Source organism: Bos javanicus, chromosome 3, assembly GCF_032452875.1.
Source record: "Bos javanicus breed banteng chromosome 3, ARS-OSU_banteng_1.0, whole genome shotgun sequence".
NCBI lineage: Eukaryota > Metazoa > Chordata > Mammalia > Artiodactyla > Bovidae > Bos > Bos javanicus.
In genome coordinates, this window is record NC_083870.1 from 8,448,723 (window position 1) to 8,726,164 (window position 277,442).

The 277,442-nt window shown below is 46.0% G+C and overlaps 15 protein-coding genes, 1 long non-coding RNA gene, 1 other non-coding gene and 3 pseudogenes across 48 annotated transcripts in view; 12 read left to right on the forward strand and 8 right to left on the reverse strand.

Annotated features, from left to right (window-relative positions):
- The first annotated feature begins 3,353 nt into the window (after positions 1–3,353).
- On the forward strand, positions 3,354–9,173 carry B4GALT3 (beta-1,4-galactosyltransferase 3). Of its 2 annotated transcripts, none has more exons than XM_061400852.1 (8): positions 3,354–3,703; positions 4,265–4,410; positions 4,733–5,031; positions 5,537–5,772; positions 6,546–6,736; positions 6,845–6,967; positions 8,171–8,275; positions 8,386–9,173. In XM_061400852.1, the coding sequence occupies exons 3-8, from the start codon at positions 4,770–4,772 to the stop codon at positions 8,657–8,659; spliced, it is 1,191 nt and encodes a 396-aa protein (XP_061256836.1). In that variant the 5' UTR covers positions 3,354–3,703; positions 4,265–4,410; positions 4,733–4,769; the 3' UTR covers positions 8,660–9,173. The 2 variants fall into 2 exon arrangements, with proteins under 2 accessions (XP_061256836.1, XP_061256826.1); XM_061400842.1 differs by having other exon boundaries at positions 4,757–5,031.
- Positions 9,174–9,270: 97 nt separating this feature from the next.
- Positions 9,271–13,093, reverse strand: PPOX (protoporphyrinogen oxidase). 7 transcript variants are annotated; one of them, XM_061400773.1, is made up of 13 exons: positions 12,900–13,093; positions 12,637–12,731; positions 12,355–12,489; positions 12,104–12,219; positions 11,788–11,920; positions 11,340–11,484; positions 11,040–11,230; positions 10,543–10,603; positions 10,246–10,364; positions 10,052–10,162; positions 9,803–9,952; positions 9,569–9,611; positions 9,271–9,489 (listed from the first exon to the last, which is right to left on the reverse strand). In XM_061400773.1, exons 2-13 carry the CDS (start codon positions 12,721–12,723, stop codon positions 9,347–9,349), a joined length of 1,434 nt encoding a protein of 477 aa, XP_061256757.1. In that variant the 5' UTR covers positions 12,724–12,731; positions 12,900–13,093; the 3' UTR covers positions 9,271–9,346. The 7 variants fall into 7 exon arrangements, with proteins under 7 accessions (XP_061256757.1, XP_061256765.1, XP_061256793.1 ...); XM_061400781.1 differs by having other exon boundaries at positions 12,637–12,748; positions 12,900–13,087; XM_061400809.1 differs by lacking the exon at positions 12,637–12,731 and having other exon boundaries at positions 12,104–12,235; positions 12,900–13,083.
- Positions 13,094–13,238: 145 nt separating this feature from the next.
- On the reverse strand, positions 13,239–20,492 carry USP21 (ubiquitin specific peptidase 21). 2 transcript variants are annotated; one of them, XM_061400707.1, is made up of 13 exons: positions 20,352–20,492; positions 18,347–18,967; positions 17,482–17,541; positions 17,234–17,354; positions 16,893–17,004; positions 16,556–16,711; positions 15,981–16,045; positions 15,578–15,681; positions 15,310–15,396; positions 14,950–15,028; positions 14,613–14,720; positions 14,394–14,508; positions 13,239–14,183 (listed from the first exon to the last, which is right to left on the reverse strand). In XM_061400707.1, exons 2-13 carry the CDS (start codon positions 18,944–18,946, stop codon positions 14,093–14,095), a joined length of 1,698 nt encoding a protein of 565 aa, XP_061256691.1. In that variant the 5' UTR covers positions 18,947–18,967; positions 20,352–20,492; the 3' UTR covers positions 13,239–14,092. The 2 variants fall into 2 exon arrangements, with proteins under 2 accessions (XP_061256691.1, XP_061256699.1); XM_061400715.1 differs by lacking the exons at positions 15,310–15,396; positions 20,352–20,492 and having other exon boundaries at positions 18,347–18,946.
- Positions 20,493–20,594: 102 nt separating this feature from the next.
- UFC1 (ubiquitin-fold modifier conjugating enzyme 1) lies at positions 20,595–44,955 on the reverse strand. Of its 4 annotated transcripts, none has more exons than XM_061401039.1 (7): positions 44,772–44,955; positions 24,156–24,278; positions 22,250–22,317; positions 21,950–22,013; positions 21,569–21,645; positions 21,229–21,319; positions 20,595–21,030 (listed from the first exon to the last, which is right to left on the reverse strand). In XM_061401039.1, exons 1-7 carry the CDS (start codon positions 44,772–44,774, stop codon positions 20,950–20,952), a joined length of 507 nt encoding a protein of 168 aa, XP_061257023.1. In that variant the 5' UTR covers positions 44,775–44,955; the 3' UTR covers positions 20,595–20,949. The 4 variants fall into 4 exon arrangements, with proteins under 4 accessions (XP_061257023.1, XP_061257017.1, XP_061257010.1 ...); XM_061401033.1 differs by lacking the exon at positions 44,772–44,955 and adding an exon at positions 44,049–44,660; XM_061401026.1 differs by lacking the exon at positions 44,772–44,955 and adding an exon at positions 24,442–24,541.
- Positions 44,956–45,443: 488 nt separating this feature from the next.
- On the forward strand, positions 45,444–56,086 carry DEDD (death effector domain containing). Of its 4 annotated transcripts, none has more exons than XM_061400929.1 (6): positions 45,448–45,535; positions 47,275–47,307; positions 52,995–53,383; positions 53,584–53,691; positions 53,985–54,131; positions 54,889–56,086. In XM_061400929.1, the coding sequence occupies exons 3-6, from the start codon at positions 53,059–53,061 to the stop codon at positions 55,263–55,265; spliced, it is 957 nt and encodes a 318-aa protein (XP_061256913.1). In that variant the 5' UTR covers positions 45,448–45,535; positions 47,275–47,307; positions 52,995–53,058; the 3' UTR covers positions 55,266–56,086. The 4 variants fall into 4 exon arrangements, with proteins under 4 accessions (XP_061256905.1, XP_061256913.1, XP_061256930.1 ...); XM_061400937.1 differs by lacking the exon at positions 45,448–45,535 and adding an exon at positions 45,608–45,695; XM_061400921.1 differs by lacking the exon at positions 47,275–47,307 and having other exon boundaries at positions 45,444–45,535.
- Positions 56,087–56,370: 284 nt separating this feature from the next.
- Positions 56,371–59,596, reverse strand: NIT1 (nitrilase 1). Of its 4 annotated transcripts, none has more exons than XM_061400908.1 (7): positions 59,533–59,596; positions 58,553–58,651; positions 58,031–58,285; positions 57,817–57,920; positions 57,475–57,608; positions 57,180–57,305; positions 56,371–56,913 (listed from the first exon to the last, which is right to left on the reverse strand). In XM_061400908.1, the coding sequence occupies exons 3-7, from the start codon at positions 58,273–58,275 to the stop codon at positions 56,647–56,649; spliced, it is 876 nt and encodes a 291-aa protein (XP_061256892.1). In that variant the 5' UTR covers positions 58,276–58,285; positions 58,553–58,651; positions 59,533–59,596; the 3' UTR covers positions 56,371–56,646. The 4 variants fall into 4 exon arrangements, with proteins under 4 accessions (XP_061256892.1, XP_061256875.1, XP_061256885.1 ...); XM_061400891.1 differs by lacking the exon at positions 59,533–59,596 and adding an exon at positions 59,210–59,312; XM_061400901.1 differs by lacking the exon at positions 59,533–59,596 and adding an exon at positions 59,042–59,203.
- Positions 59,332–71,356, forward strand: PFDN2 (prefoldin subunit 2). Its single transcript, XM_061401051.1, has 4 exons — positions 59,332–59,444; positions 70,145–70,233; positions 70,335–70,458; positions 71,055–71,356. The coding sequence occupies exons 1-4, from the start codon at positions 59,370–59,372 to the stop codon at positions 71,229–71,231; spliced, it is 465 nt and encodes a 154-aa protein (XP_061257035.1). The 5' UTR covers positions 59,332–59,369; the 3' UTR covers positions 71,232–71,356.
- Positions 64,826–64,932, forward strand: LOC133245502 (U6 spliceosomal RNA). Its single transcript, XR_009735749.1, has one exon. It is a non-coding gene; the product is annotated as a U6 spliceosomal RNA (small nuclear RNA).
- A 200-nt stretch (positions 71,357–71,556) lies between the features above and the next one.
- Positions 71,557–74,800, reverse strand: KLHDC9 (kelch domain containing 9). Its single transcript, XM_061400867.1, has 4 exons — positions 72,836–74,800; positions 72,393–72,552; positions 72,103–72,301; positions 71,557–71,835 (listed from the first exon to the last, which is right to left on the reverse strand). Exons 1-4 carry the CDS (start codon positions 73,354–73,356, stop codon positions 71,669–71,671), a joined length of 1,047 nt encoding a protein of 348 aa, XP_061256851.1. The 5' UTR covers positions 73,357–74,800; the 3' UTR covers positions 71,557–71,668.
- Positions 74,801–76,757: 1,957 nt separating this feature from the next.
- NECTIN4 (nectin cell adhesion molecule 4) lies at positions 76,758–101,942 on the forward strand. Of its 4 annotated transcripts, XM_061400741.1 has the most exons (10): positions 84,439–85,672; positions 85,796–85,943; positions 94,477–94,836; positions 96,062–96,352; positions 97,438–97,558; positions 98,478–98,626; positions 98,851–99,007; positions 99,420–99,495; positions 99,798–99,872; positions 100,208–101,942. In XM_061400741.1, the coding sequence occupies exons 2-10, from the start codon at positions 85,865–85,867 to the stop codon at positions 100,430–100,432; spliced, it is 1,533 nt and encodes a 510-aa protein (XP_061256725.1). In that variant the 5' UTR covers positions 84,439–85,672; positions 85,796–85,864; the 3' UTR covers positions 100,433–101,942. The 4 variants fall into 4 exon arrangements, with proteins under 4 accessions (XP_061256744.1, XP_061256734.1, XP_061256725.1 ...); XM_061400760.1 differs by having other exon boundaries at positions 76,758–85,943; positions 99,798–99,939; positions 100,208–100,296; XM_061400731.1 differs by having other exon boundaries at positions 84,440–85,943.
- A 710-nt stretch (positions 101,943–102,652) lies between these two features.
- Positions 102,653–117,707, forward strand: ARHGAP30 (Rho GTPase activating protein 30). Of its 3 annotated transcripts, none has more exons than XM_061400684.1 (12): positions 102,653–103,089; positions 107,587–107,689; positions 109,591–109,735; positions 110,936–111,018; positions 111,138–111,245; positions 111,983–112,110; positions 112,582–112,753; positions 112,836–112,936; positions 113,013–113,090; positions 113,367–113,765; positions 114,984–115,249; positions 115,342–117,707. In XM_061400684.1, the coding sequence occupies exons 1-12, from the start codon at positions 102,993–102,995 to the stop codon at positions 116,947–116,949; spliced, it is 3,288 nt and encodes a 1,095-aa protein (XP_061256668.1). In that variant the 5' UTR covers positions 102,653–102,992; the 3' UTR covers positions 116,950–117,707. The 3 variants fall into 3 exon arrangements, with proteins under 3 accessions (XP_061256668.1, XP_061256658.1, XP_061256678.1); XM_061400674.1 differs by having other exon boundaries at positions 102,654–103,089; positions 112,833–112,936; XM_061400694.1 differs by having other exon boundaries at positions 102,654–103,089; positions 112,833–112,936; positions 114,984–115,078.
- On the reverse strand, positions 112,110–113,436 carry LOC133238230 (uncharacterized). The gene is made up of 3 exons (XR_009733476.1): positions 113,350–113,436; positions 112,487–112,577; positions 112,110–112,264 (listed from the first exon to the last, which is right to left on the reverse strand). It is a non-coding gene; the product is annotated as an uncharacterized LOC133238230 (long non-coding RNA).
- A 1,629-nt stretch (positions 117,708–119,336) lies between the features above and the next one.
- USF1 (upstream transcription factor 1) lies at positions 119,337–125,088 on the forward strand. Of its 6 annotated transcripts, none has more exons than XM_061401005.1 (11): positions 119,337–119,463; positions 121,319–121,411; positions 121,793–121,842; positions 121,996–122,111; positions 122,451–122,552; positions 122,787–122,799; positions 123,233–123,320; positions 123,465–123,523; positions 123,668–123,762; positions 124,014–124,142; positions 124,338–125,088. In XM_061401005.1, exons 2-11 carry the CDS (start codon positions 121,404–121,406, stop codon positions 124,425–124,427), a joined length of 750 nt encoding a protein of 249 aa, XP_061256989.1. In that variant the 5' UTR covers positions 119,337–119,463; positions 121,319–121,403; the 3' UTR covers positions 124,428–125,088. The 6 variants fall into 6 exon arrangements, with proteins under 6 accessions (XP_061256989.1, XP_061256942.1, XP_061256952.1 ...); XM_061400958.1 differs by having other exon boundaries at positions 119,338–119,463; positions 122,787–122,982; XM_061400968.1 differs by lacking the exon at positions 119,337–119,463 and adding an exon at positions 119,505–120,229 and having other exon boundaries at positions 122,787–122,982.
- Positions 125,089–125,371: 283 nt separating this feature from the next.
- Positions 125,372–126,793, forward strand: TSTD1 (thiosulfate sulfurtransferase like domain containing 1). Of its 3 annotated transcripts, none has more exons than XM_061401065.1 (4): positions 125,372–125,457; positions 125,685–125,807; positions 126,342–126,512; positions 126,599–126,793. In XM_061401065.1, the coding sequence occupies exons 1-4, from the start codon at positions 125,382–125,384 to the stop codon at positions 126,652–126,654; spliced, it is 426 nt and encodes a 141-aa protein (XP_061257049.1). In that variant the 5' UTR covers positions 125,372–125,381; the 3' UTR covers positions 126,655–126,793. The 3 variants fall into 3 exon arrangements, with proteins under 3 accessions (XP_061257049.1, XP_061257056.1, XP_061257066.1); XM_061401072.1 differs by having other exon boundaries at positions 126,342–126,501; XM_061401082.1 differs by lacking the exon at positions 125,685–125,807 and having other exon boundaries at positions 125,376–125,457; positions 126,342–126,501.
- F11R (F11 receptor) lies at positions 125,373–170,595 on the forward strand. Its single transcript, XM_061401105.1, has 12 exons — positions 125,373–125,457; positions 141,096–141,161; positions 145,400–146,115; positions 166,222–166,290; positions 166,441–166,548; positions 166,765–166,911; positions 167,211–167,413; positions 167,776–167,878; positions 168,016–168,123; positions 168,343–168,355; positions 168,672–168,720; positions 168,861–170,595. Exons 3-12 carry the CDS (start codon positions 146,055–146,057, stop codon positions 168,894–168,896), a joined length of 897 nt encoding a protein of 298 aa, XP_061257089.1. The 5' UTR covers positions 125,373–125,457; positions 141,096–141,161; positions 145,400–146,054; the 3' UTR covers positions 168,897–170,595.
- On the reverse strand, positions 156,724–157,086 carry LOC133238218 (small ribosomal subunit protein uS10-like; annotated as a pseudogene).
- A 39,021-nt stretch (positions 170,596–209,616) lies between the features above and the next one.
- LOC133245247 (neurotrophin-4-like) lies at positions 209,617–210,269 on the reverse strand (annotated as a pseudogene).
- A 12,710-nt stretch (positions 210,270–222,979) lies between these two features.
- Positions 222,980–224,183, forward strand: LOC133245248 (heterogeneous nuclear ribonucleoprotein D-like; annotated as a pseudogene).
- A 21,163-nt stretch (positions 224,184–245,346) lies between these two features.
- Positions 245,347–256,537, forward strand: LOC133238235 (intelectin-2-like). 2 transcript variants are annotated; one of them, XM_061401125.1, is made up of 8 exons: positions 245,347–245,445; positions 245,673–245,736; positions 246,357–246,467; positions 247,406–247,653; positions 247,979–248,137; positions 248,541–248,661; positions 250,407–250,510; positions 256,231–256,537. In XM_061401125.1, the coding sequence occupies exons 1-8, from the start codon at positions 245,434–245,436 to the stop codon at positions 256,381–256,383; spliced, it is 972 nt and encodes a 323-aa protein (XP_061257109.1). In that variant the 5' UTR covers positions 245,347–245,433; the 3' UTR covers positions 256,384–256,537. The 2 variants fall into 2 exon arrangements, with proteins under 2 accessions (XP_061257109.1, XP_061257119.1); XM_061401135.1 differs by having other exon boundaries at positions 246,360–246,467.
- Positions 256,538–273,480: 16,943 nt separating this feature from the next.
- LOC133238246 (intelectin-2-like) overlaps positions 273,481–277,442 on the forward strand; it is a 10,388-nt gene continuing 6,426 nt past the window's right edge. The window contains exons 1-6 of one of the 2 annotated variants that reach the window (XM_061401148.1): positions 273,481–273,625; positions 273,854–273,917; positions 274,542–274,649; positions 275,576–275,823; positions 276,150–276,308; positions 276,712–276,832. In XM_061401148.1, the coding sequence (XP_061257132.1) occupies positions 273,614–273,625; positions 273,854–273,917; positions 274,542–274,649; positions 275,576–275,823; positions 276,150–276,308; positions 276,712–276,832 (712 nt within the window). In that variant the 5' untranslated portion in view covers positions 273,481–273,613. Of the gene's footprint in view, positions 273,626–273,853; positions 273,918–274,538; positions 274,650–275,575; positions 275,824–276,149; positions 276,309–276,711; positions 276,833–277,442 lie in introns of both variants that reach the window. The other variant, XM_061401143.1, reaches the window with a different exon arrangement.

Genomic DNA, 277,442 nt, shown 5'->3' on the forward strand with positions numbered 1-277,442 from the left:
CAGAGAGAGACTGGATTCAACTCTGAATATAGTTGTTGCTCTAATGGTCCGGAAGTGAGCAATGAGAATGAAGACAGAACACAAAATCTGGGGCAATGGGTCAGGGACCTGCAGCCTCTATTGGACTGAGGTGCAGAGTCCACTCTGAGTCCAGCTTTTATTCCTAATTGTAGACCACAAGACTGTCTCAGATATTATCTTTCTCAAGACACATGCTGTTTCAGTCACATACTCCTAAATGTCCTGGACGACACTGACAGAGTCCAGATCTCTTTGTCTTCACCCCAGGCCTCTCCCTTCTGGGCTAGTCTTGGGAACAATTAGCAAGCGAGTAAACAGCGAGGAGATGGGGACAACAGAGGATGAGATGGTTGGATGGCATCACCGACTCAATGGACATGGGTTTGGGTGGACTCTGGGACTTGGTGATGGACAGGGAGGCCTGGCATGCTGGGGTTCATGGGGTCGCAAAGACTCAGGCACGACTGAGTGGCTGAACTGAACTGAAGCAACATTCATGCCTGACTCTGACCCGGTGTTTCAAGGTCCATGCTTTCATGATTCCAGTCATACTTCCTTCTGGGTCTGGCCTTGGGGTTTTTAACAAGGATATTATTCTAAGAAAAACATGAAAGATAATTATTAACATAGTTTCTTAATATATGCTGTTTTTCCAGGTGCTATTTCTATGGAGCTTCTCAAGGCTGTGAAAGTACATTATTAGGAATTCCCTCTACATACAGTAAGGACAAATAGATATTTATAGCCAATAAGCAGAATGAAAGAGTCAATGGATGGAAAATTACATCAAGGATAAGAAGATTCTTGCTAAACCAACTTAAAATTCTTGATAAAAGCAGGCCAAGGAGATCAGAAATTAAAGGTAAGGGGATTCTTGCTAAACTGATACCGGATTCTTCTTAAAAATGGCTACAGGCCCAAGGATGAGGTCTATCGGAAAAGAGGGCTCAGGGGACCTGTTTAAAATTTGGTCAATGAAGAGACTTTTTGTTAATACATGTATAAAAATGAACACCTGTTAAAGGTTTTATTTAACTCACAAGGTTAAACAAGCAGAAGACTCTTGAGAGTCCCTCAGACAGCAAGGAGATCAAACCAGTCAATCCCAAAGGAAGTCAATCTTGAATATTCATTGGAAGGACTCATGCCGAAGCTGAAGCTCCAATACTTTGGCCACCTGATGCAAAGAGCCGACTCATTGGAAAAGACCCTGATGCTGGGAAAGACTGAAGGCAGGAGGAGAAGGGGATGACAGAGGATGTGATGCTTGGATGGCATCATTGACTCAATGGACATGCGTTTGAACAAGCTCTGGGAGATGGTGAAGGACAGGGAAGCCTGGCATGATGCAGACCATGGGGTCGCAAAGAGTTGGACACGACTGAGCAACTGAACAAAAGAATAGACACATTTATGTAGATCAGGGATACAGAAATATGTAAATGAAGGCAAAACTGTTTTTCCACAAATTTGGGAGGAGGGAGTTAATTGAACCTCTGTCAGACAATAGAATTTACATTGGGTTAGCTACCTACAGAGTTGTAAAATAGCCGCGTGGAAACAGAAACTTATGCAATAGGACACGCTATAGACACGTACTTTAGGTTTCCTGTCACTTCTGGGAAATCTTTCCCAAACTTCAACTTGTGAATGAGGTGCAATTTCTAGGTTATCATATTTATTACACTATATTGTCTGTAACTCCTCCCATCCCCACATAAGAACATGAGGTTTTTGAGGCAGACACTGTGAGTTATTCAAAGTTTTCTCAGTCTGATCATCTGCTTCTAAAGGAGCACAATATTCAAAGCGGGTAGCCACAAGAAGCCACAAGATAAACATATTGCACATTAGCAGAGCTTCCGTCTTATTCTAACATCTGGGGAAACACATTTTTACATTAAAGCAGATGCTGCCCTCCCCTTCATACTCAATATTTCCTTGTTTTATTAACCATTTCTATTTCAAGGCCTGAGGGATACCTTGGGGATACAAAAATACACCAGAGTGGTCTGCAAAGATGTACCCCAAGCAGGAAACAATTTTGATAATAAGTGGCACTAGATTGCAGGGGGGGCCACTGACACATTGAGAATCGTATTCCGACCAGCCTGGGGTGATAGGTCTTCTGACACAGCAGCCTCTCGGTTCTTCTTGGCCCCGAGGAAGGTCCTGGTAGGACTGGCTGTTTTTATAAGTCTAGGGGTGGGGACTGGACATGGAATAACAGGCTGCTTCCAAATTGGGAAAGGAGTATGTCAAGGCTGCATATTGTCACACTGCTTATTTAACTTATATACAGAGTATATCAAGCGAAATGCCAGGCTGGATGAAGCACAAGCTGGAATCAAGGGAGAAACATCAATAACCTCAGATATGCAGATGACATCACCTTTATGGCAGAAAGTGAAGAAGAACTAAAGAGCCTCTTGATTCTGAAAGTGAAAGAGGAGAGTGAAAAAACTAGATTAAAACTCAACATTCAGAAAACTAAGATCATGGCATCCGGTCCCATCACTTCATGGCAAATAGATGGGCAAACGATGGAAACAGTGACAGACTTTATTTTTTTGGGCTCCAAAATCACTGCAGATGGTGAGTGCAGCCATGAAATTAAAAGACATTTGCTCCTTGGAAGAAAAGTTATGACCAACCTAGATAGCATATTAAAAAGCAGAGATATTACTTTGCCAACAAAGGTCCATCTAGTCAAAGCTATGGTTTTTCCAGTAGTCATGTATGGATGTGACAGTTGGATCTTAAAACTGAACGCTGAAGAATTGATGCTCTTGAACTGCGGTGTTGGAGAAGACTCTTGAGAGTCCCTTGGACTGCAAGATCAAACCAGTCCATCCTAAAGGAAATAAGTCCTTGGTGTTCATTGGAAGGACTGATGCTGAAGCTTAAAATCCAATACTTTGGCCAACTTATGCAAAGAACTGACTCATTTGAAAAGACCCTGATGCTGGGAAAGATTGAGGCAGGAGAAGGGGAGGACAGAGGATGAGACGGTTGGATGGCATCACCGACTCGATCGATGCACATGAGTTTGAGCAAATTCCGGGAGTTGGTGAAGGACAGGGAAGCCTGGCATCCTGCAGTCCATGGGGTCGCTAAGAGTCGGACACGACTGAGAGGCTGAACTGAGGGGTGGGGAATGGAATCCTGCTAGGAGTCGGTCCAATGGGGAAGAGACCCTGCGCCGGTTCCCAAAACGTCGAGCCCCTCGTTGCCTGCGGCCTGAAGCGAGCCCCACCATCCCCGCGGTGCTCAGACCCTGCGCTCCACGCCTGGACGACCCCCACCCTTCCGAGGCCCCGCCCCGTGACGCGAGGCCCCGCCCCCGCGACGCCCGCTTCCAAGATGGCGGCAGCGATTCCTGCCCGGCTGTCCGGGTGGCGGTGACGACGGGCGGCAGAAGGCCAGGTGTGTAGGCTGGAGATGGTGGGGTGAGAGGCCCTGGAGAAAGGTTTGAGAGATTGGGAAGGTGAGAAGTTTTGGGTAAAGGCTGTAAACAGCCTTGAGCAAGGAGGGAGACCTAAGTGCAAGTCCGGACAGAGGCCGGCGGTCTCACTTTGCAAGGTAGAGCAATCGCCAGAGGAGGTTGGCGTGGGATGAGATGAGGCTGCTTCGGAAGAACTGGGCTGTAACCCCTTCCAGACCGCTGACCACGCCCCTCTAGGTGAGCTAGCCCAGGTTCCTGACAGGTTCTGCCCAGCCCTCCCTCTCCCTATCTCATTTCATCAATAACCCTGATCCCCATCCTCGCTAGGATGGAGAAAGGTAGAAGAAGGTAGAGGACGCCACCCCCATCCTATTTCCTGCCGCGCTCCGGGGTTGTTTGCTTGCAGCTCCCAGGTGGTCACCTCCCTGCACCTGCGGAGCTAGCTCCCATAAATGTGAAGAACGGAAAGGAGCCAGTTTCTTCCGCCTCCCTGGGTTCTCTTGAGGCCACTTCACAGTCCTGTTAGGACTGCCTCACCCAGATCTCCAGTAGTTGCCCTGTCCCCACTCCCCAAACAGGTTGGTCCTGTTGGGGTGGGGGATGGTTACATACCGAGTGAATCTGACACGCTATAGGATGGCTGGGGCAGAGCCGGGGACCTAGCATCTCCTGCTCCACCCCTTTTCTCTCCAACCACTTTCCCTCGCTCGCTTCCCGAGCTGGGAAACCGGCTTCACCCTGTTCCTGCCCTCTGCCCCTCTGGGGGTGGCTGGCTATCCTTGACCACTTCTGTTCCAGCTGGTCCCAAGATTGCTGTTGGCGTGCTGGATGGAGCCTGTCTCTGTCCTCTGTTACGTTTCCAATTTTATATAATGCTTCACATCTCTGCTCCCCCGGGACCTCCTGGAGTCCCCATGATCCTGAAGAAGACAGTTTGAATCTAGGTGAGTCTATCTCTCCCCCTCTAAAATTGGAAGGAATGTTCTCCAGAGAATGCTCTGGAATGGCCTTGGGACCTGAATGATGTAAGCATTCTTGGGGGTGGGGACTGAGTAGGTGGTGGGAGGGGTGGGGGAGAGTGAAACTTAGGCTGGGAGTGACAGGTGGTGCGGCCTGCCGATGGTTACATTCTATTTCTTTCTGTATCGGTGTGTGCTCCCTTCTGTGACTCTGTTCTTTTCCTTTTTCCTCTTTACCCCTGCCCACCACCTTCATCAATACCCAATGATCTCTCTTCTGGCATGCTGCCTTCCTGCCCACTCCCAGAACTTTCCTCTCTCTCTCATCCAGACCCCAGCACAGAATGTTGCGGAGGTTGCTGGAGCGGCCCTGCACCCTGGCCCTACTTGTGGGCTCCCAGCTGGCAGTCATGATGTACCTGTCATTGGGGGGCTTTCGAAGCCTCAGTGCCCTCTTTGGCCGAGAGCAGGAGCCGGCATTTGACTATTCTCATCCCCATGATGTCTACAGTAACCTCAGTCACATGCCTGGGGCCCCTGTTGCCCCAGGGGGCCTCCCAGCTCCTCAAGGCCTGCCATACTGTCCCGAACGATCTCCTCTCTTAGGTGAGTGCAGAAGGAAAGCAGAAGGCAAGGCCAAGGTGTGGGGACAGGGAGGCTTGGACAAGTATAGGATGGCAGCAGTGGGTCTTCAAACTGGAGGGTCATGGAACTGGAAGGTAGGCTAATGTTGAGATAGATGGACTCTAAATTTGGAGTTTCGACTTGGGTTCTTTGATTGAGCCACAGCTTTCCATTGCCTGCCTGTTTATGGGCTCTTCATGCCTCAGGGTAGGATTAGGAGTTAGTTGGAAGTCCTGTTCTCTCCACCTGCTAACTGTAAGCTTCCAACTTTGTGAGGCAGGGGAGAGTTAAGGAACCCTAAAATAAAGCAGGCTAGGTGAGGAGCCTTCACCTTCCAGACTTTGCAAAGTTGTCCCAATGATGGGGAACTCAAGGTTTTGTGAGATTTCTGAGCAAGCCCTTGGGGGAGCTGAGTCCCAGAATCAGACTGACAGGGACATTTCTCCTTGACCTTCTAATCCCTGACCTTGTCATTCCCTCCCGACAGTGGGTCCCATATCCGTGTCCTTTAGCCCAGTGCCATCGCTGGCAGAGATTGTGGAGAGGAATCCCCGGGTAGAACCGGGGGGCCGATACCGCCCTGCAAGGTGTGAGCCCCGGTCCCGGACAGCCATCATTGTGCCCCACCGTGCCCGGGAGCACCACCTGCGCCTGCTGCTCTACCACCTGCACCCGTTCCTGCAGCGCCAGCAGCTTGCTTACGGCATTTATGTCATCCACCAGGTACTCCCAGTTCCCACGCCACTGTGATTTTATAAGGAAGCCTCAAGCAAATTCCACTCCACTCTCATATAATGGGTCTCAAAATAATTAAAAGAGGGTCAGACTGTGGAATGTAAGAAAGCAGCAGCTTGCACTGCTCTGCCAACATATCAGCCCCATGCTTCTTCTTAAGGATATTCCCGTTGTCCTGTAATCTTCCATGATTTTTCTGTTGTTGAATTTGGAAGTGGATAGATTTGGGCTAAAGTTCTGGTTCTGCTATTTGTTCCATATGTGACCTTGAGCAACACACCCAACCTGCTAAAATGAGGCAAAGAGTGGTAACCAATATACCACCTATTTCACATGGTTGTTGGGATTAAATGCTAAATAGTAGCATGTGTGTGTCAGGCACATGTGTGTTAGTTGCTCAGCCATGTCCAGTTCTTTGCGACCCCATAGACTGTGCCAGACAGGCTCTTCTGTCCACGGGATTCTTCAGGCAAGAATACTGGAGTGGGTTGCCATTCCCTTCTCCAGGGGATATTCCTGACCCAGAGATCGAAGCCAGGTCTCCTGCATTGCAAGCAGGCTCTTTACCATCTGAGCCACCAGGGAAGCCCATCCGGCACATACTGATGCTCAAAAAATTTTGTTGAATGAGAAAACAAAGAAGTTGTCTTTCTCTTCATCCTCTTTATCCCATAACCTGCTTTGACTTCCCTCCATTCACTTTTATGCTTCTTCTCCACGCCACCTATAGACCTAGTTGGTCCTCCTCCATTATCTTCCAGGCTGGAAATGGAACATTTAACAGGGCAAAGCTGCTGAATGTCGGGGTGCGGGAGGCCCTGCGAGATGAAGAATGGGACTGCTTGTTTCTGCACGATGTGGATCTCCTGCCAGAGAACGACCACAACCTGTATGTGTGCGATCCCCGAGGACCTCGGCACGTTGCTGTTGCCATGAACAAATTTGGATACAGGTAGAGGGCACAGGACGGTACTGGAAGCAGGGTATTCCACCATCCAGTGGAAGAAGGAGGGATGGCTCCCAAAAGACGTGTGGAATCCAAGGATCTTTCTTTCCCCAGCCTCCCATATCCCCAGTACTTTGGCGGGGTCTCAGCGCTCACTCCTGACCAGTACCTGAAGATGAATGGCTTCCCCAATGAATACTGGGGCTGGGGTGGTGAGGATGACGACATTGCTACCAGGTCAGACTTCTTGCCACCACCTTCTTCCCTGACCCCAGCCTGGATCCCTATCCTCTAACACCAGCTCTAGCCCTAGTCTTTTAACACTAATTTAGCTCCCTGGTCCTGAACGGTGCCTATTCCTCTCCCTTATCTTTGCGGTCTACCCAGGTCAGGCTTTGCATGCTGCTCCCCCTTCTGTTACCTTTCAGTCCCTTAGTGCTGGTTAATAACATTCCCGGGAGAGAAGACAAGATCAATACAATCAATCCCAATAGTATCATGGGATTCCAGAACTGGAAAGGGGCCTAGAGACTGTTTAGTCCTGCCTCTGCTAGGATTGCATCCAAACCACTTCCTGCAGAGCTGGAAGAGGAAAGGCTCTGCTTCACATAGTCCAGAATCACTTTTTTTTTTTTTTTTAAATAAAGGGCCTGTGCCATTGGCATGATGCCAGCTTATTTTTAGCATATAAAACATTTTGACCTTCAGCCTCAGCTGACCCAATTTCATATGTCATTTGACTATTTGGGCTTGATATGCTGGGCCCCTTGCTTCTCCTCCCGCTTTGTCCTCTGGGAAGAGATCTCTATGAATTCTTGTCTTCTGTATGTGTGTAAAGCACCCAGCAATTTCTAAATGTATGTATTCTTTCAGTACCTTCCCCAGCCATCCTCACTTCTTGCTTCTGTGTATCAGAATTGGAGTTCATTTCTTCCCAGGTCTTGATTTCCTGGTTCCACACTTTTCTTAAATGTGGGTGGGGGACAGGAGTGCATCAGAGCTGAGGCTGCTCAGCCACTAATCTCAGTAAGAATTGCTGAGCTTGGGTCTGTGGTTCCCAGTTTTGTCCTACCTTTTTTGACAAAATGGTTCCTCTCCCTGTCCTTTCCAGATAGCAAAGGCAGCTCCTGGGAGCCATTTGGGAACAGGTGGGAGGTGCAAAGCTACCTCTGCCAATGGTTTATAGCCCCCAGCGTGCCTGCACTAGGCCCTGAGGGTTTGGAGACAGCCAGCTTTTACATTCTCTTCAGCCTTTCCTTCTTTCTGTTTGACTTTTCTGTTTGCCCTTCCAGTACTCGGCCCTTTGTCAAGTTAGTAATAGTTATTCTTTGTGTAAAGAAACATGCAGTTCCTCCCTCGCTGGCCTTAGCTCTTCTTGCTCACCTGTCAGCAGCTTTCTTCCACTCTGGATCCTCCAAGGTGCCCTCACTTTTCCCATAGGGTTCGCTTGGCTGGGATGAAGATATCTCGTCCCCCCACATCCGTGGGACACTATAAGATGGTGAAGCACCGAGGAGATAAGGGCAACGAGGAAAATCCCCACAGGTAGGACGGGAGGGTTGCCTGGGAATTACTAGTGAACCCTTAGGGCTCTACAGTTTCTAGATTCCTGGCTGTTCCTTTCCGGGTCTCAGTCTCCAATCTGTAACCCTCAGGTTTGACCTCCTGGTCCGTACCCAGAATTCCTGGACTCAAGATGGAATGAACTCACTGACATACCAGTTGCTGTCTCGAGAGCTGGGCCCTCTCTATACGAACATCACAGCAGACATTGGAACTGACCCTCGGGGTCCCCGGACTTCCTCTGGTCCCCATTACCCGCCTGGTTCCTCCCAAGCCTTCCGTCAGGAGATGCTGCAGCGCCGGCCCCCAGCCAGGCCTGGCCCTCTGCCTACTGCCAACCACACAGCTCCTCATGGTTCACACTGACTCCTTCTTAATCATGAAACTGACTTTCCCACTTTAATCATGAAACTGAATCAGAGGGGTTATATTTTCCCCACCCTCAGCTCCTCACTGCTCTTAGAGGGATGTGAGGAAATGAACTTTACTGCTGTGCTAGGGGCAGGGGCCTCTCCTCACTGCTGGACTGGAGCTGGGCTCCTCTGGCCCTGGAGGTCTCTCTTTCTAGGGTCACCTGCCAGGGCTTATGACTGTGAATCCTTGATGTCATGACTTATGTGATGACTCCTAGGAGTCCCCTGCCCATGGGGTAGGAGCAGGGCTGGACCCAAAATCCCTTCTTCTTCCATGGAGAGAAGAGTGATCTGGCTTCTCCCGGGACCTCTGTGAATATTTATTCTATTTATGGTTCCCAGGAAGTGTGTTTGAAGGAAGCCCCTCCCTGGGTACTTTCTGCCAGTAATGGAGTAGCTCCCTCTTTTGGACCTGGCTCAGGGGGCTGGGATTTTGATATATTTTCTAATAAAGGACTTTGTCTCGCCTCCGCTCCTGCTTTCTGCGTCCCAGGCACTCTTTGCCTATCTTTGCTCACCCACCCCCACCTTCTGCCCTTGGATGACAGAACAGCCAGGCCAAGCCAAGCTTTAGCAACTTTTATTTTCATGGGTGAGAGAATCCCTGCCACCAGGGGCAAGAAGAAGTGGGAGCTGAGGATCAACTGTTGGGTTCTGTGCCCAAGACACGGGCTGCTGCCTGACGCCCGCTCTCTATACAGTCATTGACAGCAACCCCCTCATAGGAGGCCCCAGCCAGAGTCAAAGGCAGCTTCTGAGCAGCCAGGAATTGGGCAGCTGACTCTGAAAGGGAAGAAAAGGAATATTACAGCTGGGGTCTATTTTCACGGCTCTTCTCAGCCCAGCTGCTTTCTCAACTTACCCAGTTTTTGCCAGTGGCCTAATGTATACTGGGGGATAGAGTTCTGGGGAGAGAAAAAGGGATACAGGGAAAACATTATTATTGATATCCCAGGCCTGGGTGCTACATTCCGTGGGGTCACAAAGAGTCAAACATGACTTAGTAACTGAACAACAACAGGCCTGGATAGACAGTGCTTCCAAGCCTGCCTCTACTAGGTAGCTGAAGAGTGTTTACCTTGTGTTACCAACTCACCTTGTGTAGATGGACCAAGCAGTGACTTGGTGGCTCATTCAGTCCTAATTGAGTGGCAGCAGCTTTCTCTGCCTCCTGTTGGAGCAGCTCCTGAGATAAGACACAGCCCCTGGCTTCTAGTGTCTGTAACCAGGAACCTCCCAGCATCACCTAAGGAGGGAAGATGGCACTGACCAGCCTGGCCTTACTGCACTGGGGCAGAGAGGAGCCCTTTGGAAACCCCCACTAAGCATGGCTGCCTTCTCTCACAGTCAGTCTGAGGCCAGGCAGGCTCCCATCCTGCTCAGGGAAAGCAACGGAGTCATACACAATTCCCAGGATAACTGGATCTTCTGAGGATGGCACCAAATGTCCAAATCCCTGAAGAAAACAAAGAGAATGGGTCAGGACGGAAGGGTTCCAGTTGAGCCCGTGTCTGTCTCGCCTCCTTTTCTGAGTCACACCTGGACAGGCAGACGAGCTCCTCGGTACTGCAGATTCACCACAGCCACAGACACAGCAGTGATGGTGCTCAGGGCACGGGCCAGAGGTGTGGCCTCAGCAGGGAGCAGCTTGCTGAGCACTGGAGGAGAGAGCAGCCTGCCTCAGGAGGCGTTCCCAGTGCAGTTTTGGCCACCCTCCTTAGGATAAGATCCCCACAGGGATGAGCAGTTCAAGGGCATGGTATGGTCCCGTTGGCCCAGGAAGAAGCTAGGGTGCCTCACCCTGGCTGGGGAAGGGGAGGGTGGCTATCCCATTACCTGAAGCTGGAATGGCACTAATAATGTGGTCAGCCTCCAGGCTGCTGTCCTCTAGAGACACCTGAAAGGATGAAAACATTAAAAGACAGAAATCATGGGAATTGTGCCTCAGTTTTCCAGCACCCAAGTGGCAGGAGAGAGACTGGATGCTGACTCAGGATGAAGAGACTGACTATGTTGTCAGAACAAAAACCATCCCCCTGTTACTCCAGCAAGTGGGCCAGACAAAAGCCAGTGGGCCAATTTGGAATGTTTAGTGGAGCTGGGTGGTTCTTTCCCTTAGCTGGGAGCCACTTATATATAAGTACTACTTCTATCCACAGATCTGGATCAGATGGTCTTGGAGGAAGGTCCACAAAGAAGGCCTAAGAACCTGGGGTAGCCCATACTTAAGCAGCTTGTAGGACAGAAGAAAAAGAGAAACTCCAGTCCTGGAGTTTAAACAAAGATGAAAACTCTAACACACAGGTTCATTACAGTCCAGGAGGCTCACCTACCTTCCAGCGCCCTTCTGCCTGGAGACTGAGCCCACAGACTGGCTGGCCTTGGAGAACACTGACACCCCTACTAGTCAGGTGGGCGTGGAGGGCCTGGGGCAATGTCTCCAGCCCTCCACGGAGTGACCACTGGCTCCAGCGCTCAGCCCGAGCTTGGCGAATAAGTGCTGAGTCCAGCTGTGGGCCCCGGCCTGCAGGGAAGGAAGCAGAGAAGAATCATTAAAATAGCACCCCTTGCCTCCAGTCCCTCATTCTGGCAGTCCTTAATATCTTCAACCCTTGAACCAACTGCCCCCTCACCTGCCCCCAGCAGCAGCCCCAGTAATATGGAACGATGGGTTTGCTCAGCTTGGAAGAGACTGGGAAAGCAGGACCTGATGCTGAGCTCACGGCTGTTGCCTGCAAACACTCCACGGCAGAGACTGTCCATGGCTAGAGACGCCACCTTAAGGGTGAGACTAGGATTGAGAGGCCAAGGAACAAACTGCACTAATTTCCACTAATCCCTGCTTGGTAGGGAATGGGGGCAGCATGGGTTTACTTGGAAAGCAGTCTGGCTACAACAGATGGATGGGAAGGAAGTGAAGGCATTCATCTCAACACTGAGTTTGGGGGGCTACTGGGTACGAAGAGAAGAGGGCATTTTCAGAGGCTACAGAAGAGGCCCCAGTGGTAGGTTTGGGCCCCAGTGGTAGATTTGCAGCCGGTTTAGAAGGGGAGGGATCTGGGGGCTTCTGGGTGGTGTTACCTCGGGACCAAGGCGGCGCTGGGCAAAACTGTGCACAGTCTCATCAGGGTCTTTGCCACGAGGGGTGGTCAAATCCCTCAGCCCAGCCCAGAACAGAGGTTTGGAGAAGGGAGGTGAAGGGCGGAGGAGCCCCCTGCATGGAGGAAGGCACAGTGAAAAGGGAGCTTTGATTTACCTCTCCAGCTCCAGGGGATCATTTCTATTCGTTTGGCCCCTTTTGCTGGGAGGGCTGACAGACTGGGAGATGAGGAAATAGAAGGGATGTGAGGAAAAGGGGCAAAGGAGAAGGATGGTAGTAAGGAAGTGACAACGTTACCTGATGCCAGAGGGCAAGGCATGCAGAGCACCACCTACATACAGGAACCTGTTCTGGGCAGCTGGATGGTCTCCCCGGACCGGCAACACTTCTGAGTCCAAGCCAAGCTCAGAAACCTGCTCTCCACACGTCCTCAAGAAGAGGATATACTAAGGAAAGGACTGGCCACCAAATCCACTTGCTCCCCTTAACTCTATCCTCTAGTGAAGGCCTCTCCGCAATACCTCCTAGGCATTGCACAAGCCGCTCACCAGGAGCAGGGTCCGGGCTCCCAGGGCTCCTGCCGGCCGAATTCCTCGAGGTCCAAGTTCAAAAATGGCACCATCTGGCCCTCGTACTGAGCGGATCCAGCCTCCCAGGCGCTCGCTGCCCTCCACCAAGACCACCTGAGGGCAAGAGGGAGACACTGCAGCCTACAGCCACAGCTTCGGCGGCATAAGTGGTCAGGAGAAAAAGGGGGCGGCGCATTCGCTCCTGCTGGAAATGGGAGAGAAGTGTTAAAGGCGCTCCCTCTGGCAGCGTGGCGCACTCACCTTGGGGGGACAGGGGGCCCGGCTCAGATAGTAACTGGCGGCCAAGCCGCTGATCCCTCCGCCCAGCACGACCACGGTCCGGCCCATGAAGAAACCTGCGGGTGAAGAGGCACTACGAACAGCGTGACTGCAAGCAGCCTGCTCTCCAGAAAACCTGCGAGCTCCGCGTTCCACCCCCGGCCATTCGCTGCTTTCGGGGAAACCCAGAGCCGGCGGATGGGGTGGTGGAACTCTGAGGTCCCCTCCCAGGGCCTAGGACTCACCCACGAGGGGAACGAGAAAAATGAGGCGAAAGGAGGAGGTAGAGGTCTCAGGGCATCACCCCGCCGGCGATCCGGGGGGACAGGGGAGGCGGATAAGGGCCACGCCCACGCTATCTGCTCGCGCAGGGCTCGGGGACCCAACTGGACGCCGGTGTTCTGGAGCGCTTTCCCTCCCACCCCTATCTAGGCCTAGTGCTTTCAGCCCGTAGCCTCCGCCCCCAAGCTTTTTGGCCTCTCCGACTCTCCGTCCATTCTAGTCTCGCGGATGCTCCAGCCTGTAGAAGGCGGTTCTCTGAAGCTGGAGATTAACTGGTTCGGTGCCGGGCTGGAGAGAGCGGCCATATCTTGTACGACTCTCCCTTCAGGGCTGGAGCGGCGAGAGCTGAATCCTGGTCAGCATTCCCCAGGTCGAGCTTCCCAGGCCCCACCTAGGGTGAGAACCCTGCAGGGAGGGTCCCATGAGCTTTGGTTGTAGGGAGAGTAGATAGGGACACTGGAGGCTGGTCCGTGGGGAGGTGGCTTCATCAACAGCTCCTTGATGTTAGCAACAGCCTGGGCCTGTGGGAGCTAGGGCAGCCCGGCAGCGTACCGTGTTTATCCACAGGGGTCCCTGGGTACCAAGCTCTCGAGAGGCAGCCCCCTACGCTGGCAAAACCCGTGGACCCCCGTGTCCGCCCTCTAGCTCCAGGATTCCTTACAGCTTCACGGGTCTCAAGTTTGCCTTCCCTCTTCTCCTCCCAATGTAAACCCTGGCATCACCGTGTCCTGGTCCCATCGCATCCCCACCCCCACGGCTCTGAGCGTGCCCCCATCTGTTCGGAGAGGGAACTGGGTCCCCGGAAGACTCCCCATTCGGCCTAGTTCTGTATCTCCACACCCTTAAAACACAAATACAAATAAGGACATCTTTTTTTTTTTTAATAAATTTATTCACAAAAAAAGTGAGACTGTAGAGGATCTGGGGGCTGTACACGGGCAGGGGCCTGTGGAGCTCTGTACATGGGACTGGGAGACAAGGGAGCCTCCAGGTGAAAGGGTATTTTTTAATAAAAAAAATAATGGGAGGTACAACCACCCCCTCCCCCCTCCCCGATTAAAAAGACACAAAAATAGACGTCTCTGAGGTAAATGGGGAGCCTGGGGGCTTAAGGGTGTTGAAAGGGTTTCACAGGTGCCAGGGCATAAAAGGGATGTCACAGGCACCGGGGTGGCTCCTGCATCAGTTGGTAGAACAGCACGTAGCCCTCACTGGACGCCACCTGGTTTTCACTGACAGGGGAGACACTAGGAAGAAGGGACATAGGGAAAGAGGTGTGATCATCTCTGCGTGTTCTACCTCCCCACAAGATCAACCTCACAGCATCCAGGTAGTGATCAGGATACCAACCCCGCCCCCACCGCCCGGCACTGTGCTCTCCTGGGGCTTCGTCTTTGGGAAAGGTGTCAGGGCTGCTGTGGGGACAGGGCCGGAGGGGAGTAGCAGGCTCTTCTCACCGAGAGTCATTGTAGACGTGCCAGCCAGTCTGGCACCGGCACAGGGCTGTGTAGTGGCCATAATGGACGCTGCCCGAGTGGTTGCAAAGGGCGTACAGCTGATACACGGGGCTTCCTTCAGGGTTACAGACGACCAAATCTTACAGTCAGAGCTGTGCCCCGCTCTCACTCTTCCCTCCCCTGCATGGAGCTCCCCAAGACCTTCCCTATCAGACTCACCGGCTTTGTCACTGGCGAAGTCCCCTAGGCTCAGTCGCTGCAGTGGGAAGTCTACACCTACTGAACTTTTCTTGATGGAGCCTCGGGAGGCGGAAAATCGATTAAGATCTAAGCTCTGGTTAAGGAGAATTTGGGAGGCAGAGGGTCTCTGAGGGGGGCTGAGGAATTGAATGTTGTCCACCACCCCTCCTGGAACACATTTGGGGAGCGTGATAGGGAAAGGTGGAGTGGCCGGCTTTTCCTAAGGCAAACTGAATTCCCAAATGTCCAGCTTCTGTAAACATGGAAAATGTGGAAAAAAGAATGAATGGGAGAAATAATCTGAAGATTAGGATACGGAGCACGAGAATGCGGGGGAATCTCTGTACTGTCAACTTTTTGGTACTTCGTGTTTTCTGCCGACATCGGTCACACACCTAAATAAATGTCAAATTATGTTATAAGGTTAACGTGTTTCTCACCTCAGCTAGCTTTTCTGGCATCCTGACTCACAAATTCACTGTGCTCTGCTACACTTCTGCATCCTCTGGGCCGCTGCCCTTTGCCCTGGAAGCACCAGGACATACCTGAAACTCCTTTACAAACCCTGACACGTGTCATTCTTCATACTCAGGCACCATGCAACCCCTTTTACACATATGGAGCTCCCCACCCCGGCTTCCCACCCTTACTATATCCCTTGTGAACCCCCACATACTGGGGCATTCTCCGATTCTAGCTCTTCTTCCTTGGTGAAAAGGTTGAAACAATCTCGCAGAGACACCTTGCCCCCAGCAAATCCTTTCTGGGGGGAAAGGGGAGTGAAGGGTCAGCATGGTATGAATTTACTTTTCCAACTCTTCGCAAGTAATCCAAGCTTCATTTCTGCTCCAGAGACCCACAGGGTTCCCTCCCACACTAGGGGTGGGAGGGTTGCATCACAGAACCCATGTCCCATCCACCCCTGGAATCTTCTGGAATCCCACCTTGGGGATGGGCAGGGACAGGTCACAAAAAACCTCGAAGGTCGTGGAGCGATACCCACAGGCCTGGCACTTGAGACAACTTTTCAACTGGCCCACAAACAGGTCTAGATAGAAGCAAAGAGGCAGGAGAAACAGTCACTATGGGATGCCTAAGGTGCTTTCTTGGAATCCCACCCCCTTACCTGACCTTTCCTTTCCCACCACCAACACTCCTCACAAACCCCCAACAGCTTTACCACCCAGTCCTGTTCCCATACCCCTCAACAGTACTGATTTTTTCTGCCAAGCCAGCACCGCCACCCCCACCACACTTTCCCCCATCACTGCCTTACTTCATACCCACGATCTTCCCCCACACACAGACACACAGACACTCCCTCCATCACTTTGTTTTACTCCATACCCACGATCTTGCTGTCCTCTCTTTCCAGGTAACGCTTCCACATTAGGTTGGCTCGATCATCATCGCTACCACAAAGCAAGGCAAGTGGGAAGCATCCATAAGACAGCAGGAACGCTGGGCACCCCCACCACCACTGAAATGATCCACAAAGCCCTGTACCCCACCCCACCCCATACCCGACCCCCTCTGTGCCCCGGCTCCTTCTCTGAATTTCAAGAAAGAGTCAAAGGAGCCCTCCTTCAGAGGACTTTCTGGTGAGAGGAAAACAAAGGAATGTAGACAGGGGAAGAACATGCCATCTTCCTCCACCTGGCTCCAAACCCCTTTTGTACCTTATAAATTAATTATCCCCTCCTCCGTCAATATGGTGACAGCCACAGCACTATCTTCTGCTTCCATCTGCGCCCCTCAGCCTCCTCCTTCCTTCTTCCTGCTTCTGCACTGCTTCACAAACCATTTTCTGAACTATGTATTTCCTTGGACCCTACAGCCTCAACCATGACTAACTCACTTCTATGAAGGATGAATGCTGCTGATAAACTACTGGGGAGAAGAGGGAGGGGGAGCAACCTTACCTTAACTCAGGTTCTTCTAGCAGAGCCCCTCCAAGGCGGGGTGGGTGGGGAGCAGGACTACTGGCCAGGATTGGTGGAGCCCGGCGGCCTCGGCGGTTGATTTCGAGGTGTAGCCGCTCCATGAGGAGCTTCAGAAACTCTTGGGCATCCTGCTGGCTGCAGCCAGACAAAGAGCATGGGCAACTGACTCCTCCCTAGTCCACAGTCACTAATCCGTTCCCAGACATCTGTCCCCACTTCCTGGATGAAGAGCATCTCAAGGCTCAGAATGAGGCTGCCAGGGCTCCTACCCCCAGACAAGGCCAGAGAGAAATCCCATACCCTCCAGCTCTCCCACCTGTATCCAGAGAAGGAGGGGACGTATTTCTGGAAGACAGCTCGGAATCGAGTAGGATTCACAGCTTCACAGGAATCAGGGTGCCACAGGGCACCAATCACATCTGCAAAGGCTGTTAGGATGGGAGTGGGGAAGGGAAACAAAAGTTAATGACTACAAGAGGGAAGCGAGAGGAGGCCCAGAGGGTGGAAAACAACCTCTAGGAAATCAGACACAGGGAAAAACAGATACAACTGCCAGCTTTCAGGCTCAGGGTCACTGCTACTGGCAGAGGAACCTACAAAGTCCTTTTTTTGGGGGAAAGAGGACTTGAAAGGGGGGAGCAGGAGTTGTGGCCCTACCTTCAGTGAGCTCCTGGGCTCGGCCCCCTCCAGGCACCTCTTGACGGAAGTCCCTTCGCAGACAGAAGTCCCGAAGAGGCCGGGTGCTACTCAAACACTGTAGCACAGCATTCAGGAAGCACTGGGGAGCAGGAGAGACCCAAGAAGCCTTAGGAGAACTTCAGTGCTGCGCTTCTAGTTTCCCTCCCCATGCCTGTCACCAGCACCAGTCCAAATTCCTGTTCGGAAGGATGAAGAATGGCTCTCACCGTGTTCCCCAGATTTCGGAGGCCAACATGACCAGAGCCCAGAAGCAGTGTGTGATGAGCCTGGAAGGTCAGTACAGAACAGTCAACAGGTGCCTGTATACCGTACCTGGCACTTTAACCTTCCCACAGCATGCTGCCCACTGCCTTCCCCGTCCCATCCTTCACCCCCAAACTCTACACTTCTTCCCTCACTGAGTATCAGGGTCTCCCTACCTCACTGGCCATGAGCAGTAAGCCCATCACAGCTGAGTGTACCACGGTCTCAGCCATGGCTGTCCCATCTGTTCCCCACTTACTCCTCTGCCCAGCTAGCCGGCGATGCAACTCCTGGGGCAACTCCCCAAGCACTGGCATGGTTGCCCAGCTGCTCCCCACCCCCACCTTGCTACCCGCAAGGCCCCCTCCTGCACCCGTGGCCCCTTTCTACACCCTCTCCTGATGGCTCCAACTTCAATCAGCCTAGCTCACTTAGCTCGGGGAAATGGGCAACCACATTAGCTCAGATGTTCTGAGCCCGCCCCTCCTTCGCTCCAGAGATTAATTAAACCTAGGCAAGCATCCTAGGAGAGAAGGCACAGCAAGGGAAATTAAGGGCCTGGGGACCCAAATAATTCCAAATGGTTGAGTTAATTCCTTGGAGAATGAAATGGCAAACCATGCTGGGGAGTCACAGACAAGCCCAAAAAGGGTCTATGAGGCTCAAGAGTACTTAAGTAAGGGAGAAGAGAGTCCACACTACTGAAATGAAGGGGTGAAAAAGAAATTTTGGGGAAAAGGAGAAAGGAAAGCCATATGATGGCAAGAAAGCTGGAGGCATGGAGGAACGTGTGGACATGGAAGGCCACGTGTGCTGGCGAATCCTCACCATCTTGTCATCGGAGTAGAAGGGTTCAGAGGGCCGGGCAGATATCACGTGGAAGGAGCCATGGGGAGTAGGGGGCTCTGTCCGTATGCTGAACAAAGTGGGTGGCCCAGGAAAGCCCCCGAGGCGGCGGAGAGAGGTGCTACGTCTCAAAGGGGGTGGCTCAGGCCGGAGAGCCAAGCGGCTCAGTGCAGCCCCCAGCTCTCCAGTGCCACGGTGCCCTCCCAAGGCAATCCCCATTGGACGCAAGTCCCCACTGCTCACAGACTTGGAACGGGCTAGGTTGGTCCTGGATGGGAGAGGCAGAGCCACAGTTGGAGGTGGTGAGCCAGGCAGGGGAACTCCATGATCTGCCCGAAGTGGGCCACTGGGACGAGGGCCTGAGGTCCGTCCCCGTCCCAGCTCCAGTTTCTTGAGCCGTTCCTCAGGGGGACCTGGCCTAGGAGGCAGAGGTCGTAACATGGGATTTGGCCCAGGGGCTGGGTTTCGTCGCTCCTTGCTCCGGGCCCGGGGAGCAAATGGTAGCTTGGATCCCACTCGGGGCTGGATATTAAGAGGTGGCTCTCGGGTCCGTCCCAGGCGGTGCTCAGAAGCCTGGGGCATTGTGGACGCCACAGGCTGGACCTGGGAGAAGAAGACAGGGTCAACATTTGAACATGGAGGGAGGTGGGAACCTAGGCTACCATACCTGGCTATATGCATGGAGGGCAGGAACCGTATCATATCAGTCATTGTATCCCCAATAGCTAGCATAGTGTTTGGCACAAAGTAAACACTTAGTAACCATTGAGTAAATGAATGAATGAATGATAGCAGTCCAGAGGTTTGACTCTACATTCCTTATCCTCTTCCTGCAGAATATAGCTTTACTGGAGAGCCAATGAAAAGACAGTTCCTATCTCGCCGGTCTTTATAATCTAAATGTTCATGAAGGTCCCCCATACTTGGCTAGTCAAGTGGGATGTGCTCTGGGTCATTTAGAACCTGTGGTCAAATAGGGGTGTGGATGCAAGTACAACAGCCCCAAAGATAGCATTCCATTCTCAAACCTCTGCCCCTCCGGGCTGCAAATGAAGCAGATTAAAAGGGTGACTTGCCAATCACTCCCTCCCCCCGCCTCTGAGCTCCAAAGTGATGTCGGGGCTTAGGGGCAGTGGCGAGCAGGGAGGACGAACAACTAATTCCCTGACCCTCAAGCTCTGCACCTCGCCCACCACAGCAGCTTTCAACCGGGTCCGCCCCCCTCGAGGGCAGAAAGGCCGAGGCTGCTGATTGGCTACGGGGTCCAGAGGCATATTCTCCACGATCCAAGGATGCTGGTCCCTCCAGCCCAGTTCTCTCAGGCCTGCCAGGACCCCAGCGGCTTTGCCTTTGTGGAGGGCGATCTCTCGAGTCTGGAGCAGTCTTCCCTCGGAACCCCCCACGCCATACGCCCCGGACCGTACCTGTCCCCGAGTGAGGCGGCGGGGGAGGCCAACCGGGGTCAGGCCTCAGCTCAGGGCCACCCCCTACTACCCTCGCGCAGCGCCCCCGCGGGCCCGGCTGCAGCTTTAGCCGCAGCTATCGCCCAGCTCTCTCCCGCCGCAGGGGCCGCCGCCATCTTTGTTGGTCCCGCCCGGCCACCGGCCACCGGCTTCACTGTCTCTCAGGGCGCCTGCGCACCCACACTCAGAATCCACCCACTTGCATCCTCGGCGCTTGCGTGAACCCGCCCCCTTGGCTCCGCCGCTGACACCATGGAAACACAGCCAACTTTAGGACCGCCAGTTCCCAGCTCTGCCAAAAATTTTCTTTAGACCATCATTCCAAAACAAGTCCCTAAAGTAGAGTCCCATCGCCCCATCTTGTGGCCCTAAAGGATATAAACCTGACAATCGTTGTATGGCCCCCCCGGCTTGCAGCACAGACCTTCCCAGGGAGCAGGGATGCGAACGTAGGGTCCAGCCCACAGAACAGAGAAGTATCCACATAGGGATGGGAAGCTCCTCGGAGGGTAGGGAATACTGACCCTTCAAAACCAGTCCTCAGTCATCTTGCAGGCCGAAGCAGGAGGCTCCCTGCTCAAGCACATGAGCAGACTTCAGCAGCAGGGACAGCAGTCAGGATTTCCTTTCATTCTGGTCCAGACCAGAGCTTCCTCCATTTCCCCCTCCCCCCTGAACTAGGATGGTCGTACATGTGCCTTGGGTGGTAGCCTGCTGACCCTTAGGCTACTCACCCACGATTACAGCCACCAATGAGAGCCGCAAGCCACCAGAGAAAGCAGCTTTTATTGATGAGTTATCTCCAGAAACCAGAAAGACTATGTACCCACTTTTGGTCCCCCCCATCCCTCTAGACCTCGCAGTGCTCCACCTAGGGAAGGGGTATAAATTGCCTCTTGGTTTTTCAAGGCCGTAGTCTTTCCTCTTCCTGTGTAGCCCAACTTAAGAAATTCAGCAGCAGTGCTGTTTTTTTCAGCAGTGTCTGCTGCAGCTACTTAGTAACAATTATGGGTGAAGAGGTATGAAGGGAAGCAGTTAGATGAGTAAGACGAATGATGCACAGGAAAACAGGAACAGTAGCCTATCAAAGGTCCCTCTGTCCTGCCTCAGTGGCTTGATCCTTCATTGGCTGCATTTCTCTTTATGCTGAATCACTCCCTTCTGAATCAGATCGGGGATTTCCACTGCCAGCCATGGACCCAGCTGCAATACAAGGGAGACCCTGTGAGATTACTACCAGCCAGTCAATGCCTTGTATTCCACCAGAAGCTCCTTCCTAGAGATAGTCTGGGAGAACAGACCCAAAGGAAAACACTGTTATTCCAGGTTTACTCTCACTGTTCTTATATCACTCAGGACCAAACCCCTTCCCCTCTTATACACCAGATACTCCAAACTTACCCCTAGAGCCATGAGATGAGCTAGTCCAAACTTAGGCACATTCCTGGCCCACAAAGGCTTAAAGTGATCAGTCAGGCATATTTTGCCACCCCTATGAGAGGAACAAGATCAGAAGGTGTTGACATGCAAGGTACACCACAAAGCAAAGCAGATTCTTGAGAGCACAGGAAGACTACTGGGGATCAGAACTGAGAACGAGGTCATCTAAGTGCTTTGCCCAGGCTTGGCAGAGGGAGATGTAGAATTTCTCTAGGCCGGCAGACTCTGGGGAAATTTCTGCCTTGGAGAGTTCTTCACCAAGGCCTTCTTTGACCTTTTCCCATCTCCTGTTAAGTCCTACCTGTACATCTTTGCTGTTTTTCCATCTAGTTCAGGTACTGCAATTTCTGGAGCAGTAGTGGGATATGTGATAGGAATCTGGAAGAATTACAAGGCTTTAATATGACAGAAGCAGAATAGAAAGGAACTAATCTAATCAGATATACACATTTCTTGGTTGAAATGAAAGGTGCTGCAAACTCCCCCAAGCAGCAGTTACATAGCAGGGTTCTGGACATGGAGATGAGTAATTAAAACCTGTGCTTGTTTCAAACGTCATTAAGATTTTCCCTCCCATTTAAAAAGTTTTCTTTGGTCCCTCCAAGAAAGGTTAGCTTGTTAACAATCACCTAATCCATCATCCTCAACTAACCTCCATTAACTACCACTCCATTATACTCACGTCAAACTCGATGTCAAACTCATATTTGAGGAGGTCATGGATGTACCAGCATTTTCCAAACCACCTATAACAGAAACCAAACCTCAGTCCAATTTTCCCATTCTTCTAATACTCATACGACATCTTTTTGGCTTAGGTGACCAGCCTGGGAGACCCATAGGTTGGGAATTGGGAACTCTGGAGTTGTGGGAGTGAAGACTAGAAGGGGGCAGGAAAGGCCTGAGAGTGGGTTCTGGGACACCGGAATGCTTAAGCTAGGTAAGATCCCCACTGCCACAACTCCCGAGAGGGTCTGCCTACCGAGTCCCTTCCTTGTTGGACTCCAGTCGGAACCAGTCATTGTCCGCATTCTTGTTGTTCTCCACATACTAAAAGCAGAAAATGAGGTTTTTGAGGGGGGAATTGGAGCCAAGGGCAGTACGCCTTCCCTCAAAAGAAGTGTGATTAGTATGTTTACCCAACTTAGTATGTTTACTCTCTTTACCCAACTTTTCTGACATAAGTTGAAGTCAAAGCCATATTGGTAAGTAGGGCACTTGTGCAGAAGAGAGAATAGAATGCTTGGGTTCTACTCAATTTAACAGGCACAAAAAACTTTATGATGTTGCCTGGCTTTTCTTCTCACTTCTGACAATCTCAGCGACAACTCATTTTATGGCATATTCCTTCCCAAGACTTCATTTTGTCCTGATGTTGACTAGCACTCATATGCTGATGACTTCTAAATCTTTATCTTTAAACTAGAGCTTTTCCCAGAGCTTCAAAGTCTACATCCAAATGTATATTGAAACTTCTACCTTCATTCCACAGGTGCAATTCAAACTTGGCACTGCCAGTTTCCCCCTAGTCCTTCAGACTTGTTTCTTCACAGCACCAATCTCCATTGGCAGTATTAGCGTGCAGTCACCCACGCTAAAAATCTGGAAATCATCCTTAAGTCTCCTTCCCCTTTACAAACCAATCTTTTATGATATCCTGCTGATTTTACCTTCTGAATATTCTTCAAGTCTACCTCTCCTCTCTTTACCATAACTGCTGAATTTATATTATCACTTTTCTTTTGCCTGGATTAATGACAGCCTCCAAACTTCAGCCTTAGCCCTGCCAATTCTGTTTTCCTCTCTTCTGCCAGTGATTGATTTAAACCCAAATCTCATCATGTTAACATCCTCTGCTTAACATCCTTTAAAGGTATCCCAAGGCCTCCAAGATAGAATTCAAGTGCTCCAATCTATTTATTGTCTTATCTACCACTCCCTGACACACCCTGATGCTCTAACAACTCTGAACTACTTGTGTTTCTTCATATAGGTCATGTGTTTCTAGCTTCCATAACTTTGCTCTTGCTGTTCCTTTTGCCTTGAATGTTCTTCTCTTATGCTCGTTTTTTATAAGGCTAACTTATGTTTACTCTTTCAGTCTCAGCTCAAGCATTGCCTCTTCTAAAAGCCTTCCCTGACCAGACCCAGGCTAGATTTAGGTATCTCACCTCCTGCTTCAAAACATCCTAGCAATTTCTCAGATTCCTTCTCCCTCTTTCTCCACCTTATGTATTATAATAATATGTTTCTGTCTATCGGTAGGCTCCACTTTATTCGGCTTTGGATACCCTTCCTAGGTACCAGATGTACATTATTTTTTAAATTTATTTTTTAGTGAATACATGCACCAGGAAACCTTTGAAACAGAGACCACCGCAAGAAGTCAAATTTTTTCCATAGAACGGAGATTAGCTGAGAAAACGGTTCATTCCTAACTGAGCTGAGCTCCTCATCTCTCTGCAACTAATACCTACTTTAATTTTTCGCTCTAATATGTATTCCTACCTTAGGACAAGTGAAAGAGCGGAGGGACTCAGGCCCGGACTTAGGGCTCTAAGAAATCCTTAAGACCACCTCCCCTACATCCAGGAGAGCAATCACCTGGAGCCAGAAAGACACGTCATTTTCCTGGGCCGCGTATCCCTAAAATAACTGCTGCTTTCAGGAAGAAAATCTGGCCCCACTGTAATTCCTAGCTTGAGTATCTTCTGCCTCCTGCCCACCGCGGCTCCTTAAGTCCCCCAGCCCCGAAGTCATCCAGTATCGTTGAATTTTTAAGTTAAACTTTAAAACCGGAAGTGGATTCCACACGGAGCCTATTCCGATGGACACCTGATTGCCCGCAAACCTTTTACGACACGGTTGACAGTAGAAGCACAACTAACCCGTATAAGAGACTGATATTCCTCCTTGAGTCTCTGCACCCACAACTCCCGATCTCGAGGTCCGGCGTTGGTCTTCAGCACCGGGATCTCAGACACGACACGCCGGGTGGCCTCGTCCGCCATCTTAGACCAGGGCACAAGAGAAATACGGAAGTGGTATTACCTGTAGTTTACATTCAGGGCGCCTCCATCTTTACTATGGGAAGATGGGGAGTGGCTGCCTTAAAACTTCGCTGAATACGATCTTTATTTTCTAGTAACGAAGACGAATTTGTCACCGGATCACCTGCTTGTGGGCGCAACGAGGAGGAAAGAATGGAAACGGATGACTCTGTCCTGAATATGGCACCTATCATTTAACTGCAGATTGCTCAAAGGGTGACTTCCGCTCATGCTCAGAGACGTAATCTCAGAAAACCCTTCTGGACACTTGAAGAATTGTTAGAATTTCAGGCAGTTTTAGGCGCTCTTCTGGTTCCTGTCATCCTAAAATGCGCGAGTCACCTGTTTCAGCTTTGATTAAACTTCCTTAACTTCCTTGTAGTTAGGCTGAGGTAGCAGGGAGCCACTGTAGTCTTCCATTCAGTTCAGTTCATTTCTGTCGCTTAGTCGTGTCCGACTCTGCGACCCCATGGACGGGAGCATGCCAGGCCTCCCTGTCCATCACCAACTCCTGGAGCTTACTCAAACTCATGTCCATTAAGTTCATGATGCCATCCAACTATCTCATCCTCTGTTGTCCCCTTCTCCTCCCGCTTTCGATCATTCCCAGCATCAGGGTCTTTTCAATTGAGTCAGTTTTTCGCATCAGGTGGCCAAAGTATTGGAGTTTCAGCTTCAGCATCAGTCCTTCCAATGAATATTCAGGACTGATTTCCTTTAGGATGGACTGGTTTGATCTCCTTGCAGACCAAGGGATTCCCAAGAGTCCTCTCCAACACCACAATTCAAAAGCATCAAAAGTCATCCATTAGGAAGGTATTAAACTTCTGAAACTTATTGGAAACCATGGAGAATCAAAGTATATACAGTCTCAGGCCGAAAGAGTTAACACAATTGAATTAGAGAATTCTTAATAAATGCCAAAATTGTTGAAAGGCCGCTAGAAAACTTGCCTTCATCTAGCCTAGTCATTTTTGGGTATGAAATTAACAAATCTAGGAGGGAATCATGTCTCTTATCTCCAGTGCATGGCACACAGTAGGTACCCAGTAATCCTTTTTCAGAATTTTGTATCTTCCAGTTGGTTTTTAAACAGAAGCACATTATTTTTGGCCTTAACTTACATGTCTTGTTTGCAGCGTTAATCACTGCAACCTTTAGCTGTAATTTTGGATCAAATCCTATTAATCATGAAATTCTATAGTTTATCTACAAATTTAATTTCTTATGGCTGAAACCTCCAGTACAATGCTGAGAGCAGACACCCTTTTCTTGTTCTGATTTCAGGGAGGAAAGCACTGTCTTTCTTTTTTAAGTATGCTATTCTCTATAGGCTTCTCATGGGTGCCCTTTATCAGGTTAAGGAAGTTCCCTTCTCTTCCTAGTGCTGAAGGTTTTTATCATGAATGGGAGTGTTCCCCCCTCCCTGAATGCTTTTTCTTTATTCACTGAGATGATGATGTAATTTTTTTCTTTTATTAGCATGCAATATGTTTCTTTAAAATATTGGATAAGGCTAAGGCAAAGCTTTGTAGTATCTCACTCGAGTTTTCTCTCCTAGAGAAATAAAGATTTATTCCATTTTGAGTGTGGGCTTTGTGGTGTGGTGGAAAGCAGAGATTTGGAATGAGGCGTGCAATTTGATTGTCATAAGAATTTGGAGGAGGAGGAGAAATAGGGAAATGTAGGTCAAATTGGGTGCACAGTGTTATAAAAAGAATACATTCTGAGGATTTAATGTACAGCTGGCTCAGCAGTAAATCCACCTGCAATGCAGGAGACTCAGGTTTAATCCCTGGGTCAGGAAGATCCCCTGGAGAAGGAAATAGCAACCCACTCCAGTATTCTTGCCTGGGAAATCCCATGGATAGAGGAGCCTGGTGGCTACAGTCCACAGGGTCACAAGAGTTGGACACAACTTAGTGACTAGACTGCCACCACCACCGCATGGTGACTATAGATGGGCTTTCTCTAGTTGTGGTGTGTGGGTGAGCAAGAGCTACTTTCTGTTGTGGTGCATGGGCTTCTCACTGTGGTGGCTTCTCTTGTGGAGCACAGGCTCTAGGTGCAGTGGCTTCAGAAATCGTAGTATGTGAGCTCAGTAGTTGTGGCACGTGGATTTTAGTTGCTCCATGGCATATGGAATCTTCCCACACCAGGGATTGAACCCATGCATTGCAGGCAGATTCTTATCCACTGTACCACCAGGGAAGTCCAGTCTTAAATGTTCTTCCACACATGTGTTGACTATGTGAAGTGATGGATATGGATATTGATTTTGGTAATCATTCGTATATGTGCTCACACGTGCAGATGTATTCACCACATGTATATGATAGATACATGCAGATGTATATCAAGCCACGATTTTAAAAATATATAGTTGTCAATTATTCCTCAGTAAAGTAGGGGAGGGCCAGACTTTGATGAATTACTTTATCTCTGTGAGCTGCATGTCCTCACCTATGAAGGGATAGTAGTGTTTATAGGGCGATTTTAACTATATATACGAGCTTTTCATTTTTATTTTACTTATTTTTATTTATTTGTGCATTTATGGAGTTCTTACTACATTCAGGCATTGGAAATACAGTAGTGCATAAGGCAGGCAGAGTACTTGCCCTGAAGGAAATTGTCCTAAAACAGCTATAAAAAGGAATTGGACAGAAATGACTGGAAACTTCAATTCTGGGAAGTGTACTGACATCAGACCATGGTTTTGATGGATAGTACTGTTGGGTACACGAGGGTGCCCCTGAAAGTAGTTGAAAATCCCATTGTCAGTCATCATGGAGAAAAGTAGCCCTAGGGACAAAAGGAGAAATATTGTATTAGGGAAATAAACTTTGGACTAGGGGAGGAATTTAAGTTTTTCCTCATTCTGATTTTAAAGGGGTTAGTCTGGACTCTAATATTCTCAGAGAATATAGCTCAGAATGGTGAGGAGAGGGTACCACCATATAGAGGATCAGTATAGATAGCATATTCAAAAGCAGAGACATTACTTTGCCAACAAAGGTTTGTCTAGTCAAGGCTATGGTTTTTCCTGTGGTCATATATGGATGTGAGAGTTGGACTGTGAAGAAGGCTGAGCGCCGAAGAATTGATGCTTTTGAACTGTGGTGTTGGAAAAGACTCTTGAGAGTCCCTTGGACTGCAAGGAGATCCAACCAGTCCATTCTGAAGGAAATCAGCCCTGGGATTTCTTTGGAAGGAATGATGCTAAAGCTGAAACTCCAGTACTTTGGCCACCTCATGCAAAGAGTTGACTCATTGGAAAAGACTCTGATGCTGGGAGGGATTGGGGACAGGAGGAGAAGGGGAGGACAGAGGATGAGATGGCTGGATGGCATCACTGACTCGATAGACATGAGTCATGGTGAACTCCTGGAGTTTGTGATGGACAGGGAGGCCTGGCGTGCTGCGATTCATGGGGTGGCAAAGAGTCGGACACGACTGAGCGACTGATCTGATCTGATCTGATCTGATCTGATAGATGGGTAACCAGTTCAGAAAACTTTTTTCCTTTTGTTATTGCCTTTAATTATTCTGGAGACTTCAGCAAAGAATTCTTATAACACTGAAGAGAACTTGGTGGAGAGAATGATTAAAAAAAAAAAATTTATACAATGCTTACAATGTGCTAGGAACTGTCCTAAACATTAAAAAAAAAATTAGATCCTTTAGTTCTGGCAACAATCTTAATAGTTACTTCATTAGCTTCATTTACATTTGAAGAAACTGAAGTTGGGCTCAATGAAAGAAACCCCTATATCACACAGCCGCTAAATGGTAGAATTGGCATTCAGTCCCAAGCACAGTTTGGCTCTAGAGATCACATCCACAACCAGCTTTCTACCGTTTCTGGGCCAATGTGAAATTAGTAGCAGTGATCTGAGGGGTCAGAGTTCATATTAGAGGGCTATTCATCACCCTTAAAGGGCAGACAGTTATCAAAACACAAAGAGAGACTGCAGAAACAAACAGTAGAGCTGCAGAAACATAAATGGGACAACCAGCCCCCTCCCTGGAATGGGCTGAAGTGTGCACAGGACTCTGAGGTGTTAATGTCACCCCTAGAGATTATAGAACTATGGACTTTGAGTTCAAAGCAAGATCTTGGCAAGGGTTGGGGGTGTCAGAGGATTTGGTTAATAAAGATGAAAATACATATTCTTTGGGGAGGAGAAATTAATAAGTAGTCAATTACCATAAAATAAATCTCTATTCTGGACATGTACCAGTACAGTCCAAGTACATATGCCTGAGAGAATCAGGTAAGGCTGATAGTATTGAACTGGATCCCTTAGGATGAGCATATTGAATATGCCGAAAAGGAGAGAACAGGGTAAATGTGACATTCTAGGCAGAAAGAAGAGCATTCTGGAAGTCAGGAAGTCATGAAGGAATAAAGTAGTATATTAAGGACAGCAGATATCCAGATCGTTGTTTATAAGAGAACACGGAAGAAAGCGCCTAGCAGGACTTAATTATATGCAATATGCTATATAGAAACATTTATAAAATAAGCATAAAATCACAAAACAAAATTATACACAGATGGAGCTTCAAAATACTTACAAATACATGCACCTGCTCAAAATTCAAAAGGTAGAAAATGCTATAGAGTGCAACGTAAGCCTGTAATGTAATGTAATGTGAATGTGAGTCTCCCTCTAATCCCATTCCTTGGCTACTTAGTCCTCTTCCCCAGGGCTCTCCTCTCGAACTAGCTCTCTGTATATCCTTCCAGATATACTCTGTGCACTTACACATATACACACATATACCTTCTTTGAAAACTCTTTATATAAGTCATAGCATACTGTTCAAATTTCTGCTCTTTTTTCATTGAGTAAATATCTTGGAGGCTGTTCTATATTAATACATAATTAAACTACCTCATTCTTCCCACCCCGACTCTTTCTTCTTTTGTAGATGCATCCCACTGTATGAATCTACCATAATTTCTTCAGCAAGACCCTCAGGAGGTATATTTAAATTGTCTTTTGCTATTTATTACAAACAGTACTGCAGTTAATAGCTTTGTCTACTCATCACTTTGTACACATGTAATAAATACCTAGATGTAGTACTGTTGCCTCAAAAGATTTGTGCTTTTTAAAATTTGTTAAATATTGCCTCTATAAAAGGCAATTTGTTAAAAATTGTCCTCTATAAAAATTAAACCAATTTGTATCACTACTAGCAATATATGAAATGACAAGTTTCCCCTCCTTAAAAAAAAAAATCAGTGTTAACAACAGAGTTCTTTTTGCCAATTTCATGACTGAAGTAGAATCTCAAGACAATTTTAGAGTCTATTTCTCATTCTGAGTAAGGTTGAATATTTTTTTCATAGGTTTAGGATTCATTTGCATTTCATTTTCTATAAATTCTTATATGCATTGCTCCTTTTAAATTGTCATTTGTTTTTTCTTACTGATTTTATGAGTTTTTAAAAAATATATATTAAAGAGATTAGTCATTTGTGATGAATTATAAATATTTTCCTCAGTTTGTCTTAGTTTTTGTTCATAGTATTTCTAACCATGTAGAAATTTTTTTTCCCCACAGTCTTTTTTTGCTTAAAATTTCTGGTATTGAGTCACCACAACAGTCTATATTACTTTTTAAAAATTATCCCATGTTTTCCTCTAGTACTGTTTCTCTTAAAATGAAAATGGCTTTGTTTGTTCTAGCTTATTTAAACAATACAGAAAAATAAATTCAAAATTCTACCCCATATTAAAAAAAAACCTGCTATCATTTTAAGTACACATCCTTCCAGACATCTCTATGCAGACATTTTTCTTCGTTTGGTTTTAATTTACTGTTATATAGGTGCTTAAGATGGATGCAAAGCTTTTGAACTTTCAGTTTTTCTTTTTTCCTAAGATGTTCATTTAAGACTATACATTTCCCTATAAGCATAGCTTTAGTCACATCCACATTTTGTATGTAATATTTTTATTATCATTCAGTTCAAGTTATTTTCTAACTCCAACTGTGATTTTTTGGGGGGAGGTTACTTAGAAGTACTGTATTTCATAACTTCTAGTTACTTTTTTGTTACTGATCTGTATCTTAACTGCAAGTCAAGAAACATACTTTGTATCACTTCAGAACTTTGAAATTTGTTGAGATTTGCCTTATGGCAGTATAGGGTAGGGCTTCCCAGGTGACTCAGTGGTGGTGAAGAATCCACCAGCCAATGCAGGAGCCTCAGGAGATGTGGGCTTCATCCCTGGGTTCAAAAGATCCCCTGGAAGAGAAAATGGAAACCCATTCCAGTATTCTGACTGGGATAATTCCATAGACAGAGGAGTTTTCCATGAGGTTGCAAAGAGTTGGATATGACTGAGCATACACTATATGGTCAATTTTCAAAATGTCCCAAGTGTGCTTGAAAAAAATCTGTAATTTGCAGTTCTGGAGTATAGTGGCTGTATATATATATTTATACTCGTTGAGTTAAATTTGCTACTCATGTTATTTAAGTTTTTATTGGTTCTGAAAGAGGTTTGCTCTATCAGTGAGTAAGAGCAGTGTGTTAAATCTGTTATGATAGTGAATTCGTGTATTTTTTCCTTGTAGCTCTGTCACTCTATATATTTTCAAGTTAACTTCATACTTAAATGCAACTTTAAAACTTCCAGGTATATTCAGATCAGATCAGATGAGTCGCTCAGTCATGTCCGACTCTTTGTGACCCCATGAAACGCAGCACGCCAGGCCTCCCTGTCCAAAACCAACTCCCAGAGTTCACTAAGACTCACGTTCATCAAGTCAGTGATGCCATCCAGCCATCTCATCCTCTGTCCTCCCCTTCTCCTCTTGCCCCCAATCCCTCCCAGAATCAGAGTCTTTTCCAATGAGTCAACTCTTCAGGTGAGGTGGCCAAAGTACTGGAGTTTTAGCTTTAGCATCATTCCTTCCAAAGAAATCCCAGGGCTGATCTCCTTTAGAATGGACTGGTTGGATCTCCTTGCAGTCCCAGGGACTCTCAAGAGTCTTTTCAAACACCACAGTTCAAAAGCATCAATTCTTCGGCACTCAGCCTTCTTCATAGTCCAACTCTTACATCCATACATGACCACAGGAAAAACCATAGCCTTGACTAGACGAACCTTTGTTGGAAAAGTAATGTCTCTGCTTTTGAATATGCTATCTAGGTTGGTCATAACTTTCCTTCCAAGGAGTAAGCGTCTTTTAATTTCATGGCTGCAGTCACCATCTGCAGTGATTTTGGAGCCCAGAAAAATAAAGTCTGACACTGTTTCCACTGTTTCCCCATCTATTTCCCATGAAGTGAGGGGACCGGATGCCATGATCTTCGTTTTCTGAATGTTGAGCTTTAAGCCAACTTTTTCACTCTCCACTTTCACCTTCATCAAGAGGCTTTTTAGTTCCGCTTCACTTTCTGCCATAAGGGTGGTGTCATCTGCATATCTGAGTTTATTGATATTTCTCCCGGCAATCTTGATCCCAGCTTGTGTTTCTTCAAGTCCAGCATTTCTCGTGATGTACTCTGCATATAAGTTAAATAAACAGGGTGACAATATACAGCCTTGACATACTCCTTTTCGTATTTGGAACCAGTCTGTTGTTCCATGTCCAGTTCTAACTGTTGCTTCCTGACCTGCATACAAATTTCTCAAGAGGCAGATCAGGTGGTCTGGTATTCCCATCTCTTTCAGAATATTCCAGTTTATTGTGATCCACACAGTCAAAGGCTTTGGCATAGTCAATAAAGCAGAAATAGATGTTTTTCTGGAACTCTCTTGCTTTTTCCATGATCCAGCGGATGTTGGCAATTTGATCTCTGGTTCCTCTGCCTTTTCTGGAATGTCAGGTCCATGAATCAAGGCAAATTGGAAGTGGTCAAACAAGAGATGGCAAGAGTGAATGTCGACATTCTAGGAATCAGTGAACTGAAATGGACTGGAATGGGTGAATTTAACTCAGATGACCATTATATCTACTACTGCGGGCAGGAATCCTTCAGAAGAAATGGAGTAGTCATCATGGTCAACAAAAGAGTCTGAAATGCAGTACTTAGATGCAATTTCAAAAACGACAGAATGACCTCTATTCATTTCCAAGGCAAACCATTCAATATCACAGTAATCCAAGTCTATGCCCCAACCAGTAACGTTGAAGAAGCTGAAGTTGAATGGTTGTATGAAGACCTACAAGACCTTTTAGAACTAACACCCAAAAAAGATGTCCTTTTCATTATAGGGGACTGGAACGCAAAAGTAGGAAGTCAAGAAACACCTGGGGTAACAGGCAAATTTGGCCTTGGAATACGGAATGAAGCAGGGTAAAGATAATAGAGTTTTGCCAAGAAAATGCACTGGTCATAACAAACACCCTCTTCCAACAACACAAGAGAAGACTCTACATGGACATCACCAGATGGTCAACACCGTAATCAGATTGGTTATATTCTTTGCAGCCAAAGATGGAGAAGCTCTATACAGTCAGCAAAAACAAGACCAGGAGCTGACTGTGGCTCAGACCATGAACTCCTTATTGCCAAATTCAGACTTAAATTGAAGAAAGTAAGGAAAACCACTAGACCATTCAGGTATGACCTAAATCAAATCCCTTATGATTATACAGTGGAAGTGAGAAATCGATTTAAGGGCCTAGATCTGATAGATAGAGTGCCTGATGAGCTATGGAATGAGGTTCATGACATTGTACAGGAGACAGGGGTCAAGACCATCCCCATGGAAAAGAAATGCAAAAAGCAAAATGGCTGTCTGGGGAGGCCTTACAAATAGCTGTGAAAAGAAGAAAAGCGAAAAGCAAAGGAGAAAAGGAAAGATATAAACATCTGAACGCAGAGTCCCAAAGAATAGCAAGAAGAGATAAGAAAGCCTTCTTCAGCGATCAATGCAAAGAAATAGAGGAAAACAACAAAATGGGAAAGACTAGGGATCTCTTCAATAAAATCAGAGATACCAAAGGAACATTTCATGCAAAGATGAGCTCGATAAAGGACAGAAATGGTATGGACCTAACAGAAGCAGAAGATATTAAGAAGAGATGGCAAGAATACAGAGAAGAAGTGTACAAAAAAGATCTTCACGACCCAGATAATCACGATGGTGTGATCACTGACCTAGAGCCAGACATCCTGGAATGTGAAGTCAAGTGGGCCTTAGAAAGCATCACTACGAGCAAAGCTAGTGGAGGTGATGGAATTCCAGTTGAGCTATTCCAAATCCTGAAAGATGATGCTGTGAAAGTGCTGCACTCAATATGCCAGCAAATTTGGAAAACTCAGCAGTGGCCACAGGACTGGAAAAGGTCAGTTTTCATTCCAATCCCAAAGAAAGGCAATGCCAAGGAATGCTCAAACTACCGCACAATTGCACTCATCTCACACGCTAGTAAAGTAATGCTCAAAATTCTCCAAGCCAGGCTTCAGCAATAGGTGAACCGTGAACTTCCTGATGTTCAAGCTGGTTTTAGAAAAGGCAGAGGAACCAGAGATCAAATTGCCAACATCCGCTGGATCGTGGAAAAAGCAAGAGAGTTCCAGAAAAACATCTATTTCTGTTTTATTGACTATGCCAAAGCCTTTGACTGTGTGGATCACAATAAACTGGAAAATTCTGAAAGACTTGGGAATACCAGACCACCTGATCTGCCTCTTGAGAAATTTGTATGCAGGTCAGGAAGCAACAGTTAGAACTGGACATGGAACAACAGACTGGTTCCAAATAGGAAAAGGAGTATGTCAAGGCTGTATATTGTCACCTTGTTTATTTAACTTATATGCAGAGTACATCACGAGAAACGCTGGACTGGAAGAAACACAAGCTGGGATCAAGATTGCCGGGAGAAATATCAATAAACTCAGATATGCAGATGACACCACCCTTATGGCAGAAAGTGAAGCGGAACTAAAAAGCCTCTTGATGAAGGTGAAAGTGGAGAGTGAAAAAGTTGGCTTAAAGCTCAACATTCAGAAAATGAAGATCATGGCATCCGGTCCCCTCACTTCATGGGAAATAGATGGGGAAACAGTGTCAGACTTTACTTTTCTGGGCTCCAAAATCACTGCAGATGGTGACTGCAGCCATGAAATTAAAAGACGCTTACTGCTTGGAAGGAAAGTTATGACCAACCTAGATAGCATATTCAAAAGCAGAGACATTACTTTTCCAACAAAGGTTCGTCTAGTCAAGGCTATGGTTTTTCCTGTGGTCATGTATGGATGTGGTCATGTATGGATGTGGTCATGTATGGATGGACTGTGAAGAAGGCTGAGCGCTGAAGAATTGATGCTTTTGAACTGTGGTGTTGGAGAAGACTCTTGAGAGTCCCCTGGACTGCAAGGAGATCCAACCAGTCCATTCCACCCTGAAGGAGATCAGCCCTGGGATTTCTTTGGAAGGAATGATGCTAAAGGTGAAACTCCAGTACTTTGGCCACCTCATGCGAAGAGTTGACTCATTGGAAAAGACTCTGATGTTGGGAGGGATTGGGGGCAGGAGGAGAAGGGGACAACAGAGGATGAGATAGCTGGATGGCATCACTGACTCGATGGACGTGAGTCTCAGTGAACTCCGGGAATTGGTGATGGACAGGGAGGCCTAGAGTGCTGCAATTCATGGGGTCGCAAAGAGTTGGACACAACTGAGCGACTGATCTGATCTGATCTGCATTCTTCAGACCACCTTTGCGGAAAACAATTTCACTTACAAAATATTTCTGATTTCTAGAATACCATGCGTCCAGGCCCTGAACTCATTTAAAATGCTGAGAATCCTGTTATCATTTTAGCTAATCATCAGAGAAATTATAACTAACAAAAAGAATTTTCCTAACTCATTTTACCTCATTTCTTCATGTTTTCTCCCAAGCTAGCTACTTATAAACATTTTTATATAGCCAAAATAATAATGTAATTATCAGTATTGCAGATGATAGCTTATTATATATATATAATCATGAAAATCAACTTTAAAATTACTACAAGTAATAGAATTTAGTAAACTGATTGGAAGACGAACTATCATGCAGAAATAAATATCCTTTATATATAAACAGTAAACAAAACATATAATTTAAGAAAGACCCAATTGTAACAAATCAGATAAAATGCCTAGGAATAACCAAAAAGAATGAGCAGGATCTGCATAAATGAAATTTTCTTTCCCCCACACTTCAAGGCTTGCAGGATCTTAGTTCCCCAACCAGGAGTTGAACCTGTGCCCTTGGCAGTGAAAGTGCAGAGTCCTTACAACTGTACTGCCAGGAAATTCCTAGTATGAATGAAATTTTAGAATGCTACCCACATAAAAGAAAACTGGGTCAAATGGAAAGTAACATCATGTTCTTGGAGAGAGAGAATATGTAATGATGTCAATTTCCCAATGTTATCTATAAATTTAACATCTAGATAAAAATTTCCACAAGATTTTTAAACAAATTAATTTTAACTCACATGGAAAAATAAGGAAAAAATGAAAGGGACATTCTGAAAAAGATAAGTAATGACTAAAAGTTAACCCAAATATTAACGTGTATTGTAAAGCTACAATAATTAGAACAGTGGGTTAATGCCCTGTGAATAAGTCAACTGAGGAAAACAAGTGGAAGACCCAAATACATAAGAAAATTTTGCATTGATAAATGTGTCACTTTAGAGCATTGGAAATATTATACATACCCTTTAAAATTAATTCCACACGCATTAATAGCAAATTGTAATTAACATAAGATACTAGAAACTAAAACATGATATGATACACAAAAGGTTGAAGGTAAAAGAATGGGAAAAGATATATTGTGGAAAAATAAACCAAAAGGAAATTATATAACAGATGTAATAGGCTTGAAAGCAAAAGCATTACTAGAAATAAACAAGAACACTTCACTTGAGTAAGTCTAATATACCTGGATTTAAGCATTAATTTACTAGCGTGTGAGATGAGTGCAATTGTGCAGTAGTTTGAGCATTCCTTGGCATTGCCTTTCTTTGGGATTGGAATGAAAACTGACCTTTTCCAGTCCTGTGGCCACTGCTGAGTTTTCCAAATTTGCTGGCATATTGAGTGCAGCACTTTCACAGCATCATCTTTCAGGATTTGGAATAGCTCAACTGGAATTCCATCACCTCCACTAGTTTTGCTCGTAGTGATGCTTTCTAAGGCCCACTTGACTTCACATTCCAGGATGTCTGGCTCTAGGTCAGTGATCACACCATCGTGATTATCTGGGTCGTGAAGATCTTTTTTGTACACTTCTTCTCTGTATTCTTGCCATCTCTTCTTAATATCTTCTGCTTCTGTTAGGTCCATACCATTTCTGTCCTTTATTGAGCTCATCTTTGCATGAAATGTTCCTTTGGTATCTCTGATTTTATTGAAGAGATCCCTAGTCTTTCCCATTTTGTTGTTTTCCTCTATTTCTTTGCATTGATTGCTGAAGAAGGCTTTCTTATCTCTTCTTGCTATTCTTTGGAACTCTGCATTCAGACGCTTATATCTTTCCTTTTCTCCTTTGCTTTTCGCTTCTCTTCTTTTCACAGCTATTTGTAAGGCCTCCCCAGACAGCCATTTTGCTTTTTTGCATTTCTTTTCTATGGGAATGGTCTTGACCCCTGTCTCCTGTACAATGTCATGAACCTCATTCCATAGCTCATCAGGCACTCTATCTATCAGATCTAGGCCCTTAAATCGATTTCTCACTTCCACTGTATAATCATAAGGGATTTGATTTAGGTCATACCTGAATGGTCTAGTGGTTTTCCTTACTTTCTTCAATTTAAGTCTGAATTTGGCAATAAGGAGTTCATGGTCTGAGCCACAGTCAGCTCCTGGTCTTGTTTTTGCTGACTGTATAGAGCTTCTCCATCTTTGGCTGCAAAGAATATAACCAATCTGATTACAGTGTTGACCATCTGGTGATGTCCATGTGTAGAGTCTTCTCTTGTGTTGTTGGAAGACGGTGTTTGTTATGACCAGTGCATTTTCTTGGCAAAACTCTATTAGTCTTTGCCCTGCTTCATTCCATATTCCAAGGCCAAATTTGCCTGTTACCCCAGGTGTTTCTTGACTTCCTACTTTTGCGTTCCAGTCCCCTATAATGAAAAGGACATCTTTTTTGGGTGTTAGTTCTAAAAGGTCTTGTAGGTCTTCATACAACCATTCAACTTCAGCTTCTTCAACGTTACTGGTTGGGGCATAGACTTGGATTACTGTGATATTGAATGGTTTGCCTTGGAAATGAATAGAGATCATTCTGTCGTTTTTGAGATTGCATCCAAGTACTGCATTTCGGACTCTTTTGTTGACCATGATGGCCACTCCATTTCTTCTGAGGGATTCCTGCCCGCAGTAGTAGATACAATGGTCATCTGAGTTAAATTCACCCATTCCAGTCCATTTCAGTTTGCTGATTCCTAGAATGTCGACATTCACTCTTGCCATCTCTTGTTTGACCACTTCCAATTTGCCTTGATTCATGGACCTGACATTCCAGGTTCCTATGCAATATTGCTCTTTATAGCATCGGACCTTGCTTCTATCACCAGTCACATCCACATCTGGGTATTGTTTTTGCTTTGGCTTCATCCCTTCATTCTTTCTGGAGTTATTTCTCCACTGATCTCCAGTAGCATATTGGGCACCTACTGACCTGGGGAGTTCCTCTTTCAGTATCCTATCATTTTGCCTTTTCATACTGTTCATGGGGTTCTCAAGGCAAGAATACTGAAGTGGTTTGCCATTCCCTTCTCCAGTGGACCACATATCGCAAATGTCCACATTTTCAAAGAGGGAAATTCTAGATGGTGAATTCTGGAAACTGAAGAATTAAGATTATTGATTATTTTACAATCATAGAACAGTTATTAAAGATTATTTTATAAACGAGAGAAGAAAACAGTGAACCCAGATGCCAGCAGTGGTTCACCATGATGTGATTCAGTCGCCCAGGGTGTGGCTCTTCCTTGCCTTTGGGCCTCTAGCACATATCCTCTCATTCTAGGATAGTCTTCTGCAAGCAGACTGGCTCCTTTGGGCTCTTTGGGTCTCAGCTTCTGTGTTACCTCCTCAAAGAGAGCTTTCCCTGATCATTCCTTTTCTGTCACAGCAGTCTGCTCTTTTCCTTCATAGCGCCTATCTCAATTTAAAATGGTATATTTGCTATTTTCTTTCCTTAGGCAGTCCACCCATGTAAACAATAAACTCCATGAAGACATGGACCATGTCTGTTTGTTCACCACTCTGTATCCTACCCTATATGCCTATAACAGCACTTGACATTAGTAAATGCTTAATGTATGTATATTAAGTAAATGACTGGATGACTTTCCTTGTCAGTGTTACTAGACTAGCAGACTAGGGGAACATCACAGAGACACTATATCTTGATTTCAGAAAAAAAAACTAACAGTTTCCTGATATGTTCTTTGAAAAAGATAGTGAATTTGCTAGAATACAGAAATACTTTTATTTGACTGGACAACTGCTGCTGCTGCTGCTGCTAAGTCACTTCAGTCGTGTCCGACTCTGTGCGATCCCATAAATGGCAGCCCACCAGGCTCCCCCATCCCTGGGATTCTCCAGGCAAGAACACTGGAGTGGGTTTCCATTTCCTTCTCCAATGCATGAAAGTGAAAAGTGAAGTCGCTCAGTCATGTCTGACTCTTAGCGACCCCACGGACCGCAGCCTACCAGGCTCCTCCATCCATGGGATTTTCCAGGCAAGAGTACTGGAGTGGGTTGCCATCACCTTCTCCGAACAACAACTAAAGAGAATTAAATCTCTAATTAGCTGGAGGTTTTGGTAGGACAGGGCTGTTTTTTTGTCATGGCCTGCCTGTAGGATAACCAATGACTTGGAAAAAGTCATCCCCGTGGGAGCAGCAGAGAGCATTAACAAAGAACCTCCCGAATTTCTGAAAACTGGTGAAAACTGTTACATATAAATATTAGGTAACATTTATCTGATGTTTACAATGAGCGAGGCCCTGTGTTGACAGCTCATATATATTATTTAATATAATCTTTAAAACAATGACCTATGACATGAATGTTATTTTATATATACGCTCCTTTTACAGATGAGAAAACAAGCTCAGGGAAGTTAATGGAGTTACCCAAAGTCTTGTTAGTGAAGGTCAGAGGTGGCAAATGAAGGAAACAAGTTAAGGAGAATGTTAGACAGCAAATCCTTAGGATTCAGTAGCTGACTGTGGCCTCTACTCTCCTATTCAGGAGCCAGGAGACACTGGGATTCTAGCTAAAGGCTTACAGCTAGGTTAGAAACTAACCTTTTCTTCTCCTTGGAAGAAAAGCTATGATCAACCCAGACAGCATATTAAAAAGCAGAGACATTACTTTGCCAACAAAGGTCTGTCTAATCAAATGTATGGTTTTTCCAGTAGTCATGTATGGATGTAAGCTGAGCACTGAAAAATTGATGCTTATGAACTGTGTGTTGGAGAAGACTCTTGGGGGTTCCTTGGACTCTAAGGAGATCAAACCAGTCAATCCTAAATGAAATAAGTCCTGAATACTCACTGGAAGGACTGATGCTGAAGCTGAAACTCCAATACCTTGGCCACCTGATGTGAAGAACTGACTCACTGGAAAAGACCTTGATGCTGGGAAAGACTGAAGGCAGGTGGAGAGGAGATGACAGAGGATGAGATGGTTGAATGGCATCACCAAGTTGATGGACATGAGTTTGCACAAGCTCTGGGAGCTGGTGATGGACAGGGAAACCTGCCATGCTGTAGTCCACTGGGTCACAAAGAGCTGGACACGACTGAGCGACCGAACTAGAAGTACACCTGAAATTAGCTAACATGATGCTTTAGGTGAAGATGAAAATGAGTAATTGGAGCAGCTTAGAGTTAATGGGGAACCAAGAACTAGAGAGGATTGTCGGGTCAGCAAGTCACTGTAGGATAAAGTTCAAGAGTAAAGCCCAGGCAATGACATAGGGATCAGGGTGGGCCTGGAAGCGTCAAGAGTATACTTGTGACAATGGGTTACTAAGAGGGTATAGAATTATTTAAGGAAATGTCTGGCTCAAAAAGAGATTTTAATCTGGCAGAAATGGGAACAGCATAGACTGAGACAAGCAATCTCAATAGAGCATTCAGATTAAGAAAGATGAGAGATCTACTATAATTTTAAGTGGTAGTAACATTGGACTTTGAAAAAAATGCTTTAGTAGGGAGATGATAGTAGCTCTCTGAAGGGCTGACATTTAGCTCTGATGTGTTGATCCAGAGGAAAAAAGACAGGGCCAATAAATGCAAGTTACAAAGAGATTTTTTTTTTTTTTTAAGCACAGAAAAAAAGGCTTTTCTAATCACTGAAAATTACAATGAATTAAGTGCAGGGCATACTGGAAATGGGATCATGTGAAAGGTAGCTGAAGGATGTTTGTTTAAAGATTCGAAAGGAAGAAGAGATAATTGTGAGAACAGAGTGTATTGAGAAGTAGAAAAGAATGGAAACCAGGGTCCAGTTGGAGGCTGCTGCTGCTGCTAAGTTGCTTTAGTCGTGTCCGACTCTGTGCAACCCCAGAGATGGCAGCCCACCAGGCTCCCCCAGCCTGGGGGCCTGCCTGAAAGCTGGAGGGATGTTCTCTCAGTTGAGGCTCCAAGGAAGAGACAGGGATGAATATAAAGAAAGGGACATGAAAGGAGGAGGAACAAGAGAGTCCTATATAGGGTTCTCAATCTTCTCAGAGAGTTTTTTTGAGTTTTTAGTTGAAGTAAGGAGAGGGTGGGAAAAGAACATTAGACAAGAGATGAAGTTTTTGCTTTAACTGTAGAGATGACATACAGTTCAAGCAAAAGGGAAACAACTGTTTAGCTACAACTAACAGCAACAACAAAAGTGCATCCTAAAGGAAATCAGTCCTGAGTGTTCATTGGAAGGACTGATGCTGAAGCTGAAACTCCAGTACATTGGCCACCTGATGCGAAGAACTGACTCATTTGAAAAGACCCTGATGCTGGGAAAGATTGAAGGTGGGATGAGAAGGGGATGATAGATGATGAGTGGACCTGAGTGAGTAAATTCCGGGAGTTGGTGATGGATAGGGAGGCCTGGTGTGCTGCAGTCCATGGGGTCGCAAAGACTGATATCACTGAGCGACTGAACAAAAAAAAATCTTACTGTTTGAAATATTTCTTTCTCAGTGCTGGGCGTAAGTGCCAGTCTCCTTGGTTTGGTTAGCATTTATTCCATTTCACCTCCGGAAATCTACTTAGCTCTCTTCTGTTAAGGGCATTATGATCTTAGCCACTAGCACCAGGAAAGTCCTGAGGATTCATGTGTGTGTTTTTTTGTTTGTTTTGGGCCATGCAGTGCAGTATGTGGGATATTAAGTTCCCTGACCAAGGATTGAAACTGTGCCCCCTGCAGTGGAAGTGTGGAGTCCTAACCACTAGAACACCAGGGAATTCCCAAGTCTTCATGTTTTAAGAGTGTATTTCCAGCTCCCACCCCCAAAAGTAAACATTCCTACAGTCATGAATGCAGTCATGAATGGACTAATTTAGGAACAGCTGGCCAGGCGATTGTCTCAATGTCTGGAATCTGTAAAATTTAGTTAAGGTTTGGCCCTAGGGAAAAGGATTAGGTATAGTCCTATAGAGGAAGAGGGATTACTTTGCAGGCCTAATGAAGAAAAATTCCAGTCCTTTTCTTTATCTTTCCATTGTGAGTGAAGAGGGTGATAGGTCATCTCCCCAGAGGCTGCACTGAGCAGATAAGACACCACAGCAGTAGAGAAGGCCTCTCTTCTCTAATCCTCTAAATGGGGTTGGCTTAAGTTTGGAAGAGAGATGGGCTCCTGGAAAGGAATTCCCACCATGATGTCAAGATTGCTAGGCATCAAACCACTTCCTAATATGGATAGGGAGAGAATACGATTCAATTGTAAGTAGTGCCTGTCTGTCTCTTTTATGAGCTTATGTGGGTGGGGGCACATCCCCATATCATACATTACAGGTAGCAACCTCTGCCCTGATGACTCTTACTCTAGGAAAAAGAGTAATCTTAAGAAAATGAGGATGGAGTGCAGGCTGTTCACAAGGGAAGTTCCAGTATGGGGTGGTGGTGAAGAGGGGAGAGACAGTTTTGGCTTTTTCTAATGGATATCTCTTCCTTTCAACCTTGTAGAGACTGTTTATTCTTCCCAATCCTGCAGGAAACGGGGGCAGGGGACCATGCTTCTCCTTAGTTCACCGCTACTTTCAGATGATCATGCTCTCATCCTCTTGTAAAAACTCCTTCTCTGAAGCTTATACCATTTGGCTCTACTGTCCTTTATCCCTCCTGCTTACTGAAAACTCCTGTGCCTATTAAATAATCCCTCTGTGCCAAACTGGGTATGTGTATGTACGTGCTAAGTCACTTAAGTCGTCCAACTCTTTGAGACCCTATGGGCTGTAGCCAGCCAGACTCCTCTGTCCCTGGGATTCTCCAGGCAAGAATACTGGAGTGGGTTGCCATGCCCTCCTCCAGAGGATCTTCTGACCCAGGTTTCTAACTTGTGTCTCTTAGGTCTCCTGCATTGGCAGGCAGGTTCTTTACCACTAGTGCCACCTGGGAAGCCCTCCTATCTGGGTGGTTTTAGGAAAATCCACTTGATCAGTAGTTAGTTCTTGGTCTTCTCAACCTATACTCCTACTTTCAATTCCTTAACTTTACCATTTCTGGCAACACAAGTTTTTCTTGATGGCAGCCTAAGGGCTTTAATAAAGAATGGGAGAGGAAGCATTCTTGATGTGAAAACATTCATGGTGCAAGAATTGGCTGGTGTTTATTTGAAGACGCATTGAAAGACTGGGGTTGTCAGCTGTGACATATAATGATGGAATAGCATAGACGTTGAATTTCAATAATATCTAGTGAAGGTTCAAGATATGGATTTTACCTTTATGCCAAGTTTCCTGGAAACCTGAGTTTGGAGATAGCTTTTAACTTTCCCTGTTAGCTGCCTTTCTGGGGATAGCTGACGCTTTCGACAACTTCTCCTCTTGACACACTCTCTTCCTTCTAATTCTGTGACAACTAGGAACCAGGGTTTTTTCTTCCTCACTGGCTGTTCCTTTCCAAAGATTCTCCAAGGGCTCTTCTACTTACGGCTTCAGTGCTAGACTTCACCAAGGCCTCTGCATAGCCCTCTGCTGCTCTCTGGGGGAGCGTATTCAAATCTATGGCTTCAACAACCACTCTAACGTCCATGATTCAGAATTTCTGGCCTATACATCATTGGAGTTTTTAAAAAGCAGCTTTCTATAAAAGTAATGTATGTTACGTACACAGTAAAACAAATTCAAACAGTAAAAATGAATCTAAAATAAAAAGTATGTTTCATCCCTCCCAAGCCCATTTCATAACTCATTTTTTAATACTTGTATAAATATGCGTGTATTCTTTTGCACTTGCTTTTTTTTTTTCCAACTTAATATAACTTTCTCCCATGTTTTAGATTCGTACATTCAACCGTCATTTGGACATTTCTATCTGGCTGTCCCACAGTTATCTAAAATTCCTTCCTTTTCTGTGAAATTCTCCCATATGCTATCCCCTGCTGCTATCCCCTTTTTACCATTAACATTGTGATGAAAATTGTCTTTATACATTGTGCCTTTCTAGTAACTCAATTTACCTCGTTGTTTCTACCCCACCATATTTCTGAAACAGCTTTCTCCAAAGTTACTAAATGACTTACTTGTTGCAAAATCCAACGGACACATTGTAGTCCACATCTTAACGCGATTTTTTTTTTTTTTTTCTGCTTTAATACTGACCAATTTCCTTGATATTTCTGGTTTCTTCTTTCTACTTGTCCCTTCTCGGTGTCCTCTTTTCCCCTCTTTCCTCACCTCATCTCTTAAATGCAGGTATTCCTCTTTCTAGGCCATCTTATCCACTTCCATGGTTTCAACAACACACACTAAACTTTCCTTTTGGACTCCCAACCCACATTATGTAACATTCCATTGTCTAACGGATATCCCACAGGCACTTAAAACTCATTCTCTCCCCCACCTTCCCCGACCTCAAATAATGAAAATGGCATCATTAGTCCCTAGGTGCCTAAGCCAGAACACCGAGAAAAACCTTGGATTCCTCCCTCGGCCTCATATCCATTTCCGATCATTCCCACCCTCCCCCGCCACCATCGGTACACACCCTTTTACAGGCCAGACCACTGTGATCTCTCTTCGGGATAAGAGCGTCCTAACGTTCTTGGGTCTAACTTCGCCCCCTCCAATTCATTCTACCCATTGCTACCCCTGATCTTTTAAAATGCAAATGTATTTGTTTACACCTCAGCTAAGACTCTTCAAAACCTATTCATTATCCTTAGGAAAATAATTTACGTGGCCTTGCGTAAACTAGCCCCTCCCAACCTCACAGAACTCATCTATTTACCCCTCTTTAGCCATACCATACTGCTGGCAGCTCCAGAAGGTACCCAGTCTCCCACCCCCAATTCCCAACAGTCCAGGATTCAGCTCAGGTGACACTTCCTTCAGGAAGCGAGTGCTCAAAAACCAAATGCTCAAAGAGTGAAATCCGAGAGGGCAACTGACCAGTGATTTCTGTTCCGGACCTAAGTTTACGGAACGTCCGGGTTATCAGGAAGCTCGGGGCAAAGGTCAAACCCAGACCGTGAACCTTCCCCCAAGTTCGTAGGGCAATCGGACCCTCGTAACATTCCGCCCTTCTGCGTCATGGCTGCCAGTCGCAGTCTGTCAGTGGATCTTGAGGTCGACACTCGCCAGCTCGGGTCCCACCAACGTTTCCACACTAGAGAGTGCAACCTCTCACAGGCCTTACTACCGCCCTAAAGCCGTAGAGAAGAAAAACGTGCGTTGCCAGCTTGCCCTAAAGCAAGATGGCTGCCAATCTCTAGTCTCCGGTACCAAAGTGAAGCTATCCACTCCCTGTTTAATGCCGCTGCCAGGCTGCCCTCACCTAGCATGGCTACTCCGGCTCATGCCTCACTATGGTCTCGAAGCCGCCACTAACCGGCCAGGTTCCGGGAGGCGGTGTTCAGGATGCAGCCACCCCCGCCCGCCTCTCCCCTCCCCCACGCCCGCGGTGGCGGCGGCGGCGGCGGCGGCTGGAGCCCGGATGCGGCGCCGTGAGACAGGCCCGGGAGCGCGGCGCGGATGGATCCAACATGGCGGCGCCGAACCTGAGCCGAGAGTGAGGCGGCGGGGCGGCCGGAGTGGGGAGGGGGAGTCGAGCGGGACGGGGCGGGGCCGGGCGGGGCCGCGAAGGGCTTGGGGAAGGAAAGTGGAGGGGGAGGCGGTGGCGACGTCCAGCTTGAGAACCTCAGGACAGGGAGGTGACGGGACGCTGCGAGGTGGGGGAGGGGAGCGGCCGAGGGGGCGTGCGGGGGAGGTGGCAACTGTGCGGGAAGGCAGGGTCGAGGCGGAGGAGTGGGGCAGGGGAGGGGCGTAAACAAGGGCCGAGGCTGGGCCGGGCTGGGGGTGTTAGAGAGGCCGAGGTGGGGAGTGGGGCTGCGAGCCCGCCGGGCCAAGGGGGCAGGAGCGGGAGGGAGGGGCTGAGGGTGTGAAGGAGAAGGGGGCTTGTGGCAAGTGGTGGGGAGAAGAGCTGGACTCGCGTAAGGGCTGTAGTGGGGAGGTGAGAGGTGAAGATTGGGTTTGAGACGTCTGGGGGGAGGTTCTGAAGGTGTTAAATTGGAGGTGGGAGGGGGAAGGGCCTAGGGGAGAATTTGGGTGGAAAAGGAGAAAACGGAGGTTTGGGGACTGGAGAGCGTGTCGGTGTAACGAGGTAATGGAGAAAGTGAGAGACTAGGAGGAAAGTTTGGGAGGAAGGGGAATGGGATGGGAGATAGGACAGTGGAGCTGCACGAATGATAGAGGTTCAGGGGTTTCCCTTTCCCCTGTGGAAAGGAAGAGAGAGCAGAGTTAAGCAGCATCAGTTGCAGCCAATTCTAATTGCCAGGCCTTTTAGCTTTTCCTAGGGTGGGACGGGCAGAAGGGAATGGTCTTGTGGGTTTAGAGAACTGGGGTTGGATGAAGGTTCAGCTGGATTTCCCAAAGCACCCTTGTTTTTCCTGGTTACGAAAAGAAGGGGAAAGGCGGACCCTGGTATCGCTGTTGTGTGGAAGGAGTAAAGGACTTTCCTAGTTTTAAGTAATTATCAATGTCGGAATGGGGAAACATGCATGCCGTTGGACCTCTGTATGCTGAAGTCAAGGCTCTGAAGTCTGAGAAAGGGATCAGAAAACGCAGGATGGCATCTGGGCAGCCGTGCTAATTAAATGAGCGCTTTAGTTTCCAGATTCTTTATTTTGCTGTTTAGTGCTGGGAGGGAGGGTCAGTACCCGTGTATAAAAAAATGTTCCCGGTGAAATGTAGGTGTTTGAGTGGATCCTGCCCCAGTGGGTTTTTCGTTCTCACTGTGTACTAGGTAAGGGAAAGAGTGAAGACAGAATTTGGAGGATAGTTGCGGTCTCTCAAGTGAGGTGATGAAAAGAAGGTGCCGCCTTTCGCTGTAACCACTTTCCTCCTGGTTCATCTAAAGATGAAGTCAGTGTTGATAGTATAACAAAGTAGGTGGGCCTCACAAGAGAGTGAGGAGTGAGGTGTCAGAGGATAATTGGTTTCCCCCCTACAAGTTGTTAAATTTGGGACTTTTTTGCGTAAACCACTGAGACTGGACATTCTCAGAGTTGGTATTGTTTAGTGAATTGGGTAATAGAAGGTTAGGAAAGCCTGGGGACTTTGTTGGAAGTGAGTTCTCCCATTTAGCTTAGAGTGTATCATTACAATTGAAATAGCTTTAGGCTTGTCTGTATATTTTTGCAGCTGAGATTGACTCTTTGGGCCTTTGAGGTGTCAAAGTAAAGCTTGAAAATTGACACTTTCCCCCCTTACTTGTTTTTGTTTTGCTGCTGGCTTTGAATCTTGTGCTAGGAAGAGACCTGGGAAATTAAGTTTCCTGCAGAGGTAAGTCTGGAACTTTTTGTTTGTTTTCAAACAATGAAAGGGAATGGAAATGACATATTGAGGGTTGAGTGCAGTAATGGAGTAGATGACAGGGAAAATGGGTTTTCACTCACCCAACCAAGTGCATAAGATTTGTTACAGTCGTTGTCTCTTTAGGTCGCTGAAAACTGATAGGAGGGAAAAGAGAACAGAAATTAGGTGTCTTAGGACCAGCCTCCAGCCCTGTTTTGTCACTGTCTAGTTGTCTTGGTCAGCTCTGAGAGAAACATTTGTAAACATGTGGAATTTTGTACTCTAGCACAGTGTCTCCCAAGGTTGCCTTGGAGGGTTGCTGAGACACCTGCTGCGGGCTGCTGCGGGCAGGCTTTTCTTCCAGCTTACTCTTTCTCCTAGTTGTTTTGGAAGTTTCATTTTGAAAACATACTTTGTAATACTGACTTCCAGATATTTGGTTACATTTTCTGGGTCCTACCAGCAAGAAAGCTCGCTCTTTATGTAGTTTTAGTCATTTTTAAGGTTTTTCCATATCCTTTATATTTCAAGTTTTAAGACTTCACCCTTTCTCAGATTTTCCCTCTCAAAAGGGCTTGTGAGAGAGTCAGACACCTCCAGTTCTGTTGGGATGAAACTACTGTTGTTTTCATTTTAAGACATCACTCTCTTTAATTTCTTCCACATGACTTCCAAGGGCTTCTGAGAAAATCAAATACCTCAAAAAATACAGATCTCATTCCTGGTTGGAATGAAACTAGACTTTGCTTGGGAGTAGAAACCTAACAGACAACAATTAATCGAGAGGAAGGCCTGTAGATACATAGAGACTGTTGGCCCTTGGCTGGCTTGTGCCTACCTAAAGAAAACAAACAATAAAAATTCCTACAGTGCCCGGAAATGCAGCAATTCATCAGAATAAAGGATTAGTCTCCGGAACCCCTTCGGGGTGATCTAGATGTTAGGCTCCCAGATAGACCCAAACCAGCCTGCAGGATCAGGACTCTTGTTTACTGGAGTGTTGTCTCTGCTGTCTGGCAGTATTTCAGGCACCAAGATTCTGAAGTTCTTTCTCATCTTCTGTTTGGAGGATGTACATTCTCCTCACTGCTCTGATACCTTTCATCTAGAATCTCTGTATAATTTCTGCGTAGTTCCCTCGATTCACTGCCACAGTAAGCTGAATATATTTTGGTTTAAGAGGAAGTTGGCCACGTTCTTTGAGTGCTGAAGTTAGATTCTTGGAACCCGCATGTGGATTGCTGAGTGAGTGAACTCGCCATCACAGATGATAATTAAGTGGGGAGGGCTGCCTATTAGCCTGCATGTCAGCCTCCTGACATTTCTCCCAAGGACAAGCATGGCCTTGGGAAACTTCTCCCTCTTGTACATTTTGCTTTATTGCATAAGTGCTGTAAGTCTGCTCAGCAGCCTAACAAGGAAGGGTCTGCTCTTGATCTCATTTGGGGACTTTAAAGATGGTTGCGAGGTTTCAGGGCAGGGTCCTTTCTGTCTTGCAGAGGATGGCATTTCTCTAATCTTCACAGCAATTTAGATTGAATTAGGTCAGATTATACCTCCTGGGATGGGGTGGAAGGGAGTGTAGCCCTGTCCCTGCTGTTCACCTAAATGGCAGCAGCAGGTGATAGAGAAGCCAAAGCTGGAGCAGGATGAAACTCCTTAGTTAAGTTAAATGAGTCTTTGTCTGACTGGCTCTTCTTCTGGAATATTGTTTGCTGGGTTTTGGTTGGAGGGACCAGATGACTTCCTTCTCCAGATAGAAGATGGCAAGTGACAGTGCTGTCTCTTCTTTTTTTTTTTTTTTTTAGAGCTTTTATGTAATAAAGTTTTATTAAAGTATAAAGGAGATAGAGAAAGCTTCTGACATAGGCATCAGAAGGGGGCAGAAAGAGTACCCGAGTGCTGTCTCTTCTTTTGACCCTTCATCATGCTCCATCTAGAATAGGATTTCTCCTCTTTAGCATTATTGATATTTTGGATCAGATAATTCTTTGTTGTAAGAGGCCATCCTGTGCTTTATAGGATGTCTGGCATTATCCATTGCATTTACTCATTGCATGCCAGCAGCGCCCTCCGTTACCACCCTCACTTCCCACTCCCCATTCATGACGATCTAAAAAGTCTCCAGACATTGCTGAATGTCCCCTGGTGGGCAAAATTGCCCTGATTGAGAACCACTGACCTAGAAGCTCTGATAAATCCTGTCACTTTGACCCAGCCTAGGATCTACGACTTAACAGTGGCTGTTTCCCCCTCAGATCTAGGGATGTAACCCTCAGAATTGAGGCCTATCGTAGAATTGCATCCATTGATATATAGTTAGGACCACAGGGCTTTCTTGTATTCTGCTTCATTTTCCAGTGACCAGGTATGTGGGGACAATTTCCTGGGGTTTATAGTCAGGACACTTTGAACTAGGGAACTCTGGAGCAGCCTACTTTTCTGATTGGTTGAATGTGAAACCTGCCCATCTGTTTTTTTCTGGGATCCACAGAATAGACAGCTGGCCAAGGGGAACAGGTGGGATAGGAACAAGGCGAAGTTGTAGGGGCTCTAAGGAGGCTCAGTTTTCTCATGTGAGCCTTCTGCTATGAGCAAGAAGTTGTTTTCCTTCAGGCCCCTCTATTTGTAGCCAGTGACTGTAGCAGGGGAAACAAGAGAGGAAGAAACGAGGAAAACCAGTCAACAGTTGAGTAGCCATATTCCCAGTTGTTTCCCATGCTTTGGGTGGGATGTCTGGTTCTCATAACTAGATATGGGCTGTGTTTCCTGTCCACGTTCTGAACCCATGTCACAGGGCTAGGTGATTTCAGGTTGGACCTCCCGTTTTCTTAAGGGTGTGAATCTCTCTGTGCATTCGTTTCAGGATTAAAAGAGAAGACCAGGTCCTACTTGCTCTTCAGTTTTCTGAGTCCACAGTTGCTTGACTCTTCTGAAGTAGTTTATCATTTTATTCTCCCTTTTAACATAGCCTCAGTTTCTTGGAGTATAAAATGGACAGAACAGCCTGTATTATTGTTGAGTAGGTTGCTATGGTAGTGGTAGTTTTACAGTATGGGGAACGCTAGAGAATATGCATGTTACCTGAGCTGCGTGTACTTTTAATGGGGTCCTCTTACTCTTGGACTTAAGTGAGTTTATTCTTAACTGGTATTGCTTGTGGAGATCTCTTGGAGGTTCAGTTCAGTTCAACAGCAGGTTGCTCCTAGTATATGCCAAGCCCTGTCCATTGCTCGGCACTATAGCTATAAAGATGAATATGACCTAGTCCCTCTACTTGAGTTGCTTAAGATATGATAGGCGTACAGGTAATTTTAGTACCCTCTGATAAATGGTTTAAGGGAAATATATGTACAGTGTTCCATAGGAACATGGAAGAGGCCTACTTAACCCCAGCATGGGCTGTAGAGAATGAATTTGAAGATGGCATCTGGACTGATTTTTTTTTTTTTTTTAGTATTTGTTTATTAGTATTTTTTTTTAGTATTTATTTATTTCATTTTTGGCTGCGTGGGGTATTAGCTGAGGCACACAGGATCGTCTGTTGTGGCACATGGGCTTAGTTGCCCTGTGGCATGTAGGATCTTAGTTCTCCATCAGGGATTGACCCTGTGTCCCCAGCTTTGGAAGTCAGATTCTTAACCATGGGACCACCAAGGAAGTCCCTGAACTGATTCTTAAAGGATGAGTAGGAATTAGCCATCTGAAAAAAGGCGTAATGGGGCGTATGGAAAAGAAGGGAAGGGCCACTCAGGCAAAGAGAATAGTCTCAAGATAGTTATGGAGAAATGAGTTGTGTGATATATGTGAACTATAGACTAATGATTAACGTTAGAGAAATAAAAAGTGACAAAGACCTAATCTTGGATGGTTTGGTGTGTTGGGTAAGGAATCTGGAGTATTCTTATTGGTAAGGAGAGGATTGTGCATGTGAATTCACTTCAGTCGTGTCTGACTCTTTGTAACCCTGTGGACTGTAGCCCGCCAGGCTCCTCTGTCCATGGGATTCTCCAGGCAAGAATACTGGAGTGGGCTGCCACGTCCTCCTCCAGGGGATCTTACTGATCCAGAGAGCAAACCCACATCTCTTAGGTCTCCTGCATTGGCAGGTGGGTTCTTTACCACTGGCACCACCTGGGAAACTCAAGGAGAGAATTGTGGAGAGGTGTTAAGATGAAAAGTGATGTGGTCAGTTGTGCATTTTAGATAATCTAGCTGGATGTAGGGGATGGATTTAGACAGGTTAAGATTGGTTGTAAGGAGAGCCCTTAAAGAGGCTTCTGCAGTAATCCAGGTGAGAGATTATTGGGACCTGAACCAGCATGATGGTAGTAGGGGGGTGGAAAGGTGAGGCAAATTTAGGAAATAGAAAGTAGTATCAACAGGAATTTATAATTGTTTGGGTGATTGGAGGTTGTGGTCAGAGGGTGTAGCAGTATTGGGTGGTACTTGGTAGGGTAGTAAATATGAGTGGCTAGAGATGAAAGCTGTTTGACTTGAGGATTGGTTTTTAGCTGGGTCACTGACATTACCCACAATGATGGAGGAAATGTGTGAATCAAATGCCAAAATGCATCATAAATGTAGGACTGTGCTTGGTCATTGACGGGGGATTGGTAAACGACAACCATGAGGAAAGGTTAGACAGTGGCATAGATCCAAATGGTGTGTGACCATCAGGAGAGTACAGGTAGCACAGGAGAATTCCACGAATGCTCAGTGTAGGAGTGTAGTGATGTTTGTTGATTTAAATCCATGAGTTTTGGTGGATATTTGATTAACTTTCTCAGCAGTTATTATTCTCCTGGACTTGATTTGATTGTAGGAGAAATGAGGATAGGTCTGTGAAGGGATGAGTCTGGTCTGCAGAAGCCAAGGATGCTTGTCTCTTTGAAATCTCCTTACCAGTTAGAAAAGTTTTATGGTGATTTTATGTGCATATTCTCACTGGATTCTTAATAACTCTGAGGAGTAGTCTTTCCTCCTTGTTTTGTAGATGGGGACACTGAGGCTTTCAAGCTAAGTGACTTACTTAAGGTCACATAGCTACAGTTTATATGGGCAGAATTAAAACTAGTTCAGACTTTCAGTTTCCCTGCTGTCAGCCCCTAAGTTTATCTGATGCAGCTTCTGTGTTAGAATTTAGAGTGAATTTTCTACTTCTCTTCATTTTGCTTTCATTTAAGGGATGACTTGATCAGGGGCACTGTCAGGGAGAGCACACAGGACCAAAAACAGTATTTTGGAGGCCAGAGCAACAATCGCAACAATGTCTGCTGAATATGTAACACTAAACTTGCAAATTAGTGAGTCTTCCTTAGCAGATGTGACTATCTTTCTCTAGTAAGATCTGGACTTAGGGCACTATCTGCTGAATATAGAGAGCTCTGTGCTTTATTTTTTAATAAATATTTTACAGGCACTTCCCTGGCAGTCCAGTGGTTGAGGGTCCATGCTTCCAATGCAAGGGATGTGAGTTCGATCCCTGATCAAGGGACATAAGATCCTGCATGCTGCACAGTGCGCCAAAAAAATCAACAACTTTGTAAAAATTAATAAATGCTCATTAAGCACTACACAGTGCCAGGCATTGTGTTAGGCTCTGAGAATATAGGATCGGCTAAGACTAGTTCCTAACATTGAGTGGTTCACAGGTTCTTTCCTTGTCCTTACAGTATAGTGGGGATTGCAGCTGCTGAGCAGGGATTCTGGAAAGCACTGTGTACCTGAGCCCCCAGCATGGCGGGCCTAAAGCGGAGGGCAAGCCAGGTGTGGCCCGAAGAGCACGGTGAGCAGGAGCACGGGCTGTACAGCCTGCACCGCATGTTTGACATCGTGGGCACCCACCTGACACACAGAGACGTGCGTGTTCTTTCCTTCCTCTTTGTTGACGTCATTGATGACCACGAGCGTGGCCTCATCCGAAATGGACGTGACTTCTTACTGGCGCTGGAGCGCCAGGGCCGCTGTGATGAGAGTAACTTCCGCCAGGTGCTGCAGCTGCTGCGCATCATCACTCGCCATGACCTGCTGCCCTACGTCACTCTCAAGCGGAGACGGGCTGGTGAGGGTGCACTTGGGGCTGGGACCCTGGGATCAGGGGAGAGCTGTGGGCGGCCCGGAGTCAGCAGCGTAGGCGTCCAGGCAGAAGGAGGCATTGACTCCGGGGAGTCCTGAGAAGGACGTTTCGAGGTGCATTGGAGGATTGGACTAGGAGAAGGGAAGGGTGTATCTTCTCCTGAGTGAGTCCCTCTCCCCCTACAGTGTGCCCTGATCTTGTAGACAAATACCTGGAGGAGACATCAGTTCGCTATGTGACACCCAGAGCCCTCAGCGACCCAGAACCGAGGCCTCCCCACCCCCCTAAAACAGGTGAGATATTAACTCTCCCTAATTTCCATAATCAAGAAAGAGGATGCTGGACCCATCTTTTGCCAGCCTAAATGAAAGGACACTGTCCTCCCACATCTGCTCCTCCTTCAAAATCAGATGAGGTGTTAATGCTTCATCTAGGTCCTATAATGGTTCCCATATTGTGTCTGCCTTTCAAGTCCCATTATTGATACTGCTGTAGTGCTGAGTCTGAATGATCCCTCCACATTCCAAGTGAATTGTCTCTGTTTCTGCTTTTCCCCTGCTGTGTCTCCCTGTTTCCCTCTGGTCAGTGCCTCCCCACTATCCTGTGGTGTGCTGCCCTGCTTCGGGCCCTCAGATGTGTAGCAAGCGGCCAGCTCGAGGGAGAGCCACACTTGGGAGCCAGCGGAAACGCCGGAAGTCAGTGACACCAGATCCCAAGGAGAAGCAGACATGCGGTGAGAAAGTTCAAGGGTTCTAGAGGCGGAGTAGACTGGAGGGGAAATAGAACTGCTGAAATACTGGGCATGCTGAGTTGCTTATAGTCGTGTCCGACTCTTTGCAACACTGGACTGTAGCCCACCAAGCTCCTCTGTCCATGGGATTCTCCAGGCAAGAATCCTGGAGGGTTGCCATTTCCTTCTCCAGGGGATCTTCCCAATCCCTGTCTCTTAGTATCTCCTGCAGTGGCAGGTGTGTTCTTTCCCCCCAGCGCCACCTGGGAAGCCTCAGAACACTGGGCAGCTTAGGCTATTTAGAGCGAGGCTCACTTTGACTGCTGTTGCACAGTGAGGTTGAATGTTACAGTCTCTGGGTGGAGAACTGTGTCTTTGTGGCAGAGTACATGTCAACTCTTTCTAAGTAATAACTAGATGAAAGGGATGCTCTTAGGACATCCTTATTGTAGTATGACTCAAGTCATGATAGAATATTAAAGTGAACTTCTGTTAATTAGGAAAATCTCTTAGAATCAAGGTGCTACTTGTGAGTGATGGAAATAATCTGACCTGGGCATGTCCCATGTAAGGGAACCTCTTGAATAGAGGCAAGGATTTCAGAGCTTCATAGAAAAGAACTAGTCCTGGGAAGAGGTAGAGAAGCTGTCAGGTGTTGTTCCCAACTGTGCTACTCTGCCGTTCTTTTCAACTTTTCAAAACTTGGGTGTAGACTCAGCTCTCACTGCAATCTCTTCTGTGTGTCTTCTTTTCCCCACAGACATCAGACTGCGGGTTCGGGCTGAATACTGCCAGCATGAGACTGCTCTGCAGGGCAACGTCTTTTCTAACAAGCAGGACCCACTTGAGCGCCAGTTTGAGCGCTTTAACCAGGCCAACACCATCCTCAAGTCCCGGGACCTGGGCTCCATCATCTGTGACATCAAGTTCTCTGAGCTCACCTACCTCGATGCATTCTGGCGCGACTACATCAATGGCTCGTTACTAGAGGCACTTAAAGGTGTCTTTATCACAGACTCCCTCAAGCAGGCTGTGGGCCACGAAGCCATTAAGCTGCTGGTGAATGTGGACGAGGAGGACTATGAGCTGGGCCGACAGAAACTCCTGAGGAACTTGATGCTGCAAGCATTGCCCTGACCTTTTTCCCCTTCTCACTTCTCTGGGGACTTCTCACCGCCCACCTCTGGAGCTTACATACTGTTCTGGGGTTTGTTCTCTACCCTTCCAACCAATCACACCCCTGCCTTTTTTTTTTTTTTTTTAAAGGAAAAGACAAAAGAAAAATGGAAGTGGTGTCCCCCACCCCTCCCTGCACCCATGTGCCTGGCTTCCCTTTGTTCCTTTTCCACTTACCCCCTCATTGTGTCTCTACAGTCACCTTGCCACTGAGCCGTAAGAAATGTGTAGGGAGAAGCAAAGTCTATAGGTCATAGTCTTTGTAAGGGATTGAAGTGATCACTGCTTTTGGGGTGCATTGAGGGGTTATCAGTACTTCTGGCTTTATGAGGGCTCTTAAACTTTGTCTGAAAAACCAAAGGGCTGTCAGTAGGGAGCTGTGTGGTAGGTGGGACTCTGAAGTGTATTTTGGAAATTAATCACCACCCTCTCCCAAATTATAGAATTTTTAAAAAACAAAGAAGCTGTGGCCCTTTCCACTCTCTCCTGGCCTCTGGTGCTGCTCCTCTCTGCCTCGTTTCCTCCATTCCATGGCTTGAAACCTCTGCCTGGTGTGGCTCCTTCCTTTTCCCTCTCTGTCAAACTCTCTTCAAAGGAATAATAGGTAAGAGGACTAGGTCAGCCTAGTCAGTCCCAACTGTGGTGTGTGCGCACACACACACACACACACAGGGTGGATGGAGAAGCGGTTGCTGGTTAGAATACACTCCCCCTGAAAAGGGGAAGGGGGAGTGTGACACTTTCTTTCCATGTTCAAGTGAAAATAAATAATGTACCCTGCAGCCCTTTCCCCTTTTGCTTGCTTCTGGCTTGGGCAAAGGGCATCACAGGTGAGAGTGAAGTGATGCGGTAGCAATGCCTCTCTTCCTTGTCTTTCCCCATCCTCTACCCTCACTCCCACTCCCAAGCTTGGGAGCGTGGGGCTGGGACATGCACTGAGTGTTGCACTTTTCTTTAGGTAGGGAGGCATGTTGAATAAGCCAGGAGGCCTAGAACTGGAGCCTAGTCTAGCTGGTACAATACCACCTCCCCTTTCAGCTCCCAAAAGAGATATTCAGACACAGACTTTATGATGATTATATATTTTTTTTCAATGCCAGTGCTGCTCAGCCCTCAGCATAACTTCAGTTTTCATGAAATAAACAGTGACTATATTAAATTCCACCTTTCTGAAACTGAAATCTGAGCTCAGGTGAAAGTTTCTTCTTTTCCAAGAAGCTGAGCCTGTGTTCCATCAAGAGACAAGGTTCTCCAAATGAGGGAAGCTGCGCCTGGGTCCTGCCTACAAGTCACAACACCACCAGCTCACAATGGAGGTCTCAGTGGACAGAAGTCAAAAGTCTTAAGACAGTGGGTGACCCAGATTGCCGTAGAGGTCAGGCCTGCGGTGCTGGAACACAGGCAGTTGTTTGCGCAACTGTTGCAGATAGTTGAGGTCAATTCGGGCAAGGCAAAGGCCTGGTCCTTCAGAGCAGCGGGCCACCACTGTTCCCCAGGGATCTACCACCATGCTATGGCCATAACTTGCTCTCTTCTCATGGTGGCGTCCACACTGTGCTGCCGCCACTACGTAGCACTGGGTTTCAATGGCACGGGCCCGCAACAACACCTAGGGATGGAGAAGACAGCTGTTCACTTAAGTACATGTAGCAGCTGGTAGGGAAGTGATAAGCCATGGACATTACAGCCCAATCTACCCATTGTGACCATCCTGATAATTGCCTATGAATTATTTACTACTCTGAGAGGCAACAATCTGGGAAAGTGAATTTTCCCACTAGTTGGGAAGGAGAAAGAAAATCTTTTAACTGGTAGAACCAAGGAAGGAGAATGAAGTAAGAAAAGCCCTTATGTTCCAAAGAAGTATACTCTTACCTCCCAATGGGCTGGGCCTGTAACAGATCCAAAAGCCGAAGGGTAGGTAAGTATTTCTGCTCCAGCCTGAACCAATGTCAGAGAAAGTTCAGGGAACCGCATGTCATAGCAGATAGCTAGACCAATCTGGAATGAAAACCAGCCTATTTAGCCCCCCTGCCCTTATGTCACAGCATTTGGTCATGACCCTGCTACCCCACTCCTTAGGGCTTTCTGTCCTTTACCACGTCTTTCAAGGATTCCTGTTCCCTTCCCTCTTGTTCCCCTCCTACCCTCATCCTTTCACAGTGCCCACCTTGCCTGCTGGTGTGCTGATAGGAGACTCAAGACTGGGCCCAGGTATGGTAGAGTTGCTTTCACGCATAGGCCCCTGTCCTGGAATCTCTACGTCACACAGATGCGTCTTCCTGTAGGTGGCCACTACTGACCCTAGAGTAAGAGGGAAAAAAAAATACTCGGTGCTGGTGCCCTAGAAAGCCAGCTTAGATCCTCTACTCCCAAAGAGGAGATAGCTTATAGACTAGGAACAGAAGTACAAATACCCCCAAAAACCCCTGGCCAAGGAAACAGTTGAGAAAACAGAATTCTGGAGAATCTTAGGTATAATTGCCTGAGGAGGCAGGCTAAAGAGTCTCACCCATGTTGTTCAGAATCACATGACAGTTGTAGATTTTCTGAGTCTGCTCCCAGTCCTGGCCACGCTCATGGAAACCACCCAAGGACAGCCAGAGTCCACATTCCCTGAGGGGGAGGGGACACTGACAACTCTTCTCAAGTTCTACCCTCATATCTGGCAATCCTAGGACATTACTCAAAAAGAAACTACCTCTCCCTCCCCCTTTCCTTGATACCTGGCAAGCTGGGTATATTCTTCCAAAAGGTTCCCACTCAGTGGCTCAGACAGGCGGCGTGTCTCTTCAGGGTCCCGTGCAATGAAGTCAAATGCCTCAGGCAGGAAAGCCAGGCAAGCGCCCAGTCTGGCAGCCTCCCGAATCAGCTCAGCACATGTTTTAAAGTTCTGCTCCTTGTCTGGGGTCGATGTTACCTGGCACACAGCCACCAGGGGCAGTTCCGAGGAAGAAGATGAGGCGGCCATGGTTCTGAGTCTGTAAATGGCATAGGCAAGCCTCAGAGTGACTAGCATGGGGAAACCTAAGTTTAAGGATAAGAGGCTAAAATAGGGAGACAGGAAAGCTGGACTTTCCTTTAATTTTACTCTTAAAGGGCACAATGACCCATGGCATAATGAGCCACTAATCAAATATTTCTGTGGATGGTTGATGCCCCAGTGTTTCCCACCATCCATACGTTTAACAAACATTTACTGAGTATCTATTATGTGCCAGGCAACTGAGCACAGCAAAACAGGTTACCTGGGTGGAGCACAAAGTACTGAAAATCGAGGTATCCGGAGTCCAGGACACGAAAGAAGGGACAGGAGTTGGTGAGGAGGCCTGATGATGAAGCCCAGCCTGAAGAAAGTGAGAAATCAGGACACCAACCCTTCTCTCAAGCAATAAATTTCTAAGATCCCTTGACTTCTCTCTTCATACTGTGAGGCTGAATCAGGACCCTCCCTGCAAAACCTCCCAAATGGTCAAAACATTCTTTATCATAGGTAATTATGGGCTACCGGAAGAGATCATAAAGTGGGAAGATGGAGGAAAGGCCTTTGATCTCACATTAAATTAAAGCCTTTTTCCTCAGACAAATATTTCCGCAGTTCAAAAGCCATCTCCGAGTTACTTCTTGGTCTTCCCAGCTTCTCTCCCTGACTGTGCAGCACAGTCAGTTTTATTGACGCAAAGCATATTTCCCCACCAGAATCTCTGAGGGGAAGTTCACCCTCCCTCGTTTCTCACCACCCAGTGGTGGGCAGGGGGGCACTGGCACCCAGATCTCAACCAGCGCCCCACTCTCCAGTTAACCCATTCTTTCCCGCGCCTCCCAGGGGCAGCGTCTCTGTTGCACAAGTTAAAGCAACACAGGTGGAATTCATCGGGGTGGGCGGGATAGGTAGTAGGTCCTACATCAAGATATGGCCAAAATCATCCGCGGGAACCGAACAAAACTGCGGCCTGGAGGTGGAGGTGCCGGTGCCAGGGGCGAGTGGGCGGTAACTCCGAGACCGGACGTGACGCAGGGCAGGGGGCTGAGCCGCGAAGGCCGGAAGCCTAGCAGGCGGTGAAGATGGCGGAGAACGGCGGTCGCGCCGGCAAGAGCAGCGGGAGCGGCACGGGGAAGGGGGCGGTGTCCGCAGAGCAGGTGAGGACCAGGGAACGTGCAGTAGGGCAAGCTGGCTGGGTCCAGAGTCGTCGTGAGAGGAGGGGGGTTAGCCTGTGGCTGTGCAGACCTTTACTCCAGTCCCGCATTTGCGTGGCCGTCGAGAGAGGGGAGGGTCCTTGGAGAAGCTAGCCGAGCCCCCGGGGAGAGAGTAGGCGGATTGGTAGGTGAGAGCCACGCCCCCTCGGAGGGTTGGGTGAGCCTAGGCGAGGGGGAAGCAGGGGCTGGGAGAATGCCCAGGTCTGAGGAAAAATGGGTGGCCACTTGCCCCCTTTTCCTCCGCACCTTCGAACAGGATATGGCTAGGTGAGGCAGGTCATGGCGAGTCCTAGGGGATTAGTCGACGAACGGCTAGTGTAGTCTGTTACTTGACTCTGAAGCCACGCTGAAAATCGTCGTCACTGCAGAGCCACGTGACTCACAGACTCGAACAGTCTAGTGTTTGATACTGTTTTGAGAGTCATTACTAGATTGAATTTAGACACCAGAAATCCTTTACTAAAAATTCGAGCATGCATTTCTCCCAGTGCCTAGCACCGGGAGAACGTTTGATAAGTTAATCAGAAGGCCGTTTGTGGCCTGGGAACCGTGGTTTGCTGATAGTGGGGCTAGTGTTTGTTACGGGTGGGAAGAAATCCGTGTAAATAGGAAAACGTAATTAAAACAATAGCTCTTTTAATTATAGGTTTGTCTATCAGTTATTTGTTGAACAGTTACTATAGGCAGAGGTATTCTGCATAAAGATTTTTAAAACTGACTCCGGCAATCAAAGAGCTTTTAGTCTGGTGAGAAAAATAAGACATACACAAAATGCTAATGTGAGGCAGAAGTGTATGTATGAGAGATATGAAGTGTTATGGAATTTTGGGGGAGGGGAGAAGAGTTTTTAGACAACGTATACAAAGTATTTTGCACAGTGATATAAAACAAAATATACTACTGTGTGTTCAGTTCAGTTCAGTCGCTCAGTCGTGTGACTCTTTGCGACCTCATGGACTGCAGCACGCCAGGCCTCCCTGTCCATTACCAACTCCCGGAGTTTACTCAGACTCCTGTCCATTGAGTCGGTGATGCCATCCAGCCATCTCATCCTCTGTCATGCCCTTCTCCTCCTGCCTTCATCTTTCCCAGCATCAGAGTCTTTTCAAATGAGCCAGCTCTTCGCATCAGGTGGCCAAAGTACCTGATGTGCATAATAAATGTTAATTATTTTGTTTTGTAAAAAAGATAATCTTTCAGCTCAGTTCTAAAGGATGAGAGAAGTTAGTCAAGCAAAGAAGGAACTGGAGGATTTTCTGGGTAGAGGGAATAATGTGTTTAAAAACACTGTGGCAGTAAACTTCCTGATATGTTTGGGATGCAGATGGACTTCAAGTTTGGAATGGATTACTGCAAGACTTGAAAGTGGAGAAAAGGGGACAAAAGGGGAATCTTCGATGTCCTTCAGGTTTCTGCCTTGGATGGTGCCTTTAGGGAATGTAGGAAGATGAACAGGTTTGGGGAGAAAATAAGTTTGAGTTTCTTGTGGGACATACAGGTAGAGACATTTAGTAGATAGTTTGATTCATAATGTCAGGTTACAGAAAGAAATCTGAATTGGAGATACAGAGAATTATACGTTTATGAATGGTAGATAAAGCCATGGTTGTGGGTGAAATCACCTAAGGTTTGTACAGAAAGTGAAGAAGTAGAACAGAGTGAAACCAGTTTTAAGGGACGATAGAGAAAAAGAGGCTGTCAGAACAGACTGAAGAATTGTGGTAATTGAGTTCTGAGGCTGTTCCTTGCTTAACATTCTCTGACCTTTGTGTTCCAGAGAGAACACTGGGTAAAAAATCTGTATCACTGCTTCAAATCTGAGCCATATAGACAGGATGGAGGCAAGTGGCACGTTGTGCTGGGCACTTGACTTGTTTTATCTTCTGTTACTTAATTACTGCCATTTGAAGTAGCAGTGTTGTCCTCAGAATGTTTGAGTTTCAAAGGCTTTAACTTACTCAGCCTGGGAGAGTTTTTAATTGAGGGACTTGAGAATCAGACAGACGTATTTTTTCCTGCTTATACCATGATCCTACTAGAGATATTTGAGCTGAACCTGAAGGATTGGATAAATTTGAACAGATGGCAGTAGAAACAGAATATAGAGAATAGGGTAAGAGGAGATCTAGAGAAAGCATAGATTGACATGAAGTGCAGTGACTACTTTGTTTAGCTAAATTATGAGTTATAAGTTAGAGAGGTATAGTCCTTAAAGTATACTGAGTCTTTGCATGGCAAAGAATTCAGGAATTTTTTATGTAAGCAGTGAGGGACTCACAGAAGGATATATGTTATATCATTTATTTTTTTATTATTACATAAAATATATATTCATTGTAGAAAACACAAGAAAAAGTACAAGATAAATAAATTACCCATGGCCCTACTATCCAGAGATAACTGTTCTTACCATTTTGAAATGTATCATTTGAGAGGTTTTTCCCCTTCTTTTATGTTTTTGTACATGTGTGTTTTACACATTTACATCTTTAATTTTATGTAGTATTCTAAATACAGTTATTTGCTATTTCATAATCTGCTTTTAAGCTTAATACTATATCATGAATATTTTTCTGTGTCATCCAAGTGCTAGAAGAATTAAATTAGCAACAATGTATAGGATGGATTTGGAGAGTCCAAAAATGGGGAGATAATCTAAAAGATTGTTGCAGTACCTCAGACAAGAGGTAATGAGGCCTTCAATTGGCATGATCAATGTCAGTAAGCCTAAGAAAAATTGCTGAGGTAGAGGTAAGAAATTTGGCAGTTGATGGGGTAAGGGTGTGTTCAAAGATGAAACCAGGGTTTCCTAACAGGCTAGAGTTGTGTCATTAGCAGAAAGAGGGGAGACAAGAAGAGGAGCAGTTTAAAATGGAGTAAAAGGACTTCCCTGGTGGTCCGGTGGTTAAGACTCTGAGCTTCCAATTCAGGGCGTGCGGGTTTGAACCATAGTCGGGGAACTAGGATCTTACATGCTGTTTGAGTTGCCAAAATGGGGGGGGAAAAAAAGGAGTAAAAGAAAGTTGAGCTTCGAATGACCTGAGTTTAAGGTATCTGTAGGACACTTAGGTGGAGCTGTGTTATAATAATAGCAGGTACTGCTTATTGACAATCTGTTGTATGTTGGATAATGTCCTGAGTCCTTGATGTAATTAATGAATCCTCACAACATTGTACGAGATAGACACCTCCAATTTTTTGGTGAAAAAACTTAGATTCAAAAAGACATAACTTGGGAATTCTCTGGGTCCAGTGGTTAGGACTTGGTGCTTTCCCTGCTGTGGCCCAGGTTCGATCCCTGGTCAGGGAACTAAGATTCCACAAGCCTCATGGCATGGTTAAACATTTAAATAAATAAAGTGAATTGGGAGGTGAGGAGGTGGAGGCAGTGAGTATAGACTCGTCCTAAAAACTTTGATGAAGAGAAAGGATGAGAATCATCATTTGATAAGCTCAGAAAAGTTTTTAGAGTTGAATATGTTTGCCTGGAGAATCCCCATGGACAGAGGCACCTGGCAGGCTATATATATTCCAGGGAATCACAGAGTCAGACGTGACTGTGCAACTAAGCACACAGCACATGTTAGTCAGAACAGGGGGCACTGAACTAAAAAGAAGATACTAAGTGCAGTGACAGCCCAGAAAATGCTCTTCCAGATGCATCCAGTCATAATTCTCTACCTCTTTTATTCTTCCATTAAACCCAGGAAGAGTAAATATCATGTAGATAAGACCTTTGGGTGATAAATATGATTATAGATTTTCCCCGTACTTATCAAAACTATATGGTATCAAACAAAAAAGAAAGAAAACAAAAATAAATCAAATGGAAATAGTTTGACTCATTAAGAGATTATTATGTTACAAGCCAGGGATAATACATTAATAGAAAATGAATTCTTAGAGTTAAACCATGGTGAAAGTAGCAGTCCTGCTGTCCACTGTGTTATTTTATCCACCCCCACGTTCCACCAGCCTTGGTTTCATGATCTGTATTTACAGAAGGTAAAATGTCTTATAATGAAGGTACATGTCTTATAATGTGTTTTGTTGCTTTTGTTGTTTGTTTTAGAATTAAATGAAATAAAGAGTCCAGCAGAGTACCTGGCACATAGTAGTGCCCCCTTACTGTGCAGACTGTGGTGGAAGGCAGGCAGGTTAGTGTAGGACCGTAAAAGATACAGGTGTTTTAAAAGAAGGTACAGTTACATATTTTTAAATTTTCAAAGAAGATAATAAAGTTTAGAGGTAGGCGGTATAATGGAAAATAAAGAACATAGTATGTGAAAATAGAAAAAGTTTTCTATCAAAAAGTGTAAGAAATTGATAGATGCTTATATGTGAGTGGGCTTCCCTGGTGGCTCAGATGGTAAAGCGTCTGCCCACAATGCAGGAGACCCGGGTTCGATGCCTGGGTTGGGAAGATCCCCTGGGGAAGGAAATGGCAACCCACTCCAGCACTCTTGCCTAGAAAATTCCATGGATGGAGGAGCCTGGTGGGCTACAGTCCATGGGGTCACAAAGAGTCAGACACCACTGAGTGACTTCAGTCACACTATATGTGAGTACATACAAGGAGTTAATATGGGGCTAGGGGATGGCAAGAACTGCTTCCTAGAAGAATCTATGTTGAAACATGAAGAACGAATTAGAGTTAGGCAGAGAAAAATGCGACAAGAAAGGTTTGGGTAAGTGTACCAGGTAGGGTGTGGATTTTCTGCAGATACCTGAAGGTAAATGATAGGGGAATTGCAAGTGGTTCTGCTGGGCCATGGGCTTCCCTGGTGGCTCAGACAGCAGCGAATCTGCCTGCAGTGCGGGAGACCTGATAGTGCTGAGTGTGAGCGGTGAGAGGAGGACTGCCTGCAAGAGGCAGCAAGGACCAGATCTGAAGGACTTTTTTTTCTGCTGTCTTCAGGGGTTTGGGTTTTATCCCATGAGCAGTGGGAATAATGGAAGGTTTAGGCATAGGATGGTTAGATTTAAATTTAAGGTTACTTGTGCTGAAGTGTGGGGAATGGATTGAAGGAGTCAAGTGTGGAACTCACCTAGGAGGCTCCGTAGTATAAGTGAGAGATGATAGTGGATGGATTTGAGGTATTCAGTAGATAGATATGATTTAGAAGTTAATTGAGGGTGGATAGTGAATTGAGGATGATTCCAAGGCTTCTGGAATTAAGATCTCTTCCTGCTCTAAAAATTACTAAATTAACATAGGTAATATGAGCTACTGTCAGGCACAGTCATGATATTGCTTGTAGCACTGTAAAGTCTTCTGGTCATCTTGGAGTTTATAGCAACATACAGTAGAAACTATAATAAATGTGCTCGCTTCGGCAGCACATATACTAAAATTGGAACGATACAGAGAAGATTAGCATGGCCCCTGCGCAAGGATGACATGCAAATTCGTGAAGTGTTCCATATTTTTACTGCCTTATGATCCAGCAATCCCACTGCTGGGCATTCACACTGAGGAAACCAGAAGGGAAAGAGACACGTGTACCCCAATGTTCATCGCAGCACTGTTTATAATAGCCAGGACATGGAAGCAACCTAGATGTCCATCAGCAGATGAATGGATAAGAAAGCTATGGTACATATACACAATGGAGTATTACTCAGCCATTAAAAAGAATACATTTGAATCAGTTCTAATGAGGTGGATGAAACTGGAGCCTATTATACAGAGTGAAGTAAGCCAGAAGGAAAAACACCAATACAGTATACTAACGCATATATATGGAATTTAGAAAGAGGGTAACAATAACCCTGTGTACGAGACAGCAAAAGAGACACTGACGTATAGAACAGCCTTTTGGACTCTGTGGGAGAGGGAGAGGGTGGGAAGATTTGGGAGAATGGCATTGAAACATGTAAAATATCATGTATGAAACGAGATGCCAGTCCAGGGTCGATGCACGATACTGGATGCTTGGGGCTAGTGCACTGGGACGACCCAGAGGGATGGTATGGGGAGGGAGGAGGGAGGAGGGTTCAGGATGGGGAACACATGTATACCTGTGGTGGATTCATTTTGATATTTGGCAAAACTAATACAATTCTGTAAAGTTTAAAAAAAAAAAAAAAAGAAACTATAATAATGTTAATACCCTTTTGACTCAGTCTTAGGAGAGTATGATTCAAGAGAAATGACTGTAAAGTTTTTGTGCTGTTTGTCCAGATATGTAAAATCAGTGCTATTTATTACAGGAAAATTGGAAATAACCTAAATGTCCCAACAAGAGAAGAATGGTTAGATGGTTTATGTATTAAAAGAAAGTATCGATAAAGTTTAAGTGCTATATAGCCCTTAAAAATTAGAATACCATGTCCTATAGACGAATACATAAAATGTCACATACACACACATATACACACACAGAAGAATATTATTCACCTGTAAAAAAAAAGAAGGAAATTCTGCTATTTGTGACAAAATGAGTGAACCCTGAAGGTATTATGTCCAGTGAAAATAAGTCAAAGAAAGACAAGTACTTAATGATCTCGTTTATATGTGGAATAAAAAAAAATTGAACTCATAGAAACAGAGTAGATTGGTGCTTTGGAGCCGGAAGAGGGGGAATGAGTGAAGGGGGGGTACAAAAGGTAACAAAATTGGAGTTATAACATGAATTAGTTCTGGGGATCTAATGTATACCATGACAACTGTGGTTAACAATACTGTGTTGTATACTTGAAAGTTGCTATGAGCAGAAATCTTAAAAGTTCCCATCACAGAAGTAACTGTGAGGTGATGGATATATTAACTAATATTATTGTGCTAACGTTTTCAAATATATATATAAAATCATAATGTTATATACCTTAAACTTACACAATGCTCTGTGTCAGTTATCTTTGTTTTGGGGAGGGGAGCATTGTGTGTCTTGTGGGAGCTTAGTTCCCCAAACAGGGATCGAACCCAGGACTCCTGCAGTGGAAGCTGGGTCCTAACCACTGGTTTGCCAGGGAAGTCCCCTATCAATTATATCTGAAGAAAACTGGGAACTAACAAACAAAAAAAGATGATCATGTCCTCTGTAAAATTATTTCTACATGCCAGTTATGAGAATGTGAGTGCTCTACTGTATAGCTGTCAGGCTTGAAGTTAATTTAGAATAGGAACAGTAGGGACTTCCTGGTGATCCAGTGGTTTGCACTCTGCCTTTGCATTACAGGGGTTGGGGGTTCGATTCCTGATCAGGAAACTAAGATCCTGCTACACCTCACGGCCAAAAAAAGGAAAAAGAGTTGGTATTTTAATTGGATTCTTTTTCAGGAGGAGTGTTTATGTGTGAGATGATTTAATAGGGCTGAGGGAGTCAACAGTGGCCTGGCCATCTCTGCTTATTACAGGGTTGTTAAGTGTAGGGTTGAAATATAGCATTGTTAATCAGCAAGAATGTTTGAAGAAAAGTTGGAATTTTAAAAAATTTCTTTGCCTTTAGTGGTGTTAAACTGGTGGTTGAAAAGTAGATTCCTACTAATTATTATACTAAAGAAAATAATTTCAGGTCTCAGAAATTTTAGACATTTAAGCTGATTTCATTAATGTGTGTTAAATACAACATATATCCAGAAGAATGGATGTCATTCAGATTCTAGGAGGGCATCTGGAATCTAGCTTAGTTGTGAAATTTTCTTAGATGAAAGTATTTTGAGGTTACGTTGACAGTGGAGAAAATGCTAATTATAAATGGAATAGTTTCGATTATAGGCAATGAAAATGAAGGAAAAACAGCTTGTAGATGAGTGAGATTTCCAACGCATCTGCTGAAATGAATGGATGAAGCAGATTGAGATGAAAGGATGGTTGGGAGAGGGAAACAAGCTGCTGGAATGACAAGTTCCTCGTCAAATTTATTCCTTCATTTATTGGGCCTTAGAAGGGATGCAGAGGTGGTACAGGACAGCATATTAGCTGTATATGCATCTTGCAGAGAGAGAGCTAGAAATAAGGGATCCTAGTAAAGATGAGGTGCTTAGTCATCGATGCAGTGAGAATGGAGATGATGGAAGTGACCGTGAGAGATTTGGTAATGGTTTGAATGAGTGGGCCTGTTGCTCTCAGCGGACCATGAGGGTCCAAGGGACACTCCATTTGGAGAGAGGTCATGATGGTAATTAATGTACTTCACTGCTTACAAAACTGTCCACATTCATTCATTCATGTGATACAACAGCGCTGTGAAGTAGGTATCACCTGCATATCACAGGTAAGAAAACTAAGGCTCAGAGAGATTAACCCAGTGGTTTTCAGTTCTGGCTGCACCTCAGAATTTCATGGGAGATCTTCTCTGAAATACTGAGGCCCAGAGCCTCACTCCCAGTGACTGGGTAGCTGCTCTGAGGTTCCACTATTCATGCTTTAAAACGGATCCCCTGATCCTCACTTGTAGCCAGGGTTAAATGAATAGGGTTAAAAGTCTTGTCATAGAACCAATATGTGAGAGACAAAACTTGAAACCTAGTCTTCTGCCTTTCATCTGATATTTCTTTCCAAATACAGTCATCAGAGCACTATACTAGATGTGTTGCTGGTGGTGGCATTAGTATCCAGCTGACTTTCAGTCTGTTTTAATTCTCTGCTCAGTTTCTGGGGAAGAAGCAGCTGGTCGTAATCACTTCTCTGGGCCTTTAAGTATGTTATTATGCTTCTTTTGCACCACTGCCCACCCCACCCTCACCCCCGATTTCTCATCCTTTGGGCTTCAGTTAAGGCATTCTCTCTCAGGAAACCTCTTATCAGTTAGGATTTACAGGCTGCAGATATGAGCTTTGGGCCATTTGTTTTTTTTTAAAGGACTGTTTTAGAAGGCTGGTGGTAGAACTGAACACAGTGAAAAGACACATTAATCATCTAGGCCACACAGAGTTCAAGAACTAGGGCAGCTTCAGGGGTTTCAGGAAAGGAATGGAGGATAATCTTTACAGGACAACTGTCAGTGTTGGGGCTTCCCTGGTGGCTCAGATGGTAAAGAATTTAACTGCAATGCAGGAGACACAGGAAATGGTGGTTCGATACCTGGGTCGGGAAGATTCCCTGGAGGAGGAAATGGCAACCCACTCCAGTATTCTTGCCTGGAAAATCTCATAGACAGAAGAGCCTGGTGGGCTACAGTCCATAAGGTTGCAAAATGTCAGAGATGACCGAATACTCACATAGGTGTCTGAGCTCCAGCTGCATTTTGTACCTGTTTGTCTCTCCTGTAGAGAAACTGTAGTATAGAATAGGTTACTGTCCCTGTGGTCAAGGGGCAAGGGTCCTGTAATTAGTAGCCCCACAAGAACCCCAGTGAATTAGAAGGGGCGGTTCCCTAATGAGAGGGATGCTGGGCAGACCCAAACAAGAATTACTCACTACAAAGCTTTTCCTTTACCTGCAAGTTTAAGCTACCCTGTAGGTGTTCCAGTAGCTCTCCACTTCCCATTCTTATAACAAATGCCTCAGTTCAGTTCAGTTCAGTTCAGTCGCTCAGTCGTGTCCGACTCTTTTTGACCCCATGAATTGCACCATGCCAGGCCTCCTTGTCCATCATCAACTCCCAGAGTTCACCCAAACTCATGTGCATTGAGTCAGTGATGCCATCCAGCCATCTTATCCTCTGTCGTCCCCTTCTCCTCCTGCCCCCAATCCCCCCAGCATCAGGGTCTTTTCCAATGAGTCAGCTCTTCGCGTGAGGTGGCCAAAGTATTGGAGTTTCAGCCTCAGCATCAGTCCTTCCAATGAACACCCAGGACTGGTCTCCTTTAGGATGGACTGGTTGGATCTCCTTGCAATCCAAGGGACTCTCAAGAGTCTTCTCCAACACCACAGTTCAAAAGCATCAATTCTTCGGCGTTCAGCTTTCTTCACAGTCCAACTCTCACATCCATACATGACCACTGGAAAAACCATATCCTTGACTAGACGAACCTTTGTTGGCAAAGTAATGTCTCTGCTTTTGAATATGCCATCTAGGTTGGTCATAACTTTCCTTCCAAGGAGTAAGCATCTTTTAATTTCACGGCTGCAGTCACCATCTGCAGTGATTTTGGAGCCCCCAAAAATTAAAGTCTGACACTGTTTCCCCATCTATTTCCCATGAAGTGATGGGACCAGATGCCATGATCTTCGTTTTCTGAAGGTTGAGCTTTAAGCCAACTTTTTCACTCTCCTCTTTCACTTTCATCAAGAGGCTAACAAATGCCTAGTCCTCACCAGACTAAGTTGTAAGGTGGCCTAGCCACCTAGCTGGCACTCAGTGTTGGTTGAATGGAGTTCCAGACAGACATAAGTTACAAATTGCAGACCGTGTTCTCCTTTTGCCAGGTAGGTGCCGACTACTGCGTCTTTGTAAAGCCTGCCATGCTGTGTTGTATGTTGTTGTTCAGTGGCTAAGTCATGTCCAACTCTTTGCGACACCACGGACTCCAGAGTGCCAGGCTTCTCTGTCCTCTTTCTCTGTCTCCTGGAGTTTGCTCAGATTAATTTTCATTGAGTTGGTGATGCTGTCTGACCATCTCATCCGCTGCTGTCCTCTTCTTCTTTTGCCTTCAGTCTTTCCTAGTGTCAGGGTCTTTTCCAGTGAGTCGGTTGTATGTTGACCCTCCGCCATTTCCACTGTCCTCTCTCTCACCTTATCTCTTTCTCGTCTTAGGTAATTGCTGGCTTCAACCGTCTTAGGCAGGAACAGCGGGGCCTGGCATCCAAAGCAGCTGAGCTGGAGATGGAGTTGAATGAGCATAGGTGAGGAGCAAAGAGTAGGAGAGTTGGATGGGCCACTTTGTACGAGGGTTGCAGCAGAGTGGGACTGAATTCTCAGGCTCTGCTTTGTCCTCCTACCTTAGCCTAGTGATTGATACTCTGAAGGAGGTCGATGAAACCCGCAAGTGCTACCGCATGGTTGGAGGGGTGCTGGTGGAGCGGACCGTCAAAGAGGTGCTGCCTGCCCTGGAGAACAACAAGGAGCAGGTGAGCAAGATCCCCGTATAGATGCTCTGAGCAACAGTAAGGAAGGGGAGGCTTGGGCTTTAGGGAATGTGGGGAGGAGGGCTTGGGTAGGGACTCTCATTGAAGACAGCATAAATAGCCTATTGGCCTATGCTCTTTATGTTATGCTCAGTCTAACTCCTTAGACAAAGGAGTTGCTGACTGTGCCTCTCACCATGGGTTCTGTGACCTGGCTGAGTTGGGAGAAGCAAGGTGGTTAGAGTGTGTTTTTCACAGTGTAGTCCATGGGTGCCTGCATCCAGATCACCTGGAGGACTAATTTAAAATGCAGCTTCCCAAACCCTCTCCTGTACCCACTGATTCAAAACTGCTGGGGATGGGAGCCATGAAGAGCATTTTTAAAATAATCAGCCAAGGTGATTCTTATGTATACTAAAGTTTTAAGCCATTGTTTTAAAGAAAGGAATACTTTTAGTGTCTGGGCTCTACTATTAATATTTGGTTAAAGATGAGGTTAGAGGTATCATCTGTCCTTCACTTCCCCCAACCATTGTCTGTAACAGATGGGGGAAGGGAGTCCTGAAATCCTTACATAATCCCTGTTGCTTGCCCTCTAGATACAGAAGATCATTGAGACACTGACACAACAGCTTCAGGCAAAGGGAAAAGAACTAAATGAATTCCGGGAAAAGCACAACATTCGTCTCATGGGGGAAGACGAGAAGCCAGCAGCCAAGGAAAACTCAGAAGGCGCTGGGGCTAAGGCCAGCTCAGCTGGCGTGTTGGTCTCCTAGAAACCAAAGCCTTCGCGTTGTTTTCTACCCTGATTCCCACTTCTAATTTCTCTTTATTGTTATTATTATTTTCTCTGCTATTGTAATATTTTTTTGTTAATTAAATGTTTTGGTCAGAATGCTTAGCTCTAGCCTGAACCTTTCACCCAATATGAGGGGTAGAATTTGCATGGGGCATGGATAAGCATATGATTTGTGGTTTTGGTTCTGTCAGGTTAATGGCTCACAGTATCAGACTAGGTCTTATATTTTATCCTTTCCTTTGCAAATAAAGATGCATCTCCTTATTTACTTCCCTCCCCACCAAAAGATTCAAGAGACAGTGTTGACTCTCAGGTTGCAATTTAATCAGCATTTGAAAAGAGGAAGATAGCTCTGTGATAATGCTTTGAGTTTGCGACAAAACAGAGGCTTGGCAGTGTATCTTGCACTATTCTTTAGATAAAGAGGTCTAGAATGCAAACCTGTGGACTAGCTGTCCTGCCATCCTCACCAAAACCCCCGACCAGGTAGAGCTGATCATTCCAAAGGCAGGTGCGATGGCCCACGCGTTTTAGTCGATGGTCGGCACAGGGGAAGTGGAACCACAGAGAAGGAGACTTTCCTGTTGGGTAAGGGCAGAGGGTGGTTATTGAGGCCGTAGCACTTTGGCTCCCATGGGGCTCTCAAGAAGACAAAGGCTTGCTCATTGTTTTTCTCCTCCCATGATTTGCAGGCCTCTCAAAAATTTAATATTCTGTGTATTCCTTTAAGTTGTCGACTACTTCTTCCTCCTCCCTACCCCTTTACTCCATCCTTTATCTCTCTGTAGTCTTCAGGTTCTCCTGTCTTCCCACCTTTCCCCCTTCTCAACCTTTAAGCTGGCTCTTACGGGTATCATAGATGTAGAGGTCATTGCAGATGGTGTCTCTGGCTCTGGTCAAAGTTTCTCCACCGAACAGGACAGCAAAGGGCCCAACCACAGAACATGAGTGATGGCGCAGTCCTCGAGGCCCCTGCCGGGACCCCTGCCCGCTGCTCACGAGCCTTGAAAGCTTTTCCATCAAATGGGGGGCAACAGGCGGTTCCTCCTTGAGGGAGAAAGAAGGGACTGTCTGGAGGGATTTGGGCATCCAAAGTTTAGTCGCGTTCCACCCTTAGTGAGATGTGAGTAGACAATACCTTAATCTTCCCATGACTCCAATGCCCAGCTACTTCTGGTTCAGCTGAGTTGCAGCCCCCAAAGAGTAATAGCTGGTGACCTGGGTGGGGCCCAGGACTTTGGAGCAAAGCAGCACAGTGACCCGAGCGTGAAGCAGTGTGGCAGCCTTCTTCCTTATAGCTGTGAAATTCAGGCCTGAGTTGGGTTTTCTAGAAAATGTAAGTGCTGTATACTGCCTTTTCCCCACTCCCCTCGCCAGCGATAGAAGGGAGACATGGAAAGGCCACATGTAGTTCAGCTGAGATGAAGGGTAATATTGAAAGGGAGTTAAACTCTTAGACATGGAAGGTTCCCAGGGAAGAATGGTGCTAGGGTGAGGATGTTAGATAAACTGCCTGCGAATCTGTTTTTCCAGGGTGCAGGTGAAGGAAGGGTGAAAATTTTAGGGCAGGGGAGGTCATACCAATAGGTGCGGGCGCCAGGGTCCAGCCTTAACGTGTAGATGCTTCCGTAACGACGCTGAGTGCGGGTCCCGCCCTCCCGACCTGCTACCCGCAGCTCTCGGTCGGAGATTCGGGTACAGGTGTGACTACTGAGGCCGGCGGGGGGGCAGCTGCCGGAGCCGGCGGTCCACGCCTCCCACACACCGCGGTCCGTGTCCAAAGCGGTCACAGTGGCCGAGCGGTGCGACCCGTCCCAGCCGCCCACCACGCAGAGCCAGCGACCGCCCACCGGCGCCGCGTCGTGGTGGCTGCGCCTCGGGCCGCCCCGTGCTGCCACACGCACGGCCTGGCCCCCAGCCGGATCGAAGACCACTGTTTCACTGCTCGGCTCTCTCGCTCCTCCAGCTAGGAGCCCCCCGACCAGATAGAACCGTCCCCGCAGTTCAGTGCATGAATGGAAGGCCCGCGCCAGCAGCGGGTCCTGCGCCACCGGCCGCCAGGTCCAGCCCGAGCCCCGCGCCTCGCCCACAGCCCCAGCCATGGGACCCGGTAGAGGCGAGCTGCGGGGCCGGCGGCCCGGAGCCCAGCTATATGGGGGCTCAAGGTTCTCTGGAACCGCCCCTACCGGAAGCCCCTCCAGGTCCCCACCTCAAGGCACCGGCTCTCGCCGCCGTCACCCAGCAACCACTGCCGCGGCTGCAGCACGACGCTGCAAATTGAAGGTCGCAAAGCACTGGTAACCGTGGAGACAGGAGACCTGGGGAGCTACCGGGAAGAGGTGTTGTCACCATGGCAACAGGAGCTGTGCTAGGTCAATAAAAATGATGAGTGTTGAACTCAGACCGAGGAGAGCCAGTTCTTCAGAAAGACCCCTGTTGTTTAAGCTGCGAATTCACTTGGGACTACGACGTTTCAGGTGCCGGCGTTGCTCAGCAAATATTGAGGAGGAACCATGTGCTTTTGACTTTAGCATATTTTGGGGGTCGGGCGGCGAGGGGGAAGAGGCCTGCCACTTGGCATGTGGGATCTTAGTTTCCCAACAAGGATGCAACGTTCGCCCCAGGCAGTGGAAGCCCGGCGTCTTCACCACTGGGCAGCCAGGCAAGTTCGCTCTGGCACTTTTCTGTTTGGTTCTGATTTCCCCAGGGATGAGTGAGGAAGCGGAGACAAAACTCAGAGTGGAGACAGTGAACGTAAACTATACTCACCTGGGAGTCAGGAGACCTGGGTTCTGGTTCCAGCTATATCCTGACTCTCAAAGTGATTATTTTTCTCTAGGCCTTTTCTTTCTCGTTTATAAAACGTTGCTGGTTAATCTCTTCAGTTCAGTTCAGTTCAGTCGCTCAGTTGTGTCCGACTCTTTGCAACCCCATGAATTGCCGCACGCCAGACCTCCCTGTCCATCACCATCTCCCGGAGTTCACCCAAACTCATGTCCATCGAATCGGTGATGCCATCCAGCCATCTCATCCTCTGTCATCCCCTTCTCCTCCTGCCCCCAATCCCTCCCAGCATCAGAGTCTTTACCAATGAGTCAACTCTTCACATGAGGTGGCCAAAGTACTGGAGTTTCAGTTTTAGCATCATTCTTTCCAAAGAACACCCAGGGCTGATCTCCTTTAGAATGGACTGGTTGGATCTCCTTGCAGTCCAAGGGACTCTCAAGAGTCTTCTCTAACACCACAGTTCAAAAGCATCAATTCTTCGGCGCTCAGCTTTCTTCATAGTCCAACTCTCACATCCATACATGACCACTGGAAAAACCATATCCTTGACTAGACGGACTTTAGTTGGCAAAGTAATGTCTCTGCTTTTGAATATGCTATCTAGGTTGGTCATAACTTTTCTTCCAAGGAGTAAGTGTCTCTTAATTTCATGGCTGCAGTCACCATCTGCAGTGATTTTGGAGCCCAGAAAAATAAAGTCTGACACTGTTTCCACTGTTTCTCCATCTATTTCCCATGAAGTGATGGGACCAGATGCCATGATCTTCATTTTCTGAATGTTGAGCTTTAACCCAACTTTTTCACTCTCCACTTTTACTTTCATCAAGAGGCTCTTTAGTTCCTTTTCACTTTCTGCCATAAGGGTGGTGTCATCTGTATATCTGAGGTTATTGATATTTCTCCCGGCAATCTTGATTCCAGCTTGTGCTTCTTCCAGCCCAGCATTTCTCATGATGTACTCTGCAAATAAGTTAAATAAGCAGGGTGACAATATACAGCCTTGACATACTCCTTTTCCTAATTGGAACCAGTCTGTTGTTCCATGTCCAGTTCTAACTATTGCTTCCTGACCTGCATATAGGTTTCTCAAGAAGCAGGTCAGGTGGTTGGGTATTCCCATCTCTTTCAGGATTTTCCACAGTTTATTGTGATCCACACAGTCAAAGTCTTTGGCATAGTCAATAAAGCAGAAATAGATGTTTTTCTGGAACTCTCTTGCTTTTTTGATGATCCAGCGGATGTTGGCAATTTGATCTCTGGTTCCTCTGCCTTTTCTAAAACCAGCTTGAACATCAGGAAGTTCACGGTTCACCTATTGCTGAAGCCTGGCTTGGAGAATTTTGAGCATTACTTTACTAGCGTGTGAGATGAGTGCAATTGTGCGGTAGTTTGAGCATTCTTTGGCATTGCCTTTCTTTGGGATTGGAATGAAAACTGACTTTTTCCAGCCCTGTGGCCACTGCTGAGTTTTCCAAATTTGCTGGCATATTGAGAGCAGCACTTTCACAGCATCATCTTTCAGGATTTGGAATAGCTCAACTGGAATTCCATCACCTCCACTAGCTTTGCTCGTAGTGATGCTTTCTAAGGCCCACTTGACTTCACATTCCAGGATTGTCTGGCTCTAGGTGAGTGATCATACCATCGTGATTATCCAAAAAAAGATGTCCTTTTCATTATAGGGGACTGGAATGCAAAAGTAGGAAGTCAAGAAACACCTGGAGTAACAGGCAAATTTGGCCTTGGAATACGGAATAAAGCAGGGCAAAGGCTAATCTCTTAGTTGTCTTACAAACCAGAGATCTGTGGTAAAGGCTTGAAAGTCTTGACTGGGTGGGACAGCCCTTTCCTCTCTGGCCACTAGAGGGTAGTAGAGCCCAGTCTCAGGGTACTGTGCAGGGGGCGGGGGGCCAGGGTGAGGGCTAGAGGAGAGATTGGGTTGGGGTGAGGGAAGAGATCTGGAACTTTGGAGAACTTTTCACTATTGAGTCCTAGGAAGAGTAATTCCTGATTTCATCTTGTCTCATGAACTCATACAGCACAAGGAAACAGGTACTGTGGCATCTGGAACTCAGAATTAAGGGCAGGGAGTTTCTCCTGATAAGATCCAGGGCAGAAGCTGCCCAGCCTTAGAAGCTGGATAGAGGTGAAGGGGGGGAGGAGTGAGAAGAACAGACTCCTGCCCCTCCCTGGTATCAGCCTTTTATTCAAGCCAGGTCCCTGAGCTGCTTCTTAACTCATCCCTGCAAGACCCAGGGAAGAATGAAGAGGCCCAGACCCACACTGACTAGATTTAGCTACAGGTGAGAATGCAGACAGGTTTCTACTTCCAGCATTGCTGAGGTGGGACAGAAACAGGCCTTGTGTCTGTCGGGGCTGGGCTGTAAATGGGAGTGATGACTGCTTACTTTTGCCTTTGGTTTCTATAGCATCAGCTTGGTCCCCATCATGTCCCAGAAACCAAGGCCTTAGAGAGTGACTCGAGCTACAGTAGGGATGGAGGTGTCATTCAGGAACAGCACAGCAGGGCTTTTCCCACTCCAGATCCTAACTCTTGGTCCTTAGAGAAAAATAGCATGAAGAGGGTATGGGCAGGAACGTATGAGGACCTATTCCTTACCTATACCTTTAAGCCGAGACCCAGCAGTAGCTTTGAAAGTCCCTGCCCACCCAACTATAGCTTTCCCTGATTTTGGCAAAGGGGATCCTCAGTTTTCCAGATCGTGGTTAAAAAAAAAAATCATTACTAACATCCTTGGCTGAAATCTGAAAGTCAGTCTTTCCCTAAGGCTTCTAACTGGCTAATCTCCCAAATGCTGGATTCAAATCTGTCCTAAGATTTCACTTAGGACTCCTAAGATTTCAATGAGGAGCTGCCTTGAGGGTGGTGTCGTTTTGCTTTAACCGACCTGCCCTATATGCCCATTTTAGGCCCTTGCTTTTGCTTAAGTCTTTGGCGGTTCCGCCAGACTCATTTTCTGCTTCTCCTGGACACAACAGGGAACTCCCCACCCCAGGGGCCTTTCCAGCTCCTCTCTCCCAGCTTTGTTTTCCTTCTCCTCCCAGCTGCCACTCTGGGTCCTCAGCAGTCCGCATCTCACTTGAACATGCAGCCTGAACCTCACGTGCTCCTTAGCTGTTCTGCCACTTCTGTATCTCTTCCAGTTCCACCTAGTAGTCAGAGGTGTCTGACATGTCCATTGGCATCCCAAACATAGACCTGGGGGAGGACTCCTTCCTCCCCTGGTTAGCCTGAATCAAGCCCGTATTTTGGAGGAAGAAAAAAAAAAAAAACTTGGAGAGGGGAAAAGAGGGGAAGAAGAAGGAGAGAAGAGAGGAAGAAAATAAACCAATTTGTGCTTGTCTGACACACACTTGACACTCCAGGACAGCATCTTAAGTGGTGTATAATGACTCCATCTGGAGAAGGCAATGGCACCCCACTCCAGTAGTCTTGCCTGGAAAATCCCATGGACGGAGGAGCCTGGCAGGCTGCAGTCCATGGGGTCGCTAAGAGTCCGACACGACTGAGTGACTTCACTTTCACTTTTCACTTTCATGCATTGGAGAAGGAAATGGCAACCCACTCCAGTGATCTTGCCTGGAGAATTCCAGGGACGGGGGAGCCTGGTGGGGTGCCATCTATGGGGTCGCACAGAGTCAGACACGACTGAAGCGACTTAGCAGCAGCAGCAGCAGCAGCAGCAATGGCTCCATCAATGGTAAAAAGCTGAAAGGGTATTAAGATAAAGTGAAGGGCACACCTGTGAGAGAATTGTGAGAAATAGGGAGAAGGGCTACCAGGGCTTCTCCTTCTCTGGACCTGCTTTCCACCTGCTAATAATATACAGGGACAACCTCTGTCCAGGAGTAGGGGGAGGGGCTGATCATCCTGAAAGTCTCAGAATCCTGATGTGACCTATGACTTCAGTCTCCTCAGTTGGCTATTTCTGGCAAGCAAGGATCCCTGCAGCTCAGCTTTTCAGTCTCATATCTGTCCCAGCCCTAAATCTACACCCGCTTGTCTCAAACCTTCACAAAACTCTTAATCTGTCTTTACCCTTCCATAACCCCATCTTCTTCCCCTGGAACCATCTCTGGTTCTCAGCATTGTCCAGTCACACAGAAAGCCAACAATTGGACCCTAGGGGTCTTAGTCACACTGTCAGGACTCTCAATTTCCTCTACCTACATCTCCCAGGCTGTCCTATCCTTCTGGCGGTCTCTCTGGCTCTTCCTTTTTTGTCCTCTGACCTTTCTACATTTTTCCCACAGCTCATTCTGGCTAGTTGATTTCCTGTCCCCATGCCTTCTTGGCCCCACTGACTCTTTGCTCAGCTCAGCCAGAATAAGGACGTGGGCAAACGTAAGGCCAGAGGAATGACCAGGACCAGAGACTTCAAGAGGCCAGATCTTGAGTCGTGATTGAGACGTGAGTTGAAAGGAGTTTGAGAGAAAAGCAGAACTGTAAGCAGACTTGGGGTGGAGGGGAGTGAACATCAGGTGAGTTAGAGAATGATGGAGCAGTGGGATGAGGATGGGGAAGAACCTGAGCCATGGTGATACTGAGTAGGAAAGTATCAATGGGTCAATTGAGTGGTGGAAATTGAGGGTGGAAGAGGGAAATACCTGAGTGATCCCAACAGTGGGCAAGCAGGCATCCAGAAATGTCTCTTTAGGTCTTTCTGTCTGTTTCAGATTTTGTCTCAGCTTGTTGTCTCTTTGAATTACCCCTCTTCGATAACTTGTGAGTTTCTCCTTCCGTTTCTTTGTCTAAGTTTCAACCTGTATCACTGTGCCTTGAGGTCTCTCTCACCATTTCCACTTTGTGTTTTTCTCTCTGGATCTCTGTCTTTTGTCCCCCTGCCCTCTCTCTGCTGCTGAACAGAGCTGACCATCTGACTTTTCTGCAAGGAGCTCTGGAACCTTCTAGGAGTGACCAGGTTTCTCCCCTTTGGCTGTGTGCTAGAAATGTAGAAGCAGTTTGGGGTCCCTGGACACAGTCATAGGGACCTCATCATTGATCACTGATGAGGACCTAAGCGAGCTTCAATATATGGGGCCTGTTCAGGGAGTAGTATTTCTCCACAGAGGACCTTCGAGTGTGGAGGCCTGGGCCCAGGGAGAGAAGCTGGCTAGAATGGGGAGATTAGACTCTAGTCCTTCTTCCTCTGCCTCTCCATATAGCCCATGGACGAGTGCTTCCTGATCTCACTGGTTATGACAGGCAAGGGACTCTTGCACTGTTTCTTGATCCCCAGCCCTTCTTCTATGCCACTTTTAGAGTTGAAGGAAAAACTGAGGTTCAGCAGAAAGGCTTTAAGATGAGGCTGGAGGGCAGTAACTAGGGATTTCTTCACAGAAAGCCTCAAGCACATCTTGGAATGTGTGGTGGAAGATGCTCAGGAGGGAGTCAGGGGCATGCTCTAACTGGGCTTCCACTCTGAAGCTTCCACTTCCACTCTTCCTGCTTCTCCTGCAACTGGGACTTACCTCCTCCATCCTCAGCTCAAAAGCTCCCCGCCTGGCTATCTCTGGGACTGAAAACTGTTGCAGGACAGGCCCAAGTCTCTGAGTGCAGTGGGAGCAAGACTAAGAACTAGTCCTGCTGCGGTGGGACTTTGGGGGTGTCTCGGAACCTGAAGGACCCAGTCCCTGCTTTCCAGGACCAGGCAGAGCGAGAAGCGGGAGCAAGACTAAGAACTAGTCCTGCTGCAGTGGGGCTTTGGGGGTGTCTCGGAACCTGAAGGACCCAGTCCCTGCTTTCCAGGACCAGGCAGAGCGAGAACCAGGGCACTTAGACTAGGGTTCCTCCACAGCTGCATGGCATCCTGGCCTCTGACCAGGGCAGCGATGCCTGCCTGCTGAGAGTTGAGCATGGTTGTGGAAACAGGTGGAGCTGCAGGTCTGATGTAACTTTGGGTCCTGGTGTGGAGAGAAAGGGTTTCCGAGGTGGCACTAGTGGTAAAGAACCCAGCTGCCAATGCAGGAGATGTAAGGGTCATAGGTTTGATCCCTGGATTGGGAAGATCCCCTGGAGGAGGGCATGGCAACTCACTCCAGTATTCTTGCCTGGAGAACCCCACGGACAGAGGTGGGCTACAGTTCGTAGGGTCGCAAAGAGTCGGACACGACTGAAGTGACTTAGCACGCACGTGGGAAGGAGGGGATTCGAATTGAGGTGAGAGAGAGGTGAGTACTCCTGGATCATATAGAAGGAGGACTCTGCTAACAAATGTCATACTAAAATCCATCCTCCAATTACAGGAAACCCCAGATCCTACTGGTTCCCCTGATTCCTACCTCCTGCTCATGTCCTCTCAGCTTCTGCCCCTCTCATCTGATGACTGGCCTCTCCCCTCAGGCCCTTCCCTCCAGTCTCCCAGTCCTTTCAGGCTTCCTGGGTGTCATGATGTTTTTCTCCATCCACAGCCCCATATTCTGCTCTGCAGCTGTCCTGCCGCCCAGGGCCTGATCCTGGGGTGATGCTATATCTCAGGGCCTCAGAAGGCTTTCCCCTGGGGAAGCCAAGCCAGGTGGTGTCAGAAACCCAGGCTGATGGCTGGGAAGTGGCAGTCTCTTTGGTGCAGAGAGAAGCCACACCCTCAGTATCTAAGCTGGATACCTGGAGACAAGTTTGAGAAACTAAGAGGCCAGATATTACCTAAAGATGTCCTGGTGGTATAGGCTCTGCATGTGGGGCTAGTCCCTGGGGGCTGTCTACATGTTTTCTAACAGGTGGGCTCCCTGGAAGGAGCCTGGTTCTTTCTGTGGTTGGGGGTGGGGACAGGAATGGGGAAATGCAGGGAAGCACAGTTTGGGATCATCGCTAGAATCCATTCTCTCACTGAACTCTTTGGTCTCCACCTGAGCTTTGCCCTTTAAACCACTGCCATCTTCTCCTGCTCTTGTCAGCACTTGGAAGACTCTGATTTCCACAAGGGCTCCTACTCTTGTCCTTGGCCAGTCAGGACCTATTTCTAGAACCTTCTAAAAGTGCTAGTCCACCCAGAGACCAGGGCTTCCCCGGGGGCTCCATAGTAAAGAACCCACCTGCCACGCAGGAGATGTGGGTTCGATCGCTGGGTGAGGAAAAATGCCCTGGAGGAGGAAATGGCAACCCACTCCAGTATTCTTGCTTGGAAAATCCTATGGACAGGGGAGCCTGGCAAGCGACAGTCCATGGGGTGACAAGAGTCAGACATGACTGAGCGACTGGGCAGGAGTACCCAGAGACCACAGTGTCAAAGAATGAAGGCATCTCTCTCTTTACCCAAACTGTGGTCCCTGATTCTGTGATTATGTATTTACAGAAGCTTGGGGACGTCCTGGGATGAACGCAAGGAGGAGGGGGCTCTGCACGCATCATCCTACTGAGAAACAGGACCCAAATATGCCTTATGCTCAGCTACTTCCTCACTCAGCTTCAGGGCTTTTTAGGAACAAACAAATCCAGCCCCCTAAGCTCTAAGGGATGTTGTTGGGCAACAGGAAAGTGTGGTTGTTATTAGGCAACAGGAAAGGATGGGGCTGGGTACTGGGAAATCAATGGACTCGCAGGATAGCCAGATAGAACAGCACAGCGCATGGCAATGTTTAGAGGAAATCTCTTAGGAAGCAGGACGCCATCGTCCTGATACCAGGCACAGTGAAGCTCCAGCTGGAGGGGAGCAAAGGCACTTTTCAGAGGAGGAAAAGCTGCCAGAGTGTCGGGATCACTGTCCAGCCCTCTGTGGGTGAACAGAGTCCCAGGGAGGAGCAGGAAAAGGGATCCTGAAGCTTCTACTGGAAATAGCCTTGGTCCTGAGGGATGGAGTCACGTCCCCTATCAGTAATCTTCCACTACAGCCTCAGTCAACCCCCTGACACTTCTCTGTACAAACCGCAGAAATAGCTTAATACCACACAAAGAAACAAAGCTGTATAGAAATGGAATGTAGACATTTCGTCCACCCTCATGCTTCCAACTGGTTCTGCTCGGCTTTATTGTCTGCTTTTGTCTCTTGCAAAGCCCAAGGGTCTCCCTGCCAGCCTCTGACTCTTTGACCTGGGATCTCACCTCAGACAAACAGGATATTACTCACTAAGAGGCCCTCTCATCTCCTCCTTCCCCCAACCCATCCTCCTGATACCCTCCTGATAGCTGATGCCCCACCCCAGCCCCTCCCATCCTGACCCACTCCCTTCTTCCCCTGCTCACTCAGTCTGACCCTCACTCTCACTCTTCTTCTCCTCCACAGCACCCCACCCAGCCTTGGTCTTCCCTGACTCACCTCCAAGTCCCATTGACACAAACAAAAATTTCAGCACAACCCACTCCAACCGGTTTGGCTGAGGTGTGCGGCCTTCCGTGGAGACAGACACAGGTTACAAGCGGATGCTTGGACACATTAGACGATGAACATCTGAAGTTAGACACACACAGAAAGCCCTGGGCATGGACATACAGAGACGTGCAGGGAACGCGTGATGGAGGGGCCTGGCGTGTTATTATGCATCTGTCTCTCCTAACTGAGGGCACTTGAGGCAGGGACCACATGATTTACACATCTCTATCCTCTGCCTGCGGCCTGGCGTGAGGAGGTGCTCACTAAATGTCTGTTGAATGAACTCAGGCATGCAGGCATGCCTGCAGTGATGCCAGTAGAACAATACACATGCTGAGGAGGCCACCTTGACTTGAATTATTCCCATTCTTAGGGCCCAGAATGTGGGTGGGAGGAGGGTAGGTAGTGAGGCATGAGGAGAATGGGGATTCAATGAGGGAGAGAGAACAGAACTCAAGAGACCACACACTTGTTTGCAAAGTCTTCTCCAAAAAATATTCCCTTCTGGCCCCAACCCTGGAATTTGCCTGTTGCAAGCTTCATCCCAGAAGAGTGCAGGCAAGGCCTAAGAATGAGGGCGTGTTCCCCAAGAGCATGGCCCATGTGAAATATACAGGACTGAGGACACAGCAGGCAGAGGGACTTGGAGACAGATGCTTGTTGGAGGAGGAGGACACAGATCCCTACCTCCAGCAGAGTCCTGAAGTGACTTCCTGGCCCAGGTGCTCCCTTTCAGGCCCAGTGGTAGCCTTAGTCCTCCTTCTAAGGCCACCTCTGGTGTTTACTAGGACCTCAACATACCCATGAAAAAATATTTGGCGCAGCCTGGCCTTGACAGCCCTGGTAAGTCCAGCGGGAGCCCAGTGCTCCATATGACTGGAACTGCAGGTGAGTGATGGAGGGCCCTAGACATCTTGACCGGCCACACCATGGATGTACTGTGAATGGAAAAGGTGAAAGGGATATAGGGACTGGGTGCCCACTTTGTGATCATACTGCTTTCCCACCACTGTGCCTCAGTTTCTCCTGGGGTTTCCTGGACCAGGAGGGGTGAATCCGTGGGAAGGAAAGGAGCTCCTCTGAAATCGTGCGATAGGATCCGAAGTGTGATAATTATAATTATAACACAGGGTGCTCCTCCCTCTTATTCCCCCCCGGCTTTACCCCACCCCTGCCACTGTGGATCTCAAAGCAACATCGGGGTGGGGTTGCTCCCCTGGCACAGGTGAGTCCTGAAGAGGGGAAGGGGTTCACTCTGGCAGAGGTGGAGAGAAACAGGAGCTTTGGCATTCAGCCTGGTCCTCGTGGGAAATAGTTCTCTAAGAAGAGGTCACTGCCATGAACATTGTGAGATTTGGGATCTAGAGCCCCTGGAGTCATGGTCCAGAGTTGGGCTCATGGTCCGGAGGCAGGGTTAAAGTCTGGGTCACTGACCAGGTCCGGGAGAGTCAGGATTTCCACTCCGTACCTGACCACCTTTTCTATCCATAATGTCATGCCTTCAACAAAAGTGCATCCAGTCCCCGTTAAGTGCTGTGGACTGTGCTAGCATGGATGATTGAGCCAAGATTACAAAACAAGCCTGACTTTCCAGGAGTTCACAGACTACAGTTCTCATCCCGTCCCTCATTTAACACATTTGCTGAATCCTTGGCACACAGCAGGCTTCAATCGATGCTTCTTGAATTGAAGCTTACAATTTAGTTAAGGAGATAAGATGTGCACAAATTATGAGTACGCAAGCTATAATAAAGGGACTAGCAGAGGCTGAGGAAGAACAGAAGGGAGAAAGATTAATTTTAGGTGGGAGGAACTGAGAAGGCTTCATGGAAAATGTGGCATCTGAGGTCAGCTTTGAAAGATGAGTAAGATTTTGACAGATGGAATCAGGAGTGTGTATGTATGTGTGTGTGTAAAATATTCTACATGAAATGACCCCCACCCCTGCACCATGCTGTCCTTGACTCCTCCTGCCTGCCCCTCTCCAGACAAAAGGACCCTGCTGCAAGATTTTAACCTGTATATATTTCCTCCTCTCTCCTGTCTACCTGTATATATATATATATGTTTTAGCTCCAGTACGTCAATGATCTTGCACCTCCCCTTCCCTTAGTTTTCAGGGAGTTGAGTTTGCCCCATTCTCTGGCTATCCCAGATAGGTCAGTAAGGTTTCGTGTAACTTGGCAGTAACATTATAGGCAACATGGAAACAGATGGTCTGACCAGTAAGAGTATACTTATAGGAATACAAGGACAGAGTATTTGAAATCGATTGTCCTTGCAAAGCCCAGACATGTGGCTTTGTTCAGTAACCATGGGGTAAATGGTTAAAGCGACCCCAGAGGTGGTGGAAAGGAGCCCCTTTCCGCTCAGGTGGTGCTGGTGCAGTGTGGGGACTCCTGACCAGTAGTGAGAAGGTGTTGACGCTGATGGAGAGTCCTGCTAGGGAGGCCAGCAATCTGTGGGGTTAATGCTTTGGTCAATCCCTTGGCTTCTCTTATGTCGGTGGTGAGGCTTTGGGGAGGCGGTCACTTAAGTTCCTTCTGAGGGGTCTCTGGGGCTTTCCCGGTGGCTCAGACGGTAAAAACTGCCTGCAAGGCAGAAGACCTGGGTTTCATCCCTGAGTTGGGAAGACCCCCTGAAGAAGGGAATGGCTACCAGTATTCTTGCCTTTTATCTAATTCCCTACCTCAAAGGTAGAGATGTCTCATACTACCTAAGCTGTGTCCTCCAGCAAGCCCCTTCCCCACTCTGGGCCTCTGTTTTCTCATCTAGTGGATGAAGTATTTGGGCAGTACTGTCCTCTATTCTGGTCTTCTCCGATTCTGGCTCGAAAGCTGAGCCCCTCTGGGAAGCTGGGGAACTCAGCAAAACCCAAGGGAAGGCAGCAAGACTGGCCGGGGTGCAGGACTACTGGCTTGCTTTCCACCCACAAGGGCCTTGCCCTGGTTCCTCCTGGCCAGGTGCCTCCCTCTTTGAGCCACCCTGGGCCTTTCCTACCCCTCCCCCCACCTGGCCCCTCCCGTCACAGCCCCTTCTACACACTGCCAGGTAAAGCCTGCAGCTGATGATGGGATCCCACACCCCCCCAGGTCTTTCCCTTATTCCCTCCCTCTGTGGCGCCCATTAGCCAGCCCGAGCCGTGGGGGCGGCGGCTGCCTAGTCTCCGTGCCAGGCCCAGCCCCCGGAGACGCACCTGTTCTGACCTGCTGAGCAGGTTCCCAAGTTTCTGCCTTCGTTGTTGGCCACGGCGTGGGAAGCAGCTCTGGGGGAGCTCGGAGCTCCCGATCACGGCTTCTTGGGGGTAGCTACAGCTGAGTGGGTGCAAGGGGGCTGGGACCCCTAGCGGAGACCCCAGGGGGCAGGCAGGTGCGTCCCTGCCGGAGGACTCTGTAACTGCCTACCGTCTGGGTCGGTCCCTATCCAGCTCTCGAGCGGCTCCCAGGGAGACCTCGGTGGAACTTCAGAAACACTGGGCAGCTCTGCCTCCCGACCAATGCCTCTGTCCCTGGGAGCCGAGATGTGGGGTCCTGCGGCCTGGCTGCTGCTGCTGCTGCTCCTGGCGTCATTTACAGGTAGGACTTGCTTCAGGACCCTTGTTCCTGAGCCCAAGCCGACCAGGCACACACACACACACACACATCCACACGCATGTACACGCGTGCACACATACACATTCCCTTCCTGTACTCTGAGCTGAGGAATCGGCCTCCCTCTTGCCTCTCCAGCTGCTACCAGGGCCCTCAGGAGAGCCACTGGAGCTCTTCTGTTTCATGTCCCTTTCCAGCCCCAGGCCAGGTCTCTGGGTCTGGGCTCCCTGACCACCTTAGCCAAAAGGCTGGAGCTGCCTCTGAGGGAAGAGATGTGGTAATCCAGTACAGGTAGCCAGGGAGGTGGAACTGGTGGGGACCCTTTTGCCCCAGGGTTTCGTAGAGATTCCCTCACCTACCCCCTGGGCTTCAGAATTGCTGACTGGGGCTGCAGCTGACTCAGGGCTGAGCTGGTTTCCCCAGTCATCAGGGTGTAGGATGCCTGATGTCCAGAGAATGGACAGGGTCTTTCTCTCCCCTCCTCTCTCCATGATGGCCCAGAACACCAGTTCTGTGGCACCTGTTGGGGGACTGTCGGGGAGCTGGAAGCTCTTTTCACTCTGGCCCCCCGTCTCTGAGCACACTATGAGGGGTGCTATTCCAAAGTAAGACGGCTACTTCCATGAGTGGAAGTGGGGCACCTTCTAGAGAGGGCATGGTCCTCTTTTCTTTATCCCTCGTCCTATTTTCTCAACTAGATGTCTTGGATCACTCCCGTCTAGCACTATGTACAGAAGATTAGAAATTATAGGAACTTATAATCTTCAGAGTGGGGGAGAGAGTGTGTGTGTGTGTATCTGTAAGTGTGTGTATGCACAATGAAACCAGGGTAGGATACCTTAGGCTGTTCCCAAGGTAATGGACAACTGAGAAATCTTCCTGCTTAGAAAGACAGGGCCTCACCTACATACAACAGTTTGATTCCAAGTCCCAGGAGCAGTGGTGACGGAGCTGCAGTTGTCCAGCAGTGATTCTCCCTAACCTCCATCCCCACCTAAAGCTGTCAGGAGAAGAGTCAGACCTAGATGTGTGGATGGGTGGGGGCGGCTCTTGCTCTGATTTTCTAACAGAGGGGTCGTTGGCCCAGCCTCCAGCTGCAGGATACTGAGTTCTAAGCTCTGCCATCTCTCCCTCCCCTCCCCCCCCATCTTAATTCCCATCTTCCAGACAACTCTTCTCACTTGCTTAGGCCAACAGGGTGGGGCCTGGTTGCTGGGGCCAGGGCACTCAGCAGTCACTTTCCTGTAGGATCTACCCACACCTAAAGGATCTACCCACATCTAGAGAGTGGAGCCATGATGTCTCAGGACTCGGAAGGGATCAAAGAGAGCCAACTCCCTCAGGGAAGTTTCCAGGGAGAACTGAAAGAAATAGAAAGGCCAGCGAGATCTCAAGATTCCTCAGTGTTAGAAGCATAATGGGGGTTAGCGTCTTGGTCTTCCAACCCCTAAGTCATCGGAGCATAGCACCTCTGAGTGCTCACTAGGGAGAGCCAGGGCACTGGATGCTGGACACGTAACGCTTAGCAAGACATAGTCCCTGCCTTCTTTTTCCAGGACACAAAGCTGTTCTTTCTCAGAGAAGCCCATGGCAGGGACAGGAGACCCCTTATAGTTAGGGCATCACCCCAACCTTGTCTGGTGCCTGATGGATGGGTGCCGTGGCCAGGGAGGCAGCCTGGCTCCAGGGAAGCTGGCACCCAGGGAGCCACACTCAGCTGCTGTGACCTGCAGAGAGTGCTCTGCGGGCCAGAAGTCAGACCCCGGGTTCCCAGCCTGAGGAACAGGTGGGCCTACCTAACTGCCACCCCCATTCTGGCTCCCCTGTGGGCATCTCCTCAACGGCCCCCAGGAAACTGGAGTGTTCTTGTCTCTGAGAAAGCCTTGGACAGGAACCTTGGGAAATCAGGAGTTTTGGGTTCTGACCCCATTTCTGCAGTTAATTTGTTACACGACCTTGGGCCACTAAGAATCTAGACTTCAGGAGACCAAGAGGTAGGACCAGATGATCTATAAGGGCCTTCCAGCTCTGAGAGCCTGTGGCTGCGTGAACGTCCAGGCCCTGACTGAAGGAGGGTGCTGGGTGCTGGTAGAGGCAGTCCATCTGGCTATGGCGACAGAAGGGGGAAAGGTCCTGACCCCCTTTCTCAGCGGGGACCGGGGGTAGCTTTACCCTAGATACTGCCTTCCACCCTGCACTGCTGCAGATCTGTGTCCCACCAAGTCCTGGGTCATTAGTGCTCTGAGCCCCAGGGCCCTGCCCCACCCCTGTTAGGGAGAGGAGCCCAGGCTGGGGAGGCACCCCAACAACCACAGCTCTTTGTCTCTCCTTAATGGGATGAATTTCCGGGTGAGGTCTCCTCCCTTCTCCTTCCCATCTCCTGCCCTGGGGCTGAGGGACCCAAATCTGTAGATACCCTGCCAGTAGGGTCCTAGTTCCTAATCTTTGCGTCCAACTGAGCCCTGCAGGACCCCAGAGAACACAGGGTTCTCTGAATTCTGAAGTCTGGCCTCTGAGGGTTAGGATCAGCTTTCTGTCTGAAGTTAGTTTTCTAGAAAGGGAGGGACCCCATCCCTTTCTCTACTCCTATTTACAGAGGTGGGGGCAGGCCCTTTTCTGAAGGACCTACCCAAACCCCAGGGGAAGCCCAGAAAGGGAGGCAAGCAACCCTGCCCAAGGTGGGGAGCGCTAGGAGGATCCCAGGGAAGCCCTGTGGCCCCCAGTGACCTTAGTCCAACGCCAGTGTTTCAGGGAGCTGGGCCAAGGGGACCCCAGCCACAGAGATGGCAGTAAGAGATTCATAGTAGAGTCCACGGTCCCAGCCTCTAGACCTCAGCCTGGGGATCCTGGGGCCCTCCAAGCAGGATGAAGGGAGGTCAGCCACGGTGGGAGCAAGCCTAGTGAAGAGAGAATGCCTGGGCCTTCTGGACTCCCAAACTTGCCCTTCTGCTGACCAAAGTCTAGGCAGACAGAAGGGATGGGGTGGGGTGGGGAGCTGAGTCAGGAGGGAAGGGAGGAGAGAAGCCTAGGGGCTGAATCTGGGAACAGAATCTAAACTGAGAAGGTCAAGTTCAGAACTGGGGTCCAGCCACAGAGCTGGAGGAGGAGGGCTGTGCCTGAGGGGGAGGGGACAAGACCACTTTTTCACTGGACAGGGAGCCTCAGGCTTCAGATGCTTTCCCCACAGTTCTCAGGCCACCCCCCCCACACACCCCCTTGCCTTTAAAACTGGTTGGCTGTCCTGAGAGCTGGGTTGAGGCTGTGATTTGGGGTGGGGCAGAGCTGGCCACACTTGCAGAGGTGGGGGAGGGGTGGCTGGCTGGCAGGATTGGGGAGGGGGTTAGGATCCCAGGGGTTTGGGAGAAGTTGAATTCTGGGTCTCCCACCCACAGTGTGGCTGTTGTGGTGACTCAGCCAGGCTCAGACTCTGGCTCCGGGGGGTTTAGGGGACTTATCTGTGCTGGGAGCCGTGTCTGGGCCGGAGCCGGGGCTGCCTCAAGGCCCATCCTCCCCCATTGTTCTCACCTCCCTTTGTGATTGGTGTGGCCCCCCTCCCCAGACACTAATCTGTGGTGGGCGCTTTGCCCGGGTTGGGAAGCTCTCACTAAGCTGAGGGGCTTAGGACAATGGAGGGTAAGCAAGGGAGGTGGAGGAAGGCAGAGAGAGAATCTGCTGGTTTTCGAAGTTCCAAGGTCAAGGTTATGGGGCAGAGGGAAGGATGGAAGGAAAAAAAGTTGGGTTGTTTATATGAACGGTCCTGAATAAGGGGCTTCAGGGGTCCCTTCCCAGGTCCTTTCTTACCCCAAACTCACCCACACATTCCAGCTCTTTCTTGGGGAGGCTGCTGTTGTGGGGTGAGGAGAGGCAAGAGTTAACAAAGGAGAATGAGACCCTAGACAGCCCAGCCCGCTCCCCCTAGCCCCAGGTAGGATCCCCCTCCTCCTTCCCAGCAAACCTCCACCAGACAACCCTCACCCCAGGCCTGCAGCGAGAGCTGGTTTTTCTGGTGGCGGCAGCAGCAGAGACCTGACAGAGATTCCCAGGGAGAGGCCTCCTTGAGGGGCCAGAGGTACTGGGGGGGCCTGGGGCGTGACTGGAGGGGCTGAGAAAGGTGGGGGTCCTTCCAGTAGGAACCTGAGGAGCAAGGGTAGAGAGCTTTTGTTTTGTTCTGTGGGGTAGTCCTTGATGACAATTTCCCATCACCCCAGAGGGACAGTGACCTCATCTCTGGGTCCCTCTGCCTGAGATGAATCTGCCTCAAGTCTGGGGTGAGGAGGGGAGGGGTGCCTGGGCGACACTCCAGTGGGTGCAGAGACAAAGGCCCCGAGCCACACACCACTGACCAAAGGCAGCTGAGACAGACAACTATGCGGAAGCTAAGAGAAACCAACATGAAAATATTTACTATGTGTGCGCATTACAGACATGCCTTTTCAAGCCTTGCTCTGATGCTGACAAGCACACATGCACTCCTGAAGAGAAAAAGTGGACACATATATGTGGGAAACACCCCCAAGTTCATGCGAAGAGGCAGCCTCTCCTGCATGTGAACCAGAACTGAGACTCACCAGGCCCTCACCCAAAGACGGACACCAGACACATAGAGCTCACACTGCCTCCCTTCCTCCTCCTCCTAGACCCACCTCCAGGACCCCACTGTGTGCCCCTAGATGCCCCCAGATCTAGATGCCCCTAGATGCAGCGTGGATGCTGACGGAGAAAGCCTCTGCAGAAAGGAAGCCACCTGCCCGAGAGATGCAGGAGAGCTGCCACTGCCAGCCTCAGTCTCCCCTCCGGAGATCAGAGGCCAGGCCTCACGCAGAGAGGAGAGCTGGGGCACAGGGTAGGGAGAAGGCAGCCAGCCCAGGCCGGGAACGGAGGGCCTGTCTGGGAGCAGGTGGGGTACACAGAGGGCAGGGCCCCAAAGAGGCCCGTGGGGGCCTGGCCAGGGGTGGGGGAGGACCAGGGCAGGGATCCCGTCCGGCCAGTCGGGCCTGTTCTCTGCCTTGCGCAAGGTGGTGGCTGGTGGCGGCTGTGGCTAGGCTGGCTGTGCAGCAGCGGCTGAATCACCAAGGCTCCTGACCAGCGTCCTGGTGCTCCCAGGAGGAGGGGAGGGGAGGGTCAGAGGGAGGGGCGCTCAGCCAGCAGAGTCCACCAGCCTCAGCAAACAGTCTGCAGCAGAAGGGTCCGTGGGCTTGGCCTGGCCACTACATGCCCGCAGGGTGACCTCACCAGGCAGGCGGTGTGTCTCCTTTGCTCTGGTGACATCATCATGCTGACGCCGGGCGGGCACTGGGTGGGGGAGAGAAGGAGGAGGCAGTGCTGGTCTGCCCTACCCTGGGAGTCTCAGCTTCTGGGTCTGCCTACTGGGCCCAAGTTCTCTTGTCCTTCTCTTGCAGCCTGTGTGTGTGTGTGTGTGTGTGTGTGTAAGTGAAGGAGGGTGTTGCTCAAGCTGAGATGCTCCCAGTAAATAGTGAATTTAGGACAATGGAGAGATGTGGGAGAGACCCAGAAGGGACTTTCCAGTTTTACTGGGTTCCTCATCCTGCAAAGTTTGGGTTTATCACTTGGTATCATGGGGATCATGGAGCCATAGGTAGGGATGTGGAGGATCGGACTCAGACATGTGCTAGGGACTCGATGCATGTTGTACGCTAAGAAGGTATTTTTGGTGGGGAAATGTGATTAGCGGTGGGGAGGGGCTAGTTGCTTGACAAGTATAGGAATGAGGATGCCATCTGACATTGTTCCAGGAGTAGGCTTTGGAAGGGTTTGAGTGTCTCCTAGTGGAGCAGGGCTTGGATTCCCTGTGACCTTGTGACCTGCATGGACATTGGGATTAGAAGCAGGGGAAGTACCAGGAAGCCCCAATCTCAAGCCCACCTTCAGCCCTTCCTTGGCAGCCCTGCTCCCTCTGGTGCCAGGAGGAGGTGCCTGGGAGGGGTGACAGGTGGTTAGCTGGACTCCTTGGCTGGGCTGGGTGGGACCAACATCAGCTTGGGCAGGTCAGGGCCCTGGTATCTGGCCCTTCAGGTCTGTCCCGTCCCATTCGGGCCCTCCCAGCTCCCTACAGCACCCTCCCTCCCTCTTCCCGTTTGCAGGGCCGTGGGACCCTTCCTCTGTCCCATGCTCTGCCTCACTGGGACCCTCTGGCCACTCTAGTGGGGCTTCATTTTCTCCCCCCATGTCTGATTCCCTCCACCCTCTACTTTCACCCTAGGTCCAGTCTGGAGGTACTCCCTTTGGCAGAGAACCCAGCTAGCTAGCCTATTGTGTCTCCACCCTAAGGTTGCCATGCTAAACCCCTCCCTGCCCAACCCAACCAAAGACTGCACATTCCTCCTCATTCTACCCTTTCCTTCTTCCGCCTGTCTCTCACATTCATTCATTCATCCACTCATCCACTCATTCAGTCAGTCAATAAATAATAATTGAGTACCAGTTATATGCCAGGAATGCAGACCACTGAGCACTGAATCAGAAGCCATGTTTGCATATGTGATGTGAGATCCAGTTTATACCCTTGAGGTTCTCAGGCTGGTGGAAGAGGCAGACGAGAAAACAGCAAATACAATCTGTGGTATCAACAAATGCAGTCAGTCTGTAATGGGTCAACGCAGGATGCTAGAGAGAGAACGGAGAAAGGGCAATCACCCGGCCTCAGGTGGGGGTGGGGGAAGGGAGGACTCCGGGAGGAAGTGATGTCTAAGCAGAGTCTTTAAGGATGAGTAGGAGTCACCCAGACGGTGATGAGTAGGAGCTACCAGACATAGGGAGGAGGGTGTTCCAGGCAGGATCACAGCATGAGCAAGGTGAAGGCCAGCAGGCTGTGTGAAGTGCTGGCCAGAGGCAGGAGCTTGGAACTTTGGGGAATTACTGGACATGGATCCCCAAGCAAGGCGCTCTCACCATTCCAGAGAGCCTTCATTCTGCCCGCAGCCCTCTGCCCCCAGCCCTGTTTCATGCACTTTATTCCACAACTTCAAATCTCCTTCTTCCCAGCCTCGAGCTTCTCTGGCCCTACCTCCCTCATAAGTTACTCATTCCAGAAACCTAGGAGTTGTCTTTGAGCCTTTCCTCTTTCTGGTCAGTGAGCAAGCCCTGCTGAGCTTCTCCTGGAACTGTCCCCTCCTCTTGGCAGCACCGTGCAGGATGCCAGCAGGGTCCTAATGTGTCTCCTGCCCTCAGTCTCTCTTTCCAGTCGGGGGGCACACGACCACTGGCTTAATGCTCTAGTGACTCCGTATTTCCCCTGGCCAAATCTGAATTCCTTTGCCTGGTGTGGAAGGTCCTGGCTGATTTTGCTGTGACCAGATGTCCCACTCCCACTCAACACACACGCCTTGCCTTAGTGTGTCCTCTCCTCTTGGCTTCCTGAACCAGCCAGACTCTCCACCTCGCTGGGGTTTGCCCACCTTGGGCCCTTACCTGGGATCCCTTTCCAGTTCTCACCCCTCCTGATTCTACCCACCTCATGCATGAGGCCCTCCTACCTGAATCAGGACCACTGTGACTAGCCTATCCCATAACTAACCTGCAACACACCACTAACCACTAAATAAGAAACCGTCACACATATTTCCATAGATGTTTCCATACATATCTCTTCCCCAGAAGAACTCAGATTCTTTAAGTGCAGGACATGCATCCTTCTTTGCTGATAAGGCTACATGATAGATCTCCCTGAGGGCTTCATACTGTTCCTTATCAATGCACATAACACTCACCTTTCAACCCTGGTCCCCACCTCCAGTCCTCTGCTTCTGGTTCATGGTTCTAACCCTGTTATGTATCTGTCCTGACCTCTTCCCTCTGGGCCTCTGACCCGGGGCCTTTCTACCTTCAGTGACTTGCTCATTCCTGTCTCTGAGTCTTGGTTCATGCCATTCCTCCCACATAGCATACCTTCTTCTCTCTGGGAACCCAGGTCTCTCATCCTCTTATCTTCAAACCATGAAAAGAATGTTCCAAAGTGCCTGTTGGGATGGACCCTTCCTACACCACGTGCCTCATCCCAGACACCAACTCTTCTCGACCCTTGCCTTGGCTCCTGGTCACTCTCTGAAAGCACTCTCTTTCCCTCTCTTGGTAGGTTAAGCCTTCTGTGAAAGTCTGTCCATGCCTTCCAGGTCTTTGTGGCATAAAATGCATCTCCCTGAGCTCCCAGAGGGCAGAGGCTGGGTCTCTTCTCCTGTTATAGCTGCCCACCTTACAACTGCTCAGGATAGGATCCAGGGCTGAGAGAGGGTGTGACTCTTCCATATACCATCTGTGTGGCCTTAGGCAAGTCACTTCCTCTCTCTGGGTCTCAGTTTCCTCATCTGTTAAAGGGCGATAATAACACCTACCTCTTGGGAATGGTTTGTGGATCTAATGAGGTAATGGACAGAACGCGCTTTGCAAGCATAAAATGCTCCAGGAGTTCTGGGCTGCTTTTGCTGACATTATCATTATGAATAAGTGTTCCCCAGCTCTGGCAGCGCCCCTAATCCTGGCTGCTTCTGTCTGCCCTCTGCAGGTCAGCGCCTTGCTGGTGAGCTGGAGACCTCGGACCTGGTGACGGTGGTGTTGGGCCAGGATGCCAAGCTGCCCTGCTTCTACCGAGGGGATCCGGGCGAGCAGGTGGAGCAGGTGGCATGGGCTCGCGTGGATGCGGGCGAGGGTGGCCGGGAACTGGCACTGCTGAACTCCAAATACGGGCTGCACGTGAGCTCAGCCTACGAGGGCCGCGTGGAACAGCCGCCGCCCCCACGGAACCCCCTGGATGGTGCGGTACTGCTGCGCAATGCGGTGCAGGCTGACGAAGGCGAGTACGAGTGTCGCGTCAGCACCTTCCCTGCTGGAAGCTTCCAGGCGCGGCTGCGGCTCCGCGTTTTGGGTAAGTGAGGCCAGTTGCCAGAGACGCCAGAACCTCAGGCCCTGGGTCTTGGAGGGCAGAGCCAGAGGCAGGGGGATGCAGAGATGAATGGGGTGGGGTCGAAACAGGAAGAGGTGGGGTCCTGTGGGACTGAGAGAGCTTCATTTAGCCCATCCACCCCCACCCCAATCCAGAGATTGTTTTCAGGTGACCCCAAAAGCTTGATATGGCTTGATCAGCCTTGGGGAAGAATCCATTTATTAGGCTGGTCTTCCTTCTATGGACCTGAAATCTCCCTCTTGGTTACTCTCACCCTCTGCAGCGAGATGACACAGCCTTCTCTCTTCTGCACAACAAACAGCCTCTCCACTAGATGTGGAGCTCTGTCATGCCTCACTCAAATCTCTTCTTCAAGCTAAATTTACTAGTTTCTGCAACAGTTCTACCAGACACACTCATTCAGAGCCTCCCTCATCCTCCTGGGCTCCATTTAAAATACTGGGCCTAGACATGGACACACAGGCCCAGCTCTGCCCAGAGTGGCTGTGCATGACCAGTGGGGCTCATGCCTTCCCTGATCCTGACCTTCAGGGATCCACAATTGCCTTGTAAACCACCTCTTGGCACTGTGGACTCTCATGGTCAACGGATGCCCTGGACTTATGGTCAAGTCAAGTCTTTTCCATTCTGGGCTTGAACTGTTAATGTTATGAAGATAAAAATAAAGACCTTCATAGCTTTCCTTTATCCACATGAAATTTAGTAATACCAGCCATAGTAAAAAAACCTGAGTGTGAATCTTGGCTTCACCACCCCATAGCTAATGATCTGGACTGAATCATTTAACCTCCCTGAGCTTCAGTTTCTTCAGCTATGAAATAAGGATAATAATACATACTTCATGTTTGTTGACAGGATTAAAAGAAATAACGTTTGTAAAGTGTTGCGCACAGTACTGGGCACATAGTCAGTGCTTTAAAAATAGTGGCTATTACTATTATTATAATATAGATGTTATCTTGTTAGTTTTTAAATTACCTCATTATTTTTATTAAAAAAATGACCCATACTCATTGTAAATAATTCAAACAGTGGAGAAAGGTACAAAGTCAGTTGAAATTCTACCCCTCATTTGACATCTCTGTTGATAATATAAAAGAAGAAAAAACTAGACTGAACTGGGATGGGGTGGGGCCTCCTAACCGGGGTTGTGAAGATGATGATCTCCACCTCCCCTTATCTGCAGTGCCTCCCTTGCCCTCGCTGAATCCTGGTCCGCCTCTAGAAGAGGGCCAGGGCCTGACACTGGCAGCCTCCTGCACGGCAGAGGGCAGCCCGGCCCCCAGCGTTACCTGGGACACAGAAGTCAAGGGTACAGCATCCCACCGCTCCTTCACACACTCCCGCTCAGCTGCCGTCACTTCAGAATTCCATCTGGTGCCCAGCCGCAGCATGAATGGACAGCCACTTACCTGCGTGGTATCCCACCCTGGCCTGCTCCAGGACCAACGGATCACCCACATCCTCCAAGTGGCCTGTGAGTACTTGGGTAGGGCACCCCCATGGGCTCCAGGAAGATGGGTGAGATCCTGAGAGACCCTGAGGCCCGCCAGTCTGGCCAGCCTGGATCCTACAGGGCATGCTGTGTGGCCAAGAGAGCACCAGTCCAAGGTGTAACACCTGGAGCCCATCCCAGATGACCTTGGCAAATCACTCCCTGACCTTCAGAGTCCTCCTGCTTACAAAGGAGCTTGCCCTGTTTTACAGGTTTCAGGGAGGTCAGATATAAATATGGAATTGAAAGAATTTTGTGAAATAGTTTAGGATTTGAAGACAGATGGACTTGGAATGCACCCTAGTTCTGCTATTTACCAGCTGTTATTCAGTCAAGATTCATTTTCTTCGTTAGCAGAAGGAGAGTAATTATATCAACTTTACAGGGTCCTGATGGGAATTAGAAACCACAAATGCAAAGCCTCTCACACGGCGCTTAGTGTATGGATGGTGCCAGGTCAATGGCAGATGTTGTTTTCCTGGCATTAGACTTCACGCCTCTGTGAGGGATGGTACTGGTTTCTACTCATACTAACATAGCATTTGGCACAAAGTAGGTCCTCAACATATGTTTGTTAAAGAGATGAACGAGCTGGAAATTCCCTGGTGGTCCAGTGGTTAGGACTGCACTATTTCCTTGCCGAGGACCTGGGTTTGATCCTTGATCTGGGAAAGTAAGATCCCACAAGCTGTGCTGCACAGTCAGGGAAAATAAAAAAGAAATGAAGGAACTAGGAGGATGGTTAAACCTTTGAAGAATCAGGGAGGGGTTTTGCTGAGCACCTGTTCTGTGACTGGCACTATGCTAGGGCCCACAGGGGATTCAAAAGGTGTTGCCACGCTGCTATGCAGAGGAACGTATAGGCTCGCTGCACAGGTAAACCAGCGTGGACTCTGAACTCAGGGGACGGAGCTGTCAGCAGAGTGGGGCTGGGCTAGGTTGGGCCACAGATGGGAAGGACAGGGAAGGGCAGGGAGAGGCCATTCCAGGCAGGGTGAGGCCTGGGGCCGGGGGTCTTCGAGGAAGAGCATCACTCCCATTCTCTCTCCTCCCACCTTTCATTCCAGTCCTTGCGGAAGCCTCTGTGAGGGGCCTTGAAGACCGAAAGCTGTGGCAGGTTGGCAGAGAAGGGGCTATGCTCAAGTGCTTGAGTGAAGGGCAGCCCCCACCCTCGTACAACTGGACACGGTAAGGGCCAAGCTTGAGACTGGGATCCTTCCCTCGGGAACAACACGTACTCATCACAAACTGGGGCAATATACTCTGAGACCCAAATAAATTGGGTCACATGTTCAGACCAATACAAGAATACGCATGGTCACCAAACATTATTATTGGCTTACACCAGGGAGTGTGGGATACATGGCAATGCGTAGGGAGTTAGCTAATAAGTGCTTGGCTTTTTCCCTTAACTTTAAAATTATGGAATATAATACAGTATTTAAATGTTAACACTTTTTATGTAAGTGCCTCAAGTGGATAAGACAAAAAGATACAGCTGACTGTGACTGTTGTTAAAGCACCACTTTTATAACCGCACATTGCCAGCACCTTAGAAGCACCCTCCCATCTCTGCTAGTTCCCTGGCTTTTTTCCAGGGTCTGAGATGTCCAGAGAATCAGGGAGGGGGTCAGGGGAACATGTGTGTGAGCCCATGACAGGCATGCTCTCACATATGAGCGGATGAGCCATGTATGTGGCCTTGTGCCTGGGGCTCTGTTCATGTACCCTACCATGCGATGTCAGGGGTATGGGGGCATGCAGTCACGTTTTTCCAAGTGCATCTGAGCCCAAATAGGAATGGAAAGTCCTGTCGTACGGACTTTATGCCATGTGGACCTGGTGCTCAGTGCTGAGTGACGTGATGCCCACAGGAGCATGTGAGATGGTGTGCGTGTGGATCTTCCCCGAGTGCGTGTGGGGGTGCCCAGGTCAGGCTGGGCGGCAGGGAGAAGGGGCCTCTGCCTAGACCTGCCTAGAGGAGGGAGGGGCACCGTGGGAACAGCCGGTGGCTCTGGGTGACGTCATGGGGGAGGGAGGTGGAGAGCTGCCTGGGCACGTTGGATGTGGCAGCCTCAGCCCGCCCATCAGCTTCCCTGTCCTCCAGGCTGGACGGGCCTCTGCCCAGTGGGGTACGAGCAGAAGGAGACACCCTGGGCTTCCCCACACTGACCCCTGAGCACAGTGGCACATACGTCTGCCGTGTCAGCAATGCACTCTCCTCAAGGGATTCTCAGGTGGTGGTGGATGTTCTTGGTAAGCACGGGGGCAAAGGCTGGGACCTGGGCCAGGGGCCTGGTGGGGTCAACGGGAAGCAAGACAGAGTGAACTGGGAGAGTGTTTATTTGGAGGGGTCGGGACTGTGTGTATTTCTCAGAGGTCAGGCTGAGGGGGTGGTCTGGGATGTGTCTCGAGCGGACAGGGTGGGGGCGGGCCGGAGATCTGGACGTCTGCCTTAGAGCGCGGCCTGCCCCCAGCAGACCCCGAGGACGCCCCCGGGAAGCAGGTGGACCTCGTGTCGGCCTCCGTGGTGGTGGTGGGCGTGATCGCCGCGCTCTTGTTCTGCCTTCTCGTGGTGGTCGTGGTGCTCATGTCCCGATACCATCGGCGCAAGGCCCAGCAGATGACCCAGAAATAGTGAGTACTGGCCCCTCCCGGGCGGGTGAGGTCAGCGGGGAGCAGAGAGGAGACAAGCAGGAGGTGGGCCAGGACTGAGGAGCGAGAGGAGGAGCTTGTGGACCAGAGGTAGGCAGAGTCTCCTGGGAGGTGAGAAAGACCTGGGGGCCTGGACCGCAGCTGGGTGAGGGGAGCCACGCTGCCCGAGTGAGGGCAGATCCACATGCGAGGGTGTCACACGCACGGGCACATACACGGCACCAGGCACACACACTCTGCAGCCACACCGCCACCTGCAGCCACGCGCTCACACTTGCAGGGACGGCCCAGTGCCCACACCCTCCAGCCCCAGCTCATAGAGGCGCCGCCAGCCTAGGTTGGCCTTGGGAGGCTACCACTACCCTCAGCTCCTGACGAGGGGGTGTCTTCCCAGTGAGGAGGAGCTGACCCTGACCAGGGAGAACTCCATCCGGAGGCTGCATTCCCATCACTCGGATCCCAGAAACCAGGTGTGTGCGCCAGGGTCGCGGGTGTTCGTGGGGCTGGGGCCCCTCTGCAGGTCAGAAGCGTAGGAGGGTTGCACTGGGGGGAAGTGGCGGGGTGGGCAGCGCTTCTTTGGGTCTGCTGGCTCACTTAGAAAGCCCTCTTCATCACTGGCCTCGAGGTCGCTCTGGGAAGCCATGGTTAGCACTGGTGTCAGGGTGGGGTCAAGGTCAGGGTGGGGGAATGAGGATGTCTGTGGGGCGGGGGAAGGTGACTAGGGAGGCGCCTGAGCCCCGTCCTGACTCCTCCCCGTGTCCGGGCCCTGCAGCCGGAGGAGAGTGTAGGGCTGAGAGCCGAGGGCCACCCCGATAGTCTCAAGGACAACAGTAGCTGCTCTGTGATGGTGAGGCCCCCGGCCCCACCGGTGTCCCCAGCACTCTGCTCAGGCCCCTCTCCCGGCCCCCGATGTGGTGCGTCAGCAGCCCCTCCACCAGCCCCCTTGCTGAGACTCACGCTGCCCGCCTGCCTCCCCCCACACCCCCAGCTATGCCCTTACGCCTTCGTTCTCTAGTTGCCCCTTCCCCACACCTAACATTCACTCCTGTCCATCGCTGAGCCGCTGAGCAACCGTAACCCCTGCTTGTGCCTGACCTCTGGCCCCACCGTGCCCCAGCCAGCCCCCTTACGCGTGGCCACCCGGCCCAGGCTCCTGACTCGCCCCCTGCCCTTGGTCTCCAGAGTGAAGAGCCGGAGGGCCGCAGTTACTCCACGCTGACCACAGTGAGGGAGATTGAAACGCAGACCGAGCTGCCGTCTCCAGGCCCTGGACGGGCAGAGGAGGAGGAGGATCGGGATGAAGGCATCAAGCAGGCCATGAACCATTTTGTTCAGGAGAACGGGACCCTGCGGGCCAAGCCCACTGGCAATGGCATCTACATCAACGGGCGGGGGCATCTGGTCTGACCCAGGCTTGCCTCCGTCCCCTAAGCCTGGCTCCCTCTGCTGACAGGGAAGCCTTCAGCTCATCCCCAGGGGGGCCTCCCTACACACTCTTTTCTTGAGGAAGATGCTCCCCACCCCACTGACTGCTTGATCTCCAGTCCTTCCAGTCCTTCCGTTGGAAAATGGAAGGGCTCTGCTGGTTGAGTCCCTCCCACAGTGTGTGCAGGTCGCTGTGTGTGCATGTGTCCTTGTTTGAGTGTGTGCTGCGTGTGTGTGCAGGGGTGACTGTGCCCGTGGTGTGCGTCATGCTGTCACAAGTGAGCTGTGGTACGTGTGTCACCCAGTTCGGTGGCAATATGGGGGGTACGTCACGGGGATGGGCTTGTGTGTCGTGTGGCCGTGGGACCTTTGCCTGTAAAATGCAGGTGTTTTCCTCAGACCCCAGAGCAGTATTAATGATGCAGAGGTTCGAGGCGGGAGGTGGAGACTTTGGCCAGACCCAGGTGTGCGGGCATAGCTGGAGCTGGAATCTGGCCTCCTGAGTTGGGGAGCAGGGCTCCCACCACTTGGGACCCGCTGGGGCAAGTGTGAAGCGGTGGCCGGGGTTCGCCGGAAGCTCAAACTGCCCTCTGGTGGTCTCTAGCCCTGTTGCATGTACATATTTTCTGTAAATAAGCCTGCACAGGGGAGCTTCTTTAAGGAATATTGCCCCAAACTCATTAAGAGAAAAGACTTTTTAAAAAACTTTGGACTCATCTGGATGTTTATCGTTACAAGGATTGCTTAAAGAGTCATCAGCCTACATAGGAATCCAGCGAAGCTAGACCTTGCTCGGCCTGACCCCGGGAGGTTAATTCCTATGGTTCAAGGTGCTCCTTCTGAGTCATCTTAGTCTGGACAGCCTTCTGGGAGGGAGACTAAGATCTGATGGAGTTTGGAGGCGCGTGTGCCCCACAGTTACTGGTAACGGGAGGACAAGTAAGGTCCTTGGCCCTAGCGGTTCCTCGGCTCTTCCTCTAGGCTCATGGTTTCTTAGTTGCGCGCACAGGTGTTTGTGGTCCCGTGGTGAGGGGGTCACTAGGACTTGGTGACAAGGGCTCCTGGTTTAGTCATGGTGTAGGGGACAGAGAATAGTGATAATAGAACCAGGGAGGGTGGGAGTTCAAGTGAGGTGAAGGAGCTACTGGCAGCAAGAATATCCCCTTTTCCCCAGGGGTCTCCGGGTCACTAACTTGGGGCTCTTCCAGCAGTTTCGCTGGGTGGGGGCTGGGATTAGATGAGGTCCCTTTTTGCCTGCCTGATCCAAATACATTCAACCAGGATACCTAGATTTAGTGCCAAACCCTGTTCAGCCTGAACTCTGCTGGATTTCTGACCAAAGGAGGGTCTCTCATCCCCTGCTCTCCAGCCACCCAGGACTTTGCATGTGGAACCTGAAGATAATGGAATTCTAGTATGTACATTTTGTGTAAATATGTGCATAGTTGTACATAAATGATATTCTGTTTTTAAATAAACAGATAAAACCTGTTCTTTCTGGTTCCTGTCTTGCTCCCTGAATGGTGTAAATCCTGAATACTGAATACTCTTCTGTCTCAGCACATCTTCCCTGTGCTTCCAAGTTGGGGAGGAGCTAGGATGCCTGCAACTGGGAGGGACAGGGGGAGAGGAATGGTCTTCACCAGACCTTGAGCCATCTCTGAGAGTCCCCAGGTAGGACAGTGGAAAGGAAGACCCCTTCCAGGATAGGCAGTAATTCACTTGGGCAGTATTTTATATCTTATCTTTTACTGGAATCTTACTACAACAGGCCTGGAAAGTAAAAAGCAGTTTAAAATGTTTATGGTCAAAGAACCCAAAACTCAGATGGGTTCCACAGGATATTAGAGTTGGAAGGATTTAAAGGTCATCTTAGTCTACTCTTCATTTTTTCATATGTGTGGAAACTGAGGCCTAGCTCGAATGACACTGCAGGCCTATAAGAGTCGGAGGCTGGGCCTCCTGCCTCCTTGGTGTGTCCTGAACAGTCCTGCGTTGCTCTGCTCCCAGGCAGTTTTGGGGTATCAACCTCAGACCCCAGGATTCTTGTCTCTAAGAGTGCCAGTCACCTGCTTGTGCCCCAGGCGCTACCACCCCACCGAAGGGCTCTGACATCACCTCCTCTTGACCAATGAGCAGAGGCCCAGCAATGGGTGAGGATGTGAATGTCAGCTACCTCCCCCACCCCAGCCCTGTGGTTGCAAAGATGCTCTAACAGGAAGCGGGTTTAAGGAGCTGCACGGCTTCCTGCCGCCCCAGGGCTGAGCAGGGCGAGAAGGGCGAGTGCCAGTCCCGGCCACGAGACACAGCTTCTTGCCGGGGTCCTAGCAGCTTCCTCTTCCACAGCTACTTCCGTGTGGCCGGGGCCCCAGAGGCAGGAGCTGCTGCCCGTTGCCCAGGCCACTCTCCACCCCCAGTTCTGAGCCCTGCCCCCCTGGGGCCAGGCCAAACCCAGAGGCTGGCTTGGGATCCCATGGGGGACTAGTAGGGCAAAGGTCTTGGGGGACCGAGGTGGCTGGGCCAGGGCCCTGGGGCTCCGGCCATGAAGTCTCGGCAGAAAGGAAAGAAGAAGGGCAGCTCAAAGGAGCGGGTGTTTGGGTGTGACTTGCAGGAGCACCTGCAGCACTCAGGCCAGGAGGGTAAGGAGGCTAGCCCGGAGCTGCTGTTGGGTGGATGGAGAGGCATGGGGCTTCTCCAGCCTCATCGAATTTGAGGGTACAGAAGCAGTTTTTCTGGGAGCTCGTGGAGAAGGGGCAGAGGCGTGGGGTCACCCCAGGAGGCTGATGCGTAGGCAGGGCAGGAAATGTGGCTTGGTGAAGAAGGCCGAGGAGCTCTTCCGTGGGACCGCCTGGGGTGAAGAGCCTGGGGATGAGAATGAGGACACTTGACAGGACAGGATGGAGAGACTGGAAACCCGGGAGAGGGAGAAGAAGTAGCAGTGAGAAGATGACAGCTATGGGACAGGAGAGGAAGGCTGAGGGGACAGGGTCAGGAAATGAGTGGCTGAGGAGCATGGACAGTCCTTGGGTCTGAATGAAAGAAGGCGTAGAAGGGCCCCTGGAGAGGGTGAGGTGGTACATGGGAAGGACGGGGATTTCCTGGTTGGAGGAGAAGAGGTTACGGGGCTCTGGTCTCTTTGCAGCCTTCCTGGGCCACAGGTGAAGATGTGGGGTAGGGGTGGTCCCCTCCCCCAGTCTCTGTGATTCTCTGGTTCTCCCTGTGCAAAGGAGAAGCAGGTTCAAGGTGGAGGGTAAGGCGAGAAGCTGCTAAAATGGGGAACACCAGAAGAGTAAGAGGGATGGCCTGAGCCTGGTTTGAAGGTGGGGGTGGAGGGTACAAAGGAAGGTGGGTGTGAGGACTGCCTGTGGACAGCACCTTCCCTGGATTGCCTCGGAGGGGCTTGGGAACCAGCAGGGCCAGAACAACACTGGCCCCCGACTATGCTTGGTGTGGAGTAGACACTCAGAAACATTTCTTGATTTGACTTGGAATTGAATGCATATATTCTGACTTGCCCAGCCCAGCTTGTTTTTTGGTACTTTGAGCTCCTCCCAAAGAAGGACACGATTTCTATTGCCTCCCCCCCCCCCCAACCCCACCCCAATCTGTCATTTCCTCTTTGTCCTCTTCTCTGCTCTGGGCTGTGGTGCCTGCAGTGGAGGCAGGGTGACGGTGGGTCCCAGCTTATTTCCTGCTCTTAGGCCCGCCCCTGTGTCTCCAGATGCCTCCTTCCCCTTTTCTCCTCCCCCAGAGGCCCCCATCCCCACAGGCCTCGCTTAAGGGAAAACCCGGGCCCCAAGGAAGGGTGTACAACAGCTGAAGTGGTTTCTCTGCACCTTTCTCTTCTCTTGGGGCAGAGCCCAGCAGCCAGCGCAGGGCTGACAAGAGGAATCACAATCTTGAGAAAGATGGCTCTTGGCCGAGGGCCACATGCTGTAGCTGGGGCTGATGTTCTTCTAGTTCTCTGCAAACCCTCGGTTCAGCCTCCTCATCCTGGCACTGTCCTTCCCTGTACCCCCATGTTGAAGCCAACCTCATGTTGAAATGCTGACCCCACAGCCAACCCAGATCCCACTCCTGTAACCTTCCTGGCCTCAGATGGTGCAGGGCATGTTCTCTGGAAGGGACAGACAGGTTGCTGGGTCCAGATCCTAATGAATCCCAAAGAGAGAGCGAGAGAAGCACCTCCTGCCCTTCACCAAAGCCATGTCTGAATCCAAGGGTAGAGGAGAATCTTAGGCAGCAGGGCAGCAGCAGCAGCCTTCTCCCCTTCCCCCAGCTCCTCCTAGCACAGACAGGTGGAAAGTAGAAGGATAGAGAGAAGCCATAACCGCTTCTCTCTTTAAGCTAAGACCCAGCAAAAGTGAAAGTCCAGGCCAATGGAAAGCTGTGTTTCTGGTTAATTTATCCTGATTATCTTGGGTTCCCAAATCCTTGCTGCTGTGCTCCATTTCAGCAACCTCTCCCAGCTCTTTGCCTCAGGTAGGTCTCTTCCTTCCTAAGCCCTTATGTGTGTTGAGTTCTTCCTTTTCCTAAACTTTAACTCTTTGAGACCTTGCTCAGGTTTCTGATTCTCCGGGTTTCTAAGCTTCAGGCCGTCCTCCCTGACCCACCCTTTGACTCTCTTTGACTCTACCACCCCAACTCTGAGTCTTTTATCTCTGACCCTATTTCTCTTATCTCTGTCTCCTTGACTCCTCCATCACTCTGATCCTATTATCTCTTCCCCCATCTCCTTGACCCATTTCCTCTATGGCTTTGACTCCTTAGGCTCTCGATGTCTTCTTTCAAGGCCTCCTCTGGAGGTTCAAAAATCAACAGAGAAGGATGGGGAAGACCTGACTTCGTTGCAGTTCATGTGAAAAGAGCTTGGGATTTAGGTGACAGCAATTACGAGTTAACAGAGTGATGGCTAAAAGAGCTGGGGTAGCATTAGAGTAGAGCAACAGCTTGAATGAGGAGCATTCAATGCTGGGAACCTGAGGTTGGGAGACCCTGGCAAATGGGCCCAGATCCTGAAGCGATGGATGTCGAACTGTAGGGCCAGGACTAAGATGAGGCAAGAGAAGTGACGAAGGCACAATTTAAGGAAGCTCTCACGCTCAGGGCCAGGCAAGTGCCCTAGGTGCCTCTTTCTTAAGGAGGCATTCACTCTCAAGATCATTTATGTGCACAGCTGGCTCTGGCATGACCCTAAGAGTGAGTGCTTCCTTAAATTTTGCAGCCTTCAAAAAAAATGTGCAGCCTTGGTGCTTTCCTTCTCCTACCCAAGTCCTCATTCTGGGGTGCACGAGGGTAAAGGGTGTGGACACCAGGTCATACAAGAAGGGTTTAAAATAGTGTTTGATGGATTTATTATTTTCTTCAGTCTGTATTTCTAACTTACTTAATTCCACAATGAGCTTGGGATGGATGACTTCCAAAACGCCAAATAAAAAGAATAAATGACTGAAGGAATTAAGGTGAAGGGAAAACAAGTAGGGTGAGCTCAGTGCCCAGAAATGCATTTCAAGTAGTTCCATATGGTTCCAAGATATGGGCTTCCTGACAGTTAAAGAAGTAAACATAATCAGATATAAAATTCATAAAGCCCACCTGAAAAATATAGGTGGCTTAGGAGAAGCACATCTTTTTCTGATACACACAAGACAGGGTTTTCTCTGCTGCATCTCAGTTAATTGGACCCAGTGTTTTGTCTTAGGCAATATTCTCTATTAAATCTCCAATTCATTGACTAATTCGTTGAGTAATTTAATAAACATCTGTTGAGCACCTGCTCTGTTTCAACACTGTGCTAGATGCTGGGGAGGATGTCACTATTTGTCAGAAGGTATAGATACAAAATATACTAATCATAACAAAGTACAATAAGCACGATAGTACAGATATAAACAAAGGACCGTGGGAACTATAATACAGGTATCAGCAAAGAGTTTAGAACTGGAAGTGATGTCTGAGGTGTGTTTTGAGGAATGCATAGGGATTCACCGGGCAGAGACAGAGAGGAAGGCATTCCAAGCAAGGGAAAACATGAGTGATGGTACCAAGGCTTGTTCAAGGAACAGCAAAGGGCTGGACCATAGGATTTACTGGGCGGGGCGGCATGCGGAGACGGGGCTGGCTGGAACTGGTAAGGCTGGATGGCAGTTGGATCTGGTTTGTGAAGGGTCTTATGCAGTATACCTGTTGAGAAGATTTTATTTTATTCTGTGTTTGTAAGCTAAGCATTGAAGATTGGGGTGGAGCAGAGTCTATATGTAGCAAAGGATTTCAAGCATGGAAGTGCTTTAGAGAAATACCTTTGTGGACTTGTGGAGATGAGATTCAACGCATGGTTTTTGAGGTTTTCCCATGATTGAGACACCATGACAGATAAGATGAGGAAAAGCAAGATGGATCACACTTAGATCTTGTCCTTAAGGGGCTTACAGTCCAGTAACTGGGGAAGGCTCTAAGGCAGGGGGAAATAACACAGTTTTTTGCATTCTTGGATTTGAATTCTGGCTCTATCAGGTTGATATTGGGCACTCATTACTTCTTTGATCCTCTGTTTTCATGTCTAATGCACAGTGCTTGGCACATAGGTGCTTTTCTCCTGAATGGACCAGTTTGAAGGTCTGTTACAATTTTGTGTACCTTCGTATGATAGATCTAACATCCATGCACTCACTAACCAGAGAAGGTGCTTCACAATAATGCCCACCAGCTCTGTTCCATCCTGGTTGGAAGAATTAATGTTCCTTTCACTTCTGTAGAGTGTTAGTAAATGCACTTTGAAGACCAGTTTTTTACCTCTTCCAACTGCATTGCTGTCCCTCTAAAATTTTTGTAGTACCAACTAGTAATTACAGAGAGAGAAATTTCAGGTCAACAAAGGCAGAACTTTCTAATGGGAATGGGCAGTCTGGGGAGGCAGTGATCTCACCCTCACTAGGGGAATTTATGCCAAGACTCTAGAACCAATGGGCAGAGAGATTATAACAGGTTGGCAGGCTGGAGCTGATATCCTGCAAGAATCTTTCTGACAAGTGTTTATTCCATGTTTGACTTCCCTGATGTGCCCATTTCTCAGACGCTCTGGGGTCTCTGGTCTCCCAGATCTTCTGACTTTTCTCTGCGCCTTCTGTGTCCCCCAGTGCCCCAGGTGCTAAGGAGCTGTGCAGAGTTTGTGGAGGAGTATGGAGTGGTGGACGGGATCTACCGCCTCTCAGGGGTCTCTTCCAACATCCAGAAGCTCCGGTGAGTCAGGCAGTGAGGGGAGGGCTCTGTGGCCATGAGGCCAGGAAGCCAGAGGGGTGAGGGGAATTGGGGAGAAGGAAACACAGGTGATAGGTACTGTCCAAGGGCGGAGCTCTAGTCTCCTCAGGACAGGCTGACACCATGCCCCACACTTTCCACAGGCTAGCCTGCACAGACGCGTGACTGTGCATACACACATGCACACATACACACACTCCTCCGCTCCCACGTGTACCCACCCAGCTTTACAGACAGATTTAGATATAATTCACCGGCCATAAAATTCACCATTTGAAACTGTAAAATTCCATGGTTTTTAGTATATTTACAAGGCTGTGCAACCTCCACCACTAATTCCAGAGCATCAACTCCAAAGAAACCCTCTACCCACGGTCACTCCACATTTCCCTCCCCGCCCAGCCCCGAGTCTACTTTCAGTCTATGGAGTTGCCTATTCCGGACATTTCACATAAATGGGATCACATAATGGTAACTTTCTATGGCTGGCTTTTTTTCACTTAGCATGTTTTCAGGGTTCATACATGTTGTTGCATGCACCAGTACTTCATTTCTTTTTATGGCTGAAAAATATTCCGTTGTGGGGTGTTATCACATCTGGTTTACCCATTTATCAGTTGATGGCTATTTGGGTTGTTCCTACCTTTTGGCTGTTATGAGTAACGCTGCTATAAACATTTTGTGTACGAGTATTTGTGTGGACATATGATTTCGATTCTCTTGAGTATATTCCTAAAAGTGGAATTGCTGGGTCGTATGGTAACTCTATGGTTTGGGACTTCCCTGGTGGCTCAGACTGTAAAGAGTCTGCCTACAATGCGGGAGACCCAGGTTCGATTCCTGGGTCGGGAAGATCCCCTGGAGAAGGAAATGGCAACCCACTCCAGTATTCTTGCCTGGAAAATCCCATGGACGGAGGAGCCTGGTTGGCTACTGTCCATGGGGTTGCAGAGAGTCAGCGACTTCACTATCACTATGGTAACTCTATGTTGAACTTTTAAAGAAACTGTCACACAATTTCCCACAGCAGTTGTGTCATTTTCCATCCCTACCAGCAATGTATGAGGGTTCCAATTTCCCCACATCCCTGTCAACGTTTGTTACTGTGTGCCTTTTTGATTATAGCCACCATAATGGTGTGAAGTGATATTTCATCTGTATTTGCATTTTCCTAATAGCTAATGATGTCAAATACTTTCTGTGTGCTTATTAGTCATTTGTATATCTTCTTTGGAGAAATGTCTATTCATCAACTTTGTTCATTAAAAAAATTAGGTTATTTGTCTGTTTTGAGTCGCAGGAGTTCTTTATGAATTCTGAATATTAGATACTGACTAAATCTATGACTTGCAAATATGTTCTCCCGTTCTGTGGGTTTTCTTCATTTTCTTGATAGTGTCCTTTCTCACACAATGGTTTGTAACTTTGATGTTAAATTTATGTATTTTTTTCCTTGGTTGCTTGTGCTTTTTGTGTCATATCCAAGAAACTGTTGCCTAGTCCAAGGTCATGAAGATTTACACTTACGTTTCCTTCTAAGACTTAGTCGCATCCATCTTTGCATGTAGCCAGGAACACACATTTTAGGCTCATTCCTCCACTTCTACTGACTCCTACATACCCCTATGCTGCCGCTGACACCTCTACATCCTGACATGTATCCTGTTCATGCATAGGTCCACTCATCCACCTCACATCAACTGCATGTTGACAAGAACAATGCCTTAAGCTTGCTGCCTCACGCATATACACGTCCCAGCCTCTTCCTTCCAAGTTTCATACATACTGGCCCTCGACCCTGCCTGGAGCCCATCTCTACAGCTCCCGCTCTCCACACGTTGCCTCAGACCCCCGCCACTCCTGACTACTCTGCACCTCCCCAGGCAGGAATTTGAGGCTGAACGGAAGCCAGACCTGCGGCGAGATGTTTACCTTCAGGACATTCACTGTGTCTCCTCCCTGTGCAAGGCCTACTTCAGAGAGCTGCCGGACCCCCTGCTCACTTACCGGCTCTATGACAAGTTTGCTGTGAGTTGAGTGGAAGGGGAGTGGGAGAGAAGGCTGAGGGTGGCCGCTCTGATGCGACATCCCAGATGATTCTAATGCCAGACAGAGTCCTAGGGACCCCGCGTGACGGAGACCACATGGAAACGACAAGACCCTTCCCTACAAGTCTCCTGGTCCTGCCATCTCCGCCCTCCCCCGCCCCTCTTTTCCCCAAGGCCTGCAAACTGCTCCCAGTGCAGGGGGAGACAGGGGTGGGGAGGCGGGGGGCGGGGGTGGGTGGGAGCAGACACTGGAAAGCCCTTGGAAATCACCTAGACCAGAGCTTCCCTACATTTCAGAGAATGAGAACACTTTCAGGAAGCCAGATGTTTTTCAAATGTGCCCTTCTGTGAACTGTGATTTGTGTGTTGAACATCTCTTGGATACATGACAGGATTTCCCTGGAGGGCCAGTGGCTAAGGCTCCCAGTCCCAGTGCAGGGGGCCAGGGTTCAATCCCTGGTCAAGGGACTGGATCCCACACGCCACAACTAAGACCCGGCACAGCCAAATACATAAATAATGTTTTAAAGGGAAAGAAAATACATGGCAGAAGCGCTATCTTGAACTGAGTAACATTTTTACTTATATTTTTTAAAGTATTTATTTATTTATTGGTTGCACCTTCTAGCTTATGGGATTTTAGCTTCCAGACCAGTGATTGAAACAGGGCCCTCGACTGTGAGAGCTTCTTAACCACTAAGACGGGAGACCCCCAGGGAACTGCCTTGAGTAACACTTTTAAATTAAGTTGCATTTTATTGAGCATGACATCATTTACAGATCCTAAACAGCCAGGGCATGCCATTCAGCCCAAATAGACCAGGCTGGGTGGGCATAGGTCTTCCCGGACACCCTGAAATAAACCACAGCCCCTGGCGCACCCACAGGATGAAACCCCGAGTGTTTTCCAGTACCAGAGCACAGTTGATGAGGATGCTCAGGCAGAGAGGTGGCAGGAGCTGCTCATGGTCGCAAAGCCCTAAGTGGCATGGCCAAGAGGCAGTGGCAGGTCTTTGTGGGACCCAAGTTCTGTCTGCTACTTCAGTGTGCTACGAAGATCCAGGGTTGGGGGATGGCGTGGGGTTGAGCACAGACTGTTTCTGAGAGTTTGGCTCAGAGCTCTGGGAAGGACGCTGGGGCAGCACTGCGTCACCGACTCCTGCCCCTTGCTCCCAACCAGGAGGCTGTGGCAGTACAACTGGAACCTGAGCGCTTGGTCAAGATCCTAGAGGTGCTTCAAGAACTTCCGGTCCCCAATTACAGGTGTGTGGGGCTCCCCCCGCTAAGCCCGGGCTCGCGCTTTACCTGGGGCCTTGACTCCTCGCTTCTCTTCCGGCCCCCACCCTGTGTGAGCTCGGCCCCTTGACGCCCCCTTTCTGCAGGACCCTGGAGTTCCTCATGAGGCACCTGGTGCACATGGCCTCATTCAGCGCCCAGACCAACATGCATGCGCGCAACCTGGCCATCGTGTGGGCCCCCAACCTGCTGAGGTGGGTGCATGTGTGGTGTCCTGGCCGGGCCTAGCCCCTGGGGAGCTGCTTGAGGACGGAGTGTGGCTGTGTGGTACTGGAGAGGGCTCTCACCCAGTGAGAACAGGAAGGCTCAGGGTTACATGGTGTGGCTCACCTATGCGAGCCCTTTCTCTGAGCTTGAGTAAAGTCCCTAAGGACGGGGCCTTTGTGTTTTCTTTTATTTTTGGCTACACTGAGTAGCACATAGGCTCTTTGTTCCCTGTCCAGGGATCAAATCTGTGCCCTCTGCAGTGGAAGGGTAGAATCCTAACCACAGGAGCACCAGGGAATTTCTGGGCCTTTATGTTTTCTTATACTGTGGTCATTTAGCTCAGGGACTGGAGCAAGACAGGAGATGAGGGCGGTGCAGAGTGTGGGAGCTGGGGGGCTGTGGGGGGTTGGGGGGAGGTAGGGGTGGGATGGGCCTTGTCAAATGTTTGTTGAGCAAATATCTTGGAGAAGTAGCCTGCATGTCACTCCCTGTGGTGCATACACAGGCACCCTGGTGGGCAGAGGAGGTAGAGACTAATATCCCGAGGAGGGTGTCCAAGAAGGCTTCCTGGAGGAAGTGGCCCTTTGAGACTTGAATCATGCATGTTGATTAAAAGATGGAATGGGTTTAATGGCATTCAGAGGAAAGGGTATAAGGTATTTTTAGGGAGAATTTGAATGGGGAGATGCGGTGGGGCTGCGGGGCATAATCCACACCTCCACAGGTCTAAGGACATAGAGGCCTCAGGCTTCAATGGGACAGCAGCCTTCATGGAGGTGCGTGTGCAGTCCATCGTCGTTGAGTTCATCCTCACGCATGTGGACCAGCTTTTTGGGGGTGCTGCTCTCTCTGGTCAGTGTCCTTCCCACCCCCCACATCACCACTCTCTGCCTGGGGAGTCACATCAGAGTTAGAGAAGGCCCCCAAGATCATCCAGTTCAGTCTCCCCGCTGTGCAGATGACAGGACTGAGTCTCCTAAGTTCTTATGGTCTTGTGGAGAAGACCCTGCAGAAGAACGATACAGTCAGGACTTGAGCGGGCCTCTTCCACTCTCAGTCTAGGGCATAGCTTGACCTCTTAATCAACACCCATCCCAGTTCTCGAGGCTAGTGACTGATCATTCCCACCCCCAGTCCACTGGGTGAATGTCCTGGGATCTCCTGACCTCTATGTCCCTGAGGACTTCCTCTTGAGCACAGAGGATTGACCTCCAGGTATATCCCCTACCTTGGTAGTTAGTGAGTGGGAGGATGCAGTTAGGGGGTGGGTACCCGAAGTCCTCTTTCTGTTCCGGGCTGGCCAATTCCTCTTTCTTTTCCTAGGTAGTGAAGTGGAAAGTGGATGGCGGTCACTTCCAGGGGTCCGGGTGTCAGGCAGCCCTGAGGACCTTATGCCACGGTCCCTGCCCTACAATCTGCCTAGCATCCTGCAGGCTGGTGACGGACCCCCCCAGATGCGGCCCTACCACACCATCATAGAGATTGCAGAGCACAAGTAAGGCCTTCTTCCTGGGCCCTTCTCCCCTGCACTGGCCGTCAGGCTCCAACTGCAGCGATTTCTCCATTCCCTCCAGGAGGAAGGGGTCTCTGAAGGTCAGGAAGTGGAGATCCATCTTCAACCTGGGTCGCTCTGGCCATGAGACCAAACGCAAACTTCCACGGGGGGCTGAGGACAGGGGTAAGTCTGCAGAGATTTGGGGGAGTTCTGCTGAGGTGCACTAGGTCCTGGCTCTATGGACATCCCTGTCTTGCAGAGGACAAATCTGATAAGGGGACTCTGCGGCCAGCCAAGAGCATGGACTCGCTGAGTGCTGTGGCTGGGGTTAGTGATGGTGAGTATAGGTGTGCACTCGTGTATGTGGGGTGGGGTAAGGGTAGGGATGGCCAGTGACTCCCATCTCCAGGGAGGGGAGGGCGTTCCTAAATATGTGTTGGTGGGGTGACCTCCGCTCAGCTTGTTGTGAAGGGTTGGCAGTGGTGGCTAAGGGAAGCTGGGCCTGGTGCCTTCCAGGCTATAGACAAAACAGAGGGCACTCTCCAGAGCCTTTCTGAGGTGTGTCCAGGCCCCTTGTGGCTGAGGTTATGGTCTACCTTTCTCTCCTCCACAGAACCAGAGGGGCTGGTCGGATCCAACAGTCCTCGGCCAGGCCCACTGCTGACGGAAAGCCTGGAGAATGATTCCGTGGAAGCGGCAGAGTGTGAGCAGGAGCCCGACCCAGAGGCGCTGGGTGGCACGAGCTCTGAGCCTGGCACACCACGACCTGGGCGGTCAGCAGTCCGTGTTGGGGGCAGCAGCCATGCAGAGCGCCGTGCAGGTGTCCATATCTCAGAGCCCTATGATGTCAACCTCCCAGCACACATCAGCAATATGCTCAACATATCCGCAAACAACATCTCTATCTCTTTGGCGGGACTTGCCCGTGGTCTTGAACGCCCTGCCCTACAGCCCCGGCCAAGCCCTGCCTCTGGCCCCGGTCCTGGCCCCGGCCTTGGCCCTGGCCCCCCAGGTGAGGACCCAAGGATTGCCAAGGACTGGGAGAAGGGACTAGAACACTAGGCTGAGGCTCTGAAGCTGGGAATCTGCCCTGGACTGTGGTGGTTATCTTTAGCTGCCTTTCCAAATTCAAGATTGAGGGAATCCAGTAATATTATTAGGTTATATGAGCTTCACATAGAAAGGCTCTCTGGCAGCCTTAGATCACTGATACACCCAAGAATGGGGATTTGTGTCAGATATACACAGTAGGGATTACTAAGTACAAAGTAGGAAGATATAATAGTTGGCTATCCAGGTAGCTCAGTGGTAAAGAATCTGCCTGACAATGCAGGAGAGGCAAGAGACCTGGGTTCGATCCCTGGGTTGGGAAGATCCTCTGGAGAAGGAAATGACAACCCACTCCAGTATTCTTGTTCGGAAAATTCCATGGGCAGAGGAGCCTGGAAGGCTACCGTCCATTGGGTTGCACAGAGTTGGACATGACTGAGCACAGACACATTAACAGGTGACACGGGTTCAATCCCTGCTCCAGAAAGATTCCACATGCTCAGGGAAACTAAGCCTGTGCATCACAAAAATAATAACAACAACATGAATAAGAATAGCTAACAGTAGTTGAGAGCTTATGATATGCTTTAAGGACTTTGAAGGCATTAGCTCGTTTCATTTTCTCATAGTGTTGACTCAGGTATTGTTATTGTCCTTACATTACAGCAGTGGAAACTGAGACTTGTGTTAAGCAATTTGGTAGGAGGTGGCACAGCTGGAATCTGATCTGTGCTCTGACTCCAGTTCCTAAGTGTCAATAGTGAGAAGTACTGAGGCAGCCCTGGGTAGTGGGTAAGGATAACGACTGCAGAGTAAAGCAGACTGGGATTCAAATTTGGGCTGTGCCACTTGTTTGTGGCACTTGGATACATTTCTCTGAGTCTCAACTTCCTCATATATATAATGGGGATATATACCTGACATTATAAACTTGTCTTGTGGAGAAAATAAAGCAATGCATTATAAAACATCCAGCACAGTGCTTGGCGCCTGGCAGGAGCTCTAAAAGGTGGCTATAAGCCAATAGTTAGGGATACTGGTCAGAGAGGATTAGCCACAGGAAGCATCTATGCTGGGAATGTTGGGCCCATACTGTAAGCAGTGCTAGGAAGACTGACCTTGGAAAGGGTCAGAGCTGGTCTTGACCTTAGTATTCCTGGGACTCTCTCTCTCCCAACAGATGAGAAGTTGGAGGCAAGTCCAGCCCCAGGTCCCTCGGCTGACTCGGGCCCAGTGGACGTGGCCCCTGCCCTGGAGGACTGCCTGTCCCAGGAGGTGCAGGATTCCTTCTCCTTCCTAGAGGACTCAAGCAGCTCAGAACCTGAGTGGGTGGGGGTGGAGGACGGGGAGGTGGCCAAGGCGGGACCAGCAGGAGCAGCCTTCTCCCCTGGGGAGGAAGACCCTGGGATGGGCTACCTGGAGGAGCTCCTGGGAGCTGGGCCTCAGGTAAGGAGGCGCTGTGCTGGGTTTGGGGGTGTTAAGGAACCCAGAGGGTGGACAGGACCACTGAGTCCTAAGCCATGATGCTGTATTTACAGGTGGAGGAGTTCTCTGTGGAGCCACCCCTAGATGACCTGTCCCTGGATGAGGCACAGTTTGTCCTGGCTCCCAGCTGCTGTTCCCTGGACTCTCCTGGCCCCAGGCCTGAAACAGAGGAGGAAAGTGGGGAGGAAGTCTTCCTGAGTGCCTATGATGACCTAAGTCCCCTTCTGGAGCCCAAACTCCCAAGTTGGGAGGGTCCAGGCAGTGAAGAGGAAAAGGTGGCAGGGTCCGGAAGACAGGAGGCTTCAGGACAGGCTGAGGGCAAGCAAGCCTTGTGTGAGGGTGGAGAGAACGAGGTGGAGCCTGGAAGCAGATGGGACACCGGCGAGGAGGCTGAGGGGAGGCCAGAGAGTGGTGTGGAGGGCAGAGAGGCCACTGAGGAAGGAGCAGAGGCTGAGGGGAGCCAGAAGGTGACTGACAGTTTGAAAGAAGGATGTGAGGAAGAGACAGAGGAGACAGAGGCCACGGCAGAGGAGTCCAAAGGTCAGCAGGAGGGTGAGAGAACGGAGGAAGCGAAGGGTGTGGGAGAAACTGGAGGAGAGCAGGCTAAAGACAAGGGGAAGGAAGGAAAGACGGAGAGACAGGAAGGTGCTGAGGAAGGAGACGAAGCCCAGGTAGCAGCTGGAAAGGACTCAGAGCATGAGGCCCAGGAAAACCAAATTGCTGAAGAGAGCTGGGAGGTTGTACACAAACAAGAGGGTGAAGGAGGCAGAGAAGATGAGGTCAAAGGACAAAGGGGAGATGAGGGTCAAGAGGCAGGAGAAGACCAAGGAGATGGCGAAGATAGCAGGATCCCAGAAGCAGCAGCTGAAGGAGGAGCAGGGGAGATCAGCAAGGAACGGGAGTGTGGACATGGAGAAGCTGAGGGAGACCAGAGAGCTGGAGGTGAACATGTAGAAGAGGGTTCCCTTCCTGAAGGGTCACGGGTAGAGTGCCTGGAGGTTGACAGTGCCAAAGAGGGAAACTCCCAGTCCTCTGAGACAGAACAGGCAGCCCCACAGCCACCTCGGCCGGAGGAGATGGATCCTGAGGGGCAGCCCAATCCCCTTGGCTCAGCTGGCGGTGTGGGCATGCGCCTGGCTTCCACCCTCGTTCAGGTCCAACAGGTCCGCTCTGTGCCTGTGGTGCCCCCCAAACCACAGTTTGCCAAGATGCCCAGTGCAATGTGTGGCAAGATCCATGTGGCACCAGCAAACCCATGCCCAAAGCCTGGCCGGCTCGATGGGGACAGGGCCTGGGGCTCCCGAGCCTCCCGCTCCTCTTGGAGGAATGGGGGTAGTCTTTCCTTTGATGCTGCTGTGGCCCTGGCCCGGGACCGCCAGAGGACTGAAGCTCAGGCAGTTCGGCGGACCCAGACTTGTACTGGTGCTGGGGACTACAGCCTCATCCCCAAAACCTCCCCCTACAGCTTGATCCCTGCCTACGCTCCCCGGCCCCTTAGCTGCCTGGAGATCCCAGCTGAGGGCACAGAAGGGTCTGGACCCCGGAGTCGGTTTAGCCTGCCCCCCAGAGAACCCCAACCTCCTGATCCCCTTCTGTCCCCCCAGCGCCGATCATACGGATTCGAAACACAGGCTAACTCTGGGAAAGGTGAGGGACTGTAATTAGGACAAGAGCACTGGGCATAAGGGACAGTAGCTGTCTCCAGGGTCTTGGACTGTTTCATCTGCAGCTTGAGCAGCTGTAGTGTCCAACTCTATAGGTTTTGGCCCTCCAGCTTCTCTTTTTGACTGTGGGAAGCACTGTCCTGATCTGTTTACCTGGGCTTGTCTCAGACACAAAGCACTTATCCCTTAGGAGATTCCTGAGAGTCACCAAGATCCTGTCCCCAGAGAGAGGGGTCACTGGCCAAAGGGAACAAAGGGTACGTGGAAAACTTAACTGTTTCTCAAAGTGAAGAATGAAGGGGGAACTCCAGCCAAGGTCCTGCCTTCCTCTGAGGCAATGAACTCTTCATGCAAGTCCAGAGGAGAAGCGGGGTCAGGGCCAGGTTGGAGCCCATTACACACAAACACTTTTAGAGGTTATCTATCCTTGTTCTGCTCTTGGTCCCTTGGATACCTCCTGCTCCTATTAACTCCAGATTAGGAGAAAAATGTCCAGGAAACTCTTTGAATACACAATATTTGTTGGTGGGACTAGTTCCCTTCCCAGCTCCCCAACCCTCTGCCTCCCTGGATCTCTAGGAACCGAGGTCTTATATAGATCTCTCTGGCCTCTTCTTTCTCCTTTGGAATAACTTCCTATTTTAGGGAAGAGGGATGGCGTCACTCAGGCACTGGGATTGCTTCTCTGCACAGGTTGGGGCCACAGGTCCCAAGGGGCAATATCTCAGAATAAATGCTGTATTTTTACACATAAATAGTGTGGTTTCTTTTTCCTCTCACTAAAGTTTTGAATGATAGATACCATATCTTCCAAAGTGGTGCTAGTAGTAAAGAACCCACCTGCCAATGCAGGATACGTAAGAGATGGGGGTTCCATCCCTGGGTTAGAAGATCCCCTGCAGGAGGAAATGGCAAACCACTCCAGTATTTCTGCCTGGCGAATCTAACAGACTAAGAAGCCTGGCAGGCTACAGTCCACAGGGTCATAAAGTCAGACACGACTGAGGTGACTTGGCACGCATAGTTATATTTTCATGTTTGGTCAAACGTTGCATTCTTCTGTTTTTATTGTCTGGGTGTTCTTCCTCAGTTGTCGTGGTGGAGACCTACAGCTAGAAACGAGAGCTGGGTTCATGGTGGTCAGGAAATGAGGAAGGGAAACTTATATTTACATAATGCTCTTTATACGTCAGTAATGCTAGGTATCCTACATGCATAGAATCTATGCTCTTAATTTTTAGTCCACCTAATAATTCTATAAGGTTGGTACTGGTACTCCATTAAAACAAAAAAGTTTTATTTGGCTGGACTGGGTCTTAATTGAAGCATGTGGGATTTTCCATCTTAGTTGCAGCATGTGGGCTTTTTTTGTTGTTGTTGCTGCCTGCGAACGCATCCTTGTGGCATGTGGGATCTAGTTCCCTGACCAAGGATGGAACCTGGCTTCCCCTGCATTAGGGGCACAAAGTCTTAGCCACTGGACCACCAGGGAAGTCTATAGTATCTCATTTTGCAGGCGAGGAAACAAAAGTTAATTAGGTCAAAATGTTTGCCAAAGGTCTCAGAACTAACAAGTGGCAGAGGTAGGTCTGAGACCCAAAACTGTCTGGCTCAGGGTCTGAACTCATTCCCTTACACCACACTACTTCAAATCCATTAAGGGTAGGTCCTGACTGAAAAGAATGGGAATTAAGATACCTTTCACAGAAACTGAGACTCACAAAAACTAGACACCTTCGGGGTCTTCGAGTGACTACGAAGGCTAATGTTGCTGTTTAGTCACTAAGTCCTGTCAACTCTTTGCGACCCCACGGAATGTAACCAGCCAGGCTCCTCTGTCCATGGGATTTCCCAAGCAAGAACACTGGAGTGGGTTGCCATTTCCTTCTCCAGGGGATCTCAACCATGGGATGGAACTTTCGTCTCCTGCACTGGTAGGATTCATTACCACTGAGCCACCAGGGAAGCCGGGCTAACACTAATACACATGAGCATATCCAGATTTATATATGCCCAGATATGTCCTAATAGCCAATAGGAAACTTCAAATAGGTGGCCTGATTCAAGATGCGCCCCCGCCCAATAGCTCTTTTTAAAGACGGCACCTCTGCCTCCATCTGATGTGACTCTTTGATATAAGCTCACTTCTGGAACTAAAAAGGCCCTGGCCAGCAGAAAAATGGTAGCACCAAGTTAATCGTCCGTCTCCCGTTCTTGCCTAAAGCCACTTGGACTTCAGTGTCCTTCTTCCAGGACCCCAAAGGGTTGTTTCTTCCCAGTAGCAGAACCACACTACACAAGCCCGCATCCAAACCCGCAGCAACATGGAGGGAACGGAAGTCGGGCGGCTCGGAGGCAGAGATGGCTGGGTGGGTCGAGACAGACACTTCCGCCCCTCACCAACATGGCGGCGGGCCGGGAGTGCGCATGATCAGCTGTCCCTGGAGATACCCGAGTCCGGAGAGGGAGAACACGGTCGGGGGAGATCGGCGGCTGCGGCGGCTTTGGCCGGTGAGTGCAGGACATAGCGGGAGTCTGGAGACTGGGTGAGCCGGCACCGCATAGCAGCTTTGATTTTGTTTCCGTTTTTTAGGTTCAGGAACTCCTGGGGCGGAAGTCTTTGTTTTGAGGGAGGGGGCCGTGCCCGGTTCTTTATCTCCTACCCCCTTTGTGGGCCGAACTCACTCCCCGCCCCCGGGCGCGCACGTCCCCGCCCTCCTGCGCTGCCAGCCGCGGGCCGCTGGGCCGGAGACCGCAGGGCTAGCTGAGCCCCCGGCGTCCTTCCCTACCTCTGAGGAGCAGCGCGGGCTGGGGGTGAGCCCGGCCGGGCTAGCCGGGTCACCGCGCGGGCCCCTGGGCTCGCGCCTGGCCGTAGCTCAGCTGCTGAGCGCCTGCTGGTTGGTGGGCCCGCAGGGAGACGCCGCATTCTCAGGCGAGGTCTAGGTGCTTGACTTCTTTGCGGACTTGATTTTTCCCTTTGTGTCCAGACTTAGCTAAGCTCTTTCAGGGCCCTCCTTCCCTGAGCGTGCACGCCACAACATGCTAGCCCACTTTCCGCGTCGCGTACCCCTAAAGCTCAGGAAATGCTTCCGGATGTCCAACTAAGATTCGAATAAGTAGCCTGACCCCGTTGCTGATTGTCCTCAGAGGCTGCTCCTGGCTGACAGCTGTGGGCCATAGAGACGCCTCTTGTACCCTGCCCTCTGATTGCTTCCTTCTGCTGTCAGTGCTGCAAGCTTCAGAGGGGCATTTCCTCCGCAGGTTTGAGGATGGAGCGGTAGGTGGTCTTGAAACGCTGGTCCTACTTCCCCCTTAGGGACTGGGATCTTCTTGCTGCGCTACTTCCTCTGGACGGTTTCACTTTCAGTTCCTTTTTTTGGGGTTAACGCTTTGGATACAAGCTTTCCATGACTCATCCGCTGAAGATAAAGGTTTGGGGGACCTTATGGGTAGAGAATTTACAAGAACCTTACCCCTTTCCTGTCGAGATTATTTTATTGCTTTACACTGTATAGCTGTTTCCTTCTGGAGGCGCCTTCCTTTGTTTTTCCTGCCCACCTTCCGCCGCCCTCCAGCCGTCTCCCCCCACCCCTAGCCCGTCCCCCCCAAAAACCCCCCACCCCCGTTAGGGCCTTAAGGCAGGCACCTTGTTGATGCGTTCCTCCGCCATTGTCTCCTCTTTCCGAACCCTGGAGTTTTCTCCGTTCTTGCTGGGTTCAGTTGATTTGGAGTTGTCATGGCAACATTTTAGCAACTATGTTGTTCCACAGGAAGGCTTGGTGAATAAAATAGGAGGGGCTTGAAGACGATACACTAGGGCTTTAAGGTCTTTTTAATGAATGACATATATTTGGACTTCCCCAAACAACAGCCGGATCAGTAGAATGGGGCCCAAGGGCCAAGTCTGGCATTTATGGTTCTGGAGGTTTTCTTTTCCTAGATCTGAGGACAGAAATTTCTTGGTATTCAGTATGTGTGCCTGAGAAACTGGAATAAGCATCAGGGTCTATGGTCCTGTATTTTTTGATAGCTGTGGTCTAAACATGGCCCTTCCTAATCCCTATATCATGGCAGATCATAATAGCTTTAATAATGATCCATCCAGAAATATGTTGTTTTTCAGTCTTTCGTATAATTATCCCCTCTCCACCAGAAGATGGAGTGTGAATTGGAGAGGTGAGGAACATTATTTGTAGAATTGCTTTTTCAGTCATTGTAGGCAGCCTTCAGCATCCGAATGGAGAAAGCTGGTTGTCCCCTGCAGAAGATTGGTTATGTTCCTGGATGTGTCTTCATGGAGCCTAGGTTCTAGAAATAAGAGAGCTTTCAGTTTCCTAGACTCACTAGACTCCCTGATTTCTACCAGGACTTAGCACTCAGGCCTGTGAGGCAGGAGATACGAAGATTTCCAAAGAAGGACCAGTTCCTCGGATGTGCCCCCTCACAGAGAGATGAAGGGGTGAGTGAAGAAGAGGTAGGGCCTGGAATGGGAGATGGGAGGCCTGGGAGAATGCAGAATGGCTAGGAGCACTGGCTCTGGAGGTCAGGCAGACCTCCGTTTAGGTCCCAGCTGTATCACCTAGCTATGTGATCTGGTTTTCTGTTTATAAAATGCAAGTAGTGCTACCTACTCATAAGTGCTGTTCTTAGTACTAAATAAGATATTGCCTGTTAAATGCTTGGCTCAGTGCTAAGTAAATACCAGCTCTGGTTATTCTAAACTCCTCTAGCATCTGTTGGGAATGCCAATGAGTTTGGGAGCCATATGTTACTGGGCCAGTAACATTCACTTTTTCATTCACTTTTTCCCTTATTCTTCCTCTTATCCCTTCACGAACAGGCAGCAGAAAACAGCAGAAACCGAAGAGGGGACAGTGCAGATTCAGGAAGGTTAGTGGGAGAAACAGAACTGAGCTGAGGCCGCCAGCCCATCCTGGTCTCGCCCCACAACCCCCGGGCCTATCACCTTCTCCTTTCAAACGACACGCAAGCGCAACAGAGGGAGAAAAGCAGTAACTCCCAGACTTTTTGCTTTTAATTCAGGTGCAGTGGCAACTGGGGAGGACCCCACCAGTGTGGCTATAGCTAGCATCCAGTCAGCTGCCACTTTTCCTGACCCCAACGTCAAGTACGTCTTCCGAACTGAAAATGGGGGCCAGGTAAGGGAGGGGGCCAGGTGGCTGCAGGTGTTACCTGGGGTTGGGACTGAGGGAGGTGACTGAACCTGTCATGGGGAGACTTGGTTTGGAGGATGAGGTGAAGATGTGGACTAATTGGAGGGTGGGGGTTGGGGGGTGGAATATGAGGTTTACAGTAGAGATTGGTATGGGGTGGGGGCCATGCTGAAACCACTGTATGGGAAAAGGATGGGGAATGGCTAAATATACGTCTCTGAAGGATTCTTTTTGGGGGGTCCTATCCAAGAGAAGCTTTATGAGGGGCTCTGGAGTCCCTAGCACTTACTCTCTCTTCCCCCCCTTCTTCCTCCCTGAATCTAGGTGATGTACAGGGTGATCCAGGTGTCTGAAGGGCAGCTGGATGGCCAGACTGAGGGGACTGGTGCCATCAGTGGCTACCCTGCCACTCAATCCATGACCCAGGTACAGGGGTAGGGGCTGCAGAGGGGACTTGAGCTCTGAGTAGTAAGATGAAGAAGGGAGCTAATAGGATGGGCGTAGCTGGGATGGTGAGACATCTGGGGCTGCCTTGACCCATAGCACTAGACTCTTCTCTGGGTGTTTCTCCCTGTCTCCTCACAAGAGATAGAGCTGCAGAGTAGTTCATGGGAAGTGTCTGACTGTCACTTGTCTCTGTCCTCTTGCTCCCCTTCCCAGGCCGTGATCCAGGGTGCGTTCACGAGTGATGATGCGGTTGACACAGAGGGGACAGCTGCTGAGACGCACTATACTTACTTCCCCAGCACTGCAGTGGGAGATGGGGCAGGGGGTACCACATCGGGGAGTACAGCAGCTGTTGTTACTACCCAGGGCTCAGAGGCACTACTGGGGCAGGCGACCCCTCCTGGCACTGGTGAGATATTATGTGAGGATGCTGGCTGGAGGGGCTAGGATAGGCTGTGGGACATGGCTGGTGGGCAGTGGGCCTTTACTCTTGATCCCTTAATGATCACTAAGACCTGGGCAGGCAGTGAGTCTGGGGCTGCCCTTCCAGCAGGAGGCAGTGTGTCTTGTTTTAGAGGAGGAGCCCAGGGCCTTGTCCTTAGAGCTTGGTGAGGGTTCTAGTCCCGTGTCCTGACGGAACCTCCCCTGCATCTTCACAGGTCAGTTCTTTGTGATGATGTCACCACAAGAAGTGTTGCAGGGAGGAAGCCAGCGCTCTATTGCCCCCAGGACCCACCCTTATTCCCCGTGAGTGACCCTTGTTTCTTCTCAGTTACCAGGAATAGTCTTGATCCTTTCCAAAGATTTGGTGCGGTTGGTTCCTCACCCCAAACTCCAATCTCAGTTTTTGATCTTGCCTCTCACTCTGGGCACCCTGTGCTCTATTGTTAGGAAGTCAGAAGCTCCCCGGACAACTCGGGATGAGAAACGCAGGGCTCAGCATAATGAAGGTAGGCACGATCTGCATGTGAAGCTTGGCGCTGCCTGCTGGGATTGGGGACCTCTTTGATGTTGAAGGGAGAGGTTAGGTGATTTTACCCTGGGGCCTTTGGTGATTTCTCTCCGAGTCACCTTGTCCTCTACTTGCCCCACAGTGGAGCGCCGCCGCCGAGACAAGATTAACAACTGGATTGTACAGCTGTCCAAGATCATCCCAGACTGCTCCATGGAGAGCACCAAGTCCGGCCAGGTCATGGAAAGACCCTGGTAGTGGCAGGATGCCTGAATTCTGTCTCCTGGTGTTGCTTCCAGAAATGGTAGACAGTGGGCACACATGGCGGTAGCTCTTTCCTGTCTGTTTCTGAGGTTCCTGAATCCCTGGGAGAATTTATTCCACCACCCTTTAAGGGAAAACAAGGTCCAGAGGGTGAACATGCTTTTGGAAAGCAAGCCAGGTATTTTTATATCCTAGTCCTTATTGTGTTGGCTTTTTCTTAACAGAGTAAAGGTGGAATTCTATCCAAAGCCTGTGATTATATCCAGGAACTTCGGCAGAGTAACCACCGGTTGTCTGAAGAACTGCAGGGGCTTGACCAACTACAGCTGGACAATGATGTGCTTCGACAGCAGGTCAGACCCTCCCCCACCCCCCGCCGCCCCCCCTCAGTACAGCTGTCCTCGACTCCCTAGCCACCAACCGATCTCGGGACTCCCTATTTTGTTTTCCATAGAGAGAGCTTTATCTTTACCTCGTCACTGGTGGGTGTCTGCGTAAGTTCAGAGACTTTTCTACCTATTTCCCTTACTGCTCTTTCCTATGTCCAGGTAGAAGATCTTAAGAACAAGAATCTGCTGCTACGAGCTCAGCTGCGGCACCATGGAGTAGAGGTTGTCATCAAGAGTGACAGCAACTAACTCTGGGGACTCAGGGGCTCTAAGCTCTACAGCCCCTTTCCGAGAACTTCAGATAGCCCAGGAGCCACAGGCTAATAACCCCATGCCCCTTTCCTTCACTGCCCACATTTGGCATGGGACTGGGGGGAGTTCAGAAGGCGTATCTTTGAATTAAGGCCCTGTGATCTAGCAGCCTGCAGTGGTGTGAAACACACACGTGGGTGTGCACCGACAGTCTCGCCCAACCAACCCTCCCATGCAGCCCCTGGGCCCTTGTGCTCCTCTTGCACAATGCATGTGCTGTCTCCATGCTGGACACTGGACACACTAAATTGGGGGGCTTGCCCTGTGCTTGCTTAAAGTGCCAGCAGAGGGTCTGCTGACAAGCAGTGTTCTGGCTTGCCCCAGGACTGGCGCTTCCACTGGTTCTTCCTTTCCCTGGAGCTCAGATGTGCTCCTCAGGACTCTGGGGAACAGGCTTTAGCAGGAAGTGGGGATCGGAGGCTTAGCAGTGGCTGCTGCCCCAGGAAGAGGAGATTGGCCAGCAAGCAGTTGAGGCCTATGCAGATCTCTGGCACCAGGGAGAACAGGAGGCAGGGCCCACTGGGGGGCCTTACCCCATTGTGGGGACGGTTTTTTTTTTTTTTCCTTTTTTTTTTTAAAGATAAACTGTTCAGAGCCATGACTGTCTCTGGGTCTTCCTCCCTTTGTGGGCTCCACGCTGGGAGGGAGGGAACACACTGCTTTGACCAGTAAGGGTTGGGTCAAGGTTGGGTGGGGTATCGGAGCTCCTATAGTTATGACAATGAGTTCTATTGGGCCAGGCCAGTGCACGCCCGCAATCGCGAGGATTTCTATAGCGAGTGTGTTAGGAGTACCCGGAACAGGTGCCGCGGGGGTTGTGCGGGAGGCGGTGCCTTTGCTTCCGGTTCCGGTCGGGCTCAGCTCAGCTGCAGCTTCGGAAGGGCGGGGGAGATGCTGCCCGTTCCCAGGGGGCGGGCTGGGGCCGAGTTCCTGAAACTCACATTTGCGGTGCGCACCATGGCTGGAGGTACCTGTAGGGGAGACCTGGGATCCGGTCTAGGCCAACTTGTGGCCTTAGGAGCTCTCGGGACGCCCCCGGTGGAGGTGTACGCGGAGGGAGGCGCGAAGGGGAGTGGCGGAGGGGTCCTCACGCATCCCCCGCCAGGTTGGGGCGCTGCCAGGTGAGGGGGGCCCGGCGGCAGGCGAGCGGGCGGCAGTCCTGCTTCCCTCAAGGCTCGCGTGCCCCTTCCTCAGAGCCTACGGTCTCGCTCCCTGAACTCCGTTCGCTCCTGGCCTCCGGCGGGGCCCGGCTCTTTGACGTGAGATCCCGGGAGGAGGCGGCGGCTGGAACCATCCCTGGGGCTCTCAACATCCCGGGTACGGGATTGAGGCGGGGGCGGGGGGAAGCCCTGGTGGTGGATTGCAGACAGTTTAGGAGGGTCTTATCCAATAGGACCTCATTTAGGATGATGTGAGAAGACACTGGTTACAGGGGTCCGGTATTCCTGTGGCTCCCGCCCCCCAAACTTCCCTTAAGAAGGGTTGATGGGAGGCGGATCCTCGCAGCGGAACTGGCCCTTCCAGTTTGAGGGGGTAACAGGCAATGAGGAAGAGGCAGGCCAGATTCACACGCTTGAGCTCCCCAAAGCTGGATGCCTGAGTTTGCCCGCGTCTCCTCACAAACTAGGGAAGTGGCTTCCATTCAGAGGTGGTTTGGCTGACCTGTGCAGGTAGGACGTATCCTGTCCTCGAAGTGGGTGGGGGCGGGGGGAGGAGTTCTCACCATGTGTTGTTTTGGGGCCCCTTGAAGATGTGTTCGACCACAGGACCGGTCCTTCCAGACCCAGCCACTGAACCTGAGATTGCCCAACTGCCGGCTTTCCATTGTATCCTCTTGACTCCTCCTCCCAGTGTCAGAGTTGGAAAGCGCCCTGCAGATGGAGCCAGCTGCTTTCAAGGCTTTGTACTCCGCTGAGAAGCCAAAGCTGGAAGAGAATCTCATTTTCTTCTGTCAGATGGGCAAGCGGGGCTTGCAGGCCACGCAGTTGGCCCAGAGACTCGGATACAAAGAGTATGGGCTTGGTAACTGGGGCGGGGGCGGGGGTTGGTGGTGACTGGGGACTGCCTCCTGGGCTCTGTCCTTCCCTCACCCCTATTTTTCTTCACAGGGCTCGGAACTATGAAGGGGCCTATAGAGAATGGCTCCAGAAAGAAGGTTAGGTAGAGTGTGGCATACTGAATGCTCCCTCCCTGCTGCCAGTGGCCGCCTTAACTAAGAGTGATGAAGGAGCTGACTTGTTGGGTTGAGCAACTTCTTATAGCGCTGTGCATGAAAAGCAGCAAATAAAGAGCATTTAATCAAAGTATTGGAAGCACTTAATTTGTCAGGTGAACTGAAAACAGTTCTAATCATAACCTAGACTTCAGTTCAGCCCTAGGTCCTCCTTCCAGCATTCATCTGCCCCCCAACCAAAACCAAAACACCCAGAAGTTTGCTGAAAGACTATAATCCAGAATCACCTGGTAGCTTAAAAACAAAACAAAACTTGAGCCTCATCTCAGATTTGGTGGGACCTGGTTTTACAAGGCCCTCAAGTAATTCTAATATGCGGTCAGGAGCCAGAACTAGACCAGAGGTCAGTGAACTATGGCCTTACTTGGTCTTGCTACCATGACCATTTGTTTACGCATTGTCTGTGACTACTTCTGTGCCAAAATGGGAGAATAGTGGCAACAGAATTCTTTGAAGTATCTAGTCCTTTATAGAAGGTTTGTGTACCCTTGCTCTAGGTCTTCAGGTCCCCAGCCCCAACCTCACTTCCCTCAGACTTTGTCACTGGGTTGAGGAAATGAAATGGTTCTCCCGGGCAGTTGGGTGAAGGAATGGATGCCACCCCTAATCCCAAGCACAGATCACAGGTATGAGGAGCTCCTCCTTTGCCACCAGAAAGAGGTCTGAGTTTTTACCAGCACAGTTCCTTGATCCCACAGTAGATTTAACAAAATTTAATTGGTTTAAAAGAAAAACAGAAACAGCACAAAATGGGACACTTTACAGTAGGTAATTTCCTTGTCATGGTTCATGGTTTAATGCATATCCTTCCAGACCTATTAAATATTTCAATGTCAGAGTTGTTTTTTTTTTTTTAATTTATTTGGCTGTACTGAATCTTTATTGAGGCACGCAGGATCTTTAATTGAAGCATGCAAACTCTTAATTGGTACATGTGGGATCTAGTTCCCTAACCAAGGATCAAACCCAAACCCCCTGCATTGGGAGCCAGGAGTCATAGCCACTGAATCACCAGGGAAGTCCCTCAGTTCTGATGTGTTAAGTCTGATTATAAAAAATTTTTACTTCTTAATTTGTGGAAGAGAAGGTTGAGTCAGAGATGGGCCCAGTTTTCTGATTTTTCAAGTTTCTGAAGAAATTCCTTGGAGGCATTTCCTGTTTTCCTTGCCTTTCCCTCACCTTTTCCTCTTCTCCTCCTGCTTTTGGGACTGTACCCAGCCCTTATACATCTTTTACCTCACAGTCTACACTGCACACTGTATAAAATCTTCCATTCATCTGAGCTCTCCACCTCCTTTCACAAACCTATTTCATTCTCTCCCTGGATAGTCACAATACTGAGTTTAGCTGGATATTGTTGGGTTTGGAGATAAACTTGAAGTGTGTGAAAGAGTCTAGTCTAGGGTCTGGCAAATAATAGATGTTAGTTACTCTTTCCTCAAATGCCAAAATTCCTTTGGTTCTCAGACTGGTTGGGAAATTTTTCCTGGGCTTTAATTTCCCTCTTTTAAAAAAATTTTGTTTATTTATTTTTGGCTGTGCTGGGTCTTCATTGCTTTCCAGGGGCTTTCTTTAGTTGCAGTGAGCAGGGGCTACTCTTTTTTGCAGTGTTTGGGCTTTTCTTGGTGGTGGCTTCTCTTGTTGCAGAGCACTGGCTCTAGAGTGCTCGAGTTTCAGTAGTTGTATCATGTGGGCTCAGTTGCTCTTTGGCATGTGGGATCTTTCCAGCATGCACTTGTGCTAAGTTGCCTGTCATGTCCGACTCTGTGACCCCATGGGCTGTGGCCCACCAGGCTCTTCTGTCCATGGGGATTCTCCAGGCAAGAATACTGGGGTGGATTGCTGTGCCCTCTTCAAGGGGATCTTCCCAACCCAGGGATAGACTCTGTGTCTCATATCTCCTGCATTGGCAGGTGGGTTCTTTACCACTAGTGTCACCTGGGAAGCCTGGGATCTTCCTGGATCAAACCCATGTCCCCTGCATTGGCAGGCAGACTCTCAACCGCTAGACTACCAGGGAAGTCCCAAATTTCCCTTGTTGAGTCTCAACTGTTCTAGTCTTCCTTTATCCCTCCTCAAATTTTATAATTTGGTTATAGCATTTCTCTTTTAGAGAAGCATAATTTACTTACAATAAAATGCTTTTATTTTTTTGGCATGGCATGTGGACTTTTAGCTTCCCAACTAGGGATCCAAACTGTGCTCTCTGCAGTGGAAGCATGGAGTCCCAGCCACTGGATTGCCCTGGGATTCCCTAAAATGCAGTGTTCTTAAGTGTTCACCTCATTGAGTTTTGACAGTTATACACTTACTTGAAGCAAGCATCCTAACCAAGATATAAAACCCTGAAATCTCCAAAATTTCCCTGGGACCAGTCAGTTCCATCCTTAACCTCTTTTTAGGCAACCATTTTCTATCTTCTGCCACCTAAACTAGTTTTCTAGCTTCCTTCCTGGCCTGCCAACCTACAATACTTGCTTTCTTCAGTTCAGCTGATGAGGGTTAGAGAGAATCCTGGAAGTAAACTGAGCTGACCCACTACCTGACCATGCCCTCTGGCTTGATCATTGTTAAAACATTCCTCTTTCCCCATCATTAACTGTGTGGGTAGTAACCTTGTTGGGCTGTGCCAACCTTGCCCTCTGCTCATAGCTAACTATGTCAGCAGGTGAGGCTGAGGAGCTGTGTGTGCCGGCTGTCTTCTCTCCCCATGCTACATCAGACTCCTCTCTCTCATCATACTTTATCTACCTTAGGTTTGTGTTGAGTGTGTCATCATATCTATTGCATTACATTTTGCTTGTTTCTCTCTCAATTGATTATGAATTCCTCAAAGGTAGGAACTGGCTTTCATTTCCTTATCTCCACTGCGTGGGACTCAAGTTCTCAGTAGGTGTCTGTTGAGCTTTACTAGCCTCCCAACTTTCAGAATCTCCTAATTTAAGTCTTTCTGAAATGTTGTTGCCTGAACAACCTTAAAATAACATTTTAATCTTATCAGTCAGAGTTGATCATTTACAATAGATCCTTGTTGCCTAGTGGCTCAAGCATGTGTCTTGACCTGGCATTCCGAGCAGTCTTTAGTCAGGATCTGGCAGCACCCTGACTTTTCAAACACATCTTTCAGTGCCAGCTCCCATCAGGCTAGTTTATTTAGTGGCCTAAGTAGATCCTCCTCCCTTCTGACCTTGGCCTTTACTCACCATTAACCCTGTTTGGGAAGCTTCCAGCATCTTCTGTGCCACTCTGAATTTCACAAAAATTAGAAGAATGTGTTTGGCAGGATGCTTGCTATCTTCATCCAGAGGGCTTTTAAACTGAAGGAAAAGGAAGAAAAATAACCTGATAAAATTATGTAACTGATTCATGACGGTCAGAGGGACCAGAAGAATGGAGGAGAAGGTACACGCTTCCATGTAGCAGTTACCACACTGTATTCTAATCTATGTGGTTCTTCCCCTTGGACCTAGCTCTTTTTTTTTTTTTAATTTATTACTTTTGGCCTTGCTGGGCCTTTGTTGCTGCGTGCAGGCTTTTTCTGGTTGGGGTGAGCAGAGGCTACTCTCTTGTTGCGGTTCACGGGCTTCTCATTGCAGTGGCTTCTCTTGCTGCAGAGCACGGTCTTTAGGGCTCACAAGTTCAGTAATTGTGGTGCACAGGCCTAGTTGCCCTGAGGCATGTGGAATCTTCCTGGGCCAGAGATGGAAGCTGTGTCCCTTGCTTTGCCAGGTGGACACCTAACCACTGGACCACCAGGGAAGTCCTAGAATGAGCTTTTTAAGGGGAGGGACTGTTTATTTCATTTCTGTATGGCCAATAATGAAACCAGAACTGCATAAAGGAGGTACTCAATAGATGCTGAATTTTTTACTGAGGTGTTTAATAATCCAGGGAGGGAAATGCAAGGGGAGAAAGTTGGGAATAATACTCACACATGGTATTAAAGCATGTTATGTAAAGGACCAAGGCTATGAATCAGAGTTCTAAGTTCCAGTTCTGACTCAGCACTACTTAGTGGTCACTGCGAGTTACTTTCCAGTTCTCACTTTCCTCATCTATAAAAGGGGGGTTAAAAGACTCATCTGTTTGGGTGGTTCTGAAAGTTTACTGGAATAGCATATGTAAACATATGAAAAGTGCCTGCCATTCAAAATGTGTAGATTTAGAGATTGTATGTGTGAGTAAACACAAGAAGGTAAATAAAATAGCATAGATATAACTGAAACTTGATGGAAGGGAATTTATGACTGACAGTGAAAAATTGTTTTTGTTTTTTAATGTATTTGATGCAAGAGTCAGATAACATAAATGTGCAGCTTGATGACTTTTTACATACTCATTTAAACCACTGCTTCTGCTCAGAAAACATATACTGAGATTTGAATCATTTAAACCATGTTGAAACTTGCTTTATAGCCAAGTGTGGGGCTGATTTTTGCATATGTTCCATGAACACTTGAAAAGATATATTTTACAGTTTTGGGGTGCAGTGTTCTATATATTAATATATCAGTCCCAATTTATTAGTTATTTTCTTCAAATCTATAGCTCTGCTGATTTTTCTTTTTTTGCCTGCTTATTCTATTAGCATACTTAGAAAGATATGTTTAAATCTTTCATCGTGATTTGGATTTGTCTTTTCTCTCTTTTTTCTGACATTTTTATGTATATATTTGGAGATGATGTTATTAGATGTTCCAGATTTAGAATTGCTATGCTTCCTCCAGAATGGATCCTTTTCTTATTACATCCTTCTTTATCTCTGATGATGCTTTCTACCTTAAGGTCTATTTTATCTGCTGTTACTACAACTATACCAGCTTTGTTTCAGTTAATGTTTACATGGTAATAATAGGCCATGTTTCCGGGAATTCATATTAACCAAAGAAGAAAACACTAAGAACAACTAGACACAAGAAATGGACTATAGGAAAGCAAATTTTTTAAGTTAAAAGAAAAATATCAGTTAAATAGCTGAAGACTCAAAGGAGCATAGGAGTCAGGAAAGCTGAGAGTCTAAAGAACCTAGACTTGATAGTATTTCCCAGTGGGAAGTCCTTCCAGCTCATTCATTCCCTTAGTTTTTCCAGTCCTAATCATATTCCTCAACCTGTGAAGTCCTCTAATTAATAGACCTTACCTCAGTTTCACTATTATTTTCCTCATGCCCTTATTTTCCTCCTAATCCAGTGGACCCGCTGTGTGTCTTTTATTATCATCATTATTCTGCATAATTGGGACTAAACTTACAAAGAAAATTCAAAACATATTGAAGAAAATGAAAACCTTAAAAGAAGACCTGTATGAAAGAAAAAACAGAAGATTCTTAGATAGGAAAACTCAATTCCATAAATGTATCAGTTTAGTTGAAATTAAGAATTGCCAGGAAAAAAAAAAAAGAACATGAGTGGGAGCAAGTTTTACCAGCTATTACAATATATAATAAGGTAGTTATTTGCAAAGAGATGGGTTCCAAACTGCACAATCTATACCAAGAAAAGTTTCAAATTGATCAAAGATTTAAAGTAAAAATGGAAACTATCAAGAAGACTTAGTTCATCATCTAAAAGTGGGGAATCTCAATGTCCATTGCAACACTTTACAATAGTCAGGACGTGGAAGTAACCTAATGTCCATCAACAGAGGAAGGGATAAAGATGTGGCAAATATATACAATGGAATATTACTCAGCCATAAAAAAAGAATGAAATTGTGCCATTTGTGGAGATGTGGATGGACCTAGAGACTGTAATACAGAGCGAATTAAGGCAGAAAGAGAAAAAAAATCATAAAATATCACTTATATGTGGAACCTAGAAAAATGGTACAGATGAACTCAGAAAATAGAGACACAGGTGTAGAGAACAAATATATGGATACCAAAGGGAGAGAGGGAGGTGGGATGAACTGGGAGATCAGGACTGACACGTATACACTGCTGTGTATAAAACAGATAACTAATGAGAACCTACTTATAGCACAGGGAACATTGTTCAGTGCTCTCTGGTGACCTAAATGGGAAGGAAATCTAAAAAAGAGAGGACATAGGTATATAGATAGCTGATTCACTTTGTTGCACAGCAGAAACTAATACAACATTGTAAAACAACTCTATTCCAAAAAAAATTAATTAAAAAAAAGTGATGGGAATGTAGTGTACCTCGTGGTGACTTAGTTAATAACTAATACTGTACTGTGTATGTGAGAGTTGCTGAGAGAATACATAGTAAAGGTTTTCATTATAAGAAAACAAATTGCATAAATAAAAGCGAGGAAGATCTCTGAGTCAGAATTTAGAACCCATGAAAGAAAAGACTGATAAAATAAAAAAACAAGCAAGCTTATGGGTGGCAAAAACAAATAGGGACTTCCCCACTAGTCGACCGCAGGGGGCGCAGTTTCTGTCCCTGGTCTGGTAACAGATCCTGCCTGCTGTGTGTCAAAGCCAAAAAAGAAAAACAAAATGCAAAACAAAAGGAAAAAAGCCCCCCAAACAAACAAACATCACAGAAGCCAAAAGACAAAGTAAAGGGAAAATTAAAGTCATAGCATACACAAAGGGCTAATTCCTGGACTGTATAAAGAGCCCTTAGAAGTGTAAAGTGTTAGTCACTCAGTTGTGTCTGATTCTTTGCGACCCCATGGACTGGAGCCTGCCAAACTCCTCTTTCCATGGGATTCTCCAGGCAAGAATACTGGAGTGGGTTGCTATTTCCTTCTCCAGGGGATCTTCCTAAGCCAGGGATCAAAGTCGGGTCTCCTGCATTACAGCAGATTCTTCACTGTCTGAGCCATCAGGGAAGCTTACAAACAGAATATTATACAACTTTAAAAAAGAATGAGGAAACTATTTGAGAACTGCATTCTCCAAGACATTTTCAGGTAAAAAAATGTATGCTACCTTTTGTGTAAAAAAGAAAAATAATAGAGTAAAAGTAAAATAATATACATATATGTTTATATTTGCTTATATTAGCAAAAACAAAAACCCAAAAAACTCTCTGGGAAAACACAGAAGTAAACTGCCATTCCCTTAAATACCACTTTAACATCCTTGATGCTTTCTCCATCCATTTGTTTAGGAAAGTCCCAACTATGGTCACATCCAACTACCCACTTACTGTTTTTCCATAGTCAAAGAGCTGGAGTAAAAGTCACATCAGCTTGACTGGTCTTGCTTCAAATTTATGTCTAAAATATCTTGAAGGCACTTGTTACTGCTCACCAGTCCTAATACACTTCCCTAGTACGTACAGTTTCTGTCTCTACTTCTCCCCACTCTTCAGTCTCCTAAACTTGCCTTTTTCCTCTGTACTTTTGGCTAACGACTTTACCTCATACTCCAGAGAACAAAAGTTAGACTGAATTTGTATCATCTTCCCGCCACAAATGTTCCAATGGCACCATACACTTCCTGCTAGTCATGGTGGTTATCTCTGCTCTCTTTTGAGCCTCAGCTTGTGCATTCCATCTCCTCTCTCCTCAAGAGCATAGTACTGCAACTACCCCCCTTTCATACAGCATTTCTTTCTACTGGACCATTGCCATTAGCAAACAGTCCTTTCCATGTAAACAAAATACCTACTCTGCCTTCATCCAGCACCCTTCCAGCTGCCGCTTCTTTTTTCCGCTGCCCTTCTCAGCAACATCTCTCTTGAACTGTCTGTGGTCATACTCTATATTTTCTCAGTTTACATTCTCTCCTCAGCCTACTCCATACAGGTTTTATTGCCTATTCCACTACTCTATTGAAATGTCTTTCAAGGTGACCCGGGAACGATATACAGGAATTAGAGTAGATATAGGTTGCCCTGGGAAGAGGCTTCCTTGGTAACTCAGTTGGAAAAGAATCCACTTGCTATGCAGGAGACCTGGGTTCCATCCCTGGGTTGGGAAGATGCCCTGGAAAAAGAAATGACAACCCACTCCAGTATTCTTGCCTGGGAAATCCCATGGAGAGAGGAGCCTGGGGGGCTACAGTCCCTGGGGTTCAAAGAGTTGGACAAGACTAAACCACCACCACCACCCTGGGAAGCGGGCACACCTTTGTGTGACTCTCAGGTGGAAGTAGTTCCCAGAGAGGCCCACAGCTGGGGAAATCATCCTTCATTTCCGAAGGGGAGTCTGAATAGCACATCACAGCATCACTACAGCATGTTTGTATGTATAGAAAACCCTACATTCCAAAAAAGGATGGAAGGGGAAGGAAATCTCAGGGCAAAGAGAAAACTGAATAACATAGATGAAGTCAGGATAAAGTCAGAAGAAATGAGGAATGCATGTCAATATTTGAATTTGGATTGCAAACTTGGGCTTGCTCTTCCTAGAGATTAAAGCAAAATGACTAACAAGATCAATTATAAAATGTAAGATATCTATACAATCAATATGTGACAGAAGCACAGCATTTTTCAACAGGAACCTTTGGAAATATCAATAGCTTGAGTGCTATCAGTGTACTCTGCCAGCTTGGAAAGAGGTCACTTAAGGATTCTGTTTTCAACTCTTGTCTTTGGCCATATTTAAAAAAAAAACTTTTTGAACTGGGTCAGAGACAGCATGCTTATGAAACTGGCATATAATGTAGATTCAGGTTCAACTGCTAATATACTGGATGACAAAATCAAGATTTATATTTAATATTTCCTTCTAGAATTTTCCACTTTGCAAACAAACTCACCAATCTGAAGTTTACAAAATCTATTTTTCTTAAAAGACTACAGAAAACAAATGTTAATGATAAAAAAACTTTAAAATTTATTATTTATTTCATCACTTTATGGGAAAAAGAACCTGGTGAATATCAAATTATTTGGGACTACTCTGGTAACACTGAAGAAGCTGAAGTTGAATGGTTCTATGAAGACCTACAAGACCTTCTAGAACTAACACCCAAAAAAGATGTCATTTTTATTATAGGGGACTGGAATGCAAAAGTACGAAGTCAAGAAACACCTGGAGTAACAGGCAGATTTGGCCTTGGAGTACAGAATGAAGCAGGGCAAAGGCTAATTTGCCAACAGAATGCACTGGACATAGCAAACACTCTCTTCCAACAACACAAGAGAAGACTCTACACATGGACATCACCAGATGGGCAACACTGAAATCAGATTGATTATATTCTTTGCAGCCAAAGATGGAGAAGCTCTATACAGTCAGCAAAAACAAGGTTTGGAGCTGACTGTGGCTCAGATCATGAGCTCTTTATTGCTAAATTCAGACTTCCAGATGTTCAAGCTGGTTTTAGAAAAGGCAGAGGAACCAGAGATCAAATTGCCAACATCCGCTGGATCATGGAAAAAGCAAGAGAGTTCAGAAAAACATCTATTTCTGCTTTATTGACTATGCCAAAGCTTTTGACTGTGTGGATCACAATAAACTGTGGAAAATTCTGAAAGAGATGGGAATACCAGACCACCTGATCTGCCTCTTGAGAAACCTATATGCAAGTCAGGAAGCAATAGTTAGAACTGGACATGGGACAACAGACTGGTTCCAAATTGGGAAAGGAGTACGTCAAGGCTATATATTGTCACCCTGCCTATTTAACTTACATGCAGAGTACATCATGAGAAACGCTGGGCTGGAAGAAGCAAAAGCTGGAATCAAGATTGCCGGGAGAAATATCAATAACCTCAGATATGCAGATGACACGGCAGAAAGTGAAGAAGAACTAAAGAGCCTCTTGATAAAAGTGAAAGAGGAGAGTGAAAATGTTGGCTTAAAACTCAACATTCAGAAAATTAAGATCATGGCATCCGGTCCCATCACTTCATGGCAAGTAGATGGGGAAACAGTGGAAACAGTGGCTGAGTTTATTTTTCTGGGCTCCAAAATCACTGCAGATGGTGATTGGAGCCATGAAATTAAGAGACGCTTACTCCTTGGAAGGAAAGTTAAGACCAAGCTAGATGGCATATTCAAAAGCAGAGACATTACTTTGCCAACAAAGGTCCGTCTAGTCAAGGCTATGGTTTTTCCAATGGTCATGTATGGATGTGAGAGTTGGACTATAAAGAAAGCTGAGCACTGAAGAATCGATGCTTTTGAACTGTGGTGTTGGAGAAGACTCTTGAGAGTCCCTTGGACTGCAAGGAGATCCAACCAGTCCATCCTAAAGGAGTTCAGTCCTGGGTGTTCATTGGAAGGACTGATGCTGAAGTTGAAACTCCAGTACTTTCGCCACCTGTTGCGAAGAGTTGACTCATTTGAAAAGACCCTGATGCTGAGAAAGATTGACGGCAGGAGGAGAAGGGGACGACAGAGGATGAGATGGTTGGATGGCATCACTGACTCAATGGACATGGGTTTGGGGGGACTCCGGGAGTTGGTGATGGACAGGGAAGCCTGGTGTGCTGCAGTCCATGGGGTCACAAAGAGTCGGACACGACAGAGCAACTGAACTGAACTGAACTGGTGGTCAGTGGATGAGAATTCGCCTGCCAATTCAGGGGACATGGTTTCCATCCCTATCTGGGAAGATCCCACGTGCTGCAGAGCAACTTAAGCCCATGCACCACTACTACTGAGCCCGAGTGTAGAACCCAAGAGACACAACTACTGAGTCCGTGTGCCACCACTACTAGAGCCTGAGCTCCAGGACGAGAGAACCCAGCGCAGTGAGAAGTACCCCATGGTTGCCACAACTAGAGAAATCCTGGGAGCAGCAGCAAAGACTCACCACAGCCAGAAATAAATACAGAATTAAAACAATTATTTGGACATTCCAAATTTACTTGTATGCTTTGTGGTGGTGTAGTTGCTGTCGTGTCCAACTCCTTCGACCCCATGGACTGTAGCCTTCCAGCTTCCTCTGTTTGTGGGATTTCCTAAGCATAAATACTGGAGTGGGTTGCCATATTCTTCTCCAGGGGATCTTCCTGTCCCAGGGATAGAACCCACGTCTCCTACATTGCAGGCAGTGTCCTGCCTTTCAGGTGAATTCTTTACTAGTGGGCCACTAGGAGAGCCCCTTTATGCTTTGTAAATATACACATAAAGGTTTTATATAGAAATAATTGGAATGCACATTATTTGTATTTACTTTAATCATTAACATAATTACATGTATACTTTTCTGTATATTAGTTCATTTTCAAAACAAAAAAACATAAAATTGAGTAGGGATAAATGCAAATCTACTTTGGTTAAAATTGCACAGGGGGATTTCCCTGGTGGTCCAGCGGCAGGACTTCGAGCTCCCAGGTCAGGGGACTAGATTCATCCCTGGTTAGGGAACTAGATCCCACATGCGGCAAGTAAGACCTGATGTAACCAAATAAACGAATTTAAATATTTTTAAAAAATTGTATACGGACTTCTCTGGTGGTCCAGTGCTTCAGACTCTGAGCTCCCAATGTGCTGGGCACAGGTTTGATCCCTGGCTGGGGAACTAAGATCCCTGCATGCTGTACAGGGTGGCCAAAATCCCACAACTGTATAAAGATAGTATGTGAGAGATCTGGTTTAATAGTAGTTCAAGCACAAATAAAAAGCTGGGACTTCCCTGGTGGTCCAGTGGCTAAGGCTTCTTGCTTCCAAGGCAGGAGGCCTGGGTTTGATCCCTGGTCAGGGAACTCGATCCCACATGCTGCAACTAAGACCTGGTACAGTCAAATAAATAAATTAAAATAAATCTTATTAAAAAATAAGAGGCTTGTGGGTTTTAGTTTGCTGTAAATTGACTATACTTAGTATTTATAATAACATTAATATTACTTGTTAATCACTCAGTTCAGTTCAGTTCAGTCGCTCAGTCGTGTCCGACTCTTTGTGACCCCATGAATTGCAGCACGCCAGGCCTCCCTGTCCATCACCAACTCCCGGAGTTCACTCAAACTCATGTCCATTGAGTTGGTGATGCCATCCAGCCATCTCATCCTCTGTTGTCCCCTTTTCCTCCTGCCCCCAATCCCTCCCAGCATCAGTCTTTTCCAGTGAGTCAACTCTTCGCATGAGGTGGCCAAAGTACTGGAGTGTCAGCTTTAGCATCACTGCTTCCAAAGAACACCCAGGACTGTTCTCCTTTAGAATGTACTGGTTGGATCTCCTTGCAATCGATGGGACTCTCAAGAGTCTTCTCCAACACCACAGTTCGAAAGCATCAATTCTTCGGTGCTCAGCTTTCTTCACAGTCCAACTCTCGCATCCATACATGACCACTGAAAAAACCCTAGCCTTGACTAGATGTACCTTTGTTGGCAAAGTAATGTCTCTGCTTTTCAATATGCTATCTAGGTTGGTCATAACTTTCCTTCCAAGGAGTAAGCATCTTTTAATTTCCTGGCTGCAATCACCATCCGCAGTGATTTTGGAGCCCCCCAAAATAAAGTCTGACAGTATTTCCACTGTTTCCCCATCTATTTCCCATGAAGTGATGGGACCAGATGCCATGATCTTAGTTTTCTGAATGTTGAGCTTTAAGCCAAACTTTTCACTCTCCTCTTTCACTTTCATAGACATTATGATAATAATCATTATGACAGGTGTAAGGTGATCTCATTGTGATTTTGATTTGCATCTCTCTAATACTTAGTGCATCACCGACTCGATGGACGTGAGTTTGAGTGAACTCCGGGAGATGGTGATGGACACGGAGGCCTGGCATGCTGCAGTTCATGGGGTCGCAAAGAGTCAGACATGACTGAGCGACTGAACTGAACTGAACTGAATACTTAGTGAAGTATTAGAACTAAAAAGCCTTTTGATGAAAGTGAAAGAGGAGAGTGAAAAAGTTGGCTTAAAGCTCAACATTCAGAAAAATAACATCATTGCATCTGGTCACATCACTTCATGAGAAATAGATGGGGAAACAGTGTCAGACTTTATTATTTTGGGCTCCAAAATCACTGCAGATGGTGATTTCAGCCATGAAATTAAAAGACACATACTCCTTGGAAGGAAAGTTATGACCAACCTAGATGGCATATTAAAAAGCAGAAACATTACTTTGCCAACAAAGGTCCGTCTAGTCAAGGCTATGGTTTTTCCAGTAGTTGTGTATGGATGTGAGAGTTGGACTGTGAAGAAAGCTGAGCACCGAAGAATTGATGCTTTTGAACTGTGGTGTTGGAGAAGACTCTTGAGAGTCCCTTGGACTGCAAGGAGATCCAACCAGTCCATCCTAAAGGAGAACAGTCCTGGGTGTTCACTGGAAGGACGGATTCTGAAGCTGACACTCCAGTACTTTGGCCACCTCATGCGAAGAGTTGACTCATTGGAAAAGACCGTGAAGTTGGGAGGGATTGAGGGCAGGAGGAGAAGGGGACGACAGAAGATGAGATGGCTGGATGGCATCACCGACTGGATGTACGTGAGTTTGAGTGAACTCTGGGAGTTAGTGAACTGAACTGAACTGAACTGAACATTTAGTGATGTTGAGCATCTTCTCATGTGCTTATTAGCCATGTGTATGTCTTCTTTGGAAGGTTGTCTATCTGGGCTGTTTTAAAACCCAGAGGTAGGGAGCTCAACCTGGTGCTCTCCTCAACCTAGAGGGGTGGGATGGTGGATTAGGGAGGGAGGTTTAAGAGGGAGGGGATATATATATACCTATGGCTGATTCACATTGTTGTATGGCAGAAACTAACAAACATTTTAAAGCAATTATCCTCCAATTAAAAATACATTAAAAAAAATAGGGACTTTCTTGGTGGTCCAGGGGTTAAGAATCAGCCTTCCAAAGCAGGGGACATGGGTTCAGTCCCTGGTAGAGCAGCTAAGACCCAATGTGCTGGGGGCAACTAAGCCCACATGTTACCCAGTGCAGCCAAAAAATAAACAAAACTGGGTTGTTTACTGATATTAAGTTATATGAGCTGTTTGTACATTTTGGATATTAACCCCTTATTGATCATATCATCAGCAAGTATTTTCTCTCATTCACTAGATTGTCTTTTACTTTGCTGTGCAAAGGCTTTTAAGTTTAGTTAGGTCCCATTTGTTTATTTTTGTTTTTATTTCTTTTGCCTTAGGAGACTGATCTAAAATATATTGCTGTGATTTACATCAAAAAGTGTTCTGCCTATGTTCTCTTCTAGGTCTAATGTTTAGGTCTTTAATCCATTTTCAGTTTATTTTTGAATATGGTGTGAGGAAATGTTCTAATCTCATCCTTTTATGTATAGCTGTCCAGTTTTCTCTATACTATTTATTGAAGAGATTGTCTTTTCTCCATCATGTATTCTTGCCTCCTTTGTTGTAGATTAACTGACATAAGTATGGGGTTGCAAATGCATTCTTAGACTGAAAATGAGAGTGATGAAAATAACTACCATTGCAGTTCTTAAAATGTACCAGGCCCTGTGCTAAGGAAGCATAGTACATCTTTTATATTATTTAATTCTTATTTTGCCATTGTTGTTTTTCAGTTGCTCAGCTGTGTCTGATTCTTTGCCACCCCATGGGCTGCAGCATGCCAGCTTCCCTGTCCTAAGGTAAGTCATATTGTTAGGTAGTTAGAATAGAAAAAGGACAATATTGCCATCATCATAACTGCCTTCTGAATGGAGAAAATGTCAGAGAAATGTGAGCTGGCCAAGGACAGATAGGTAGATTGGGGAACTGGGTTTTAACTGAGATCTGTCTATCCCTTAGAGAGACAGTTTCTCTAGCGCCTGGTTCCGTTCTTGGTAAAATAATAAACAAGGGGTTATCCAGAGGAGTGAGATTAATTGGGGGGCATGTGAATCTGTGCCATTTTGTAAGCAGATAAGTTAGGGGAATCTCTGGAGAAAGAGAACAATTAATGGCTTTCTTGTTATAAGAGAAGTCATTTTGGCCTAAGACTTTTTGTGATCTAAGCCTGGAGCTATGCTTACCCTTCAACAGGTCTCAGTAATTAATCATCTTAAGGAACAAAGGAATGCACTAACAGAGAAAAGGCAAATAATAGTACAATGAAAGAGCAGAGTCCTAGTTCCTCCTCAAGGGATATACGGAATAATAGGTCCTGTGTGGAACTAACACCTCCACATAGGTGCAGGATGGAATGATGCTGCTGACCCTTTTGACTCCAATCAACTAAAGTTTGGACTCTGTCAACCGTTGCCCCAATTCTATGCTAAGTTCTCTCCTCAAGCCCCTTCCTGAATATATGTGTACTTTTAGCTTAAAAGTTCCCCAATTTTGCTTTTCAGGGAGATGCTACTTTGGGAAAAATCCCTGGTGCTCTCCTTACTTACTGCTAGTGATAATAAACTCTTCCTTCTCCTGATCATTGGCTTTGCTGTCTATTGGTGTGATACCAAGAGGTGAAACCAGTTTCAGTGTAACAATATGAAGACTATCTGAAATGAAACAGGAGGGAAGGGGACAGGGAACAACCTTTAAAAGAATGATATAAACATCGGCCCTGACAAAAACTGCTTAGAACCCACAAGGTCTAGATGGAAAATTCAACTTCCAGTGGACCTTGAGCACCATTACAGACAGACTCCTCTGTTCATGGAATTCCCCAGGCAAGAATTCTGGAGTGGGGCGCCATTTCCTACTCCAGGGCATCTTCCCGACCCCCTGGGATGGAATGGGATGCAAGGGATGGAACTTGCATCTCTTGTGTCTCCTCGTTGGCAGGCGGATTCTTTACTGCTAGCACCACCTGGGAAAGATTGAAGGCAGGAGAAGGGGATGACAGAGGATGAGATGGTTGGATTGAAAGAGGAAACAGAACAGGCACTACCTTGAAAGCAGGACTCCAGCTTGACCAGACTGTGGACTTTGAGCTATATGCCCAACATCGATGGAAATGACATACCAACTGGAAAACCAGCCCCCAGAAGGAAGAGCCCCAGGGCTCTCCATGCCTAAAAGAATACCCTAATTATCTGTGTAACTGAATAGAATCATGCATTCTATTATGCTTATTGGGGTATGACCACAAGCCTATTGATAATTGTCCACTCTTAACTACCTAGGCTTAAGGCATATGAATCACCATTAACTTTGATTATATCTTTTTTTTTCCTTTGTTCAGACTAGTTTCAGGGAATTTGGGGAGGTGGGTTTGGGCACGTAGGCTTAGGGTATATGAGGTTTTCACAAAACCTGGTCGGGGTCCTTGGCTATGAGAAAACTCTTCCTTGGGCCCACAGGTGTAATAAACTGCACTCCACTATCTGCATCGTCCTTCTGAGTGAGTGTTTCCCAGAACATGTGGCTACACCAGGATGGCATCACTGACTCGATGGACATGAGTTTGCGCAAGCTCCGGGCGTTGGTGATGGACATGGAAGCCTGGCATGCTGCAGTCCATGGTGTCGAAAAGAGTCGGCCATGACTGAGCATCTGAACTGACTGAGCACCAGCTGGGAAGCCCTTGAGCCCCATTATACAGTCTTTGTAATATGAAATGAAGTCGCTCAGTTGTGTCCAACTCTTTGCAACACTATGGACTGTAGCCTGCCAGGCTCCTCCATCCATGCGGCTTTCCAGGTAAGAATACTGGAGTGGGTTGCCATTTCCTTCACCAGGGGAATCTTACCGACCCAGGGATTGAACCCTGGTCTCCCACAGTGCGGGCAGACTCTACTATCTGAGCCACCAGGGAAGCCTTTGTAATATATTAGCATTTAAATGACACACCCACCATGAGAGTTCTGAGGCTAACCATCAAAGGTCAAAAAGAGGGCAGCGGCCTAATTTCTGGAAATCCCTGCCCCTTCCCTGAAACAGTTGAAATAATCTTCCCAGTCATTAGCCTATGAAATTACCCAGCCCATAGAAACTAACCATATTTTATTTCTGGGCCTCTTCTGAGATGGCAGATGGTCCTGATGCTGTGGAGTATGTTTCTCCCTAAATAGATCCACTACCTATCACTTTGTCACTGAATTCCTTTCTGAGAAGGCTGAGAAAGTGACCTAAATGACCTTTAAGACTGATCAGTCTCAGAGTTCCTTTAAATCCCTGCTTGAGGGACTCCTCTGCGCAGTGGCTATGAATCTGCTTGCCAATGCAGGGGACACAGGTTCAATCCCTGGTGACCGAGGATTCCACATGCCACAGAGCAACTACGCTGGTGAACTACAATACAGAACCCATGCTCTAGAGCCCTTATGCGGCAACAACTGAAGCTTGTGTGCCTAGAGCCTGTGCTCCAAGACAGGAGAGGCTGCTGCAAAGAGAAGCCCATGGGCTGCAACTAGAGAGTAGCCCCTGCTCTTTGCAACTAGAGAAAGCCTGTGTGCCGCAACAAGGACTCAGCACAGCCAAAAATAAACAAATAAAGCACTGTTAGGGCTTCCCTGGTGGCTCTGTGGTAAAGAATCTGCATGCAAATACAGGAGACACGGCTTCGATCCCCCGGTCAGGACAACCCCCTGGAAAAGGAAATGGTAACCCACTCCAGTATTCTTGCTTGGGAAATCCCATGGACAGAGGAGCCTGATGGGCTATATATAGTCCATGGGGTCACAAAAGAGCTGGACACAACTCAGGGTTTAAGCAACAACAGTGTGTACATATAAATAGATAAAATCCCTGCTTAAGTTCGCCCATCTTAAAATTTTCTCTGACAATCACAGTCCAGAGTTCCTGGTCCCCTCTCTAAGCTCTTCTCTCTTGTCTTTACTGTCATATTTAACTTGATGTGTATGTCTCTCCAAGACATACACATACTTTAAATTCCCTTGAGGCTAAAGACCAGAGTGTTGCAAGTGTTTCTCTTTTGAAACTTAAGTTTCTTTTTTGGATACATATTGTCCTGTTTCCTGTATTGTATTGGAAGTAAACTGTAAGTCATTTGAAGTCACAGATTATGGTTTATATTTATTTGTATTCCCTCACAGCACCCAATAGGAGCTTGATAAACATTGCTTTAAGTTGGGTGAAACGTGAAGAGAACTTTTAGCCCAAAGGAATGGGACAAAGATGAAAGAGCAAAAGGTCAAAAAAATACCACTGTTTTGGATACAAGTATGGACTTCCCTGGGGGCTCAGATGGTAAAAGCATCTGCCTACAATGCGGGAGACCTGGTCTTGATCCCTGGGTGGGGAAGATCCCCTGGAGAAGGAAATGGCAACCCACTCCAGGACTCTTGCCTGGAAAATCACATGGACGGAGAAGCCTGGTAGGCCACAGTCCATGGGGTCACAAAGAGTCGGACACGACTGAACGACTTCACTTCACTATGGACTTCTTACTTGCAGTGAGATAAAGTTCAGGAAGTTTTCCCACGGGCAACCTGGATATACTAAGAAAAAAATAGGGACTTTCCTATTTTTTTTTCCTGCAGGGGGCGTGGGTTTAATTGCTGATCTGGAAGTAAGATCCTGAACGCAGCCTTGCGCAGCCAAAAAGTTCAAAAAAAAAAAAAAAGTATTACGATCACAATGTAAAATCATTGTAAAATATTAGAAACTAGAAATAGTAAAGGTGTTGAGAATGGGTTTCAAATAAAAACGATGTAACAATATAAATATTAACAGTATCAACATAGCCTATAGAAAAGGGTTCAGCAGGCACGCAGTTATCCGCAGTGAGAAGATAAGTAATACTGAAATGCATGCAGACCTCTGCTGATTAAACATGTGTAAAGGACATACCCACAGTCACAGTGATGTTTATAGTATCTGTAGGTCAGTTTCTATTATCTGGGTGTGTTTGGTGATTCGATTCTGCCCTTCCCACTACCGAACTGAGCGCTTCATTCCCCTCTTCCCTTTCCTCCTCTAGCGCGGCCTTGAATCCTGCGAGTGGAGTGGGCAGAGGAACACACTTTGAGGGTCTTCTCTCCCGACCCTCACATATTAATACACGTGGTTTTCACTTGACAAAGGACTGGACCAAGGTTTCTGCAGCTGCAACTTAAATTCCGAATAAACAAACAGACAATTACAACGAACAAACAAAAGCAGGCCTCTCCCTCTCGCGTCCCACAGACCAACTACTTTCCCGACCACCTCCTTTAAGGTGTTCTTCTAATAATCTTCCGGCTCCAGTTCAGAGCCTAGCCAGTCGTCAAGTCCCTACTTCAGGAACGCCGCCCAATCAGAGAGTCCTCACCTGCAGAAGGTGAGGCCTGGGTCTCCGTACGCGACAGTCTCGTGGCCCAATCAGGGGCGGATCGGGCTTGGAAAGGCTCCAATCCGCCTTACGAGGAGTAGTGGGCGGGACTGCACCTGGCGACGGTGAATCACTCAGAGGAGCGGCGGCTCCCTCCACCAATCGGAAAGTGCAGAGGAGCGGCGCCGACCAATCGGGCGTGAAGGGAAGGGCCGGGCTGGGCTCAACCTGGCGTCTGGAGTTTAGTCCCCGCGCTGCTGTGGGCGAAGCTGGTGTCTGCTTCTAGGGTCGCAGTGACTGCTGTCGCATCGGGATCTTGATCGTGATGGGTACAAAGGCGAAAGTCGGCAGTACAGAGTTACTTCTCTTCACGTCGATGATCCTGTGTAAGTTCCCGGAGTTTTCGGAGTAATCTGTGCGTCTGATCGGAGGTTGGAGGGAGGCGCTCCCCACACCTCTGGCTCCCGAAAGGGGAGGGGTTCTGAAATCTGTCTGCCTCACCTTCCTAGTCCTCTTTTCCACCCTAGACTCGTCCTTCTTTTTTCCCTTCCCCCTTCCTCTGGTGAGTGGCTGGCTCCCCTCCCCCACATTTATGAATAAGGATCCCCTCTTACATCCACCTGGAGGGAGTTGCCTCTTCCGCACTTTTACCAAAAATAATGGGGAAAGGTTGGTTCCCCTTTCCTCCATTCTCACTTACTGGTGAGTGCTGGTGGGTTCGGGGGCGCTGCCTAGCCGGGATCAAGCATCAGGGAAGGGCCATCCTGCCCCTCCAACATCCGCAAACCATCCGAGATCAGTCGGGAGCCTCACGTCCCCTGACTGTCTTGGGATGTTTTGCTCCTGAAGGGTCCTCAGAGAAAATCTAATGGAGGTCGACTGGAGTGGAAGTCCCTTTGCCTGATTGTTGCTGAAGGGTCTTTTTAGCTTTTCCCAAACCTCTGGGTTGCATGGTTGCTCCAGGAAAAGTGTCCAGTTGCAAAACCTTTTTTTTTTTGAAGGAAATATATAAAATTGAAATCTAAAATTTCTTAGCACAGCATTCAGAGTTCCTTTCTAGCGTAATTTACTTCAGGAGTCCTTGATAAATGTTGTTGACTGAGAGACCATTCCCAGGGGAAGGTCCTGTTTTTTGGTTGGCTGGTTCCTTCTCAGAGCCAGAACTCTGCCCTCCCCTCTGGCCATGTTTGAGAGATTTTGTTGCCTTTGTACACTCCCTTTCCTGTGGAACAATGAGGCTCCCTCGCTGGGGCAGGCCTCTGTCTATAGTTGTGCTCGGGCCTGACTGAGTTTATGGTTTGTGCCTTAGTCTACCTGTGTCAGCACCTGTACCCTTACCTGATTCTTGAGCGTCTGTGTGTGCTACTGTGAATAGTTGTGTCGGCAGGGGGTCTGTAAGAATCTCCATTTCCTCCTCGGCAGGGGGTCTGTAAGAATCTCCATTTCCTCCTCGAGATCCCTATTTTAGGAAATGTAGAAGAGATGAACAATTAAGACCAATATAGGTGGTTACAAGATAATTCACTTTGCTTAGTGTGAAGGGTGCCCTTAGACAGATGCATTGACTTCTTTGTTTCTCATCGCAAAAACATTAACCCTTGGGATGGACTGGACCAGTAACAAATCAGATCCTCCCTCCCCCTATTGTACAGATCAGGAAACAGGTACAAAGAGGGGAAATGACTTGGTAAGACTGACCAAAGGACCTGGGACTGGAACCAAGGTCTCCTGACTCACTTCTCCTTTTTCTACCCTGGGGCCCACCTCAGGCACCCTGTGACACAGGAACCAGCATATCAAAATATCAGTTTGGGATACTGCTCCAGAGTCCACGGTCTCACCTGCCTTTTTCAATTTTTCTTTCTCACTAGATTCTTTCTTTTTTCACTTCTCCCTTTCGTTCTACTCCTCCATTTCCCCCCTTTCTTCAATTTCCATTCTTTCCCTCCCATTCTTCTCCATTTACTTGTCTGTATCTTAGAACTGCTAGTGACACCCATAGTCATTTTCTTGTTGGTTGTGGTGCTCAGTACTAAACACTTTGCCAACCCCGTCAACCCTCGTACTCATCCCCCCACCTCCCAACCTAGAAATTTCTGAGTAACTGTATTTGTGACAGTATTTGTCAGGCTTATAAGACTCCTAGAACTGCATCCTTCTCCCTTTTCCTCTTTCCCCCTCATTTTCTAGAATAACCCCACAATATATTGTCACAGATTGACACTGAAAGCCTTGTGATATCACCCTTCTGAGCTTGGGGATCCCCTCTAGTCTGCTCAGGGAATCAATAAACAGTGGTTTAGAGGGAACGTGAGATGATATTGTATTAGCTTGACAGGGCGATGGATCCTGGGAAGTAACGTGTCCAGAAGATGGAGGAACTGACCTTGTCACATGTAAATAGGGCTAGACCTGGGAGATGCTATTTGGTTAGCACAGTGAGAATGGAAATAACAACCAGGCCACCCCCCACCTGGGTTCTGGCTTGACTTTCCGGCTTATTTGTGATCATAGTCTAGTAACTCAGTCTTTCATCTGTAATACAAGAGTATTACAGGAGTAATAATACTTGTCCTAACCTCATCCTGTGGATCAACTGGGATAATAGCTTCATGACATCCATGAAAGCGATTATTAGTGGGCAGCTCTTACCCCACTTTGGATTTTGTGAGGGTGAAAGAATGCTGCCCATAGTAGAGCAGGTCAGAGAAAGCAGGGAGGGACCCTGCTAGATTCCAAATGGCTAGAGTGAAAAAGTAGAGGCTTTCTTGCCTATCAGGTCTGTCCTCTGCCCTTGGGAAATTGGAAGCTTGTATAGGATGCCTGCATGTCCTTGCTCCTCACCTGGACTCTGTCATCAGGGAGGAAGAAGAAAAGATCAAGTAGTGGCCCTACCCCTGCCTGGGGAATCTAGTGGAGAAGAAGGCCTGAACCTGCTGGGACAGGGTTGGAGAATAAACACTGGGAGAACTGGGCCTGGGAAAAGAAAAACTGGTGACCAGGAATACTAGCCTCCCTCCCCCTAGAGAGCCTGTGCTTAAAAAAAGTTTCCAGCTATCTCCTAGGCAGGAAGAGGCATTTCTGTTTAGCAAGATGGTGTGTGTCAGCTGTGACCGCTGGGGAAGTGGAAACCTGGTTGGAAGCCTGGGGTTTGCACACACACCCGTTCCTGAAGTGTCTGCACTGAGGCATTCCAGCAGGGAGAAACTGCTGCCCTGAGCCTGTCTGGGTCAGCCTGGGAGTCTGGCTGTTTCATATCGATATTTTGGACTCAAGCCTTTCTAGCTCTCCTGTTCAGGGTTAGACTCACCTCAAACTGTAGATTGGTGAGTCACTCCTTTCCCCTCCCTCTTCGGGGGGTTCTCCCATGAAAGAATTGTTCCCTCGAAACCAGAACCTAGAAACTAGTGACGCCACACGGTGAAACAAGGAAGTGAGTGGTAGTGGAATTCCAGTGTCTTATTAGTTTTTCTCTCTTTGCTCCAGAACGCTTTCCCCTTATGACATTTCTCTTCAGTTTCCTGTGATCTGGGATTTCCTGGTATCTCCAGCCTAGTTTTAGCTCGGGGTGGAGCTGCTGTAATTAAAAAACCAAACAACAATGTTTGTCTGTTTAGAAGAGATTAATACATTAACGTGGTTCGAGAATCAAAATAATATTAAACGAGTGGGGTTATCACTCCCACCTGGTTCACACCTCCCCTAGTTTCCTGTGTATTTTTCCAGTGGTTTGTTATACAAATATCAGTATATATAAATATATATTGCTTTCTTTTCCCTTTCCTGACACAAAAGGAGGCACCCTCTATACATTGTATTCCATCCTGTATCTTGTTTATTTCATTTGATATGCCCTGGAGTTCTTTTCATATTGTTGGTGTGGCCTTGGCTGTTAGAATATTCCACCCCTCTCCCCACCTCCTCCCCAAGTCCTCTGGTTTAAGAGGTATCTATTCTTTGGATTCAGAAGAGCTGACACTCCTGCTCAAGGACAGATTTAAAAGCTACGTACATTTTATGTGAGAGATTAGGAAAAAAATTGGGCTTGTTTTCTGTTAGCATTGAGGGGAGACCTTGGGGATCTCTAAACTCAGCCCAGTTTCCTCTCTAGAGGCTCAGGAAAGAGCTGGATGGCCACTTGTCAAATGTAACTGTGGAAGAGGTTTCAGTGTTGTCAGAGGGTTGTGAGAAGTAAAGTGAGTGGATACAACACACTGGGGTTTTCCAGGCATTGAAAACTCAGAGTTCATCTGCCTGGGACTCCCTGATAAGCAGGGTTTCTGTCCAAAGTCCGCCTGGTGTCATTCGTTTTACAGTGTGGGGGTCAGATGGGAGGAAGCAGCTGGCTGGCCAGAAGTCTGATGCCAGGCCCTTGGAGTGAGCCCTGGGTAGGCAGGCACAGCCTGCTCTGTAATGAGTAGGTGGGTGGGGGAGGAGAGCTGAGCTGGTAGAACTGGAAATTCTGCTGAGAGAGAGTTGGAGGGAGCAATGGAGTGAAAGCTTTCCTGTCCTACAGAGCCATCGCCACTCTCCGCTGTACTCAGAGGGCTGTGTCAGTTGACCCACGTCATCTAAAGTACAGCCAAGCCTGACTGTTTAGACTTAGCCCAGCCAGTCTTTGGCTCACACAGCTTTCCTCTTGCCCACGCATTCCTTATCTGTCCCACCTCAACCCCCAGGAGTGAGTTCAGTCTCTACAGGGTGAGTGGTGGGAAGGAAAGAGCAAACCGCGGGTGGAAGCCCTGGGTCCAGGTTCTAATTGCACTGTAATGTCAGATTCAATTGTTAATCCAACAAGCATTGGTGTTTACTATGTTCTGAGCACTGTGCTGAGATTAGGAATTAAAAAATGAATAACCTCTGCTATTAAGAAACTCTGAGGGCAGTTAGGTATTTGTAACCATTAGCCAACAGCTGAAAACTGTGAGCATGCTGTATCTGGGGGCTTTCCGAGGCTTTGGCTTATTCTGAGGCTGGTGGGTCCTGTGAGGCTCATCTGCCTAGAGGGGAAGTTTGGATGAATTCTTAGAGAAAACCAGAGACTGGCTGGCTGGCTTCCTGGCTTCCCTCCTTTTCCTTCCTTCCTTTGTTTGTTTGTTTTTACATGGATCCAAACAAACTCATTGCATGAAAACACCTTAAGGAAAATTCTAATTATTAACAGGACTGCATACTGAGACCAAAGTTTTCTTAATAAAGCAGTAGAAGGAAGTAGCTTTTCTGTTGTGGGTTTGACCTGTGTTTACAGGGACAGGTTGGCGGGTTGGGTTCTGTCAGATATCTGGATGCCTCCACCCTCTGACTACCTCATTAACACAGCACTGCTTTGGTGGCAAAGCACAGCTCTAAGAACAGGGGAAGATACAAATGTATCTCGTTTTCTCTGTTTCTAAGGAACTATAGACATGTATTTACTAAGTAGAATACAGAGCACCATGCGTCAGGGGCAGTCATCGAAGTACAGAATCTTTGGGGAACATAGAGAAACAGTTACTTTTCAAAATGATAAATTCTTTATTAAGAAATCATAGATATTCAACGCAGAAAATCGGAAAACAGAGGGATATAGAGAAAATAAAATCACATCCTGTTCTCTAGAGATAACACTGATTGCTGGCTTTATTCTAATCTTTCCTCTATGATTAATATGTGGTGTAGCTGACCTTTGCAAAAATATATTGGAAAACAATGAAATGGCTGTTTGATGCCATTGACTTTTCCTTAAGCCTTGGCCCTGTGGGCATATATTCATTTAGGTCATACCAGCTCAACAGAAATCCATACATACCAGTGTTTAAGCCAAGTTGTGTACTAAACTACTTTGAGCTATGGCCAGTTTGTCAAATTAGGTAGGAATTCCAGTGGCAAAAAACAAAACTGTTATAGAGCCCTTCTCATTTAGATTATTAATGACTGAATATCAGTTTTAAATGAAATGGGTGACTACCTCCATGACAGAGAGGACAGGAACATAAATGTTCTATGATGGTAGGGTATTATTGCAAATCATGGCCATATATGTATTTTTTTCTTTCTTTCTTTTTTTTTTTTTTTGAGCAAACAATGCTTTAAATAAAATCCATTCTATAGTATTATAATGTATGACTATCCTGTAATTTACTTTATTGTTCACTTTTTGCTGAGCATTTTTTTTTTCTTTGCTGTATAACATTAAATTGTCCTTGAATATACATCTTTAAGCTTACCTTTGATTATTTTCTTAGGTTATATTCCTAGAAGCTGGAGAGAGATTAATTTTGACTGGGGGAAGGTATAATGGATTGAGGGACACTGGCCCAGAATCTTGAAGGGTGAATGGTGTTTCCCGGCTTCTCTGCTGGAGACGCTGTGTACAGTAGTTTTGAAGACTCAGAATCAGGCAGACTTGGGTTAAGATTCCCACCTCCTTTGCAGCTGAGTGATTTGGGGCAACTAGGAAAAAGCCTCGGTATTCTCATCTATAAAGTGGGATGGTAACAATAATACTTGCCTTCCAGGGTGGTTTTCTTTCTCCTCGAAACATTTTTCATGAGACAATCCAATGCATATGTTCACATTTCTTCCTGCCTTTTTTCTCTCCTTGAAATTTATCAGACTCATATACAGGATCTTGATTGTAATCTCCTGTTTCTTACTCATCTGTTACTTCGTTTCACCTTCTAAGTTTTATTTCATTGTCCTGTGCTTCCTGGTGTGTTCTTGTTACTCTTGATCACTCTTCCTTTGTTTTTCATTGTCCTGTGCTTCCTGGTGCGTTCTTGTTACTCCTGATCATTCTTCCTTTGTTTCTGCCTTTGCTTTTGTTTCCCCTTTCTGGCTATGTTTTCTTTTTCTTTGCTTCTTGTGATCTGATTTTTTTTTTTCTTTCCTTTTTAACTTCCATTTCCCACTCTTTTTTCTTTAACTTAAAATATTTAATACATACTTGGCCATTACACAAATGTAGAAAACATAGAAACATAGAAAAGTTGCCTGTATTCTCACCTCTCAGATAATATGCACTGTCAAGGGTTTGGAATCTATTCTTAGAGATACCTTTACGTATATCCTAGGATTATTTTTCTGAATAAATTGATCTACCTTAACTTTTGGCATGGCAATATGGTTAGTTTTGTTTGTTTTTATTTTTACTTAGTTGTATAATTTATTGTACCCTGGAGCCAGGTTACCTGGTTAGAATCCTAGCTCTACCTCCTACTAGCTTTGAGAGCTTGAGCAAATTACTTATTTCTGTGCTCCAATTAATGCATATGTAAGGTGGGAGCAATAATAAAATTTATTTCATAGCATTGTTACAAGGATTAAATGGGACCTGTAAAGGGCTCAGAAGAGTATCTGGTACATAGTATTCAAGAAATATTAGCTGCTATTATCTTATTATTCATGCTTTTTTACATTTATTTGGTCATGCTCAGTAACATGTGTCTAGAATTTGGATATAATGAATTAAACCTTTCAGAGGACAAACCTTGCAGAGGTCTTGTTTAGCTTTGTTGGGCTTCCCTGGTGACTCAGTAGTAAAGAATCCACCTGGCAGTTCAGGAGACCCAGCTTTGACCCCTGGTCTGGGAAGATCCTACATGCTGTGGGGCAGCTAAGCCCAGGGGCCACAGCTGCTGAGCCTGAGCCCTCCAGCCTGTGCTCCGCAAAGTGGCCCCTGCCCACCGAGACTAGAAAACAGCTTGTGCAGCAATGAAGACCCAGCACAGTCAAAAGTCAACAAAATTATATATTTAGAAAAGGATGGGACAGAGGGTCCCTAGGGTCCCTTCCAAAAAAAATTTCTGTTGGTTTTTAAAAAAAATTATTTTATGGAGGTATATTTTGCATACAACATTTTAGTTTCAGATGTACAAAATAATAATATAACAATTATATTTATTGAAGAATGATCACCACAATAAATGTACATCTGTCATCATATATAGTTATGGAATTTTTTTTCCTTGTGATAGAATTTTTAAGATTTACTCTATTCAGTTCAGTTCAGTCGCTCAGTCATGTCCGACTCTTTGCGACCCCATGAATCGCAGCACGCCAGGCCTCCCTGTCCATCACCAACTCCCAGAGTTCACTGAGACTCACATCCATCGAGTCAGTGATGCCATCCAGCCATCTCATCCTCTGTTGTCCCCTTCTCCTCCTGCCCCCAATCCCTCCCAGCTTCAGAGTCTTTTTCCAATGAGTCAACTCTTCACATGAGGTGGCCAAAGTACTGGAGTTTCAGCTTTAGCATCATTCCTTCCAAAGAAATCCCAGGGCTGATCTCCTTCAGAATGGACTGGTTGGATCTCCTTGCAGTCCAAGGGACTCTCAAGAGTCTTCTCCAACACCACAGTTCAAAAGCATCAATTCTGCGTTCAGCTTTCTTCACAGTCTAACTCTCGCATCCATACATGACCACTGGAAAAACCATAGCCTTGACTAGACGAACTTTTGTTGGCAAAGTAATGTCTCTGCTTTTGAATATGCTATCTCAGTTGGTCATAACTTTTCTTCCAAGGAGTAAGCGTCTTTTAATTTCATGGCTGCAGTCCCCATCTGCAGTGATTTTGGAGCCCCGAAAAATAAAGTCTTACACTGTTTCCACTGTTTCCCCATCTATTTCCTATGAAGTGATGGGACCAGATGCCATGATCTTAGTTTTCTGAATGTTGAGCTTTAAGCCAACTTTTTCACTCTCCACTTTCACTTTCATCAAGAGGCTTTTTAGTTCCTCTTCACTTTCTGCCATAAGAGTGGTGTCATCTGTATATCTTAGCAACTTCTAAATATGCAGTACAGCATTATTCACTATAGTTCGTGTTGCGCGTCGTATCCCCATGACTTAGTTATTTTCTAACTGAAAGTTAGTACCTTTTGATCCTCTTCACTCATTTTTGCCCCCCACTCTCTCCTTGCCTCTGGCAAGCACCCAATCTGTTTTCTGTGTCTGTGAGCTTGGAGTTTTTTTGTTTGTTTCTGATCCCATATATAAGTAACATCATATGGTATTTGGACTTTCTCTGATTGACTTAATTCACTTCACATAATGCCCTTAAAGTCCATCCCTGTTGTCACAAATGGCAAGATTTCGTTCTTTGTAATGACTCAGTGATATTCCATCGTGTATTCTGTGTGCGCTGAAGCCTCGGCTAACTCTGCTGGCCCCAGTGTGAAGGGAAAAAGGGGATGTCTGTACTGGAAGCAAGTGCTGTTGAGACTCACACGAGGTCTGTGAGTGCGGGAGCCTGGATTCCAGCTCAGAGTTGTGTGGAGGGTAAGGGATCCTTAGCCTTTGAGTCTTTGCAGGACCGGGCAGGAATTGGGGGCAGAGACTGAGAGGAAAACAACTGTCAGGAAGGTAACTTGCATCTTGTTTTCTCCTTAGATTTGTTGTTAGTCGCTAAGTCATGTCTGATTCTTGCGACCCTGTGGACTGTAGCCTATCAGGCTCTTCTGTCCATGGATTCTTAAGCAAGAACAACTGGAGTGGGTTGCCGTTTCCTACTCCAGGGGATCTTCCCAACTGAGGGATCAAAGCTGCATCTCTTGCTTCTCCTGCATCTCCTGCAGGCGGACTCTTCTTTGCCACCTGGGTAGAGAGAGCCCCAGATCATATGATACTTCCACATTTTACGTTTTGAAGAACCCCATACTGTTTTCTATCGTGGCTGTATCAATTTACAGTCCCACCAACATGAGGTTTGCACAAGGGTTCTCTTTTCTCCGTGTCTTCACCAGCATTCGTTGTCTCTTGTCTTTTCTGGGTTTGGGGAGCTTGTGGAATCTTAGTTCTTTGATCAGGAATCAAACCCATGCCCCCTGCAGTGGAAGCAAAGATCTCTAACTACTGGACCACCAGAAAATCTGTTTCTTGTCTTTTTTGATAATAGCCATTCTAACAAGTGTGAGGTGTTATCTCATTATGGTTTTGATTTACATTCCCTGATAATTAATGATGTTGAGCATCTTTTCATGTACCTGTTGGCCATCTGTATGTCAGTCTTCCTTGGAAAAATGTCTATGCAGATCCTCTGACAGTTTTTAAAATAGATTGGTTAGGTGTGGTTTGTTTGGTTTTTTTTAACTATGATTTGTATGCATTCTTTATACATTTTAGGTATTAATCCTTTATCAGTTAAGTGAGTTGCAAGTATTTTATCCCATTCTCTAGGTTGCGTTTTTAGCTTTTTTTTTTTTTTTAAACAAATTTAAATTTTATTTATTTACTTGGGCATGCTGTGTGGTATGTGGGATCTTAGTTCCTGGACCAGGGATCAAACCCTTACCTCCTGTCTTAGAAGCGTGAGTCTTACACTGTAGGCAAGACCCACCTTTTCCTTTTGTTGGTGGTTTCCTTTGCTGTGCAGCATGTTGATTCTTTCACTGTTCATGTCATCATGCATACTTGAGTCAAGGCTATAGTGACTGGGGGTTCAACCAGAATGCCATTGCTGATGTCCAGTTTGAACCTTTGTATTGGTCTGCTTGGGACGCCATAACAAAATACCAAAGACTAGGTCGCTTGAACAACACTAATTTATTTTCTCACAGTTCTGGAGCCCAGAAGTCCAAGATCACGGTGCTGGTAGGGATGGCTCCCTCTGAAACCTCTCTTTGGCTTACAGTGGCCATGCTCTTGCTGTCTCTTCACCTGGTCATTCCCTCTATGGCATGAGCTTGCTTAGTGTCTCTTTGTAGAACACCACCAATCAGATTGGATTAGGGCATATCCTAAGGGCCTCATTTTAACAATTATATCATCCTTAAAGGGCTTGTCTCCAAATACAGTTACTTTCTGAAGTTAGGGCTTTCATATATGAATTTTGAGGGAATACAATTCAATCCTTAAACCCCAGAAACCATTTTGAAGATTTGGCAGAAAGAGCAATGATCTAGCCAGGTGTCTCCTCAGATGACTTGGGCTTGGGCTTACTTGGGTTGCTCTTGTGATCATGAAAGAAATAGGTTTTTTTGTTTGTTTAACAACTGGTTGTCAGTATTTAGAAAAATGTTAATTTAAGCTTCTGCAGTGGTGATTTCAGCCTTGACTCTTAGCTCCGTATTCATGGAAGAGATCTGCTTGGCAATCTCAGGACTGTGCAGGTCATTGAGTTGTGTATGGATCCTCATCTGGAATCAGTCTCAAATATTAGAACTTTCACCACAAGGAGTTTTCCTTGTAGTTATTCTCAGGGTTTTGGTAGGCATCCGAACCCGTCCTTACACTTTGAGATTCTTTCCCTTTGGGCCTCTGATCAGGTCAGTACATACCTTCTCCAAAGACTTCACGTTGCAGCTGGTGAGGGTGATTCTAATCCTATGAATTGTCAGCTCTGGCTCCACAGGAGTCTTTCTGTATCTTCAAAAGCCATGACTGTGGCTGTGGGGCTTTCTGCAGGCTAGTTCCTTGGCGAGAGCAAGCAGTGAGTCAGGGAGCTGGAGCAGGTAACTCCAGGCTCTGCTGCAGCAGCAGCTGAGTTTTCCTCAAAGAGCTGGGGGTGTTTTAAATGGATTCACATCTTTTGTCCATTTCCCCACATTTTAGACCTTGCATTAGAAAACCTTCTGACACTTCTTCCACTTTTGGCTCTGCACACTTCTGCATGCGGGAAACCAGCGTCTACCATTGTGCAGGCAGATACCTACAGCTTTAAAGCTAGTGTTTTGAATCAAGTTTTTTTGGGGGGGTGGGGGTGTGCCTCATCTGTCAATTTGAAAAATGGTCTTATCTTAACAAGTAGACGTTATAGTGAATGATTTGCTCTGACCTGATTTGTTAAGGTTCTGTGTTATTCCGTGTCAATTTGTACTAATTTGTACTTATGCTAAGTGATGAGAAAGAATGATAGATTAACATAGTTCCTGCTCCTTTGGGAGTTTACTGCTTGATAGGGGAGACCTGCAGGCACATAGATGATGTCATTATAATATGGGAAGTGCTTTGACAGTGTTTTGCGTGGTGTAGTGCAAGCCTAGGAAGGAGATGGAGGAAGGATTGGGAGTGGGCCAAGTCATTTTCCAGAAAATAATGTGGATGAATATCTGCTGGCCAGATGAAGAAAGAGGGGAAAGGGTATTCCGCATGGCCGGAATAGCATGAGCAAAAGCAGAGGTTGTGAGACTCTTTGCTGGGAATTTTAAGTAGTTTTGTATTGCTGGGGGGTAAATTGCAAGAGTAGAGAGGGTGATGAAGATGATAAACTTATCACCAGGTTGGGTTTTGCTAGAACTATTGCCTGGCTGAAAAATTTGGATTTTATCTTACAGGCAATGTGGAATCACTGGAAGCTTGAAGCAAGTGTGAGATCTGGACTTTCCAGAAGGCTGTATAGTGTAGCCCAGTCTCTGGAACTGGACTGCTCTGGTTTGAATCTGTAGCTCTGGGCCTCAGTTTCCCCATGTAGAAAAGAGATGATAATAACAGTATCATCCAACTCCTAAGGTTGTTGTAGGGATTAAATGGTAGTCCCTGTAATGTGCTCATAGCAGTGCCTGGCATATAGTGTGTGCTCAATAAATGTTAACTCTTTCTCCATCAGTGGGGTGGAGGATGGATGCAAGTGGGCCAAGATTAAACAAGGCAGAGAAAACAACTGAAAGACTAAATGCAATTCTCCAGGTGATGATTTTGAGTTTTGGTGCTGGAGAAGATTCTTGAGCGTCCCTTGGATTGCAAGATCAAACCAGTCAATCCTAAAGGAAATCAGTCCTGAATATTCATTGGAAGGACTGGGGCTGAAGCTGAAGCTCCAATACTTTGCCACCTGATATGAAGAGCAGACTCATTGGAAAAGACCCTGATGCTGCGAAAGATTGAGGGCAAAAGGAGAAGGGGGCTACAGAGCGAAAGATGATTTGATGGCATTATCAACTCAATGGACATGAGTTTGAGCAAACTCCAAGAGATAGTGAAGGACAGGGAAGCCTGGCGTACTGCCGTCAGTGGAATTGCCGAGTCAGAACACAACTTAGTGGCTGAACAACGAACAACAGATGGTGATGGTGCTAAAAAATTTGGGTAGATTTGGGAGATGACATTGTAGTGCTTAGTGCTTGATTGACTAGAATGAAGGAAAGATGGTGATGACTTAAAAGTGGAGTAGTCAGCAAGATCAAACATCTTACCAAGAGCACAGACGGTAACTGAAAAAGCAAATACTGGATATTTTAATTCTAAGGCTATCTTAATGTTTTAGAAATTGGGATGTGACTTACAGCCAATATAAGTCTATTGTATATATTTAATTTCCCCCCAAGAAGTTTTTACTAAATCAGTGTTTTATCTTATAATCAGGGTATCTTAAAATTGAGGAATACCATGATTGGTGCCCTTAGTAAAAGCAATTTTAATTTCAGGTTGAGAGCCAAAGATGTACTGAAGTAGGCTGAGCAGTGAACACGTATGTTGGGTTGCAAACAGTATGTGTAGACTACTTCTTTAAGAAGTTTAGAGAAGAAGGGAGGAAAAAATTGTAACCAGAGAAGGGTGCAAGATTAAGTGAGGGTTTTCTGTACAGGAAGGCACCAAAAATCTATTGATACCTTTGACTCTGTAACTTTTCTTGTTGTGAACTTAAGGGTAAATTAAACATCACAATGGAAAAGGTGAAATTTTCTTCTGTTTTGGTTTACCATGTTAATTATCAATAGTAGGATACTTGTATGTATGTACGTTATGCCAAGTATACTCAGATGGTAACGAATCTGCCTGCAATGTGGGAGACCCAGATTTGATCCCTGGGTTGGGAAGATCCCCTGGAGAAGGGAATGGCTACTAACTCCAATATTCTTGCCTGGAAAATTCCACGGTCAGAGAAGCCTGGCAGGCCATAGTCCATGGGGTCACAAAGAGTTGGCATGACTGAGCGACTAACACACATACAGTATGCCAAATATAGATCCAAGGTTAAATGCAAAAGGGAGGTCGTGATGCGGTAAGGGAAAATATAAAATAGATGAGGAGAATGGGTGTGGAAATCGTGGATGTTGTGACATAGCTGGGATGTGATGAGGGAAAGCCCTCAACTCTGCTGGTCTATACATGGTGGTTCTAGAAAAGAGTCAGTCTTTCTAAGGCTACGTCACAGTGATAGAGGAGATGGTTTGGTGGGCTGGAATGTAAGCATTTTTTCAGAAGTGTTTACATTTACTTATATGCCTTACTTTGAAGTCAGAAAAAGAAGTGTGTACAGAAGGACCTATGGGCAGATGATAATGATAATAAGGCATCATACCTACTGGGTGCTTCCTGTTGGTCAGACACTCTTATAAGCCCTTTATTTGTAGTAACTTGTTTAACTCTTAACAACAGCCCTTTGATATCGAAACTGTTATTATCCCTATTTTACAAATGGGCAAACTGAGGTTCAAAGTGGCTTGCCCAGGTCACACAAATTATAAGTAACAGAGCTGGGATTTGAATGCAGGCAGGCTGGTTCCAGAGGCTTGTTCTGGAATGAGAAGGGGACCATGAATCAGGATGACTGGGGTGTCCTGCAGTCACTAGGAAGGAAGGACTTGACTCATGGTGCAATACGCAGTCACAGTAGAACTCTGAACATTGCAGTCAGGTCATGGGGAAGTCAGCAGTGCCTGCATCAGAGGAGGGTGGGAAGGCCATGAGGTAAAGGGCCCTGTATTTTAAATAAGAGAAGAGAAGCCTGGACTAGGTAGTAGCGGTCAGATTTCATGAGAAGGGGAAGATGCCTGTTGTCCAGTGTGTTTGTGAATCTATGTGGTGGTGTCATTCCTGAGCACGCTCTAGATCTGATGACCTGAGAGGACTCAAAAAAGAACTTTGGTTAAAGTTAGAAGTAAGGCAGAAATAATCATCAAATTCATATGCTGTGGTTTATTTATCTGTCTTCTTTTAGGTGGCCTTTTATTTCAAGGGCTAGTTTTTAGCTTAATTAGAAGCTGTTCTTTATTTGGGTGGTGTCATAGGTTTGGCTTCTTGGGAAGCCAACTCTGAGATGTCAATTACTGTCCTAGGACATTTATGAGGGAGTGCTCCTGACATGCACACCTATGGAAAGGAAGCCGGATTGGGCAGAGGGAGAAGTTGAGCTGCACTGTAGTCCCAACAAGGCCTCAGCCTTCTGCACCGGGAATGTTGAAGCAGGAAGAGCCCTTCATTGTTGTCCCAAGTTGGGGAGGTAGGACACAGAGCTGGGGCTTTATATGTCCTCCCCACACCCCACTTGTTTTTTTTATCACATGGCATGTGCCATCTTAGTTCCCTGACCAGGGATTGAACCCGCTTCCCCTGCATTGGAAGCACAGTGTCTTAACCACTGGACCACCAGGGAGGTCCCCAAAAGTCAGTTCTTGCTGGTTCTCCCTCTCTATTTTTGGCCACAGGACTGGCTGGATCTCAGTTCCCCACTCATGTATTGAATCCAGGCTACAGCAGTGAAAGTCCAGAATCCTAACTCCCTACCTCCTCTCGATCAGGCATCGGATGCTGGTACCCTGACCCTGTTCTGCCTGGTAGGAGGCATGCCCCTGGGCGAGTGTTCTGGTTGCCCTAAGAGAGGGATGACAGCAGCAGGCTTTCTTCTGGGAGTAGTCCAGCAACCAGGACGAGTCTTTCATTCCTGAAGAGAGATCTGGTTTTGAGTATCTCAGTGCACATCACAGGTAGCAAATTGTAAAATTTGAGAATCTTAAAAAAAAACCCCCAAATTCCCATCATCAAAGCAGAGAAAGTTGACTTGGGCAAAAAATCAAAACATTTCATGATCAGCATCCTTGATGAGAGCTGAGTCAGAGAACTTCCATGTCCTCAGATTTCAATTTAGTAAAGGTTATTTGCTTTAATTTCTGTGTCTGTTGTTACAGTTGATTATAGATTTGACTTTGAAATGTAGTGCCAAATATACAGACACAAAATAATATGATTAGAAGTGATTTAGAGATAAAATGGACCTGACTTTTAAAAGAATCATATTTTAGTACATAGTTTCCTTCCATTACGGCATGTGTGCTCAGTTGTGTCTGACTCTTTGAGACCCCACGGACTGTAGCCCTCCAGGCTCCTCTGTCCATGCGATTTCCTAGGCTAGAATACTGGAGTGGGTTGCCACTCCAGTATTTGCCTCCTTGAGGGGCTCTTCTTAACCCTGGGATCGAACCCGTGTCTTCTGCATTGGCAGGCAGATTCTTTACCACTGAGCTACCTGGGAAGCACTGCCTCCGTTAAACCAGTGGCTTTTCTGAAAAGCAGCATGATGTATAAAATATGGTATAATAAGGGAGGAAAGCAGGGATAGGAGTAACCTGTATGCTAATCAGAGTTTTGTCATTTCCTAGCTATAAAAACTGGGATCTTCCACTTACCCTTTTAGACATTCAATTTTTTCATGTATAAAATGGGAGAGAGAATACTTAGCCTGGCTAATTCAGTGTGGTTGTATCAAATTGAAATAAATTACATAAAAATCCTCTCTAAATGTTTAAGCCAGAAAAGAAAGGAAGAAAGAAAGAGGGACTTTCTTGGTGGTATAATGGATAAGAATCTTCCTGCCAAGAGAGGGGACATGGATTTGATCCCTGATCTGGAAAGATTCCAAATATGGTGGAGCAACTGAGCCCGTGTGCCCCACCTACTGAGCCTGTGCTCTAGAGTCTGTGCTGCACGTCAAGAGAAGCCACTGTAACCAGAACCTGTGCACTGCACAATGAAGGATGGCCCCAAGCCATAGCAATTAGAGAAATCCGCATGCAGCAACAAAGACCCAGCACAACCAAATATAAATAAATTTATTATAAAAAAAAGAGAAAGAAACAAGAAAAAGAACCTAGAGGATTTCACAGAATATCTAGTTCAAACCCTTCATGTTTCAGATGAGAAAAGGGAGCCTCAGGGGTCAAGAGACTATATTCAGTAATCAGTTCAGTTCAGTTGCTCAGTTGTGTCCGACTCTCTGCAGCTCCATGGACTGCAGCATGCTAGCCTCCCTGTCCGTCACCAACTCCTGGAGCTTCCTCAAACTCATGTCCATCGAGTCAGTGATGCCATCCAACCATCTCATCCTCTGTCATCCCCTTCTCCCCTTGCCTTCAATCTTTCTCAGCATCAGGGTCTTTTCCAATGAGTCTGTTCTTCGCATCAGGTGGCCAAAGTATTGGAGTTTCAGCTTCAGCATCAGTCCTTCCAATGAATATTCAGGACTGATTCCTTTAGGATTGACTGGTTGGATCTCCTTGCAGTTCAAGGGATTCTCAAGATCAGCATCAGTCCTTCCAATGAATATTCAGGACTGATTCCTTTAGGATTGACTGGTTGGATCTCCTTGCAGTCCAAGGGATTCTCAAGAGTCTTCTCCAACACCACAGTTCAAAAGAATCAATTCTTCAAGCACTCAGCTTTCTTTTAAGATCCAACTCTCACATCTATACATGACTACTGGAAAAACCATAGGTTTGACTAGACGGACTTTGTTGGCAAAGTAATGTCTCTGTTTCTTAATAAGCTATCTAGGTTGGTCCTAGCTTTTCTTCCAAGGAGCAAGTGTCTTTTAATTCCATGGCTGCAGTCACCATCTGCAGTGACTTTGGAGGCCCCCAAAATAAAGTCTGACACTGTTTCCACTGTTTCCCCATCTATTTGCCATGAGGTGATAGGACCAGATGCCATGATCTAAATTTTCTGAATGTTGAATTTTAAGCCTTCTTCTTTGCTTTCTGCCATAAAGGTGGTGTCATCTGCATATCTGAGGTTATTGATATTTCTCCCAGCAATCTTGGTTTCAGCTTATGCTTCAACCAGCCCGGCATTTCTTGTGATATACTCTGCATATAAGCTAAATAAGCAGGGTGACAATATAGAGCCTTGAAGTACTTCTTTCCCAATTTGGAACCAGTCTGTTATTCCATGTCTGGATCTAACTGTTGCTTCCTGACCTGCATACAGATTTCTTAGGAGGTAGGTCAGGTGGTCTGGTAGTCCCATCTCTTGAAGAATTTTCCAGTTTATTGTGATCCACAGAGTCAAAGGCTTTGGCATAGTCAATAAAGCAGAAGTAGATGTTTTTCTGGAACTCTCTTGCTTTTTCGATGATTCAACGGATGTTGGCAATTTTATCTCTGGTTCCTCTACCTTTTCTAAATTCAGCTTGAACATCTGGAAGTTCACGGTTCATGTACTGTTGAAGCCTGGCTTGGAGAATTTTGAGCATTACTTCACTAGTGTGTGAGATGAGTGCAATTGTGCAGTAGTTTGAGCATTCTTTGGCATTGCCTTTCTTTGGGATTGGGATGAAAACTGACCTTTTCCAGTCCTGTGGCTGCTGCTGAGTTTTCCAAACTTGCTGGCATGTTGAGTGCAGCACTTTCACAGCATCATCTTTTAGGATTTGAAATAGCTCAACTGGAATTCCATCACCTCCACTAGCTTTGTTCCTAGTGATGTTTCCTAAGGCCCACTTGACTTCACATTCCAGGATGTCTGGCTCTAGGTGAGTGATCACACCATTGTGGTGTGATAACACCATTGTGGTTATCTGAGTCAGGAAGATCTTTTTTGCATAGTTCTTCTGTGTGTTCTTGCCACCTCTTCTTAATGTCTCCTGCTTCTGTTAGGTCCATACCATTTCTGTCCTTTATTGTGCCCATCTTTGTATGACATGTTCCCTTGGTATCTCTAATTTTCTTGAAGAGATCTCTAGTCTTTCCCATTCTATTGTTTTCCTCTATTTCTTTGCATTGATCACTGAGGAAGAGTTTCTTACCTCTTCTTGCTATTCTTTGGAACTCTGCATTCAAATGGGTGTATCTTTCCTTTTCTCCTTTGCCTTTAGCTTCTCTTCTTTTCTCAGCTATTTGTAAGGCCTCCTCAGACAACCATTTTGCTTTCTTGCATTTCTTTTTCTTGGGGATGGTCTTGATCCCTGCCTCCTGTACAATGTTGTGAACCTCCATCCATACTTCTTCAGGCACTCTGTCTATCAGATCTAATCTTTTGAATCTATTTGTCATTTTCACTGTATAATCATAAAGGGTTTGATTTAGGTCATACCTGAATGGTTTAGTGGTTTTCCCTACTTTCTTCAATTTAAGTCTGAATTTGGCAATAAGGAGTTCATGATCTGAGCCACAGTCAGCTCCCGGTCTTGTTTTTGCTGACTGTATAGAGCTTCTCCATCCTTGGCTGCAAATAATATAATCAATCTGATTTCAATATTGACCATCTGGTGATATCCATGTGTAGACTCCTCTCTTGTGTTATTGGAAGAGGGTGTTTGCTTAAAACCAGTGTGTTCTCTTGGCAAAACTCTATTAGCCCTTGCCCTGCTTCATTTTGTACTCCAAGGCAAACTTGCCTGTTACTCCAGGTATCTCTTGATTTCCTACTTTTGCATGCTCAGTTATATGAGTAATTTAATAAAGGAAAAATATACTTGCATTGAACAGATGTGCTTGCATTTATCTAAGAAAGACAGGATTTTGACTAAAGCATCTTTCGTCAGTTTGGGCTTGGAAAGCGTAATTGAGAGTAACTCTGCAAGTGCAGGCTGCTGACTGTATCACCATCCCAGAGTCCTGTGCTGGCGCTTGTTTTGGAGTGTCGGCCCCTCCTGTGAACCTGCTGCCTCTCTCCCACCGTGTTATTTAATTAGCCTGTCTCTCACCTCCTCTCTCAACCCCATCACACACACCACCTTTTCTTTCCCTTTTCCTTTGGGCAGAAGTGAAGGTGAAGTTGCTCAGTCGTGTCCGACTTTGCAACCCTATGGACTGTAGCCCACCAGGGTCCTCTGACTGTGGGATTTTCCAAGGAATAATACTGGAGTGGGTTGCCATTTCCTTCTCCAGGGGATCTTCCCAACCCAGTGATTGAGATTCTATTGAGGTGATCTGAGCCCAGTTCTGGTCCAGAACCAGCTATGTGATCACAGAAACGTTTCTTTACTTTAGTTCCTTGTGTAAAACTGGGATGATACTTGTCCTGCTGATCTGTCTTTCTTGTTTCAAGGATCAAACGAAGTAATGTATGTGAAAACACCTTAAAAAGCACAAAATGCCCTCAAAATGGCGAGTATTATTACCCTATTACTGCCTCTTCTTTTCTTTCCCGTCTTTGCCTCCAGCTTTCTGGCTTCCTGCCAGGATTGTCTGACTAGTGACAACAATTATTTACTGAGACGCTTTCTCTGAACCATGAAATGTCATTTGGGAAGCTGTTCTTGGACTGGTAGGAACTAATTAGATTATTGATAGTCACAGAGGGAAATTTTTTTTTTTTTAATGAAGGACATTGCCTTAGAAATAAATGTTTTATTTCCATTGATTAAACAAGTATTGGCCTGCAGTTTAGCAAAAAACATTTGAAGAAGATGGTGAGAGGGTGTGAAATCTGAGAGGAGTTTGGATCTCTTGAATCCCTTGACCTTGAGATCTCAGCACAGAGGGTCCCGGCTCCAGATGCTCCATCAGCTGGGACTGCTCTTCCCTCTCCATGGCATTTCTCTGTCCACTCCTGATGGACCTACCTCTCTTCTTCTCAGGCTCCCTGGCATTGGGCAGGGGTGCGGTGCAAACCTATGAACCGGTAGTCAGAGTTCCTGAGAATAACCGTGAGTTGGGAGGCGCTGTGGGGGATGGTGGGGGCTGGGGTGAGAGGGAGGCGAGCAGGGGCAGACCTTTGGGGAATATCCAACCCACGTGGTGCTTTGGGTCCATTTACTGCTGCTCCTTCCTCCAACTCACCTGGATTCTGCCTGCAGCTGCCAAGCTGTCCTGCTCCTACTCGGGCTTCTCCTCGCCACGTGTGGAGTGGAAGTTTACCCATGGTGATATCAGAGGTCTCGTTTGCTATAACAACAAAATCACTGGTGAGTCGCTCCATCTCCTTGCTGACTGCCTATTTGTAGAGGGATTGGTTGTGCTTGGATTCCAGGGGAGGGGGGCACCTTGGGGCTCAAGTCTCCAGGGCCTTCCCATCGCCCTTGCTGGTGGGAGGAAGAGAGCCCCTGTGCCTTGGGTGTTGCCGTCATCAGCTTCTCTCAGCTCTCCAGCTCACTCTGCCCCTGCTTCCTCTCCCCTGGCAGCTTCCTATGAGAACCGAGTGACCTTCTCGGATACTGGCATCACCTTCCATTCTGTGACCCGGAAAGACACGGGGATGTATACTTGTATGGTCTCTGATGAGGGCGGCAATACCTACGGGGAGGTCACCGTCCAGCTCATCGTGCTCGGTACGTGCCGCAGGTGTTCTGTGTGGGTTTGCAGTCGGTTGCTTCCCTAAACCCTTAGCAGACTCTGCTAAGCTTCAGAGCTCACTGATAGTGAGCATGCTCATGGCAGGTTGCAGGTGGGGCAGGGAGGAGAGTATTCAGAGTCCTGGTGCTGCCAGAGAGTGACAAGCGCCTGGTTAGGGGGAAACTAAGGGCACAGTAAGGACAGAGGGCTAGAGCTGATAGATGGGGGGTGCCTGCTACTGTGCCTGCAGGCAGCCCTCCCACCCCTGTGACCAGTACCTTCTCTCCCTCTCCAGTGCCTCCATCCAAGCCTACAGTCAACGTCCCCTCCTCTGTTACCATTGGAACCCGAGCTGTGCTGACCTGCTCAGAGAGAGATGGCTCCCCGCCATCTGAATACAAGTGGTTCAAGGATGGAGTAGAGATGCCTCTGGAACCCAAGAGCAACCGTGCCTTCAGCAACTCTTCCTACACCCTGAACCAGAAGACAGGGGAGTTGGTAGGGATGTGTGTGTGTGTGTTAGTTGTTCAGTCATGACGGACTCTTCGTCACCCCATGGACTGTAGCCTGCCAGGCTCCTTTGTCCATGGAATTCTCCAGGCAAGAATAGTGGAGTGGATTGCCATTTCCCTCTCCAGGGGATCTTCCCGACCCAGGGATCAAACCTTGGTCTCCTGCACTGCAGGCAGTGCAGGTGGGGTTGGGGTAAAAGGTGTATGTGATGGGGTGCAGGGTTATAGAAGCTCTGAAGGTGGGGAAAAAGCAAGCGGCAAGGTAACTTTGGCATGAGGGTCAGGAGACATAAAAGAGAGGTAAGTGGCTTCTTCAAGCAGGAAGCCAATTCGTTTTCTGCCCGCTAGATCTTTGATCCCGTGTCGGCCTCTGACACTGGAGATTTCACCTGTCAGGCACAGAATGGCTATGCGTCCCCCGTGAAGTCAGACACCGTGCACATGGATGCTGGTGAGTGAGGGTGTGGCTGGGGCTTGCGCTCAGACCTGGGGTGCGGATTGAGGTCTGCTTTCCGTCCTGGCTTTGGTGGTGCTGTCAGTGCCGTGAAGGCGTATTCAGGCGCCTGACCTCTCCCTTGTATCCCACAGTGGAGCTCAATGTTGGGGGCATCGTGGCAGCTGTCTTTGTAACACTCATTCTCCTGGGAGCCTTGATTTTTGGCATCTGGTTCGCCTATAGCCGAGGCTACTTTGACAGTGAGTATTTGCCCTCAACGGTGGATCCTCCCTGCTTCGGGTCCTGATTCTTGAGTGCCACCTGAGTGCCGACCTGGTACTGAGCCTTTGTGTGCTGGGTTACCTCCCGGGAAGCATGGCTCACCCGTGTTTCAGGGCCACACACTGGGTTCCCCATCTTCCGGTGCCATGCTGTCTTCTACTCTGCTGACACTCATGGTCCCATTTCTTGTCTTTCAGGAGCAAAGAAAGGGTGAGTGAGCTGCTGTCCAGGGGCTCTCTGAGGTTGAGAACGTGTTTGTGAATGGTTTGAAGCTGAAATGTGCCCAGGGGAAGAGGTTGGAGGGGAGGCGACCAGCCTGGTAGGGAGAACATCTGGATTCCTACCATGGTCCACTGCGGCCCTGTGCTTGTCCTTTCTCCCTCCACCCAAACCTGCCTACCGAGAGCTCCACGCGCCCGTGAAGTTCTCAGTCCTGACCTCTAACGTTAATGAGCGGAGGTTAAGGAGAGGGACGGCGGGGGCGAGGGGGGATGCTGAGTGTCTCCATCTTCTGGCTTGTCTTTAGGACCTCCAATAAGAAGGTAATTTACAGCCAGCCCAATGCTCGAAGTGACGTGAGTATGCCTGCCCTGGGATGGGGAGGGCCCCCTGGCTGGAGTTGGGGGTTTCCAGCCCATGTTCACATGTATTCTGGGGATTATCTAGCAGCTAGAGAAGACTGACGAGAGCTGACTTGGATGTTTTATTTTTCCAGGGGGAGTTCAGACAGACCTCGTCATTCTTGGTGTGACCCTGGTCCAGCTTCTCTCCTGTCCTCAGTGCTTGCCTTACTCAGGTGCTACCAGACTCTGGCCCCTGATGCCTGTAGTTTCACAGGATGCCTTATGTGTCTTCGAGCCCCCTCAGGGGCCCCCACTTTTATCTTAGGTTGTGTTTTATAATAATTTCAGCAATGTGCACCTTCCTGCCTCCCTTCCTTTCCCACCACTGCTGAGTGGCCTGGGACTTGTTTCAAACCTTCTTGTCCCAGCCCTACAAGGGATCAGAGAGAAGTCCTGACTGATGCCTGCTGACCACAAGTAGACCACAAGAGCAGTGGGGTACTCACTGCCCCCTGCATGTAGTGGTTTTCAGATAGGAATCTGGAGTCTGGCTTCTTGACTCCTTCCTGCCGTGCTGAGGCCTGGTGCAGCTGTTCTAGAGTGGGGGCTGGAGACTGGAGCAGCTGGAATGGTTGTTTGGAAACGGTGTCGAGTCTCTGCCACCTCTGCAGGCCACTTTCTTCTGTCTTCCATGGGAAGTGCCACTGGGATCCTCCTGCATCATCCTCTTCCCGAACACAAGCAGACTGACAACTGTGTCTGTAGGGAAAACAAGACGCTGATCTGCAGATAAGAAAGCTGGAGTGGGTAGCTCAAGCTATCACCCTTCTCTTGGTTGGAAAAACTCGACCTGCCCTTTTAAGATGTGTCTGCAGGGTTATGGAAATTTGTGTAGCAGTCAGTTCTGCTGAGCGTGTGAGTGTGTGTGTGCGTGTGTGTGTGTGTGGTCTTGGTCCTATGTTGAAATCTAGTGTTCCAGAGTCCTCTTGCGGTAGGAGGCGAGCACCTGGCTGAAGTGATGCTGTGCTCCAGGTTCTACTTGATCTGACTCACCCAGTGAAAGAAGACCACCCTCCCACCTCTGCCAACCCAGATGCGCTAGTATACTTCCCAGAGGCTACAGGAAAAGCTGCTCCAGGGCCTGAGGCAGGATTTCTCAAATCCTTTGGAGAACCACTTCTTTACTAGTAGTTTAAAGTAGTACTACTACTTTATTTAGAGGATAGGCGTAAGTGAGAGCAGGAGTGAGTGGGCTAGGCACGCCGGGCCCTGCTTCCCTCATCCCATCTGGACCCTTCTTTGCCCTTGAATCTATTTCTCCCTTTACCCAGTAGTCTATTTATTAACTAGCAAGAGGGCAAATAAGGGATCTTCTAGGATTGATTTTGCTAATTTTGTGGAGGATACTGAGCACCATTTCACCATATTCTGCACCCTTATCTGACTAACAGCCCCTCCCAGAACTGAGTTTTCTTTTCATCCAGGGTCCAGGAGGAAAAACAAAACAAATCATATTGTCATGCACCAGTAAAAAATAGGCTTTCCAGATGGAAATAAAATCTAATTAGGCAATGAAAGTAGAGACTGTGAAACGGTTCAGTAAGAATGAAAATATCAAAGTATGTTTCAGCTTCCTGGTTGGGAGACAGGGTGGGAAGGAGTAAAGGGAGCAAAGGGCACAGGGAGGCAGAGGTGAATCATTGCTCTTGCAAGTCTGGAGCAAATGGTTCCTCACTCCCTAGGTCACTTGAGGAGTATGAGTCAGTAATTACCAGCCTTGGAATTTACTTCTCCAGCTAACAACAGCCCCTTTGAGTTGGAAAACACCTCATCTGCTTTCATTTTAGAATGTTAAAACTAATTTTTGTAATAAATGTTTATTTTTCACATTGAGTTTGTTTAAATTCTGAAGTTCTAGCTTTAAAGAATTGGAACTCCCAGAGTGACTTTGACATTCACTTATCTTCCCTGTAGTCTTTAAGAGATCAGGGATATCCTTCTACAGTATCTGGTGGTTAGATTTCAGTTTAACTTACCATTGGAAAAGGAAATGGCAACCCACTCCAGTATTCTTGCTTGGAAAATCCCACAGATGGAGGAGCCTGGCAGGCTATAGTCCATGGGGTTGCAAAGAGTCAGACATGACTGAGCCACTTCATTTTCACTTACCATTAGACTGTACTTGAATGGTAATGTTTCAAATGAATATAATCTATATTAAAAGGAGACTTGGTGTTGGAGAACAGGGTGATTCTGTAGAGATTCGTGTTTTAGACATGGACCCAACCTGATTAGAGATAAAATGATTGAACATTAAGGATATGTTTGTTGTTCCTGTGTTAATAGGATTTGCAGATCGAGGTAGGGGAAAGTGGGAAATAGATTGGTCCATTTCTGCATGCTGGGGCATGGGACAGATCAGTAAAGGAGATAAATGAGGAAAGGACAACTTGCACTTGAAGTGAAGTAAGTAAGTGAAGTCGCTCAGTCATGTCCGACTCTTGGCGACCCCATGGACTGTAGCCTACTAGGCTCCTCTGTCCATGGGATTCTCCAGGCAATAGTCCTGGAGTGGATTGCCATTTCCTTCTCCAGGGGATCTTCCCAACCCAGGGCTCGAACCTGGGTCTCCCGCATCGTAGACAGACGCTTTATCGTCTGAGCCACTTGCACTTTAAAAAATCTCTAATTTTGTAGCTCTTGCAATTTATTGTCCGTTCCTTGGTACTAGCTGTAAAAATCTAGTATGAAATGGAACTTTTCTAAGAAGAGGAATTTGTAATTTTTTTGGCCACGCTGGAGCTTGTGGAATCTTAGTTCTCCAACCAGGGATTGAACGCTTGGCCCATGGCAGTGAAAGCCTGAGCCCTAACCACTGGACCACCAGGGAATCCCCCAGTTGCTTGTTGGATAATTACTATCATTCATAAAGTTACTGTATATTACCACTATCCCCATTTCACAGATTGGGAAAAAGAGGCACAGAAATGCTAAGGAACCTAGCCAAGTGTAGATCTAGGATTCAGGACAGCTTCAGAAGAGGCTGGGTAGCTTATGTTCTGCTCACAGTGACCCTGCATGAGAAAGGGCAGGAGGAGCTGGAGACAGAATTTAGCTTTCTCTGGGGAGGTGTGTATGTGAGGATTAGGAGAGAGCAATGACACTTGGGGTTTTCTCTGAATTGTGACACCCCAACAGTACCTACGGTACAGATTGTGACTAGTATTTATGAAGCTCTTGGTAAAATGAAGGGCTTGTGAGTGCCACCTTCTGGAATGAGAGATAATGTCACTGCCTGTGGCCCAGGTGGCAAACAAGGCACATCGTATTTGTGGGCAACGAGGAGCGAAAACAGCAGCTTCAGTAGTTGGCAAAATGAGAATACAAAAAGATCTCAACAGGCAGGAGTGATAAACTGCATCTTAGAAGTTCAATAGTAGTAAGTGTAAGATTGTATCTTTGGACTGGCAAAACCAATTCTCCATGTATAAAGTTGGGAAAATGTAGGATGTCTAGAAGCAGAGAGATACTCCTTGCTGATAGTGCTAAAACCCTATATGAAGTTCTGTGTTAGGGTTAGGGTTAACTTTTAAGACGATTACAGACAATATCTTCATAGAAAGTGATATGGATGGTGAAGGGACTTAAAACTGCGTTCTAGAAACTTCTGAAACCATGTAAAACCCAAAGAATCAAAGACTCAAGCAAGACAAAGTTAGATATTTGAAGATTACTGGATGGATGTCCCCAAGGGAGAAAATTAGAATCAATGGATGATGTCGAAGAAAGAAGACTGGTTATAATTAAGAATGTGCCCTTCAGAGCTTTAAGGAAGGGGTGTTGTATGGTGGAAAGAATGTGTGCATGTGACCTGCTCAGTCGTGTCTGACTGACCCCATGGACTGTAACCCGCCAGGTTCCTTTGCCTATGGGATTTTCCAGGTGAGAATACTGGAGTGGGAAGAAAATATATACAATCCGATTTTTATATCATGGTAAGACATGCTGGAGAGGGGATGTGAAGAAGCAATCAGTTTCTCTGGTGAACACAGCAGCATAAACACTGGAAGTCCTCTAATGTGATGATGCTATTCATATTACCCCATTCTGATACTGTTCTGTTGCCCACTGGTTGCCATCTCCACACATTCATCTACCTCAAGAATCAAAGGGATCAAATCTCTGCAATGTTTTTTGGACATGTCTGCCATGGTTTAATTTCAATGATAACTTTCTTCCATAAATTTTGTTTTTTTTTTTTTTTTACAAATCAGAAAGGTGAATTTGGCTCATAGAGTCTACTCGGTGAGCTCAAAGATACCTCCAGAGAATAAAATTTATAGTTTTGTGACCCCATGGACTATAGGCTCCTCTGTCCATGGGATTCTCCAGGCAAGGATGTGGTAGTGGGTTGCCATTTCCTTCTAAAGGGGATCTTCTTGACACAGGGATCCAACTCCTTGCATTGCAGCCAGATTCTTTACCATCTGAGCCACCAGAGAAACCCTATTTTATTCGTGAAAGTGAAAGTCACTCAGTTGTGTCCCACTCTTTGTGACCCCATGGACTATACAGACCCTGGAATTCTCCAGGCCAGAATACTGGAGTGGGTAGCCTATCCCTTCTCCAGTGGATCTTCCTGATCTAGGAATCAAACCGGGATCTTCTGCATTGCAGGTAGATTCTTTACCAACTGAGCTATCAAGAAGCTAAAGAACCTAACCTCATTTGATTTTGAACATAGACTTTAACATTTCTTTGGTCCAGGTCTGTGACATCCCTGTGGAGAAAGAAACTCGGACAACAGAGTAAGTGGGAACATCTGAATTAGAATAAGGGCTAAATCCCTGGAGCCTGCAGGAAAGGAGTGAATGGAAAGCCAGATTTTTTCAATGTTGAATTTTAAGCCAGATTTTTCACCAACATTTTTTTTTAATTAATTTATTTTTTATTGAAGAATAATTGTTTTACAGAATTTTGTTGTTTTCTGTCAAACCTCAGCATGCATCAGCCATAGGTTTACATATATCCTCTCTCACTAACATTCTCACCTTGATTTTTAAGTGCTAGCCAAATGAAAACAAGCAGAAGAGAGATGGGGGACAGAGGGTCCCGGGCCTTGAAGCCTGCGTTTTGTTCTTGGTGTGTGGGCTGTAGAGGCAGTGGAACGGGGTACAGGGCTGAGAAGACAGTGAGCAGCCTCATTCACTTCCTGGTGTGGAGTCTTTCCCAGGGGGCTGGGCTCCTGGGTTTTCAGCCCTCTTCTGTCTCTGAGCCCAGCTCACAGTTTAACTGTTGAGGTGGCCAGGAAGGAGCACATTGAAACCTTCCTTGGGGAGGCGTCAAGCTATACAGGAAAGGCTGAATGCTGAGAATGAGGTCCATTTATCCTGGTCTGGGAGGAGCCTGGCAACAGCAGTGTGGCCAGAGGGATAAGCAAGGAGCAGGGACAACCCCTAAGGCTCCAGGCATCTCTCTCTCTCACCTTTTCCCACAAATATTTTGACAACACTCCTAAGAGACTTGTGATCTAATTCTGTTTACACACAGAACACTTGAAGTCTACCTTGTAGGGGAAGAAAAATCATTTCCCCACTACCCTCCTAGGTTCTTCAGTTGGGGACCTGTCATTAGACCGACAAAAGACAATTTGGGCGTATACAGCATAACAAAAGAATAAAGTTTTAGTGAAATGACCAGACAAAAGGAAAAAGACTTTCCAGGATTGGCAAATTGTAGGGAAGTAAGTATATGGGGGGCTTCTCTAGTGGCTCAGATGGTAAAACATATGGGAGCGGAGAAGGCGACAGCACCCCACTCCAGTACTCTTGCCTGGAAAATCCCATGGACGGAGGAGCCTGGTAGGCTGCAGTCCATGGGATTGCGAAGAGTTGAACATAACTGAGCGTCTTCACTTTCACTTTTCACTTTCATGCATTGGAGAAGGAAATGGCAACCCACTCCAGTGTTCTTGCCTGGAGAATCCCAGGGACGGGGAGCCTGGTGGGCTGCCGTCTATGGGTTTGAACAGAGTCGGACACGACTGAAGCGACTTAGTGACAGCAAGTATGTGGGAGAAACTAATGGGACATGAATGTTAGGTTTGTTGTATAGATTTTTTTCTTGGGCTGTCTCTGGGCTAAAGGCTAGAGTTGTCTCTGGTGATTAACTTCTGTCCTTTCTGGTAAAGGTAGAGAGGCACCTTAATGAATTTATGTCCTGCTTTTAGGCAAATAGGGAAAGGGCAGAGGGCTTTTCTTGTATCCACTACTCATTCTCTTCAGCTTGAAATAAGCAGTATGCCAAAGTGGCATATTTTGGGGTGGCATATTCTGCTACCCATCAATATCTATTTTTGGAGGGGAGTTGATGTTCAGTTGCTCAGTCATGTCTCACTCTTTGCAAGGCCATTGATTGCAGCATGTCAGGCCTCCCTGTCCTTCACTATCTCCTGGAGTTTGCTCAGACTTATGTCCATTAAGGCGATAATGCCATCCAACCATCTCATCCTCTGTCCTTTCTCCTCCAGCCTTCAATCTTTCCCATCATCAGGGTCTTTCCCAATGAATCAACTCTTTGCATTGATGGACAAAGTATTGGTGTGTTAGCTTCAGCATCAATCCTTCCAACGAATATTCAAGGTTGATTTTCTTTAGGATTAACTGGTTTGGTGTCCCTGTTGTCCAAGGGACGCTAAAGAGTCTTCTAGAATACCACAATTCAAAAGCATCAATTCCTCAGGGCTCAGCTTTCTTTATGGTCCAACTCTCATGTCCATACATGACTACTGGAAAAACCATAGCTTTGATTATATGAACCTTTGTCAGCAAAGTTCATGGTTGCAGTCACCATCTGGAGTGATTTTGAAGCCCAAGAAAGTCTGTCACTGTTTCCATTTTTTCCCCATCTATTTGCCATGAACTGATGGAACTGGATACCATGATCTTAGTTTTTTTGAATGTTGAGTTTTAAGCCAGCTTTTTTACTCTCCTCTTTCACCTTCATCAAGAGGCTCTTCACTTCCTCTTCACTTTCTGCCATTAGGGTGGTGTCATCTGCATCTCCAAGGAACGCAGGTTGAAATTTTTAAAGATGTCCATGCTGAAAAGGGATGTCACTGTTGGCAGAAACATCACAGATTTTTTACAAAGGTGTGAGAAAGATGACCATTCTTTAGAGTTTGAGATAAGCAGATTTAGGTGAAAAACAGCCTTATGTTTTCCCTCATGGAGCTTTTACACATGTAGGAATCATAGGAGAGCTGATGCGGCTGAAGTTGTTCCCTGCTGCTGCTGCTGCTGCTGAGTCACTTCAGTCGTGTCCGACTCTGTGGGACCCCATAGAGGGCAGCCCACCAGGCTCCGCCGTCCCTGGGATTCTCCAGGCAAGAACACTGGAGTGGGTTGCCATTTCCTTCTCCAATGCATGAAAGTGAAAAGTGAAAGTGAAGTCGCTCAGTCGTGTCGGACTCTTAGCGATCCCATGGACTACAGCCCACCAGGCTCCTCCGTCCATAGGATTTTCCAGGCAATAGTACTGGAGTGGGGTGCCATTGCCTTCTCCAGGAAGTTGTTCCCTAGGGAGCAGCAATCTGGTTGGAGGGCAGGACCTGAAGCTGTAGTTGCCTAGTGCTTTACATAGTGATAGTTGGCCTGGAATCCTCATTAGTGCCAAGCATTGTTCTAAAACCAATAAATGCACTACCTCATTTAATCCTCACACCTAAAAGGAAGGTACTCTATCATTCACACTTGCAGATGAGGAATTGAGGCAGGAAGCAGTTAAGTCCCTTGCCCAGCGTCATACAGGGGTAAGCAGTAGAGCCAGAATGCAGACTCAGACTCCAGAACCCAAATTCTAAAGACTCACTGTTCTGCCTCTACCAAGGTTATAGAAATGTAATTATCTGTATGAAAAAGAGCTATTGGAAAGTTTCCCTAAACCACACCAGCACTGTCACTCTGTATACAACTCCAGAGGTTTTTTGGAAAATTCAAGAATATGAGATGCCTTGTTGGGAGGCATTGCAGGCCAGAGGTGCCACTCGTGGAATTCAATGTAAGCAATGCCAGGAGGATGCAACCTGGGGCTCTTACCTGTAGCTCCCTGTGGTGCCTGCAGAATCCAGGCCTGGATCTGAGGTCTATTTCAAGAAAGCATTTCTTATGGATGCAGGTCAAATTTCCCTATACACTGAAAATTTTTTTAGTCCTAGGCCTTGATCATGTAGAAGAGAGAAGGGAAAGGAGAAAAGAAGAAATATAAAGAAAATAGAATGAGGGGAAAGAAGTTGGCTAGTGTGGGAAGCAGGTGATGACAACCTCTAGCCTTCAATGTTAGAACAGAGCCTAAGGTCCAGGTGGTCTAAAGGTTGCCCTTTGCTACTGTCTGAATGAGTTCCACCCAAATTCGTATGCTGAAATGAAAGGTGATGGTATTAGGAGGTGGAGTCTTTAGCAGAAGTTTAAGTCATGAGGGTGGGGCCTTCATTAATGGGATTGGTGCCCTTATAAAAGAAGCTCCACAACACTCCCTGGCTCCTTCCACCAGGGAGGATACCAGGAGAAGTCTGCAATTTGGAAGAGAGCCCTCATCCAACCATACTGGCATCCTAATCTCAGACTTCCAGCCTCTAAACCTGAAGAAATAAATTAGCATTGTTCATAAGCTACCCAGTCAACAGTATTTTGTTATAGTGGCCTAAATGAACCAAGGGATCCTCTAATATTTTAAAGGGTGTCAGTGGATGAAAGGACAAGACAGCAGGTCTACTTGTGAAATAAAGCTGGGTAAAGGGTTAAGCCTGTCAACTACAAATTGGCACTTGCCAAGGGCATTTGCCAGCAATTGAACACCAACAAGAAGGGCTTTTGCCTTCTAGCCATGCTATCACAGCTGCTGACCTTCAACACTCCCTGAAGGGAACTCAGGGTGGACAGTGAGTCTCTCTGTGTTCCAGGGAAAATGGTGGAGCAGGTCTTCAGATAGATATTTTCAGGAACTGATTTCATGATTCCAATCCTTGCATCTCTTCATATCCAAAAAAGCACTCAATCCCTTCGTGGCAACATCAGCTTCTCCTGACTAGCAGAAAATCCTGTAAAGAAAGCTCTTGACTGCATTAAAATCCCCCTTCTCCAAAATCTTACATATTGACCTTCCCCCACTACTTCTTTGGAGCAGTCTTTCAGAGCTATTTGAGGTGCTGTCTCCCAGGCTGCCCCCAATAATACTTAACTTGCAACTCTTACTTTGTGCATCTTTTTAATTGGCTAGTCCCACATCTGTTAAATTTTATTTGGGGCAAAATGAGGACTGCAGCCCAGGAGACAGCAACTCAGATAGCTCTGAGAAACTGTTATAAAGAGGAAGGTGATATATGTGATTTTGGTGAAGGGGAAATATTTGCAATCAAGCACATATTTTTTTCCCATAACGTTTCTTCTAGTATTGTGAAGCTTTTGCTAGTCATGAGGAACAGTCATCATCCTGAAGGATTTTATTTCTTTTCTAGATATGAAGAGATACAAGAATTGCGCTCATTAAATCAGCTCGTGAAATAGCTAGCTATCTGAACACCTGTCCTGCCAGTTTTTTCCCAGAGTCTCATCTCTGCTATCCACCCTGAACTCCTTTCAGGGGGTGTTGCAAGTCAGCAGTTGCAGCAGCACATGATTTAATCCTTGTAGAGGTAGATGGCAAGCACCCATGGCAAGTGCCAATTTATAGTTGACAGAGGTAGGGAAATGTACAAAGGCACAAATAGTCCTGAAGAAAAGGTGCAGCTTTCCTGCAGCCAGACATGCTACCACCAGGTGGAGCTAGACCCTTCTGTCATGGTTATTCTTCCTAACGTGATGCGATGTTAAAGGCATGATTTCCTGGACATAGAGTTAAGTATGAGGAATTAAAAATAGTTAACTTCCCTTATCAGATTGGCAAAATTTTAAAATCTTGTACAGGGGAGGAAAAAGAATTTTGCGTCCACCCTTCTAAGTTCTTGGTTGAGGAACTGCCCCTTTTTCTCTATCCGCCCCCAACCCACTCCCCCCCCACCACGCCCCCGCCGACCCTGTAATTTCTCTTAGAAAGGTTGACTTCTACTTAGTTTTCAGAGCATTTCCTATGTTTGTTGTTTTTATTTATTTATCTTTGTTTGCTCCTTTTAAAAAGTAATCAACTCAAGATAATCCTATGTCAACGTAGGGGAGCAGAATTTGCCACTGTAAAATATGTCTTTGGCATGCCGTGCTGTGCTTAGTCGCTCAGTTGTGTCCGACTCTTTGCGACCCCATGGACTGTAGCCCACCAGGCTCCTCTGTCCATAGGGATTCTCCAGGCAAGAAGGCTGGAGTGAGTAGCCTGTCTCTTCTCCAGGGGATCTTCCAGACCCAGGAATCGAACTGGGGCCTTCTACATTGCAGGCAGACTCTTTACCAGCTGAGCTACCAGGGAAGCCCCTCTCATTGGCATATTCATTGTTTTAAGCTGGTTATTCTCTGAGAAACAGCAGACATGGTGAAGTGAAAGTGAAAGTTGCTCAGTCGGGTTCGACTCTTTGTAACTCCGTGGACTATACAGTCCATGGAATTCTTCAGGCCAGAATACTCGAGTGGGTAGCCTTTCCCTTCTCCAGGAAATCGTCCCAACCCAGGGATCAAATCCAAGTCTCCCGTATTGCAGGCAGATTCTTTACCAGAGGAAAAAAAGCCCAAGAATACTGGAGTGGGTAGCCTATCCCTTCTCCAGCCAGGGCTCTATAAACCAAGTAGGAGTTGCCCTTTTGTAAGAAATGATTACATTTGTGAGGGAAATCTCCGTTTGTAATGGTGTGCTTTCTCTGTTCCTGTAAGAGGAAGATGACCAAATCTCTGGAAACTTATCAGCAGAGAAGGCAATGACCTAAATCTGCATCACAATTACCCTTCTTTACTGTGCTTTTCCTGGTAACTTCGCATAATGCACTGCCCCCATTCTCAACATTCTCTTTTGTCTTTAGCTGAGGATGATATTTAAGGTGAAGAGTTTGGCCATTTTGTTGAGTTACTCAGTTTCCTGGGTCTCTCCCCTGGATGCTGCTACTGCTGCTAAGTCGCGTCAGTCGTGTCCGACTCTGTGCGACCCCAGAGACGGCAGCCCACCAGGCTCCCCCGTCCCTGGGATTCTCCAGGCAAGAACACTGGAGTGGGTTGCCATTTCCTTCTCCAATGCGTGAAAGTGAAAAGTGAAAGTGAAGTCAGTCAGTCGTGTCCGACTCTTAGCGACCCCATGGACTGCAGCCTACCAGGCTCCGCCGGCCACGGGATTTTCCAGGCAAGAGTACTGGAGTGGGGTGCCATCCCCTGGATACATGTTATTAATTAAATTTTGCTTTTCTTTTGTTAATCTGGTTCATGTCAATTTATTTCTTAAACTAGCCAGAAAAAGCTAAAAGGGGAGAGGAAAATTTCTTCCTCCTCAATACCAAAAGGTGGCATATTCTGTTTCCCTTCACTTGATAATACACTTGGTCATCAAGGCTGGGGGAAGCAAACACATATTTTGCTGATGTGAATATAAAAAGGGGGCAATTTGTTGTCGACTACAAATTGGCACTTGCCAAGGACATTTGCCAGCGACTGAACAACAACAGCCACAAGGAGGGCATTTGCCATCTGCTTCTGTGAAGATAGAATCCTGTGCTGCTGCCGCTGTTGACCTTCAACACTCCCTGAGGGAGTTCAGGGTGGAGAATAAGAGGCACTTTGCGCTCCAGGGAAACTGGTGGAACAGGTCTTTAGATAGACGTTTTCAGGAAATGATTTCATGATCTCAGTCCTTGCATCTCATTTCTAGAAAAGCACTAAATCCCTTCATGATGACATCAGCTCCTTGTGACTAGTAGAAAACCTTTTGTAAGATAAGTGCTTGATTGCTTTGAACGCCCCCTTCCCCTAAATCATATATATATTGACTTTCCTTCACTATCTCTTTGGAGCCGGTTCTCAGCTATCCGAAGTGCTGTCTCCTGAGTTGCAGTCCTTATTTTATCCCAAATCAAAATCAACTTGTAACTCTCATGTTGTGCATGTTTTTTTAGTTGACATTGTCAGTATCATAATAAAACTATATATACATTTAAAATATGACCTGGCCAACATGTTACCAAACAAAACTTGTCTGCTCACCTGCCATGCAGCAAAGCCAGTCTACTGATAACACAGTGTGGAGAAGGAAAGGACAGCATTTATTGATGTTTCAGGAATCTTTTTTGGGGGGCCATATCAAGTGGCTTGCAGGATTCTAATTCCCCAACCAAGGAATCTAACCTGTGCCCTGTGCAGTGGAAGTGCAGAGCCCTAACCGCTGAACCGCTAGAAAATTCCTGACGTTTCAGGAATCTTAATCATCAGCCTTCCGGTTCCAACCAGTCTGGGGTCTATGGACTTGTGGTCAGCATGAAGTCATAGCTCTCCACCTGGGTAGGGGTCTTAGTTTCTGCAAAACAACTCAAATATATGCATCAGATTATTTATTACCTGTGTTCCACGAGGAGAAACTAGAACTCTGTTTTATGGCTGAAATACTGTTAAGCCATCATTACTTTCCTTGCTTGACTGCTTTTCCTGTTTTTGTGCATGCCCTCAGTTCCCTAATTAGTAACTGCTTGAGTCTGCTCTTTGGAACTCAGAGAAGGCTTAGGAGACTAAAACTTTTTTCTCCAAATAAGAAGCACGGGACATGGAGCAGCTTTTGTACCAGGGAAGTCCTTGCAGGTTCCTGCTCATTTTTAATCCCCCTCCCCTTTTCTTTGATAGTTCTCAATTCTGACAGAACAAAGATGGGACAAGAAAGTGAAGGTAACAGGGGTGACAGTTGGACCCCTGGTAGAGGAAGTAAGATCATGCTTGCTGCTCATCACAACCAAAAAGTCTGGGGAAAAAAAGGTTCAATAAGCTATGGTATATTCACACAATGAAACGCTATGCAAATGTCAACTGAAAAACACACAATGTAGAAGTTGTGAGTTGGGCTTTCCTGGTGGTACAGTAGCTGGGAATCTGCCTGCCGATTGCAGGGGACACGGGTTGGATCCCTGCTCCAGGAAGGTTCCACATGCTTTGGGGCAGCTAAGTCCCTGCGCCACAATTGCTGGAGCCCACGTGCTCTAGAACCCTCGAGCCCGAGTGCTGCAACTACACAAACCTGTGTGCCCAGAGTCTGGGCTCTGCAACTAGAGAAACCACTGCAGTAAGAAGCCTGCACACTGCAACGAAGAGAAAGCTCGCATGGAGCAATGAAGACCTGGTGCAGAAAATAAATGCATACATAAATAAGTAATTAAAAAAAGAAATTGGGAGTTAAGTTTTATTTGGGAACCTTTTATAGCACAAGAGAACATCTCAGATAGCACTGAAGAACTTCTCTAAAGAGGTAAGGGAGGAGCTGGGATACATTTGAACTTTTTCTTTTTCTAGGAAGAACATGTAGTCAAACATCAAAATATTACTGCTAATCGCAAAGAACAGACATCTCAAGTTAAAGGTTTTAGTGCTTTTGTGTTGATGAGAAGATGCAAGAATGTGGAGTCCTTTGAAAATTTTCCTTTGATATGGGTCCTAGCTATCTAGTGCCAAAGTGCAGACCGTTTCCTGCTTTTTTTCCACCCTTAATATCTGAACATCCTTTCAGTGGAAGACGGCAGTGGCTAATGGCTTGATCCTTGTGGAACTGGAATGGCAGGCAACATTTTTTTCTTTACACAATCATTAAAAAAAGAGAAAGATTTCTATAAATCAGTTTGAATACATAGTTTTATATATTTAACATATATGATATATCTAAAATATCTATACATTTTAATAAAATTCTTCAAAGACTGAATTTTTAAAAATTTGAAAGTTGTTATTTTTTTACTTTGGCCACAGTAGGTCTTTGCTGTGGTGTGCAGGCTCTCCAGTTGGGGTTCACAGGCCCAGTTGCCCCATGACTTGTGGGTTCTTAGTTCCCTGCCCAAAGACTGAATCCATGTCCCCTGCATTGGATGGAGAAGGCGATGGCACCGCACTCCAGTACTCTTGCCTGGAAAATCCCATGAACGGAGGAGCCTGGAAGGCTGCAGTCCATGGGGTCGCTAAGAGTCGGACACGACTGAGTGACTTCCCTTTCACTTTTCACTTTCATGCATTGGAGAAGGAAATGGCAACCCACTCCAGTGTTCTTGCCTGGAGAATCCCAGGGACGGGGGAGCCTGTTGGGCTGCCCTCTATGGGGTCGCACAGAGTCGGACACGACTGAAGCGACTTAGCAGCAGCAGCAGCCCCTGCATTGGAAGGTGCATTCTTAACACCTGAACCACCAGGGAAGTCCCCGGGATATGTTTTTTAAATGAAGAAAAAGCAAGGCTTCCTATTTGGTAAAAAGTGATGAGAAATAAGACAGCATATTATATTTATTTTTGCAGAAACAAACACAGAAAGAAAAATAGTTAATGAAATTGTTTATCATTAAAACAATTGGTGGATAAGATAAAGGTGAAAGAGAAAGATGATGGAGTGTGGCTCTGAGCATACCACTTTCTATTGTTTTGAATTCTGAAATTACAATTATGTTTTGCATATTTAAAAAAAGTCAACAAGAAAAAAGCTTGAATTTCATGGGAGAACTTGCCGAAGAGACTGCCATAACACTACAAAGGAATTGGGAGTTGATTATGCTTGAGCTATGACAGTATTGAAAGTGCTAAACAGACACATAGAAAAGACAGCATGTCAGGGTTGGAGAAGATGCTTACACGGCCTGTCGAATGTGCTGGGTGAGAAGCAAACTTAAAAACCACTAGGTGCTTGATTCCATGATGTCTGGCTCTAGGTGAGTGATCGTGGTTATCTGGGTCATGAAGGTCTTTTTTGTACAGTTCTTCTGTGTATTCTTGCCACCCCTTCTTAATATCTTCTGCTTCTGTTAGGTCCATAACATTTCTGTCCTTTATCGAGCCCATCTATGCATGACATGTTCCCTTGGTATCTCTAATTTTCTTGAAGAGATCTCTAGTCTTTCCCATTCTATTGTTTTCCTCTATTTCTTTGCATTGATCACTGAGGAAGGCTTTCTTACCTCTTCTTGCTATTCTTTGGAACTCTGCATTCAGGTGGGTAAATCTTTCCTTTTCTCCTTTCCCTTTCGCTTCTCTTCTTTTCTCAGCTTTTGTAAGGCCTTCTCAGTCAACCATTTTGCCTTTTTGCATTTCTTTTTCTTGGGGATGGTCTTGATCACCGCTTCCTGTACAATGTCATGAACCTCCATCCATAGTTCTTCAGGCACTCTGTCTATCAGATCTAATCCCTTGAATCTGTTTGTCACTTCTACTGTATAATCATAAGGGATTTGATTTAGGTCATACCTGAATGGTCTAGTGGTTTTCCCTACTTTCTTCAATTTAAGTCTGAATTTTGCAATAACAAGCTCATGATCTGAGCCACAGTCAGCTCCCAGCCTTGTTTTTGCTGACTGTAAAGAGCTTCTCCATCTTTGGTTGCAAAGAATATAATCAATCTGATTTCAGTATTGGCCATCTGCTGATGTCCATGTGTAGAGTCTTCTCTTTTGTTGTTGGAAGAAGGTGTTTGCTACCACCAGTGTGTTCTCTTGGCAAAACTCTGTTAGCCTTTGTCCTGTTTCATTTTGTACTCCAAGGCCAAATTTGTCTGTTACTCCAGGTGTTTCTTGACTTCCTACTTTTGCATTCCAGTCCCCTATAATGAAAAGGACATCTTTTTTGGGTGTTAGTTCTAGAAGGTCTTGTAGGTCTTCATAGAACCATTCAACTTCAGCTTCTTCAGGTGGGCCTTAGGAAGCATCACTATGAACAAAGCTAGTGGATGTGGTGGAATTCCAGTTGAGCTATTTCAAATCCTGAAAGATGATTCTGTGAAACTGCTGCACTCAGTATGCCAGCAAATTTGGAAAACTCAGCAGTGGCCACAGGACTGGAAAGGGTCAGTTTTCATCCCAATCGCAAAGAAGGGCAATGCCAAAGAATGTTCAAACTACTGCACAACTGCACTCATCTCACACGCTAGTAAAGTAATGCTCAAAATTCTCCAAGTCAGGCTTCAACAGTACGTGAACTGAGAAATTCCAGATGTTCAAGCTGGATTTAGAAAAGGCAGAGGAACCAGAGATCAAATTGCCAACATCTGCTGGATCATGGAAAAAGCAAGAGAGTTCCAGAAAATCATCTACTTTTGCTTTATCAACTATGCCAAAGCCTTTGACTGTGTGGATCAACAAACTGTGGAAAATTCTTCAAGAGATGGGAATACCAGACCACCTGACCTGCCTCCTGAGAAGTCTGTATGCAGGTCAAGAGGCAGCAGTTAAAACTGGGCAAGGAACAACAGACTGGTTCCAAATCGTGAAAGGAGAACGTCAAGGCTGTATACTGTCACCCTGCTTATTTAACTTATATGCAGAGTACATCATGAGAAATGCCGGGCTGGATGAAGCACAAGCTGAAATCAAGATTACTGGGAGAAATATCAATTATCTCAGATATGCAGATGACACCACCCTTATGACAGCAAAGAAGAACTAAAGAGCCTCTTGATGAAAGTAAAAGAGGAGAGTGAAAAAGTTGGCTTAAAACTCAACATTCAGAAAACTGAGATCATGGCATCTGGTCCCATCATCTCATGGCAAATAAATGGGGAAACAAAGGAAACAGTGAGAGACTTTAATTTTTTGGGCTCCAAAATCACCACAGATGATGACTGCAGCCATGAAATTAAAAGACGCTCTCTTCTTGGAAGAAAAGTTATGACCAACTTAGACAGCATATTAAAAAGCAGAGACATTACTTTGCCAACAAAGGTCCATCTAATCAAAGCTATGGTCTTTCCAGTAGTCATGTATGGATGTGAGAGTTGGACTATAAGGAAAGCTGAGCACGGAAGAATTGATGCTTTTGAACTGTGGTGTTGAAGACTCTTGAGAGTCCCTTGGACTGCAAGGAGATCCAACCAGTCCATCCTAAAGGAAATCAGTCCTGAATATTCATTGGAAGGACTGATGCTGAAGCTGAAACTCCAATACTTTGGCCACCTGATGTGAAGAACTGACTCATTGGAAAAGACCCTGATGCTGGGAAAGATTGAAGGCATGAGGAGAAGGGGACGACAGAGGATGAGATGGTTGGATGGCATCACTGACTTGATGGACATGAGTTTGAGTAAGGTCTGAGGGTTGGTGATGGACAGGGAAGCCTGATGTGCTGCAGTCCATGGGGTTGCAAAGAGTTGGACGTGACTGAGTGGCTGAACTGAACTGAGGTGATTGACTAAAAGAAAAAGCCTTACCAAGACTGTGCTCCAGAATCATATCCCTGCCTCTCCTGCCAATGGAGACCAATTACTCTTGTCTAAGTTTCAGGAGGAAGCTTCAAAGAGTAAAAAGCAAAGACTGTTTCGAGCCAACTAGGCCCAAAATGGCAGAAGATTTGACTTCATAGATCTTGAGCTTCATCATATGCTCACTGTAATACATTAGTCTTTGCTAAAAGACACACCCACCAGTGCCATGATAGTTGACAGTTTGCAATGACAAAAACTGAGCAAGACCAGACAAGAACAAAAAGGAGAGCTGCATCAATTCCCGTTCCAAACCACACTCCTGTTCTTGGATGACTCGTGAATATTTCTCTCACTTTTTCCAATTGCCTCCCTTTTAGCTAGACCCTCTCTTAAATATGAGGTCTCTGCTCTAACAGGGTTGAGAAGTTGATTTATGAGCTAAGTTCCTGCTTTTCCATTCTTTGGCCATTGAATACAGACTGTGCAGTTCCGGTCTCAGCATGGGTTTTTGTTCCCTTATTGGCTTAGAGAATCCAAGCAGGAGCAAGGACCTCTCTGGCTGAGACAATAGGTTTTGGCAAGGGGTCTCAATTTGGTAATATCTGAACACAGAAAACTAGAAAGTAAGGAATATCAACCGAAAAAACAGTACAATATCATAATAAATTTGCTGTGCTTTATTCAAGGGAAACTGATTCATGGATAGGGGGAGTACAGTGCTTCACACTAGGCTCTGGCCAAGGAGAGAGTCTTTGTCACCTGGCACTTCCGGGCAGTGCTGTCTCAATCTTCTAGAACAAGTATGTGGTGGGTGGACAGTGATAGTGACTCATGGTCCCAATTCATAACTTGCATCAGCAATCAGCCAAAATCAAACACTGTTCTAGATACCTTGGGGGAAATTTCCACAAATTGTCAGTCACCTTGCTGCAGGGTGACAGGCTTAGGGGGAGGCTCAAGGAAACAACACTCTTACGAGGAAACAAACAGCATGTTTGTTACAAACAACACCTTAATGCTGCCTGAATCCCTGCTGCTAATTAAGGAGAAATTGTGAAAGACTTTGAAATGGACAAACACAGAGCCTCCCTTCAGTGGAGTACCAAGATTTGTCTAAACCAGAGGACCCTCCTTGGGATTTTCTGGTTCTATAGGGGTTTGCACCCTTTATCATCTTTGACTATTTTGCAACTATGGAGGGAAAAGTTGGGCTTCCCTGGTGACTGAGATGGTAAAGAATATCCACCTGCAATGTGGGAGACCTGGGTTTGATCCCTGGGTTGGGAAGATCTCCTGGAGGAGGGCATGGCAACCCACTCCAGTATTCTTGCCTGGAGAATCCCCATGCAGAGGAGCCTGACAGGCTACAGTCCATGCGGTCACAAAGAGTCAGACACAACTGAGTGACTAAGCACACCGGGAAAAGTTAATTCATGGAAGCCTGATGGTGATGCAAATAATCCCTGTTCAGAGAAATGCAAATGGATTTTGTTTGGTAGGGACTGATTTCCACTCTAGAAAGTAAGCAGATGATTCCAGAAATTGCATTTTTTGCTTCACAGAATTAATTAATGAGCTAATTAATTGTTAACATGTGTTCATTTTGAATTTCCTATGGGAGCTATGACTTTACCTTAATAAAATTTCAACCGCTTAATGGGAGCTGGCAGTTTATGGTAGTGGATATAAGTTTGGTGGGACTGAAGTTTATGCAATCTGGAGGTCTCTTTAAGAAAATAATACATTGGAAGAAGACCTGAAGCTCAGATTTCTTTATTTCTTTAACATTACAGTGAATATACCTCTAACCGTTGTTAAAAGATAATTTTTGCAAGGAGGTAAAACCATGAATCTCATACAGATATAATAATGCTGTTAGGTAAAAGATTTATTTTACTCATATGGTAGAATTAGGCAAATATTATAACCAATTCAAACGAGAATAGAAAAAACACAAATGCTGAAATAAACTGCAAGTGGAGACAAAGTTGATTTTTTGGGAGAGGAAGGAAAATTATAAAATTCACATAAATTACAGAATTTACACTTCTACTTGTTAGGTAGCTAGTCAGACATGAGTGGGTCCCACCTCATTCTAGAAGGGTCATATTTCCCTCCCCTATGTGGACCCTGGTAATCAGAGCACACTCAGAGATCCTTGCTCTAAGTTTCAAACAAGATAAAACTCCAGCACAGGTTGGCATAGGGGCACCAAGACCTAAAAGGTGACTCACAGTGACCTTGGGTTCATTATGCCATATTTGCAATAAATTAGGATTTTGGTTCCCCCTTTCCATGGGTTTCACTCAGGGGCTCATGGGTAAGTGCCTGTGCACTAGGACAAAAGTTATATAACCTAAGGCTGTCAATCAGCTTGTCAGGCAAATTGAAACAGGAGGAAGGGGGCCAGGGCACAACCTTTGCAAGAATGGCATAACCTGAGGACACAACACAAACTGATTAGAATCAATGGGTCCAAGATGGCAGACACGTCAGCTTGACCTTGATGCTCAGTATACACTCATTATAACACATCAGCACGCTAAATGACACACTCAGAGGCTCCATGACAGTTCCAAGACCCACCATCAAAGATCAAAAAGTGGGTGGTGGCCCAGTTCCTGGAAATCTCCACCCCTTCCCCAAAATAGTTGAAAAAACCCTCCCATTCATTAGCCTATACAATTACTGAGTTCATAAAAGCTAAGAGTGAAAGTCGCTCAGTTGTGTCCGACTCTTTGCAACCCCATGCACTATACAGTCCATGGAATTCTCCAGGCCAGAATACTGGAGTGGGTAGCCTTTGCCTTCTCCAGGGAATCTTCCCAACCCAGGGATCGAACCCAGGTCTCCCACATTGCAGGCGGATTCTTTACCAGCTGAGCCAAGCCATAAAAGGTAACTACACGACATTTTGAGGCTGCACTCACCCTCTAGAACAGCCCACACTCTTGTCTGTGGAGTGTGTTTCTCCCTAAATAAATCCACTTCTTACCTATCACTTTGTCTCTCAGTATATTCTTTCTGTGATGAGACATCAAGAACCTGAGCCTCGTTAGGTCCTGAAACTAGGTGTGTGACCTCAGTTGAAAGACCATGGGTTTTGGCTGTGTTCAAATACCGATCTGGGTATTGGCTGAGTCCAGCACATGGGTTCAAGTCCCAGTCTGAGGTGAATGGTTTCAGTTAGTGACTACAAAGGGACAGTGATAAGGCAGAAAGGTTTAAAATTAGGTCTTGGTCCTTAAGAGGCATATGGGATTCCACAAGCCCATAGAGGGACGAAGCTCTGCTGATGTCATTGGTGGGGTCAAGTCTGTACGCTTATGTGCATCCAACAGTGGGTCCAGGACAGAATTGTTAATCTCTATAGTCTTTGACTGAGGTTTTTCTCCTACATGCTTGCATTCTTGTTCATTCCCTCTTTCTTTCTTTCTTCTGATAACCCTAGAAGACTTATGTGACCACCAAATTGTACTTTTTATTGCTTTTACTATACCTCTCTCTGACTCTTACAGGTGCTGATCTTTATTCCCAATTTATAGCTAGACCAACTCCAGCTTATCAGTACCACTGGGATGTCTGCTGTGTTACTTCTCTGCAACAACTTTTTGGGCACTTACACAGTGGTCATGTATGGATGTGAGAGTTGGACTGTGAAGAAAGCTGAGCGCCAAAGAATTGATGCTTTTGAACTGTGGTGTTGGAGAAGACTCTTGAGAGTCCCTTGGACTGCAAGGAGATCCAACCAGTTCATTCTGAAGGAGATCAGCCTTGGGATTTCTTTGGAAGCAATGATGCTAAAGCTGAAACTTCAGTACTTTGGCCACCTCATGCGATGAGTTGACTCATTGGGAAAGACTCTGATGCTGGGAGGGAATAGGGGCAGGAGGAGAAGGGGACGACAGAGGATGAGATGGCTGGATGGCGTCACTGACTCCATCGACGTGAGTCTGAGTGAACTCCAGGAGTTGGTGATGGACAGGGAGGCCTGGCATGCTGTGATTCATGGGGTCGCAGAGTTGGACATAACTGAGCGACTGAACTGAACTGAACACCTGGTTGGGAGACTATTTCGGAAAAGATAGCATCTAATATCATAAGTGCAAATCTTGACCAAATTGCACAGTGGATATTGACTTAAGACTGAAATCTTGGATAGAATGGGAGTTAGAGACATCATCTCAGGTTTGGGTCTGAAACGGGTCAAGTTGCATCAGTCTCAACCAATACCCCTCTGGGCCATATCCTCAGGGATTGGGAGAGTTTGAGACTACAGGGATTAAAAAGAAAAAAAAAATTATTAGGTTATGTAATCATGTTTGGCCATGATACAAATTAGGAAGCCAAGGAAAGTGGCTACTAAAGGAGGAAGCCCCCTCCCCCCCAAAAAAAGTGGCCACATATGGTTCCCTTAGTTATGATACTATATTGCAGTTAGATTTATATTGTAGAGAGAAATTTGAATGGAGTGAGCTTCCGCACTTCAAATTTTCATGGCCTTGTATTTAAATTTAAATGAGACCCCAAAGGGATTTAAGGTGTATGTAGCTCAGAGGGATACCCACAGGCAGGAGCCCCTTCTCTGGCTATTGCCTGAGGGGAAACACAGCTAGGGATGAAGAAAAAGGCCCCACCCATATTCAGGAACCTCTTTGTACCCTGGGTTACCCAAGGGGCCCATCCTTAGTCCATCTAGCCCTCGCAGTTGGTGTAAGTTACCAACAAACTGCCCTTACAGTTTTGCCTGGATGAAAATCAAAGGACAATAACAGTCCATGTACCTTTTTCAATGCCTGATCTAAGTATGGCGGAGGACAAGTTGGGAAGTTTTTCTGAGGATCCTGCTTTTTTACAAAGGGATTTACCCAACTAGTGAGATCTTTTAATCTCATCTGAGGGGATTTATAGATCTTATTGATTACTATCCCACTGCTGCACCCCTGAGGAAAAGCAGTGTATAATACTGGCGACCAGAGCCCATATGGACTAACTGGCAGCCCAAGCCCAACAGGACTATGCCGTGCTCTGAGTGGGGAATGATGTCCTTGAGGCAAACCTGCAGTGGAATTACCAGCTTAATTCAATTGATAGAGACAGATGAGACCTTATGATTAACTGTTTAATAGAGGGTATGAAGAAACTTACAGTAAAATCTGTTAATTATGATAAGGTGAAAGAGGTTGAACAGGAACAGGATGAAAATCCTATAGTGTTCTAAAAGAGATTAGTGGAGGCTTTTAGGAAATATACAAACAGAGATCCCTTCTGCCCTGAGGGACAGCTCAGTCTGCCCCAGATATCAGGCACAAAATTCAGAAAGCAACTGCTGGTCCTCAGATTCCAATGAGCAATTTGCTCCAATTGACTTATTTGGTTTTCAATAATAGGGATATGGCCAAAAAGGCTGAATGTACCCTGAGAAATATGCAAAAGGCCCAAATGATTGCAATGGCTTTGTCTGCTTAGAGACCGCTAACTAAGAGTCTGGTTTTTCTGGGCCAATCTGACTCTGGCAGACCACAAGGTCCGTGGGTATCCATACAACCTCAGTGTACCTTGTGTGGACAAAAGGGGCACTGGGGGAAGGATTACAGTTGATGTGGCCTTTGCAAGTAGCCAGGGCATTGGCATAAGGAATGCTCCAGATGCCAGAGAGCAATGGGGGTCCCTCAGCCACTGATGGTTTTGCAATCAGAAGACCTATGAAGCCTGAGGCTGAAAGTGACTCTACCCAGAGATACCATCTATATAACTAATGCTGAGCCTTGGGTGGTCATTTGATGCAGTGGGCCACTTGATAGAATTTCTTATAGACACTGATGCAAACTTCTCCGTCGAAACCCAAAGAATTGGAGACCTTAGTAATCATGAGGGATATGTAATGGGGTTGTCAGGGAAGAAACAGGGGCACAGTTTCTTGGAGACCCTTTCGTGCAACATCAATGGTCAGCTGTTTTTACACTCCTTTCTGTCGTGCCTGGTTGTCTTATCCCTTTAACAGGGAGTGATTTATTAACTAAAGTTAGGGGTTTCTCTGTTTCTTGAGGGACAAAGGAACCACGCTTATTGCCAAATGGTTCTAACAGAAAGTAGGAAGGAACAGATTGAAGCTGAGATAGAAGCCTTTATAGACTCTGGTGTGTAGAATATAGAGGGTCCAGGCTTGGCCAAAGATATCCAAACAGTGGTTATTAAGTAAAGACCTGGGTGGGAATTTCTCTGCAAAGAGCAGAACCCTCTAAAATCAGAGGCACAGAGAGGAATCTCTCCCTCAGTGAAAAAATACCTTTTGCATGGTTTATTGGTACCTCAGTCTCTGCACAATATGCTGATATTACCCATTCTTACACCCACTGAAGGATATCGATTTACATAAGATCTAAAGGCTATTAATGAAGCAGGGAAACCATTTAGCCTATTGTGCCTAAGCCTTATACTATTCTGACTCAGATCCCAGAGGAAGCCAAGTGGCTTACTGTATCAGACTCAAAGGATACCTTTTTCTACATTCCATGGGCCAAAGAATCTCAGTTTCTTATGCCCTCAAGTGGACAGATTCAGATACAAAAGAAACTGGACAATATACTTAGACTTGACTTTCCCAAGGATTTAGGGATAGCCCACATATTTGGGGGACTGCCTTGGCATAAGAACTGGGAATTCTTGTCCCATGACTGAGGATTAAAGGGAAGAAATGGAGTTATTCTGCAATATGTAGATGATATTTTAATAGGAAGTTTTCCCTAAGAAGGCATCAGATGAGAATACTGTTAAGATCCTAACTCATTTATGAAAAAAGGGTAATAGGGTGTCCAAAGTTAAGGTGCAAATTTCTAAACAAGTTTTGTTATCTAGGATGCATGCTTACTCCAGGGAAGAGGTCTATATCTGCTGATAGAATAGTGTTAATTCAAAGATTAAAGTCTCCAAAAACAGTAAAACAGTTTAGGACCTTCTTGGGAGTAATTGAATATTGCTGGGTTGGATTCCTGGTTATGGGCTAGATGCAAAACCATTATATGAGCTCCTAAAACAAAATGCAGAAACTGGACCATTAAATTGGGGGGATACAGAACAGGTCTCCCAAATTCTAAAAAGAAAATTATTAGACCCCCTTGCTCTGAGGTCACCTAATTTAGAAAAAACATTTTTTCTCTTTGGTACTGAAGGAGGAGGTATGGCCCTTGGTGTGTTAACTCAATGTTTAGGACCTACATACCAGCCTGTTGCACATCTATTTAAGAATTTGGACCTCTAATGGGGAAAGCTATCCTACAAAATAGAATGGCCTTGGACATTATCACGGCTTCATGGCGGGGTGGGGGAGCGGGGCAGGTAATCTGTGCTATCATTAAGACAGAATATTATGTTTTTATTCCAGATAATTCTGTTGGTGTATCTCAATTACTGAGTCACATGCACAAACGGATAGAAGCTCTAAATGACCCTCTCCTAGGTTTGGAAAGTATTTTGGGAAAATGGTTTGGGATGGAACTGGAGGAATCAAGACTTCAGGCTTACTCATGATACTCAGAAATACAAAATAATCATGAAGACCAGAATGAATGCTTCAGGTTCATGTTAGAAAATCTATTCTGGAGAAGAAAACTCTTAATATCTGGTATTGAGAGGTAGGCTTATGAGCTTGTGGTTTCCACCCTTTCAGGGCCCGAAACTGGGCTTTTGTCTAACACTCGGAAGTGAGAGCCTTATCAGGATCTCCTGTTATAAAACAACTCAGGCAAATGGTTACTATGGTGCCTGGCCAGGGTGGGCGGTTTCAATCAGTGTGCTTCCCCTAACAACAACAGCAATGAGGATTGTTTATCAATTATACTGTAATCAGATGTTTAACTCTGTGTTTTAAGTCTTTTGTCATTTATAGATATTCTTATACTCTGGTGCTTAGAAAAAGTGCTTCATTATCAAGGAGATTCATAAAGAAAGCTGTGAAGCATTTACAACAGTTCCCTATCAAGATGATGGTTATGGGGAGTGTTCCAGCTCATACTGACTTAAAACAACAAGCTGTCTTGTCCCTGAGGCTGTGAGATCAGGCATCCAGAGATATTTACTACCTGACAGGCAGGGTCAATGCCCCTACTCAGCCTCGAAGCAGTTACAGAAGATGGACCACTGCCTTTTTCCTTCCCATAAGAATATGGGACAAAAATCTGAGCAAGAAATGATGCAAGGAGGGAGGGACACAGGTACTACATTTGAAAGAATGGCTTCACCTGAAGACACAACATAAATGGATAAATCTTCCCGACCCAGGGATCAAACCCCTGTCTCCTACATCTCCTGCATTGGGAGACACATTCTTTACTACTGAACCACCTGGAAAGCCTTCATTATAACATGTCAGCAAGCTAAATGACACACCCAGAGGAACCATGATAGTTCCAAGGTCAACTATCACAGACCAAAGAGTGGGTGGTGACCCAATTCCTGGAGATTGCACCCTGTCCCCAAAATAGTTGAAATAATCCTCCCACTCATTAGCCTGTGGGATTTTTGTTGCTGTTCAGTCACTAAGCTGTGTCTGACTCCTTGTTACCCCATGGACTGTAGCACACAGGTTCCTCTGTTCTCCACCATCCCCCAGAGTTTGCCCAGATTCATGTCCAGTGAGATGGTGTTGCTATCTAACCATCTCATTCTCTGCCTCCCCCTTTTCCTTTTGCCATCAATCTTTCCCAACATTAAGGTCTTTTCCAATGAGCTGGCTCTTCACATTGAAACCATTCACCTCAGATTGAGACTTGAATCCATGTGTCAGGACTTGAACCCAGGCAAAAACCTGCTTGGGACTTGAACCTATGTGGTTGGGCCTCAAACCTGGCTCAAATCCATAATCTTCCAACTGAGATCACACACCTGGTTTTAGGACCTAGTGTGACTCAGGTTCTTGATGTCTCATTGCAGAAAGAATTGAGTGAGAAACAAAGTGATAGGTAAGAAGTGTTTTGTTTCTATCTTTTTTTTTTTTTTTAAGAGAGAAACACACTCTACAGAGTGTGGGCCATCTCAGAAGGCAAGGGCAGCCTTGGGAGATACACACTCCATAGACAAGTGTGTGAGCCATCACAGAAGGTGAGTGCAGCCTCAAAATGTGTGGTTAGCTTTTATAGGCTGGGTAATTTCATTCATTGAAAGGACTCTTGCTGAAGCTAAAGCTCCGACACTTTGGCCACATGATGCTGAAACAGGAGAGTAGGGGGCGGGACACAATCTTAGAAAGAATGACATAGCCTGAGGATACAACATAAACTGGTTAGAATCAAATGGTTCCAAGATGGCAGAGAAGTCAACTTCAACTAGACCTTGATCCTCAGTGTATGTTCATTGTAACACATCAACAAGCTAAATGACACATCCAGAGGCACCATGACAGTTCCAAGGTCCACCATCAAAGACCAGACAGTGGGTGGTGGCCCAGTTCCTAAAAATCTCCACCCCTTTTCCAAAATGGTTGAAATAATCGTTCCACTCATTAGCCTATGAAATTACCCAGCCCATAAATTTAACCACTCCACATTTTGAGGCCACATTCACTCTCTGGGACAGCCCACATTCTTGTCTGTGGAGCGTGTTTCTAAGTAAATTAACTTCTTACCTATCACTTTGTCTCTCACTGAATTCTTCCTGCAATGAGACATCAAGAACAAGAGCTTCTTTAGGTCCTAAAACCAGGTTTGTGGTCTCATTTGGAAGAGAGTGGGTTTCGGCTGGGATCGAGTCCTGGCCGTGTGGGTTTGAGTCCAAGCCCAATTTTGGCCAGGTTTGAGTCCTGGACATGTTGGTTTGAGTCCCAGCCATGTTAGTTTGAGTCCCAACCTGGGTTTTGGCTGAGTCCTGGCACATGGGTTCAAGTCTCAATCTGGGTGAATGGTTTCAAAATGATGCAGGACACAGGGAACAGCAACAACTCTAAAAAACCTAACACTACCTCCTTGCAGGGCTGCTACTGGCTTCCTTATAGCCCACTCTCATCCTTTCTTGGGAGTGTATTTTTGCTGTGTTTGGTAAAACTCTTGCTACTTAAAACTTCTCTATGATGCTCGACTAAATTCTTTCCCTTGAGAGGGCAAGAATCAAGGAAATCACCATTCTGCCAGAATCAAGGAAATCACCATATTAATTGGGCTTCCCTGGTGGTTCAGCTGGTAAAGAATCCACCTGCAATGTGGGAGACTTGGGTTTGATCCCTGGCTTGGGAAGATCCCCTGGAGAAAGGAAAGGCTACTCATTCCAGTATTCTGGCCTAGAGAATTCCATGAACTATAACAGTGTCAAAGAGTCAGACACGACTGAACATATTAATTACCTCCAGCTTAAAATTCCTTTAAGGTACCCTCTGTACCTTAAAAAGTGTACAGAGGGTACCATTACTGAACACAAGTTCATGTGTCTGATGCACAGTGAGATCAAACAAACCAAAAGGTTGGAGTTAGCAGCAGAGGAAGGTTCATTGTGGGGCCATGCAAGGAGAATGGTGGCTCGTGCTCAAAAACCCCAAACTCCTTTAGGATTTCCAGGGAAAAGTTTTTATAGGCAAAATTTGGGGTGAGAGCTGCAGGGTGTGTGGCTTTCTTCTGATTGGTTGGTGGTGGGGTAACAAGGTGGTACTCCAGGAATCTTGTGCTTCAGCAATGAGATTACCATCCTCTACTTGAGTGGGGCCCTTACTTTCTGCAGAAGAACTTAAAGACATTGCTCTGCTTGTCCCCTGAGGAGGACCTGGAACTTTGCCCCAGGGCTACATGATTATTCCTTGACTGTTCCTGAAACCCAGTCCTATGGGGCTCCCAAGGATGGAGACTTTCTATCCCCCATTTCTTGTAGGCAAGACTCCAGCCTCTGTGACCTTCCCTGAGTTCCAAATGGTGGCTTGGAATGGTTGCTAATCAAGGGAGGATCGATTAGCAAAGAAACCACTTGAGGCAAAGATGAAAGTGTTAGGGGAAGCACACTGATTGAGACCGCCCACCCTGCCCAGGCACCATAGTAACCATTTGCAGGAGTTGTTTTATGACAGGAGATCCTGATAAGGAATATGGAACTAATAAGCCACCACCAACTGGAAGAGTTCGGGAAAGGTCAAAAGGAGACACCGTGTGTCCATTCACTTCCCGGAATCCCTCTCGCTAGCATCCATCTTGGCCGAGCGATGCGTGTGCCATCAGGAAAGACTCTGAGTTAGAATGATTGGCCAAAGACCACCCGGAAACTAATCCCATCACCATAAAACCCGACATTGTGAGCCAGAACAGTTCTCCTGGATTCCCTTACCCTACTGCTCTCCACCCGGGTGCCCTTCCAATAAAATCTCTTGCTTGGTCAGCACGTGTCTCCTCAGACAATTCTTTTCTGAGTGTTAGACAAGAGCCCGCTCTTGGGGCCCTGTAAGGGTCCCCTCCCCCCCCCAACCCCGCCCTTCCTACAACAAAAGGAACAAGAGAAGCTCACCACCTGACCACCTGAGACTAAAGTATTAAAGGAGGGCAAACCCTGCACCCACCCTAATCTTGACGGAGCCTACCTTTGACCCTGCCTGGTGTACAAACACTCAAGTTCTCTGGAGTTGAGACACATAGGTTTTCAAGGCAGAAGCCTGGTGTGTCTCCCTTTGCCTGGCAAAGCAAGAAAGCTGTTCGTTTCTACTTCTGTCTCAGGATATGATTCAGCACTGGAGTATAGAGAAGTAGAGTTTTGGTAACATTCCTTTTTTGTTTCTGTATTCTCTCTCTTTCCTGATTACCAACCATTTGAATCAGCCCTTTGGGACTCAGGGAAGGTCTAGGAGGCTGAATGAAGCCTGATTCCTACAAACATGAAATGGGAGACACAGAAAGGATATGTACTCAGAAGAGCCCCCTGGGATTCTGTTCCCTTCACTAGGATCTGATAACCTGGAAAGATGCAGACAACACGAAGTCTTTTAGTTTGATGCCCACTCCCTGCTACGGGGACCTGGGAGTGATGCAGGCCTAAGTTGATCCCCCAAAGATAAGTATCTGCATGTGGAGTCCCTGAGGGTGGATTCAGGGAATTCTTCAGACTCCTCCAGGCCCACCTCTTGTGGAGCCAGTCGAGGGCTCACAACTTGTCCCTTAACTTGTGTCAGCTTAAAAAAATGCACAACTTGAGCACTGTGAGTTAAGTTTTATTTGGGGCAAAACGAGGACTGCAGCCCAGGAGTCAGCACTTCACTTCAGATAGCTCTGAGAAACTGGTTCAAAGAAGCAGGGGGGAAGGTCATTATATATGTAATTTTGGTGAAGGGGGAATACATGCAATCAAGCACACCTTCTCCAGAAGGTTTCTGCTGGTCTCCTGAAGCTTTTGCTAGTCATGAGGAACAGTCATCACCATAAAGAACTTTAGTGATTTTCTAGATATGAGGAGATAACAAGAATTGGGCACATAAAACCAGATCCTAAAAATATCTAGATATATGAAGACCTCTCCTGCCAGTTCCCCCACTCCACCCCTCCCCCCAGCAAAAAGGGCTCATTTCTGCTCTCTGCCTTAAACTCCTTTCAGTGGCCACTGAAAGTCAGCAGCTGCAGCAGCACATGATTTAATCCTTGTAGAGGGAGATGGCAGGTGCCGATTTGTAGTTAACACTTGCTTCCAAAGAGGAAGCCAGTCACCTAATCCCCAGGTGGAGACAAATGAATGTCAAACTTTGGGAGGTAGTTGAGCCCTGCATTGCTGTGGATAAGGCAGAGGGGGCCATCTAGTGGCTGCCTATCCCTTTGTTTTGTTATTCTTGGGGTGCCAATGACAGTCATCTTGGAGGAAACTATTGAGCAGGTCGTGTGGATCCTAGGTAAGTTCCTGACTTTGAGGGAATAGAGAAATCTGGCCCCCAGGTGTTTTCAAATGAGGACAGGACCTGTGCACTGGCTGTAGGAAGGGGCTGCAGGGGCAGTGGGCCACACACTGGGGCATCCAGCATCTCTATGGGGCTCCCAGAAAAGATACAGGTGGGGGCTGAGTGCAAGCGCATGACTGTTACTCACTCCACCAGTAACCTCCAAGGAGTTGCAAAAGAGTGGGACAGGACTTAGAGACTAAACAACAAAACCAGTCATCTAGCTTTCCAACAAGATGTAACTTGATTTCCTCCAGTGTTTGACACTTGACCCCACCCTCAGCCCCACCTCCCATTTGTGGAGAACAAATCCCAGTCAGACTGGTTTTGAACTTTTGTGATGGGGTTGAGCTGGAATGTCAGGGAGAGGCAAGGGTAAGGCTTTAACGGCAGAGTTTACTAAATTTGCATTACAGAGTCAGGGTCCCTAAGCAGACCTGGGAACTATGGGTGCAAAGCAGTATTCTGTCGGTTGTGAGTGGGATGGGAGAAAGGGAATTGCGAAAAGAGTTGTTGTTGTTCAGTTGCTCAGTCATGTCCAACTCTTTGCAACCCCATGGGCTGCGGCACGCCAGGCTTCCTTGTCCTTCACAATCTCCCAGAGCTTGCTCAAACTCATGTCCATTGAGTTGATGATGCCATCTAACGGTCTTGTCCTCTGTTGTCCCCTTCTCTTCTTGCTTTCTATCTTTCCCAGCATCAGGTCTTTTCCAGGGTCTTTTCTGTGAAAAGTTACTAAGTGAGATCAAGGATTTATCCCTTTTCAGTGTCCTTTGAGGGGCCATGTAAATTATTTTGTATTGAAGGGGAACAGAATTTCTCACCCCAAAATATGCCTCTTCGGCCTGAGGGTTATTTCAAGGTAAAGGTAATCAAATCTAACAGGAAAGCTCTTTATCTCTCCCTTAACTGCTTAAATTTACATTGGAAAGGGGGCCTGTACCAGGAAGAGAGCTATTACCTGAGACACCTAAAGAAATTTATTCACCTTTTGTTTTCCAAACACCTCTACCTTCCCGTGAATAGTTTTCTTCCCCTTTGTCTACTTAAAGAAAAACCACACGAGGTGAAATTGCGAATTTAAATTTTGTTTGTTGCTGAATGCAAATTTGTGAGCCCAATGCACAGTGAGGCTGACCTTGGGTGGCCTCAGCCTGCTATGGCTTGGAGCTTGGGTTCCCAGCCAGAAACTGAGGCTGTGCTGCAGTAGCGTGAGCACCAAATCCTAACCACTAGACCACTGGTCAGTGACAAGGGCCTGGCTCTTTGGGTTTGCAGAAAAGAATTCCCACAAAGATAGAAAATAGGGAGACAAATAAAATATTCATTCAGAGGAAAAAAAGAGTACAGCATGTGTGGATAGACAAATGGGCGAACTCAGAGACAGTGTCTGAATTGCTGAGTTGCAGCCTTCCGTAGTTTGAATTACTTTTATGGGGCGTTTCTTCTGAGTTTCCTTTGGCCAATCATTTTGATTTGCCTGGTTCACTATTCATATTTGGTATATCTCAGGATCTCTCGTGTGTGCATACACATCTCTTAGCCAAATTGGATTTTAGCCAAGATGAATAGGTGTATGGGTAGAGAATATCCTTTGACATAACTCCCTCTTTGACCTCAAAGGAGTCTTTTCTGCACATGTGTGGTTGGGGAGGTCTCGACTTCAAGAACAAGAAATATATGTCCTGGATAGGGCCCAGCCTCCTCCCTTAATTGTCCTGCTGCTTTTGTTTTGGAGTTTCAGTCCCTAGTGAATGAATCTCCAATTGCTCTACTGTGTTGGGGGTGCATCTACCTCCTGCATCACACCCTCTGAGAAACATAAACCCCCAAAAATCTTTATTGGACAGATGACAGGCAAAGGTCTGTTTTCTGTAGCTTTTTCAGGCTGACAGAGCCTCATAGACCCTACCTAGTTGGAGTCATGGAGCTCTCACCGTGTCTCATTAAAGAGGTCCCATGGTGACTTCAGTTGCTTTTGCAGGATCTGCTGTGGGGAGTGGCTGGAGTCCCTGCATCACCATTGTCTTGAAGAGCAGTGGTCAGTGACAAGGTCCTAGCCTTTTGGCTTTGCAGACGGGAATTCCCAAGGAGGTGGTGTTTATTAGGAGGATAAAGAGTATAGTGCCTGTGGATGGATACACGGGCAGGCTCAGAGTTTGAATCACTTTTGAATCACTTTTAGTTTGAATCGCTTTTATGGGGCATTTCTTTCCAGTTTACTTTGACCAATCATCTTGCTTTGTCTGGTAAAGAGGCCATATTTGGCATAGCTCAGGGTCATCCCATGTGTGTGCACATCTTTTTGTCCAGATGCATTCTAGTAAAGAGGCTTATGGGTAGTTGACATCACTTTCTTTGAGGTTATCCCCCCTCCCTTTACAACCTCCAAGGAGCCTTTCGGTGCATGTGTAGTCGGGGACGTCTCCTTAACTTTAGAATGAGGAATATGTGGTCTTTCATCTCTTATCTGTACAGGGCCCAGCCTCCTCCATCATCCTGTTTTTATAGAGTTTCTGCTATTATGAAATTTCTGTCCACAGGGGAGAAACTGTTGAGCCTGGCCCCATGTATCTCCTACCTCTACGGCAAATAAACAAAAATGAGTTTAGAGCATGGAAAGGTTTATTGGAGGTGTCAGCTTAAGAAAAAGCACAATATGAGAGTCGTGAGTCAAGTTTTATTTGGGGCAAAACGAGGACTGCAGCCTGGGAGATGGCATCTCAGATACTGTTGTAGCCACACGTTCTGGGAAACAAACTCACTCAGAAGGACAATTCAGATAGTGGAGTGCAGTTTATTACACCGGCGGGCCCAAGGCAGAGTCTCCTCTTAGCCAAGGACCCTGACCAGCATTTGTGAAAACCTTTTATACCCCACGTATACATGTCTGAACCCACCACTCCAAATTCCTTGAGACTTGCATAAACCAAGGAAAATACAATCCCAATAACCCCATCATTCACGTGCTGTGTGCTCATGGGCTCAAACAGTCAAACAGTTAGCCAATAATCAATAAATCTGAGGTTACACTCTGATAGATAAAGAAAAATTTATGGCCTGTCAGGAGGAAGGGGGTGATTAGTGTATGTTTCTCTGAGGCGATGAGTAACCTAGATATGATCTTCAAGGTTCCCCTGTCTGGAGGGGGTCTTATCCTTCTGTTGTTGTTTTCATAGGCACTAAACAGAGAGTTCAGAGTCCATTGGAAAGGTGGCCGAGCATGATCATCATGAACAGGCTTAAGATGGAGTCTAGGCCCTATGAATTCCTTCTTCAATATCTCTGAGAAACTACTCCCAAGATGTAGGAGGGAAAAATAGTATATATGTAATTTTGGTAAAGGGGAAATCAATCAAGCACATATTTCCCAGAAGGTTTCTGCTTGTCTTGTGAAGCTTTTGCTAGTCATCAGGAAGAGTTGTCAGCATGGACTTTAATACTTTTCCAGAGAGGAGACACAAGAATTAGGCTCAAAAAAATGGACTCCTGGGGCTCCCCTGGTGGCTCAGTGGTAGAGTCCACCCGCCAGTGCAGGAGACATGGGTTTGATCCCTCGTCTGGGAAGATCCTGCATACCTCGGAGCAACTAAGTCTGTGCACCGTAACCACTGAGCCTGTGCTCTGGAGTCTGGGACCTGCAGCTACTGAAGCCCAAGAGCCCTGGAGTCCGTGCTCTGCAACAAGAGAGGCCGCTACCAAGAGAAGCTATCACACCACAGCTAGAGTGTAGCCCACTCGCTGCAACTAGAGAAAAACCTGTGTATCAACCAGCACAACAACAACAACAACAAAATTGGCTCCTGAAAATATCTAACTATCTGAAGCCCTGTCTTATTAGTTCTCACCCCCTCTCCCCCCGAGCACAGAGGGCCTCACTTTGTTACCGAATCCAAGCTCACTCTGCTCGCCACATGACAGACCACTTAGCTGAGAGATGAGATGTTGAGGCAAGAAATACGACTTTCTTCACAAAGCCAGCTGACTGGGAAGATGACAGACTAATGTCTAGAAATAACCATCTTATCATGGTCTGGATGCCATTTTCTTTTATAAAACGAGAGAGAGATGGGATGAGGAAGTAAAATAAAAAGGGCCATCAGTCTTGCAAATCATCTCTGGGAATGGCCAGTATTGGGGAAGGGATGTGTTAATACCTTCTTTCTTGCAGCCATTAACAGGTGGGCAGAGTCAGGTTATATTTCTGTGTGCTGAGCAAAGGTGCTTTAGTTTAACAGTCCAGCAGAGGGGTGGGGTCCTTTTAGGAAGGCCGTTATGTATGATTATAATAACAAAAACAAAATAAAACAAAAAAATAAAGGTTAAAGTCAAAGAAAGAGATCCAGCATGGAGTCAAGGCTCTTACCTGCGACAATTTCTGCTGTCTACCCTGAACTCCTTTCAGAGGATGTTGAAAATCAACAGGTGTAGCAGCACATGATTTAATCCTTGTAGAGGTAGATGGCAAGCACCCAATCAACTGCCAGTTTGTAGTTGACAGAGGGCTGAGCAAGAACAAGGGGCTTGTGTTCAAAAACTCCACACTCCCTGAAGGGTTTCAGCAAAGCATTTTTAAAGGCAAGGGAAGGAAGAGGTGTCCAAGGGTGTGTGATCAGCTCCTGCACAATTCTCTGATTGGTTGATGGTGATCAATCCTTGGGCACTAGAAGCAAGCTACTGTTCATGATCATCAAGTATTAATAGCTAATTTCATCCATTTGGTGGCAGTTTTGTCAGTTGAAGAATTGATGCTTTTGAACTGTGGTGTTGGAGAAGACTCTTGAGAGTCCCTTGGACTGCAAGGAGATCCAACCAGTCCATTCTGAAGGAGATCAGCCCTGAGATTTCTTTGGAAGGAATGATGCTAAAGCTGAAACTCCAGTACTTTGGCCAACTCATGCGAAGAGTTGACTCACTGGAAAAGACTTTGATGCTGGGAGGGATTGGGGGCAGGAGGAGAAGGGGATGACAGAGGATGAGATGGCTGGATGGCATCACTGACTGGATGGACGTGAGTCTGAGTGAACTCTGGGAGTTGGTGATAGACAGGGAGGCCTGGTGTGCTGCGATTCATGGGGTCGAAAAGAGTCAGACACGGCTGAGCGACTGATCTGAACTGAACTTGTCAGTTGAAAAACTTGGGAAAGATGCATTAGATACCACTATCTAGGTAGTTCAGAGAGGAGAAAAAACAGAATTATGGGGGAACTGAGAAGGTCTCATATGGTCCGGCTTGGTTACATAATCAGGAGCTTACTTAGGACTTTTGAAACTGTACAACTCAGATTAAGACTTCAACCCACTGTCTTTTAATTGAGATCACACACCTGGTCTCAGGATTCATAGAGCTCAGGTCCTTTATGTCTTGTTGCAGAAAAAAGTCTAATGAGAGATAAAGTGATAGGTAAAGAGTGGATTTATTTAGAGAGATACATGTTCCATAGATAGGATGAGGTATATCTCAAAAAGTAAGAACAACTTTGGTAGAAACACACTTCACTGACATACTGTGGGCTACCTCAGAAGGTAAGTTCAGTTCAGTCGCTCAGTCGTGTCCAACTCTTTGTGACCCCATGAATCGCAGCATGGCAGGCCTCCCTGTCCATCACCAACTCCCGGAGTTCACTCAGACTCACGTCCATCCAGTCAGTGATGCCATCCAGCCATCTCATCCTCTGTCGTGCCCTTCTCCTCCTGCCCCAAATCCCTCCCAGCATCAGAGTCTTTTCCAATGAGTCAACTCTTCGCATGAGGCGGCCAAAGTACTGGAGTTTCAGCTTTAGCATCATTCCTTCCAAAGAACTCCCAGGGCTGATCTCCTTCAGAATGGACTGGTTGGATCTCCTTGCAGTCCAAGGGACTCTCAAGAGTCTTCTCCAACACCATAGTTCAAAAGCATCAATTCTTCGGCGCTCAGCTTTCTTCACAGTCCAACTCTCACATCCATACATGACTACAGGAAAAACCATAGCCTTGACTAGATGGTAAGAGGCCCCCAGATATGGAGAGGTTAGTTTTTATAGGTCGGGTAATTTCATAGATGAATGAATGGGAGGATTATTTCAACTATTTTAGAGAATGGTGGAGATTTCCAGGAATTAGGCCACTGCTCACTGTTTGATTTCTGATGGTTGGCCTTGAAACCGTCATGGTACTGGTGGGTGTATCACTTAGTTTGCTGATGTGTTAAGATGAGCATACTCTGAGGCTAAAGGTCTAGTGGAAGTTGAAGCATCTTCCACCTTGACCTATTTTGTTCTTATCAGTTTATGTCTTGTCCTTGGGCTATGTCATTCTTTTAAAGACTCTACCCTGACCCCTTCCCTCCTGTTTCAGAAAGGTAATTTGGATAGAGGATTGATAGACTGAGTATTGGTAAAGGAGGAGACAGGCAAGTAGTAGCTAAATTGTACAACTCATTTTGGGACTTGAACACACAGTCTTTTGTTGAGATCATACACCTCATCTCAGGACTTAATGAAGCTCAGAACTTAGAAGTGGTAGAGGAGGAACCAGTATACATACAATTTTTTTTTTTTTGGTCTAGGGAATACATGCAGTCAACCATGCATACATCTTTCATCTGTTGGTGTTTTTATTTCTATAAAGAGCATAAACATATTATTATGTGTATTCCTTGAGGTGGAACCTGCCCCGCCCCAAGGCTAAACTGTTGACTCTTGGCTGTTCCTCCCTTGTCTCTACATCCTCTCTTTCCCAGATTAAAACTGTTTGAGTCTGTCCTTTGGAACTCAGGGAAGCTCATGGAGGCTGGAGTCTGTTCCTTACAAAGAATAGAGGACATGGAAAGGCTTCCAAGGCCAGGAGCCCCACAGGGTCTTGCTCAGTTTCACAAAGAACTGTTAGGACAAAGCACAGAGAGCCTCTCTCTGTTCTTCACCCTGTTGGTGAGCAGCTGTAGAGGGTTATGACAATGTAGAACTGGGTGGTGAACAATGCTTTTTTTGCCCTTCCTCATTCACACTTTTGTAACTCTAGATCTCCACCCCTTTTTTTTAGCTCAGGATATTATATAAGCTTCAGTTACCTGGCTGCCTTTGATTCTTTATATTTTCACATGCTCCTGGAGGTATGTAATTTTGTTTGTTTTTCCTCTGTTAATCTGTTTCATATAGTTTAATTATTAGACCAGTCAAAGAACATAGAACTGAGATCGGAAGGGGGCAGGGCACAACCCTTAAAAGAATGACATAGCCTGAGAACACACACGACTTCAACTGATTAGAACCAACTAGGTGTAAGATGGCAGATGAGTCATCTACTAGATCTTGAGCCTCAGTATACGCTTATTGTAGCACATCAACATGCTAAATGACACGTCCACAGGTGCCATGAAGGTCAAAGAGTGGGCGGCGGCTCAATTCCTGAAAATCCCCACCCCTACCCAAAAGCGTTGGAATACTCTTCCCGCTCATTAGCCTGTGAAATTACCCACCCTTATAAAAACTGGCAATCCCATATTCAGGACTATTGAAACCATAGAACTCATATTAGGACTTGAACTCAGGTTAGGATTAGGTTCGGAGAAGGCAATGGCACCCCACTCCAGTACTCTTGCCTGGAAAATCTCATGGACAGAGGAGCCTGGTAGGCTGTAGTTGATGGGGTCGCGAAGAGTCGGATATGACTAAGCGACTTCACTTTCACTTTTCACTTTCATGCATTGGAGAAGGAAATGGCAACCCACTCCAGTGTTCTTGCCTGGAGAATCCAAGGGACGGGGGAGCCTGATGGGCTGCCGTCTATGGGGTCGCACAGAATCGGATACGACTGAAGCGACTTAGCAGCTGCAGCAGCAGCAGCAGTAGGATAGGTTAGCATACCCTGGTGCCTTTTCTGCCTCTCTTGCCTTCTGAGATGGCCCACACTCTGTCAACGAAGTGTTTCCTCCCTAAGTAAACCTTTGTCACTTTACTATTTCTCACTCTTGAATTCTTTGTTTCATGAAACCAAGAACACACACTTGGAGGCTGTCGCAGGAACTGGGATGTGACCATCCTCCTGTGCCCTACTCTCCTGCAATAGACGGGAGGCTGGGAAATTTTTTCTGCCCTTACATTGCTTATTTGAATTGTGATTTTTTTTTTTTTTAAGCACCATTCTTCTAGGGGCTTTAACTTTAAGTTTTGAAACTTTTATTTCTGCAAATTGTAACAAATATTGCTAACACTACCATTATAGGCAGAACTGTGTTTGCCTGCCCTTACCTGCCCATCCAATTTATAAACTGAAGTTCTAACCCAGTTTAGAACTAGACATCTAAGTTGTCAATCAAACATAAACATGGTTTATGTTTATATTTGCACATAAGGCCTTTAAAGAAGTGATTACAAAGCTGAGCAGGACCCCATTGGAACCTCCCTTGGTACAAATCTTTTCCGTGTCCCCAGTTTCTTGTATGTAGGAAAGAAGCTTCAGCCTCTTAGACCTTCCCTGATTTATCAAAGGGTAAATTCAAACAGTTCTTAATCAAAATAGTGAGGCAATGGGGAATGAAAAGAGGAACTGATCTTTGGTAGCCTCAACCTGAAGCAGCTTGAAGTGGGCCTTTGGTTTCCTGGCCAGAGACTGAGGTGGGTTATAGCAGTGAAAACACGAAATCCTCCCCACTAGACCAGTGGTCAATGACAAAGCCCTGGCTCTTTGGCTTTGCAGAAAAGAATTCCCATAAAGGCAGAAAGTAGTGAAGCAAGTAAAGTATTTACTAGGTGGAAAAAGAGTTCATGTGTGTGGATAGACACAAAGGTGAGCTCAGAGAGAAAGTCCCCGAGTCTTGCCCTTGTGGTAGTTTAAATAACTTTTGTGGAGCATCACTCTGGTTTTTCTTAGGCCTATCATTTTGATTTGCCTGGGTCAGAGTCCATATTTGGTATATCTCAGGATTCTCCCATATGTGTGCATGCATCTCTTAGCCAAGATGGATTCTACTGCCAGAGGCCTATGGGTAGCCTTGCATCAGTTGTCATCACTTCCCTTTTGACCTCCAAGGACATGCATGGTCATGGAGATCTCCTGACTTCGAGAATGAGAAATATGTGGTCTGGGCAAGGCCTAGCCTCTTCTCTGAAATGCCCTGCTATTCTCATCTTGGAGTTTCAGTCCACAGAGAATGAATCTCCTATCACCTTACCCAGGGATGGACCTATCTATCTCCTGCCTCAGAATGGTCAAGGAACTATAGTGCAGTGATAAAACAGGGACCTGGTTTCCACTCAGGTGATATACACAACAATATCTTTGAGTTCTTCTGCAGGAACTAAAGTCCCCACCCAGGTGGAAGATGATAACTTCAGACTGAGTACAAGATTCCTGGAACACTGCCTCGCTACCTTCCTACCAACCAGTCAGGAGAAAGTCTGCACACAGTGGAAGATAGCAAAGACTCTGACCCCTTTCCAAATGATTAACTGAGATAAGCTTCCCCTCTCTTCCTTTAAAAACTTTCCTGATCGAACGGAATCTCTGAGTTGGTTCTTGGATAGGAGTCCACCTTCTCCCTAGGTTGCTGACCTCCTGAATAAAGCAAACTTTCCTTTCTAACCAGCACTTGTCTCTCAAATATTGGCTTTCAAGTGGGGAGCCATTGAACCTGAGTTCAGTAACAATTATGATTAAATGAAGTCACTAGTTCAGTTCAGCTCATTTCAATTGCTCAGTAGTGTCTGACTCTTTGTGACCCCATGGACTGCAGCACACCAAGCTTCCCTGTCCATCACCAATTCCCTGAGCTTACTCAAACTCATGTCCATCAAGTTGGTGATGCCATCTAACCATCTCATCCTCTGTCATCCCCTTCTCCTCCTTCCTTCAATCTTTCCCAGCATCAAGGTCTTTTCCAATGATTCCGCTCTTTGCATCAGGTGGCCAAAATATTGGAGCTTCAGCTTCAGCATCAGTCCTTCCAACGAATATTCAGGACTGATTTCCTTTAGGTTTGACTGGTTGAATCTCCTTGCAGTCCAAGGGACTCTCAAGTCTTCTCCAGCACCGCAGTTCAAAAGCATCAGTTCTTTGGCACTCAGCTTTCTTGATAGGCCAACTCTCACATCCATACATGACTACCGGAAAAACCATAGCTTTGACTAGACGGACCTTTTTTGGCAAAGTAATATCTCTGCTTTTTCATATGCTGTCTAGGTTGATCATAGATTTTTTCCAGGAACAAGTGTCTTTTAATCTCATGGCTGCAGTCACATCTGCAGTGATTTTGGAGCCCCAGAAAATAAAGTCTGCCACTGTTTCCATTGTTTCCCCATCTATTTGCCATGAAGTGATGGGACAGGATGCCATGGTCTTTGTTTTTTGAATGTTGAGTTTTAAGTCAGCTTTTTCACTCTCCTCTTTCACTTTCATCAAAAGGCTCTTTCTGCCATAAAGGTGGTGTCATCTTCATATCTGAGGTTACTGATATTTCTTCCAGCAATCTTCTTTTTTTTTTGGCTATCATCATCATCATCATTTTCACCCTCAAGTTCATCCAGGATAACTCCTGTTCATCCTTCAAAACCCCATTTGATTTCACCATCTGTCTTGCCCAGAATGAACTCTCAGTGATTTTTGTGACCATTTGACAAGTTCCTAGACTGAGGCCCAGAGCAGCCAGGTCACTCCTGAGGTTTTTCAGCATCCAGCTCCTTCTTTCTCTGTCTGCCCAGTTCCAGGGCATGGGTCTCAGGCCTGGCCAGTCCGGCTTAGAAGCATGTAGACACAGGCGGTATCAATTCAAATCTATCACCAGCCGGCCCTGGGCATCAGTGGTTGATGCCCACATGTAGGACTGCTTGGCCTTACACTCAGACACCAGTGCCTCCGGCCCACATTCCAGCAGCCTCCTTCACCCTCACCAGGGCCATCTTCCTCAGTACTGGCAGCCTTGCAGTGGGTTTCAAAGAAGTACCGGCGCAGGGGACTGCCGCCAGCCGCAGGCACCTCCTCCAGCATCTCTACCTCACACCCACGCAGGCGCACAGCAGTCCGGGGGTTTGTCCCCAGCCGCGGATGGCATCACACAGGCCAGCTCTCCACAGCAACCACCGTGCTGTCTTGCTCACCCCTCGCAGATTGCGGTCAGCTGGGCTCCGGGTGGGCTCCCCAAAGGCCTCGCCTCGGACTCCAGCACAAAGAGCAGAGGGGGCCCCATGAGGGTACCCCTGGACAGGGATACGCGGCGGGGACAAGAAGTCGCACTCAGGTGCTGGAAGTGGGGTCAAGGGTGAGGGTGGGGGGTGGGGCCCACTGGGACACTGGGAGGAGGAAAAATAGGAGGATGGGAAGGGAGCCTGAGGGGTGGGGGAGCATCTCGCTGAGCACCTGTCAGCACCTCCTTACCTCTGAGCTCCAGGGCTTGGGACCCCCGGTTCCAGGGGGCCCCTGTTGGGGACACGGGTGGCCCCCTCCTTCCTGACATCTCAGGAGAGGGAGGGGGAAACCATGTAGGGAGACCTCCTCAGCTCCCCCGGCTGTCTCTGGCATGTCGGCTCCTCCTCCTGCTTTCTGGTGGCATGGTCGGGGGCTCTTTGGGCAATCTTGATTCCAGCTTGCCCTTCATCCAGCCTGGCATTTTGCATGATGTACTCTGCATATAAGCTAAATAAGCAAGGTGACAATATACAGCTTTGATGTACTCCTTTCCAATTTTGGAACCAGTCCATTGATCCATGTCAGGTTCTAACTGTTGCTTCTTAACCTGCATACAGATTTCTCAGGAGGCAGGTCAGGTGGTCTGGTATTCCCATCTCCTGAAGAATTTTCCACAGTTTGTTGTGATCCACAGAGTCAAAGGCTTTGGTGTAGTCAATAAAGCAGAAGTGGATGTTTTTCTGGAACTCTCTTGCTTTTTTGATCATCCAATGGATGTTGGCAATTTGATCTCTGCTTTCTCTGGCTTTTCTTAATCCAGCTTGAACATCTGGAAGTTTGAGGTTCATGTACTGTTGAAGCCTGGCTTGCAGAATTTTGAGCATTACTTTGCTAGCATGTGAAATGAATGCAGTTGTGTGGTAGTTTGAACACACTTTGGCATTGCCTTTCTTTTGTATTGGAATGAAAACTGACCCTTTCCAATCTTGTGGCTACTGATGAGTTTTCCATATTTGCTGGCATATTGAATGCAGCACTTTCACAGTATCATCTTTTATGATTTGCAATAGCTCTGCTAGAATTCCATCACATCCACTAGCTTTGTTCATAGTGATGCTTCCCAAGGTCCAGTTGACTTCTCACTCCAGGATATCTGGCTCTAGGTGAGTGATAAAACCATCATGTTATCTGGGTCATTAAGATTTTTTTGTACAGTTTTTCTGTGTATTCTTGCCACCTCTTCTTAATATCTTCTGTTTCTGTTAGGTCCATACTGTTTCTGTCCTTTATTGTGCCCATCTTTGCATGAAATGTTCCCTTGGTATCTCTAATTTTCTTGAAGATATCTCTAGTCTCTCCCATTCTATTGTTTTACTCTATTTCTTTGCACTGATCATTAAGATGGCTTTCTTATCTCTCCTTGCTGTTCTTTGGAACTCTATATTCAAATGGGTATATCTTTCTTTTTCTACTTTGCCTTTAGCTTGTTCAGTTCATACAGAGATAATCTGATGGTGCCCACCTGTGAATGGATGGAAAAAAGAAGAGATTAACACACTCCTTCCAAAGGCTGGCCCTTCCCAGAGATGTTTTGCAAGACTGAAGAGCCTTTATACTTTACTGCTTCATTGCCTCTCCCTCTCTATTCTGCCTTTCAATTTTTCAATATTTATTTATTTGGCTGCACCAGGTCTTAGTTGTGGCATACATACAAACTCTTATTTGCAGCATGTGGGATCCAGTTCCCTGACCAGGGACCAAACCTAGGCCCCTGGCATTGGGAGCAGAGAGTTTTAGCCACTAGACCACCAGGGAAGTCCCTATTCTGCCTTTTGACATTAGTTCCTCATTGCTTCTCTCCCTCTGGCTCTATAAAAGAACCTGGCATCCAGACCCTGAGAAGATGGTTGCTATGCTATGCTAAGTCACTTCAGTCGTGTCCGACTCTGTGCGACCCCAGAGATGTAAGCCCACCAGGCTCCCCCGTCCCTGGGATTCTCCAGGCAAGAACACTGGAGTGGGTTGCCATTTCCTTCTCCAATGCATGAAAGTGAAAAGTGAAAGTGAGGTCGCTCAGTCGTGTCTGACCCTCAGCGACCCCATTGACTGCAGCCCTCCAGGCTCCTCCGTCCACGGGATTTTCCAGGCAAGAGTACTGGAGTGGGGTGCCATTGCCTTCTCCGAGAAGATGGTTACTTTGAAACCATTAGTCTGCCATCTTCTTGCAGTCAGCCAGCTTTCTGAATAAAGTTGTATTCCTTGCCTCAACACCTCATCTCTTGTATTCACTGGCCTGTCATGGGTCGAGCAGAGTGTGGTTACACTTGGTAACACATTCAGTTGGCTTCACACAGCTGAGGGCTATGTGGTAGGTATCCTTTAAGAATCAATCTCAGGTTAGGTGTCCCCAGAATGCCAGTTTTCCTTTTGATCAAAAAAGAAAGAAAACAGGAAATTTTGAGAAGCATTTAAATTGAGGACTTGTTTTGCATCTATCAAGTCATAGTAAAAACAAAATAAACAAAGAAACCTCAAAATACATTCTTTCACCAAGACTGGGAACCTTTGGAGAACTAAAAAGTTAATGGACTGTTGATGGTGGTAGAAATGGTTACAGAGTTTTCTGGATGCATTACAGCAGCATACTTCAGTGGCTATAAAATTGTTCACACCCTGAAGTTCAATAATCCCTTTCATGGGAATCTGCCCTAAGGAAGCAATTAAACAGAAGCAAAAGCCTGTATAAATATATACACATATATGTGAAAGATATCCATTGTAAGCATGATTTATAAGAGTAAAAACCTGGAAAGAAACCAAATTCTCAACAATAAACAAATTGTTGAGTTAAAACACAAAGGCCAATGAAATAGTATGCAGCTATTAAAAATGATAATTACAAAGCACATGTATAAACATGAAAATGGTTATGATTTTTGCATATACACATAACTGAAAATACAAGATAGCATCCATCATAATTACATCTATGTGGAAAAATGTCATATAGGCCACGCTGGTAGATGATTTAGATGAATCAAAATAATTTTCTTAAGTAGCAAGGTTGTAAAGTGTTTTTCCTTTTAGAAATTTTATTTGAATGATATAGTAGATTATAGTTTTTTCTATTAAAGAAGTGATGTGTCATGTAGAGCCTTGCCAGTGGGCTCTGCCAAAGTGTAATTTCAAAAAAGTTCAAAATGTGATTCATATGACTGTAAAGTGAACATGTGTCAGATGTTTATTTAACTCATTAATGAGGAATCTAGTGGATAGTAAAGCTGATTCAAAGAGAATTTGTGGAATAGAGATTTATATAGTAGTCAGGAGGAGCCTTCTGGAATAAGTCAACCAAGAAACAAACTAGACAACAAACCTTTGGGGTAGTCTTCAATCATTTATGCTTTTATCAGGCAAAAATTGACAAATTAATATGTAGCTTCAGTTTAAGCCCTAATTAATTTTAAATAGTAAATTAAAGATATAGACCTTAGAGCAGCACTGTCCAACAGAAGCATAATGCAAGTTGCATATGCAATTTAAATTTTTCTATTAACTCTGTAAAAAAGTAAGAAGAGAAAGTGAAATTAATTTTAACATGTGTGTAGCCAAAATATTATCATTTCAATATGTAATCAATGTAAAAAATTTATTCTCTTGCTTAGTCTTCAAAATCTACTGTGTATCTAATACTCACATAAAGCTCCACTCAATTTGTATGCTACATATTCATTAGAATTGTTGATGTTGCATTTAGGTTTCATAAAATTTACAGTCAAAAGAGTTGTTCCAAGTCTAGTTAAAAACATACTGGGAATTCCCTGGTGACCCAGTGGTTAGGACTTGACATTTTCACTGTTTGAGGAACTAAGATCCTGCAAGGCTAGGACTTGCCTAGTGGTCCAGTGGTTTATACTCCTTGCTTCCAAAGCAGCGGGAGTGGATTCAGTCTCTAGTCGGGGAACTAAGTTTCCACATGCTGCACAGCAAGGCCAAATAGTAAAAAGTAAATAAAAAATAACAAATGGAAACACAGATGTCGAGAATGGACTTATGGACACAGTGGGGAAAGGAGAGAGTGGAAAGAATGGAGAAAGTGGCATTGACGTATACACACTAGTATGTGTGAAACAGACAGTTGGTGAGATGACGATGCTGATGTTCAGTTGTTCAATCGTGTCTGACTGTTTGTGAGCCCATGGACTGTAGCAGGCCAGGCTACTCTGTCCTTCATCATCTCCCAGAGCTTGCTCAAACTCATGTCCATTGAATCGGTGATGCCATCCAACCCTCTCGTCCTCTGCCGTCCCCTTCTCCTCCTGCCCTCAATCTTTTCCAGCATCAGAGTCTTTTGCTGGGAGTCGTCTTTCCATCAGGTGGCCAAAATAATGGAGCTTCAGCTTCAGCCCCAATCCTTCCAGTGAATATTCATGGTTGATTTCCTTTAGGATTGACTAGTTTGATCTCCTTGCAGTCCAAGGGACTCTCAAGAGTCTTCTCCAACACCACAGTTCAAAAGCGTCAATTCTTCAGTGTTCAGCCTTCTTTATGGTCCAACTCTCAAATCCATTCATGACTTCTGGAAAAACCATAGCTTTGACTACACGGACCTTTGTTGGCAAAGTGATGTCTCTGCTTTTTAATACACTGTCTAGGTTTGTCATAGATTTTCTTCCAAGGACAAGCATCTTTTAATTTCATGGCTGCAGTCACCATCTGCAGTGATTTTGGAGCCCCCAAAAGTAAAGTTTCTCACTGTTTCCACTGTTTCCCCATCTATTTGCATGAAGTGATGGGACCTGATGTCATGATCTTAATTTTTTGAATGTTGAGTTTTAAGCCAGTTTTTTCACTCTCCTCTTTCACCTTCATCAAGAGGCTCTTTGATTCCTCTTCACTTTCTGCTACAAGGGTGGTGTCATTTGCTTATCTGAGGTTATTGATATTTCTCTGGCAATCTTGATTCTAGTTTATCATTCATCCAGCCTAGCATTTCTCATGACATACTCTGCATTTAAGTTAAATTAGCAGGGTGACAATATATAGTCTTGATATACTCCTTTCCCAATTTGGAACCAGTCCATTGTTCCTTGTCCGCTTCTAATTGTTGCTTCTTGACCTGCTTATGGGTTTCGCAGGAGGCAGGTAAGGTGGTCTGGTATTCCCATCTCTTGAAGAATTTCCCAGTTTGTTGTATTCCTAGAAGTCAAAGGCTTTAGCAAAGTCAATGAAGCAGAAGTAGACGTTTTTCTGGAATTCTCTTGCTTTTTCTGTGATCCAAAGGATGTTGGCAATTTGATCTCTGGTTCCTCTGCCTTTTCTAAACTCAGCTTGAACATTTGGGAGTTCTCAGTTCACGTTCTGTTGAAGACTTGCTTGAAGAATTTTGAGCATTACTTTGCTAGCATGTGAAATGAGTGCAATTGTGCGGTAACTGGAGCATTGTTTGGCATATATAGCTGGTGAGAAGTTGCTATATTAACACGAGGAACACAGCCTGGCACTCTGTGATGACATAGAAAGGTGTGGTTGTGGTGGTGGGGAGGGCAGGGAAGCTCAAGAAAGAGAGAATATATGTATAATTATAGTCGATTCACATTGTTGTATGGCAGAAACCAACACATTATCAAGCAATTTTTCTCCAATTAAAAGATAAAAAAAAAATAACAATAAGATGCCACAAGGTGTGTGGCTCAGCCAAAAACAAACAACTTCCCCAAACCCTACCTATGATACAAATAAAGACAAAGACCTCTGTTATAAAAAAGTATATATATATATATATATATATATATATATATATATATATATATAATATGTATTTAAAAGTTTCCCAATAACTCTAGCTTTAACATTTAAATTAATTAAAATTAAATAAAATTAAACATTGGGTTGTGCTTGCTACATATTAGGTGGTCAGCAGACACCTGTGGCTGTGGTTGGAGTACTGGACAGCCTAGAAAGAAGGGTGAGATAATCCTTGGGGAGGCCTCTTGGGCCATGCTTGTATATGACCTTGAAACCACAAGCAGTCTTCCTTTCACCTTATATGTGAGTTTTGGACAATTTTTATCAAGAGTTCTGAGGGTATATAAATTATCTTGATTTTTAAAAGCAGCTTTATTGAAATATAATCCACATACCATAAATGTATAGTTAAATATACAGTTTAACCATACATAAATATATAGTTGAATGTTTTTTTTAGTGTATTCACAGAATTGTGTCATCATCATCACAATCAAATTTGGGACATTTTTATCACCCCCAAAGAAACCCCATACCTGTTGCAGACACACCCCATTTCCCCAAACCCCCTCAGCCCTACGTAGCCACTAATTCTTTCTATGGATTTGACTATTCTTAATATTTCATATAAATGGTATAATATGTGTGTAATTGATGGGTAGGGAATGTATGTGGGTTACATCTTTGGATTCTAGCTACCACACCTGCATTTATCAGTCATTTTAAAATTAGGTGGGGCCATCTGACTTGTGGACAATGGGCTGTTGGCAAAAATGACATATTTCATTTCCAGGCTAAAGCAAAGAAAAACCTACAAGATACTTCAGATGTATTATTTCTTCTGCAACTAAGAAGGCCTCATGGTGTAATTACTGTGACTTGCTCCACAGATGATAATTATTTTGCATTTCCCCAGACCTGCAACTGACTTTGCATTAGCAAGCAATAAACCTGTGTTGTGATAAGCCACTTAATTTGGAGGCTGTTTGCTAGGGGAACATAATGGACCTCATTCTGATGAAAACCTATTACTTGTGTCCTTACTTCACCTCTAAACCCAATACTGCTGCTGTTGCTGCAGCTTTGACTTCTCGTTGCCTGCCTCATCTACTGAGCCTGCCTTCATGCCATTGCTTATGACTTCTTTGGATAAACTTGTTTAATATAGCTTGGCTCTGGGATCTCCCATCCTTAGTGGCTGGTGTACCTGGCTTATTGGTCTTGGACTTCCCTCTTAGACCTGTTGTAGGGTCAGGTCATAGCGAACAGAGGGATCTGCCTCAGAGTTAAAAATTGAAGGTCCTCATGGCCTCAGTTAGGCTTAACTGCAAAAAACTGTAGGCAAAGGGCAGCTGACTAGAAATTTTTAATTTGAGGAGTGATTTGGGGAAAAAGACTTGAAGAATGATTTGATCATAAGAGCAGGGTATATGGCTCTGATTTTGTGATTGATAATAAAAAAAAAAATACATATATTTGGTCTTCATCTCCATTTCTGGCACAGAGCTCTAAGACCTCAGGAGTTTCTTGAGTGATGAGAAGGATACAGGTATCTTCTGTTATGCAAATGAGGTGAAATTTGAGCCCCACCTAGGGATGGGGCCTGGTTGCCGGCAGAACCAACCATGTGATTAGAGGGTTGGAACTGTCACTCCCACCTCTCTTGACCCTTAGGGAGGGGAGAGGGATTGGAGGTTGAATCAACCAGTGATCAATGATTTAGTCAATAAAGCCTGTGTAATGAAGCCTCCAAAAACCCCCAAAGGACAGGGTCCAGAGCTTCTGGGTTGGTGAACATGTGGAGATTTGAGACTAGCATTCTCAGAGAGGGTGTAGAAGTTCTGAGCCTTTCCCCCATACGTTGCTCTGTGTATTTCTTCTATCTGGCTCTTCTTGAGTTATATCCTTTCATAATAAACTGATCATCTAGTAAGTAAAATGTTTCTCTGAGTTCTGTAAGCTGTTCTAGCAAATTAATTGAGCCCAAGGAAGGAGTCAGTGGAACTTCTCATCTATAGCCAGAAGCACAGATGACACTCTGGACTTGCAACTGATGTCTGAAGTGGCCAGAGGGGGAAGTCTTGTGAGACGGAGTCCTTAACCTCTTGCTAGATAGCATCAGAATTGTGTTTAATTGTAGGACACCCAGCTAGTGGTGCTTCGCAGTGTGGGGAAACCCGCCTCCCCCTACTAGAATAGGGTGCAGAATTCTTTTTTTTTTGGTGCAGAATTCTTAATGGCAGAGGAGTGAGGCTGAAGAAAGGGAGATCAGTTAGGGAAATGGTAGTGTAACTGTTACTGCCAAAGTTGGTAACTAAATTTACATTATACAATGTTTTATAGCTGAACTTAGATCATGTATTATTAATCATCATAATTCTATAAAATAGTCATTGTTCTCTTTGTAGCTGGAATACCAAGGTTTGGGCATGCTGGTGATTTGCAGATACTAATAGGCAAAGCCAGTACATTCATCAGTTCATTCATACAATCTTATTTAATTCAAATCCCTTTTCAGAATCCTTCTAGGTGGGTCAGTGCTCCCAAAACTACATCCTGGCACACACAACAAGGATGATATTTACATGGCATTACTGAGGGAGGTGTTCCTTAGTATTGCCAATAGAGGACATTCTAGTGGTGGGCATTATACCTAAAGTCTTTTGCTAAGATAATAACTGAAAATAGGAAAGCCATATAAATAATATTCAAATATAATTTTAATTTAAGTGAACATTTAAGTGGTTGTGAAATATGGTTTTGACTTTTGTATCACCATAAAAAATTTACAGCCATCAGGATCTCTTGGGACACCTGTAACCTGTTTACACTCTACAAAGATGCTAAGTTACAGGAGCTGGGAAACTCTGGGCAATGCACCACCCTGTAAACTGAGAACACAGGGATGAAGGAGACAGAATGACTACCCACAAGAATTATGTCTAATAGGCAGAACCCAACAAAATGATTTTACGATGTAGTTTAATAAATCTGATGACAGAAGTGTATCTAGGGTGCAACCTAACTCAGGCTAAGGGAGTGCAGGTATACTAACCATTTCTTTTCTTTCATTTTGTTTTTCTTTTTTCACAGAAGGAGGTGTTGGGACTCAGGGCAGGCTGCCCCCAGATATGCCAAAATGGCATATTGATTATTTTGAATGGGAGATACTTAAGGAAAGGCCAATGCAAGAGGAATGCCCTGGCCTTCCTCTCTGTCTCCTTGAAAGTAGAAAATAAATTTCCTATGTGAAAGGTACCCTCTCTGCACCTGGAGATATAAGGATACCCTTATCAACAGGGTTAGTGATACTGGGGCCAAGATGTGTATATAAACAAACTTTGCTACTTGAGTAAACGCTGTAGATTCTTCATTAGTTAAGCACCCAAAGCCTATGTTTGTCTTATCAATTCCTCGCAAATTTATTGTTTGTCTAAAAAGTCTAAAAAACTGCTTCATAGGTACCATTCCTGGGATCTCTGCACACACAAATTTGTTTTTTTCCCCTCTTGTTGATTTGTCTTGTGTGAATTTAATTACTAGACCAGCCAGAATAACTTGAGAAGGGTAAGGGAAAGTTTCTCCCTCCCCAACAGTAGCATTTATTTGAGGCTTAACATGAAATTTTACAAATAAAATTTATATTAACACAAATCCACATTCAGTCATAAGGCAGATAACAAATGACAAGTAAAAACAAAGAAAATCAATTGATGACTATGAAACTGTGTAACTGAAATTGGGACTTGAACCAATGAGGCTGGGACTCAAATCCAGCCAAAACTCACAGTCTTCCTACTGAGATCATATACCTAGCTTCAGCATTTAATGAAGCCCAGTTCTTTAATATCTCATTACAGAAAGAATTCAGTGAGAAACAAAGTGACAGGCAAGAAGTGGTTTTATTTAGAAAGAAACATACTCAACAGAGTTGTGCTATCTCAGAAGGTGAGAGGCCCTGAAATATGGCATGGTTAGTTTTATGGGCTGAGTAGTTTCATAAGCTAATGAGTGGGAGAGTTATTTCAACTCTTTTGAGGAAGGGGTAGGGATTTCCAGGAACTGGGCCACCACCCACCTTTTGACCTTTGATAGTTGACCTCAGTATGGTCATGGCACTGGTCAGTCAGTCAGTTCAATTGCTCAGTCATGTCTGACCCTTTGGAACCCCATGGACTGCAGTACACCAGGCTTCCCTGCCCATCACCAACTCACATAGCTTGCTCAAACTCACATTGATAGAGTGGGTGATGCCATCCAACCATCTCACTCTCTGTCGTCCCCTTCTCCTCCTGCCTTCAATCTTTCCCAGCATCAGGATCTTTTCCAATGAGTCAATTCTTCACATCAGGTGGCCAAAGTATTGGAGCTTCAGCTTCAGCATCAGTCCTTCCAATGAATATTCAGGACTGATTTCCTTTAGGATTGACTGGTTTGATCTCCTTGCAGTCCAAGGGACTCTCAAGTCTTCTCTAGCACCACAGTTCAAAAGCATCAGTTCTTTGGCACTCAGCTTTCACCAACTCTCACATCCATACATGACTACTGGAAAAACTGTAGCTTTGACTAGACAGACCTTTGTCGGCAAAGTAATATCTCTGCTTTTTAATATGCTGTCTAGGTTGGTCATAGCTTTTCTTCCAAAGAGCAAGCATCTTTTAATTTTATGGCTACAGTCACCATCTGCATTGATTTTGGAGTTCCCCCAAATCAAATCTCTCACTGTTTCTTTTGTTTCCCCATCTATATACCATGAAGTGATGGGACCAGATGCCATGATCTTCATTTTTTGAATGTTGAGTTTTAAGCCAACTTTTTCACTCTCCTCTTTCACTTTTATCAAGAGACTCTTTAGTTTCTCTTCACTTCCTGACATAATGGTGGTGTCATCTGTATATCTGCAGTTATTGATATTTCTCCCGGCCATCTTGATTCCAGCTTGTGCTTCATCCAGCCTGGCATTTTGGGTGATGTACTCTGAATATAAGTTAAATAAGTGGGGTGACAATATACAGCCTTGATGTACTCCTTATCCAATTTGGAACTAGACTGTTGTTCCATGCCCAGTTCTAACTGTTGCTTCCTGGTCTGCATACAGATTTCTCAAAAGGCAGGTCAGGTGGTCTGGTATTCCCATCTCTTGAAAAATTTTCTGCAGTTTGTTGTGATCCACACAAAGGCTTTTGTGTAGTCAATAAAGCAGATGTTTTTTTGGAACTCTCTTGCTTTTTTGATCATCCAATGGATGTTGGCAATTTGATCTCTGGTTCCTCTGCCTTTTCTAAATCCAGCTTGTACATCTGGAAGTTCACGGTTCATGTACTGTTGAAGCCTGGCTTGCAGAATTTTGAGCATTACTTTGCTAGCATATTAGGTGAGTGCAATTATGCGGTAGTTTGAACATATTTTGGCATTGCCTTTCTTTTGTATTGGAATGAAAACTGACCTTTTCCAGGCCTGTGGCCACTGCTGACTTTTCCAAATTTGCTGGCACATTGAGTGCAGCACTTTCACAGCATTATCTTTTAGGATTTGAAATAGCTCAACTGGAATTCCATCACCTCCACTAACTTTGTGATGCTTCCCAAGGTCCATTTGACTTCTCACTCCAGGAATGTTTGGCTGTCTGTGAGTGATCAAACCATCATGGTTATCTGGGTCATTAAGATCTTTTTTGTACAGTTCTTTTGTGTATTCTTGCTACCTCTTCCTAATATCTTCTGCTTCTGTTAGGGCCATATTGTTTCTGTCCTTTATTGTGTCCATCTTTGCATGAAATGTTCCCTTGGTATCTCTAATTTTCTTGAAGAGATCTCTAGTCTTTCCCATTCTATTGTTTTCCTCTATTTCTTTGCACTGATCACTGAAGAAGGCTTTCTTATCTCTTCTTGCTATTCTTTGGAACTCTGCATTCAGATGGGTATATCTTTCCTTTTGTCCTTTGCTTTTGATTTCTCTTCTTTTTCAACTGTTTGTAAGGCCTCCTCAGACAAACATTTTGCCTTCTTGCGTTTCTTTTTCTTGGGGATGGTTTTGATCACCGCCTCATGTAAAGTGCTATGAACCTCTGTCCATAGTTCTTCAGGCACTCTATCAGATCTATTCCCTTGAATCTATTTGTCACTTCCACTGTATAATTGTAAGGGATTTGATTTAGGTCATACGTGAATGGTCTAGTGGTTTTCCCTGGTAGGTATGTCATTTAGCTTGCTGATCTGTTACAATGAACATATACTGAAGGCTCAAGGCCTAGTGGAAGTCAGTTTGTCTTCCATCTTGGACCTGTTTGGTTCTAATCAGCTTATGTCATGTCCTCAGGCTATGTCACTCTTTTAAAGAATGTGCTTTGCCCCCTTCCCTCCTGTTTCAATTATAAACAGTGGGACATAGTTTTGTCTTGTACCGTAGAAAATCTTTTACAAAATAATCATTTTAAATCAACAGAAGGCCAATCATTAATAGCTTAGCACTACTCTTGTTTTTTCTGATGCCCCCACTAGTATGGCTGGAAATCATTTTGGTGATTGTCTCCTGCTTGAGATGCATTGCCATACGCGCTCTGTTTGCCAATATCTGCGTATTCTAGTCCATATCCAGATTTCCCATAGTTCTACGCAGTATCTTCATGCCACCCATAGCCACTATAGTTTTGATCACCACTGTAGGCACTAAGCAAGGTTCTGAGACTCATTCCTGTGTGTGTGTGTCTAGGCTTCCCCATACCAACAGCAATATTTGGATGCCACAGAGTGTCTGAGCATTTGACTCAATTTTGACACTACCTGCCCGGAGATAGAATCAGATTCCACAGGTAAAGTGCTCAGTCCCACAAGCTGTAGTTGTTTGGTCTCTAAGTCTTATCTGACTCTGTGACCCCATGGACTGCAGCAAGCCAGGCTTCCCTGTCCTTCACTATTTCCCAGAGTTTGCTAAGATTCATGTTCTTTGAGTAGGTGATGCTATCTAACCATCTTACCCTCTGCCGCCCTCTTCTCCTTTTGCATTCAGTCTTTCCCAGCATCAGGGTGGGGGGCCATAAAGGGCATAAACCAGGGTCAATCAGGAGGCAGAGACATTGAGGGAAAATCGTATGCAAGAGCTCTTATTGTGGTTTCCACAGGAAGAGGTAAAGCAGGATAAGCAGATTTCAGGTTGGCTAGTTTGAATAATTTCAGCAGGCTCTGGGGCACAGGGGCTATCTCTAGTTGTCTGGTTCCTGATCCTTGGTGACTGGGGCAGGTTGATAGTGTCCTGGAATGTGAGACCCTAACAGACAGAAGGCTGAGGGTACAAGCTCTGTATTGGTTGGTTTGCACATGACAGGAAAGTTCACAGGCGAGTTGTTTGCTACCCTTAGAAATTAGCTAACCCTGGCAGGGATAGTTCCTCCAGGGGAAGTAAGGCCCCAAGAAGTCAAAATATTAAAAAATTCAAGGAATGGGCCCTTCTGCCATCATTTTAAATTCAGGTCGATAAAATGCACCATCATCACCGCTACCTGGACTCAGGCTGAGCTGGTGCTGCACCCCCACCATGCAGCATGTAAGCAAGTATGATGACCCAGAAGCATTTGCAGAGGGCTACAAGATCAACATCAGTAAGGATCAGCAGGATGATAGTATAATGTTTATTGGAGCCTTGAGTTGGTATATAAGCAAGAAAGACCTGACTGAATACTTATCTCACTTGATAAGCTGTAGACTGCATAATCAAAACAGAGCCAATTACTCAAAGATCAAGAGGACCTGGATTTGTGCTTTTCAAAGATGCTGCTAGTGTTAATAAGACTTTGGAAGACAAAGAACACTAACTAGATGGCAAATTGATAGACCCACCAAAAGTTAATACTTTAAGAGTATTAACTTAAGAGGCAAAAAATCTCCTAAAAAGATTTTTGTGGGTAGGTTGAGCCCAGATACTTCTGAAGAACAAATTAAAGAATACTTTGGAGATTTAGGAGGGGTTGAAATATTGAACTCCCCATGGATTCAAAAATAAATGAAAAAAAGAGGATTTGTTTTATCACATATACAGATGAAGAGCCAGTAAAGAAATTGTTAGAAAGCACATATCATCAAATTGGTTCTGTGACACGTAAATTAAAATAAAAAAGCACAACCCAAAGAGATGTACAAGCATCAATAGCAATGGGAGGAAAGGGAGCTGCAGCTGGTGGACCAGGTGGAACTAGGATCATGGTGGACATCAGGGTCAAACCCCAAACCAAATATTAAGATGAAAGATACGGAAGTTACAAGAGTGCCTATGATATTGTGGTTTATTAAAAAATATATCTGATCATTCAGGTGATAATCAGAATATATGAGAAATATATATTTGGTCTTCATCCATAGTTCCTGTCTTACAGTTTCCTAAACCCTTGGAGTTCATTGAGTGATAAGAGCACTGAGATAACGTTTGGTCTCTTGTCCTCAGTTCCTGAAAATGCTTCAGGGAAAGCCAAAACAATCTTGAGGAAGGAAAAACAGAGCTAGAGGAATCAGGATCCCTGACTTCAGACTATCCTACAAAGCTATAGTCATCAAAACAGTGTGGTACTGTCACAAAAATAGAAATATAGATCAATGGAACAAGATCAAGAGCCCAGAAATAAACCCATGCACCCATGGTCAATTAATCTATGATGAAGGAGGCATGACTATGCAATTTTGAAAAGACAGTCTCTTCAACAAATGGTGGTGGGAAAACTGGACTGAAACATGGGGAAAAAATCAAATTAGATCATTTTTTATACCATACAAAAAATAAGCTCACAATGGATTAAAGACCTAAAGTTGAGACTGAACACTAAAACTCTTAGAGGAAAACATAGGCAGAGCACTCCTAACATAGATGGCAGCAGTATCCTTTTTGATCTACTTTCTAGAATAATGGAAACAAGAAACAAGAATAAATAAGTGGGACTTAATTAAGCCTAAAAGCTTTGGCACAGTAAAGAAAACCAGAAACAAAACAAAAGACAACCCACAGACTTGGAGTAAATATTTTCAAATGATGTGATTGATGAGGGGTTAGTCTCCAAAATCTACTAACAGCCCATGAAGCTTAATATCATCAAAACAAACAATCCAATCAAAAAATGGGCAGAAACCCAAAATAGACATTTCTCCAAAGAATACATACAGACGGCCAAGAGACACACGAAAAGAGGTTCAACATTGCTAGTTATTCAGTTCAGTCGTTCAGTTGTGTCCGACTCTTTGCGACTCCACGAATTGCAGCACACCAGGCCTCCCTGTCCATCACCAACTCCCGGAGTTGACTCAAACTCACGTCCACCGAGTCGGTGATGCCATCCAGCCATCTCATCCTCTGTCATCCCCTTCTCCTCCTGCCCCCAATCCCTCCCAGCATCAGAGTCTTTTCCAATGAGTAAACTCTTCACATGAGGTGGCCAAAGTACTGGAGTTTCAACTTTAGCATCATTCTTTCCAAAGAACACCCAGGGCTGATCTCCTTCAGAATGGACTGGTTGGATCTCTTTGCAGTCTAAGGGACTCTCAAGAGTCTTCTCCAACACCACAGTTCAAAAGCATCAATTCTTCGGCGCTCAGCTTTCTTCACAATCCAACTCTCACATCCATACATGACCATTGGAAAAACCATAGCCTTGACTAGATGGACTTTAGTTGGCAAAGTAATGCCTCTGCTTTTGAATATGCTATCTAGGTTGGCCATAACTTTCCTTCCAAGGAGTAAGTGTCTTTTAATTTCCTGGCTGCAATCACCATCTGCAGTGATTTTGGAGTCCCCCAAAATAACGTCTGACACTGTTTCCACTGTTTCCCCATCTATTTCCCATGAAGTAATGGGACTGGATGCCATGATCTTAGTTTTCTGAATGTTGAGCTTTAAGCCAACTTTTTCACTCTCCTCTTTCATTTTCATCAAGAGGCTTTTACTTCCTCTTCACTTTCTGCTAGTTATTAGAGAAATGCAAATCAAAACTACAATGAGATATCAACTCACACCAGTAAAATGGCTATCATCAAAAAATTCAAAAACATTAAGTGCTGAAGAGGGTGTGGAGAGAAGAGAACCCTCCTGCACTGTTGGTGGGAATGTAAATTGGTATAGCTACTATGGAGAATAGTATGGAGGTTCCTTAAAAAAGCTAAAAAAGCTAGAGTTACCACATGACTCTGCAACCCCACTCCTGGGTATACATCTGGAGGAAAACATGATCTGGAAGGATACATGCACCCCAGTGTTTATTGCAATATGTTTACAGTAGCCAAGACATAGAAGAAACCTAAATGCCCATTGATAAAGGAATGGATAAGAAAGAAGTGGTACATGTATACAGTGGAATATTACCCAGCCATTAAAAAGAATGAAGTAATGCCATTTGCAACAACATGGATGTACCTAGAGATTGTGATATTGAGTGACAGAGAATTAAGTCAGACAGAGAAAAAAAAGTATGATATCCCATATCCCTTATATGTAGAATCTAAAAAGAAATGATACAAATACACTTATATACAAAAATAGAAATAGACTCACAGACTTAAAGAACAAATTTATGGTTACCAGGGGGGAAGGGTGGAGGGAAGGGATAGTTAGGGAGGTTTGGAGATCAGTATGTATAACAATGACCCAGCTGACTGTTTACATTAAAATGAAGTAAAATGAAGTCAGTCTCCATCTTCAGCTTCAACATGTTGTACTTTGTTAATAGCAGTCAGATTGGTTATGCTCTATACAAGAGCATTTACTGTATATATTCTATGAACCAGATGTCCTAATAGATGCCATTTCCATGACCCAGCTGGCTGTTTACATTAACATGAAGTAAAATGAAGTCAGTCTCCATCTTCAGCTTCAACTTGTTATACTTTGTTAATAGCAGTCAGATTGGTTATGCTCTATACAAGAGCATTTACTGTATATATTCTATGAACCAGAAGATACAAACCCGCATCTTCTGTGTCTCCTACATTGGCAGGTGGATTCTTTACCACTGAGCCACCATGAAAGCTCTTATTCATTTTATATCCTGGCATCTATTAGGACAACTGGTTCATAGAATATATACAGTAAATGCTCTTGTATAGAGCATGGCCTAGAGGGAGAGATATAAATTCCTGGGTTAGAAAAAACATCTAATCAGGCCACTTTGCTTGCAAAAACTCAGCCTAGACCAGAGATGGTGCAGCAAAGAAGAGGTAGGCTTCCCTGTATAAGACAACACTGGGAAGTTAGTGATTGATGTTGGAGGTTAGCGAGAGGCCGTTATAGCTCTGGGAGCCAGAGGCAGGGTCACTCTTCTGAGGGGGAAATTCAGCAGTAGGAGGTTCCTTGTTTCAGGGATGCTGAGGAACATGAGAACAGAGATGTCTAATATCTCATTTTTATTTATTTTTGGGGCTGGCAGTAGTAATTCCTATTATCCAAAAACCTTCAGTAGCAATCTCAACAACTGCCTTGGATTGGTGATGTTTTGCAGATAAAAGGGGAGGCTTCATACTTGGTCCTATATATAGTGTAAGGCTGAGAACTGTGTGGGAGGAGAGACGTGAGAGAATTCAGCAAGAACAAGAAGTCAGAGCCAGAGGTAGCCATGAGGGGACCCTGGGAATCCCTTGAACTCTCAGAGAGGGCATGGGGTTTTTCCAGAGTATGTAGCGCAGGAAATTGAGTCAGCAGATTTTTTTTTTTTTTTTTGGTCCAATGAAAGTTGGAAGATTTGGACTTGGGGACATTCTGGCTAAAATGTGTTACATATTCATTTGTTAAAGCATACATTTAATAGTTTTTATTGAACACTTACTGCATGGCACACACAGAGAATAGAACAGTGAGTAAAAACAGGTGTGGTCCCAGGTACCTTAGAGTGTTCTTCAACTCATGACTATATAGAGATGTCAAAGGGATCTATCCAATAAGACTGTCTGAAATATCACCCTTGAGAGAAAACCGGGTTTGAGATTATTTATAAACAATGAGTCATTAAGGATGTGTTTGTAAACTGACCTAAGCCAAACTGATTGTTCACAGTTGTCGAGTTCTTTTTGGTAGGTGTAAGTGATCTTGACGATCTGAGGTAGTGAAGGCTATGGGTCTCCTTTTCCACAGCCTCCCCTGCTGAACTGATATATTACAAGGAAAGCAAATCCCAAACTGAAATCTACCATACTATTTATTATGGAAGAGGTGCAAAGCAAACACAACTTGTTCTTTGGAGTTCAGTGAAGTAACAGCACTCTGCATTTAGGCACTTCAGGTTCACTAGAGCCAGATGTGACAATATTCTCTTGCAGGACTAAGCGTTCCTTTTAATTGGATGAGGATCGGACTCCTCTTTTAAACGGCAGAATTCGAGAGTCTCAGGCTGAAGGCATGCTGCCAATCATTGGGCCTGTAGGTTGTACACAGGCATGTACAGCATTTCTAGCCCTTCCTTAAGAGGAACATCACTCATGACCATTTCTTTTTTTCTTTTTCCCAAACTTTAAACTTTGTATTTTGTATTGGGGTATAGCTGATTAACAGTGTTGTGATAGTTTCAGGTGAACAGTGAAGGGACTCAGCCATACATATACATGTATCTGTTCTTCCCCAAACCCCTCTCCCATCCAGGCTGGCACAGAAGCTTGAGTAGAGTTGCATGTGCTACACGATAGGTTCTTATTGGTTATCCATTTTGAATATAGAAATGTGTACGTGTCCTTCCCAAACTCCCTATCTCTTTAGCTGTCAGCAACCATAAGTTCGTTTCCTGAGTCTGATTCATCACCATTTCTTTGGTTGGAACATCACCAAGGAAAAAAATGTTTATCATCTCTTATGGTTGTCACCCTGCTTGTTTAACTTATATGCAGAGTACATCATGAGAAACGCTGGGCTGAAAGAAGCACAAGCTGGAATCAAGATTGCTGGGAGAAATATCAATAACCTCAGATATGCAGATGACACCACCCTTATGGCAGGAAGTGAAGAGGAACTAAAGAGCTTCTTGGTGAAAGTGAAAGAGGAGAGTGGAAAAGTTGGCTTAAAGCTCAACATTCAGAAAACTAAGGTCATGGCATCCAGTCCCATCACTTCATGGCAAATAGATGGGGAAACTGTGGAAACAGTGTCAGACTTTATTTTTCTGGGCTCCAAAATCACTGCAGATGGGGACTGCAGCCATGAAATTAAAAGACGCTTACTCCTTGGAAGAAAAGTTATGACCAACTTAGATAGCATATTGAAAAGCAGAGACATTACTTTGCCAACAAAGTTCCGTCTAATCAAGGCTATGGTTTTTTCCAGTGGTCATGTATGGATGTGAGAGTTGGACTGTGAAGAAGGCTGAGTGCCGAAGAATTGATGCTTTTGAACTGTGGTGTTGGAGAAGACTCTTGAGAATCCCTTAGACTGCAAGGAGATCCAACCAGTCCATCCTAAAGATCAGTCCTGGGTGTTCATTGAAAGGACTGATGTTGAAGCTGAAACTCCAATACTTTGGCCACCTGATGCGAAGAGTTGACTCATTGGAAAAGACCCTGATGCTGGGAGGGATTGGGGGCAGGAGGAGAAGGGGACGACAGAGGATGAGGTGGCTGGATGTCATTACTGACTCGATGGACATGAGTTTGTGTAAACTCCGGGAGTTGGTGATAGACAGGGAGGCCTGATGTGCTGCGATTCATGGGGTCACAAAGAGTCGAACATGACTCAGTGACTGAACTGAACTGAGGGTTAGTTCTCTGGTAGTCTAGGGTCTTGGAGTCAGTACTCCCACTCCAAAGTCTCAGGGCTGGATCTTGGTCAGGAATGATGTTCCACAAGTGGTTTGTTATGGCATTAAGTGAGATTAAAACAAATATCCAAAAACGAGAAACCAAAGGTGAACCCCAGACAAATGGCAGTTACAAAATCAGACAAGTAATAATTAAAATAATGGAATATACACATATACATATACGCCCATGAGCAAGGTCAAAACAGTCCAACAAAAAAAGAAGTACAGTAGATTGACCTGGCAAACAAAGGAAATCAAAAATCATATTTACCAGTTAGGAAGAAAAACTAACTGAAGCACAACCTGGAAAATAAAATTAAAGCAAGGTGCCACGTGGGGAAAAAAACAATGAAGACAAAATTAACAAATATGTTGAGAGGAGAGGAAAGAAAGGAAATAAAGAAAGAATAGATATGCAAAGTTAAATAGAGGCAGATGAAGATTTATATACATTAAAGATTAACTGCAAGGGAAAAAGAACTGTAGGAAAGGAAAACAAAGAATAAATGTAGAAAAAGTTTAATAGGTTTAAAAATTATAAATTAAAATGATAAAAAACGAAATAAAAAAAGGAAGAAGAAAGAAAAAGGAAAAAAAAAAAAAAAGGAAAACTTCACAGAAGTGCAAAAGCCCAACGTAGAGGCAGAAGTTTATAACAACAATAAAAAGTGTGACTGAATATACATATATACATATACACCCATAAGCAAAATCAAAACAGTCCAACAAAAGTAAAATAGATTGACCTGGATAACAAAGGAAACCAAAAAATATATCTATCAGAAAAAAACTAACTAAAGCACAAACTGGAAAATCAAACTAAAGCAAGATGCCAATTGGGGAATAAAGCAATGAAAATAAAACTATCAAATATGTGAGAAGAAAGGAAAGAAAGAAAGAATGGATATACAATGTCAAATAGAAGTAGATAAAGAAGATTTATACACATTAAAGATTAACTGCAAGGGGAAAAGAACAGGAGGAAAAGTAAACAAAGGAATAACTGTAGAAAAAATAATAGGTTTGAAAACTTAAAATTAAAAAAAAGAGAGAGAAAAAAAGGGAAACTCCACAGAACTGCAAAAGCCCAATGTAGAGGCAGAGGTTTATAACAATGATAAAAAATGTGACTGAGGAAAAAAAAAAAGCTCAAATCTTAATTAGATTTCATAATGCCAATAAAACCAACAACTACAACAGAGGGGGGAAAAGCAGGGGGAAAAAATCCAAAAGAATCTACAAAACAAGTCAAAACATAAGAATAATAAATGCTTTTCTTGAGTCACTGCTGTCAGAGCCGTTTCCCTCTCTGGGAGTCACAGTCCACTTCACCTCCCTAGGATGCCTTCCAACACTGTGCAGATCTCTGGACCTGCTGTGAGGGCAGCTCATATTGTAATCTGGTTCTACTCCTGTATTCTTGCCTCCAATGTCCATAGCTATCAGAACTAGCGCTATCAGAACTTCTTGTGTGGGAGCTTTCAATGACCTTTTATATATTCCATAGACACAGAGTCTGCCTAGTTGATCGTGTGGATTTAATCTGCAGCTTGTACAGCTGGTGGGAAGGTTTTGTTTGGGTCTTGTTCCTTAGCCACACTACTCCTGAGTTTCAATTGTGGTTTTATTTCTACCTCTACATGTGGGTCGTCCATTGGAGTTTCCTCCTGAGGCTGCCCTGGAGGGCTTGGGTTTGCCCCTGTGAGGGCCAAGTGAGGAGGTGGTGCAGCTGCTTGGGTCACAGGGGTTCTCGCATCACCAGGTACTTTGGGGGGTTGGTGGCTAGGGCAGCAGGGAATACAGTGCTCTGGAAGGGTATGGCAACCAGTAATGGCCAATACCCTCCAGTAATCTTGCCTGGAGAATACCCCTCCCTGACAGAGAAGCCTGGTGGGCCACAGTCCACAGGGTCACAGAGCTGGACATGACCCAAGCAACCCTGTGTGCATAGAAGCAAGACGTTTTTTTAGCCTGTGGCAGCTCTGCCCTAGTGAGAGTTGAGCATGAAGGTGGTGCAGCTGCTTGGCTTGCAGGGACACTGGCGGCGCCAAGTGTGCAGGGACATGGACTGCCTCTGCTGCAGGAGTTATGACCCTATCATAGTCTTTTTTTGAGCCTTTTGTAGCTGGCGATCAGAAGGCCTCTTTGGCCAGTCTTTCTCCATAGCTCTGCCTGTTCAGGGACTCAGAGGGCTCCCTTGCCTGGGGTCCCTCTCTGTTGTTTGGTGCATCAGGCACATAAAGGGCCCCCCGCCGTCTGGGGTCCTACTCTGTAGATCGGCACATCAGTCACTTAAAGGAGCACCCTGGGTGGTGTCCTACTCTGTGGTTCAGTGCATCAGGCATTTGATGGGCCAGCCTCTCTACTGTTCAGCTGCTGATGGCGGGTGTGGGGAGAGAGAGGCTATGGTGATGGCCCCATCCCCTATGCATGACTCAGTAGTATTTTTTCAGGAAGGCAGACCCCTTCCAAGGCCCGAAACTGGGCTCTTGTCTAACACTCGGAAATGAATTGTCCGAGGAGACACATGTGCTGACAAAGCAAGAGATTTTATTGGGAAAGGGCACCGGGTGGAAAGCAGTAGGGTAAAGGAACCCAGGAGAACTGCTCTGCTGCGTGGCTCGCAGTCTCAGGTTTTATGGTGATGAGATTAGTTTCTGGGTGGTCTTTGGCCAATCATTCTAATTCAGAGTCTTTCCTGGTGACGAAGGCATCGCTCAGCCAAGATGGATGCTAGCGAGAGGGATTCTGGGAAGTGGACGGACACGTGGTGTCTCCTTTCGACCTTTCCGGAACTCTTCCAGTTGGTGGTGGCTTATTAGTTCCGTATTCCTTATCAGGATCTCCTGTCATAAAACAACTCATGCAAATGGTTACTATGGTGCCTGGGCAGGGTGGGCGGTCTCAATCAGTGTGCTTCCCCTAACAACTCCCCTCTGAGAGACTTCATACTCAAGATACTTCTTGGGAATTGGGGCAGAGGTCTCTTTCTTCTGTAACTTCTTCCTGCTGTGCATGGGCATAGGCCTGCCTAGCAGAGCAGAAGTCTCTCTCCCTATATCCAACACTTGGGTTTTCTGAGTCTTGTCAGGCTTGGATGCCACCATTCTCAAAACAATGTCTGCTGGAAGCTAGTAACTGGCAACCTGACTTTTTATAAAACTAGGCAACTGGCTACCTGGCTACAAGTCTCCCCGAAGTGCCAGGTCCAGACTGGGTTTCAGACCTATTCTTCTAAAAAGAAATGAGATTTATTTTGTCTACTAAATTCCAGTTATCACTCCTCCAACTACTTCTAATTGGGTCTGTTACACCAAAACGGCAGACCAAGAGATTGAGATTTTAATCATACAAGACTCAGATCTAGAACTTGGAACTCAGAAACACTTCCAATTCAGTGTCTACACTCCAAGCTGAGGCAGTCCTATGCCCCATTTTGACAGAAAGTTATCACAGTCATAGTTGCCTAGTTCCCTAAATTAAAACTGAGTAGAACTCTGTGGGACTCTGGAGTAGAGATCAGTTCTGTGTTCTCCATTGCTTGTCTGTAGGATATAGGCTTCATTCAGCCTCCTTCACCTTCGCTGAGTTCCAAAGGGTGGATTCAAACAATTACTAATCGGGGAAGCGAGGGGATACAGAAACAGGAGAAACAGTCAAAGGTTGGTACGGCCTCCGGAGACAGTCCTGGTTCCTACTCAAAGAAATATGCATAGCAGTGTCTTTGAGCCCCCACCCAGGTGGAGGATGGTAACTTCAGACTGAGCACAAGATTCCTGGAACACAGCTGTTGCCTCACCACCAACCAATCAAAAAGGGCCACAAACCCTGCAACCCTCACCCCAAATGTTGCCTTCTGTTTCTGGGGACCAGAGATGACCATCCTGTTAGGTCTCTTGTTTGGCCCTTGTCTATTTCATCTCTGAGAGGGGCCAACAGTTTCAAACTAAATTGCTGTTACTTCAAGGGTGGAAGCTGGTTTCAGATGTGGAACACCCTTACTTAGATCAGGTAGAGAGAAACTTCTGCTCTGCTAGGCAGGCCTATGCCCATGCACAGCAGGAAGAAGTTACAGAAGAAAGAGACCTCTGCCCCAATTCCCAAGAAGTTATCTTGAGTCTCTCAGGGGGAAGTTGTTAGGAGAAGCAGATTGATTAAGACCGCCCACCCTGGCCAGGCACCATAGTAACCACTTGCATGAGTTGTTTTATGACAGGAGATCCTGATAAGGAACACGGAACTAATAAGCCACCACCAACTGGGAGAGTTCCGGAAAGGTCGAAAGGAGACACCGCATGTCCGTCCACTTCCCAGAATCCCTCTCACTAGCATCCATCTTGGCTGATGCGTGTGTCATCAGGAAAGACCCTGAATTAGAATGATTGGCCAAAGACCACCCAGAAACTAATCTCATCACCATAAAACCTGAGACTGCGAGCCACGCAGCAGAGCAGTTCTCCTGGGTTCCTTTACCCTACTGCTTTCCACCTGGGTGCTCTTTCCCAATAAAATCTCTTGCTTTGTCAGCACATGTGTCTCCTCGGACAATTCATTTCTGAGTGTTAGACAAGAGCCCAGTTTCGGGCCCTGGAAGGGGTCCCCCTTCCTGCAACAATTTGATAATAATATACTGAGATTTTTACCCAGACCAAGTCATGTGATAAATTCCAGAAGAAGGCAGGTAGATTTGAAAACAGAGGGGAATAACACTAATGCTTTATTCTTGTCAAGATCAGGGGTTTACAAACCATTGCCCATGACCTGTTTTTTATGGCCAGTGAGCTGAGCATGGGTTTACATATTTAAAGGTTGGGAATTCTCTGTGGTCCAGTGGTTAGGACTTCAAGTTTTCACTGTCAAGGGCCCGAGTTGGAGAACTAAGATCCTGCAAGCTATGTGGCATGGCCAGGAAGGCAGAAGTGATTACCATTATTTCTAAATTATTTTCTATGTTTAGTAAAACCAAGATCAATATTCCACAAAATCACCATTGTTCCACTTCATTAATAATCAAAGAAATGTAGATGACAAGTTTGCATTTTTTAAAAAATTGAAATTGACAAAAACTGATAAATTTGATAAAATTGATAAAATTGATAAATCATAGTTTCTAGTAGTGAACTCAGCACATCATTCCAATCCCAGTTTTCCCCCTTTCTTCTAATGTCAGTACAAAATATTAAAATTCTCAGACTCCTTAGTATCTAGAGTTGCCATTGTACAAGTGCTAGTGAGTAGAAGTCTAAATGTTCTTTGTTCATCTTTTATTCTTGTTTATCCCTGGAAACAGATAGGATGATTGGAGAGACAGTAGCCATTCTGTGATCAGGAGGCTGAAAAAAAATTATGTGCAATAGAATGTGAAGTAGGAATATCAAAGAAGTCAAGTACCCTCTTAAAGTAGTTGAGTCTCACACTAGTCCTTCGTTGCCTACCCCTAGAATTTTTATTTTGTGATAAATAAATCCACTGAATTATTTAAGCTGCTGTGATAGGTTTTTTTTTTTTTTTTTTTTTTATTTGCAGCTAAATATAATCCTTGACAAGAGGTTCACGAAATGGACTCTTAGGAATGCCCTGGTGGTCTAGTGGTTAGGACATCATGCTCCCACTGCAGGGGGCATGGGTTCTATCCCTGGGGTTCTATCCCTGGTTAAGGAACTAAGATCCCTCAAGCCACACAGTGAGGTAAAAAAGAAAACAAACAAACAAAAAAACAATGGACTCTTTTAGGACAGATTGGTAGTTGCCAGAGGAGGAGTGGGGTGGGAGAGTGAAACAGATAAAGGGGTTAAGATGTAAATTTATAACTTTTTACAGTTATAAAAAAGTAGCAGTTCCTCGGCCGGGTCTCTCACCACCGCCACGAGGACAGCATGGCAGGCACCGAGTTGCAGGCAGTGCTGGAGCAGCGGCTTACCTCAAATAGCCAAAGCCATCTTGAGAAAGAAGAATGGAACTGGAGGAATCAACCTGCCTGACTTCAGGCTCTACTACAAAGCCACAGTCATCAAGACAGTATGGTACTGGCACAAAGACAGAAATATAGATCAATGGAACAAAATAGAAAGCCCAGAGATAAACCCACACACCTATGGACACTTATCTTTGACAAAGGAGTCAAGAATATACAATGGAGAAAAGACAATCTCTTTAACAAGTGGTGCTGGGAAAACTGGTCAACCACTTGTAAAAGAATGAAACTAGAACACTTTCTAACACCATACACAAAAGCAAACTCAAAATGGATTAAAGATCTAAACATAAGACCAGAAACTATAAAACTCTTAGAGGAGAACATAGGCAAAACACTCTCCAACATACATCACAGCAGGATCCTCTATGACCCACCTCCCAGAATATTCGAAATAAAAGCAAAAATAAACAAATGGGATCTAATTAAAATTAAAAGCTTCTGCACAACCAAAGAAACTATAAGCAAGGTGAAAAGACAGCCTTCAGAATGGGAGAAAATAATAGCAAATGAAGCAACTGACAAAGAACTAATTTCAAGAATATACAAGCAACTCCTGCAGCTCAACTCCAGAAAAATAAATGACCCAATCAAAAAATGGGCCAAAGAACTAAACAGACATTTCTCCAAAGAAGACATACAGGTGGCTAACAAACACATGAAAAGATGCTCAACATCACTCATTATTAGAGAAATGCAAATCAAAACCACAATGAGGTACCATTTCATGCCAGTCAGAATGGCTGCGATCCAAAAGTCTACAAGCAATAAATGCTGGAGAGGATGTGGAGAAAAGGGAACCCTCTTACACTGTTGGTGGGAATGCAAACTAGTACAGCCACTATGGAGAACAGTGTGGAGATTCCTTAAAAAACTGGAAATAGAACTGCCATACGACCCAGCAATCCCACTGCTGGGCATACACACTGAGGAAACCAGAATTGAAAGAGACCCCTGTACCCCAATGTTCATCGCAGCACTGTTTATAATAGCCAGGACATGGAAGCAACCTAGATGTCGATCAGCAGACGAATGGATAAGAAAGCTGTGGTACATATACACAATGGAGTATTACTCAGCCATTAAAAAGAATGCATTTGAATCAGTTCTAATGAGGTGGATGAAACTGGAGCCTATTATACAGAGTGAAGTAAGCCAGAAAGAAAAACACCAATACAGTATACTAACTCATATATATGGAATTTAGAAAGATGGTAACGACAACCTGTATGCAAGACAGCAAAAGAGACACTGATGTATAGAACAGTATTTTGGACTCTGTGGGGTGGGGGGGGATGATTTGGGAGAATGGCATTAAAACATGTATAATATCATATAAGAAACAAATCGCCATTCCAGGTTCGATACAGGATACAGGAGGCTTGGGGCTGGTGCACTGGGATGACCCGGAGGGATGATATGGGGAGGGAGGTGGGAGGGGGTTCAGGATGGGAACACATGTACACCCGTGGTGGATGCATGTTGGTGTATGGCAAAACAAATATAATATTGTAAAGCAAAAAAAAAAAAAAAAAAGAACTAGACAATTTTCAACACTCTCTACAATAAAAAGCAAATACCACATGAAAACCAATGTGGAAGAGAAAAAAAAAAGTAAGTAATGGGAATATAATGTACTTAGTCATTAATTAATGTAGGGTATTAAGAGATGGCAAGAATACACAGAAGAACTATACAAAAAGATCTTCACAACCCAGATAATCACAATGGTGTGATCACTGACCTAGAGCCAGACTTCCTGGAATGTGAAGTCAAGTGGGCCCTAGAAAGCATCACCACGAACAAAGCTAGTGGAGGTGATGGAATTCCAGTTGAGCTACTCCAAATCCTGAAAGATGATCTGTGAAAGTGCTGCACTCAATATGCCAGCAAATTTGGAAAACTCAGCAGTGGCCACAGGACTGGAAAAGGTCAGTTTTCATTCCAATCGCAAAGAAAGGCAATGCCAAAGAATGCTCAAACTTCTGCACAATTGCACTCATCCCACACGCTAGTAAAGTAATGCTCAAAATTCTCCAAGCCAGGCTCCAGCAATATGTGAACCATGAACTTCCTGATGTTCAAGCTGGTTTTAGAAAAGGCAGAGGAACCAGAGATTAAATTGCCAACATCTGCTGGATCATGGAAAAAGCAAGAGAGTTCCAGAAAAGCATCTATTTCTGCTTTATTGACTATGCCAAAGCCTTTGACTGTGTGGATCACAATCAACTGTGGAAAATTCTGAAAGAGATGGGAATACCAGACCACCTGATCTGCCTCTTGAGAAATTTGTATGCAGGTCAGGAAGCAACAGTTAGAACTGGACATGGAAAAACAGACTGGTTCCAAATAGGAAAAGGAGTTCGTCAAGGCTGTATATTGTCACCCTGTTTATTTAACTTATATTCAGAGTACATCATGAGAAACGCTGGGCTGGAAGAAGCACAAGGTGGAATCAAGACTGCCAGGAGAAATATCAATAACCTCAGATATGCAGATGACACCACCCTTATGGCTGAAAGTGAAGAGGAACTCAAAAGCCTCTTCATGAAAGTGAAAATGGAGAGTGAAAAAGTTGCCTTAAAGCTCAACATTCAGAAAACGAAGATCATGGCATCCAGTCCCATCACTTCATGGGAAATAGATGGGGAAACAGTGGAAACAGTGTCAGACGTTATTTTTGGGGGGCTCCAAAATCACTGCAGATGGTGACTGCAGCCAGGAAATTAAAAGACGCTTACTCCTTGGAAGGAAAGTTATGACCAACCTAAACAGCATATTCAAAAGCAGAGACATTACTTTGCCAACAAAGATTTGTCTAGTCAAGGCTATGGTTTTTCCAGTGGTCATGTATGGATGTGAGAGTTGGACTGTGAAGAAGGCTGAGCGCCGAAGAATTGATGCTTTTGAAGTGTGGTGTTGGAGAAGACTCTTGAGAGTCCCTTGAACTGCAAGGAATTCCAACCAGTCCATTCTGAAGGAGATCAGCCCTGGGATTTCTTTCGAAGGAATGATGCTAAAGCTGAAACTCCAGTACTTTGGCCACCTCATGAGAAGAGTTGACTCATTGGAAAAGACTCTGATGCTGGGAGGGATTGGGGGCAAGAGGAGAAGGGGACGACAGAGGATGAGATGGCTGAATGGCATCACTAACTGGATGGATGTGAGTCTGAGTGAACTCTGGGAGTTTGTGATGGACAGGGAGGCCTGGCATGCTGCGATTCATGGGGTCGCAAAGAGTTGGACACGACTGAGTGACTGATCTGATCTGATCTGATTTGTTAACTTTATAAGATAACAGATGGTAACTAAACTTACTGTGGTAACCATATTGCAGTTGATATTGCAGACCATAATTGTTGAATTGCTATGTTGTATACCTAAAACTAATATAGTATGTCAATTATGCCTATAAAAAAAAACAATGTGGAAGAGAAAAAAAAAAAAGTAAATCATGGGAATATAATGTACTTAGTCATTAATTAATGTAGGGTATTTGTTAACTTTGTAAGTTAACAGATGGTAACTAGACTTACTGTGGTAACCATATTGCAGTTGATATTGCAGACCATAATTGTTGAATTGCTATGTTGTATACCTAAAACTAATACAGTATGTCAATTATGCCTATTAAAAAAAGAGAAATAAATGGATTCTCTAATTCTCTACAGGTAGAAACAAAAACTGGCAGAAAGTTCCAGGTGGACAATACATTAAAAAATGTTCATAAGTGTATTTAGTCCAAATCATGGTTCCTGAAATTCACCTGGCCCTTAGAAATTTATTAATATATCAGAGTCTTAGTTTTTTTTAACTGAATACAGGTCATACAGACATTAATAAAGTACAGATAATAATAGTAAAGTCCTCAGTTGTTGTTTTTTATAAATATTAAATGAAATAGCATTACAGTCCTTAAAAGAGTGCCTGGATTGTGATAACTGCTTGATACTTGTTAACTATTATTATATTTTTAAGAGTTTTGAAGGAAATAGCCCTGGTATTTCTTTGGAAGGAATGATGCTAAAGCTGAAACTCCAGTACTTTGGCCACCTCATGGGAAGAGTTGACTCATCAGAAAAGGCTCTGATGCTGGGAGGGATTGGGGGCAGGAGGAGAAGGGGCCGGCAGAGGATGAGATGGCTGGATAGCATCACTGACTCGATGGACGTGAGTCTGAGTGAACTCCAGGAGTTGGTGATGGACAGGGAGGCCTGGTGTGCTGCGATTCATGGGGTTGCAAAGAGTCAGACACTACTGAGCGACGGCACTGAACTGAACTGAAGAGTTTTGAAAAATCTACTTCAATTCTGTTTTACTCAATTATTAAAAAGAGATTTTGGGACACTTTTGCTGAATAATCACTATACTATGCTGCTGCTAAGTCACTTCAGTCTTGTCCGACTCTCTGCGACCCCATAGACGGCAGCCCACCAGGCTCCCCGTCCCTGGGATTCTCCAGGCAAGAACACTGAAGTGGGTTGCCATTCCCTTCTCCAATGCATGAAAGTGAAAAGTGAAAGTGAAATTGCTTAGTCATGTCCGACTCTTAGCGACCCCATGGACTTCGGCCTACCAGGCTCCTCCGTCCATGGGATTTTCCAGGCAAGAGTACTGGAGTGGTGTGCTGTTGCCTTCTCCCACTATACTGTGAATTGTGGTAAACTCTGAAACAGATGAAAACAATATGTTCATTGAGTTGTAGAGTACAGTGGGTTGGAGGGTGAAGTCAAGGGAATGGCAGGGAGAGACATACCTGTAAGCAAATTATCCAAACACTATGAGTACACTTTTTCTACACAATCTAAGAGATTAATGCATTAAAAACATTATTAGTTTAAGTTTTAGGACACACCATGTATAAAGATGTAATTTTGTGACATCAGCAACAGAAAGGATTGGGGGCAGAGCTATAAAGAAAGAGTTGTATAATACTGAAGTTAAGCTGTTAAAAATCAAATATGGCATTATAACTTTAGCAGGTTACATGTAATCTTCATGTTGAGCACAAATTAAATAGTATAGAATATACACAAAAGAAAATGAGAAAAGAATTTAAATGTTTCCCTACAAAAAAAATACCAACTGAACACAAAAGAAGACAGTAATTCAGGTGATGAGAAAGGAAAATCTTTTTTTTTTTTCTTTTTAGTTGGAGGAGATTTGCTTTACAATGTTGTGTTGGTTTCTGCTGTACAACAATGGAGAAATGAAAACCTGTAAGGTATATAGAAAACAGAAAAAAATGAAAGAAGTAAATCCCCTCCTGCCAGCAATTACTTTAAATATTAATGAATTAAATTTTCGAGTAAAAAGACAGAGATGGCAGAATGAATTAAAAAATCATGATCAGGACGTCCCTGGTGGTCTAGTGGTTAAGAATCTGCCTGCCGATGCAGGGGACGTAGATTCGATCCCTGGTACAGGAAGATACCACATTCCATGGAGCAACTAAGCCTGTGTGCCATACCCGCTGAAGCCCACACACCTAGCGCCTGCGCTCCACAAGAGAAGCCACCACAGTGAGAAGCCCATACCCGACACGTAGAAAGTAGCCCTTGCTCCCCGCAGCTAGAGAAAGCCTGTGCACAGCAGCAAAGACCCAGCACAGCCGAACGTTAAAAAAAAGTCATGATCCAACTCTATGATATCTCCGAGAGACTCATTTTAGATCTGAAGATGCAAATAGATTGAAAGTGAAGAAAAGTGAAAGGCAGGAAAAAGATATTCCATGCAAATATTAATACTAATATCAGACAAAATAGATTTAAAAAAAGTAGCAAGAGACAAAGGACATTATACATTTATAAAGTTCAGTACAGCAAAATGATACAGGAATTATAAACATTTATGCAACTAGTAACATACCATTATAATATATAAAGCAAAGATGGACATAACTGAGAGATAGTTCTACAGTAGGCATGCAGCCCCAAAGGGAAAGAGGTGGGAAAATTAATAACAACCAAAATAGCCCCTGAATTCTCCTTCCAAAGAGCAAAGGAACTTTCCTTTATCTCTCCCTATTCCCTGTTAAGCTGGGATCCTTTCCTTGTTTTATAAAGTCCCTGGGGATTGCTGCTGGGTCTTTTAGGAGGAAAACCCAGCGGTGCCTCTGATCACATATTTTGCCCCATGGAGATGAAGACAGGTTTCTCAAGACTAGACCAGGCTCAACACAGAATCATAACTTAGGACTTGTCATAAAGTTTACTTACTTCTATGGGAAACAAGAAAAAGTTGTTACAAAATTTTAAAAAAATTTCCCATTAAAAATTAAAAAGCAAAAATAGAACATATGTTATCAGTGTTATTTTACATGAAAGGTATTTCAACAACACCAAAATAGCAAGGCCACAGTCACAGAGTAAATGTAATTTTTTAGCTTGAATATATCTAGTTACATAGAAAACCTATATTTTTGTTCTTATATTTTTTATGTTGTATGCCTAACACTGTCATGACCTGCCCCAATCTTCAGATGGTGATTTGTGAATCTTTGGTTTAGTACAAACGCCTCTCATGATCAAAAAGTGTGACATTATTCATACTCTGGAGACAGCGAGCTCTTCAAGAACAAATTTTTATCTCCCTTTTCCAGTGACAAACTCAACTACTTCCTTGTATATAATTTCATGATAAGCTTTTATTATGTACTTAATTTCATCGCATTTCAAATATTTATTTATCTTGTACGCAATTCTTAAGAAAAAGTTGGTTGTTTCCCTTGTTTGCTAAGCTAACATTTTCTGTTTTGAGGACGTGAAGGAAATGAATTACTAAACAAGTCCGGGTGAACTAACATAAAAAAAGAGTTCTCAGACGTATAGGAGTAAGAATTAAAAGAGTTGTAAGGATAGACCATAACTAGGCCTAAAACCTGGGTCTGCCACCAGGATGTAGTAACTAAAAAACAAGCTTTCAGTACCCCAGCACACTGTTATATTCCGTAAGACTGAAATGCTAGTGTAGGGTAAAACCAAGATGGGGTTTTAAGTGAGCAATGGGTATGGTGACAATTTTTTAAAGGAGTGTAGTTTTAATTTGAAATTTTAATGCAAATTGTTCCTTTGGATATATAAATTAAGATGTCAAAAATCAGATTTCATATTCTTGAAAAACACTAAGATATGTTATTATACCCCAAATATTGGTATTTTGGAATTTGAGAGAACAGTAATTCAGAAACATAGTCTAAACGCAATTAAAAAGGTATTGCTTTATTCTCCCAAATTTTACTAGTAAAATTTTAGAAGTTTGATGTGTAGTGCAGGAATACTATTTCTCAGCTCCCTCAGTTGCTAGGTTGTGTTTTTGCCACTACTTACTATATTGTGCATGAAATACTAAATAGTATATACTTGTTCTTGACTAAAGCGGACAGAGACAAAGATTTGGGGAGTGGTATGTATCTGTATCCATCTATCTGGGGGAGGAAATGGCAACCAACTCCAGTATTCTTACCTGGAAAATTCCATGGACAGAGGAGCCCCCCAGGCTATAGTCTATGAGTCACAAAGGGTCGGACTCGACTGGTCAGACACACATATAGGGCTTCTGTGTGTGTGTGTCCTGATAGAAGATGATTTATCAAGGAAATTTTCCCATACCATTTGCCTGTTGAAGACCCAGAATTAGTTATTCCTTTCACTCCTGCTTGCAAAACGACCACCTTTTCTCCCAGACCCTCCCCTGTGTGATACAGAACCAAGGCAGCTGACTCGTAGCGCTGACGTTGTTTCCCTGTCTTCCTTCAACGCCCCGGTGCAGTCTGTACATCTCACGCCTCCTGAGACACCACAGGCAGCACATCTGGCATTTCCCCTAAAACAGAGCACAGAACACCATCCTTCCAACCTCGAAGATTAGTTTCCTCATCAGACATAAACACACCACCAAGCCAGGGCCCCGTATTTTATGGGGTCATTTCCTGAGGCTGGAAAAAGGATGGTGTGGACTTGTGCCCTGCCTGGTAAAGGCTTCAGCCTGAAACTGACCCTTTCTGCTCACATTTCTTGGCTAGGACAAGTCCCATGGCCCACCTAACTTCACAGAGGAGAGGGGCAGTCTTTCCTGGGCCTCCAAAAAGAAGGGACTTAATCACAGTGAACAACCCAAATGACTACCTGAGAAATTGCCTGATTAAGTGGTATTAGTGGTCATTTCCCTATGGCTGTAGCAAACAGCAGAGATGTATGGGAGACAGGTCAGTCCTCTCTCCATCTCTCTCTCCAAGCTTGTCTTCTCTGAAAACAAATTCAGATGGTTGTGATGTAGTAGAGTGCACGGGTAAGTGTAAGTTATTAATAACATTCCAGGCCTTGGATTAGATAGTGGTTTGTATGTGTGTAAGGCATTTGCCTTCCTCTGCACTGAAGAAGCATGATGGCTCCTGTATCTTGGACAGCAAAGAGATACGCTGCTGGAGGCCCAGGAAGGACAGGAAGTAATGTCCTGAGCACCAGCAACTGATCCCCCAGAGCAGCCCCAGCAGCAGAGGTGGCGGAAATGAGGTATCGCAGGGTCAGTGGTCAGCCAGAGTGTGGGCAGTGGACAGTGCTGAGAGGAGTTGGGCTGGCACGGGTGTGCAATGGAGATGTAGAACATTGTAAGCAGGTGTACCCTGGGGATTATGGGCTTCAAATGTAGGCAAGAAATCTCCTAATAATGGGAGGAATAAAAGCCAGAGAAATTTCAGTTTACTATGGATGCTAGTTGAGCTGAGTGGAACTCCCAGGCTGGTGGACCCTAGCAAGTTACACTGCTACACTGAAAAGTGTGAACGATAATTGCACTGTGGTTATATATGAGATATCTCTATTAATAAAATACAAACTTATCTATGGGAAAGAGCCTTCATGTATGTAGCTTACCCTCAATTTGCCCAGAAAAAGTGTTGTGTAAGTTTGTGTGTGAATATAGAGAGAGGGTATACATGATAAAGTAAATAGGGTGAAACACACACAATTGGTGGATCTAGGTAAAGGCTATATTTGTGTTTATGAACTGTTTTTATTTTTACAATATTCTGTAAATTTTCAATTATTTCTAACCCCAAATAAATACAAGAATGACATGACAGTGTGACATCACATAATTAGGGGTTGGAAAAAAGCCATAGCAGGACAGGAGAGTATCCATCAGCTTCTCCAGGGGGTGGGGGTGTCAGGGACGGCTTCATGGTGAAGTTTCAGGAGAGACTGGAAGGATGATGACTTGACAGAGGTGTGTGAGGCCCTGGGGCATCTGACCGAGGTGGGAGCAGGAAAGGCTGCAGGGGAGAACCGTGAGGTCCCGTCCATCCCCAGAGTCTGTTATGGAAGGGAGCCCTGTGTGAGTGTCACCTGTGTGCCCAGGAGAGCTGCCTCCTGCCCCTCCAGCCAGCCACACATTCCTTCTCCTTGCCTGGGCCTGAGGTTCTGCTGCTGCCAAGTCGCTTCAGTCATGTCCGACTCTGTGCGACCCCATAGACGGCAGCCCACCAGGCTCCCCCATCCCTGGGATTCTCCAGGCAAGAACACTGGAGTGGGTTGCCATTTCCTTCTCCAATGCATGAAAGTGAAGAGTGAAAGTGAAGTCGCTCAGTCGTGTCCGACTGCTAGCGACCACATGGACTGCAGCCCACCAGGCTCCTCTGTCCATGAGTTTTCCAGGCAAGAGTACTGGAGTGGGGTGCCATTTCCTTCTCCAGGGCCTGAGGCTCAGGAAGCTTCAAGGAAGAACGCTCAAGGGTGCGGCCTGCAGCCCGAAGTAGGCTGGGATGGGCGGGGCCCATATGCTCAGCACTTTAAGTACCTCAGACCTCCCTGCAGACCCAGGAGCTCTGAGACTCCTCCTGGTTGGGCGCTCTCAGCTCCTGGCACCTTTGAGGAAGGAAGCAGAGAGCTAGCTCCCTGTGCTGAGTCTGAGACAGGATCCCAGTGTGTGGGGAGCCACAATGCCAGCTCAGGTCTGGTCCTGGCCTTAAGGATGGGGAGTTTGAGAGAAAGGAGACTGTGGCCCCTTAAGGATTTGAAGGGTTGACTGGGGTGGGGTCTGTTCCAGGAGGTCCAGAGCACCCAGAATCCCTTCACTTTCCGTTTGAGTTTTCCTTACTCAGAGAGTTCAAAGAGAAAGGATGAAAGGGAGAGAAAGGATGAACCAGCCAATGACCGTGTGCATGTCCTTTGTACTTAGGGGACAGGAGTCAGGTTTTACTTCCTGCTGTTCCTCGCTGTGGCCACCAGAGGGCCGAGTGCAGGTAAGTGACTCAGAAGCAGCAGTTTCATCAGCTCAGACGTGCAGTGGAAAACAGAGTGTAGAACCAGGTTGGATGCTGAAGTCCTGGACTAGAGGGGGAGTCATGGAGATGCAGAGAAGCCACACTTTGCAGCCAAATTGAGCTGTGGCCAGAGTGTTGATTGCTGGTGTCTCTGGATGTTTGGTCTGAAGCTAAGGCCTGTCCTGGGGTCCATCCATCTGTGCCTCTGTGTGGCTGAGGGCGCTCAGGGGAGCCATGGTGGTGAAGACTGGGCTTCCTTCTAGCTGCTCCTGCTCCTATAGCCTTGGTCTTGGGGTTCCCAGAGGGTGCTTGGTGGTCAGGGCTGTGTCCAGGGAACATCCTTCCCTAGTCTTCATCCTCATGATTCCATTATCACAGTAGGCATAATGAGAGTTTTTGTGTTTAATTGGTTGTGGAGAAGAATGCAAGTGTTGAGTATGTACTAGATTGTGGTCAGCTATTCTTAGCGGAGAGAATCCTGACCTCTGGGGCCTCACAGCCTAGTGATGATCCTGTGAAGTGGGAAGGGGCTAGGAGCCAATGGCCAGGAAGGCTGGTGTGAGCGGCATGAGACTGAGAATTATCCTCACATCCTCTAGCAGGGACACTTGCCGTTGAGAAGTTTTGGGAGGAGGAAACCTGTGCTCCTTACCTGTCTTTCCTTCCACGAAGCTGCAAGGAAATCAAAGAAAGGTGCCATAAAGCAGCTGGTGAGTAATAACCCAACTCAGCATCCTTTCCTTTTAACCACTTTTTAGCTAAACAGATCTTGATCATGGAGATCAAGAGGGGGTGTGCCTACTGCTCCTGTCTGCTCTGACTCCAGCTTCCAGCCTAGATTTCTATTGGGAATTTTGAGGCTTTTGGGTCCAGCCTAGTTGTCGGAGACATGATCTTCTGAACACAGGGAGAAGGTGGTGTTTCTGGTGAGTCTTAGTATGATGGCTGTAGCTCCAGTGAGTGTAAGATTTTTCCCTGCTTGTAAGCTAAGAAGTTAGTTCTGCCCTAGTATCATAGATTCTGGTAGAAAACATGAGCCTCCAGAGGCAGAGACATAGAGCTTTATTCCTCACAATCAGAAGTAGCCAGAGCATCAGCCTTTTCCTGTGCTGGTGTTCTGGATCCCCTCCCTTCCAGTGATGTGAAAGGGCCAGGAGATATCTGCCCATGCAGTTTGTTTGCCAAGTGGCTCATAAATTGGGTTCGTCAAGCAAATGCAAGCCTTTTCGGATAAGAACAGTTTATTTTCTCTGGGGCTGAGTACAAGGAAGAACTGTGCAGTTAGGGAATCTGAATCTCATATAATGGGCAGTGACCATGCCTGCCCTTACCTCTGAGTTGCAGAGGCCACACCCTGATGTAGCCTTGAGATGTGGTCAGGTGTGATTTCTGGCCTCTTCTGGCCAGAAGAAGGCTCTATCCTGAGGGAGATACCATCTCTGTCTCCTAAGATGTTCGCTCTACAAAGTTTTTGAAAGGGTAGCGTGGAACAAAGGCAGTCAGTGTCCACAGAGAATTGTCCTCAACAAGCAGATATGTATGGGAGCCTTCAGGATACATTTCTGACTTCCCAGAGTCTTTCTGGTTGTGAGTCTGAGATGGACCCTGTGCTGTCAGACAGGGGGTCTCTGACTGGTTCCTTCTGTAGATGGCCTGTATCACCTCCGCACTGAGAATGGTGTCGTCTACCAGACCTTCTGTGACATGACCTCTGGGGGTGGTGGCTGGACCCTGGTGGCCAGCGTCCATGAGAACAACATGCGTGGGAAATGCACGGTGGGCGATCGCTGGTCCAGTCAGCAGGGCAACAAGGCTGACTACCCAGAGGGCGACGGCAACTGGGCCAACTACAACACGTTTGGGTCTGCAGAGGCCGCCACCAGCGATGACTACAAGGTACTGAGCACCCAGTGGGAAAGGGTGGGAGCTGCTTGTGGCTGGAGCAGAGCATGTGGAAGGGAGGGTGGGAGATGGGGATGTGGCGGTGGGGCTGGAGAAGAATAAAGACGGAAGTCCATGTCTTGAATGACAAATTCCTTTCACCAAGGTTGTTTGTGTGGTGGGGTCTCGTCGTCTGCTGGAGGGAGGTGGGGTTGTGGGTACTGCTGGGCACCTGTTCCCTGGAGACCTGAGCTCTCAGCTGCACTGAGGACTGCGTGTGTGGGTCTTTGGCTGGTGGCACCTTCTTGACTGGTCAGGCTGAGTGTGTGTCCCTCTGCAGAACCCTGGCTACTATGACATCCAGGCCCAGGACCTGGGCATCTGGCATGTGCCCAACAAGTCCCCCCTGCAGCAATGGAGGAAAAGCTCCCTGCTGAGGTACCACACCAACACTGGCTTCTTCCAGAGCCTGGGGCACAATCTGTTTGGACTCTACCAGGTACCTGGCGCTGCTGGCTGGGGGTGGGGGCACTACCTTTGGTGAGCTGAGAGTCAGGTGTTTGGGATGGGGAGTAAGTCTGCTCTGTCCATATCACTAAGGGCCTCTGCTTGGCTTTCTACTACCTCTGCGTCACTATGAACTAGTGTGCCGCCTCTTTCAGAGGAACTGTGAGCCAGGCAGGGGAAGAAGCCTAGGGGAGAGGATTGGGGGCGGGTAGAGAGTGAAAAGGATAGGGGTCTTGAGGCTGGTTAGGGTCCTAGCTATGGGTGGCAGGGGGGAAATACACCAGTATTATTCATACTGATTCTTGAATAATGCCACATGAGGGTATAAAGCCTTTACTGCCCAGAATGGCAGTATCTCTGTTGTCTTCCACAATCTGTATTTTGGGTCCCTGCAGAAATACCCAGTGAAATACGGAGCAGGGAATTGCTGGGCTGACAACGGCCCAGCCGTTCCTGTTGTGTATGACTTTGGCGATGCTGAGAAAACTGCATCTTATTACTCACCATGTGGTAAGGGTGAGTATCTGCTTCCAAAGCCCAGTTGTCAACCCTTCTCTGCACTCTCGGGGAAAGTGTAAATAAGAAAAGTTAATGAATCAGTTTTAATGAGGTGGATGAAACTGGAGCCTATTATACAGAGTGAAGTAAGCCAGAAAGAAAAACACCAATACAGTATACTAACGCATATATATGGAATTTAGAAAGATGGTAACAATATCCCTGTATACGAGACAGCAAAAGAGACACTGATGTATAGAACAGTCTTTTGGACTCTGTGGGAGAGGGAGAGGGTGAGATGATTTGGGAGAATGGCATTGAAATATGTATAATATCATATATGAAACTAGTCACCAGTCCAAGTTCGATGCATGATACTGGATGCTTGGGGCTGGTGCAATGGGACAACCCAGAGGGATGGTATGGGGAGGGAGGAGGTAGGAGGGAGGAGGGTTCAGGATGGGGAACACATGTATGCCTGTGGTGGATTCATTTCGATATATGGCAGAACCAATCAATATTGTAAAGTTTAAAAATAAAATAAAATTAAAAAAAAAGAAAAAAAGAAAACTTTATGATCCTTCAGTTCAGTTCAGTTCAGTCTCTCAGTCGTGTCCGACTCTTTGCGACCCCATGAATTGCAGCATGCCAGGCGTCCCTGTCCATCACCAACTCCCGGAGTTCACTCAAACTCACGTCCATCGAGTTGGTGATGCCATCCAGCCGTCTCATTCTCTCTCATCCCCTTCTCCTCCTGCCTCCAATCCTTCCCAGCATCAGGGTCTTTTCCAATGAGTCAACTCTTCGCATGAGGTGGCCAAAGTACTGGAGTTTCATCATTCCTTCCAAAGAACACCCAGGAGTGATCTTTTGTAACCCTAATGATCCTTAGCATTTATTAAACATGTACAATATGCCAAGCTGTTTTCTAGGAATGTGACATGAATTTTTGTTATGTAACCATCATGAAAAACCTATAAGCTCAGGCTTCTTAACTAATAACCCTGTTTGATTCTTTTTCCCCCTTAGTTTATTTATTTCTAATTTCCCCTTAGTTTGTTTATTTATTTTAAACCAATACCATATTGTGTTGGTTTCTGCTATACATCAACATGAATCAACCATAGGTATACATATGTCCCCTTACTGTTGAACCTCCCACCCCATTCTACCCTTCTAGGATGTCATAGAGCCCTGGTTTGAGTTTCCTGAGTCACTGTAAGAATCTTACCATAGTTAAGAGCTAATTAATGTGCACAGGTGAGAAGAACTTGCAAAGTAATGAGAAAAATTTGTTTTCGTTATGATGGATAGCTATTATTGTAAGAAGACCTTTTAAGCAAGATAAAGCCACAGAACTTGTCTTTGGTGGGAAAATAAGAGTCATTTTACTTTAAAGTCCCGGTAATTGGATGAGAAGTGTGCCAGCAGAGACCGATGGCTGCTTCTGATCATTGCTTATTCCTGCTGAACCCCTGGAGGTCTTCTTGCTGATCTGCCAGTGGATCTCATTTCTCCTATGAGCCTTAGACAGACAAGTGACTTTTGTGAGCCTGAGCCTTGGTCTTCTTGCCCCAGATGGAGGGAGGGTCTCTTCTAAGGCCAGGATGCAGCAGCCACTGTCGAAAAGTGCTGGGCTCTTTGCCCACAGATTGGCTGTAAGCTGACCTGTTGATTTAGGGAATTCCTGGGCTGGTCAAAGGGAAGATATTTCCAGTTCGTCCTTTGAATCCTTGACCTTCTCTCTGCCTCTTCTTTTCCAGAAGAATTTGTTGCAGGATTTGTCCAGTTCAGGGTGTTTAACAATGAGAGGGCAGCCAATGCCCTGTGTGCTGGGATGAGAGTCACTGGCTGTAACACTGAGCACGTGAGTTTGGGGAAGATCCATGGCTTGTGTGTGTGTGTGTGTGTGTGTGTACCTGTCTGGGGTGTTTGATGTGGCTTGCATTTTTACTCTTTTCTGGCATTTTGTAGACATAATTTTTAAATTGTAGCTATTATTATTTTTTTAGCTATTATTTTTTAATCGAGATTGAGTTGATCTATAACATTATAATAGTTTCTGGTATATGGCATAGTGATTCTATATTTTTATATATTATGAAATGATCACTGTAACAAGTCTAGCCAACACCCAGCACTACTCACAGTTGCAAATTCTTTTTTCTTGTGATGAGACATTTTAACATCTACTTTCTGAGTAACTTTTCAATGTATAGTATAGTCTTATGACTAGTGTCACCATACTGTACCTGACACCCCCAGGACTTACTTTATACATGAAATTCTGGAACATCACTGATGGTCCAGTAATTAGGACTCTGGAACTCCACTGTTGTTGTTGCTCAGTTGCTAAGTCATGTCCCTCTCTTTGTGACCCCATGAAGTGCAGCATGCCAGGCTTCCCTGTCTTTCACTATCTCTCAGAGTTTGCTCAAGTTCATGTCCACTGAGTCAGTGGTGCCATCCAACCATCTCATCCTCTGTTGACCCCTTCTCCTCTTGCCCTCAATCTTTACCAGCATCAGGGTCTTTCCCAGTGAGTCAGGGCTTTGCATTAGGTGGCCAAAGTATTGGAGCTTCAGCTTCAGCACCAATCCTTTCAATGAAAATTCAGGGCTGATTGCCTTTAGGACTGAGTGCTTTGCTCTCCTTACTGTCCAAGGGACTCTCAAAAGTCTTCTCCAGCATCACAGTTCAAAAGCATCAATTCTTTGCTTCTCACCTTATTTATAGTACAACTCTCACATCCATAAATGACTACTGGAAAAACCACAGCTTTGACTACAGGGACCTTTGTCAGCAAAGCGATCCTCTGCTTTTTAACACACTGTCTAGGTTTGTCATAGGTTTTCTTCCAAGGAGCAAGCGTCTTTCAATTTTGTGGCTGCCGTCACTGTCTGTAGTGATTATGGAGTCCAAGAAAATGAAATCTGACGTTGTTTCCACATTTTCCTTTCTATTTGCCATCAAGTGGTAGGATCAGATGCCATGGTCTTTGTTTTCTGAATGTTGAGTTTTAAGCCAGTTTTTTCACTCTCCTCTTTCCCCTTCATCAAGAGGCTCTTTAGTTCCTCTTCACTTTCTGCCATTAAAGTTGTATCATCTGTATATCTGAGTTTGTTGACATTTCTTCTGGCAATATTGATTCCAGCTTGTGCTTTATCCAGGCCTGCATTTTCATGATGTACTCTCTGTATAACTTAAATAAGCAGGGTGACAACATACAGCCTTGATGTACCTCTTTCCCAATTTTGAACCATTCCATTGTTCCATGTCCAGTTCTAACTGTGGCTTTTTGCCCTGCATACAGGTTTCTCAGGAGGCAGGTAAGGTGGTCTGGTGTTCCCATTTCATTAAGAATATTTTAGTTTGTTGTGATCCAGAGTCAAAGGCTTTAGCATAATCAGTGAAGCAGCATAGATTTTTTTTTTTTTAATTGCCTTGCTTTCTATGATCCAGCATATGTTGGCAATTTGATCTCTGGTTCTTCTGCCTACTCTAAACCCAGCTTGTACATCTCTGGAAGTTCTCAGTTCTCATACTGCTGAAGCCTAACTTGAAGGATTTTGAGCGTATCTTGCTGGCATGTGAAATGAATGTAACTGTATGGTAATTTGAACATTCTTTGGCACTGCCTTTCTTTGGGATTCAAATGAAAACTCACCTTTTCAGTCGTGTGGCCACTGCTGAATTTTCCAAATTTGCTGGTATAATGAGTGCAGCAGTTTAACAGCATCATCTTTTAGGATATGAAATAGGTCAGTTGGAATTCCATCACCTCCAACTTTGTCTGTAGTGATGCTTCCTAAGGCCCTTAAGGCTTTATATCTCTCCTTGCTATTCTTTGGAACTCCGCATTCAAATGGGTATATCTTTCCTTTTCTCCTTTGCCGTTTGTTTCTCTTCTCTTCTCAGCTATTTGGAAGGGCTCCTCAGACAACCATTTTGCCTTTGCATTTCTTTTTCTTTGGGATGGTTTTTGTCCCCACTTCTGGTAAAGGTTATGAACCTCCATCCATAGTTCTTCAGGCACTCTATCAGATCTAATTCCTTGAATTTGTTTGTCACTTCTGCTGTATAGTCATAAAGGATTTGATTTAGGTCATACCTGAATGGTCTAGTGGTTTTCCCTCCTTCTTCAATTTGAGCCTGAAGTTTGCAATAAGGAGCTCATGATCTGATCATGATCAGCTCCAGGTCTTGTTTTTGCTGAGTGTATAGAACTTCTCCACCTTTGGCTGAAAAGAAGATAATCAGTCTGATTTTGGTACTGACCATCGGGTGATGTCCACGTGCAGAGCTGTCTCTTGTGTTGTTGGAAGAGAGTGTTTGCTATGATGAGTGCTCTCCCTTGGGAAAACTCTGTTAGCCTTTGCCCTGCTTCATTTTGTACTCCAAAGCCAAACTTGCCTATTATTGCAGGTATCTCTTGACTTCCTACGTTTGCATTCCAGTCCCATGATGAAAAAGACATCTTTTTTTGGTTTTAGTTTTAGGAAGTCTTGTAGGTCTTCATAGAATCATTCAACTTCAGCTTCTTCTTAGTGGTTGGAAGATAGACGTGGATTGCCGCAATGCTGAATGAATTGCCTTGCAAATGAAATGAGATCATTCTGTCATTTTTGAGATTGCACCTGAGTACTGCATTTCAGACTCTTCTGTTTACTCTGAGGTCTATTCTATTTCTTCTAAGGGATTCTTACCCACAGTAGTAGATATAATGGTCATCTAAATTAAATTCTCCTATTCCTGTCCACTGGAGAAGGCAATGGCACCCCACTCCAGTACTCTTGCCTGGAAAATCCCATGGATGGAGGAGCCTGGTAGGCTGCAGTCCATGGGGTCACTAGGAGTCGGACACGACTGAGCGACCTCACTTTCACTTTTCACTTTCATGCAGTGGAGAAGGAAATGGCAACCCACTCCAGTGTTCTTGCCTGGAGAATCCCAGGGACGGGGGAGCCTGTTGGGCTGCTGTCTATGGGGTCCCACAGAGTCGGACAAGACTGAAGCGACTTAGCAGCAGCAGCAGCAACATTCCCATCCATTTTAGTTCACTGATTCCTAAAATGTCCATGTTCACTCTTGTCATCTCCTGTTCGACCACATGGACCTAACATTTCTGCTTCCTATGCAATGTTGTTCTTTACAGCGTTGAGCTTTGCCTTCATCACCAGATACAACCATAACTGGGTGTCATTCCGCTTTGGCTCAGCCTCTTCATTCTTTCTGGAGTTATTTCTCCATCTTCTCAATAGTATATTGGCCAACTACTGACCTTAGGCAGGGGTAGGGTGGTGGGGGTGGTTCATCTTTCAGTGTTATGTCTTTTTGCCTTTTCATACTGCTCATGGTGTTCTCAAGGCAAGTTACCTAAGTGGTTTGCCATTCCCTTCTCCAGTGGACCACGTTTTTCAGACCCTAATTAGCAGGGACGTGTGCTTTAGCCCCTCAGTGTAGCTGGATGACTTGCTTAGTGCCCTGGCCGTCCTACTGCTAGTCCACATTGAACGTTTAAACCTTCACGGGCCATCAGACGTCGGTCAGTATGTGGCTGGGGGTTGAGGCAAAGGCCCTTCTGAAGTGGTTGGGAAGTGGGTCCGGAGAAGGCTGGAGCTGATGCTGGAGGACTCCCAGGAGCAGAGGGCACTTGCCTTCACCTCTGCCACCGGCCATCCTGGAGCTGATCCCCCACCCTGGAGCCAAGAGTCCACCATGGCGCTGATCTGGTGCCTGCATCTTCTTATTTATATTCCTGATGGTTTGAAGATCAATTTCCCACTGTAGGGGGCCCAACTGGATCCCTAGTTGGGGAGCTGAGATCTGTAACATGTGTGGCATGAACAGGAAAAATGAACTGAAAGTTTATACCTTTTGACCACTGGACATAATTTACTGTATTGAAGTTCAATTTCGGTATATTCTCATATATGATTAGCATTTTTATGTTGTGTTTAAGAAGTATTTCTGTTTGTTGAGGTCACAAAGACATTCTCAAATATTCTTAGTAAATTCTAGAAGCTTTAGGTGTTTGTTGTTTTTCCAGTCTTGTAAAAGAGAACACCATAGGCGTGTTGGCTGGAGACTGTCTTTGATGGGTATTTTGTGACTGGAGGGGCAAGAAGAAGAGGGTGTCAGAAATATAGCGGGGAGAACATTCAATTAGGCCCTTTTCATTTCTTGCCTGTCAATCTAAGAAATGTGACCCTGAAGGACGTCTTCATGTCCCCCCTCAAATATGTTTGCCCATTTGTCAGTCAAAATGAGACAACTGTGTCCTCATGAAAGAGCCCTTAGGTTACAATTCTGAGGATAAAGCAGGTGTGGGCCCTGGGAGTGGGGTGGGACGTGTCACCCCCTACATTGGCTTCCATGGAGCCTTATCATGTTCATTAGTGCTCATTTGCATGTACCCTTGCAAGCACTGATTCCATAAAAATACATGATAGAGCACCCACAAAGTGCTCAATAATAGACATGCACAGCTGACAGTCATTTTAAGGAAATCAGACTGAATGGGATGGAGACAGAAGTGCACGGTTGCAATGTGGTGTCACCTGTGATAGCAACATAAACAAGGGGCCTGGGGAACAAAATGTAGGAACTTCTACCTCTAATGATGGCACATAGCTGATTCTCTGAGTTGGGGACATTTTTGTTGAGTCTCAAAAGCTGTGTGTAGAGTTCAGCAAGTAACAAGGGCAGAAAGATGCCTGTCTAGCATGAGTGACTAACATTTTCAGAATCACTGGTGTTTGAGAGACCAATGGGGATGTTGAAAGGCCCTTGAGCTGTTGTTTGCTTTTGGAGCATCTCGTGCATTTAGGTAGAAGCAGGAGTGGAAGCTGGAAATACCTACAGGAAGCAGGGTAAGCAGGGACTTTTCCATTCTGTCCAGGATGTAGATTTCATGTTGTAGAAGATGTGACTCTTCAGAGGATTTTGAACAGAGGAGTGACCTGATCAGCTTTGATGTTTCTATAATGATATATAGCCAGGTGGAGGACATGGATCCAAGAGCAGGGAAATTAGGGGCAGGGAGGTAGTGAGGCAGGTGTAAAGATGCAGATGTGAAATGCTGAGGACCCAAGCCAGGGTGTTCAAGGCCAGAAAGAGAAAGAATTAGTTTTGTTTTGCTCAACTGGAGTGTTAGATCTAGAGATATGTAGATGGAGACATGCGGCTGCAGTTGCCTATGGGGTTTCAAGCTCAGAAAATATGGACCTGACTTCTGAGATTTAGGAGTTTCTTGACAATGTATGATTATGCTGATACTAACAAAAGTCATGGGAGAAGATGAGCCATCATCAGGAGACTGGTGTGGCCAGAACCGTGGGGAATAGCATTTGGGGGAATCAGTTGAGGGAAAAGGGTGAGGTAAAAGGCCTGAGAATAAAGATGAAGCAAGGTAGAAAGGAATTCAGGAAAGAACATGATTTCAGAGTCCACTGGAGGGAGGATTTCTGGCAGGGGAGTGGTCTAGGCCAAGTAGGAGGAGGACCAAAGATTCCAGGGGATTTAAAGATTAAGATCTCTGTGGTGTCCACAGCCAACCCCTCACTGTGTCTTCTCCCTGCCCCCCAGCACTGCATCGGTGGAGGAGGATTCTTCCCAGAGTCTGATCCTGTGCAGTGTGGGGATTTCTCTTCCTTTGACTGGGATGGATACGGAACTCACCGGGGTTGCAGCTCCAGCCGGGAGATCACTGAGGCAGCTGTGCTCCTGTTCTACCGCTGAAACCTGAGTGTATGAGACGTGGAACCCAGTTCCTAAGCCCAGAAACTCAGAGATGGAAAAATGTTTCCATTTTCTCCAACAAGGAAAGGAGAATAAATTACATCATTTGTGACTCTTAAGTTTTTTAAATTCTTTTTACAAATTGACTGACACCTGGAAGATGTATTAAAATAATGCCTCTTATTCTGGTGACTTTTGATTTACTTTCTGAGTTGGGAACTTCTAGTCTCAGGTCCCAGAACACAAGTTTGCCCCTCTTTGTAGGCAAATCCTGAGTAAGACTGAGGAGCAAGGGAAAGTTTTTCTCATTAATTTTTCCTACCATATTGTTATTGGCTAGTCAAATCAAGCTCTCAAAGGAAACATAATGAATAAAATGTGACTATTATTTAGATTCTGTAGGAAAAAAGTTGGGTAGTTGAGACTACCCATTTCCTTGATTTCTGTAGCTTTGACAGTTAAGACATTGTCCCTAAAATGATTGTAGTATGAATTGCAATGTGTGTGTGTTGGGGAGGGTTGTCTCAGCTCCAAGAAATGGACTGATAGCTAGGTGGAGGTCCTACAATTCAACTCAATGTTGACCCAATCTACTATGAGAAATCCCCAGATCCCACATGTGAATGGCTCAGTCCTATACATCTGCCCCTTGGATCCCCCACTTCAACACCAGTTGGAAGTCTGCAAGGACCAGCTATATATTTGAGGGTCCAGTGAATCCCTTCTTTGGTTCAACTAATTTGTTAGAGTGGCTCAGAGAACTCAGAAACAACTGGTGATTGATTTATTATAAAAAGATAAAATTGGGAACTGCCCTATGTAAGTGTAAGGAGATTCCATGCCCTCTCAGCCTATCACCAACACCGATTCTCCCATCTGTTCTCCAATCCAGAATCCCTCTGAACCCACTTCTTTGGGTTTCTTTTCTTTTTCTTTTTTAACAAAGGCTTCATTACATAGGCATGATTGATTTAATCATTTATCAGGGCAATTGTTTCCATCTCCAGCCCCTCTTCCCTCCCAGAGGGTCAGGGTTTGTAGTACTGATAGTTCTAATCCTTTAATCCCGTGGTTAGTCACCTCGCAACCAGCCTACCTCCTTACTGCTACTGCTAGGTCACTTCAGTCGTGTCCGACTCTGTGCAACCCCAGAGATGGCAGCCCACCAGGCTCCCCCGTCCGTGGGATTCTCCAGGCAAGAACATGGAGTGGGTTGCCATTTCCTTCTCCCAAAGCACGAAAGTGAAAAATGAAAGTGAAGTCATTCAGTTGTGTCCGACTCCCAGCGACCCCATGGACTGCAGCCCACCAGGCTCCTCCGTCCGTGGGATTCTCCAGGCAAGAACATGGAGTGGGGTGCCATTGCCTTCTCGCTACCTCCTTAGGTGTGATCCAAAGGTTACTTCATTTACATAACACAAGAAACCTTTTTTTTGTTTGTTTTTTGCTCTGATCACTTAAGAAATCCAAGAGTTTTAGGAACTCAGTGCCAGAAACAGGATGAAAACAAAATTGCCACTTAGTGTAAAGCAGTATCACACTCCCCAAGGATGTGAATGGCAGGATCTGGGCTCCCGTCTTCAGCTGCTTACTCAAAAACTGAGCTACACATTGAATTAGGTCTCAGTGCATCTGTACAATGCGAATTCGATGACAACAGTTCTGGCTATGAGCAGAATGCAGATATTTTATTCTATTTTGTTCAAAACACAAATCTGATCATAACTTTCCTCACCTCCCATTACTCTACTCTTTCTCCATTGCTCCTTGTGGATTAGAGCAGTGATTCTCAAATAGGGTGGGAGATGGAGGAGGTGCAGGTGCTGTTGTCTCTCAGGAGGACTGCCAGATTTAGCAAATAAAAACATAGGAGACTCACCTACAGTTTATTTCAGATAAAGAATGAGTAATGTTTTTAGTATAAATGTGTTTCCCACAATATTTACCTGGAGACCCTACCCTCAGCAAACACCTGGGAACATTTGGAGACATTTTCGTGCCTGGGAGGTGATGTTGTAGGGCTGGAGTGCCACTGGATAGAGGCCATGGCTGCTGGGAAACACCATCCTTGCACAGGACCCCTCCCTCAAATGGAGAGTGATGTGATCTGCAATGTCAGTAGTGTGTTTGAGAAACCCTGGACACAGGACTTGCTTTATTTGTAGAGTATTGACATTCTGCGTTTCTGAACATTTGTAGCTGAGGGCAAAAAGAAAAATTTAAGAAAATGTGTTTAATTTAAACATTTCACAAAAATCTATTTCATTATCGGCCTCAAGTATTTAATAAGTTTATGCATTCAAGTTGATGAAATGGAAATTCATATTCTAAGAGAAGTCAAGAAAATTTAAGCTTAGAAATTTCTCCACCCCTTGGCCTCCTTGGCCTCCTCTCCTGTGCCTTGTGTATCTGCCTTATGCATCCACCAAGCCTCTGTATTGGCAGAAATACTTGCTCAGTCATCAAGAGCACCATTCTCCTAGCACCAAGGCAACTCCTTAATAGGCAACATTCCTTCTTGAACTCATAAGAGGTCACCATGGCCCATCATTTTGTACTTAGAGATCAGGATTTTATAAACTCTGTACATCGTTTAATGTACAGCCGTCTATCTCATAAACCTAGATAGGACTTCCCTGGTGGGCCAGTGGTAAAGAATCTGCCAGCCAGTGCAGAGGACATGGGTTTGATCCCTGCTCCAGGAAGATTTCACTTGCTGTGGGGCAATTAAGCCACGTGCCACAACTACTGAGCCCAAGCGCTGGAACCTGGGAGCTGTACCTTCTGAGCCTGAGTGCCACAACTATTGAAGCCCGCGTGCTCCAGAGCCGAGGCTGCGCAACCCGAGCAGCCACCACAGTGAGAAGCCTGTACACCACCCCTGGAGAGCAGCCTCCACTCGCTGCGGCTGGAGCAGGCCTGCGAGCAGCAGCCAGGGCGCAGCACAGCCAGAACACGTAATAAATGAAAAGAGAAAACCTACATAACTAGGCGTGGGCCTTTAAGTGGGAGAACAGTCCTTGGAGCTTTTTGAGAGGCTGTTCCTGGGTTACTATCCTCAGTTTAATTTGAATAAAACTCCATTTCTTTCATAGATCCTCAAATTAATTTCTTCATTGACTGGAATGCATAGGTGACTGGAGGACTGCAGCCTTGGCAACTAGATAGATAATTTCTATTTAGCTGGACAGCCAGTGTACTTAAAATTGTCCACACTTCTAAAATACAGCTCTTTTGTAGATTATCCTTTGTTGTGGTGACTGGGGATCAGGAGAGGGAGAACGAAGCCTACTGGTCACTGGGGAATTGTATCAAGACCCATCTTCTGATATGTCTTCCTAGAGGTTTCTACATTTAGATAAACCTCCCACCCCAGAGAAACTCCAAGTTTATGGCCTCCGACAGTAATGCTCTTCCTGTTTACCAGAAGACACGTCAGCTTCACACCAGACACACTGTCTAAATGAAGCTCATTCCATTTGAACCAGAATTGTTGACTTTTGCAGAAACAGCAGTAATGGGATCCAACTGATATTTAGCTGGAATACCCAAATGAGTGCAGCTGATGCCTAATATCCAAGCAACATTCACTTGACTGTCAAGATCTTCGTATTCTTTTGTTAAACTGATCCTCCAAATTCCGTCCCCTGAATCACTCCCTAGCATGCAGGTGGACGACCCAGTCCTGTAATGCACTGCCAAGTTATTCCTTGTCAGGTTGGATTTGGCACTGTACCAGGTCATGGGCTGGAACCCAGCAAGCCAGCCCTCACAGTCAAAACAGCCCTCACCATCGAAGAGAGCTGAACCATGGATTGCAGGTCCAGCAAAATCCAAATTGATATCACAGCCAAGGTTTATTGGCTCTCTCTTGTAAGAAGACTTGATTTTACCATTTTCCTTTACTGTGTTAGTGAGAGAAGGTAGTACCACACTCAGATCCAAGCCTTGACACATCTCGTCTTCATTTTAATTCAAGTCTGCTCTCAGAGTGTTATCAGTGTTGCACTCTTCTGTGGTAGATCATACAGTATAGGTATTTGGTTCTAAGCTGCCAGGCACTTGACCCGTGTCTGTGTTAGATGATGTTGAGAATGTTGTCTCAGTGCATGATTTGTTTTCCCATCCAGACAACCCCAAACCAGTCCTCCCTTGGAAATGTCCCTGGCAGATTTTCCAGTGTCACCTCATGACAGAGGAGTACACATCATTTACACACAGCTCGGTGTGTAGGTCTCAATGGCAAGACTGTGAGAAGAAGTCATCTGGTGTCTACTGAGGGCGAGCTGCAGCCACAGCTGAGGCCGTGGGCTTGTTATGGGTTGGGTGGCAGCCATCTTGGCTGGAGGGTGAAGTGAAAGCCTTGTGGTTGCTCTTGGCTAAACCTGATTTGTATGGTAGTTGATCAGCCACTATTCATGTACAGTTGACCCTTGAACTATGTGTGGGTTGTGGGCCAACTCTCCTCACAGTCTAACATCTACATGTAAATTATAGTTGATCATCTGTACCCATAGTACCTCCATATCTGAGGTTCCTCTGTGTTTGTGGCTAACATCTGCAGATTCAATGAGTCACAAATTATGTAGTCCATATTATTTAATATTGGAAAATAAACCCACATGTAAGTTGACCAGCCTAGTTCAAACCTGCTTTGTTCCAGGGTCAATTGCATTTCCCTCCCTAGTGTCTTCGCTTTTTTTCTCCTCTTTATTAAATCTTTGTTCCTTACTAGCTCATTCCTGATTTTCCTTACTCCTCATTTATTTTTCATTTCTCTACTTATTTTTGTTACTTCTTGCCTTATTTCTCTCTCCTCATGTCAAGGTGTTGCTGAACCAAGATTGAGTTTTATGCCTTGTGTGCAGAAAAACCTGTCTTCTGACACAGGGTTGCAGTGAAAGAAAATGCAGCATTTACTGTAGGTGACAGCAACCATAAGTTCATTTTCTAAGTCTGTCTCTTCCTATTTTGTAAATAAGTTCATTTGTATAATTTCTTTTTTTGTTCAGTTCAGTTCAGTTGCCCAGTCATGTCCGACTCTTTGCGACCCCATGAATCGCAGCACGCCAGGCCTCCCTGTCCATCACCAACTCCTGGAGTTCACTCAGACTCACGTGCATTGAGTTAGTGATGGCATCCAGACATCTCATCCTCTGTCTTCCCCTTCTCCTCCTGCCCCCAATCCCTCCCAGCATCACGGTCTTTTCCAATGAGTCAACTCTTTGCATGAGGTGGCCAAAGTACTGGAGTTTCAGCTTTAGTATCAGTCCTTCCAAAGAACACCCCAGAGTGATCTCCTTTACAATGGACTGGTTGGATCTACTTGCTGTCCAAGGGACTCTCAAGAGTCTTCTCCAACACCACAGTTCAAAACCTTCAATTCTTAGATATAATGGTCATCTGAGTTAAATTCACCCATTCCAGTCCATTTTAGTTCACTGATTCCTAGAATGTCGACGTTCACTATTGCCATCTCCTGTTTGACCACTTCCAATTTGCCTTGATTCATGGACCTTACATTCCAGGACTTGGTGATGGACAGGGAGGCCTGGCATGCTATGATTCATGGGGTCACAAAGAGTCGGACACAACTGAGCAACTGAACTGAACTGATAGGTGCATGAGCTTATTTCTGGGTTTTCTATCCTGTTCCATTGAACTATATTTCTATTTTTGTGCCAGTACCGTACTGTTTTGATGACTGTAGCTTTGTAGTATGGTCTGAAATCAGGGAGCTTGATTCCTACAGTTCCATTTTTCTTTTGTCAAGATTGCTTTGGCTATTTGGGGTCTTATGTGTTTCCATATAACTTTTGAGACTTTTTTTGGTTCTAGTTCTGTGAAAACTGCCATTGGTAATTTGATAGGGGTTGCTTTGAATCTGTAGATTTCCTTGAGTAGTACAGGCATTTTGCGAATGTTGATTCTTCCAATCCATGATCATACTGTATCTTTCCATCTGTTTATGTCTTCTTTGATCTTTTTCATCAGCATCTTGTAGTTTTTGAAACACAGGTTTTTGTCTCCTTAGGTAGGTTTATTCCTAGGTATTTTATTCTCTTTGATGCAATGATAAATGGAATTGCTTCTTGAGTTTCTCTTTTTGATCTTTTGCTGTTAGTGTATAAAAATACAATAGATTTCTGTGTGTTATTTTGTAGCCTGCAACTTTAGCAAATTCACTGATGAGCTCTAGTAGTTTTCTGATAGTATCTTTAGGATCTTCTCTGTAGAGTATCATGTCCTCTGCAAAAATTGACAGTTCAACTTCTTTTCCAATTTGGATTCCAATTACTTCTTTTTCTTCTCTGATCGCTATAGCTAACCAAAACTGTGCTGAATAAAAGTGGTGAGAATGGACATCCTTGTCCTGTCTTGTCTTGTTCCTGATCTCAGAGGGAATGCTCTCAGCTTTTCACCACTGAGTATGATGCTAGCTCTAATTCAAGAAAATTAGAGATAGCAAGGGAACATTTCAAGAAAAGAGGGGCAGAAGGACAGAAATACACAGGACAGAAATGGTATGGACCTAACAGAAGCAGAAGATATTAAGAAGCAGAGGCAAGAATACACAGAAGAAGTATACAGAAAAGATCTTCATGACCCAGATAACCAGGATGGTGTGATCACTCACCTACACCCAGACATCCTGGAATGTGAAGTCAAGTGGGCTTTAGGAAGCATCACTATGAACAAAGCTAGTGGAGGTGATGCAATATCAGCTGAGCTATTTCAAATCCTAAAAGACAATGCTGTGGAACTGTTGACTTAATATGCCAAAATTTGGAAAACCCAGCAGTGGCTGCAGGACTGGAAAAGGTCAGTTTTCATTCCAATCCCAAAGAAAGGCAATGCCAAAGAATGCTCAAACTACCGCCCAATTGCACCCATCTCACATGCTAGTAAAGTAATGCTCAAAATTCTCCAAGCCAGGCTTCAACAATACGTGAACCATGAACTTCCAGATGTTCAAGATGGATTTAGAAAAGGCAGAGGAACTGGAGATCAAATTGCCAGTATCCGTTGGATCATTGAAAAATCAAGAGAATTCCGGAAAAATATCTATTTCTGCTTTATTGACTATGCCAAAGCCTTTGACTGTGTGTGAAAGGTTGTTGTTGAATCACGCAAAGACGCCAGGATTCTTGTCCTCCGGAGGAGAAGAATTCAATCTGGGGCCAGAGACGAGGCTTGATCGCTCAGAGCTTTTGTGGAATAAAGTTTTATTAAAGTATAAAGGAGATAGAGAAAGCTTCTGACATAGGCATCAGAAGGGGGCAGAAAGAGTACCCCCCTGCTAGTCTTCAGCTGGGTGTTATATAGTCACTAGCAGTCTGTTAATGAAAGAAAGGAACGTCTTAAAATTCAGAATGGCACCAGGCCCCTCACCCATAAGATGCATTTTGGGATAATCTTAGCACCCAATGGTTCATCCTAGGCCATAAAATGATGAGCTTGAATCTTGAAGAAGGGCAGATCACCATACAAATAGTTTCATTTACATAGATTAGGGGAACAATATCTGAATATAACATACTGGTTTGTCAAGTAGGTTCTGAGCCAAGAGGCAGAACTGACTTGAAGACAGAGTTTGGGGTAAATGCATAGCACATTAGCATAGCTTAAGACAAACATTTCCATAAGACAAAGGCATTGGTTAACTCAAGGTTTGAGAATAGTTAACTTCAGGTGAAACCAGATGTCATTATGGCAACACAGTATTTTAAGAGAAACCTCCTTTTAAATGTGTATAGAGAAGGAAAAAATATCGGTAGTTTGTTTCCTCCTGCCGCTTCAGAGAGATAAAAATGTCTGACACTTGCAGGCTATTTCCTCTGTTTGGAGACCCCTGGCCTTCCTGCCTGTTACCCTCTCATGTGGATCATAATAAACTGTGGAAAATTCTGAAAGAGATGGGAATACCAGACCATCTGACCTGCCTCTTGAGAAATCTGTATGCAGGCCAGGATTCAACAGTTAGAACTGGACATGGAACAACAGACTGGTTCCAAATAGGGAAAGGAGTACATCAAGGCTGCATATTGTCACCCTGCTTATTTAACTTGTATGCAGAATACATCATGAGAAATGCTGAGCTGGATGAAGCACAAGCTAGAATCAAGATTGCTGGGAGAAATATCAATAACCTCAGACATGCAGATGACATCACTCATGGCAGACAGTGAAGAAGAACCAAAGAGCCTCTTGATGAAAGTGAAAGAGGAGAGTGAAAAAGTTGGCTTAAAGCTCAACATTCAGAAAACGAAGATCATGGCATCCGGTCCCATCACTTGATGGCAAATAGATGCAGAAACAGTGGAAACAGTGTCAGACTTTATTTTTTTGGGCTCCAAAATCACTGCAGATGGTGACTGCAGCCATGAAATTAAAAGACGCTTACTCCTTGTAAGGAAAGGTGTTGTAGCCACACGTTCCGGGAAACAAACTCACTCAGAAGGACAATGCAGATAGTGGAGTGCAGTTTATTACACCAGTGGGCCGAAGGCAGAGTCTCCGCTTAGCCAAGGACCCCGACCAGCATTTGTGAAAATCTTTTATACCCCATGTGTTCGTGTCTGAACCCACCACTCCAAATTCCTTGAGACTTACATAAACCAAGGAAAATACAATCCCAATAACCCCATCATTCACGTGCTATGTGCTCATGTGGTCAAACAGTCAAACAATTAGCCAATAATCAATAAACCTGAGGTTACACTCTGATAGGTACAGAATAATTTATGGCCTGTCTGGAGGAAGGGATGATTAGTGTATGTTTTCTCTTAGGCGATGCGTAACCTAGATACGATCTTCAAGGTTCCCCTGTCTGGAGGGGGGTCTTATCCTTCTGTGGTTGTTTTCATAGGCACTGAACACAGAGTTCAGAGTCCATCGGAAAGGTGGCCGAGCATGATCAGCATGAACAGGCCTAAGATGGAGTCCAGGCCCTATGAATTCCTTCTTCATTATGACCAACCTAGATAGCATATTCAGAGAAGGCGATGGCACCCCACTCCAGTACTCTTGCCTGGAAAATCCCATGGACGGAGGAGCCTGGTGGGCTGCAGTCCATGGGGTTGCGAAGAGTTGGATGCGACTGAGTGAGTCCCCTGTCACCTTTCACTTTCATGCATTGGAGAAGGAAATGGCAACCCACTCCAGTATTCTTGCCTGGAGAATCCCAGGGACGGGGAGCCTGGTGGGCTGCCGTCTATGGGGTCACACAGAGTTGGACACAACTGAAGTGACTTAGCAGCAGCAGCAGCAGATAGCATATTAAAAAGCAGAGATGTTACTTTGCCAGCAAAGGTCCATCTAGTCAAGGCTATGGTTTTTCCTGTAGTCATATATGGATGTGAGAGTTGGACTATAAAGAAAGCTGATCACTGAAGAATTAATGCTTTTGAACTGTGGTGTTGGAGAAGACTCTTGAGAGTCCCTTGGACAGCAAGGAGATCCAACCAGTCCATTCTAAAGGAGATCAGTCCTGAATATTCATTGGAAGGACTGATGCTGAAGCTGAAGCTCCAATACTTTGGCCACCTGATGGGAAGTCACTCCTCGGAAAAGACCCTGATGGTGGGAAAGACTGAAGATTGGAGGAGAAGGGGATGACAGAGGATGAGATGGCTGGATGGCATCACTGACTCAATGGACATGAGTTTGAGTAAACTCTGGGAGTTGGTGGTGGACAGGGAGGCGTGGCGTGCTGCAGTCCATGGGGTCGCAAGGAGTCGGGCAAGAATGAGCAACTGAACTGAATTGATGATGCTAGCTGTAGGTTTGTCCTATACGACCTTTATTATGCTGAGCTGTGTACCCTCTAGGCCCACTTTCTGGAGAGTTTTTTTTTTTTTTTTTTATCATAAATGGGTGCTGAGTTTTGTCGGCAGCCTTTTCTGCATCTATTGAGATGATCATGTGGTATTTTTCAAATTGTTGATATGGTGTATCACATTAACTGATTTGTGGTTGTTGAAAGTTTCTTGCATCCCTGGGATGAATCCCACTTGATTATGGTGTATGATCTTTTTAATGTATTGTTGGATACAGATTGCTAGTATTTTGTTGAGGATTTTTACATCGATCTTCATCAGTGATATTAGCCTGTAATTTTCTTTTTTTGTGGTATCTTTGTCTGGTTTTGGTATAAGGGTGATGGTGGCCTCATGAAATGATTGGGAAGTTTTCCTTTCTCTGTAACTTTTTGGAACAGTTTCAGAGGGATAAAGGTTTGATAACTCTTCCCTAAATGTTTGATAAAATTCACCCGTGAAGCCGTCAGGTCATAGAATTTTGCTTGTTGGGAAGTTTTCAATCACGGTTTCAATTTCAGTGCTTGGTCTGTTCATATATTTTCTATTTCTTACTGGTTCAGTCTTGGGAGACTGTACCCTTCTAAGAGCTTGTCCATTTCTTCCAGGTTGTCCATTTTATTGGCATACAGTTGTTCACAGTAATCTGTTATTCTTGGTATTTCTATGGAGTCAGTTGTAACTTAACCATTTTCATTTCTAATTTAACTCATCTGAGTCCTCTCCCTTTTTTCTTGATGAGTCTGGCTAAAGGTTTATCAGTCTGGTTTATCTCTTCAGAGAACCAGCTTCTAGTTTTGTTGATCTTTGCAATTGTTTTCTTTCTTTATTTCATTTATTTCTACTCCGATATTTACGATTTCCTTCCTTCTACTAATTTTAGGTTTTGTTTCTTCTTCTTTCTCTAGTTGTGTTAGGTGTGAGGTTAAGTTGTTTATTTCAAATGTTTCTTGAGGTAAGACTGTATTGCTATAAACTTCCTTCTTTGAACTGCTTTTGCTGCATCCCGTAAGTTTTGGACCATTTAGCTTTTGTTTTAATTTGGCTCTAGGCATATTTTTATTCCTTCAGTGATCCAGTGGTTGTTTAGTAGCATGTTGTTTAGCCACCACAAGTTTGTATTTCTCAGAGTTTTTTTCTTGTGGTTTATTTCTAATCTCATAGTGCTGTCATCAGAAAAGATGCTTGAGACGATTTTGATTCTTTTAAATTTACCAAGGCTCACTTTGTGGCTCTATAAATATCAATTAAGTTCAACTTAGGAACCAGAGATTAAATAGCTAACATCTGTTGGATCATAGAAAAAGCAAGAGAATTACAGAAAACATGTACTTCTGCTTAGTTGACTGTGCTAAAGCCTTTGCTGTGTGGATGAAACAAACTTTGGAAAATTCTTAAAGAGATGGGAATACCAGCCCACCTTACCTGCCTCCTGAGAAATCTGTTTGCAGGTTAAGATGCAACTGTTAGAACCAGACAAGGAAAAATGGGCTTGTTTAAAATTGGGAAAGGTGTACATTACAGCTGTATATTGTTATCCTGCTTATTTAACTTATATGCAGAGTACATCATGCGAAATGCTGGGCTGGATGAAGTGCAAGCTGGTGTCAAGACTGCTGGAAGAAATATCAATAACCTCAGATATACAGATGACATCACTCTTATGGCAGAAAGCAAAGAGAAACTAAAGAGCCTCTTGATGAAAGTAAAAGAGGAGAGTGAAAAAGCTGGCTTTAAGCTCAACATTCTAAAAACAAAGATCATGGCATCCATTCCATCACTTCTTGGCAAATAGATGGGGAAACAAAAGAAACCATGACAGCCTTTATTTTCTTGGGCTCCAAAATCATTGCAGATGGTGACTGCAGCCATGAAATTAAAACATGCTTGCACCTTAGCAAAAAAGCTATAACCAATCTAGACAGCATATTAAAAAGCAGAGACATTACTTTGCAGATGAAGGTCCATCTAATCAAGGCTATCGTTTATCCAGTAGTCATGTATGGATGTGAGAGTTGGACCATAAAGAAAGCTGATAAGTTAAGAATTGATGCTTTTGAACTGCAGTGTTGGAGAAGACCCTTGGGAGTCCCTTGGACTGCAAGGGGATCCAACCAGTCCATCCTAAAGGAAATCAATCCTGAATATTCATTGAAAGGACTGATGCTGAAGCTGAAGTTCGTATACTTTGGCCACCTGATGCAAAGAACTGACTGATTGGAAAAGACCCCGATGCTGGGAAAGATCGAAGGCAGGAGGAGAAGGGAAGCGACAGAGGGCAAGATGTTTGCATGTCATCACTGACTCAATGGACATGAGTTTGAGCAATCTCTGGGAAATGGTGAAGGACAGGGAAGCCTGGCTTGCTGCAGTCCATGGGGTCTTGTTGGACAAGACTGAGTGACTGAACAACAACAATGAAAATGAGAATAAAAAGAGAGCAGGGATGCTATAGTACTATCAGATAAATTAGACTTAAAAATGTGTAAGAGACAAAGTACATTATATATTAACAATGGTTCAACATGGCAAGAAGATACAGCAATTATAAACATTTATGCAACTAACAACAGACCTTCAAAATATATAAAGCAAAGATGGACATCGCTGAAAGAAGAGATAGTGTATAATAAGCATGTAACCCCAAAGGGAAAGGGGTGGGAGACTTTTTGCAAAACTGTAACAGCCCCTGAATTCTCCTTCTAAGGAGTGAAGGAGCTTTCCCCTATCTTTCTTTCCTTCCATGAGCTTGTTGGAATGAAGTGTTCCCTGCCACGTTGAGAACTTTGGCTTGTTTTGTAAATTCCCTAGGGTTGCTTCTGCGTCTTTTAGGAGGACAGCTTAGTTGTGCTCCTGCCCAAATACTCGCTCAATAGAGATGAAGACTTTGGTTTTCTCAGGGCTAGATTAGGCTCAGCACAACATCATAAACTTACCACTTACATAAAATTCATTGACTTCACGGGAAACAATATAAAGTTACTGAATTTGTCAGTTAAAGACTAAGAAGCTAAAGCTGAACATCTATGATCCATATCATTTTACATGAAAGACATTAAAAAATTATATTGGAGTGTAGTTGATCTACACTGTTGTGTTAGTTTAGGTGTACAGCAAAGTGGAAATAATTTTAACACTGACAAAATAGAAAGGCCATGCTGCTGCTAAGTCGCTTTAGTCGTGTCCGACTCTGCACGACCCCATAAACGGGAGCCCACCAGGCTCCCCTGTCCCCGGGATTCTCCAGGCAAGAACACTGGAGTGGGTTGCCTTTTCCTTCTCCAATGTATGAAAGTGAAAAGTGAAAATGAAGTTGCTCAGTTGTGTCCGACTCTCAGCAACCCCACAGACTGCAGCCTACCAGGCTGCTCTATCCATGGGATTTTCCAGGCAAGAGTACTGGAGTGGGGTGCCATTGCCTTCTCCATTACCATGGAATAAATATACTTCTTTAGCTTCAATATATCTAGTTCTTGGGAAAAGAATTTTGTATGTTGTATGTCAACAAATTGAAATATCTTTACCTGCCACAATCTTTAGATGACGTTTTGTGAATATTTGATTCAGTTTAAATTCCCCTTATAATCTAAATATTTGATATTGTTCATACACTGGAGTCAATGATTTCTTTGAGAAAAAAGATTTATGTCCCTTTCCCAGGACAGAATCAACCACTTCCTGAAATATATTTTCATAATTTTGAGGCAAGCCTTTATTATATAATTGATAACATTGCAATCAAATATTTGTTGTTCTGTTATAGCAATTCCCAGGAAAGGGTTGATGGCTTCCAATGTCTATAAGCCAATATTTTATATTTTGAGAATGTCAAGGAAATGAATTACTCAATAGATCCAGATTAATTACGAAAGAAAAAGACTGAGGCATCTGGGAGTAAGAGTATTTAGCAACTGCAAGAGTAGACCACATGCAGGTCTAAAACCTGGGTCTGCCACCAGGATGTTGTGACTACAAAACAAGCTTTCAGTACCCCATTGAGGCTGTTGTTCAGTCACTAAGTCGTGTCTGACGCTTGCAACCCCGTGGACAACAGCAAGCCATGCTTCCCTGTCCCTCACTGTCTCCCAGAATTTGGTCAAACTCATGTCCATTGGGTTGGGGATGCTATTAAACCATCTCATCCTCTGCTGCCCTCTTCTTCTGCCTGTATCTTTCCCAGCATCAGGGTCTTTTCCAATGAGTCCACTGTTCCCATCAAGTGGCCAAGGTACTGGACCTGCACGTTCAGCATCAGCCCTTCCAATGAACATTCAGGGTTGATTTCCTTCAGGATTGACTGGTGATCTCCGTGCTGTCCTAGGGACTCTCAAAAGTCTTTTCTAGCACCACAATTCAAAAGCGTCAATTCTGTGGCTTTCAGCCTTCTTTACAAAACAAGCTTTCAGTATCCCAGTACACTGTGATATTGTGTAAGGTTGAAATGCTAGTGTACTTACTGGGATAAAATCAGGATGGGCTTTTAAGTGAGAATGGATATGGTCACATTTTTTTAAAGGAGTGTAGAATTATTCAGTTTGAAAAATTAATGCAAAGTGATCCTCAAGATATATACTGTTACATAAATTCAGATTTCATAATTTTTCAAAAGACAGTAATACATGCTATTATACCCCAAATATTAGGCTTTTGGATATTAAGCACACTCTATTTCAGAATGTCAGCACATATCAAACCTGTACTACAGACACAACCCTTCCTTCTTTGGCTGAGGTTTTCGGACTTTTTAAGGTGTCATCTAGTAGTTACATATCCTTTTGGTAGAGGTCACTGAATATGCCTTTGGCCACGTGTTCTCAATTTGTCTCATGTTAGAAATAGTATTCAGTGGAGGATGATGCCATGTGTTGATGGCCAAAGAATGAACATCTGGAAGGTGACTCAACCCTAATGTACAGCTTTATTCCCTCAAATTTTACTAGTCAAATTTTAGAAGTTTGATATCATGCAGCAGCAACGTTTTTGAGCTGCTAGGTTGGGTGTGTGTACCTAGTCAGCTTATTTTACATGGAATATGCTGTGCTTAGTCACTCAGTCATGTTTGACTCTTTGTGACACCGTGAACTGTATGTGTCACAGACTTCTCTGTCCAAGGGGATTCTCCAGGCAAGAATACTGAAGTGGTTGCCAAACCCTCCTCCAGGGGATCTTTCCAACTCAGGGATCGAACCCAGGGCTCCCACATAGCAGACAGATTCTTTACTGTCTGAGCCACCAGGGAAGCCCTGTACATGGATGCCAAATAGTAAAATACTTGCTCTTTAGTGAGGTGGATATGGGAAAATGTTTGGGAGCTATTATGTGTGTGCATGTGTGTGTGCCCTGGTTGAAGATGATTTATGAAGGAAAATTTCCACACTGTTTGCCTGCTGAAGACCCAGAATCTGTTATTCCTTTCATTTCTCCGTGCAAAACAGACCAGTTTTTCTCCCAGACCCTCTCCCTTGTGATACAGAACCAAGGCAGCTGACACGCAGCGCTGACGTTGTTTCCCTGAGGTCTTCCTTCAACACCCCGGTGCAGTCTGTACATCACACGCCTCCTGAGACACCACAGGCAGCACATGTAGCATTTCCCCTAAAACAGAGCACAGAACACCATCCTTCCAACCTCGAAGATTAGTTTCCTCATCAGACTAAACATACCACCAAGGCAGGGCCCCGTATTTTATGGAGTCATTTCCTGAGGCTGGAAAAAGGATGGTGTGGACTTGTGCCCTTCCTGGTAAAGGGTTCAGCCTGAAACTGACCCTTTCTGCTCACATTTCTTGACTAGGACAAGTCCCATGGCCCACTTAACTTCACAGAGGAGAGGGGCAGTCTTTCCTGGGCCTCCAAAAAGAAGGGAGTTAATCACAGTGAACAACCCAAATGACTACCTGAGAAATCACCTGCTTAAGTGGTAGTAGTGGTCATTTCCCCATGGCTGTAGCAAACAGCAGAGATGTATGGGAGACAGGTCAGTCCTCTCTCCATCTCTCTCTCTGTCCTCTCTGAAAACAAATGCAGATGGTTGTGATGTAGTAGAGTGCACGGGTAAGTGTAAGTTATTAATAACCTTCCAGGCCTTGGATTAGATAGTGGTTTGTATGTGTGTAAGGCATTTGACTTTGCACTGAAGAAGCATGATGGCTCTTGTATCTTGGACAGCAAAGAGATATGCTGCTGGAGGCCCAGGAAGGACAGGAAGTAATGTCCTGAGCACCAGCAACTGATCCCCCAGAGCAGCCCCAGCAGTAGAGTTTGCGGAAATGAGGTATCGCAGGGTCAATGGTCAGCCAGAGTGTGGGCAGTGGACAGTGCTGAGAGGAGTTGGGCTGGCATGGGTGTGCAATGCAGATGTAGAACATTGTAAGCAGGTGTACCCTGGGGATTATGGGCTTCAAATGTGGCCAAGAAATCTAATAATGGGAGTGAATAAAAGCCAGAGGAATTTCAGTTTACTATGGATGGTAGTTGAGCTGAGTGGAACTCCCAGGCTGGTGGACCCTAGCAAGTTACACTGCTACACTGAAAAGTGTGAACGATAATTGCACTGTGGTTATATATGAGATATCTCTATTAATAAAATACAAACTTATCTGTGGGAAAGACCCTTCATGTATGTAACTTACCCTCAATTTGCCCAGAAAAAGTGTTGTGTAAGTTTGTGTGTGAATATAGAGAGAGGGTATACATGATAAAGTAAATAGGGTGAAACACAAACAGTAGGTGGATCTAGGTAAAGGCTATATTTGTGTTTATGAACTGTTTTTATTTTTACAATATTCTGTAAATTTTCAATTATTTCTAACTCCAAATACATACAAGAATGACATGACAGTGTGACATCACATAATTAGGGGTTGGAAAAAGGCCATAGCAGGACAGGAGAGTGTCCATCAGCTTCTCCAGGGGGTGGGGGTGTCAGGGACGGCTTCATGGTGAAGTTTCAGGAGAGACTGGAAGGATGATGACTTGACAGAGGTGTGTGAGGCCCTGGAGCATCTGACTGAGGTGGGAGCAGGAAAGGCTGCAGGGGAGAACCGTGAGGTCCCGTCCATCCCCAGAGTCTGTTATGGAAGGGAGCCCTGTGTGAGTGTCACCTGTGTGCCCAGGAGTGCTGCCTCCTGCCCCTCCAGCCAGCCACACATTCCTTCTCCTTGCCTGGGCCTGAGGCTCAGGAAGCTTCAAGGAAGAATGCTCGAGGGCGGGGCCTGCAGCCCAAAGTAGGCTGGGATGGGCGGGGCCCATATGCTCAGCACTTTATGTACCTCAGACCTCCCTGCAGAGGCAGTAGCTCTGAGACTCCTCCTGGTTGGGCGCTCTCAGCTCCTGGCATCTGTGAGGAAGGAAGCAGAGAGCTAGCTCCCTGTGCTGAGTCTGAGACAGGATCCCAGTGTGTGGGGAGCCACAATGCCAGCTCAGGTCTGGTCTTGGCCTTAAGGATGGGGAGTTTCAGAGAAAGGAGACTGTGGCCTCTTAAGGATTTGTAGGGTTGACTGGGGTAGGGTCTGTTCCAGGAGGTTCCAGAGTGCCCAGAATCCCATCACTTTCCGTTTGAGTTTTCCTTACTCAAAGAGTTCAAAGAGAAAGGATGGAAGGGAGAGAAAGGATGAACCAGCCAATGACCGTGTGCATGTCCTTTCTACTTAGGGGACAGGAGTCAGGTTTTACTTCCTGCTGTTCCTCGCTGTGGCCACCAGAGGGCCGAGTGCAGGTAAGTGACTCAGAAGCAGCAGTTTCATCAGCTCAGATGTGCAGTGGAAAAGAGAGTGTAGAACCAGGTTGGATGCTGAAGTCCTGGACTAGAGGGGGAGTCATGGAGATGCAGAGATGCCACACTTTGCAGCCAAACTGAGCTGTGGCCAGACTGCTGATTGCTGGTCTCTCTGGATGTTTGGTCTGAAGCTAAGGCCTGTCCTGGGGTCCATCCATCTGTGCCTCTGTGTGGCTGAGGGCGCTCAGGGGAGCCATGGTGGTGAAGACTGGGCTTCCTTCTAGCTGCTCCTGCTCCTATGGCCTTGGCCTTGGGGTTCCCAGAGGGTGCTTGGTGGTCAGGGCTGTGTCCAGGGAACATCCTTCCCTAGTCTTCATCCTCACGATTCCATTTATCACAGTAGGCATAATGAGAGTTTTTGTGTTTAATTGGTTGTGGAGAAGAATGCAAGTGTTGAGTATGTACTAGATTGTGGTCAGCTATTCTTAGCGGAGAGAATCCTGACCTCTGGGGCCTAACAGCCTAGTGATGAGCCTGTGAAGTGGGAAGGGGCTAGGAGCCAATGGCCAGGAAGGCTGGTGTGAGCAGCATGAGACTGAGAATTATCCTCACATCCTCTAGCAGGGACACTTGCCGTTGAGAAGTTTTGGGAGGAGGAAACCTGTGCTCCTTACCTGTCTTTCCTTCCACGAAGCTGCAAGGAAATCAAAGAAAGGTGCCATAAAGCAGCTGGTGAGTAATAACCCAACTCAGCATCCTTTCCTTTTAACCACTTTTTAGCTAAACAGATCTTGATCATGGAGATCAAGAGGGGGTGTGCCTACCGCTCCTGTCTGCTCTGACTCCAGCTTCCAGCCTAGATTTCTATTGGGAATTTTGAGGCTTTTGGGTCCAGCCTAGTTGTCGGAGACATGATCTTCTGAACACAGGGAGAAGGTGGTGTTTCTGGTGAGTCTTAGTATGATGGCTGTAGCTCCAGTGAGTGTAAGATTTTTCCGTGCTTGTAAGCTAAGTAGTTAGTCCTGCCCTAGTGTCATAGATTCTGGTAGAAAACATGAGCCTCCAGAGGCAGAGACAAAGAGCTTTATTCCTCACAATCACAGAAGTAGCCAGAGCATCAGCCTTTTCCTGTGCTGGTGTTCTGGGTCTCTTCCCACGCAGTGATGTGAAAGGGCCAGGAGATATCTGCCCATGCAGTTTGTTTGCCAAGTGGCTCATAAATTGGGTTCGTCAAGCAAATGTAAGCCTTTTCGGATAAGACAGTTTATTTTCTCTGGGGCTGAGTACAAGGAAGAACTGTGCAGTTAGGGAATCTGAATCTCATATAATGGGCAGTGACCATGCCTGCCCTTACCTCTGAGTTGCAGAGGCTACATCCTGATGTAGACTTGAGATGTTTCTGGCCTCTTCTGGCCAGAAGAAGGCTCTATCCTGAGGGAGATACCATCTCTGTCTCCTAGGATGTTCGCTCTACAAAGTCTTTGAAAAGGTAGCGTGGAACAAAGGCAGTCAGTGTCCACAGAGAATTGTCCTCAACAAGCAGACATGTGTGGGAGCCTTCAGGATACATTTCTGACTTCCCAGAGTCTTTCTGGTTGTGAGTCTGAGATGGACCCTGTGCTCTCAGACAGAGGGTCTCTGACTGGTTCTCTCTGTAGATGGCCTGTATCACCTCCGCACTGAGAATGGTGTCGTCTACCAGACCTTCTGTGACATGACCTCTGGGGGTGGTGGCTGGACCCTGGTGGCCAGCGTCCATGAGAACAACATGCGTGGGAAATGCACGGTGGGCGATCGCTGGTCCAGTCAGCAGGGCAACAGGGCTGACTACCCAGAGGGCGACGGCAACTGGGCCAACTACAACACGTTTGGGTCTGCAGAGGCCGCCACCAGCGATGACTACAAGGTACTGAGCACCCAGGTGGGAAAGGGTGGGAGCTGCTTGTGGCTGGAGCAGAGCATGTGGAAGGGAGGGTGGGAGATGGGGATGTGGTGGTGGGGCTGGAGAAGAATAAAGACGGAAGTCCATGTCTTGAATGACAAATTCCTCTCACCAAGGTTGTTTGTGTGGTGGGGTCTCGTCGTCTGCTGGAGGGAGGTGGGGTTGTGGGCACTGCTGGGCACCTGTTCCCTGGAGACCTGAGCTCTCAGCTGCACTGAGGACTGCGTGTGTAGGTCTTTGGCTGGTGGCACCTCCTGGGCTGGTCAGGCTGAGTGTGTGTCCCTCTGCAGAACCCTGGCTACTACGACATCCAGGCCCAGGACCTGGGCATCTGGCATGTGCCCAACAAGTCCCCCCTGCAGCACTGGAGGAACAGCTCCCTGCTGAGGTACCACACCAATTCTGGCTTCTTCTGCAGACTGGGGCACAATCTGTTTGGACTCTACCAGGTACCTGGCGCTGCTGGCTGGGGGTGGGGGCACTCCTTTTGTTGAGCAGAGAGTCAGGTGTTTGGGATGGGGAGTAAGTCTGCTCTGTCCATATCACTAAGGGCCTCTGCTTGGCTTTCTACTACCTCTGGGTCACTATGAACTAGTGTGCCGCCTCTTTCAGAGGAACTGTGAGCCAGGCAGGGGAAGAAGCCCAGGGGAGAGGATTGGGGCGGGTAGAGAGTGAAAAGGATAGGGGTTTTGAGGCTGGTTAGGGTCCTAGCTATGGGTGGCAGGGGGGAAATACACCAGTATTATTCATACTGATTCCTGAATAATGCCACATAAGGGTATTAAAGCCTTTATTGCCCAGAATGGCAGTATCTCTGTTGTCTTCCACAATCTGTATTTTGGGTCCCTGCAGAAATACCCAGTGAAATATGGAGCAGGGAATTGCTGGTCTGACAACGGCCCAGCCATTCCTGTTGAGTATGACTTTGGTGATGCTGAGAAAGCTGCATCTTATTACTCACCAAATGGTCAGCGTGAGTATCTGCTTCCAAAGCCCAGTCTTTAACCCTTCTCTGCACTCTCCGGGAAAGTGTAAATAAGAAAAGTTAATGATCCTTCAGTTCAGTTCAGTTCAGTTCAGTCGCTCAATCATGTCTGACTCTTTGCGACCCCATGAATTGCAGCACGCCAGGCGTCCTTGTCCATCATCAACTCCCGGAGTTCACTCAAACTCACGTCCATCAAGTCGGTGATGCCATCCAGCCATCTCATCCTCTGTCGTCCCCTTCTCCTCCTGCCCCCAATCCCTCCCAGCATCAGAGTGTTTTCCAATGAGTCAACTCTTCGCATGAGGTGGCCCAAGTACTGGAGTTTCAGCTTCAGCAACATTCCTTCCAAAGAACACCCAGGAGTGATCTTTCAATATGCCAAGCTGTTTTCTAGGAATGTGACATGGATTTTTGTTATGTAACCATTATGGAAAAACTATAGGCTCAGGCTTCTTAACTAATAACCCTTTTGGATTCTTTTCCCCCCTTCGTTTATTTATTTCTAATTTCCCCTTAGTTTGTTTATTTATTTTAAACTAATACCATATTGTGTGGGTTTCTGCCGTACATCAACATGAATCAACCATAGGTATGC

What these genes read in the sequence shown, in the direction of transcription:
- B4GALT3 (XM_061400852.1), top strand. Translation starts at nt 4,770, where the DNA reads ATGTTGCGGAGGTTGCTGGAGCGGCCCTGCACCCTGGCCCTACTTGTG. An exon ending in ATGAACAAATTTGGATACAG is followed by an intron (nt 6,737 to 6,844) that starts GTAGAGGGCACA and finishes TTCTTTCCCCAG; the next exon opens with CCTCCCATATCCCCAGTACT. An exon ending in GATGACGACATTGCTACCAG is followed by an intron (nt 6,968 to 8,170) that starts GTCAGACTTCTT and finishes CTTTTCCCATAG; the next exon opens with GGTTCGCTTGGCTGGGATGA.
- LOC133238235 (XM_061401125.1), top strand. An exon ending in TTACTCACCATGTGGTAAGG is followed by an intron (nt 248,662 to 250,406) that starts GTGAGTATCTGC and finishes CTTCTTTTCCAG; the next exon opens with AAGAATTTGTTGCAGGATTT. An exon ending in CTGGCTGTAACACTGAGCAC is followed by an intron (nt 250,511 to 256,230) that starts GTGAGTTTGGGG and finishes CCTGCCCCCCAG; the next exon opens with CACTGCATCGGTGGAGGAGG.
- USF1 (XM_061400958.1), top strand. An exon ending in CCACTCAATCCATGACCCAG is followed by an intron (nt 122,553 to 122,786) that starts GTACAGGGGTAG and finishes TCCCCTTCCCAG; the next exon opens with GCCGTGATCCAGGGTGCGTT. An exon ending in ATGATGTGCTTCGACAGCAG is followed by an intron (nt 124,143 to 124,337) that starts GTCAGACCCTCC and finishes TCCTATGTCCAG; the next exon opens with GTAGAAGATCTTAAGAACAA.
- NIT1 (XM_061400880.1), bottom strand. Translation starts at nt 58,914, where the DNA reads ATGGCTTTTGAACTGCGGAAATATTTGTCTGAGGAAAAAGGCTTTAAT. An exon ending in GAAAAAGGCTTTAATTTAAT is followed by an intron (nt 58,652 to 58,861) that starts GTGAGATCAAAG and finishes CACTTTCTTCAG; the next exon opens with GCTGGGCTTCATCATCAGGC. An exon ending in TCAGCACACCAGCAGGCAAG is followed by an intron (nt 57,306 to 57,474) that starts GTGGGCACTGTG and finishes TTTTCATTCCAG; the next exon opens with ATTGGTCTAGCTATCTGCTA.
- TSTD1 (XM_061401065.1), top strand. Translation starts at nt 125,382, where the DNA reads ATGCTGCCCGTTCCCAGGGGGCGGGCTGGGGCCGAGTTCCTGAAACTC. An exon ending in GGTGCGCACCATGGCTGGAG is followed by an intron (nt 125,458 to 125,684) that starts GTACCTGTAGGG and finishes CCCCTTCCTCAG; the next exon opens with AGCCTACGGTCTCGCTCCCT. An exon ending in TGGGGCTCTCAACATCCCGG is followed by an intron (nt 125,808 to 126,341) that starts GTACGGGATTGA and finishes TCCTCCTCCCAG; the next exon opens with TGTCAGAGTTGGAAAGCGCC.
- PPOX (XM_061400773.1), bottom strand. Translation starts at nt 12,723, where the DNA reads ATGGGCCGGACCGTGGTCGTGCTGGGCGGAGGGATCAGCGGCTTGGCC. An exon ending in GAGCCCGGACCCTGCTCCTG is followed by an intron (nt 12,220 to 12,354) that starts GTGAGCGGCTTG and finishes TGTGGAGAGCAG; the next exon opens with GTTTCTGAGCTTGGCTTGGA. An exon ending in GGGGCTGCTGCTGGGGGCAG is followed by an intron (nt 11,231 to 11,339) that starts GTGAGGGGGCAG and finishes CCTTCCCTGCAG; the next exon opens with GCCGGGGCCCACAGCTGGAC.
- NECTIN4 (XM_061400741.1), top strand. Translation starts at nt 85,865, where the DNA reads ATGCCTCTGTCCCTGGGAGCCGAGATGTGGGGTCCTGCGGCCTGGCTG. An exon ending in GCTCCTGGCGTCATTTACAG is followed by an intron (nt 85,944 to 94,476) that starts GTAGGACTTGCT and finishes TGCCCTCTGCAG; the next exon opens with GTCAGCGCCTTGCTGGTGAG. An exon ending in ACAGTAGCTGCTCTGTGATG is followed by an intron (nt 99,873 to 100,207) that starts GTGAGGCCCCCG and finishes CTTGGTCTCCAG; the next exon opens with AGTGAAGAGCCGGAGGGCCG.
- PFDN2 (XM_061401051.1), top strand. Translation starts at nt 59,370, where the DNA reads ATGGCGGAGAACGGCGGTCGCGCCGGCAAGAGCAGCGGGAGCGGCACG. An exon ending in GGGCGGTGTCCGCAGAGCAG is followed by an intron (nt 59,445 to 70,144) that starts GTGAGGACCAGG and finishes TTCTCGTCTTAG; the next exon opens with GTAATTGCTGGCTTCAACCG. An exon ending in ATGGAGTTGAATGAGCATAG is followed by an intron (nt 70,234 to 70,334) that starts GTGAGGAGCAAA and finishes CTCCTACCTTAG; the next exon opens with CCTAGTGATTGATACTCTGA.
- KLHDC9 (XM_061400867.1), bottom strand. Translation starts at nt 73,356, where the DNA reads ATGGCTGGGGCTGTGGGCGAGGCGCGGGGCTCGGGCTGGACCTGGCGG. An exon ending in CCTGGCGCCCGCACCTATTG is followed by an intron (nt 72,553 to 72,835) that starts GTATGACCTCCC and finishes TGAATTTCACAG; the next exon opens with CTATAAGGAAGAAGGCTGCC. An exon ending in CCTCTACATCTATGATACCC is followed by an intron (nt 71,836 to 72,102) that starts GTAAGAGCCAGC and finishes CTTACCCAACAG; the next exon opens with GAAAGTCTCCTTCTCTGTGG.
- F11R (XM_061401105.1), top strand. Translation starts at nt 146,055, where the DNA reads ATGGGTACAAAGGCGAAAGTCGGCAGTACAGAGTTACTTCTCTTCACG. An exon ending in CGTCCAGCTCATCGTGCTCG is followed by an intron (nt 166,912 to 167,210) that starts GTACGTGCCGCA and finishes CTCCCTCTCCAG; the next exon opens with TGCCTCCATCCAAGCCTACA. An exon ending in CACCGTGCACATGGATGCTG is followed by an intron (nt 167,879 to 168,015) that starts GTGAGTGAGGGT and finishes TGTATCCCACAG; the next exon opens with TGGAGCTCAATGTTGGGGGC.
- UFC1 (XM_061401039.1), bottom strand. An exon ending in AATATCAGTCTCTTATACGG is followed by an intron (nt 22,318 to 24,155) that starts GTTAGTTGTGCT and finishes TTCTGCTTTTAG; the next exon opens with TATGTGGAGAACAACAAGAA. An exon ending in AGTTTGACATCGAGTTTGAC is followed by an intron (nt 21,646 to 21,949) that starts GTGAGTATAATG and finishes TAATTCTTCCAG; the next exon opens with ATTCCTATCACATATCCCAC.
- DEDD (XM_061400921.1), top strand. Translation starts at nt 53,059, where the DNA reads ATGGCGGGCCTAAAGCGGAGGGCAAGCCAGGTGTGGCCCGAAGAGCAC. An exon ending in TCTCAAGCGGAGACGGGCTG is followed by an intron (nt 53,384 to 53,583) that starts GTGAGGGTGCAC and finishes CTCCCCCTACAG; the next exon opens with TGTGCCCTGATCTTGTAGAC. An exon ending in TCCCCACCCCCCTAAAACAG is followed by an intron (nt 53,692 to 53,984) that starts GTGAGATATTAA and finishes CCCTCTGGTCAG; the next exon opens with TGCCTCCCCACTATCCTGTG.
- USP21 (XM_061400707.1), bottom strand. Translation starts at nt 18,946, where the DNA reads ATGCCCCAGGCTTCTGAGCACCGCCTGGGACGGACCCGAGAGCCACCT. An exon ending in TCTACTCCGATGACAAGATG is followed by an intron (nt 17,542 to 18,346) that starts GTGAGGATTCGC and finishes CTGACCTTCCAG; the next exon opens with GCTCATCACACACTGCTTCT. An exon ending in CCCTCCTTCTCTGGATACAG is followed by an intron (nt 16,712 to 16,892) that starts GTGGGAGAGCTG and finishes GTCTGGCTGCAG; the next exon opens with CCAGCAGGATGCCCAAGAGT.
- ARHGAP30 (XM_061400674.1), top strand. Translation starts at nt 102,993, where the DNA reads ATGAAGTCTCGGCAGAAAGGAAAGAAGAAGGGCAGCTCAAAGGAGCGG. An exon ending in ACGGGGGGCTGAGGACAGGG is followed by an intron (nt 112,937 to 113,012) that starts GTAAGTCTGCAG and finishes CCTGTCTTGCAG; the next exon opens with AGGACAAATCTGATAAGGGG. An exon ending in TCCTGGGAGCTGGGCCTCAG is followed by an intron (nt 115,250 to 115,341) that starts GTAAGGAGGCGC and finishes CTGTATTTACAG; the next exon opens with GTGGAGGAGTTCTCTGTGGA.